This window comes from Crotalus tigris, unplaced genomic scaffold, assembly GCF_016545835.1.
Source record: "Crotalus tigris isolate CLP2741 ecotype Arizona unplaced genomic scaffold, ASM1654583v1 scf7180000017771.5222438, whole genome shotgun sequence".
Classification (NCBI taxonomy): domain Eukaryota; kingdom Metazoa; phylum Chordata; class Lepidosauria; order Squamata; family Viperidae; genus Crotalus; species Crotalus tigris.
In genome coordinates, this window is record NW_024096622.1 from 4198295 (window position 1) to 4454327 (window position 256033).

At 37.4% G+C, this 256033-nt stretch overlaps 3 protein-coding genes across 13 annotated transcripts; 2 read left to right on the forward strand and 1 right to left on the reverse strand.

Annotated features, from left to right (window-relative positions):
• The first annotated feature begins 62430 nt into the window (after window positions 1-62430).
• Window positions 62431-100619, forward strand: STUM (stum, mechanosensory transduction mediator homolog). 4 transcript variants are annotated; one of them, XM_039341729.1, is made up of 5 exons: window positions 62431-62960; window positions 91861-92040; window positions 96044-96052; window positions 97299-97350; window positions 97728-100619. In XM_039341729.1, exons 1-5 carry the CDS (start codon window positions 62741-62743, stop codon window positions 97741-97743), a joined length of 477 nt encoding a protein of 158 aa, XP_039197663.1. In that variant the 5' UTR covers window positions 62431-62740; the 3' UTR covers window positions 97744-100619. The 4 variants fall into 4 exon arrangements, with proteins under 4 accessions (XP_039197663.1, XP_039197666.1, XP_039197664.1 ...); XM_039341732.1 differs by lacking the exon at window positions 97299-97350 and having other exon boundaries at window positions 97721-100619; XM_039341730.1 differs by lacking the exon at window positions 97299-97350.
• A 14311-nt stretch (window positions 100620-114930) lies between these two features.
• Window positions 114931-191383, reverse strand: ITPKB (inositol-trisphosphate 3-kinase B). 2 transcript variants are annotated; one of them, XM_039341733.1, is made up of 8 exons: window positions 191088-191382; window positions 183788-185652; window positions 127325-127424; window positions 124586-124799; window positions 121198-121402; window positions 119307-119408; window positions 117613-117684; window positions 114931-117276 (listed from the first exon to the last, which is right to left on the reverse strand). In XM_039341733.1, the coding sequence occupies exons 2-8, from the start codon at window positions 185450-185452 to the stop codon at window positions 117061-117063; spliced, it is 2574 nt and encodes an 857-aa protein (XP_039197667.1). In that variant the 5' UTR covers window positions 185453-185652; window positions 191088-191382; the 3' UTR covers window positions 114931-117060. The 2 variants fall into 2 exon arrangements, 1 of the variants encoding a protein (XP_039197667.1); XR_005556475.1 differs by having other exon boundaries at window positions 117233-117276; window positions 117825-119408; window positions 191088-191383.
• Window positions 191384-191675: 292 nt separating this feature from the next.
• PSEN2 (presenilin 2) lies at window positions 191676-243540 on the forward strand. Of its 7 annotated transcripts, XM_039341736.1 has the most exons (13): window positions 191676-191821; window positions 207861-207938; window positions 211270-211326; window positions 224642-224825; window positions 226491-226720; window positions 227517-227658; window positions 229371-229438; window positions 230394-230614; window positions 232146-232244; window positions 232765-232842; window positions 235388-235522; window positions 237889-238007; window positions 239467-243540. In XM_039341736.1, exons 4-13 carry the CDS (start codon window positions 224682-224684, stop codon window positions 239620-239622), a joined length of 1392 nt encoding a protein of 463 aa, XP_039197670.1. In that variant the 5' UTR covers window positions 191676-191821; window positions 207861-207938; window positions 211270-211326; window positions 224642-224681; the 3' UTR covers window positions 239623-243540. The 7 variants fall into 7 exon arrangements, with proteins under 7 accessions (XP_039197670.1, XP_039197672.1, XP_039197673.1 ...); XM_039341738.1 differs by lacking the exon at window positions 211270-211326; XM_039341737.1 differs by lacking the exons at window positions 191676-191821; window positions 207861-207938; window positions 211270-211326 and adding exons at window positions 218045-218179; window positions 219848-219983.
• Window positions 243541-256033: the final 12493 nt, after the last annotated feature.

Sequence of the window (256033 nt, forward strand, 5' to 3'; positions counted from 1 at the left end):
TTTTGTTGGCATATGGTAGTGTCTTTAGACTGGTTTTTCATCATTTTCATATGCTTTACTTGGGTTTGGCTTAGAACGTGGGAGAAAACCCCCAAACTGTAACTTATTCTACAAACCATGGCTAAGCAAATCATTGCTTGTATCAATCCAATTATTCTTCTGTTTAAACATGTTGATATAGTTCTTGAACTACATGCGTATCCTGTTTCCAAACTCATCAATGATTAGTTATTTAGATATTCAGGAGAATAAAAATATTATATTAAGGAATAAGAAGGTGCATAATTCTTTATTAAAAATAGTGGGAATGAAAGAGTCTGCCTTATCTACTGTATATGTGAACACAATTTTTGTACTGGATTTGGCTGGAGAATTTTTCAATTCAGATTACATTTGTAGCCACTAGATGTCAGTATATGCAAAGCTAAAATACTGCATATGTTTGGAAACAAAATGCTTTTAAATTCTAGGAATCAAAAACGAATTTTGTGTTTTTTCCATGTGGGGGGAAACAGCACTGATGTTATCTGTATGTATAACTTTGCTTTTACAGCTTTGACTTATACCTATATAGCCTTTTACTAACTGCTGGGCTGTCTAAAAGTGGAGGAAAACGGGATTATTCCTTTATCTCCTTGCTGACCCTGCCTACGCTTGCTTTGGATATGAGAAAATACATCCAAAAAAACCTGGCAGTGTGAGGTAAGAAGAGCAGAGGAGACAGATCCTTTTAAATAAATAGAAAGGTTGTGTGCTGTTGGATTTTGATATTGGGGGGGAGGGGAAACAATCTGGCAGCATGGAAAATAGGGGAGAATATCTGTAGTTTGGGTGTAGGATGAGGGTGAAGGATTGTTCTCTGAGCTTGAGGGTTGCTTTTTGAACATTTCTGAACAGAAGAACACTGACCACTGACATCCTCTAAACTCTGCTGAAGATGTTACCGAACCTGGTAATGAAATGTTCAGAAACCAACCCACAAGCTCAGAGGACGAACCTTCACCTACATGGCAAATAGCAGAGTAGAATTTAGATCAGTGGTTCTCAACCTTTTTAAGGCCGCGACCCCCAACCGGTCGTAAGTCGAGGACTACTCAACTGGTCGTAAGTCAAGGACTACTCAACTGGTGCAGCACCATTTGCAGAATGGGACTTTTGGTGGGCTCAGCAGGGCAGAGACAGCCTGGACAATTCCTATTGGCTTTTGAAAGCCAATAGAATTAGACTCTATTCAAGAGAGTCTATTCTATTGGCTTTCAAAAGCCAATAGAATAAAAGGGAGTAGCACAGCTAAGGAAGAGGGGGGAAAAAATGGAGGACTGCGTTGTTTGGCGACCCCCGTGAAATGGTCGTTCGACCCCAAATGGGGTCCCGACCCACAGGTTGAGAACCACTGATTTAGATCAAGATATCATAATTTTTAGACATTATTAGTTGTGGGTATAACACATGGAGCCTTCCCACCCTTGCATCTAACCAAGGTCCAAACAGACCAGCAACCTATTTATTCTGCCATGTACCTCTGACAATGCATTTTTTTCTTCTTCCCAGCCCATGAGTGATGTAGGCTTAAGTCATCCTTAACTGTTTTAAAGTAGCATTTCCTCCCAGAAGCCAACTGTAACATTTGGGAGTGTCTAAATGAAGATACTGTCATGCTCTTTGCTGACTACCGGTAGGTAGGTGGGCCTCAATTTACCACCATTTTAGTGACTAATTGATGTTATAACAGCACTGGAAAAAATGACTTATGATTGGTCTTTGCACTTATGACCATCGTAGCATCCTTATAGTCACATGATCAAGATTGAGTACTTGGCGATTGGCATGTTTTAGGATGATTGCGACATTCCAGGGTCACATTTGTGACCTTCCTGGGCAGCTTATAATGTGCAAAGTCAACGGGGGAAGCCGGATGTGCTCAACGACCATGGCAAAAATGGTTGTAAAATTGGGTGTGACTCATTTAGTCACTACCTTGCATAGCAATGGAGAGTCTGGTTCCATTTGTGGTTGTACCGGTAAGTCAAAGACTACCTCTATTGTGTTGGCAGAGCAATCAGATAACTCTGAAGACAGCCTAGTTACAGGGGTCTGCAATCTTGACAACTTTAAGATTTGTGGACTTCAGCTCCCAGAATTCTTCAGCCAGCTTAGTACTTTACTGCCAATTTCAGATGATGTAAACAAACCATTTCTTAGAGGCTTGCATACTTTCCTCACTGATTAAAATGGACTTAGTGCTCTTTCAGAAGTGTGCTAAATCCAGTGTCAAAACAACTCCCTCAACACCTGATTGTCAAGCTGGAAGAACTGCCCAGTATTAGAGTCTCTCCCTTTTTACTGGACTGCCCTCCCATTGCTGGTAATTTGTGTGTCAATGCTTAATTTAGGATTTACAGGATGAATATAAAGAACAAGAACATCAAGAGAGACATCAACACAGTAACAAACTTTGAAGAAAGTATATTAAGAAATTGTCCCCAAATATGCTCAAAGCACCGGGAGCTCATCCTTAATCTGCCAGGTAAATTCAAAAAACAGGATAGTCTCTGGAATTCTTTTTTAAAAATAATGTTATTAAAAGTTTTAATTACAATAGTAAAAAATAATAGAAACTAAAAAAGAAAAGAAAAAAATGCAAAAAGCTAAGAAAAAAATAGGAAAAAAACTTAAGAAAGCAACTTCGCACCTGCGTCACATATAAACAATTTCACTATCTTTTACCTCCTCTTAATTAACTTATAAAAAGTTCTTAATCTCAAAATTCATCTCTTGACTATAGGTAAATCCAAAAAGTAATGTCTTCTTATTTAACTGATATAAAACTCAGCATTCCACATGTCTACTTTTAACTGTAAACAAATCTACATTTAGGAGACATAAAGTGGTTCCAGAATCCTAACATGAACAAAATACAAGAATTTAACACAACAAAGAGAGATTCTTTATTCATGTCAGAAGCATCTACAAATTATAGACTTATAACATTCAGCACTAATCCAATAAAATAGATGTAAAATGCTATAATAAAAGAAATATAGCACGTGTGAAAAGTATGTAAAATAAATGACATTCGCCCAGTTTTGGGTCATGTTGACAGCATTTTTTCTTGCCAGCATGAGATCTTCATACATTTTAAAGGACATTTTATCCACCATAGCTTATATGAGATGGCTTGTTCTTCTCCACATCCACACAGAGCATCTTCTATAGGAAAGCTCCATTTTCTTAGACTGATTTTCCTAACTTGGCACACAGTCTATTTAATGATTTCCATACAGGCCAAGGCTACAGATAGTTGTGTGGTTGTGCCCAGTTGCCTGGTAGCTCTTCATTCATCTTCCATAGTTCTAGGATGATCTGTGGTGGCCAGTTATTAAAAGGAGCGGAAGTTTTGAGGAAGCTGTTTCTCAATCTCAATCTCGACCTTAGAGGTTGATGGCCCTATAATAGGTGCATTTCTGTACAGTGTTTTAACCCACTCTTTCTGCATAGCACTTTCCCAGCAGAATTTTGGAGGGAGGATGCCAGCTGCATAATGCACCTTTTGTACTGGGGTCGGTTTCAGACACCCTGTGACCAGTCTTACTGTTTCATTTAGGGCTTTGCCCACCTGTTTTGAATGTTTTGATGTGTACCAAACTGAGCTGGCATATTCTCCTACAGAGTAACACAGGGCTAATGCGGAAATGAATAGAATAAGAATAATAGAATAGAATAATAACTTTATTGTCACTTTGAATGTACACTAATTGGCATATATTAAAATGAAATTTCGTTGCATACAGCTCTCAAAGGGTCACCACCTCTGATATACTCTACATCAGTGGTTCTCAACCTTTTTAATGCCGCGACCCCCAACCGGTTGTAAGTCGAGGACTAAACTGGTTGTAAGTTGAGGACTAAACCGGTCATAAGTCGAGGACTACCCAACTGGTCGTACGTCGAGGACTTTCCCTGCCCGGGAGTGCCACGCATGCATGGTGCCGCCCCCTGCGCCAGCCGAGGCGTAGCTGGCAAGCGGCAGAGACGGAGCAGGCCGACCACCGGCTGGGCCACCAGCTGGCCCAGCCCAAGGGAGGTAAGGCACCCACCGGAAAAGGGGAAAAAAATGGCGGACAGCCTTGCTTGGCGACCCTCATGAAATGATTGATCGACCCCAAATGGGGTCGCGGCCCATAGGTTGAGAACCATTGCTCTACATAAATATGAAAAAATAAATAAATACAGAAATATGCATAAACCCACATATATTATATGACACAGAGAAACAATAGTCTAGTTCGGGTTATGTATACACATGCATGGCAAGAAAAACGAATCTTGCAAGTTTACCAGACTGATGGCATAGGGAACAAAGTTATTACAGAATCTTAATGCGTGCCCATTGTTCTCCTGAAAATGTTGTTCCTAGCAAATTTTGAGAGATAAGGGGAGATAATTCAAAAGGATGCTGTAGATCAGAGATGTCAAACTTGCAACATTATATGACATGTTGCAACATATTGCGACTTTTTTTCCACTGCCAGTAATGGGGTGGGTGCAGTTTCGGCATGATGCATCCGGCCCGCGGACCGGCAGTTTGACACCCCTGTTGTAGTTGACGGTACTGATGGCTACTGAGAGGTGCTGCATTTTCCCCCTCCCTTTGCCAGCATAGGTCCTTCACAAAGACAATCAGCGCAATATCAGTCCTATTCTAGCTGAAAGTCTGCTTGAAATATGTTCAAACAATCAATATGCTCTAGATGTGCCTGGAGTTGTGAAACTGTTAACTCTCTGGTCATCTTAGTCATAAATGAAAATTTAAGAGTGGCCAGTATTTTCCCAATTCTTTTAGTCAAGGAAAATTTAGTTTACTAATGATCTTAACCAGTGTTCTGTTTAAATTAGAAATCTTTCCTGCAAGGAAGGTTAATCTACCATAAACATGGATTTAGTCCCTCTGGTCAATGTACTACTATTTCCAGACATCCTGTCTGCACCCACCAGATCCACAAGCTGAAAAGATTCAAAATAAAAGGACATACAGTTGGCATGGTTGAATCTTTATATAATAACATGCCCCACTTGGGTGGGTCTGAATGATTTTAAACAAAGTTACCAACCATTCACAGCAACCCACTAACTCTTTGCTCCTCCCTCTTCAGCATCTTGATGGGCAGCATAGCATAGAAAAGTCTAATCTGTGCAAGTGCAATGTCAACACCCCAGGGGTAATTCTTGTCAATCTGTGACACAAGACAATAGCTTTATTTAGTAGGTTATGTCTCCTACAACAGAAGTCCCCAACCTTTTGGGCACCAGGGACCGATTCCATGGAGAGAGGTTTTTCCATGGACTGGAGGGGATATAGGTTTGCATGCTGCTTGCATCCCGCAGATGGGGCTTCACTGGTTTGCACGAACTGCTTTCTGGCATGCTGCAGACCAGTACCGGTCCACAGACCGGGGGTTGGGGACCCCTATCCTACAAGACTTTCCAATAGGCTTTAGCTCCTCAAAGTATTCAGCAACAGGTATGTCAAAATAGATTCATATTGTTTTTATTATTGCTCTCAAGAGATTTGCTTGAGTCCCTTATTCTGTCTCCTGTACTTTGCAGAGAACATTAGTACCGCTCCACAAGGGACTTGTTATATAAATGAATAAATTAGGCATAAGGATCTGGGCCTCCTGTTTCCTAATTATAGTTATACAGCTGTTTCCTCTTTAGATGCTCACACTTGATGCAAATTAGGCTTTGGAGTTTTAGCTGCCCCTTCCGTTTACATATGTACAATGGAAAAGGAGTAGCAAATAAGGATGCAAAAGGAGCTGGCCACCAATTTATGTGAGATCAGATCTGCAAGGTCTATACAACCCAGCCTTGCCCATAATATGGATAGCAGTGCTTTCCTTTTGGACATAAATGTACCTGTACAAAAAAGATTTAGATGCCTTTCTACTTCTCATTTGACTTCCTATTCCCATCACACCCATTTTTAATTCCAGCCACTTTTCCTCCCCCACTTTCCCTATCCCCACTTCCCATGCAAAGTTGGAAGGTCTGACTGAATTTTGTTTTAGTCTCACGAACTCCATTTCCCTGTAGCAGGAGAGAAACATGCCAGAGCTGGAAAGCAGGTTAGTGAAGATTTTTTTTGCTTACAGGAAGAGGGAGGAGCTGGGTGATGGTGTGCCAAACTCTATAGCAGCGCCAGGAGGAGAAGCAGCAGGAAACATGGTTGCCATTTCGAGCACAGAGAAGGGAGACACAGGGTGATGCAGGGCGGCAAGAAAGTGCTCTTCTCTGCTCTGCATCGCTGCACAGAGCCATTCCCCTCCCCGTTCTCCATTCTCTCCAATGGCGGCGACAGAGGGTTGGCAGAGGGAGGTGGCGGTCACAGTGCAAGCCACGGGAGAGTTGGTGGAAAAGAATGAGGTAGCAGCTGCCTCCAGGCAGTGATCTCTTGGGCGGAGTGTGAAAAAAGCCCCTCCAGCAGTGCACAGCACTAGCAGAGCCTTTCACTGTCACCCCACCTGGCTCCAAAACGGCGGAGGGGGACCAGGTCTACACCGCCCATCCTCCTTACTGTAGCATGGCAGTCTGGCTCGGGAAGGGAGTGAAAGGGAGCAAGGAATGGCCTGGCTGGGGGGGTCCCTGAAGGAAGCAGGTGCGGGGTGCTTGGGGCAGCTCCACCCCCTCCACCATCTGCCTCACCTCGTGGCAGCGGCACAATGTGCCGCATAGCCTCCTGCCCCATTGCAGCAGCCAGGTGGGACGGAGTGGGTGGGGTCCTAATTTGGGCTTATTTTTGGAGCAGGGCTTATACTAGGCCCACCCCCACAAATCAGGGTAGGTCTTTTTTTCGGGGTGGGGTTTATTTTCGGGGAGACACAGTATTTCTTTTCTAAGGCGCTGGAAAATGCCAGTGAGGCTTCTGTTATTGGGAAGGCCAGCCTCAAAAACTGTTCCAGAGAAATGCTGCAGTCCATGTTGCATTCCCTTTGTCTCTGCAGACAATCTGTTTCTTTCTGTATAATCTCCCAGTGTGTGACTAATTTCCATAACACCTGACAAATACAATAAATTACAGTTGGCAAGAGCTGAGAAGATGTGACAGCCATCACCTGGATCTGTCAGCTCTCAGTGACAACCTTTTAGATGCAGTGGTCAATTTGTTTTTCTTCGTTTTGTTGAGAAGTCATCAGCAGGATTGGATATGATACAGAGTTGCTACTGGTGGGACAATTTGGATTTTAATTTAACATTAAAAATCAATATGCCTAAAGAAAAAGAGCCATTTTTGGTGGGGTGTGTCTTGGTCATAGAAATCTTGCATATCTTTACTGAAGTTCTGCTTCATTTGAGAAAAAAACCTGTACAGTTTTCAAAGGCCCTCTCCTCTCTCTCATCTATCTACCTGCAGTATTCTAAGCTCTTCTACAAATAAAAAAGGAGCTGGAACGGACATGTATATTGGGGCAGAATTCTGTAAGTGCAGTAATTGATGATTGGTTATATATGACCTGGTGACTCAAATCTTAAACACCTTATTCTCCTGAAATGTTGCAAAGTGTTCATTTTTACGCAGTTTATTTATTTATTCAATTTATATAGCCACTCAATACCCAGATTTATTATGGTGACAAGGCAGTCATATACATTTTTACTAATTAAATAAGGTATTACCTAGCATGTTTAAGCTGTACAGTTTTTGGATAATCTTCATTCAAACATATACTTAACTTTTGGATTGTCACAATCATTTTGATTACTACCTAGCTGATCAAGATTTGCATGTGCTAAGTGCATAATTTTGTGTTGCTCTTCCTTTGACAATGATTTGTCAGTCTAACGGAGAGTAGTATAGCAAGTCTCATTAGTTTCTTTAAAAAAATCTATTATTTACAAATGTACAAGACCTTCCATTCAACTGTCTCTAACTGATGTACAGGATCAACTGCCAAAGACAATGCAACAATAAATACAATAATATGCAAAACAAACAAATATAACTTGGATTTACGATTAACCATAGTAGTGATTCTTTTGAAAGCTAACTGTCAGATAGAGGTTGAAAGAGCCCTGATTGCCATCCACTGGGCAAAGACCATTGTGTTTATAAGTGACACATCTACACTGGAGCCTCTTTTATCTGAGGTACCAGATTAAGGCCAACTGATGCCCTAAATAATGGCCCAACAATGAGGCCCAAAAATGGTTCCCCTCTGTCTTTCCATTGCTTAATTGACAAGTTTTTAATAAGTGTTGAAACTAAAGTTGAGTGTTACAGTAAAAGTGTTAAGGGCATGATAGGTAGGAGAAAAATCTCTGTGATGCCCCTCTTCCTTTGATGCCCTAAGCATGTGTAAATTTTGCTTAATAATTAATCCAGGCTATGATTGTGGCATCATTTACCAAATCACAACTGATGTTCGATAGGCACATGGCGAACAATTTAGTCCAATATCCATAAGTGAAGACAAGGTATATATGCCGTCTATATTAGGAGTAGTAGAAAGGCCCTATGTTTGTTTGATGGCCAATAGCATTACAATTGCAAGGTCACTTGATTGCTTATCTGTCTGAATGTGCACTGATTTGAATTACTGAATCACATTGGCTGTAGGTGTTGTTGTTTTTAATCAGTTGTGTCTTGTCTACTGATCTCTGGAAGAAAGGAGTCAGGGATACTATCCTCTCTGTCCCAAGTTCATCCTGCCCTTGCTTATTCTATAGTCAGTTTCAATAACCAATCTCATGAGATGTTCAAATCTAGACATTTTAAAAATAATTTCTATTTCACAATGCCCACAGAAACCTTGGTGGCCTTATTTTTCCAAGCTTATATGACTGCACCTTCCCACAGCAGCTAAAACTGATAATGCTACAGCTTTGAAACACATTGTACTCACTACTTCACTGTTGCCCCAAAGAGCTGTCATAAAAGCTGACAGGGAGAAAACAGATTGTTGCGAGTAAAAGCATCAGGAGGATGAGTTGGAGCAGGATTTATGTGTTTTGGGAATAAGACAGCCATCACTGTGGTAGGAAATGATTTTGCCCTTGAAAGAAGGGCTTCCGATGAAATGAAAATCACATTTGGGTAGGTACATGAAAGAGTAAGCTTTCAAATTCTGAGGCTCTAATCAGATTCACAAGGGATGTTTTATTTTCTTTAAAACACAGCTAGGAGATACATAGATTCCTCTATACGTGTATTGGATAAGGGGTGAAGTGAGATTGCACCTACTGACCATCCCTTTAGATTGCACCCACTGACCATCCCCAGATTACCAAACTGTCCCATAGTCTTATCTGTCACACATTCAGTATAATAAGACAGAGCTTTGCAAAAATGTATTTCCATTGGCTACTGAAGACATATGAGCAGCAGATTTGCAAATGCATCAGATCTATGTGATAAGTGTTAAGTGCATAATATTATATGAACATAGTTTCCCCAGATAAAGGGTGCGGGTGGGAAATCTAATTGAAATGGCATCCCTCTCTCATGGAAAAGTTCTGTACAACACAAGATTACCAAAACTGTGTCTGTGAAATAGATATTGGCTTCATGGAATATAAATTATACTTAATTTCTAGTAATAATTCAGTACTATTATCCAACCAGAAGGTGAAAGCAATTCTCACTAAACACAGAAGAATAATATTATGTAAGGCACCGTTCTTTTATTCTTAGATTACTGCCTACGGAGCATGGAAACACTTGGTTTCAACAAAAGAAAATGTCACTGCTTTAGTTGACAGAATTTCTTAGGGCAAGAGACACTATTGTCTCTCAGATTCAGCCTTTTCTTATTCTTATTCTCATCCTTGTTCTTCTGTTTTTCTTCTTCTTTAAAAAGAGTATTTAATGTCAGGTTTAGAATTTTCTACAGTTTACTGCTGGGGAAAAGGCTAGATGCCCCAAGGATCCTCAACACAGCAGAGCAGTCTAATGTGGAGTCCTTGGTGCACTGAAGATGATACTAGCTGGGTAATGAAATGACTGCAAAAAAACCAACAACAACCAAGCTCAGAGCACCAAGGACTCTACAGTTCAACTCCGAGCTACAAATATTCTCTTCTGTAATCTTCTATACTCCAATGTAATCTTCTATACTCCAAAGACAGTTTGATTACTTGGGATTTGAAATACTTCTATTGAGATGAACCTTGAGTCAATGCTGCTCTCAACAGGTAGAATTTAGAGTCAGATGTATCCCCTGATTTGTATGCTGGGTTTAAATGAAAATGCCTTGGTTAAGTAACTGCTTGTCACATTCCTATAGAAACAAATGCCTAACAAGGTCACACCAAGATTGATAGGAAAGTATTTATATTTCAGGTTCTGCGAAAGTTGAATTCATTGCTGTGCCCATCTGTCAAAACTTACTTCCTCCCCCAGCACTATCTAGGGGGAACAATTGGTAGATTCTCTGCCAGTAGGAAAAGTATTTTATGCTAAGCCATAATCTTTTTTATCTGTGGTTTGTTCAGAAATGAATAAGGGTTGGTTTCTTGCATTATACTAACCTGCAAATCCTGCTTTAAATCTAATTATTGGATTCACAGATACTAGTAAGTGCCAAAATCAAACAAACCACATTACACAAGGAGAAAGCTTTGCAAGGTCTGCTTTCAATCCCTCTCTGGGCAGTGAGTATGGTAGGTTAATCACCAAAGAAGCAGTGCATCTTCTAACCTGCTCACCTAAATTCTCTTTTGGTACCATAATAATGGTAGCTTAGAACCAAACCCTCTCAGCTGTACTACTCCAAAAGAGGGAAAGCAAGAGGAGGCCATAGATTGTTTTTGCCAAAGCAACGGGTCTTGGCCATTCAACTTTTTTTTCCTTTCAATCAACAAGTAAGATTTTAGTAAGTTTGTATTTGCCAGTAGCTCCAAGGGCTTCCCTTCACAAGTCACACATCTTTTCTTTGGGGGCAATGGACTCAAAAGGGCTGGGAGCAGCACCACCATCCAGAGGAAGGAATCACCTTCAGTTTTTGGATATGCTCAGCTATAGAAGCAAGGGAGCAAACGATGGCATCTATGCCTCAACCTTACCACTCATTCTTACTCAATGGAAGATGCGCAGGATAACATAAGTAAGGCCAACCCCCAATATGGTACCATCAACTCAGTGCACCTAGGACGAGGTAGCTACTCTTTGGCTGCTCTCTGCACGGTGTTTCCAGCAAGGCAGATCAAAGTGGTTGGCTTTCAAATTTATCTTTGGGCAGCACTGTGGCCCCACAGAGAGTGAGCAAAAGAAAGGAAGAGATGATGTACTTGTGAAAGGAATGACTTTTCTTCCTTGTGATCTTCTTTTCTTCTTCCTGGAAGTGGCAGACTATGGGAAGCCAGAAACCGAGAAAATTCCCAAATCCATCTTAGATTAGTAATCTAATACTTTTAATAGTCATCAAATTATTTTGCTTTATGACAAGGGAAAGGATTGTTGGTTATTTTGGATGTTATTTTCTAGAACATCCTTTTGAAGCTCTCCACCAATTTTGAAGGCAGAAAAATTATGGATTTATTTAAAGTTCTGCTAAGGGTGGAGAAGAAAAGGCAGAAGCTCCTTTAAAACAGCACCTGAAAGACAGAGTCAAGGAGCTCTTACATGACATTTTCCTTGGGATATTCGAAGTATGAGAGACCAGTAAAGCTTTGCAGACCCCTGGAGAGAGAACTGAAAAATCAAAGACAGGATATTCACACCTACGATCAGTTCAATGTGTAAGCAAGCAAGTAAGGTTACTCCCATGAGAATTTAACTTGAATTCTTTTGTCCTTCAGAACAAATTCCAGTAATCAATTTTCTTTCATCAAATTAAATAGGAAGAGGGAGGAAAAAATGCAGGAAAATTTATCTGCCTAGCATTTATCCTATACAGTATTGTAAAAAGTTTATTTTTTTTCTTCAAAATAACATGTATAACTCACATGTAATAATGCCTTTATTCATGGCATTGAAATTGGATTGTCGTAGAAAGCCGTATTCCATGAAAGTTTCATTTAAATGCTGCCTTACAGTATATTTCTTTTTCTGCAACACAGGAGTTCACTAGAAAGTTTCATTTAAAGCTGCATTCTCATTCTGCAACATAGGAGTTCACTAGAGAAGTAACACAGCCCCAGATTTTCCAGGTTTAGTGATGTACAGTTTGACACCTTGTAGATTCCTCCATGAAGCTTTACTGATCCTGTAACAGTTACTGATAACTTAACTGAGGTATTTCCAGTCATGTGAGACCAAGCTGGCAGAGACTGTCAGGGAACTGGAGAAAGTTAAAAGTAAGATATACTACCTTGATTTTATTAACAAATTCACCTATAGGTTTAGGTTGAGAGGAGACAAGTGAAAGGGATTCAAAAAAACAAGATACAAAAATCCATCTTACTTACAAAGAATTTGATACAGTTTCATTTCAGTTTTTCATTCCAATGCTATAGTAGTGGAATTGACTGAAAGTATATTTTATCATGGATTTTCATAAGATTAGTTCCTGATAGGATTGCAGATGTGCAATATGCTATAGTTATTGTTTCTAATAAAATGAACCAGCATAATTTGAACCAGTTTTTACTTCAGAATTAAGAGTGTCTTATGTATTTTAGCATTTTAAGTAACTCCAGATGATTAAAAAAATCATATTTATTGACACTGATGCTAAAAATACTGGCAGAACGAAAGAAAGTTAAAGAAGAGGAAAACATTTTGCTGGAAGATTGCATCTGCAAAACTACTAAGTTTCCACTGAAGTGTTTATAGATTATCCCTGTAATTTCAGATTCTGGATTTAAAGGTCTTCAGGAAAACCTCTTCTTTAGATGATAATTTATATTATTTCACTTCAAAATGAGACAGGTCAATTTACATAAGCATGTAAGAAAGACTCTCTTAAATCAGATCAAGAACCCAATGACCAAGTGGTAGAAATATGATTCTGGAACTGGCTGCTTTTTATTAGTCTCCTTGTCAGAGTCTGAGCTGCACATTAAGACAGATTAGATTTTCTTCCCTCCCTCTCTCCCTTTTTGCTGGTTCCATAGAGTGACCCAGGCTACAGGTAGTCCTCATGTAACAACAACTTCTTCACTGACCATTGAAACTTACGATGGTACTAAACAAGCGGTACTTATGAATGGTCCTTGAAGTTGTGGCCATTGCAACATTTCTGTGGTCACGTCATCAAGATATGAGTGTTTGATAACCAGTTCACAATAATGACATCACAACGTACACAGTCACCATTTGCAACCTTCACTACTGGCTTCCGAGAAGCAAAATCAATGAGGAAACATGCAGGAGGCCACAAATGGTGATCACGTGACTTTGTGCTTAACAGTGTCACAGGATTTGCTTAATAGTGGCAAGTTGTACTGATGTTGTAAATGACATTGCACTTTACAACTGCATTGCTTAGCAATGGAAATTCTGGTCCCAATTCTGGTCGTTAATTGAGGACTATCTGTATTTCTTTGGTTAGGTTTAGTTTATTTTTTTAAGAACTGGCTGATATTGGAGTTCTACCAAATTTCCCCTTATAGTGCGCAAAAGATATGTCCACCCAAGAAAAAGCAATTGGCACCTATTTTCTGGGTATGGATGGCAGGGGAAAAGAAGCAGGGGAATCCACCCATCAGGGGCCATCACTGTGGTCAAAGCAGAGGAAAGGATTAAAAGATGGAAAAGGATTTCATTAATGGGCCTTATTTCCAGCTGGTCTATGCACAGGAGACAGACAAACAGTTAAAGGCTGGCTGCCATGCAGAAAAGCCCTTTCTCATGGGGCAAATCTGCACCTCTGTCACTTTAATAACAGAACTGGGAAATTCTTGGGTCACAGGCCACACAGCCCAGCAGCAGCCCCTTCAGCCCCTCAAAGGTCACATTATAAAATGCAATGACAAATGCCCAGTTTTCAGAGGCTCAGCTTTAAAGTGTGAAAATGGAAAAACAGTGTAGGGAAAACCCTATGCCTCCACGAGTCAAAATGCACCCTTATGCCTTAACAGAGAAGTGGCAAATGCGTGTGCTTCTGACAAAAATTAAAAATTAAAAAAAAAACATATTACAGAGGTGACTCATCAACTGGGGACCAAAACCTAAGGTATATCCCCTTTCTCCTGTTTAGTTCCAGCAATGCGTGGGAAGCAACCATCTGGAAGTGCTCTTAAAGCCCTTTGAAATTTCCTCTAAAACTGCTGAAAGCAATCCAAGTCAGCCAGATGATCCAATTAAAATCTTTCTACATAAAGCAGTATATGAAAAAAGTGCCTTTTACTTCCACTTCTTCTGTCTAGTTACCAGTATTGAATTGACACACAATTTTCTTTATTTTTTATTTTTTAAAATCTGACCAGGCTACCATTACTAACTGCATAATCTTTCATGTTTCAGGAATTTAACAGATCAAAAATGACAAGCTCCATTTCTGTAAATATAAACTTTTTCCATGAGCTAAACATTTGTTTTAAATAGTAAGCCTGTCTCCAAATATTTTTCAAATGCAAGGGGCCAGACTAATGAAAATGCTACTTCCAAGATAGCTTAGCACATTGACCAGTGTTTCATGCTAAAGCAGAGACTAACAGGAGCTGGTGGCAGCATGAAATATTTGTGTAAAGATGGAGAACAGCTCAATGGAAATGTTGACTCAACCCACCACAGTTATGATAAACGAGGATTCCTTTAAGGAAGCATTAGGAGAAGATGGTAAAATGGTTGATACTGTAATTAGAAGTGGATGGAAGCCTTTAGTTTTTTTAAAGGGCTGATATAAATTGGACAAAACTGCATTTGACAGTCTATTAAATATCTCTGAATATAATTATTTTTGGATTTTGACTTTTGAGTATTCTCACATATAATCTCCTAAACTGTCAAGTGTGCTGAATTATATTATATGTATAATATGGGAATGTTTATAGACATGATGAAATTTGCCATTATAATTATCCCTACAAGCACTTGTTAGCTAGTATTGTAAGGAAAACAAAGCAAAAAAAAATTCTATAATCTTTTTGATTTCATATGCATTTTTATGCTGGGGAGACACAACAATGGATTCAATGATAGACAGCTTTTCTTTCAAACTGATCCTAGACCATCATTGGTTATTGTCACAGTGCCTTGGGTGTGGAGGAATTTTCGGGTTGAGAAAGATATTAATTTTATAATTTTATCTGCATATCACCACTTTCCCTAGTTTTTCTTTGGGTGTCATATTATATTCTCATATACTTACTCATGAGGAGAAAGTCAAAATTTAAACCAGTGGTGACTTTAAGACATGTGGACTTCAACTTCTAGAATTACTCTGCCAGCTGGCTGAATTCTAGGAGTTAAAGTCCACACATCTTAAAGTTGCACAGTTGCTCTAAACCAGGGGTGTCAAACTGGCGGCCTGCAGGCTGGATGCGTCACGCTCAGGCCATGCCCACCCGGGCTCCGCAAAGGCGAAAAAGTCACAATACATCATGATACGTCATGTGACATGATTGAGTTTGACACCCGTGCTCTAAACACTGCTCTAAACAAATCTGTATGTTCACAGGCATATGACTGTAAAGTAAGGCTATGGATCTCAGCTGCAAAAAAAAAAAAAAAGATTCCTTCAAGATGGCAGTGAAACATTTTAAAAAAAACACACACAAACCTTAGTCTAAAATATTCATCTGGCCTTTTGCACTTAAGATCTTATATGGCCATATCTGATAATATGGAAATTAAATCAAACTTGGGTGTCTGTAAGCAATTGAGCCAAATTATGATGCTGAGGCTGAACTTGGGCCCAGGGAGCAGAGCTTTTGAAAGCTTTTTAAATTATGCTACAGTGATTTACAATCAAAGAAAGTGCAAGCTCAAAAGCAAAATATATATTTAAGAATATAGAATTCCTTGGAAAGGGCTTCAGTGCCAACAGTTGAAGCTGTGGTGAAATTCTACCACCTCCAAGTAATATGGGTTCAGTTCCAACCTACCCACGTTGGAAACAGCATCTGCCACCAGCTCTTGCCTCACCATGTATCTTGATTCCTGCCTGGTATTCTGGCTTGATTCCCAGACTGATCTTGGACTTGCTTTCAGATGCTGACATAATTGTGTTCTTCCGTATTACTGTTCATCAGGCATCAGAGGACAGCCTGTTGACTTGCTCTTGAAAATAATTTTGCAGTTAACGTAAAGGATCTGATATTTTCTTATAAATGTGGCAGTGAATCTATCCCATTTGCTTGTCAGCTCTAATACAGGACAGACTGAGTAGCAGTGTACAGAAGTTCCTCCAGCATTTCCCCAAACCTGATGGTTAACAGAGTGACTCAATTCTGGAGACCTCCATCCCAAGATTGCCATTGGACTTTTGCCTGGAGCAAGAAGTTTCCTTTTGTCCAAGAACCTTAAAGGTACCAAAGAACAACTGCCTTATGCCCTCCCACTCTTCCAGGATTAGTAATTATACCCACTTAAAGCTTCGGTAGCATATTTTAGGCTTGGTAGCCTAATGAGTTGCAAGCCTTTTCTCCAAAGAAAACAGGTTAAGACTTTACAACAAAACAGTTAAATACCAAATAGTTAATTCCCTCTCTTTTAGCTAGTAAATTTTGCAGACAAAAATTTCTGCTGAACAATAAATTATGCTACAGTGATGTATAATCAAAGAAAGAATTTTACACCAATAAAATAAAGATTTTTACAACAATACAATGAAGAAAGAAAGAACAATAAAATGGAGAAAAGAGCAATACATTTTAAGGAAACAGAATGCTGTGATACTCCTGTTCTATTCATGGCTTTTCAAAGGCATCTGGTTAACCCTTATGGAAACAGGGCCTCTGGACAACAGCTTTTAATGCGCCTACGTTTTTATAGTAAATGTGTAATACAAGCAAGGAAAAAAACCTCTTAGGATGAAAGATCAGGTTTGACAGAATGATTTCTCCAGGAGAGTTTATGGGCTAGAGAATTCTTTTCTCACTATTTCCAAATAACTACAGCATTCTTTGTGAGATCCATCAAAGAAGTTAGGGACATTTTGGATACTATCTCATTAATATTAGTTCATTTTTAATGAGATACTGACCCTCTGTTTAGGGGTTAAAATTTGAAATAGAATTCTTTTAAGAATTTTTCCTGAGCTGAATTTCACTGAAGTATTGCACAGGAGCGTGGGCAGATTCTCTATAGAATTCAAACTTCTAGATGTGCTTTTCAGATTGAATTATCAGGGGAGGAGGGGAAGGAAATCTATGCTAGAAAGACTAAAAAAAAATCATTTTTAGTCAATAAGACCTCCCTTTCCCACATCCACCTACAGGCTTTCTTTGAAACACTGAACTGTGCTGTGAACTACATCATCTCTCATTAGCCTTTTCCTCTCTGGAGTTCTGTAAATACTGCTAATATCTAAACACGTTACATAAATGTGCAGCATGTTCTGGTTTTGGAGGTCTTAGAGAGTCATGCAAATATGACATTAATAATATATTTCAGCTCACAGGTGTTGGTGGATCTCTACCATGGGGCTACCTACACCCAAGGACATCCCAGAGGATTTACCCACAGCTACTGGGATGGAATATAATATAATAGATATATATTCCATTTCTAGGAAGGAGAGGGAGAAATCAATTCTGCAAACAAGAGAGAGATCAATTATAACTGGTGGGAAGCAAAGTGAGGTAGAAAAACAATAATCAAACTTGGCTAAGGCTGAAGAATTTTCTACACCATTAGTCTAATGAGCTATAAATGAACATTTCACTTATGCTTGTTGCAAATAAGGCCACTTCTATAATGCATCCTTAAAAACAAAGCATGTTTTACACAGATAATATTTTCAGAGAGCCAGATTTTGAGAAGAACCCTTAACTAAGTTTTATAACTATTGTTATTCTCAGTGGATTGATCCATTCCCCTTTTATATTAGTGCATATTAGCAGCCATCTCCAAGACTTGTGTTAATGATTTTAATAGATAAATAACACACTGAAATAGTATGAAATATTGTTTCCTTTTGGCCATTCCCATCAGCTTCATTTGAATGATCCCTGGTCCTATTGTTTTGAGATATTTTTCATTGGACAATTACAGTGGATTACATTGTCCACTTTTTCCTTGCTATTCATTATCCTCCTTGGTCATTTTTTTTCTAAATTAAAGAGTCCCCAAAACCCTAGTCTTCTTTTCATAAGAAAAATGTTTTAATTTCCTGATGATTTTTGGTTTCATTCTTTTGAACCTTCAGGAATTATAGGTACAGGTCTAGGTTTGATCTGGATAATTGCATTCATGGACTTTCAAGCTTCTATTATATTATCTTTCTAGTAAGAAAGATTCTTCCCAAAACCCAAGTGGCTTTTTCTTCCTGAATTTGACAATCTTGCATGGTTTGACACCCTTTAGGCTTAATCCAATTGTCTCCCTTCTGGTTAGTTCCAAGACCAACTGCAACATAATCTAGAGTATTTAACAAATTGGTGTCTTTACTCTCAGTGTGAACATACCCAATTTATGTGAGGTTAACTAAAGTGCCCTGTTAATACAACAATTTATCTTCTCCTTCTCTCTGACTTCTTTCACCTACTTAAGATTCCCCCCATGTTTTGTTCAGGTGGGTAATAGGATATCTCTAAATGTTATATACATTTGTAGTTAGTTATTGTCCCAAAGGCAGAGAAGTACACTTTTCCAGTGTTTTCTAGTATGGTACATTTTATATCTTCTTTAATGCAAAAAGTAACTTCCACAGATGGCCCTTCCCTGTCCATTTTCTAAAGTTGGTACAGTATACAGGAATGACCCCATCTTGCCATTTGTCAAGGTTTCTAAAAAATGTCTAGTGCACTTATGTTTTTGTTCACAATCAAGTACTCTTATGCTCCCATCATTGTTTAGAAACTTCTAGTATTTGTGTGTGTGTGTGTGTGTGTGTGTGTGTGTGTGTGTGTGTGTGTGTGTAGTTCTTCATGTAGATTCGTAACAGTGAATTTCTGTGACTGGAAAGTTACTTTTTTGTTACTCCAACTTTTTTTGAAATGGGGAAGTGCTTCATATCAGCCTTGACTCCTGGTGACTGCCTGGACTTGTCCCTGTGGTTTTCTTGGCAAGACTTCAGAAGTGGTTTGGCACTGCCTTCTTCCTAGAGCTGAAAAAGAGTCACCAGCTAGTTTTGTGCTTAAGGCAGGGCTAGAATTCCTGGTCTCCCAGTTTCTAGTCCAGTGCCTTAATCTCCAATCAAACTCTTCATTTCAATTATGTAACTACATTTATTTATTATTTATTTTTGAGCCTATATCAGCTATTAATATTTTTCCTGTATCTCTTGCCTTAACAATATTAGAGAACCTATTTGGACAAGGAATCCTGATTTTTATCATTAAAAATTTGGCTTGAACAAGCTCATATCTTGTTAATCCAATTTATGTAATTGTGTGCTACATAAGGAGAAACTATTTTTAACATTCAAAATAGATTCAATCATTGAAGCGGGGGATAGGCAGGGAAGGAAGGTTATCAAAGACTTTTCAGACACAAGTGATTCCATGTAGGGAATGAAGAAAAACTGAAAGGGAGGCAAAGAAAGAAATGCATCCGTCCTATTTTTTTCCCCAAGAACAGAATCATTCCAAAGGAATGTTATTTGGAGTGAATCATTCTGGTGAACCAAGGACATATTCACAATAGTAGTGCGATCACTGATTTTGGTGGTATATTCCAGATCTCACACATGTTCCCTTGTGAAAAATACAATGCTAAAAGAAAATGAGTTGAGCTAAGAGCTATATATTCTTTACTCTGAGCTGCCAAAATACCAAACTGATTTGCAGGACCTGCTGAGCTCAGGACCAGTGGGTGAAATGCCAGAAACCTTATAGAAGCCAGGCACATGGTATCCTGTTGTAGTATAGGAGGAGACCTTCCCAAGCTTTTAGCTATGGAGGCCAGGTAACTGGCAAGCGAAGGAGATCTCATATAAATGGAAAAGAGTTATTTGCCATCTTGCTGGCGGGCTGCATCTTACACTTCTTGATCTTTTTGCATGATAAGGAAATCCTTGCCTACTAATAACGTTTTGAGAAGGTGGGTAAAAATGGTGCAAATTTGAAATCCGTTTCAGTTAGATTTTCTGCTGGGATGGATAACCTATTTTAAGAACTGGATTGGAGATGTATCAATTCATTTAGATTTTAAAATGGCTTTCAGTAAAATTGACTATGTTATGGTTCTGGAAAACTAGAAGGCATCTCAATAGGAACGTGGTTAGCCAGTATACTATATTGGGACCATATTATGTAATGTTGAAAGTATTGCACTGGTGCCTTTTGCTTTCTGAATATAACAGACTGTATTAATTTTAAGCTTCAGACTGGACTTTCTCAGAGCCTCTCTCTATATAAACCTATCTGAGCATCCAGGTTGGCAGTAGAAGCCCACTTAAACTTCCAAACACCTGTTTGTTGAGCACATGGGAGAAGCCAGTCTACTGTTTACAAATAATGGAATTCAGTCCCACAATAATTATGCTTTGCCACTAATCTTTCGGTCTTTATCCAAGTCCTTTGAGCTGAATAAATATTAATTTTAATTCTTTCACTTTTTATTTGTTTTTGATTGTTAGCCATCTCAGAGGACTGTGGGTGGAAAGGTAGAATGCAGATTTGAATAACAAAAGTAGACCATTTCAAACAGGTGCAATATTTTATATAAAGTAATCTCTTAAGCTTTGCCAAAAAAGGAAGCATATTACCAGAAAAGAAACATCTATATAAAGTTTGTTATGCCAATTTATATGCAGAAATGCAAACTTGGAAATAATAACCATGAACCAGACAGAAATGCAGTACATCTAATTATTTTGGAGAAGTCTGTGACCTGTGTCTTCTATTATTCTGCTCAGATGAGGTCATAATACTGAAGTAAAAAAAACAGTTCTGAAATAAGAGTTTAATTTACTCTGTAAAGAATGAGATGCCTTCATTACTTTTTAGTGTTCTGCATAATTCTTTGCTGCAGGACCTTTTTTATTCTGTGTATTAGTCATACATAAAAACCAGAAATATATTTTGCAAAATCTCTCCCCCACTTCAATGAAGTGAGGCAGTATTGTATGCATTGGGGAACAGCCAGAAGCAGCCTGGCATCAAAAGAGATATGCTTCCAATGAAATCCTGCCTTCCAAATTAGTTTCTCGGTTTTTGATGACCCAGGTGGGACCTGACAAATAAGCTAGTACCATTAGGAACCAGGGTACCAGGCCCCAGAGGCTTCTGAATAGCACATGAGTCATGTTTTTGTCAGCTCTTTGTATGCCTCCTGCTTCTGCCCTTATTCCTTCCCCTGCATCCTGCATTGGTTGGTGTTTGCAGCTATAGGATTGTCTATAGGAGGGCTTTACCAGCTATGAACATCATTAATGATCCCTCTACCAAACCACCTGATTTTAATCTGCCTCTCTTTGTTTAGATGAAACTGAATTACATGTGGTGCTGGAAGAAGTGTCTCTGGCCTCTATCAGTGGGGCTGGAAAAATTCTTGTTCTTGTGACTATAGGGCTAATTTGCAAACTATTAAACATATTGTACAAGACTGCCCATGACGTGCATTCTCTGATTCTTTAGAACAGGGGTGTGGCCCACTACCAAGCTGTGGCCTGTTTGGAACTGGGCTGTATGAGCAACTAACTAGCACTTGTGTGCAGACGTGCAGCTTGACATACATGAGCGGCAGGCTGGCATTCACACACACACACACACACACACACACACACACACACAGAGCTCGACTTACGCAAGCAGTGAGCCAGCACACACATGCGCAGCTTGACTTGCGTGAGTGATAGGCTGGCACGCACACACACAGCTCAACTTGCACAAGTGGCAAGCCAGTGCATATGTGTGTGCTCACACACCAGCCCACCACTTGCACAGGCCAGTTTCCCTCTTCTCCCACCAGGCTGCCAAGCCATAAAGGTTGGGGACTGCTGCCTTAGAAGGTTTATATGAAGCAACGCCAGAGGCAAACACCTGGATAAGCTGAATTGGACATCCAGTTATGAGGCCACTGCTGTACCCCCGTAGAGGTTTTGCATATAATTATGTGGATTGTATGTACATGTTTAGTTCTCTTTGTCATGTTCTTCACATACGCTAAATAATAATCAGCTATGGAATGCCAGCATTTCATGGATAAGTTATGGTGCTCTGCAATGTTGTCCAAAGATCCAAGAAAAGAAATTAATAGATTTAGGATCCATTTTCTAGGTCAATGAAGTATACTTTTTATAAATGAGTAGAGGCATTGGAATACCTCTTCTCAAATTCCATAGCTGGACAAAAATATAAACACTAGAAAGTTGGGGGATAAAAATTCACAGAGAATGTTTTTACATGAAAACATGCCAAAAATCCTACAACTTTTTCCTTCACATCCTTCCTTGCAAAAGTGGTATATCGGTGGTATATCAGCTCCCAGTATAAACAAGATCAAATATTGAAATCGGCTGAATGTTATTCCAGGTCCAAGAATTCTTTTTAAAAATCTAATTCCTAGCATTGCTGAAATACGCCACTATAAGCATACTCATATTCCCCACTAAATGTAATTATTAACCTATTAAAGGAAAGGAAAAATAAAAGCATAAGAAAACTCTGTTTTGTTTATTATATTCATTTACACAGCTGTCTATCTCACAATTCTAGTCAATAAATACAAAATTAAAAAACCAACCAATAAGGATAGATCAAAACAAGTAGCAATAACAATTGTAGTACAATGGTCTTAACTACAAACTAGTTCTCCAAACAATATTACTCTCTTTCTATGAGATAGATAGATAGATAGATAGATAGATAGATAGATAGATAGATAGATAGATAGATAGATAGATAGATAGATAGATAGATAGATAGATAGATATAGATAGGTAGGTAGATTTCACTTATCAGATAGATTAAGTCTTTTATTCTAATTACCAAAAATGAGCATTCACACATGTATCCACCACCTGCACTGTACTAAAATGCAAAAGCTCTTTTAAAAAGCAAATCTCACTGAGTTTCTTAAGTTAATTATGATTGATTTGCTTATTTGAGTTATATGGAACATGTTACAGCTTAAAGCCACTTTTCTAAAATTTCAATTTTAAATTACACTTTTAGTGAGATTTTAATGACAACTACTTGCTATATTAATCCTTTTTATATGACTCTGTTATGTAACTAGAACAAATTATTAATTAGGAATAGAGTAATTTCTAGATACAGCCACAGCAAGTGGCAGCATTTGGCTGACTTTAACTGATATCAAAAAGGTTAAGCAAGATTCATCTTAGTTAGCACTGGATAAGTCACTACTTGGAAATCACTGTAGACTAGAATGGGAAGTTAGGAAAAAAAATCCCCAAAGAAATATTTACTTGTATACCTTGGTTGAACATTTAGTAAAGATGGGGAGAAATATCTTAATAGAATCTTTTTGTGCACAGGTAGTCCTTGACTTACAACCATTCATTTAGTGACCATTCAAAGTTAGAACAGCACTGAAAAAAGTGACTTATGACCATTTTTCACACTTACGATTGTTGCAGTATCTCCGTGGTTACATGATCAAAATTCAGATGTTGGGCAACTGACTCATATTTATGACGGTTGCAGTGTCCCTGCGTCATGTGATCACTTTTTGCAACCTGCTGACAAGCAAAGTCAATGAGGAATCCACATTCACTTAACAACGGTGTTACTATCTTAATCACTGCAGTGATTCACTTAACAACTGTGGCAAGAAAGGTTGTAAAATGGGGCAAAACTCACTGTAACAGATGTCTTATTTAGTAACAGAAATTTTGGGGTCAACTGTGGTCGTAAGTCAAGGACTACCTGTATTTAGCCCAAGTATTCAGTACATTATAAAGTACAACTTATTGCATAGTCTCTTGCAGATGTTTTGTTTTTGTTTGTGTCATCCCAAAGATATTTATGCAAATATTTTGTCAAGTATAGTACAGACATTTGAGTTCTAGGAGAAGGGTTTGAAATACTTTGAGAGTTGTATCCATTATTATTATCTTGGTATCTTATTAGTTATGTGCCATTTTATTTTTGTTGTATTAGGAGGAAGCAAGAAAAAGAAAAGTAACTTCTGTTTTATGCTTTGTTTTACTTATACATAATTTTATGTATGGAATACATTTCACCATTTCTCTGAATGGAGTTGTGATCTAAAAATATTTCTAGCAGTAACTTAAGAGGGAAAAAATATGTGGTCTGAAAAATTGGATACCTTAGCTCCTTGTGATTAATGATGAACGATTTGACTTGAAAGACTAGAATTCAAGATTCTGCTGGATCATAGATTCATGGAGCAATTTGACAATCTTGTGGTCTAAGTTGCTTGTTTCTTGTACTGCTTCCACCTGTTTTTTAGGCTAACTTCAGAAGTGTCAGTTCCAGGCTGGTCATAGGCTGGTTGTTAAGTCCTTCATTCGGTGGCGAATGAAGATCACACATGTTAGAAGTAATGGTTCTTTATTCCTCCTTCTGCTCACTACAACAACAATAGTGAGACTCGCAGATCTCTGCTTTTGTGTCCGGATCCCCGGGCAAAAAGGCTACAGTTAAAGGCATGCTTTCACGCCTCACGCATGTGCGCAAGCCTGGCGCCTCTCAGTCTGGTCCCGGGCAGCTTGCAGCAATCCCGGGACCATAGCAATGTCCCAAGCCTGCTTTTGCAGGCTCAGGACACAACACTGGTAATAGGGTCGAACTGGTCCTTGGTCTGGAATATGGCCACAGCAGAACCTGACTACTGCTTCGTCTACTTCTTGCCCTTCCCATTCACGTGCAGAAGGAAGACCAGCCTTGTTTCCTTCCAGGGATTATTTTCACTCATCCCTACACTTTTCCTTTGCTTTCCCAGACAAATGTACACATAGATGCCTTCAACCCTCTTCCCAGATATCTTCCTTGACCCTAATACAGACCTTTCTTTTTTCTCCTTCTGGTATCATCATTGCTTTTATGTTGTAACAATCAAAATAGCAGGGGGAAAGGTTGTTTTCTTTTTTATTTCTATGATCCTCTGTAAATCTATGGATATATAGTATTGTAAGGAGGAGCTGGTAGCTCAGCTTCATAGAAACAAGTACCAATGTACCTATGAAGAGAAGGGTATTGTGGGCAATGGGTGGGAAAGGAAGAGGTGATTGCTTCATCTGCTCATTGTCTCCTAGATGTTATTGTTCTTCTGAAGAATATGCAAGAACAGTATGCAAAAATTATCACATACCACCTAACGCTTATATGATTTATATAGCACTTAATGATATGGGCAGACTAGTTCAGAATACTTACAAAATGTTTCCAATAAACTTTCACCTGCACGTAAGTAATTTTGCAAATACATACATCTGCCATTTTTGATTCTTCAAACTACATTCTTAGGAAGAATGATACACAAATAAGTTGTAACCCTAAAGTAATCATCAAAGACTCCAGAATGACAGTAATTGGGGGTTAGGGCTGAAGCACACAGCTTAAAGATTTATTAGAATTTTATTTCAGCTGAGCAGTATGTGCCAGGATTAAATCTGATATACAGAGAAAACAGAGGCAATAAAACAAGAGATGAACCCTGTAGCTTGTTTTTAAACAGAACAGGAGAATTTCAGGAGAAAATCAATTGTGCCCTTGGCATTTTGTTACCTAGGTGGCATTTGACAAACAACATAGCTCCTTTCTGACATAAAAACAAACAGCAAGAATCTTACTATAGCTAATAATTATGAGGCACTTGGGAAAGGAAAATAATATTGTGGCATAAATCAAGGCAAACAAGTAATTTGGTAAACTATTTTCTTGTCACTCAAGAAGGATGAGGGTAAGACTTTTCACTCTCTGGATGCCTTGTCTTGCACACAAGAGGGAAGTTCATAACATTTCCTAATATGTTTCTTTTTGCTTAGCTTAGGCTGTAATCTTTTATCCACTTCCAAAGGAATAAGATTCACTGAATTTAATAGGCCATATATGTCTTGTGTTCCTTCTGAGTCTCCATGACTTGCTTCTTAATATAACCACTTGCTTCTTAATATAATTGGGTTTTCATGACACACTACCGTAGACTAAAATGATGGTTGCTTTGGTTTAAGTTTCACTGTGTGTAAGCAGCCAACCAGGTTAGGGGAAGAAACCTGTTCTCAGAAAGACAGAAAAAAGAGGATGGAGTCTTTCTTATAAACAGGGTGCTCTCCTGTTTCTGTTCCTTTCTATCTCCTGTTGTTTGTCTGCAACCATGTTAATTAATAGATAGAAAAGTGATGAATGCCTCCATGTAACAAAGTACGTGAGCTTTCCCACACATCTTCTTCAAATACTCATTTGCTCAGCATTCCTCCCATGGGGCTGAGCCATAGCATTGGGCTGCCTGCAAAGAGATATCGTACTTGTTAGGTATTAATCTTTGCCTTGTCTCACCACTCTCCACAACCTGCCCCAGAGTCATGACTGAAGAGGGAAGATAACAAAGTTGGAAGACAAATCACTTTGCCTGTCATGTATTGTATGTGTATAATCTGGACAATACAATTCAAGCACTAAGTCAGAACAAAGGAAGATAGGGAGGTAAACAGATTTCAGAGTGGATGAATAACACTTCAACTCAGCAATCTGGAAAAATCCCTTTTGGGCTTCATTAATACAGTATGCATAATTGGAAGATGCTTTATTATATTACTGTATGAGATTGTTTCTCCCATTCATTTAGCCATTATTTTATTTTGCAGTCTGTATATAACTTAATGATAAATTGCAATTCAAGACAAATACATTAATTCAATAAAATGTGATGAAATAGGTCAAATAAACAACATTCATATATCGCAGAAGATGATTTTGGAACAATTCATCTGAGTCATGAACCAGCCAAGTACAATAAAATTAAATTAAAGATAACTGAGTGAATACTGTTTTGACATTTGGGTTTCCTTTCTAAAGTTTCTTTATTCTATTAAGGGCTCTAGTTGAATATGACAGGAATTAGGATGATTTAACAGCAATTTTGCTGTGAAAGAAAAGAAAAAAATAGGAGGAAATTGATAATTAAAGTATTTTCCATCTCTGGGAAGAAAGAGCAAAAGACATTGATCCAACTAAAAAAGGCTCTTCAAGAAACATGTACAGTCACATTGGAATGATATAGTATGAACTTATAAACCAAAAGGCACAGAACTAAAGGCATAGAAAGTCTTTGAAAACTCAATATTATTTTGCCTGTCAACAATTGACAGCTGTGATATAATTATATATTTTACATAGTGTTACCAAACAAATGAAATCACATACACAAACACACATACACACACTACAGATCAACTGATAGCTGAGGTCCTAGACCAGTGGTTCTCAACCTGTGGGTTGGGACCCCATTTGGGGTCGAACGACCATTTCACGGGGGTCGCCAAACAACGCAGTCCGCCATTTTTTCCCCCTTTTCCTTAGCTGTGCTACTCCCTTTTATTCTATTGGCTTTGAAAGCCAATAGAATAGACTCTCTTGAATAGAATCTAATTCTATTGGCTTTCAAAAGCCAATAGGAATTGTCCAGGCTGTCTCTGCCCTGCTGAGCCCGCCAAAAGCCCCAGTCTGCAAACGGTGCTGCACCAGTTGAGTAGTCCTCGACTTACGACCAGTTGAGTAGTCCTCGACTTACGACCGGTTGGGGGTCGCGGCATTAAAAAGGTTGAGAACCACTGTCCTAGACACTGGGAAATCGTACCAGTGACTGGAAAATGTTGGACTAAAAGGATTGAGGCACTGATCAGAGCAGCACAAGAATATCAAACTCTTTGATAAGATGGCTTAGCAAGCTCATTTTGGCCCAACCTAAAGAACTTTTAGCAATTGCAGTGAGCAGTGCTACCTTGTCCACTCTTGAATGTAGGGGCAGGCTGTATTTCTGAGGTGGTGCTGAGATCTCCAGGCAAGGACAGTGAGTAGGTGAGACTGGCCAGGAGGATTGGGCTGTCCAAAAAGGAGCAAGGAGAGAGTTGAAAAAGAAAAGTAAAATTTGGATAGTTCTAGGTTGGCTGGGCCACCAGATATAATAGATATAACTTTGAAAAAAAATACCCATTAACACTGTCAGCTACTATAAGTAGTCAAAATGAAAGGGTGCTTTGCAATTCTATTTTACAAGTAACTTTTTATTTTCATTTAATAAATTTATGCTTAATGGTGTATCATGATACTCTTCATTTCTGACACATTGGAGAATTTTGTATTGACAAATGAAAAAGCTTCAGTGTCTGGGCTCTCAGCCTAATGACCTGGCTATCATGCAGCCCTTGTGATGATTTGTGTTGTTTTAAAAATATACAAGATCTGAATCAATTCTGTGAAACAAAGAAGCAGGAAAAATTGTCATGATAGAAAGACTAGTAATGGAATGGTGTATAAATATTAGGTGAAAAACTTCTTAGAAGAGTACAAAAAAAAAAGTCTTAGCACTGAAATAATATTATTACAATCAGTGCCAGAAAAAAACAGCTCTCTCCCTTGTGGTCAGCCTCTGGAGTTCAGATGGTGAAGACCTTGAAGTGATGGTCAATGAGGAGACAGATTGATTTACATAAGAGGAGTTTCTTTAGATGAGCATATAGTCCTTGAGGATTGCAAGAGCCAGCTTTTAAACTTAGTTGAATTAATGCATCAGCTACGGTAAATCTTGTTTCTCAGATTAAAACATCTAGGAAAGTGATCCTCTCCATCACTCTCTCATTAATTAGTAAACTCATCCTATTCATCAAAATTTATTTCCTTCTGGTTCCAATTGGCCCTGTAACCAATAACAATTTGAAACAGAAATTAAAATGCTGTCAAACATCAGGTGTTAGACCTCCATTGGTGAGCCAAAAATTTAACACTGCACTTGATGTGGCTGTACAATGGAAAAAATGCATTTCAGCTAGTCAAGCAAAGGATAGAGTCTTTTTCTGTATCCTAATAACTAGTTACAAACAATTTTCTCAATTTTTCAGTGTTGCCATTTCAAATCTGAAAGAAAAGGTCAGGCAGGTAAAATTTAGAACAAAAGTCTACTAATGTTAAGGTCACCCATTATTCCTGTGACAAGCAATCATTTATAATAATTACTGCAATCATGTATATGTTCAAGACATTATTTGCTTCAGCTTGTATGATTCTTTGAAGAAAGCATCTTAACATTAATGCAGTTAAATTGTTCACCTGCTGGTAATGTACCGGTGAAAGACCTTTGTGGTGAAAGGCCTTTGTGTTAAAATTCTATAGGCCTATTCCAGGAAATAAATCTTTCACATATTTATACAGAAGCAATCATTTTCAACAGTGTTTCCAGTACTACTCATTTTTATCAGAAATTGTCAGAAAGAAAGGAGAGGGGAGACAGAAGGAGGGGATGTGTTAAGAAATATATTGAAAAGATAGCTGAGCTTTCTAAATTATATGTGTTAGTGTTTTGCTCCACATGCCGGATTTCTTTCTAGGATTATGAAAATTCTCATAGACTGGAGAAAAAGAAGAAAGTGTCAAAAAAATAATATATCAGGCTAGGTCCTTTGACATTATTTAATGCTTTTCTTCATGGAAAGAAAAAAAAGGATGGAAAAACATGAAAAAGATCCAAGTAGAAGATAATTAGTGGCTTCCCTTGCAGTATAACATTTTGCAAACAAGGCAGGGCAACTGCACAACAAAAACCTGATCTGAAATAATCAGAAATGGCAAGTTCACAATATATTTGCACCAAGCAATGATAGATTTAATTTAATAATTCATGAGTACTCATGTTAAAGTCCCAGCCTTAAAAAAAGATTGAATGATGGCAGTATTTTTCTGAAAAATATGGACTTTCTCCAGTAAGGGAAAATACTGGAAAGAAAAGAAACCACAATTGTCTGAATATCTGTGACAGTTGAATGACAATACAGTGCAGTGAGGCTACCTCATAAAACTTGAATAAATGATGTAGTATATGTAGTATTTAGTATATAAACAATGTAGAATAAATTATGTAAAATCAAGTCTGGCTCCTGGTGTCTGTGCAGATATAACCATGCAATTTTCTTGCCAAAAGTGTGGAACAGGTTTCATTTCTGTTTTAGATTTTACACACACACACACACACACACACACACGCACACTTTTTAGACTAGCTTTGGTGATCTCCCACCCAAATATAAGCCAGATTTCCAAATCCAAAGAAGATTGCTGCAATCTGCTAAGGCACGGGTGTCAAACTCTCCACCTCACATGATGTATCGTGCGTATCACAACTCTTTTCACAGTGCTGGCAATGGGGTGGGCACGGCCTCATTATGATGAAACTGGCCAATGGGTTGGCAGTTTGACACCCCTGTTAAGGCAATACATAGCAGTTTACTTCAACAATGGATCTATTGAGAGATATTTGTGAACGATGGATTCAGACATTAATTTTAAGGATCTCCACCTTTAGTGAGAGACTAAATGATGTTGTGGAAGAGGAAGAAGCTTTACTGGGTAAAACTGAATCAGATTTACATATGATTTAAAAATGTCAGCCTTCAAGAAAGACATGGAAAAAGAGCAAATACTGAAGGTATAAATGAAACTGGTTGATATTTTAATAACTAAAAAGAACAAAGATAATGACTAAAAAGGACATCAGATAATTACCTGATCAAATAATTGATCAGAAGAGTGACTTGGAGAACTTCTTTGCATTGGATTTTCAAAACATTATTTGGAGGGATTAAAGATTAGGAAAGTAAAGTTTCTGTTTTTTAATGGCTGTGAGTTGAAAAAAAATAACACTGATTATTTAACACATTTTTAGAAGATCTTTAAATTACCATTAAAAAAGATAAAAAAAGACTTCTGGTTTGATGCTGTGGCCACCGCAGACATTTGAAAGATGAGCTCCATCTTCCACTTCTGATTTTGCATCGCTGGGGCACCCTGAAAAGAGTAGAAAGTCGCCCTGTAGGGGCGACAAGCATGGAGGAGATCCCCACTTGATTGTGGGAGGGCAGTAGCCCTCTTCTCGATCCGAGGCAGCCCTCCAAACCGGTGGACAAAAGACTGGCCATAGAAATATGGCTCGTTACTAGGCTGCAGACAGCCGAAGTTAAGTTTACCATCAGGCACTTACAAAGCAGCGCAGATGATCTGAACCTCTCTTCAATCCTAATTATTTTTTCCACCTGTATAAGCTGCCCAAAGTATTTTCTCCCCTGTGGAGAGAAGGAAGGGAAATTCTATCCCACCCTCTAAAAAAAACAGCGACTGACTATCCAGGGGAGTTTAAAACACTAAAAAAATAACTTGATTCTAACTGAACTTTTTATCTTTCTAAAATTTGAGGACTAAAAGATTTCTTATTCTTATTGAAGATTTTGGTTCTTACAAAAAAGAAGTAAAATTGAGAAAGGATTATAAAAATTTTGGACTTAAAAAAATCTTAGAAGGTATGGGAGACATCTTGTGGCTAAACCTGATATTACAACTTGTTATTGCCTAAAAGAGACTTGGCTTGAAGCCCAGACTATAGATAAGACTTCTGCAACCTTGGCAGGTATCAGCTGTGAGAAGCCCAGCTGTGTTTTATATTCAGTGACAAAATTATTTTCATTCTCCGATTGTAAAGTTTTTAATTTAACACATTACTAAGAGAACATGGAAGAAGATCAGGAACAGATTCTTTTTATGTTGAACGCAATTTATGAAACTATTCTTACAACTACTGATGAAATAAGAAGCTACAGAAAAGAACGAGATGTCAGCCTAGATATAAGAACCCAAACTTTGATTACAACCAAAGAACCAATTGCACAGAATATAATAGAAGAACAATCAAATACTATGATAGAAGATTCAACTGATCAACAAACACAGTTAACGGAAAACCCAGAAAAGGGATTGACAACACTGAAAATGGAAAAGACTTTCTATATAAACCAAAAGAAAACTGAGGATCAAGAAGAACAGACCGAAGGGAAGATAAACATTTAAGGACAACTATGTCGAGATGGAAAAATAGAGAGATGATTTGTTAGCCCTTCCCAAAAAAAATGGAGATTGGATGACCTCTTTTATCTCAAACAACATATATAATAACAGAGGGAGAACTATTTGATGACTTAAAAGCATGGATATGGAAGGCGAGTTGGCAAAGAAAAAAAGCTAGAATAAGGCTGAAGAAAATTGAGGTTTTGATTCATTAGTGAGGATTAAAATAGAATATACTCAAATAGACAAGATGTGTACTTTGAATACTAGATTTTGTTATGATCTGAGATAAAGAAAACTTTGGTCAATTAAAACTTGGAAGTATAAATATAAAAAGTTTAATTTGAATATTGATTGGTTTATAAAGGTTGAATGTAAAGGTAATAAAGATATATATAAGTTAAAATGTACTGGCAAATGTAATAAACGTGTTTTTACTTAGCTGATATAATAAGAATTGTACTAGTGTCAATATGAGATAGTAGACACTAAGAGAAAAAGATAAGAAATATTTGATGTTGAAACAAGATAAATTTTGGTTACTAAATTTAAGACATTTGGAAATTAATAGAAAATAAGAAGGTTACACTGTATTATTCATTAGATGATGTAAGATGGTGAGAAATACAATATATTCAAATAGATAAGATGGGTATCTTGAATATTAGACTTTGTGATGAATTGTGATAAAGGGAACTTTGGTCACTTAAAACTTGAAATTATAAATATTAAATGTTAAATTTAAATATTAATGGGAAACTAAAAATTGGGAAAAACTAATTAGGACTTTGATTGTCTATAAAGACTGAATGTTAAAATAACCAGGATATGTATAAGCTAAAAATTATTGATAAATGTAAGAATGTTATTTTTATTTAATTGATATAATAAGAATTGTATTAGTTTAAACATGAGACAGTAAATACTAAGGGAAAAAGAGAGGAAATATTTAATGTGGTAGTTTGAGACTTGCACTAAAGACGTTTGTATGTCATTGAATTTTTGATTAACTCAGCCGCCATGCTGCTTTTTAAATACTTAAATGTAAAATTAGAAAATCAATAAAAAATAAAAAAATTAAAAAAAATTATCATTAAAATGTTAGGAAGTGGGTTGGTTTGTATTTCAAAAGCCAACAAAGGCATGAAAATGCATCTGTGTTATTTGCATTGGTAAGTTTTCTACCTCAGATTTATTCTATGCATCTCACAGGTTCCTGGAATTCTGTTGATCTGTTGAAGATGCACTATTCGCTATTGAAACTCATTAGTGCAGTTTTGTTTCCTAGGCCAGAGGTCCCCAACCATCAGGCCACAGTCCCCTATCAGGCCATGGTCTATTTGGAACTGGGCCGCATGAGCAGCAGGTTGGTGCATGCGCATGCAGCTCAATTTGAGCAAGTAGTGACTGGTGTGCAAATGCATGCATGCACAGCTCCACTTGCAGTCGAGCTGCATGTCCATGTGCATGTACCCTGGCCCACCACCCATGCAGCCCATTTCCCTTCTCTCCCCCAGCCGGGCCATCAAGCCACAAAGGTTGGGGAATGCTGTCCTAGGGCACCTTTTCCTTCTAGTACCTATATGTAGCATTTTTATCCTGTTAAATAATAATAATGGCATTGGTCAATATTAAGGAAACCATGGCTGATCTAGAAAATTAAGCTATTATACAATCTGTAACAATAATTGTATTATTTCCAGCATCCAGTCTCTTATACAGTAGTCAATCAGATGCCCTTTGGCAATCTGGATGTGGGAACAGAAGATAAACTAATAGATTCTACTAAAAATGGAGGAAATTTCCCATTGCTGCTGTTCTCATGCAACTGGTGTTATTTTTGGTTTTACTATGATTGTGATGGCATTACAGGCAGCCCTCAACTTGCAACCACAATGGAGTCCAACATTTCTGTTGCTAAGTGATACATTTGTTACATGAATTTTGCCTCATTTTACAACCTTTCTTGTCATAATTTTAAGTGAATCACTTAAAGTTAGTAACATAATTGTTAAGTGAATCTGGCTTTCCCATTGACTTTGCTTGTCAGAAAGTCACATGACCCCCAGGACGCTGCAATAAATATGAGTCAGTTGACAAGCATCTGAATTTTGATCATGTGATCATGGGGATGCTACAATGGTCATAAGTATGAAAAACGGTCATACCTCACTTTTTTTCAGTGCTGTTGTAACATTGAACAGTCACTGAATAAACTGTTTTAAGTCAAGGACTACCTGCAAATAGCCATGATTTATGCCCTTATGTCTTGCTCTGCAGCTTGTTTGGTAATAAAGTCTATTAAATGAAGAATTGTTTTAAAAAGGTTGGTTGAGACCATCTGTATCTCCAGAAATATTGTGCAATCAGCTGAAATCCAAAATAAACTTGGCAATAAAGATGTTCTGCTAGATCCTACCAGCCACTAACCCCTGATGCCTTCATTTAATTAAAAAACAACAACACATAAAACAGCAATACAGCCAAAAAAAAAAAAAAATAGCTCTGCCTTTCTTGTCTCTGAGGTCTCACTAGATAATTTTATTCCTCTTGTCACAACTATTTTAAAATGCTATTGGATAGATTTAAAATGAAAATATGTGCAGGAAGAAGAGGCGGAAGTTAGAATTGGTGGTATTACACACAGTTTAGAAGCAGAAATTCTTCCATGCTTGTAATTTTCCCCACAGACAGTTTTGCTTGTCAGAATCACCTGTCACTATGCAAGAACTGCCCTAACAAACAAAAGTTTAGAGCATGGTCAGTATCACCTTCTCTGCAGATAGAATGAGCCTCAGAAGATTTTAGGCAGGGTTTAGAGGGAAGAGGAGCTATAACTCTGCTACATATACATGGTAGCAAAAATGTTTCTAATATACAGTACTGTAAAACAAAAGGAATGATAATGCATATCAAGATATTGTTTTTGTTGACTTGGGAGCAGAGAGAAATCTTGATATCAAAATGTGTCACAAAAATTTTCATTTGCTTCCTCTTTTACTATCTTTAAGGTGTTTTCTATAAATGATAGAACCATAATTATCAAGATTCCTAGCCAGGATACTTCACAAACAACATGCAAGCGTCCTTTAGTAGTGCAGAGACTATAGATATTTCAGGAATGAGCAACTCATCACCAAGTAGGTTGATATCCAGCAGGAGTATGTAAGAAGAACAGCAATTGGAAGCAAAATAGAGACAGAGAGATATTTAAAAGGAAGAGAAAGAAGTAACCATTTCTAAATGGAACTATCTAGAACAGGGGTGTCAAACTGCCGGCCCGCCGGCTGGATGCATCATAGCGGAACCGCGCCCACCCCATTGCCGACAATGGCAAAAAAGTTGTGATACGTCACAACATGTCATGTGACGTTGCGAGTTTGACACCCCTGATCTAGAACAAGAAGGCTCAAGAAGTGGTCATCATTTGTAGAAGAAGACATTTCCTGGTTTGGAATTTACTGCCTTATGCTTCCAATAAGCTGTGCTGTATATCACATTTGCCTTGTTTCTAATGTATAAGAAAACAGTGTGATTAAAACCTAGAATTTGTTTCTTCATGGGTAACTCCTGCCAATGGAAGAAAGAAAATTGATTCTCCAATCTGTTTTTATGGCCCTTGGTGTCCCTCACTGCCTACTTTGAAATAATAAATACATTTCAAGAAGGAAATTTATGAAAATTTCCTGTCTCTCCATTTCTATTTCTGGGATGCAAATATATAATATATATTTTATTTAGGGTTTTTCAAGTTAATAATATTCTTCATTCTTGCAATTCTTATAAAGAGTCCATTGAACATTTATGCCCTTAAAGTGTTTTTTTTTTTTTTACCAGCTAGCCTTGGTTTTCTATTTCAGAAGTTGTTAAATGACAGCTTGCATTACATCAATTCATCTCAAATTAAAACATAAGAGTCAAATGTGTTTAACACTACTGGGGCATTTGCAGTAAATGCTTTGTGGATTTGTCAACTTTCACAGCAAGTTGTTTCTAAATCTCTTTAATGTTGCTATGGAAACTGCAAAAAATGGCAGTTAGTTGTAAATCACACACCAAGCCCTCCACTGTTGGTTTTTTGTTTTTTGTTTTGCTCTTTCTTTACAAGCCTTAGCAGGTGTCTTGATTGGGCTTATCTTTGAAAATTATAGTTGTTTAACTATTTCCAACAACCATGCATAGCTCAAAACTTTTTAAAGTAAAGCTTCTGTTGTTTGGATAAATTACTCTCTCATCTTTTCTCCTCAGTAATTTGCACTATTAAATTTTAGAGTCCCAGCATGAACATAAAGACATGAAGGAAATTAACATCTAAATCCTTCAAATCTGGTTAAACTTAAGAGTCTCAAATATAACCCTTCCTTGCTGGTATTACCTTTCAAGAAAAAAAAATTGGAAAACTTCCCAAATAAATCTGCTTTCCCTGATGATTTTAAAGACTTTTTTTTAAAGCAAACTGATCCTTTGTGTTTACATTAAAATATTTAAACACGCTTTAGAATAGGTAAACATTCTACATAAAATCCCTCATATCACCATCGAGAGGCGTTTTAATAAAAATAATCCATGAAAAAGGTAAGCAACACCATTACAACAATATAAAAGCATGAAACTTGAATCATAGCATGCTAAACCAGCTAGCCAAAGGTAACTGGTGACAGACTCTTGCAGTTGTATATTGAGTTTTGAGGTTTCAAGAGTATTTCATGGATTAAGTAAAGCTTAAGTGCACTTTTTCATAGCTACATTAATGCATTCCTTCCATCATTCCGTTCCAACAGAAATCCAGTCAACATGGTTGTGGGAAAATGCTCATTTATATTGGGAACCAAGCATTTGGAGATAAATGAAAGGGTTTTTTTTTTTTTTTTTTTGCATGCATAACCACTAAGCTCCTCTTCAAAAACCCCAGCAGCTTTCACAGGGCAGTAAAAAAAAAGTCAAGATGGCAGTTGCAACTGCATGATCAAACTCTAACTCTTATGTATATGGACAATACACGAGTGGGGCTTTAAAATCATGGTTAGGAGCCCCACCTTGCCTTTCTGATTTTCCCTACACCCAACCTCTGGGGCACTGCTGGTTGGATAATTTTGTTATTAGGGTTGTCACAGATCCAGGAAGTTGTAAAGTTCTATTCACATAAACATAGGTTTTCCAAACAAGTAGCAGATTTGCCAACTAGAATATATCTTCTATGGATTTGAAAAATGGGTATTAGGAAATGGTCTTAAAGAATGAAACTTGGCTCTCTTTATATTTGCCTATAATTACAACATTTTTAATTTCATGGACTTAGCAAAGGCCATTCAAGACATTTTGCTGCCTCAGGCGAAAAGCAGATGGTGCCATGATTTTCCTCTCCCCTCCTAATCAAGAAGGAAAGGCTCCAAGGCCAATCAAGTGATATAATTGCTGTCTTATGCAGCTATTTCCCTTCTGCCTCTAGCTTTCCTAGAAATAAAAACACAATAGACATATATGAAGGAATTAAGTATTTGCAACTCTTGCATGATTTTTAGTTTACTGCACCTAAGAGTCATACTTACTGGAGGAGAATTAATCCCCACTACACCTAATTAACAGGAAAAGCAGAATGTATGTAATAGCCACTGTTTTTAGGAAGGATTGTTTTTCCTTGCTCTGTTCTCTATTAAATACAGGTGAATCCGCAGCCATCAATTCTCTAATAATCAAAATTTGTGAGCTTAAATCTTAGGAGGGACATATCCTCCACTTCCACAGCCAACCACCATGATTGCCATATAGGATTCTTTGAAATGGACTGAGAAGGCTAAATAAGTAACAAGCTAACAAGCTATATTAGTTTGATTATTTTTTTAATTAAGGAAGCATATTTGCATAAGAATCTGCTGCCTACCTATCCTCCAAGAAAAAGAGATATATTAGAGTTATTAGAGATATATTCAGCATCACAGCCAAATGTTATTGCTAATACTAGTTCTTTGGTGCATTTCTTTCTCATATTTCAAAATGTTCACTTTATAATCTGCATTTGAATCTTGCCCAACTGTAGATTTATGAAGAAATTTCTGTTTCCATATCTTTAACCTTAAAATGTGATTGAATTTTAGGAGAAAAACATGGAAAGGGATTCAATTTCACCTGAGTTATTGCTGACATTCCCTCTTCTTAAGCAATAAGAGAATTGGTACCTGAAGCGTGCTTTCACATTCCAGAAAGTAGAATTGGTTTTATGTAAGACCTGAAAGATTCTATTTTATGTAAATAGGGTTGTGGGTGGGGGGAAAGACTATGTGAACACTAATGAAATAATATTTCCAAGTAGAAGCTCATTAATCTTGTCTGTTTGTGTGTGAGACAAGCTTCTATGTATATAGAGACTATAGAAAATACAGAACTATATAATTTTATAATTTTTATAATGGAGTGACATAAAATCTTTCTAGAGGCAAAAGAACATTATATAGAGGAAAACAAAAAAATAAGATCATCCTTTGAACTCACAGTTGCTGTTCAATAAGGCTCTTGATAATTTGCATATAGTTTCATAAATATACAGCTCAAAAGTGATATTTCTGTCAAAAGAATCTTGTATCAAAATATACTCCTCATGCACAGATGACACCATTTTTTGAATTCCAAATCTAACGAAAGGGACACTTTGTACCAAACCAGAGCCCCCCCTCAACAATTTGCTGTACCTACATACCTTTGGATCTCCATTTGTATCTCCAATGTGAGCCACAAATTTAGACCTTTTCTCATTTTCAGATGGTGAGAAGTTTTGGAAACAAAAATCATGCTACTCTTTTAAATAACAAACCCCCATCCCACCCCCAATTGGGTGTCCTTGTGAAATATGGTGGTTGAAAAGATTGTCTATTGCTGAGCTAAGCTCCAATGATTAGCATAGTTTGGGCTTTGTGTTGTGCAAACCCAGCCATCTTTTTTATTCAGTAAATCATTGGTGAAAACAAAGGATGGCTTAGAATAAGTTTGGGAACCTTTCTGCAGTGGCTCAAAAATTTTCTATCATTTGCGGGGGTATAAAGTAGTATGACTGAGGAGATGGGAAAAGATGTTGGCTTTTTTGGTGTCTGTTTTGTTTGTACTCAGTGGTCAAGAACACTGAGTCTTAAAGCACTTGTGTTGCATTTTTTTATCTTTTGCTAAAAAAGTTATACATCTTGCTAGTGAAAACCAGCAATTTTGCTTTGCAGTCTAGGGATACTTTGAAGCAGAGACATCCCCTTGATCAGCTGAGTGATCAAAGCCAGGTCATTTTTATGTATTGTTGCATGTGTAGCACATGAAAAAGGGGGCGCTTTGATTGCACAATGGAGGCAGACAGCTAGAATTTTTTGACCCATCTGCTCTGGCATCTGCAAAATAATGGGGTCAGGTGAGGTGCATGGGTCCAGTTGAGTCTGATGTGTGTTTATTATGACTGAGATGGCAGTCTCTGTCTCCAAAATGGATGAAGCTATGTCTGTTCAAGCTGGATCAAGTTGATGAGAATTCAAAATGAAACTTCAGGAAGATGCTATGGTCTTTATTCATCATGCCAAAATGATGTGATGCTAAGAAGAAGATTATGAGGACCCTAGCAATGTTTGAATTTCCCCCCTCTCTTAGGACATAATTAATTAGCACATAATTAGGACATAATTAATTAGCATTGTTCAAAGAGGGAAGTTGTTGGGTTTTTTAGATTAAGAGAGAAGAGTGTTTCTGAACCTTAGCAACTTTAAGTTGTGTGGACTTCATCTTCCAGAATTAGCATTGTGGAGTACTTAAGTAGAAAAATCAATCAAATAAGCTCAGGTTGAGAAACCCTGGAATAGAGAGTAAGCTATAATAATCTTCCTTTATAATTTCTATTTTGGATAGGCTTTTTTTCATTTGAAATAGGTGCTTCTCGGGATATGTTAAGGTGAACCAAGCATTTCTTTCTGGATAATTCCCCACTTACATCTAATGATGGCACAAATGTGCACTAGCCACCTCTTTTTTGCCCTACTGATTGCTTTCATCCCCACCTATGACTGAGACAGGCTTAAGTTGTCTTTATTTGTGCTGGTATTATGATAGTGTTTTCCTCTTATCAGACATTATCCAAGATATATAAAATCTATTAAGTTTTGTCACTCGTCACTTTGGCAGGAAGTCAGGTAACTGCGGTGACTTGAAACAAAGGCAATAGGAACAGGGTAAGGATTGACAATGGCATGGGAAATTCCATGCTAGTATAGTTTTTGACTGATTCAGCGACAGCCCTCACAGAATCATAAAATTAAAGAGTTGGAAGGATCTTGGAGATCATCTAGTCTATCCCATGCAGGAATCCTCTATTTTAGCATCCCTGATAATTCTTTTTAAATGCTTCCAGCAAAGGACAAATTCACCACCTCCCGAGGTAGTCTGTTCTACTGCTGAACAGCTCTTAACTATTACAAAATTGTTTTTGATGTCCAGCCAAATTATACTTTCTTACTTCTTGTTTTTGTCTTCTGGAACAATAAATAATTCTGGTCCACAGCAAGATCCTGGGGATTCCTGTGGAATGACGTTTTCCAAATATTTGCACAGCCCTTCTTTCCCAGCCATTTGGAATCTTTTTCACTAACCAGTTTCACTTTTGCTGCCTTGAGTTATTTGTAAAAATAATATAGGTGGGATATAAATAAAATAAAAAAATAAATTAAATTGATAAAAATTAGAGTTCAACACATTTCTGTCTCTAAACTATAGCAAGTTCTGAGATTTTGAATGTTTTTTAAAAGAAATATTTCAATTGCAGACTAAAGCAGTTGATAATAAAGGTGGGATAGAAATCAAATCAATCAATCAATCAATGAGTATTTTTTTTAAAAAAAGTCTGTATTGTCTTTTAGATAACCTTCCAGGAGCAGCACACAATGACCTTAATAGGAGAACACATGGCTAGAAATTCCCATAATGCAGTTTTTTTTAAATCAGAACAATGCAATTGATTTTTGTTTGTGTTTTACAAATATTTTGACAAGACCAATTTTCCTTGTTGTGAGTAATTATAATGAAAGACAATAATTCCCTCTAACTATTTCAGTTCAATGAATCTCACAAAGTAATTTTATACGTTTGCTGCCAGACATGTGTTTGGCAATACTATAGAAACAGAAATTGCTGAAAAATGACTACTACTTGGGATATTCAAAACCTTAGATTAATAATAAATTCATTTATCTATTATTGGCTCCCAAGCAGATGTTTGGAATTCTTCTTTGATTTGAAAGTAAAATATAATTAGCTTTGTGGAGTACTTAAGCAGAAAAATCAATCAAATAAGCTCAGGTCTGATTTTTCTGTACACACACACACACAGAGAGAGAGAGAGAGAGAGAGAGAGAGAGAGAGAGAGAGAGAGAGAGAGAGAGAGAGAGAGAGAGCATTAGGTATATATAAGAAATTATTAAGATACAATATTAGTGGGATAGCCTGATGTCTGAGCAGTAGGCTAGGCTGGAAAATCAGAAAAATGTTTCTTTAAAAAGCAGTGGGAAAGTAGTTTCATACATATACCAAGAAAATTACCATGACATATCCATTGTAGGAAGTGAACACATCTACAGGAAGTCTTTATCTTTAAACTTGTAACATCATAATCAATCTATGGCTCTCTTCACATAACATGCAAGCCAAGCAAAAGACAATGTGATTTATTGTGTTATGCAAATCCACCTAATCTGTTGTGTGAACACTACCTACAAGTCAACAGCAACATATTATATTAGACAAACCATGCTTTGTTTCCATTATGGTTCATTAGACCATTTATTAATAATCATACCATCTGCACAACTCCAAAATATGTGTTCTCCCTGTTACATCACTCAACTGCTAGCCACATTGTATATTGTATCTAATTTTTTTTTATTATTATAAATTTTTACAATTTTACAATAAAAACCCCTTCCCCAATCCCTCCCAACCCACCCCAAAACCCTCCCCCATTCTTCCCAGAGCTGAATACAGGGTTAACTAGAACTTAAAAGAAAAAACTTTTAAACTCAAATAAACCTCAAATAAATATAATTACATTCAGTAAACAAATTATTAAATACTTTAACTCCATTATATATAAAAAACAGAAAGAGAAAAAGAAGAAAATAAAAAAATAAAAAAAGAAAAACAAAACTATTCTACACTTCTAAATAATATCTTAAACTTTAAATATAAATTATTCAAAAGCTAAATAATATTTTCTTATATCATACTTATATTGTATAAAATTTATCCATCTTTTCCACACCAAGAGGTACTTCTCTTGCGATTGATCTTTCAAAAAAGCCGAAATTTTTGCCATTTCAGCTAAGTAGGAAACTTTAAAAAACCATTCTTGCAAAGTAGGCAAAAATTCCTTCTTCCAATATTGCCCTATTAACAACCTTGCCACTGTAATTAAGTTTAACATTAAAATAATCTCTTTGTCATCACAATCAGAAACAATACCCAACAAAAACAGTTGTGGGGTAAATTTTATCCTTCTTTTGAAAATTCTTTGAATATTCCACCATATCTTGATCCAAAAGGCTTTTATGCTTTTACATGACCACCAGATATGATAATACGTTGCATCCAAGCAACCACATCTCCAACATTTAGGCTGCAAATTTGAGTACATACGAGACATTTTTTGTGGATCAAGGTGCCATCTATAAAACATTTTATAAAAATTTTCCCGTAAATTTTGCGCTTGTGTAAATTTAACATTCCTCACCCAAATAGTCTCCCATGTATCTAATAAAATCGGTTCATCAAAATTTTGAGCCCATTTAACCATACAATCTTTAACTAATTCTGCTTCTGAATCCAATTCCACTAATAGACCATAAATTCTTTTTATGTGGGTTCGGCTTTGATCTCTAATTTGTTTTAGCAAGTTCTCATCCTCTCTAAGCAAACCCACTTTATAATCTATCTTCCACCTTTCCAATAATTGTCTGTACTGAAACTATGAATAATTAATATTTTCTTGTGCTAATTCATCTATGGATTTTAATTGCCAATTTTTACCATCCCACTTAAGTAATTGTATATAAGAAATACTATCCATCTTAACTCCTTTCCTTATTCCTTCTATTGCATGCCATGGAATAGCCATAATGGAATTCTTGAATCAATTCTATAATATTTCTTCCAAACCCGAAGTAAAGAAGTTCTTAAAATATGATACTTAAAAACCCTGTCAACTTTTTTATTATAAATTAAATAGGCATGCCATCCATATAATAAATCCCACCCATATTGTATCTAATATTGTTATCTATTTTGATTCCTTGAAATAATTTCTCAGGATTATTTGTATACGTCTATTTTTTAAATAGTGAGCAGTGAGATGGCCAAGATTTTATTTTATTTTGTGTATATAAGATGTAAAGGGGCGATGGTGAAAAAATTGACAACTGTGGCAATTATGCATGAACAGTGGTCTGAGAAAGCTCTCAAAATGACAAACAGAAGAATATTTAATTTTTAATAATTAATACCACCCCCTGCAGAAAGTCTGGTCAGTTAGACATCTTAATTTCAGTAACATCATTGGTTTGCTATATGGTATCATCTGTTCCTTTTTATTATTTATTGCATTTAAATAAATCACTGTGTGTGACCGATAATTAGGTAATGTCACCAGAGATGGGAGGATTAGGAGACATTTAAGTGCAAAACACAAATGTCAAATTTTAGTCAAGATCTACTGTGTACCTTGTTAGGAACAAAAATGAAAAATTGCACTGCCCAAAATACGGCAGGTGGTTTTCCATCAGATTTTGAGAAGATTGGTTTGGAGGGCAGCTGCAGTCCAATATCTCATTTCTACATTGACATTGTCACAAGAAATCTTTCTAATGCATTTAAGATTAAGCCCTGTTAGTCTTGACTTGCCTTGTTTCATAATTCGATTTGCCAATTTATCCTCCATTTTTCAATGAAAAGCTACTCTTCTCCCTGAGTTTTAGCAACTTGCCTTGGTTTTCCTTACCCAAAATAAAATTAAATATCATTAAAAATAAAATCAACAATAGTATAATACATATGAAATATTTTATAGCATAGTTATATAGTGCATAAAGTTTAACATAAAATAAAGTTTCCTTGACAAAATTAGCTGCCTCATTGCTAATTTCCAATTATCAAAAAATTATAACACAGTACAAATCTTCAGGGGACTCACCGGTTATTATTATTCCCTGTGAAAGATGTCCATTTTTTCTCCACTACTTGCACTTTTCTACTCATTTACCCATTCATATTAGGATGTGTCCTTTGAGCTTATGTCTTGAAAGCTCCTTTCTGTTCTTCCTGCATAAGAATCTTAAAGGGGGAAATGAAAAATCATCTAAAAACCTACTCATTGTATTTTGGGCACCAATTTTCATAATGTTGAAAATAAAAGTAATAACTGGTCTGTATATGCCAGTCATAGAATAATTGATTTTATTCCCAGACCCAGCGTAGGCAAAGTTGACAGTCAGTGAATTTGTGTGTCTGTGCATGAGTGTGTGTGCATGTATGTTGTAAGAATCTTGTTCTGGAATTCCATGCATGTCTGCTCCAAAGATAAACAGTGAGCAAACTTGTCAATAATGACTGATCAACTTTCTTCACTTCTAATGTCAGTTGTTTAACATGTTTTATTTGAGCCTGGATTTGGCTGTATATCTGGCACTATTAAACAGAGAATTTCTTAACGAGCTTTGCCTGTTCACAAAGTTTCAACCATTATCTTCAGAGGAGGGAAAAGGTCAGCAGATTATATCTGCATTCACACATAATTTATACAACTGTGTTTAGACTAGTAATCTCACAAAGATTCATTTTGTTTTAAAAAAAATATTCCACACTAAAACAGCACTGTGCCAGGATTACAAAGTTAGCCATAGGGCTGGGAATTCTGGGAGTTGAAGTCGTAACACATTGGAAGATAGCAAATTTACATATCAACAACACTGTAGGAGGGGAGGTGTGTTAATTATGGTGACAAAAGGTAAAATCAGGTATCTGCTAATACTTGTTCTGATTTTATTAAAAGGTGTAACTTTTGGGCTGACGTGAACAGCAGTTCACAAAAGCATATCTCTTTTAATAAAATACATTAGTTAGAACCCTGGTGGGCTTTTTTGTTTGCTTGCTATCTGCCATGGATCTGAAGGCATGGGTGTTCTCAGGGGAGGATCAAGATGGCTGGTATACTATCTTAATCAAAACCATGTCCTTTTTATACATGAATGTCAAGTGGTTGGATTTTGTTCATAGACTACCATCTTGCAGATTTTGACTGCCTTGTAGACCCTGCTGCCTTGTAGACACTGCTGCCTAAAGATAGAAATCCTTTACATACTATTCTTTTGATCTTCTTTTATGCTGTTTTTATCTATTTTCCAGAATCTATCTTCCTTGGCCAGGAAGTTGGACTAAAGGATCTCCAAGGTCCCTTCCAACCCTATGATTCTATGATTCTAAAGTGGCTACTGACATAACTACTAACTGAGAAGGTACCCCCTAAAATTTGTTCCTATCCATTTCGTGACACTATGGTGGTAGTTGACCGGAGAAGTGGGGAACCCAGTGCGGTATAATAGCTAAGGTCTTATATTAACACTAAAGGGACCCAAGTACTAGTTTATCCTCTGTTATAGAAACTTAGTAGATGACTTTGGGCCAGTCACTTACCAAATCCAACTTACCTAATGGCTGAAATTGGGGGCAGGGATAGGGAGGATAAAAGACTACATAGGTTGCCTTGAATTCCTGAACAAAAGAAATAGTATATACATTTAACAAATAAGTAAATAAATAGTGAGAGTATAATCAACGTAAGCAGAAAAGATGGTTATATATCTTCATTTTGGACATTTTATGAATATGTGGACCCCATTTCATCGCTGACAGTACAATCCTCAATATATTGCTTAAGAGGAAACACCGTAGATTCAGTGAGATGAGCTGCTATTTAGCTTGTATCAGCCATAGTTTTTCAAGTACAGAAAGTTCTGGTTTTTGTAACAGGAAACTTTAATGTTAATTTTTATAAATATTTGACTTTCCTGTCTAGAAAACAGTAATTGTTTTCCTCTGGAATCAAGGGATATAGAGGACATCTCTTAGTCTGGAAAGTGTCATTTCTCAATATTGTTAGTATGAAATGTAAATAAGCCATCTTCTACTGGAACCAAGGGCTAGCCATGCCAGCCTGTGAAGTGAAACAATTAGTCTTAAAAGACTTAACAGTTTGAGAGGAATACAGGTCACTTCATTAGAGTCATGAATTTGTGAGGTCATATATACAACTATGTGCTTGGCAGGGATAAACAATAAAGCCAAAAGAAAATTAAATACTGAAAGTACAGATTGAGGCTACTGCATTATTAATAACTGCTATTCTCAAAACAGGTGTTGGATTGAACCAGAGACCATGTTAATCATTGACAAACTAGACTTTTCTTTGATTTTTTTTTAAAAAAACCCTTTTTCTGATTCACATGCACAGTGAAGAGTTCTTGGATTGGACAGGAGAAATGTTTGTGAAAAGACAATGAATAAAAAAAAGCCTGTCCCAGAAAACTAGACTGGTAGGAGGGGATACTTTCAATATGTAACAGAAAAGAAGTTTCTCATTGGAAATAAAAATTACAAGAAAGAAATCTAAAGACATCTCAAAGGCTCATGTACATGATCTGTAGAACAAATTAGATCGTTTAATAGCAAACCTAATATATATGAGAGTATTCCTTGGGGTAATAGAAATTTCATGAAAACTAATTTTCCAGGGTCACTCAGTAATAAGCAAAAATCAGATAAAAGGAAATGTTTAAAATAACAAGAGCTTTTCATCTTCAAGAAGAAAGTGGGAAGGTGTGTCAGTAAGTATTACAGAATACAGATTTGCAATAGGGAAAAATTATTATAAATTTCATAGAGATAAGGAGTCTTGCTAAGAAAGATTCTTGAGAACACTTAATAAACCATGTTTTACTAGTTTGCATTTAACAATATACTTTACAGCATTAAGGAAATTGGTTAAAATGATGTTCATAATTTCAACTCCCTCTTCAATGTGATAGTTTTTATTCAAAATAAAACAATCTCTAAGCATCATATTGTATTGCACTCTGAATGAATCTGTATTCTACATGTACCTCTAGTTGGCTTACAAAGTAGTCTTAGATCAGAGTTCCTAATCCATGCTTGGATTGTATTTGTTGTATATTAGCTATATGTCCCCATATTGTTCAGTGTTTTATTTTTCCATTAGCAGAGGTTGCTAATGTGGCATTTGTACAACTGAGGTTGGTTGTCTCAACTTGCATTTTTTTGTTTTTCCAAAATGCTTACACAAATGCCTCGTTTGATTATGCTTCTTGGAGGTGGGCAATATTCATGGGTCCCTCTATGAATGCCTATGCACATGGAAGATTGCAATTTGGCATGTAAGAGGAATGTATAGTAAAGAAAAAGACTGAAGTATAAAAGTAAAGAAAAGACAAAAAATAAATTTCATTCCTATTTGAGGTCATAAGAGCACATAAACATTTAGCATTTAAGCTGATCTTTTCTTTCACTTATGGCAACTTAAGTCTAAAAGAAAAAACATAATTGTGTGCAAAGATTGCATGGTTATCATATTCACCTATTGGAGAGCTGCCCTGCTGCTCTGCTGTCATATATATATGAATATATATACATGTGTGTGTGTTCCAGATATTTTACATATAATTTTACCTAAATGATATTAAACTACGGTCACACAACAGCCACATTTAAAATAAAAAAATCCTTTCTTGCCAGTTCTTTTACACTCAATTAACCTCTAGTTCTTTTCTTCTTCATTAGTGCTAAAACAGCACACTATCTAAGAGCTTTACCTAGTATGAAAAAGGTTAGTGATTTGAAACTCAAATTTTTTTTAAATTAGTATTCTTTTTCCTTCACTTTGAAACTCTTGTACTTCAAGGGAACTGAAAAGATAATGGAACAATGGAACCTTCTCTGTTAAGTCCTTAGTTACCTAAGAAAAGCGAACTAGCCAAGCAAAACAAAATAGTAATTTTAAAAAAGCACTGTTTATTCCCTAAGGAAGTAGCATTGTATGTATGTATGTTATTTGATCACCGAGAAGCCATTTAGTTATAAGAAATTTGAAAAAGGAAAAGTATATGAAATTTAAACGATACAAGGGATGTGTACAATAAATAAAATTTCTTTTAGACCTTTTACAGGATTAGATGGTCATGATTTCTGGAAGTCTTCCATCTACCCCATCTCCCTTGGTAGTCAGCAAGATTCAAGCAAGATTTTCCTATGTACATATAATATACTTCAACATTTTAAATATCTGATACGTGTTACTTGTTTAGTTTTTCTTCAATGAAATAAGAAACATACTGAGACATATTACAGATAGTCCTTGTTTAACAACCATGATTGGGAGCTGCAATCCTGTTGCAAAGTGATGCTGTTGTTTAACATCAAGTGACCACTGCAGGCTTACAATTCACTGCAGTCATTAAATAAAAAGTCAAGTGACCACAACTTTTACTTCCAGCTTCTTCACTGACTTTGCTTGTCGAGAGCTGGTTGTACAGTGGGCAACTGGCAATCATGTGACTATGGGATGCTGTGATATATATTTGAACAGGAAGTTAGAGAGAATGTAAATATAAGAGACACAATCCAACCCCCCAGGTGATTATGTGTTCAAATAAAGACTATATATATATAAATAATATGCAAAGATTATGCTTTGTTGAAAGTTCTACTTGAATTTACAATATAGGGAAGCACTGCATGCCAAACATGTTCATTAATTTTTAGAGGAAGGGATAAAAGCCGAAAAAAAACTTTTTGCTATTTATAATAAGGCCGAATAAGCATTTCAACTGTATGAATTACATCTCAAAAAAAGCAAGCAGTTTGCTATAATTTATCAAAAATATGTTTAGAGCAATTTAAAAGTGAAGATCCTGTTGCCCAGGTTTAATAATTATAAAGTAGATTGATTTAAAAAAAGAAACTCAGAATAAGTCAATCAATAATTCTGAAACTCTTCTGGAGCTTAATTGCTCCAAATTTCAAAAACAAGATGCTGCACATTAAAAGCAATATTTGAAGTTTTCCACTTCTTCATAGTTTTGTTCATGCTGTTTAAGATGTCTTTTTCCAACATGGTGCTTTCAATCGGCCTCTGTAGTCTACCACAGAGGTCCCCAACCTTTTGGGCACCAGGGACCAGTTCCGTGGAGATAGGTTTTTCTGCAGACCGGAGGGTGCATAGTTTTGTGTGCTGCCTTCATCTTGTGGATGGGACTTTGCTTGTTTGTGCAGACTGGTTGCTGGCATGCTGTGGCCTGGTACTGGTCCACAGACTGTGGGTTGGGGACCCCTGGTCTACCATATATGAAGGGTATCAAATTGGAAAAGGATGATTTGATGTTGCAATTGTTATCCTTGTGTTGCTCTTAAGCACCCATGTTTTAATTAGTAGCAAACAGCCAATGCTAAAGTAATCCATCATAGTTTGTAACTTCAGAGTAAACATCTTTGCCCCTGAAATTAAATAGCACATGGGAACCTTTCACAAATTTGATTTGTGCAATGCATGGATTTTGTTCATGTGGAATAAACTATTTTTAGTTTCATGGCACTTTTCTGGCCGGTTTTAGCTTTGACATTTGCAATTCAGAGTGATTTAAGCCAAAATGGAAAATTTCTAATACTCATTTCCACTTTCCAGGATCTCCAAATTGAGCTTGGATGTAAAAACTGCTTCCTTGTTTATTATTTCTTGTTTAACCAAAAGCTGTTGTTTCCTCTGCAGTTTAACTAGCATCTGGCACCAGTACATCCCTACATATTTGCAAAAAACAAGTAAAACACATGTCCTTCAGTTGCATGTCTTTTGATCCTTTACCCATTGTGAGATGGTAGAAAATAATATCGACATAAAATTTGTAGCTCCCTGTTATGTCCCGAGCCTTTGCAAACGGCTCGGGCGTTTGCAGGCAGTCCCGGGCAGGTGCAAAGCTGCCCGGGACCAGACAGGCTGTCGCCAGCGCCGTGCGCATGCGCGGGTGCTGGCGCGGGAAAAGTAACCCATTTACCCGGGAGTTGCCTATATAAGAGGCTGCGAGGCGTTTGGGCGAGGCTGAAGCCATCTTCCTGTAAGCTGAACGCTGAATAAAAGAAACTGAGAACTCCAGCTGCTTCTCGTGTCTGTTTCCCGCCACGGACTCAACACTGGTGACGAAGGTGGGATGCCTTGCACTACCTGGAAAGAAAGAAGTGTAAGCTTACCCAAGGAGTCCTGAGCAGCGGAAGAGGAACGGCGTCGACTCGGCAGCTGCCCGCCATTCCGGTGCGCATTCGGGGGTAGGCTGGCTGATAGACCCGTCTCCTGAAGATCCGAAGATGGCGAAAATCGGAAGGCTTTCAGAATTCGACGTCTCACATCCAGAGCAGTGGGAGTCCTACGTATCCAGAATGGAGAACTACTTCAAGGCAAACCAAGTGAAGGAAGATAGCTTGAAGGCTGCCACCCTGCTTTGCGTTTGCGGCCAAGACGCCTTCGAAATCGCAGAAAACCTTGCAGCACCTGTTCCAGTAGAGTCTGTAAGCTACGCAGACCTGAAGAAGCTGCTGAAGGAGCACTTCAACCCCAAGGTGTCCGTTATCTCATGGCGCCACATCTTCGAACAGAGGGATCAACGGTCCGGTGAGTCAGCCAAGGAATACTTCGCCGCGTTACGGAAGGCCGCCAAGCCCTGCGAGTTCAAGGACCTCGAGGAACGACTGAGGGACCGATTCGTGTGCGGGTTAAGGCATCGCGAGCTACAACAGAGACTTTTCGCAAAGGAAGAATTATCCTTCCAAGACGCCTTAAGGGAAGTCACCGCAGAAGAAGCAGCAGGCGGCGCCGTCAAGAACATGCGGCCGATCAGAAGCAGTGCAGAGGGTGCGTCCGTGCACCAGGAAGACGTCCGACGAAATTCCGAGGAGGATCCGGACGAGAAGTCGACCGTCTACACCCCGCGAAGGAAGAGAACCAGAAGGGAAGCTCTTCGGCTCCGCTCAAGTGCATCGGCTGTGGAGGTCGCCACAGGAGAACCGACTGCAAGTTCCGCTCCGCTACCTGCCGGGCATGCGGCAAACAAGGGCACATTGCAGCTGTGTGTCTGGGCCGACGAAAGGCACAACCCCAAGAAGAACGCCTGAAGGGTACCAGATTCCCCAGCCAGAATAGGGTAGGTTTTTGCGCTTCGCGAAGAAGCATCTGTAGAACAGGCACACACAAGCCCATGAAGAAAAAGCTGTCACTCAACGTGAAGCTACAAGGGGTTCCATTATCTATGGAACTAGACACAGGGGTCTGCCCCTATTTTGACGATGTCTTGATTGCAGGAGACTCCACACACATTCTAGCTGAAAGGCTTAGGGCTGTCCTGTTAAGATTCAGGAAATCAGGCCTCAAGCTCAGAAAAGACAAATGCAAGATTGGGGTGCCTTCTACTGAATTTTTGGATTCAAAATTGATGCTGCTGGGATTCATCCTGCTGAATCCAAACTAACTGCTATTTTAGAAGCACCCAGGCCAAAGTCCAAGGCCGAACTTCAGGCCTTCTTAGGCCTCCTGAATTTCTACAATTCTTTTCTTCCACATAAAGCTAGTGTAGCTGAGCCTCTTCACAGGCTACTAGACAAACAAGCTGTGTGGCTGTGGTCACAAGCACATGAGGCTTGCTTTAAAGAAGTCAAGGCCTTGCTCACTTCTAACAGTGTTCTTGCACATTTCAACGAGTCCTTCCTGTGTGCATCGCTTGTGATGCGTCCCCCTACGGGGTTGGAGCTGTCCTGAGTCACCTCAGGTCTGATGGAACTCAGGTTCCTATTGCATACTACTCCAGAACACTGTCTTCTGCCGAGCGCAACTACGCTCAGATAGACAGGGAGGCTCTGGCTGTTGTTGCTGGAATTAAAAAATTCCACGATTTTCTATATGGCAGGCATTTCACGGTCTTCACTGACCATAAGCCTCTGCTGGGACTGTTTACCACATGTAAGCAGACTCCCCACATCATTTCCCCTAGAATGCTTAGGTGGTCTATTTTTTGTCTGCATATGATTTTTCATTACTCCACAAGCCTGGGAAAGAAATGGGCCATGCTGATGGCCTCAGTAGGTTGCCTCTGCCAGTAGTAGAAGCTGACCCCGCGCCAGCTGTCAACATTCTATCAATCCAAGCCTTGCCCGAGCTCCCTCTTAGTGCCAGGGATGTTACCGCTGAAACAGGTACAGATCACACACTTTCACGTGTCCGCTCCTGGGTCCTGTCCGGGTGGCCTGAGCACTGCCCTAGTCCTGAGTTTCAGAGTTTCTGGTCCAAAAGGAACGAACTGTCCCTTTCTCAGGGTTGTCTGCTTTGGGGAAACAGAGTTGTCATTCCCACCTCAATGAGGACTAGGGTCTTAGAATCCCTCCACGAGGGTCATCCTGGCATTGTTCGTATGAAGGCTCTTGCACGCAGCCACTTGTGGTGGCCTGCTTTAGATAAAGATATTGAGGCTAAGGTACACGCATGCCACCTGTGCCAACGATCTCGCCCAGAGATGCCCCAAGCTCCTGTGCATAGATGGGAGGAAACACAGTCCCCATGGTCTAGGGTGCACATTGACTACGCTGGGCCCTTTCAGGGCCAGTTCTTCTTGGTCCTTGTTGACAGCCATTCAAAATGGCTTGAGGTTGTGCCTGTCTCATCCACCACCACTGCAAAGACTATTCAGGTACTGAGGGGGATTTTTGCTGCACACGGGCTGCCAGATGTCATTGTGTCCGACAACGGCCCTCAATTCACCTCCTCCGAATTCCAAGCTTTCTTACAGGCAAACCTGATTCGTCATGCCACGTCTGCGCCTTTTCACCCATCCACCAACGGTATGGCTGAACGCATGGTGTGCATCGCAAAGGACGCCTTGAAGAGACTCACCTACGGGGACTGGCATCACAGGTTGGCTGACTTTCTCCTTCCTTATCGCACCACACCGTCCACTTCTACAGGGAGAAGTCCAGCTGAACTTCGTTGGGGGCGCCAACTTACTACTAGACTTGACCGGTTGCATCCGGACAGACTGCCTTCATCTACCTCACATCCTAGGGCACCTAGACAACTACTTGTGGGTGCCCCGGTTTGGGCTCGCAATTACGGGCCTGGTCATACATGGGTCCCCGCTTCTGTGTCCAGGATCACAGGTCCTCTCTCCTACGAGGTTGCCCTGGACAACGGTCGTGTCCTGCGTCGGCACATCGACCAACTTCGCTCTAGGCGAGACTTTTCTGATGAGACTCCTGGGTCTTTTCCAGGGGGGGAGGGGGACCCTTTGGAGCAAAGGGAAGGGCAAGAGCTACTGCCCACCTCCACTGAGGGAGCCACAAACGGCCCATCTCAGGGTTCTGCAATTGCTCCGAAAAGAAAGTCATGGAGCTTACCCACACAACAGGCACTCACGCCTACTCCAGCCAGGGAGTCACCCCGGGGGCATACTCACTTTCCACACACATCACACAGCACTCCAGTCAACGGAGGATACCCGGGGGCATCCCAACAAATCATTCCCCGCAAGAGAGCTGGCACACAATTCCCAAGGTTGGCCTGACCTTACCCCAAATCCTACAGGGGTCAAACATACACAGAGCTAGTCGAGGAACCAAGTCCCGACTACAACACCCCTAGCACAAATCAGGGAACACCTGAGTTTTGGGAAAGTACAGAAACCCACACGAGCCCGAGCACAGAATGGGGTTCAGGGAATGGACAGCCTCCTGACGGGTCTTGGACTGACCTAGGAGGTTCTACAGAGACGCCCAGCAGTGGCTATCACTTCAAGGGGCCTGAGGGTCTACAGCTAGGTAGGACAACCAGGTCACAAAGCAACAGAAGCCCTGGCCTGACGAGCCCGGTGGGCAAGCAAGCAGGCCAGGCATCGGGGCACAGTCCTTGGAAGACACCAGGGCACAATAGAGAGAACAGGCTCACGCCTCCCTCCAGTCAGGGGACTTATGCCAGTAACCCAGAGCTAAGAAGGTCACAGAGAGCAAAGAAATCTCCTAAGTATCTAGAAGATTACATAACATTGCTGGCAAGGCAAAAGCCAGTAATCAGTGGGAGCACTGGGGAGCAAAATGTCATATAAAATAAATGTTGTATGTTGGTAGTAGTTTTAGCCCGGGGGAAAGGGGTGTTATGTCCCGAGCCTTTGCAAACGGCTCGGGCGTTTGCAGGCAGTCCCGGGCAGGTGCAAAGCTGCCCGGGACCAGACAGGCTGTCGCCAGCGCCGTGCGCATGCGCGGGTGCTGGCGCGGGAAAAGTAACCCATTTACCCGGGAGTTGCCTATATAAGAGGCTGCGAGGCGTTTGGGCGAGGCTGAAGCCATCTTCCTGTAAGCTGAACGCTGAATAAAAGAAACTGAGAACTCCAGCTGCTTCTCGTGTCTGTTTTCCCGCCACTGACTCAACACTCCCCATCCCTGATTCCTATCCTGTCTCTGTTGCACACGAATGCCAAGTGGGGCTATCCTACTCTTGACCAACATCATTTATGATGTGAAAAGTGACCAGGGTTTGATTTTGCTGTAGTCTTTGTTTAGCGCTGCACCAGTTAGAAGGAAAAATATTATTATTTGTTAAATTTATTAAACCTATCTCACTGTGGGGCTACTGTAGGTGGCCAATTCCATGCTGTAATTCAGTAGGAATGGAAAGATATAGGATCTGACAAAAATGGCACTGCTCTGCTTAGGCTTCCCTCAATTGTTCTCTATGCCTCTCCTTTTACACTCCTTCTGTTACAATACAAGTTGACTAAAGTGTAAAAAAACACCCACAGGAATTGCAAGGAGAGAGTCAAGTCATTGGCAGAGATTTTCAAGGGAGAGCACTTCTGGCTACTACATAGTCAGAAGAAAGGCACCAGATCACAATGCAGCATCCTTCCAGGATAATCCTGTGGGGTAAGATAATGGTTTCTCCCAGAAATGATGGCACTTTTTAGATTTCTTTTTAAAAGTGCAGTCATTTATGGGAGGAAACATTACCTTGCTCCACACAATTACCCTGAAAGGATGCTGCATTATGATCTGGTGTCTGTCTTCTGGCAGCTGTAATACTGTGGGAACCATGTGGAGAAGGACACTTAAAAGGCCGGGGCAATAAAACAATGAACAATCTATTGTTCTGTTCAGTGCTGCAGGAGGAGGAGGAAAGGTAAACTCCCTTGCAATCCTTTTTTTAAAAAAAATACACTGTAGTGTATTTATACTGCTGGCAAAAAAATTATCAGCTCCAACAAAGATATCTCTCTTTTAACCTTAGCTGCTGCACTTAAAAAAAACAAAACCTAAAATTATGCCTAGATAGAAATCAAGAACCTTTATTGTTTCCTATACAGCAGAGGCATATAACCTGAGACCTAGAGAAGTATGATTTGTACCCCAAAGTCTTCAGTACACGCCCCAGAAACTCTGCTAAAGTTGTTACTGAATTCTGGTTTTTAATATGAAAGAAGAAGAAAATTAAGTGTGGTGTACCAGTAGGGTCCATCACTGTAAGGTTATTTTACAGGAAAAATTGAGCAGGGACTATTTCCACTTCGAGCTCCTGGCAGAAAATGGATTGATTACAAATATTCACTTGTAAAGCTAACCAGTTAAAATTATGATTGGCATTTATTTTTATTTATATTAACTTAATTTCATTTATTTTCTTGGCGGCACTCAATTGCTCCCTTTTTCTATATTAGATAAGCTGTATGAATTGAGGCAGGCTCCTTAAATGTTGAAATGTAGAACATTTTTCCTAGAATAGATGTCTCTCAAGGGGCAAAACAGAAATTCCTAATTTTAGTTTTTCTCCTGAGCAACTGGTTTTGTTATTCATAACTGATACTGTACTGGCCATGTTACTATATATATTTAGGGTATATCAAATCTCCTTATGAGCAGAAACAATTAACTTGCTGCATTAAGAGCAATCTGAAATTACAAAAATTAGATCACTGATATAAATGAAAATCCTAGCAATGGGATACAGTAACTCTATATTTATGCCAATGCCAATGAAAATGGGATAGGACAAGTTATGACAGGATAAGCCAACATTCTAAGAGCTGCCTTTTTTCTAAACAACATTCCTAATTTGTTTTACAGTTTGGTCTATTTTTGTCTCATGTCTGAAATATGTAAAATGGCCTGGTAATCCATTCAAGATTTGTATACAGGATGTATGAGTTAAACAGATATTGCCCAGAGCAGAACAAAGTTTAGAAGAAACAGAATAGAATGTCATTTCCTTTGAAGCAGCACCACTGGGGACTGATGGTACTGGCCTGTGTATATATTTACATAAAAGCAAGTGAAACATGTTGGGAATCAGTGTCCTGTTCAAAATAGTCTGCACAGACACAGACTAAGCTTACATCAAGTTTCCAAAAAATAGATGCCCATCTCAGATGCCTTTTGCCAACTCGTATTAACATTCCTCTACCATCTTCAATCTGCCATATTTTCTGCCATTGCCAACTGTAATGGTATATGGGAATGGGAGACAGAAGCTTAGTTAACAGTCTGATAAAAGAAATTTGGGTGCAAAGGACAAAGGTGGCAAAATATCTCAGAAGGGACCCTTCCTAGTTTTCAGGAGAATAAAAGTGAAGGATGGGGAGATACTTTTAGACTTGCAAGACTCTGTTAATGTAACCTCACCATAAAGATAGAGCTAAGAGCTGTGGTCGTGCAGTGGTTACAATGCAGTACTGCAGGCTAATTCTGCTGACTGCCAGCAGTTCGATTCTCACTGGTTCAAAGTTGACTCAGCCTTCCATCCTTCTGAGGTTGGTAAAATGAGGACCCAGATTGTTGGGGGCAATATGGTGACTCTGTAGACCCCTTAGAAAGGGCTGTAAAGCACTATGAAGTGGTATATAAGTCTAAGTGCTGTTACTATTGCTAGAACTCCTGATTATGCTTATTGCAAGGTTAAGACCAACTAGCAGAACAGTCATTGGATCTAACCTTTAAAGCTTTTTATGGTGCAATAGCAGGACACATTAGCCAATGTCCTTTCAAAACTGAACATGCCATCAAGAAATGGGCTGTTTCTGGTTCCACAGCCTCACAACAGTTCAAAGAGAGAGAGGGTTAGGTGAAAAGCATCCCCAGTGGTGGCCTCCAGTTTTAGGGAATACTTCTGGAAATACAGATCATCCCTGCTTTTTTGCATTTCACAAGCTGACCAGAGTGGTGTGCTTTTTCTGGGTATTTGGCCTTTAGATTACCGGTAGTTTAATGAGCACTTTTGGGAGGATTAATTCTTTTGATGATATTTTAATTATTTATGCTGATGCCACAGTTTATTTTTCTGTTTTTGCCTCTGTTACATCCCACCCCAGCTCCCTTTAGACTGGGGTACGTTGTAAATTGAGCCAGTCCCCAGATAATTGTTAGAGAAGCCTTTCCATTATGTAATTCAAATGAGGTGGTTTTTTTGTTGTTGTTACCTCTGACTCTTTGTGACTCAGGGATGGACACAGATTTGCTAGAATTTTCTATCAGTAACTGCTTTTTTAGATTCTTGAAAGCTCAAGCTCATATGTCAATCATAGCACCTAGAGCTGGATTTTTCCAGGATCAGAGCCTTTTTCGAATACTCCAGCTTTGACATTATGGGCCCAAAATAGCCTCAATATTAGTTCTTCCAGTGCATTTTACTTGATTTATTTTATTTTCTTGCCTAAAGTACTCAAAGCTACTTCCCCAGTGCCACCATTCTAAGAAACTGATTTTTCTTCATTCAGCTTTTTTGACGAACCAGCTTTCACAGATACATATTACAACTGGGAGGAACCTGACCTTGCAATATATAATGTTTGCTGGCAATGTATCTTTAAACTGTAAAACTTTACATTTACAATATATGACTAGATTTGTCATAGTTTTTCTATAAAGAAGTAATAAATTCTTTATTTTGTGATTAAAATCAACATTCCCTTGGACTTTTGAGTTCAGGAAAGGAAAGTTGACTTCTATTACTTCATCACCTAGGGCTGAACTTTCCCTAGGTAGGTAATTTGTTTTAATTTGTTTGATTGTTGTGAGCCACCCAGAGTTGCTGAGAGTTAGACAGCATACAAGTGATGATTATGAACATGATGATAATGATGATAAAATCTTAAGTCTTCTTTTTCATGTGTTTTTACATTATTGAACAATACTGAGATAACATTATCAAATGCCAAAGGAAAGAGCTGAGAATTCTGGCTTAAGCTCTGCATTTCAGCAAATGGAACTCAACTTTTCTTTCAAATTTCATTTTTTTTTTTCTTTCCAAGAAGGATGTTGGAGTTGGTTAGGGACAAATGAGAATGAACAAGCTGAAGCCTAATCCAGAGAAGCTATAGGATCAACACCACTTTACCATATTGATCTCAGAGGAAATGAACTGCCCTCCTTGCATCAAGTACATCATCTCTGCAGATGGTAATACAGTATTGATCAAGATTTTTTTCAATTCATTTACCAGCTGGGAGTGTACTATAAAGCATTAATTTGGTTTTAATTATCTTTGCTTTAGTAACAATCAAGCCATAATATTAATATGTGGGGACTCAAGTTCGTCAGATCGTGTACATTTTACTGTAAATTTGCACTAGTTGCCAGTGCAATTCTGAACTCAGTTTAAAGTAATGGCATTGCCTTTTAAAGTCTTAGTTTGGATCCTTGTTATTTGGATCCAATGCATTTTATAATTTGAAGCCTTATTGTCTTTAAGACAAAAGAAGCAATCAAGATGGTGAGCATGAACAGGTATTTTCAATAGTGTCTCTCTGATTATGGAACTGCTTCAGTTCATATTCACTGAACTCATCATTACAGGATTTCAGGGAGACCCCCCAATATCTAGCTCTTTATTTTGACTTACAACTCAGATAGGACTTTACTGAGTTTAATGCTATCTGTTAACTTGGATGTTTTTATTTTATCGTTCTTACATTTTTGTTATCATTGTGATAATAAAGCCAATTTATACAAATTCAAATGATTAGTTAAAATGATAGACAGCTCATTTCTCCATATCTTTTTAATGTAAATAGTTTAAATGGTTTACATTGATTCACAATTCAAGAAAAATTGCCTTGAGTTGAACGGAGGTCAACTTTAATCTGTAATGTCACATGTCTACATTTTTCCTTGTGACTCTTTGTAATATTTCCTTTCATTATTTTACATATTCCGTCACCATCATTGTCGCTATTCCAAACAACTGACACTTCTATTAACATTCTACACAGTAGGTTGCAGAATGAATTACAATTATTCATCATCTATTAAATTTTTTTTACAACTCACAGTATCAGGACATGTCCATAACTCAGACAGGAAAAAGAAACAAAAAATCATGACAAACTGGAGGGCTATGTTTTCACTCATTGTATAGGAATTAAATATTTAATTCTATTCCTGTGCATTGGAATCAGTTTTCATGCAACAAACAAATAATACTAATCAGGGCTTTTTTTTGTCATAGAACACTCAGAACGGAGTTCCGGCACTTTTTTTGGATGGAACCTTGTAGGGTAGGCAAGAGGGATTGTATGACATGTGTGAGTTTACAAAAAAAAAACACTGATACTAATAAAACACACAGTTGCTTTTTCTTATAATTTCCCCTCTTTTTCAATTGTTACAGTGTGTATGATCTCGTGCAATATGTGTCTATATGAAAATGGAATTGTTTATTACAATTATACATAATTGATAAACAATTCCAGACTATATTACAGAATAACAGAGTAACAGAGTTGGAAGGGATCTTGGAGGTCTTCTAGTCCAACCCCTTGCTCAAGCAGGTGACCCTATGCCATTCCAGACAAGTGGCTGTCCAGTCCCTTCTTGAAAACCTTCAGTGATGGCACACCCACAACTTCTGAAGGCAAGTTGTTCCATTGGTTAATTTTTCTCACTGTTAGTAAAATGTATTTATTATACAATGTACTTATATTATACAATGTATTTATACAGTTCAATGTATTTATTTACTTATCAATCAATCAAATTTAAATGCCACCAATTTCATTTTGACTTCTTGTGGCTTACAACAGTTAAAATGCCTATAAAATGCATGACAATATAAGCAACAAAACACCCACACCTACAGTAAGAAGTAAAACATTAAAGTATTCACTAACATTTTCATGAAAAACAATCTAACAGTATAATGCCCTACCATTATAGTTAACTAAAATATACCCCTAAATACAGCAACAATTTTATGCAATCAAACAATTTAAACTTGCAAAATAGAAAGAAGTCCATAGGAATACAGCTTGCCTTTCTTGCTTTCCAGAAGATGCTCACAGTGGGGGTTTACCCAATTCCAAAGGAAACTGTGGGATAACTTTGATGCTACAGCAGAAAAACATCATGTCCTAGCCTGATCTCTTTTATCTCAAGAAAATGTGGGATTAGCCAGAATTTCTCCCATAATTAATCCACCAGTCAGTTCTAACTGGAATACAGCCTGCTTTCTACAGCAGAAAGACTGACCATTTGTTGAAGTCATGTCTCCATTTCACAGCCAGCTTGCTGTTGAGCTGGACAAAAGCATTCTGACATGAAAATAGTATTTTGTATTTTATGCTAGCACCAGACCTCCTTTGTTGTGGATCCTTAGTTTGTTGAGGACCTTTTTGGAAATTGATGATTTTTTTGAAATTTGGCTGTGCCACACCTGGACTTATTAAGTTACAATCTATCCGCACTTGTTGCCAATATTTGAAAGTAGATGAAGAGTCAAACCAATGGGTTGCATTCTCTAACCCAGTATTTTTCAGCCTTGGCAACTTTAATATACTGTATGTGGACTCCAATTCAAAGAATTGTCCAGACAGCATGCTTTAAGATGTGTAGATTTCAGCTCTGCAACTGGGGAACTATGAGCGTTGAAGTCCACACATCTTAAAATTGCCAAGGTTGGGAAACATTACTGTAATCCAAACCCCTATTGGAAGTATGCATAGTGCTTCACTGATTTATTATTTCCACTAGCTGCATCTTTTCTCTATAGTGTTCTCTATGATCTATGTATTTTTTTAAAAAAATTGGAAGACAATAAAACTGGTCCCATTGCCTTGATAATCAGGACAAAGGATAAGGGAAGAACTAAGATATCAGTTGGGCTCCTTCACAGATAGTTGTCAAGGTCATAGCATCAGAAATGGCATCTCCAACTCAAGGCAAGGGAAAGCCATAGCTGAGATGAGAATATGATTCCGGATTGAGGATCCAGAGTGAAGAAAAAATAGATCCTCATATCATATGGCAATAAATGTGGTTATAACTTCCTCGGTGGATGTAAAATTAACAGAAAAAAACCCAAGTTTATATGAAACATGGGAGACACCTTGTAGGAGTTTATGTGCAAGGAAATAAAAATTGAATGAGAGTCAATCAAGAAAAATATGAAATTGGAGAGATGGACGGAAACTAGAAAAAGTATACTTTAATGCGCACTAGAAAAATGCATCTGAACTACACCAGAACAAATATTTTGGTGATTTGCTTCTAATCTTAATTTATAGGAACATAATACTTATACTACACTTCTGAATTAGTTTTGCCATTGCAAAAGCCTCCAGTCAGTTCAAGCACCTAAACTAAACAAATACAGGTAGTCCTCCACTTAAGACCACAATTAAGCCCAGAATTTATGTTATTAAGTGAGACATTTGTTAAGTGAGATTTGCTCCATTTTAGGACCTTTCTTGCCACAGTTGTTAAGTGATTCATTGCAGCTGGTAGGTTAGTGACATGGTTGTTAAATGAATCTGGCTTCCCCATTGGCTTTGCATGTCAGATCACATGACCTCATGACATGGCAAATATAAACCAGTTGCCAAGGGTCTGAATTTTGATCATGTGACCACGGGGATGCTGCAATAGTGTGGAAAAACAGTCACAAGTCACTTTTTTCAGTGCCATTGTAACTTTGAATGGTCACTAAATGAACTCTTGTAAGTCGAGGACTACCTATACTAAGCGATGAGCACTCAATGGCCCTATCGGGGTCAGAGCCTCTGTTTAAAAGCTGGAAAGAAAAAAAAAATCACAATTCCTTTCTGCAGAGGCAGAGTACTTGTCTGTTTCATGTCTAGACAAGTGTGTTTGCCCCATTAAAACTACTGCACTCTTGGAATGTCTATGCGCGGGAAAGGAAATATTAGAGGGGGGTAAAGAGTGATTCTCCATAACTTTCTACAAAAACTACTAGACGAGGCAGAACAGGTGCGAATAAGCCAAGTCCCCCTGTAACGTGGCAGTCGGAGGGAGTCTGTGAAGACAGGACCTGAGGAAAGAGACCTAAAGGCCATCAATCTACCGCTCGCCTTCGGGCGGGCGAAGCGCGGGCGGGGGAAGAGGATAAGCGAAAGGCGAGGGCGTGCGTAGCGCGGTCTCTCCAAGCGGCGTAGTCGGGCGCTTAGGCGCGCGTTTAGCACCGCGTCTCGCCTTGAGATCCCTCCACTTGAGCTTAGGCGCCTCCTTGTCCTTAGGCAGACGCGGAGTCCCGGTCAGAGCCTCACTCGAGCGGAGACGCTCTGGGGCGCAGCTACTCCGGCGCTTCCTCGCTGCTCCGGCTAAAGCGGGCACCATGGACCATGGCCCCAAAGAAGGGGACGCTGCCGGGCCGACTGCTGGCGATGCCGCGCGAGGAAATGTCGCCGCCGCCACCACTGCCGCCTCCTCCTCCTCCGGCGGCGTGGTAGTGCAAGTGCGCGAGAAGAAGGGACCCTTGCGTGCCGCCATCCCCTACATGCCGTTCCCTGTAGCAGTCCTCTGTTTATTCCTCAACACCTTCGTACCTGGACTAGGTAAGCCGTCCCTGCCCTTTACAACTGCATGCCCGCTAGGCGGCGCTCTCGTGACTCCACCTGCAAGGGGAAAAAAAAACAAAACTAGGCGGGAACCAGGACGTACCCAAAGCAGGCGGAATTCTTCTGTTAAGAGAGACGCAGCTAACCGCCCAGGTGCGAAGGTGTAGACTGGCGAAGCTGCTGGGCGGGATATTCCATCTTATGTCGGTCTGTGCCTTTCCGTTTTGGACTAGTGGGGAGCTGTTACTTAGGCAGACGCCTTGGCTCTCGCTCTCGGACGGCTGCTTTATATTTCGCCGCTACTTGGGAGGTGGGAAAGTGAGTCTATTCTATTCTAAGCGTTCAGTTGCAAACAAGTCAAGCTGCCTGTCAGGCTATTGCGAGCAAGTCGCGTGGAGAAAAGGAAAGTCCTCACAACACGTTTGGCGACTGTAACTCTTCTCTATAGTAGTTTCACTGAAGGGAGTAGAGTGGCGAGCCTGCACTCCCTGATATTGGATTTCTTATAGGGGAAAGCAGGGGTTTCTGTGGGACCAGGACCAGTGTTCATATAGTATACAATCCAGCGCTATCTTTTTCTTTGGCAGTTGACCAAATATAGAAGCAGAGCCTAAAAGCATTTTTAATGGATGTTGGTAGAGCTGTATCCCCTATTTCATTATCAAAAGTTCTGGAGCTAAGAACTATATTCATTTTTATCCTCTGTGAATTTCTTTCAACTACTGTTAAAAATAGCACTAATTTAAGCTAGTAACTGTTGCTAAGTACTGGGGTTTTGAATTTTGTAAACCAATTTCGGTGTTGTTTATCCTGAATTCATTCTGATGTTTTAGAATCGAGCCAGGAGAAGTCTGTTCACAGAGTAATTAATTCAGAATCCCAAATAAAAGCTTTGCACTTCTCAAGTTCTGACATTCATGTTAGGACAGGAACTAAATGTGGGGAAGGAAGTGTAAGCATCTTTGCTTTAATTGTATGAACATATGTAATAGCATAATATACACATTCCCTTTTAAAGTTGTTGAAGTTTATCTACTGCAGCCACCACAAAAAAAAAACATTTTTGGTTTATATTATTGTAAACCTTGGCGTTTCCTTCAATTCTCTACAAAATTTCCATTTAGTGGAAATACGAAACTTTCACATGATGAATCGGGCCCATCTCAAGTGGAAAAGGAGAGGTGAAAATGCTCTTGCATAGCCATTAAATGGGAATATTTAGAGAAAAAAAGTCAACTTCCAGAATCAGAAGTCAGTTTTATTAGAAATAAGATTACTGAAAAAAGCTTCCTGTCATCTCATAGCTGAATTATACCTCTTCTGATAGGAAGATTCAGAGAAGCAAAAATCTCATTTGTTGTATTTCTCCTTGTTGTATCTGATATGGCAACCTGTCAAAAAGATGAGTTATTTTCTTCTTCTAGCTATATTGACTATTCATGAGAGGAATTTCTCTTTGTATTGCCTTTCATAAATGTTAAGTTTTGCAATTATTTAAACTCAGGGCTTTTTTTGTCATAGAACGCCCAGAACGGAGTTCCAGCACCTTTTTTGGATGGAACCTTGTAGGGTAGGCAAGGCAGGTTGTATGACATGTGTGAGTTCCGGCACCTTTAAACTTGTAATGTAGCCAGGATAGAACTAGAGGCTATTTGCAAAAAAGCAGAAGAGAAATTGTGATAATATAATTTTTAATATGAAGAAATACTATGGAAAATGCTAGCAATTGTGTGTGGTTGACAAAATTCCTTTTGAGTACAAAATAACTGGGTAATGTGTCTTTGAGCAGCACTGAGTGAGATAAGACTTTACATATGCTGACATTGTTAAAATAGCATGCTGTTTAATCCTCCTGTAAATATATTAAAAGCCAAAGGATATTGCCATGGAATGGCTCTAAATGTTCTTTTGCATGGTGCAATATTATACCAGCACATTGCTGATAATAATTCAAGCAAATAGTTGTTACATTTTAATTAAGTCTTAACTTTATGAAATGCCAATCAGCATAAGTGAGTTTCCTAAATTTTGCGCCCGCCCCTTCTTGATAAGGGGCTAGTGCAATTTAAGACCACCCTCATATATCTCCCTGATGTATGGCATATATTGCAAAGGAAATATGTGAAGAATATTTTGTAGTGTTTCCTCTGGAGTTGCATTATAGACTATTTTCCATAAATGAGATCTATCTTTTCTTAACTGCTGGGACTTCAACTTTCCTCTTGTATTATAATTTTATCATAGAAAACCAGACTGTGCCCCAGCTAACAAATCTACCAGTTAAAGCTCCACATTTGAGAAGGGGAGCCAAGTGATCTGCCCCTCGGCCTCTCCTTACAGTATGGAGACTGTGGGACCCTCCTGGAAGCAAGTGCTATTTCAGAGTGACCACAATTCATTGCAGCTGCTTCCAACACTTCTGGGACGGTGCCACGCTGCCTTCATGTAGGAAGGCCATGTGGTAGAGAGGCTATTTCCCAAATGATATCTACAGAAAACCTAAGTGACCGAGCTGTGGTAAGGGTTGGGGAGTAGGATGTGAGACCCAGTAGGGTGGGAAGCAGGCCCAAAACCTGCAGGGATCTGAAAAGGAGGGATGTGGGAGGAAGATAGGTAGGGGAGCTGCTGCAACATCCCTGCAGTTGGCTGTAAGAGTAGGTGGCTTGCCAAGCACCTGAATTTTGTTCATGTGACCATGGGGGTGCTTCAGCAGCCATAAATTCAGGCAGGGCTCATAGGTCCCTTAATTCAGCACCATTGTAATTTCAAATGGTCACTGAGCGAAGGCACTACCTACCTGTAAGGCATGACATCACACACAGACGTGATTATCAGATTCCGCAGTAGGTACAATGATACACCTGATTTCTCTTTCAGATAAATTGATGATCACATCCTTTCGTTACACACAAATATATAGCTTTGGATCATTGTCTTCAATAAATCAATGAACAAGTATAATGTTTTTGACTCAATTAACTGTGCTCTTTATTTAGTTTTAGGATTTGTATGGAGAACAGATAAGATTTTAGGTCATATTTATGGAGAAATATTAAAGATGTTCACAAACGTGTAGGTACCACTGTTTTCAATATGAAAATGAAAAGGTGCTAACCAGCCAAAGTTTTAAAAATTCAGAGCATCAGAGCATCCAGATTGGGAAAATAAATGTTTCATTATATACAGTATATTGCCATTCAGCAATTTTAGATAGGTTGTATTCTTTTTATAGCATTCCCAAAGTCTTAAAAGTAGTAGTAGTGATAAGCTAATTAAAGGTGCTAAATTTTTTTTAAAAAAACTTTTCATGCACCATCTTTAAGTAGGAATTATTTTAAACAGTCTATTTCTCATGAATAGTATCAGATTTAAATCTTATTCCCAGTAATATGTCTTGGTCTTTGTTGTTTTCAATAAAGCTAATTTCCAAACAAATTACAGCTGAACACCTGTCAGAAATTCAGAGGAGCCAAATAATAACTTTCTAGTTGTACCCATAGAGCAGGAGTGTCAAACTCGCAATGTCATGTGATGTGTTGCAGCATATCGTAACTTTTTTTCCATTGACGGTGGGAGGGGTTTCAGCATGACGCATCCGGCCTGCAGGCCAGCAGTTTGACACCTTTGCCATAGAGGCTCACATTCAAAATAATTTCCATTCCAAAGAAAGTCAGAAGTTAATGTATATGCCCAATGGTATAATTGAAAATTGAGAAAATTAAAATTAAGCTTAGGCTTAAACTGCAGGGATGTTGGCCCATAATAAGCATTTTAACAGGAAAAACCATAGGAAAATAATTGGAGGTAAGCCCACCTATAGCTATACTTCAATTGATCTAGCAACTCTTTTTTCAGTAGAACCAGGTCCAAATATTACAACTTAGCTAGGAAAGAAAATTATTTTGAGTGGATGCTATATAAAATTAATTTCCTGTACCCACTACTTTGCAGGCCCCAAATAAGAGGTGGAGGGAAGGGAATTTGGAATTGATGAGTAAAAATGATGCCAGGATTTGCTTGTTTCATTCTGTTCTCCTAAAATCTTTGTATTTGTGACAACATTAAATCATAGTTCAATTATAATAGAGATAAGCAGTCTCAAAATCTTAGTTCATATTTTGCATACCTATTGAAAACATTTTTCTTCCTTCATCCCCATAATTCACCCATGGGAACGCAGGATCATTGGCTGAGCCCCAAGTTGTGCTGCTACACATTGGGGCAAATTCTGTCCGAACTGTCGGGTTAGTTGTTATTATGGCATTGTACAAATTGGTCATCTGTGTATCCGCTTGCTGCTGGTGTTGCAACAATGCTACTGCCAGATGCTCAGCAGATAGTGGAGTTCCTTGGGAATTGGCAGCCATTCCTGAAATTCTTCTCTTTGGAAGAGAGTAGGAAACTTGCAAAATTGATGTTGATTTCATGAGATAAACCAGATAATCATGATCAGATTACCTACTTCTACTATATTGTAAAGCTATATTGACAGAATCTTTCAACTGAAAATATATTCAAAATAACATATGAATGTGAATATTTTTATCATTCCAGCAAGGATTTTTAAGTTGCTAATTAAAAATTCTGGTATAATACCTTTATTAAAAATACATCTTGAGCATTCTGAATGCTTACTTCTGCAAATCATTTGTGCAATTTTTATCTGTTGATTGCAAAACTTGTACTATAATGCAATTGTGGGAAGAATCCAGAAAAAGAAATATTTTGGGAAATATTAAAAAGGCAGAATATATTTCCTCAAAGGATTTTAAAGGCAGAAACCAACCCCCCCCCCCCCAAGTCTCTCTGCCCCAAACAGAAACCAGGTCTGCAGAAATGCAGATGTGATAATCTTGTCAGAAAGATTGGAGTCAGGAAGCTTGGATTAGAAAGAAAGATCCCTAGAATCAACAATCCCTCACACCCAAAAATCCAACAGTCATCAGCCACACCCCCAGGGAAGCAGGATATGACCTTTGGGATATAATAGAGTTAACCCACCACCATCAGAATACCAGAAAGGCACACTCAGACTCAGGTCAAAGTTCATGCCACAGGAACAACTCCAAACAAAAGCTCAAGAAGGTATTAAAAACCCACTCCCTACTACATGTAGTCAGTTTTTCCAGAGCCATCTTTCTGTCTGGCTCTCCTCTTCAATAAACTACAACCTTCTTTCTAAAGTAGTCTCCATGTTTGCTTATTCCCGGCTTGGACAGGACCCTGATGAAGATTTTTCTTTCAACACAATTGTTACTAGAACAAGAGGATTTTTTTTTTCAAGCTGGCACCAGGTGGCATGTATTAATAGTTGCAGAACTGTATTTGTGATGGTATTAAAATCTCATGAATAATTTATTTGTATAATAAAACTGTATGTTTAAGATAACTATTACAGCCATTAATGATTATTTAAATGTAACAAGTATAAATTACATTTCATCTGAATCTGATAAATGAGTCCTGTAATGGAATCTGGAGCTGAAGTGAGGGGAGAAGTTAGGAGACTGACTAGCCTGGAAATGTGGAACTGGGGGAGCAGTGGAAAGCACACCCTCCCTAAACTTTGCAATGCTTATCTAGTAGTTTATCTAGTCAGTGCATGAATCTGGCAAGATTCCTGTTAATAGGCAAGTGGCAAAAACATACCATTCTGACCAGCTACCTGTGTCATCCTTGTTCCTTGCATCTGACAGTTCAATAATATTTTATAACTGTAAAAATAAGAGTTTTTCTTGGAAGTTTACAAACAAAATACAACAATAATTGTTAATTGCAGTTCTTGCCTAGGTTAAAAGTTAAAATAATTGTCCAAGATATTATGCATAGTATGCATAACAGCATAAAAATACTTTAAAATGAGTATAACAAGTTATTTACTTACAAGTAAGTATCCAATAGAATCACATGCCTTGAATTAATCTTAAAATGATTTTTAAAATAATTTAAATTTACAATGTGGCTGTCCTTTATTTTCTGCATACAGAGAAAGAGTGTTTAAGTGTATTTGTGAAAGAATATATTTTGCATAAATAGTTCCTGTTAATTTACTATTTTTAAAATATTTCTGAGTTCATTCTTGTTGCCATGACAATTTCATTTTCATAAACACATTTTTGTGGTGTCTATGTCTGCTCCTATCTGACATTCTGGAAATTATATAAAATTGAAGAAAACAAATCAATAATTTTGATATTAAACAGATAATGCTATCAATTTTGATTGGTTGTATATTTATGCATTTTATTGGGGTACTTTTACACTACATTTTGACCCCAAAATACTCCTACAAAGTAGCACACAATTTAATATAATAAATAGCTCAAATGCCAAAATCAAATGACAATACTATAAAATTGAGACCAAAATAAAATGATTTACACATTTTCTTAAAATGAAAAACTGGAAAAAAAATCTTTACAGTTCATCTAATACTCGGAAAGAGACAGGATCAACTGCATAGAAAGAGTTTCTCAATCAGTTTCATTGAAAATGCTCTTCACCCCCCCCCCCATGCTATCAGAATCTTGCACAAGTTTTTCATGTATTAGAAAAAAAAGATTGGGCTCTTGTACCCATGATAGGCTTTGTAAGAAGCTGAGTCTGTTTTTAAAAAAACTAATAACAGAGAAGCCAAAAGGGATCTTTTTATAGATCTGCTAACATAGTGTCAATTTAGCAAGCTGCTAATAAACACAGATTGGGGAAGGAACATTTCAGATTTCAAATTAATTTGGGCAAGATATTATCATAAATCAAGAATAGAAGAAGAATAGAATAGAGCTGGAAGAAACCTTGGAAGGCTTCTATTACAGCCCCTTGCTCAAACAGGAGAATCTATGCCATTTCAGACAAGTAAGTGACTGTCTACTCTCTTCTTAAAAACCTCCAGTGATAAACCACCCACAACTTCTGGTGGCAAGCTGTTCCACTGCTTGTCCTCACTGTTAGAAAGTTTCTCCTTAATTCCAGGTTGCTTCTCTCTTTGATCAGTTTCCAACCATTCTTTCTTGTCCTGCCCTCTGCTGCTTTGGAGAATAGTTTGATGCCCTCTTCTTTGTGTCAGCCCCTCAAATACTGGAATACTGCTATCATGTCACCCCTGTTTCTTCTTTTCTTGAGACTAGCCAAACCCAAATCCTGCAGCCGTTCTTCATATGCTTTAGTCTCCATTTGATCATTTTAGTTGCTCTTCTCTGAACTTTTTCCAAGGTCTCAATTCTTTTTTGTAGTATGGTGACCAAAATTGGTTGCAGTATTCCAGGTGTGGTCTGGAATCAGCTGCTCTCATGCCTTCAAGATAGCCCAGACTTGGAAACCAAAGCCATAAATACTAATGCTACCTTTATTGTAGTTATAGAATCTTGCAAGTTGCAAAGTGCTTCCCCTTTCCTCTGCCTTTATATTCCAGAGAATTAAGGAGGGTCAGCTCTGAGGTGCTTTGTCCACCTCCACTCTTGCTTTGTACCCAGATTTCTCTTATCAGATCATTGTCTAGACTGCAGCCCTTCCTCCTGTTTCTCAAGGTTATTCTGACAGCCCATTATAGTTGCACAGTTAAGAATTAAAGAGATAAAATACCTGTGCCAATATATACATTGTGTCTTATTTGATTTGCTATTCTACAAGCATGCACTGAGACAATAACATGAGCAATCATGCATGTACATACATACAGCGTATCACCTCACCCTACCCAGGAACTGCTGGAAGCCACATTTTTACAGCTTTACAAAAACCCAGAGTGGGTATCATATGAACTTCAGGGTGAATATTGTTCCACAGGAAAAGCATTGTGTCCACTGAGAAGACACATCTCCTAATTCCCACAAACTGACAGTGCTTTATAGCTGCGACCTGGAGTGTGCCAACTCTACCAAATCTTACTGCCAGAGAAAAGTCAGTCCTATACGTATTCAAATTCTAAGCCATACATTGCATCCAAAAGGCCACTGATAATCAGTGCAGCTTGAGTTGAGCCCAAGCTCATTTCTTGCCCCCAAAATTTCGCAGCATTCAGGCACCAAGGCAGGATCTCAGTGGCATTGCCTGTCCATCTAAGGGTCAAGATTTAAAACTGAGTATCATTCATACATTGATGATGCCTGACAATCATGCCAATAGGTGACTTCACCCACTGGCCTCAAGTAGATGTTGAATTGGAGTACATAAGGAAAATATCAAGCTCTGTGAAATTCTATATTGCAAGAACTTTGCATTACATCACTCCTTATCAACACGAACAGGAACAAGCCCCAGAAAGTGAATCACTATAGTCCAGTGCTCCCTGCTCCTAACTCTCAGCAATGGTCCAGAATGATGCTTTGATTTTATTTTTATCCTGCCCCCCTTTTTAGTATTTTAGTATTCAATACTTTTTGATATTGAATGCTTCTGAAATGTCAGACAGAACCAGGAGAGTCATGCCACCCCTATTCTAGTCCTGCCAAATAAATACAACCAGTGTTGTCTCAGGGCTGTACTCAGGTTGAAGGCTTGACCAAAATGGCTTCAGATAATCAGTTTCCTTCAGGCTCCGCTTTATCCATAATGTTGCACAAAAAAAGGGAAAGTTGGAAACTGGTTCTAAATTATCCCACACTTGTCAGTTCCAGTTATGGCTTCGTGAGGATGGAATGTACCATTATTCAAGGCAGATGGGATAGTCTGCTCAGTCTAGAATGAATACATCACTGTTTGAGCCCAGCCATTTGTCACCCCCTAGGAGGCCTTAACTAACTAGGAGGGGCCAGAGCTTAAGACACAGTTGACAACACTAGCATCCCCAAGGATCTTGTTTACTTTCTCAAGAGTCACAACTATAGAATATAGGACCTACCTGACCAGGGTCCAACTTCATTGAATCTGAATGATCTTATCCATCAGATGTCTAATGTATTCATGATAGCAATTCTTCATGTATTCATCTTGTCCTTCAATCTCTATGAGACTGTGGGTTGCTTTTAAAAGGGCCATTGGACAGTGATAATTGTAGTAAAATAATTATATACTGCAATCGTCATTATCACTACATAGACTGTAATATGGGCATAGTCATGTTTAGACAGACTTATTTTTCATCTTTCTCTAGCAGTAATCTAGGCATCTCTTCTGGCTACTCTGTTTCCCTGGAGTCCTTAGAAAACCAATGGGCTCAGTGAGATTAGCAGTAGCTCATATGCAGTCCTAACACAACTGACACTTCATCATTTGTGGAAGCAACTAGGGTTTCTGGTGAACTGTACACCAAAGAGACAGAAAAAAATCCAAATACCAACTGAAAACCAGCTGGGTCCATCATGCATCTATTGCAGACTAATCTAAGAAGGTCCATCTTTCTTCAGGATGGAGGACATCAGAAAGTTTCAAAAGAACCAATTTCTGAACTATGATCAGAAATTGATCTGACCATGACAAGACAAAGTTACAGTCCCCTGCAATCTTCAGAAGCCTGGGCTTATTATCTAGGCAGGGTTTTTCAAATTGTGGTCTGAAGAATCTCTCTCTTTCTCATGTACAACTCAACAATGTGAGTTTTTAAAAAGTAACCATATATCATAAAAAGTAACCAAATATATAAAATGGTGAGTGAAAAAGGACAATAAAAACAACCAGCAGCCAGATCTTAAGACCAGTAATGTGGGGGCCTGTCATATAGTAACTCTTGATCAGGAATTCTGGATTGTTTTTTTTTAAAAAAACATTAATAGATCCCACTCCCTAAGAAATGTTTAAGACCTCTGATCTAGGCAATATGGCAGCATTAAATATACCTCTTGGTAAACATATTTACTATGAATTTAAGGATTTGGCTAGAAAAGAACAGATCAAGAGGCATCATTCTGTTATTGTCCCAGATTTCTGCCTATGAAATCTCTGAAAGGGAGGGGGGAAAGATGGGCAATCAAGAGCAAAGATGCTTTTAAGTCATTAATTCATCCTTCCTCTTTCTCACCTGTATAGATGAGCCATATAATGTTGGAGTGATTTCTTTGGGTATAATGTCTTTGCACTGTAACAAGACTTCAAAAAGAGCTATGAAGCCTATATACCAGGTAGAATAAGAGCAAAATATAAATGGAGGTACTGTGCACACATATTAACTCAGAGAACTGTTTAGTGGATGGAAAAGCAATATTTTCCTGACAAGTTTGTTTTTAAAATCCTGGGTTTAAAGGCACAGTTGGGATTTGTTCCCTAGCAACAGTGTACATCTAAGGCTTGTGAATGATTGCCAATATTGTGAAAAGCTGCACAGAAGAGTAAAGCAATTAGGAATGTGGGAACAGTTAAATAAAAAGGTAGTATGATGAAAGAAATTGTCAAAGATCTTCTGGAGCTGAAAACATTTCTAAGTAATAGATACATTAAAACTTAAGACTTGAAGAAGAAATAATTATTTGATTGACAGCTTGTTCACATAATCACTTTTTCATAACCAAAAATTAATATATTGTTGAAGCAACAGTGAATAATATATAGAATTATACAGGTGTTGAAAATGATGGAGAAATGAAGATAGGCTATATTATTAACTGCCGCTATTATGCAAGGAAAGCAGTTTCTCCTTAGGAATAATCCTGATTTTCAGAAATGATTGTTGCAGGTGTGGAAGGATCTTGAGAATGGTTCCTGAAAGCAGAATATAATTTGAAGGAATAATGTTCTTCTTTGTACAAAAGATATAAAGAGAAAGCTTATACATAGCTTGAAAAGGGTCTAAGTTTACATTCTTGCTTTTACAGCTAAAGGGAATTAGATAAGTAATGGGAAAGATCCTCTATGATTTTTTAAAATATAAGTTTTAATCATCCATTTTCAAATCCTAGAGATGATACTTCTGGGGTGTAGATTCTTATGATACTGTTTTATCGGGGCTTGATTCTGTTTCATACATTTGACAAATTTCTCTAGTAAGATGAAAGGAAATACATGTGCAAATAAGAAGCAAACTTCCTGAAGTAATTTTAAATTGGCCAAATGTATTTTAAAAACTGTATCTGCAAATTGAGGAAACAAGTGATGGGTTTCCCAGATTTGCATATATGCATGCTATTATATTATTCCTTTTCAGACTATATAAATCACAAAAGAGAAGTTTGACATAGTAAGCCCAATAGTAAGAGGTAAGAATATAACGGGATAATAACTCTAGGTTTGCACTATGTATGTAAAATTTGCATTAATTCATCATTTTTTCCTATCAAATATAACTATCTTGGTCTTTGGTATATTAATTTTCAGATTTGGTTCTTAGCAAACAATTTTTAAATCTGACTATGAAAGTACTACATTAAACAACACGCTTATAACTTCCCTACAAGGAAAGATGAAACATCTATCTTACTGTCAGTTCAATGTTTTATCATTTGCTAACTATTCCATATATTCTATATTCTACAAAATATTCCATAATTCAAGCCAATTTGTTAGATTCATAAACAGGAAGAGAAGAGCGTTGTTCAAAGGCTTCTAATTGAAAACAAAGGATTATAAGTAGTTCTGAAAAAAGGAAGATTTAATATTCCTGTGACTTGGCTGATAATTGTGGTGGCTAAACAATAAAATTTTCCCCTTGTTTTTGAGGGGAATAAAGATAATTCTATTCAGAGGAGCAAAATTAGAAAATGTTATTGAATTGTAATGATCCCACAGGCTTTAAATACTGTATGTACTGCTTAATTTTAGCAAGGAATGCCAATTTAGTTTCAGTTTTACTAAAAGCCCCTGCTGGATTGTGTGCTTTAAGTATTGTGGTAGATACAGGTTACCTTCAGTTTATGTCCACAATTCAGCCCAAAATTTCTGTTGCTAAGTAAGACATTTGTTAAGTGAATATTGCCCCATTTTTCGACTTTTCTTGCCATAGTTATTAAATGAATCACTGCATTCTGAAATTAGTAACTCAGTTGTTAAGTGAATACAACTTTCCCATTGACTTTGCTTGTCAGAAGGTTGCAAAAAGGTGATCACACGACCCTGGGACACTGCAACCTTCATAAATATGAGTCAAGCGTCTGAATTTTGATCACATGACCATGGGGATACTACAATGGTTGTAACTGTGAAAAACGGTTGTAAGTCACTTTTTTCAGTGTTCTTATAACTTTGAATGGTCACTAAACTAACTGTTGTAAATTGAGGATTACCTCTATGGCAGGCTTATAGATGATTGTTTATAAGTAGGGTTTTAATCAATCTGTACGTATTTCTGAACGTAAGGGAGGAATTCTGATGAAACAAAGGAGAGTAAGATTTGACATATATTTGAGGGATAAGTTTCATGTTTCTGGTTCTTTGTGGATGGGGAGGATAAAACCCCATGTATTTGGTGCAGTATTTTTAGCCTCTCTTCCCAAAGATTCAAAATAAAAATTATTGATGGTTAGACAAGATTGAGATTTGACTTTACATGCATTCTGCCAAGGTACACAGAAAGAGAAAAACTTCAATATGATATCAAATGATTGTTTCAATAATACATCAGTGCTACATGTTAGGGTTTGTATCACTTACTGTATATTTCAATAACAATTGTAAATAATACCTTGCCATATTCCCTACTCCACCCCATCTCAATATAAGCCAAAATAAAGACTAAAAGTAAAGCAACATTCTCTTGTGTTTTCTTTGCATGACTGTTTTTGACTAAAGTGAAGGGGTTCACCAGTCTGAGCTTCCATCCTGGATTTTAATAAGCCTGTTTTATTGTCTTGAGTATTTGGATGCCCAGAGTCCACATCACTCAGTCTTTTTAAAAGAAAAAGAGTTAATAATTTAATATTCTGAATAATACAATTGTCATATAATAATGATAGCTCTATTGAGCTCTATTGAGACCTGGCTCAAAAACAGTAACTGTGAGAGGGACCTTGGAGTCCTTGTGGATGATCACTTGACTATGAGCCAGCAGTGTTCAGCAGCAGCCAAAAATGCTAATACAATCCTGGGTTGTATAAACAGAGGCATAGAATCAAGATCATGTGAAGTATTAGTACCGCTTTATAGAATCCTAGTGACATCACATCTGGAATACTCCAACCAATTTTGGTCACCATACTACAAAAAAGATGTTGAGACTTTGGAAAAAAAATTCAGAGAAGAGCAACTAAAATGATCAAAGGCCTGAAGACTAAAACATATGAAGAATGGCTGCAGGACTTGGGTTTGGCTAGTCTAAAGAAAAGAAATAGGGGTGACATGATAGCAGTATTCTAGTATTTGAGGGGCTGCCACAAAGAAGAGGGCAACTATTCTCCAAAGTATCAGAGGGCAGAACAAGAAAGACCTCCAAAATCCCTTCCAGCTCTATTCTATTCTAATTTCTATTCTAAGGATCCCTAATCTTGTATCCATGGGCACATTTCTATTGTTAAGAATCAGAATAGTTCTTAAAATAGTTACTTTGACACCTCCAGGTTCTCATTTATTGATTTGTTTAATAAAATGTAAAATGAAAGGGTCAGATGGACCAGGAAAAGATTGCAGTCATTGGAGGGGAGTAGTAATTCCATATCTACAGCTTTTGAACTCTTCAATATTTTAGATATAATCCTCCAAGGGAAGCATACACTGAACTGATTTTGCCCTGATCTCAGGCCAGATGAGATACAGTATATTATTTCTTATCTTTTTTTGAGAATCTAATTCTGATCATTTAAGTCTGTCTCAGTCTCATGATAACAGGTGGGTTTTTTTTGTTTTAAGAATAGTATCTGCATTAAAAGTCAAATTACCTTTTCCATGATTGCATTTACTTATCTTTTTCCTCTCTTGAATGCATACTTCCACTATCAAATTATCTTGAAAATTATAATATTGTTAAAATTATATTTATAATTTTATAATGCAAGAATTGGAAACTGCATACAATGTAGCCAATAAAACTACACTTGGATGATTCTGTGATTCACATAAAAAATGTCCTGTTCTAATCAAGGAGTGAGAAAAAAACATGCTGCTGCATCTGTTGAAAAGTTAAGATTATTCAGTAGTTAAATGCAGTGCTGACCTTACTCATTCTCTTGTAATTACATCTTCTAAATTATCATTTCTGTAGTTCCTATCAGCTGTGTCTTTTATATTTCCAATTATTAACTGAGTTACTTCTATATTCTACTATTGTTTTTTATCTTCCATTTTCACAATATTTCTGAATCAATTCCAGTTCTGCATTCCTGAATATTTCAGTTCTGGTAATTAATCCCCTTTGATCTGCTAATTGTTATTCAATGATATTTGAATCTGGAGAAATTCTTTTCAATGTTCAAACATTTACTTTAGGTATATCTGCTTTGTTGGTTCTGATTTATAATAGCACGCCATATTGGCATGATTTTCATACACAAGATACTTTTGCCTTTTCTGTGGTTTTTGTTCTTCCAGTAATCCTACAGCCATAGTTACCCACCTTCAACAGGTGCTAGGAATTCTAATATCTGATGCAATATTTGCTGATCTGGACAATGTCCTATCTAATATAGAATTCATTTTGTTTTCTCACCACATTAAATAGACTGATAGATACCCTTAGTCTGGTTCTTTTGCTATGGCTGTCTGGCATAGGTGACCATTCTGGTAGATACAATACAGCTAGCCTAGTTCTGAACCTTACCAAAGCATAAGCTCCTTTCCTTTGGCAAGGAAGTATTATTTCCCTACTTACTTCCCTCTGGGGTTTTATCTTTTAGAGAGTGCAGTGGGATGCATCATTTCATCATTACTTCAGTCACTTGAATCTCCAATGACTTGAGCTAAAACAACTGAGAAGAAATTTCCTGACAGTGAGAACAATCCATCAATAACTTGCCTCCAGAATTGGCGGGTGCTCCATCACTGGAGGTTTTCAGGAAGAGATTGGACAACTATATGTCCAGAATCACATAGGGCAGTGTTTCTCAACCTTGACAATTTTAAGGCATGTGGACTTCAACTCCCAGAATTCCACAGCCAGCAATGCTGGCTGTGGAATTCTGGGAGTTGAAGTCCACATGCCTTAAAATTGTCAAGGATGAGAAACACTGACATAGGGCTTCCTGCTGGAGCAGGAGATTTGGTCTAGACTCTAGGAGACCTCCATGGCTCCCTCCAACCCTGCTATTCTATATTCTAATATAATCCCTCTGTGGTTAAACTCTTGTAACTCAACTGATTGGAGAAATTATTTTGAACCAGCCACTTTCGGTTTACAGTACCAGGCAAATGTTAATAACTATTGTTCTGCAATACAAGCAGTGCTTTTTTTCTTTAAAAAAAAAAAGGTGCCGGAACTCACACATGTCATACAACCTGCCTTGCCTACCCTACAAGATTCCATCCAAAAAAGGTGCCGGAACTCCGTTCTGAGCGTTCTATGAGAAAAAAAGCCCTGAATACAAGTACTAATATAGTTAGTTCTAGAAGGCATTAGAGACCAACAGGGCAGTAAGAAGCTAATTTTTATTTTAAAGCTGATATGCCTGTATGCATGTGTGTTAACTTTGTATGTAAAAATTTAACTTAACCTTCTGTTTGTATGTGTGCTACAAGACATACCTCCATGAAGGAAAGCATTTGGGAATTGTTTTCCCAGAATAGAAACTGGATGGCCGAGCAACAGGTGAATAATTCAGTTGGAGGACAAGGTATTTACTGTCTGGATTGAATATCTCACAAGTTTTGCTGAATTATCTCAATCCAGACAGGGTTTTCTTAAGCATACTTGGAAGCAAATTATCCTGAGCATAATACAGGAGCTTCTTAAGAATACAATGTGCCCAGAGGCTAAAAGTCCTTAAAACATTCTATTCCTGTAGGCACTATAGCATTTTTAGCATATAAAATAATATATTCTGGAAAATTTCTAATTAATTTTGTTATTAATCAAATTGTTTTTGTTTATGCAGATGCTGAATATTTTCCAGAAAGTTGAGCCAGCTATGCTTATAAATATGTACAATATTCCAGGTGCTGCTTATAAAAAACCAGAATGATGACAATAATAATAATTTGTGCCTTTTATTTATCTTGAATTTTCTTAATCTTATTAGAATGTTGGTGTAATGCTTTTAATACAGTTCCTCAGAATAGGCTTTCTTTTGTTTTAGTATCAATAGATGGATTACTATGATTGAGCTGCATAATAAGCATATATCTTATGAAGCTAATTTTCCTCCAAATATCTGGGTACTATTATTATATATTTGCCCTCCAAATTCATACTTTGAGGACCAATATAATTACCCAATAAGAGCATATACTGTTTTTGTAAAGCTTTTTCCCATATATTTTAGGAATGATATCAAGTGTATGATTTTGGACATAACATCTTTGTGCTAGTTCTGTAGCTTTTATGAGCCTATCCAAGTATTCCAATACCAGAAAAATGTAGTGGTTAAGGTGATGAACTGGGAATGGAGAGAACCATGTTCTAGTCCAGCTTCCAGCTTCTAGTCCAGAATTATATTGGGTGTATTTGGGCCACTCATTCTCTTTCTTCATATCTACTTCAACAAGTTGTGGAAAAATGCAGGTAGAAATTGTGATTTGAAGGTTGGCCAATTCTTTAATAGGATAGAAACCAAATAAATAAATGAAATGTGTGTAATTAATAACAGAATAATAAGAGTTGGAAGGGACCTTGGAGGTCTTCTAATCTAATCCAATCCTTTGCTCAGGCAGGAAATCCTACAGCATTTCAGTCAAATGGTTGTCCAATCTCTTCTTAAAAACCTCCAGTGTTTGGTATGAAGATATTTCAATACACCACTAATAAGGTCTGGCCATAGTTCTTTCAAAGCACTGGAGAAAACAAGACGGAATTTCACAGTATCAAGTAGTATTAAATCCTACAAAATAAGGTTCAAGTAGCTTTATTACAAGGTTAAATGTAGGATATATTTCCAACAGGATATTTTTTTCACAGCACTAGAGAATCCTTATGGAAAAATGTAGAATTTCAATTCCAATTATTTTGCAGTGTTAATACATGGGCAGGTTGGGGGGGGAGTATTGACAAGAAGATTAGTACAATTAGTTCTTGACTTACAACCATTCATTTAGTGTTCATTTGAAGTTACAATAACACTGAAAAGGGTGACAGTCGGTCCTCACACTTTCAATTATTGCATTCCCACTGTCAATATGATCAAAGTTTGGGTGCTTGGCAATCTACCTGCGTTTACGATGGTTGCAGTACCCAGTCATATGATCACCATTTGTGACCTTCCCAGTTGGCTTCTGAAAAGCAAATAGGGGAAGTTGGATTCATTTAACAGCCACACAATTCACTTAATAATTGCAGTGATTTGCGTAACAACCATGGCTAAAAAGGTCGTAAAATTGACTACAACTAATTTAACAACCACCTTGCTTAGAATGGAAATTCTGGGCTCGGCTGTGGACATAAATCAAGAACTATCTGTATAGGAAGAACATACCTCCACCTATTCCATTTTTAATATCTTATTTGATAATGTGAGGATATGTGTTTGCAAAAATACAAAATTGTAATTATATAACTTTCTATGCTTTAATATTAATCCTGAAAACCTTTCTATTTCTTTTCCTATAAGTTATCCTGTTTCTAAAATATTTATGTAAAACATAAAGCCTTTCTCTGACTAATACAACTGTGTTATCTAGTTGGGTAATGAAGTGCCTGCAAGCAAACAATCAAGTTCAGAGAACACCAAGAACTGAAAATTTCAACCCTGAACTACAAAATATTCTCTTACACTAATAATGCAGCTGTATTGCAAGACTGGAATATTAATAATACTATATTGTCAAGCATCTTTAGGGATTTTTCCATGTAAGACTGCATACAAATGATGGGTTTAATGGGAATCCCTCTTTCAAGTCCTTCTCTTCTCTGCATTCATTCACTCAGAAATACCAGGAGAAGGGGACTGACCTTGGGTGGTTTACTTAGGGATTTCTGTAATATATATAATATTATATATATATATTTCTGTAATATATAAAATATAAAATACTATATTTTAATGCAACTAACAATTTATTATTGCAACTGTTCATATATTTTAATATTACTGACATTATTCACAGATGAGGTTTTCATTGCTTTGTTGTTAGCACCTTTGATTGGCTTTTCCCATTTATCAGTTTTTAAGCTTTTATTTAGCCTTGTTTAGATGTTACCCTAGAAATTGTTAATCAGAAAGGTAGTACCATTTGCCATAGTGCAGAATCTGTGGAAATTCATGGTTGGGCTATTGGTCTCTTAGTATTCTCTGAGTTTGCTTCTTTTTTGTAGCACAATTTGAAACTCATGGTGAGCATGAGATGTCCATTTTGTAGGAAAGTGCCCTGTAAATGTCCGTGTATTTTGTATGTCATCACCATGAAATACAATTTGTTTTTCTTCACACCACTTCCCCTACTGTGCAGCTTTTCAGGGTTTTCTTTTCCTGCAAAAGTCACACAAAGTGGGCAAAGTGTTGGTTACAGTAGCTATTAGTGCCAAGGGAGTCATGTTTTAACTGTCCCATTAAGAAAATAAGCAGTTGTCTTTGCTAATTAACTGGAAAAATCTTTCTGGTCAGAGGAGAAGCAAATAGCACATTTCTACTACTTATCTCAATCTTATATTGAAATGGCCCTGGAATAATAATAATCTTGAAACTATTTGTTACACAGGCTGGAACTTCTGTATAAAAGACAGAAAACTTCTGTTTTGGACTTGTTAGGAAAGAGGAATGTCACTGGATGTGAAGGCTGGATTTTTTAAAACAACTTTCAACAGACATCTCTACATTTGTGATAAAGCAAAGAGGTCTACATTGTTTTCACACAATTTAAAAGAAGTTAAATAAATGAATCACGGAGCAGCAAGGGCTTTTTTTTATATTCAGACTATCCTGTGGTGTTCTTATATCAGGACATTGTAGCAAAATCTATTGATGCTTCTGTGCTCTCAACAAATGAACCAGGCCAACCCTAACAGTGTGGCCAGATAGATTAACAATTCATTTCTGTCCATTTACTTTCAATCTGGTCCAGAAATAGCAGTTTCAAGAGAGATTTTGGATAGGATGCATTGCAAAGATGTAGCCTGAAAGATAATGACAACATGAATAATAGCTGTTTAAATCTTAATGGAAACACTGTCACAATCTCATTAGAGAAAGCAGGTGAAAAGCACATTGTCAGTTATGGCTTGATAATAATAATCTGATGCACTGATCATGTTCTAATTAGGCTGAATTCCAATAGTTCAATGGGCACCACATATATTTTATTTTGTCAGTAACCCTTTGATTCTAAGCTAGTTGATACACCATGGTAAAAAGATAAAACCTTGAGCCAATATTGTGGAGTGAGTAGATAAAAAAAATTGGTTCATGCTTTTCCTTCCCTGCATATTTAATTATTACTCCTGATTAGCAGAAAAATCAGTAGTATTTTTTCTAAACCATAATTTTCTGAGTTGGGTGGATTATGTTTTATAGCTACCATAAACAAAAGCAATAAAAACGTATTAGCCAAGGAATTTTGCCTTTGTCTTCCCACAATGTTTGGTGGAAATCACCCTAAATTGATCCTCTGGAATGAGAGAGAAAGTGAAAGAGAGATACATTTATCAAATTGTTTTGCTGAATTGTCATGTGAAAATTGAATCTCACAAGATTTCAGTATATTTGCATGAGATCGCACACAGGATCCTTGTGATAAGATTTATTTATTATTTATTTATTTGTAAAATTTGTTGGTCACCCATCTTACCATAGGCTACCTCTGAGCGGCTTATAATCATAAAAAGATAAAAACTATACAAAAGATATAAATAAATAAATACATAAATAAAATACTGTGAAGGTCCAAATACTGTGGCCCAATGAAAAAAATGGGGAGGGCAGGAGCAGGTGGGGGGGAGGTAGGATCTATTGTTAATGGATCATCTCCACTTTGATTCTCCCCCATTGGGGCCCCAAGCTAACTGGCAGAGCAGATCTTTAGGCCCTTATGGATAGTTGGGAGGATTGCAAGATGTTCCAAAGGGCAAGCCCAATGGCAGAGAAGGCTTTTCTCTTGGACCCGGCCAGGTGGAATACTCGGGCCAATGGGGTCTGCAGCAGGCTTCTTCTGCTGGCAGAGGAGGGGCAGACCAATCCCACTGGGATGAGATGGTCCCTCAAGTAGCCTGCATCCATGCCACAAAGGGCTTTAAAGGTGATCACCAACACCTTGAATTGGACCCAGAAGCAGCCCGGCAGCAAATACAGCTCATGGAGCAGTGGTGTTACACTGGCCACCCTTGGGGCCCCAAGAACTGCCTGACCACCACACTCTTCACCGGCTGTAGCTTCTGAATGCTCTTTAAGAGTAGATTGCATAAACTATGGAATTTGGCATTTCAAGATTAATCCATTTAAAAATAAATGTTTGGAGGAGCCCACACCATTTTATAAGATCACAACTGACATCCACTTTCTGAAAAGATTGCCGATCTATGCCATGATAGCAAGCATTGTTGAAATAACACCTGTCTACCACACTAAAATATACAGGACTATTTCTTAGTCTCTTTTACCATTATCTTCCACTTGCTCTTTCTGGGATATTTTTGTTATTAGAAAAATATTGTCAAGAGTTCAGTATTATGAGAAAGAGAGCTTTAATTAGGTTTAATATCAACATTCTGGATTTTGAGTTTTTGTGTGTGAAGCCTTTTGTAATGTGAAGCATACTACAAAAGAAGATAATACATAATTCTGAAAAGTGCTTTAGAAAAAGTCCTTTGAACCTAATATCCCCCAGGCAGTCTTTATTATTTTCTCTTTTGTGTTATTCTATTCTCCAATTTGATTAATGATATTTGAAATTTAAATGGGATTGTGGGAAGACTGCTTGACATAATGGGGAGCTCCAAAAAACTTGGTATTAATATCTGCTTTTTAAAGAAGTATAAGAATGAGGCCAGAAGTAGTACAGAGATGCCCTTGCTTGCTTTAATTTCCAAAACATTTATTCCCCTAATCTGAAAAATAAAAGCCCAGGCGAATTGTATCTCAGTTTCAGTTCAGAATTTCTTTACTTAGTTTAATTTTGACTGCTCCTGTTTGGAAAAAAAAAGTTACATTTATATCAAAACTACAAGTACAGGTAGTCCCCAGCTTACAACCATTCAATTAGTGATTACAATGGTACTATAAAAAATGAATAATGACTCTTTTTCACACCTGTGTCCCTTGGAGAATCCCCATAGTCACATGATCAAAATTTGGATGTCTGACAACTGGTTCATATTTATGACAGTTCCATTGTCCCAGGGTCATGTGGTCACCTTTTGCAACCTTCTGACAAGCAAAGTCAATGTAGAAGCCAGATTCACTTAACAACCGTGTTACTAACTTCAGAATGCAGTGATTCACTTAACAACTGTGGCAAGAAACATCATAAAAATAGGACAAAACTCACTTAACAACTGTCTCACTTAGCGAAATAAATTTTGAGCTCAATTGTGGTCATAAGTTAAGGACTACCCATACCTGTTTCAGTAACATTTGGAATCTATCACATCTACTTCACATTTTTTATTTTTCTTCCTTTGTCTTTTTTTCCCTTGGTTGCCTGTATTTTGAGCTATTGTTAGATCCTGTATTTCTACCATAACTATTAGCAAATGAAAATATGTTATTGATTTTACCTTTGATTCCTTCAATGATATTTTGGTTGTCTTTGCCATGAAAGTAGTTCATGTTATTGATTCTTATTTGCACAAAGGATTGGGAGAAGTAAGCCATCTTAGATTTTACACAAATTGGTCAGTATTGTTGACAGACCAACAGTATAACTTCAGGGTTCTATGCAAGTGCTCTTTTCATTCATGACTACATAAGCTGGTCTTCTACATTTAATGCATGTGTTGTACTCTTATGTTGAATCATCTCCAGTTAATAAATGAAGCAAGAATGGATGGATTCAAGTTAAAATAGCGATGGGTTGCACTGTTGAAAGACCTGAAGGACTAGGTTGGAAACAGATTATCATGGACACAATCTATATGTGTGGTTAACTTGAGGGCACATAATTTTAGTCAAGATAAGGCTATTGCTTAAATGTGGGCAATCCTTTACTAAGTAGTGGTTATTGTTATTATTATTAATTCAGTTTATATGACCGCCCATCTTGCCATATCAACTGTAGGTAGCTAACAGCATATAATTGCATAATATAAAAAGCATTGAAACAGCAACACATATAGCCAAAATAAAAACCATTTTATAGTAAAATCATAACAACCACTACATAGACTCAAACTAACCACGTGACCCCCATGCCCAGGAACACATTAATGTCTTCAAAATCTTCCAAAAAGCCAACAGATCATGCACAATCTAATCTCAGTGGTTGTAATGTTCCATTTGATTATAGAAAATATAAGTCGAAACATTAAGATATGTCTTTGCCTATTTAGATGTAATATCTGCAGTAAAAATGTGTTTCTGAGCCTAGAATTGAACCTGAGCTTTATTGAAGCCATACCTCCTGACCAGTGGTGGGATTCAAATATGTTAGCAACCAGTTCTCTGTGTGGATGCTACTTCCAGAAGTCCATTCTTGGCCTGGGCAACAAAAAATTAGCTACCGGTTCTGCCAAAGTGGTGCGAACCGGCTGAATCCCACTACCGCTCCTGATCTTCCCAGCTTTATATGCAATTGTATTTTTTTTTAAAGTAATTAAGGCAACTTTTATGAAATGTAAGGGGCTAAGTATTCTTTAACTCTCTTCCTCAGAAATCTAGCACATTTGAAGAATAATTAAAATATCTTAATTGATTTTCAGGTTTTCTCTGTGCACTTTGTTTCTGTTGTCCAGATACAAACCTCCGTGTAGAATCAGAAGCAATACAGCCCAGCCAAGCCTATATGCCTCTGGGTCCAAAGTGTCTCCCACTGTTCTACTATAATATCTCTTTATGAAGGAGGCTAGAAGGGAACAATGCACTGATTTCTATTTCATTGTATAAAAGCAGAAATCAAAGTTTCTTTTTGGCAACCCCACTTGCTTACTGATAAATTATGTGTATGTAGAATCATGTATTATATAATTGAAGGTCTTGTAGTGCTTGGGTCTGCATTAAGTCTAATGTAACTACAGGCAAAGCATCCAGAAAAATCACTGTTGCCATATTACACCCGCCAGCCTCAGAAAAATGCAGATTGAGACTAGTGGCATACAGTACTGTTTTTGTCTATGATATATTTAGCGTTTCACCCGAAAGTAAGACTCCCTTTTTTCCCTTTCAGCTCAGTTAGAAAAGAATGTATGTTTTCCTTGGCTTTCTTCCCTGCTTGTTACAAGAGGAAAAAAAAAAAAAACAGACTTGATTTTGAGGTGAAATTAATCAGAAATATCTATACAGTAATTTGTTAGTTGCACCCAGTCTGGGAAGAGCTAGCAAGTAAAATAAAAACAGCAAGTTTTAACACAAAGTGTGAATTTTGGTTTTCTTTGAGACAGATTTTTTCCTGTATCATTAGAAAAGTCTACTTTTAAAAGGTTGTGTGTGTGTGTGTGTGTGTGCGTACGCGCCCGCATTTGGCATGGATAAATACATTCAACTACTGTCTGCATCAGGTCTTAATCATCCTAATTAGTATCTCTATCGGAGAATTGTGGGGATGAACATTTGGAACAGTAAAGTAATCCAGCATAGTATCAAGCGAACGCGATACTGAGCCAAAATGCACAGATCAGGCTTGCTGCCAGAGCTTGAATCATCCAGCCACTCTACCACTATATTAATAATTAGGTACTTTGTTTTGTGTTTCATTGACCTCTTTATTCTTTTAAAGATATAATTTCTTTATTTGCAAAGCAATATACTGACTAATTAGAAGTCTGAGACAATAGTAAGATTTTAATCTGTTTTTATTTTTCAATCTCTTTTATTACTACTTTTTTGCTCGTGGAATAAATAGCTATTTCCTTATAAGGTTAGGAATGATGTGGTGCACTTTAAAATTTAATTTCTTGTCCATTTAACAGAGGTTCCTCATGACTTGTTACATTATCCTCAGCAGTTGTGGGCTGAGATCCATGTAACTTGGAGGGAGGAGAACATAAAGAACAATGACACTTAGTGGGTAGACAACCTTGGGAGCTTTTTACTAGGATTTTTTGTAGGCTTTTAACTGTGTCAAGACTTTTTTTTAGGACTTTTGCTATCACTTTATGTGTTTCCTCCTTCAAAATAATGGAAAAGCAAAATGTCAATGTTTGACAGTCATTCTCTGGTTCTGTGATTTCTTGAATAGGCTTTGGGGATGGGATAATTTTTAACCTGCTACAATGATTGCTTAGAAACTAGGGATAGAATACATCTGTTCATTTTCTAGATTTTGAAATTTGGATTTTGCTTTTCATGTTTAATGTACTCATCCCATTACAGAGGCAGATTGATCTGTACCTCCCCTCCAGCAGCTGTTTTGGATTTCTTTTGGGGTTTTGCCATTTTTATTCTGTTATGGAATATGGAGGAGTTGTCAGGCGAGAAATTTCTCTGGCAACTCTAGTTTTAAATACTGAATTTCCAAATAGTGTGTGTGTATGTATGTGTGTATGTATATATACATATACATATACATACACATACACATACACACACATATGTAGGTCTTTGGTTGTTCGGGTTTTCTCCCGCGTAAAATTGGAAGTGTCTTGGCGACGTTTCGACGAAGTCCCATTCGTCATCTTCAGGCTGGTGTTTTCAGCTTCGTGCTTCGAGCAGCAATGTGTGGTCTTAGCTGTTTCTTCCTTTTAACTGCCAGTGGGGGTATGAACTGATTGGGTGGGAGCTTGGCTGTGTTCTGATTGGGTGGAGGTGTGTTCTGATTGGTTAGGGGCGTGGCTGTGCTCTGATTGGCTGGGGGTTGGCTGTGCTCTGATTGGCTGGGGGGTTGGCTGTGCTCTGATTGGCTGGGGGAGTGTTCTGTTTGGTTGTGCTCAGGTTAGTCTGAGTTGCAGAGGGGTTTAAGATTTTGGGCTGCCTTGCTATTTTTTGGCTTCGCGTGCCTGCTCTTCATGGAGGGTGTCAGTTTGCTTCATGTATGGATTGGAGGGGTTTAAAGTGGCTAATGATGCAGCTGTGGTCTGGCTTCTGGTTTGTGGTTTGTGGTTTGTGGTTTGTATGTCCCACCACATACAAACCAACAGAAGAATAAGTGCATTGAAGAACATAAGAACTCAGTCAAAAAAGAGGAACCAACATCTTCCCTGGTCCAACACCTTAAAGCCACAGGACATGAAATTGACTTTAAAAATACCAGAACCATTGCCAAAAGTGAACATTTTAATAACAGAATAATCAGAGAAGCCATCGAGATAGAAAAACGCCCACACAGCATGAACAAGCGAGATGATACCTCCCGCCTACCAGCCATTTGGAAACCCGCCCTTATTGACAAACGACTCCCTAACACAAAAAATGATACCAGACCCACACTCACAAAAACCACACAGGATGTCACCAGCACACATCCACGCAAAAAACAAACCCAAACCCAAAGATGATGAGGCACGACCACAAACCAAAAGCCAGACTATAGCTGCATCATTAGCCACTTTAAACCCCTCCAATCCATACATGAAGCAAACTGACACCCTCCATGAAGAGGAGGCACAACCACGAACGCGAAGCCAAAAAATAGCAAGGCAGCCCAAAATCTTAAACCCCTCTGCAACTCAGACTAACCTGAGCACAACCAACAGAACACTCCCCCAGCCAATCAGAGCATAGCCAACCCCTCAGCCAATCAGAGCACAGCCAACCCCCCAGCCAATCAGAGCACAGCCAAGCCCCTAACCAATCAGAACACACCTCCACCCAATCAGAACACAGCCAAGCTCCCACCCAATCAGTTCATACCCGCACTGGCAGTTAAAAGGAAGAAACAGCTAAGACCACACATTGCTGCTCAAAGCACGAAGCTGAAAACACCAGCCTGAAGATGACGAATGGGACTTCGTCGAAACGTCGCCAAGACACTTCCAATTTTACGCGGGAGAAAACCCGAACAACCAAAGACCTACATATATATATATATATATGGTTTTATTAAGAATTTTCATTATAATAGTAAAATCTAATAATTTTCTTTTACTGCTTTATGCTATCTCTTTCAGCTTTTTTAAGCTTATAAATAATTTTTCTTTTGTTCAAAGCTTAAAATAAACTCATCAATGAAGATATTTGAAACATCATTCTGAAGGTCTCTAATAGCTTTAAAGTTAATAAAGTTAAGGAAAAAAAACAGACTCAGAAAACTATAGACCAATCAGTCTAACATTAATACCTGGGAAAATACTTGAAAAAAACAATAAAAAAACAGATCTCTGAACAACTAGAAGCAAATATAACTAGTAGCCAGCAGAGATTTGTTAAAAACAGATTATGCCAAACCAATCTTATTTCATTCTTTTATAAAGTGACTAAATTAGTAGACCAGGGAAATGCCGTTGACATAGTATACTTAGATTTCAGTAAAGCATTTGATAAAGTAGACCATAACCTACTTCTTGGTAAGCTAGAAAGAGGCAGAATAGACAACATCACCACCAGATGGATCTGTAGCTGGCTGACAAACCGTACTCAGCGACTAGTCCTCAATAGTACTACATCCACATGGAAAGAAGTAACCAGTGGGGTACTACAAGGCTCTATCTTAGGCCCAGTACTCTTCAATATCTTCATTAATGACTTAGACGAGGGAATAGAAGGGGAACTCATCAAATTTGCAGATGACACTAAACTGGCAGAAATAGCCAACACCCCAGAAGACAAACTCAGGATCCAAAAAGATCTTGGCAAACTTGAACAATGAGCCCTATCCAACAACATAAACTTTAATGTGGAGAAAAGCAAAGTTTTACATTTAGGCAGGAAAAATCAAAGATATAAGTATAGATTAGGTGAGACCTGGCTCAAAAACAGTAACTGTGAGAGGAACCTTGGAGTCCTAGTGGATGATCACTTGTTTATGAGCCAGCAGTGTGCAGCAGCAGCCAAAAAAGCTAATACAGTTCTGGGTTGTATAAACAGAGGCATAGAATCAAGATCACACAAAGTATTAGTACCGCTTTATAAAACCCTAGTGAGACTACACCTGGAATACTGCAACCAGTTTTGGTCTCCATGCTACAAAAAAGATGTTGAGAGTTTGGGAAAAAAATCAGAGAAGAGCAACTAAGATGATCAAAGGCCTGAAGACTGAAGCATATAAAGAATGGCTGCAGGACTTTGATTTGATTAGTCTAAAGAAAAGAAGAAATAGGGGTGACATGATAGCAGTATTCCAGTATTTGAGGGGCTGCCACAAAGAAGAGGGGGTCAAATTATTCTCCAAAGCACCAGAGGGCAGGACAAGAAACAGTGGTTGGAAACTGATCAAAGAGAGAAGCAACCTGGAATTAAGGAGAAACTTCCTAACAGTGAGGAGAATTAACCAGAGGAACAGCTTGCCTTCAGAAATAGTGGGCACTCCATCACTGGAGGTTTTTAAGAAGAGATTAGACAGTCACTTGTCTGAAATGGTATAGGTTCTCCTGCTTGAGCAGGGGGCTGGACAAGAAGACCTCCATGGTCCCTTCCAGCTCTATTCCATTCTATTCTAATAGGAAATTTCCAAAAGTGATTAGAAAGTGAAGTTTATGATCTTAATGTCCTTGAAAAGGCTCCATTGTGATTGTGAGCAAGATGGTTAATCTGTCTCCCAGTGCTCCAATTCATAGAAAATGTCTTACTGTGACTGGCTTGTGAGGAGCAATCATTCAGAGTTCATGTGATTGCTCTCCCATCTTGTCCTTATATGGAGAGATTTCAAGAAACTCATAGTTGTCTTCAGTTTGCCATTCCTCCCCCTAGAATCTCTGAATTTCAAAATCATATCTGAATGATCAAATAAATTTTGAGTTAAATTCTAAATCAGAAATTCAAATATAGTTTAACTCTCAACTGCCTGATTTTAGCCGTATTTAATTAGTTATTAAATTTAATTAGTTTAATTATTATTTTTCAAAATAATATTACAACCTTGCCTACAGTTTTTTTTTAAATAATAATGCTGCTTCATAAGCAGTTTTAGCACAAATAAGGGAATGACACCCATCCTTTCCACATTATGCAATTGTAAACTGGCCCACCAATGGCAGGATATTTTAATTGACTAGTCAATACAGTACTAACTTCTCTGCCATTCTTGCTGCTCCCTGCTTTGCTTTTGAATTGATTCTCGACCGCCATGGTCTTTGGGAGGAATATATACAAAGGATGGTTTTACATATTTGAGTGATAAACAAAATAATAGTTAAATATTAATGCCTAAACTCTTGCCTACTGACCACATTAGTATCCACAAAATCTACTTGTATTAAGAAATGTACTCTGAATTTTCAGAAATGAATAAAAAGAAAGTAAAACTGAAATCTGGTGTGCTCTATTAAATAAGCAAATAAATATATAGCTCATCTTATAGCCTAACAGCACATATATTCCAGGACTGTTATTGAATTTAATTAGCACCTGTCTTCTAGATTTTCTTACTATAACAATATTAATGATTATGTAGGCTGATCTGTGGAAATGGTATTCTGATTTGTTATGTAGGAGTAGGCTAAAATTTGGTTGATTTGTTCCTTTCCTATTCTGTGGTCCTACAATAAGCTTTTTCTAAGCTGTAAATAATATGCTTTTTAGTATATTAAAATGCTGCAAAATGTTTTCGAATGTAACGGATATTTTTTTTATTTATGTGTGCCTTTTGAAACAAATGCAGATAATTTCTGAGGCTGTGCCTACCACTTATTCTACTGCTCTTATATGATGGTGTTTTATGTGATGTGTCTGACCGTTGTTTTCTTCTGAGTTTTTAATGCTGATCTTCCTTCCTACAGGGACATTTGTATCAGCTTTCACAGTGCTGTGTGGAGCCCGGACTGATCTCCCTGACAGACACATTTGTTGTGTGTTCTGGTTGAACATTGCAGCAGCTCTGATTCAGATTCTTACAGCAATTGTGATGGTTGGCTGGATCATGAGTATATTTTGGGGGATGGACATGGTCATTCTTGCCAGTAAGTTGAGTACAATCATTTTTGTTTGTTATTCCAATAATTAAGAATTTAAAGTGAGCTTATGGGAAGAGGGATAGAAGTGGGCACTAATTAAATCAAATAGTTCTCTAACAGCTGCAAACTCTTTTTGTATGAGTTGATACCTTGATGGTATATGTTTGCAGAAACAAGCTAAAGAAAAAAAAATTGCTTCCTTCTCTTTTTTCCTAATTTTTCTTTGCACAGAAACAACATTAGGATATAGAGAACAGCTTTTGTAATGGAGTGACCTCTAAAACATTTTCCTTCACATTCAACTGGTCTTATAAATGTACCATACCTATTTCTATACTAATCAATCAGTTGGCTCTGAGTAACCATAAATGGTGCATACAGGCAATCAAGATTTATTTATTTTTTAAAAAATGTAATCAGTTTGGCCATCTCAATTACCAAAGGAATTCTAGGCAATGTAATAAAAACAGATTAAAACAAACCTAACAAAAAACAATGTACCAACAGAGAAGCTCACATTAGGGAAACGTTAATATAATTATATGGCTAACAAATAAACATCATAAGCTGGGCCACAAAAGCAGCCTATCCCAGGGCCTGCTCAAAAAGCAAGGTCTTCAAGCCTTTCCTAAAGACAACTGGGTCACAAGTAATGCTCTTTCAGTAGGCAATGGCAGACATAGAGAAGGGAAGTCTCTGGGATCCTGTAAGATAACACTCCTTCATCTATGGCAGTGTTTCTCAACCTTGACAATTTTAAGGCACGTGGACTTCAACTCCCAGAATTCCACAGCCAGCATTGCTGGCTGTGGAATTCTGGGAGTTGAGGTCCACATGCCTTAAAATTGTCAAGGTTGAGAAACACTGATCTATGGGACCTGGAGCATGCTTAGTCTACAATATTTACTAAACAAGCAAACAACCAAACCATAGAGAGAAAAATATATTCATGTAGGTAACTAGACCTCAAGTCATGAAGGTGCCTACTGTCATGTGGAATTGCAACTGAAAGCCAACTGGTAACCAGTGCAGCTTGTGAAATAGAGGTGACACATGGGTGCAATGGTCTGCAGCTACTCATACTGCTTCGTTCTAGACCAAATGCAGCTTCCAGATGCAACCCCAACTGGAGCATGTTGTAGTAGTACAAACAAACAAAAGTATTTAAAACCTGAAAGACTATTTGAGAAGGCCTCCCAAATCAGAAAAGGGCAAATGTATTTGTGCAGGTAGCCCTTTTGGCCATAGCTGCCACTAATCCCCAAATTCTGCCTGGGTTACTGCAGTGCAATTTAGAACTAATATTAGAAAATCTCTAGAACAGAAGGTCCTTGCATCTTCAACCATTCAGTGTTGCTAGGGTTGTGAAGAAAACTCACCAAGGCTGAGAATAAAAACAAGGTATTTCAAAACGTAACTAATGAAGAGCAGATGGTTGTTTCAGTATCAAGCTTATCTGGGGGGAAAATGAGTGGTTAGTGCTTCGGTTTCATAATCTGGAAAAAAGGGTTCAATAATTCAGTGATCTCATCTTAATGAATTCATTCCTAAATGTAGGTAGGAATTTTGCTTATTCTGTTTCCAAGATTCTATATCCTAGCCTCTTATTTCCCAACAATAAGCCTAATTAAAGATGTTCCATGTGACTCTTGTTTCCCCTTCTGCTAAGGGCCGGACAGGTTGACCCCAATCCTGTTCCTCTGTATCCAGATCCAATATCCTTGAGGCACTAGAACAAAACATTGGCAATGTGGTCCATTGAGCTTGGGATTGAAATAGACAACAGTATGTCATCCACATATTGACACTCCCTAATCCAATGTTTCCAGGTTACCCCACATAATACCCTCATGTAGATGTTAAATATGAATGGGGAATGCATTGAGTCCTAAGGGTTCCAAAAAATGCGGGTTTCAGGTGTCAGGGTGCTTTCCCTCCCAACACAACTGGAACCAATCCCAGAGAAACATGGAAAAATACAGTATGACAGTCAGCCATTCGTTCAGCAACTGTTCGAGGTTATGTTGGCACTGAAATATGGACTTAAACTGGTCCTTAAAAATCCAGCCAACCCCTCGGTCACATGATTGCAATCCAGGCACTTGGGAGCCTGAGTCATGATTACCCTGTTGCAGTGAGCTGTGTCATGTGATCAGCATTTGTAATCTTTTCTGTTAGCTTCCCACAAGCAGAGTCCAGTAAGTTGCTCCCACCTCTTTTTGTCCAGGGAGCCCATTACAGAGATCTCATACTCCTTAGCACCCCTTCCTGCCTGCACTCCATAGTGCACACTTGCTCACAGCACCCTGCTCACACCTTCTGCCAGCCTGCCCTTGTTCCCCATCACCCATTGGAGACCTTTGCTGGCTTGCCTACATTCCCTGGCATCTACCTGCATTTCTTACTAACTCACTGTGTTCTCCAGAACCCACCTTTCAGCCTTACCAAGTAGACTAGAAAGGAAACATGACCAAATAAACTAATTCTATGTTATTATGAAGGTGTAGCAATAGAATCTTGAAAGTCTGAAAGTACAATTTTATTTTTACAGCCCAAGAACTTGGAAAGGATCCCTTCTGATCCTTTTGCTTCACCTGCTATACAACTGCAGCCTATGCTCTTTCTTATCTGACCATTCCTTGCATTGTATTTCTTTGCCTTGCCTCCCAAGACCATTCCCACATACCATATCATTTCCTGCAACCTCTGGTAACCCATCTGAGGCCTCTGCCAGCCCTCCTGCAGCCCTGCCATCCTGCCCACATTACATAGTGTTTGCCTGTGGCACCTGCCCCCTGTATAGCACCCTCTCACCAGCATTCCCTCCTGTGCTCCTGCCTGGAACTCCCTTGTTTTCATTTAATGATTTCCACAGTACTGGGGTTATGATGACACCTGGGACTGTTGGGATTGGTGTTGATAAGTGATCTGATCACATGTTGTTGCACTTTACAACTGTATCACTTAACAATGGCAGTCCCAATTCCAATTGCTGTTGTAACTTGAGGACTACCTGTAGCACAGTCCCTTCCATTCCCAACTCTCAGACCCAGTCCGGAAGAATACCATAACCAATAGTATCATGGGTTGTTGAGGGGGCAAAGAGGGCAAGCAGAATTACACCTCCTATATCCTGCTATTGCCAGAAGTGGTCCACATGTATGATTGGTGCCATCTCAGGTGTATATAAAGCCTGAATTTCAACTGAGAAGAGTTCTTGTCATTAATTCCCACTAATGACAACTTCCTCTGATCCTGGACACATTTTATTAATATCCTGAGAAGTTGCCCTTTTATAATTATCTTAGTTGGGGGCAGTCATCATGTGATTCTGATAGTTTTAACTACTCTATGTGAAAAAATACAACTTTAATCGCTCTCCACTAGTTTAATGCTAACTCCTTATATATATAGGAGAATTTATTTCCCCTCTATACTATACATGATGTTTTGTCACTCTATCATTTTCTCCATTCTCCTCTATGCTAGCTAAAATAATACCTTTTGGTAGTACATTTAATCCATTAATTCCTCATTTGGACTGCCATTTTAATACCTTAATAATATTTTTTGGAAAGATAGCACTTAAAATTGTACTTAGTGTACCAAGTATGGTCATATTGTATTAATTTATGACATTGTGATGTTGACAGTTTTATTCATGATATTATCATTTTCGCTTTTGTGTTGAGTCAAGATTTTAATTCATCTGATCCCTACAAACCCAGGGTTATTTTCCTTCTCAGATTCCCTTAATACATATTCAAGTTTATAAATGTGTAGCTTCTTAATAAATGCTTCATTTTCTAGAAGCAAATTTAAATTCTTATTAGTTAGGGATTTGCAAAAGAAAAAAAGCTTCAGTTCTAAAATGCTATTCTTTAATAAACAGGGTAGCTAATTGCCATACTTACGCTTTTCTATTTGCTTTTTTTGAATAATTCCTTATAATTATTGCTTTGTTTTTCTCTTTTATGGTTCTTTCACTCCTTCTGAATGATCAACCAAGTTTCACAAGGTATGTTTTTTCTGATATTTTTCCTCACAATTTAATCAATTTAAAGATCGTTTTAAACGCTAAATTAAGCCTGCATTCTTCTATTGATTTTAACCACAGTGCAGTTGGTTTGTGTGGGGCTTAGGATATTGTGAACTAAGCCACCAATATTACTAAATCATCACTTATAACTTTGTGTAAAGCCAAAGTAGTGTGATTTATTCAACAAATCATGATAAAGCAAAGCTTACCATAATGCACATGAACCCCATCTTTAAGAGTTTGGCCTGAGATCACTGAGAACAATTTCATGATCCACATGTTTCAGTTTCGGAATCTCTGAACTAATTTTGCTTCTTCACGTTATGAAGCTTAAAACAAACTGATTAAGCTTTTGAAAAATAATAATTGCACTGCAAGGGTTAGGAGCATACTCAGAAAAAGAATCTGCAGAAAAATTAGGTGGGCAACCATTTCATAAAATATCTGTGTGAGGAGTTATTTCTTGTATACCAAATGTTGCATTCAAATATGCCCATTCCTCCTCCCCACCCAAACTTAATGTTAATTTGCTTTCCAATCCAATTCCACATAAGAATAGATATATTCTGGGATCCTGCTATATCTGATATATATATTATTATAGTGGCATTACTTGTAAATTAAACTGGAGTCCTTTTTTCTGTAATTTTCCCACATTTGGTTTGCAGGCACAAACAAAACCAATGACAAAAAAAAGTCCTATTAAAATGTATTTACTTGAGGTGAGTAACAATTGAGGGCAATTCTGAAGGGAAGAATACGTGCCAAGCACAAACACAGTGTCCCTCTGAACTTCTGTCCTGATTTCTCAGCATGCAGACTAGAATGCAAAATATATGTCAGCTGTTATTTACATGATATTTCTTGTATCACAGAAAAAAATATCCTTAAGCTGTGCTTAAGTTTAATCATGCATGTTTGAAACCTCATTTACATGTAAGAAACTTTGATTTTGGAGAAATAATGCTTGCAACTTCTGACTCTCAGCTATTTCTAGACTCCTAGTTATGTACCAAGATGTAGAGAGCAGCATATGGAAGCACCTTTAGAATACGAATGGAAACATTCGTATTTAATTTAATATATTATGCCATGGATGCAGAGCAGGGGTACTTTTTGAGTGCCCTTAACAATTAAAATTCTCTGAAAACTCAGATATGTATCCTGAATAAAATCAAGGAAACCTTGTACATAATTCTTTACTTATTTCTTTCACTTGGCCCAGGAAAGGCAATGACTATGTCTAAAGTTGCTGGAAATCCTTATCTTCTATTCAGGTAGTTTACTATCTACCTCCCCCCTTGCTTGTTTTTAATCAAATATTGTCTTTATGTTTGTATTTATACTTTGCACATCTAAGGTCTAAATAAATAATTTTCAATAAAATAAAATTAATGATAGGATTCCCCAGAGACTGACTTTGGTTGCTAATATTCTACACTCCTAAGCTCAATCACAGAAGAATATTCTCCTCCTCCTTCTCATTAGCTCTGAGCAGTAATCCAAAAGATTAAGATTTATTTTATTGTTAAAACAGTGTTTAACCTTTCTTTTCCACAAGAACCTAAGATACTGTTGGATTCCAATGGAACCCAACAATAACATCCTTTCCATCTTCTTTCTTTCTTTTGTGTGTGTGTGGTTGAGTATCCAGCAGAGCGGAGGTGTAGATCAGCAGAGAGTGACCTTCACTGATCACTTGGACAGCTAATGCTGCTTATGGAGACTCCGACATGTGGATTTTTGAACTGGCACAGTCAACATGACAGGATGACAGGCAAGCCGTTCCAAAAGTGAGAGAAAGCCACTGATTAGGTAGGGATACGGCTGAGGAGGAAGATAACATTTGAGCAAACATCACTGAAGAAGTTGCATTTTTTTTCCATCTTATGGATGAACTACATGGGAAATATTTCACTTCCTTTGCGACTCCTTGAGGAAATGTCCTGATGTAAATATCAAGAAGCAGAGGAAATATTGGTAGATAATGTGCAATATATCAAAGCAAACATTTGAAGGGAGATTCCCACTCCCCAAAGGCATTCCTTTGGTGCAGGAAAGTTCAAGTTGTGACTTACCTGCTTGTGTATGTACTTGTGGATTTTTTTTGGGTGCTTGTTTAATAACTGTTTTCTGCAACCAATTTAAGATTCTGCTTACTGCTTTCGTAAATCCTGTCACTATAGCTTACCTGTTCATGCATTTTGCCACCTTTTACCTACTGAATGTTGGAAAGAAGCTGTGAAATCTTTGTCTAACAAGAAGCAAGAATTTGGCTGTTGCTAAATTTTATTATCCACCATAACTTTTACAGATGTTTTATTTTAAAATGTGGGGACTGGGTTTTAAGAGATTATTATATGGAGACACTTTTTATTATATACTATGGAAAATTAAAGAAGAAAGAAGTACCCTTATCTGCTCCCTCAAAGAAAACTGTGCCAGTAAATGTTAACTGTATATTGGGAATGTGCATATAAATGATGGATAGTATTTGTAGCTGAGCTGCAGTAAAGGTGTGCTATCTCTTTCCTGGTACGTGTGCCCATTGGGTTAATTACAGGTAAAACAAATTAATACTTTTAAGATACATACAAAAATAAGGCTGACAATTTATTGAAGTTAACAGAAGCAAAACCCTGTTGTGGAATTTGTTGAGCAGAATTCCATTGTGTTGTTACTTATACATTCCAAGACCTCATAAGAACTTAATTGGTTATGACTATTGGTGTTTTTATCAATCATGATGAGAAGAGTTTAATAGACAAATTCCAGTCCTTGTTCACCCATGATGACCTCGGTTCACTTGTTTTTTCAGCCATAATGTCATTAGTTTGTTTTGAAGTCAAAATAGGTGTATGTGTGTGAAAATCATTTATGTTGCCTGAATGGTAAAATAAACATATAATATTGTGAGTGAAACACGATGCTCTTTTCTGTTCAGAAAAACATTTTCAGGAACTGGAAATCAGCTACCATAAAGGAGGCTTGAAAGTTCTCTCAGTTCTGCTAAACTTTTTTTTTTGCTCATACATGAACCAGTTAGCAACAACTATTTTATTCTTCTACAGATAATCATGGGTTTTTTTAGTGTCAGATTTGAATTACTGCTGTTGTACTCAAAATATTCATTGCCTTTCGTTTTAAATGTATTATTGGTTATTGGTTTGCTACCCAACCTTGAGTTAATTAAAAGGCATAATGGAAGTATCGTGTCATAAATAAGAGAGCTAGCATATGCAGAGAATTAAATTAAAAATCCAGAAATCTGTAATTTTATACTTAAAACACTGTAGGACCAATTCTGATACTGCAGCCCACCTTACACCAGGTTTGTGAAAACTCTAATAAAACTCAGCCCTGAAAAGCTGTGCAATCTCCATGCCTGTGACAAGAAAAAAGATACTTTGGAGGTTATGGTTCTGCCTAGCCTTTGAAAGTGAACTTTGCCACATAACAAGAACAAGTTAAATCTTCCTTGTAAATAAAATAGCCATCTCTTTTATTGAGCTCAGCCTCTTTTCTTTCACCCAGTGAAGTCACTGGACATGAACCCAAATCTACTTCATAAGGAATAATCACAAATATCCCTTTTTCTTTATCTTTTTGCTTATAAACAGAGAATCCTAATTAATCTCTTGCAGTAAAGCAAAGGAAAATTGTTTAACGCCCTCAAGTATCACAGCATTGCCACAGATGGATTGACCAACCAGCCTCAATTTCTAGTCCTTAATGGAACTGCATCTACATGAAGGGAAGTATGCAGTGAAGTACCTCATTACCTCAAGGTTCTTTCTTGAGTCCAGTACTCTTCAACATCTTTATAAACAATTTAGATAAGGGGATAAAAGAGGAACTCATCAAATTTGCAGACAACCCCAAGCTGGCAGGAATAGTCAACACTCCAAAAGATAGGCTAAAGATCCAGTAGGATCTCAACACACCTGAAAACTAGGCCCTATCAAACAAAATGAAATTCAATGCTGAGAAAAGTAAGGTGTCGTACTTAATCAAGAAAAAACAGGTATAGAATAGGTAGTATTTGGCTCAACAGCAGTAATTATGAGAGTTCTGTTGGATAGCTACTTAAATATGAGCCAGCAGTGTTCTGCAGCTTCCAAAAAAACCCAACATAGTTCTAGGCTGCATTAACAGAGGGATAGAATCAAGTTCACATGAAGTGTAAGTACTGTTTTATAATGACTTGGTAGGACCACACTTGGAATATTGCCAGTTGGAAGCAGTTTTGGTAGCCACAATGTAAAAAAGATGTTGAAACTCTGGAAAGAGTACAAACAAGAGCAACAAAGCTGATTAGGGGACTGAAGGCTAAATCATATGAAGAACTGTTGCAGGAATTGTGTATGTTTAGTCTAGGGGTGTCAACTGCTGGACCGCAGGCTGGTTTCATCATACCAAAGCCTCGCCCACCCTATTGCTGGCAATGCAAAAAGAGCCGCGATATGTCACAACACATCACGTGACGTGGCGAGTTTGATCCCCGTGGTCTAGTCCAATGATAAGAAGCACTAAGGGTGACATTATAGCAATCTTCCAATATCTAAGGAGTGTCACGAAGAAAGGGTCAACCTATTCTCCAAAGTACCTGAAAGCAAAATAAGAAGCAATGGATGGAAGCTAATCAAGGAGAGATCCAACCTAGAAATAAGGAGAAATTTCCTGACAGAACAGATAATCAGTGGAATGGCTTGCCTTCAGAAGTTGTAGAGGTTTTTAAGAAGAGATTGGACAGCCACTTATCTGAAATGGTATAGAATTTCCTGCTTGAGCAGGGGACTGGACTAGGAGATCCCTTCCAACTCAGTTATTCTGTTCTGTTCTGTTCTGTTTTATTCCTCATGTATTATACATTCATTACTCTTCGTGCTGCTTTTATTTTATTATAATTCTAGTAGTTGGGACTGTATCGTGGTGGGGCTTCAATGAGGCATCCCTATGAAATAGCATTGCAGAAAAGCAGTACACTATCCATGAAGCTGATTAGTAAAGAACCTATGGGGAACAAAATGGCTCTTAAGATCAATACTTTACTGCCAAAATTTAGATCTTTCCTGCCTTACATTTTACCTCCTATTGGGATTAATGAAGCTTTAAAACTTTTAACCAATCTGACTTTTGTTTGGCTAATATGCTAATTTAAAAGCAAGCCACTACCATAATTATATGCTTATTTTAAAGTAAAATTTCCTTCAAGGAGAACTCAACTCCTGGTGACTATATGAAGACATACATTTAGTTCCCTTGGCAACAGTACAGAGATAGTTTCCCCATTAAATTCTGCCAGGATGTTTCTCACCTTTCCTACCCAGCTGACAATCCTAGTTTTTCCTGGTAATCTCAAATTCTCAGATAATCCAACCCTGTTTAGTTTTTAATATAAGACAAGGTCAGGTAGATGCTGCCATCTAGTTGAGGATATGCTTATTCACTTTTTCTGTATTTGTATCATGTTGAATAGATTTGTCTATTTTTGAGAGGAAGCTCACTTTTAAAAACAAAGTTTATCTGAGCTGTAGAATTATTTGATAGATATTGATATCTCTGTTTAAAAAAATATACGGGCAACCTATGACCTTCAGTTGTTGATGAACTAAACTCCCCAACCAGACCAGCTAGCAGATGAGCGCTCTTTCTTCAGAGTTTAACAAAAAAAATTCACTAAAAGTTCAGAAATATTCTCTCTTCTTGAGAATATTAAAATAGAAGTAGTCATATTATCAAAGACAATATTTCTGCACCCGTTCATACTGTTAAAATAGGATGATATCCTGTTGACTAATTATGTGCCATCAAGTTGGTATCAATTGGTATCAATTCTTACCAACCAGAAAGATATACTTTTACCAAGATGTTCATCACCAATCTGAATCTTTGGAGTGCATGGCTCGCGTGGTTAGGACACTAGATTGGAGGTTAGCAGCCCCACATAGGAGATCTGAGTGCTATTGTGTAGTGCATTTGCTCCAGCTCCTTGTCGGGACATGAAAGGAGCCCCCACATGCATCCCCAGGGCAATAGTCATGTCATCTAATCCTTTCAAACCAGAAGCAACTTAAACGGTGCCTCGGACAGAAACAGGACATGACCTGGACCTTCAAGTCTTCCAACAGTGCACCCATTGCAGCTATAATAATTGTGTCGCTCCATCTTGCAGCTTATTGCCTTCTTCTCTTTCCTTCCATCTCTCCCAACATCTTGCATAATGTACCCAGAATATAATTTGAACTCAGTCATTCACGTCTCAATTGAAAACTGTGAACTGATTTATTCTGAAAGAATGTATATCCTATGAAAAAAATTTTTTCTAAGGTGTTTATTAAATACTTAGTTTTCTAGCACGTGTAGTGGTTCATAGTTTGGAAAGGCAATATGGCAAATAATGTTCTCCTTTGGGATTAAACATAAAGCTTTATAAAATATAAGTCAGCTTGTTTATAATGGTTAGAGAAATAATTTTTGTTCCCCCATGGCATATTTGATTTGAGAATCCCCACTGATGTTATGGGCTGGTATCCAGTTCCTATCTTGTAAAACTCAATAGCTCACTATTATATAGCTTTTTTGTTTTTTGTTTTAATATATAATGTCCCATATGAAAGAATAAATCATACTCTATGTGGTTTGTTCTATGTAAAGATAAAACAACCTTTGATTAAGTTCAAAATAATACATACATTCTGAACAATAATGACTTGTCATTTTCCATGGTTTTAATAAGCTAACAATAGATTTGATTTGACACAAAAAAGGGAGACATGTATAAATGATGACAAAATCTAGGAAGTAAAAATGGGGAATACACATACACACATGTACACACACACACACACATACATATAGACACTCCTCTCAGTTAATATTTATTCCTCCTATTTTCTAAATGATTTCTAATCTAGCTGGCATAGGCATAGAAGCTTCAACAGAAAAGTCACTCCAGAATCAAGGAGGGATCTAAGTCAATCCAACACCTCTGGTTGAGCAAGAAGGACAGTGTCTCCTTCCGTGTACAGATGATTTTTATAGAGGCTTTATCCATCATAGCAGTTTATACAAGAGATGCCCTTTTCACAAGGCAACACAATGAACAATTGCATTACAGAGAAGGTTTTGGTGAACAAATTAGAGAGATTTTTAACTGTTAGATAAACTTTGCAGTGGCAGAAATCTAACTCAATATGTCTGAGGGAGGATTCCACAGATCAGGACAGGAGAGATGCCATCAATCCTTTAAGTACTGAATAATGTATCCTTCCTATAATGACTTGAGCTAGGTTGAAAAATCAGTAGGTCTCTGAAGTTGGACCACAACTTCCTTTATTCTTTCCACTGGCTATATTGACTTGAGCTGATGTATGGTGAATCAGACAGTGTCTGGAACCTTGCAAATTTTCCATTACTGGACTAAAAATTCTTTTAACTCCTATCATTCTATTGAATAACAGAATAACAGAGTTGGAGGGGACTTTGAAAGTCTTCTAGTCCAATCTTCTGCTCAAGCAGGAAGCCCTATACCATTTCAGATAAATGGTTGTCTAATTTGCTCTTAAAAATCTCCAGTGTTGGAGCACCCACAGCTTCTGGATACAACTCATTCCACTAATTAATTGTTTTAACTGTCAGGAAATTTCTCCATAGTTCTAGGTTGACTCTCTCCTTGATTAGTTTCCATCCATTGCTTCTTGTCCTGCCTTCGGAATAGATTGGAGTATAGACTGACCTCTTTTTCCTTGTGACAGATCCTTTAAGTTTTTGAGTTCATTTCCCCGTAGTGAATCATGTCATTAATTTGCACATATTTACTTTTGTTATTTAAACAGTAAAATACTAACCCCTACCTCTTCCTTTTAAAAAAGTAAAAATCAGAGTAATACATGTATGCTAAGGAGGGGCATTAGATCCATTTAGACTATAGCAATGTTTCTCAACCTTGGCAATTTTAAGATGCATGGACTTCAATTCATGCTGGTTGGAGAATCCTAAGAACTGAAGTCCACACATCTTAAAATTGCCAAGGTTGAGATTGAGTAACGCTCAGCTAGAGAATCCCTATATTTTTTGACTGTGTAACATGAAGAGAGAGTTACTTTCCGAATGTCCCAGGAAGGTGTAAGTACTTGATCTGCCTGCTTGTTCATGGCTTTTCTGGGTGCTTTTTTATCATGATTTTGTATGTTCCAGCAAGCATACTGAATCAGGAAACAGTTGCTATGGAAATCTTGAACTCCTAAGGGTTGCCTGTGTATTGTGAGCCTACTTCTATTTATGCTTGAGCCTGTTAACTGCTTTCATTGTTTTAATGATGTTGTCAAAGATCACTTCATATGTAATGTGAGCTGGCTTGAGGATATATAATTGGTATGTAAAGGTTATTTTATTGCTTTGGTTCTTTTTTTAAAAAACCCACAATTGTGTAAATTCAGTGTTTCAATTGCTTATCTGAAGTGCAAATGAAACAAGAATCTATGAACTAATTGTATGCTTACTTCTTGAAGAAAAATACCTGTCAAACTGAATTTGAGTGTCCAGTCAATTTTAATTAATAGTGGTTTAATCTTCCATGTTGTTAACTTAGCTATTTAAATATCACCCAAGATATAGAATATAGAATTAGAGTTTCCTTTAAGTTCTCACATTTAAAACCGTAACAATAACCCCATATAATCTTGAATATTCTAATTTTGTTTTAATGTTTCTTGCTCAATGTCAATTTGTGAATACGTACATGACAACATTTAGTTAAGGATAGAAATGGATTAACTGTGATGGATTGTTTGGAAGTTGAAAGCACAAAAATCTGATGAGATTTTCTAAAAGTAGGCCAGCTGAACAATTGAAGAGACTCAAGTGTCTGTTCTTCTATGTCCCATAGACATGATTTATTAAGTGTCATTAGGTGTTAACTGTAATAAATACCATTGCTGCTTCATCTTGAATGCTACTCAGACACAGATATCTAAAATAATAAAATCTGAGAATCTAATAATTTCAGCCTCTCTTCCCTGAATAACTCAGTATGTGTTTTAATAACAAAATCTTTTCTAGTTCTTAAAGTCAAAAGCCTGTCTATACTAGCCAGCATAAAGAATTAGTGAAATGGGATATGAATTCCATCAATAGATTTCAACTAAGCAGAAACTTTCATAGTCTGCTTTGATCAATTCTAAAGTACTTTGTTTAGACCACTGGCCTGTCTAGCCTAACAGCAACATAACAAAGTCTCATACCAGGCGTCTCATGGTTTTATTGACTAATCCAAGACATAATATAAATTTTAATAAATAAAAATAAAATAAAATAAATAATATGGTTTGTTCAGCTCTGGCTTAGTAGCATAGTATTGGAACCCAGCTATTCAGGTTCAGAACCAGGGTTGCATCTTAACAGATTGCATGTGGTCAGGCAAATGTAACTTATTCAAGAACCATGGCAGAACAAGCAATGCAAACAAGCTGTCAACTTTAGAATGAGCATGATTGCTGCCATTTTTTTCCTTCTCATTCCTAGTTGCCACAAGCAATGAGATCCCAGTTGATATGTCTATTGTAAAAGAATGTAGATAAAGTCTTGGAAAGGAGGAACAGAGCAATGAACCACTAAAAGTTGAGAAAAGATTATTCAGTCCTGGGGAAATGGAAAGCATAAGAATCTTAAAATAGCTCCAGTGTCATGAGTCTGACTAATGAAACACTTCAAAGAACTTCCAGGCATGGTTTAACCTAAGAAGCCTTTATTAGTGTAAAAAGAGTGTCAGCACGGCATGGAGAATGCCAAGATCTGAATTTCCCTTCCTTTGCATATAACATTCCAGGCATTTCCCCTCCCCTATTTTGGGGTCATGATTCACATCTTCCAATTAACCTGGAGGGCAAAGATTCACTTCCGTTCCCTTCCACGGGCTTTTCTCTCCTCTCTCTTTCTCATCTGAATTAACTCTAAAAGTACCAGACAGTTCTGCATATTTTGTCAAAGCAAGAATATTCAGTATTAGCAGCGTTGACACCCAGCATGGTTTTGAAATAAAATGTGGTAGAGAGAAACCGACAGGGTTTCAAGATTTTATTTTATAACAAGGAGCTCTCCTGAAATCCAAGCTGCTTTTATTTCTTGACCTTGCCAGCCATGAAAAGCTGATATCCATGTAGCTCTGTACTGTCCTCACTGATTGGCAATGGCTCCCCAGAATGTCAGTCGGACCTTTTTCTTAGCTCCTGTTTACAGATCCTTCCTGCTGAAGTCATTGTAGTTTAATTTTGTAGAATGATGTTTCACCAAGTTGATCTTCTTTTGACTTTTTTGCCTTGTAGAATCTCTATGGAGATTTTCAATCATTCAGGTCATAGTTGTCCCAAAAGTGCTTTTTCCAAAAGGCAACTGGACTTTCTTTTTTTTCCTTGTTGAAAATGTTTCACTTCTCATCCTAGAAGCTTCTTCAGTTCTCATTTTGTTAGGACTGAAGAAGTTTCTTGGATGAGAAATGAAATATTTTCAAAGGTAACCCCTCCCCCCAAGAAAGTCCAATTTCCTTTTGAAATATAGTATGGGTAATGATCAGTAGGGCTCATAAATCATAAGATCATCATAAAGACGTGGAATGTCCGGTAATCAATTATTGCATGGAGAAAGTTGAAGGAAAGGTCACAAAGCAATTTCAAATAGTTGGGATGAAGAATATATTCATTATATACCTCTGAATAATGCAAAAAATGAATGTGAAAAATGAACAGTCTTGGTTTCATTTTAATGGTATGTTAAAGAAGTACATGGAAAATATGTACTGGTTTGCACAAGTATTTGTTTTTTGCTGAAAATTTTCCTGAAAATTCAGCATATAAGATCTGGTTAAAACTTTACAAAGCAAAAATTATTTTTGTCTACCATAGCAATGCACTGACTTTTAACTCTTTTTTATTTAATTTTCCTTGAGGAGACATCTCCTCTCCCCCATTATAGCACTCCGGATAGTATTTCCTTACCACAGTCATTTGTCTGCAAGCACCTTATGTTAAAAGTTTTGACATGAAATAAGCATAATTGGAGAACTGAAAACACTTTTTTATTGTTGTTATTGTCATTATATTAACAGATTCATACAGCTGCCTATCTACCAAAGCTCTTTGGGCAGCAGACAACTAAAAAACAAGAATCCTTATCAGGAAAAAAATGGCATAAAAAGAAATAGCAACAGTGGTGGAGTCTCTAAAAATATCACAGGAATAAAACAAATTGATTTGCAGCTATATCAGAGGTCCATTAGCCCTCTGGGCACTGTGTCTTGGGAAGTGTCAAATCTTTATGGTCCCTTGGAAGGCCAGCTGGTTAGGGCCATCCTGTCTTGTGGAAGGCTATTACACAAACCAGACACCATGACAGAAAAGTTCCTATGTTGCCACTATTTCAACTCCCCAAGCCTGCAAAAGCAATATGAAAATTAGGCTCTGTGAACTGCTGGTTCAGACATTCTGAGGTCCAAGTGCTGCCAAAGGCCCAACAGCAACAAATATCACCTCATCCCTATTCAACACAAAGGAGATTTTTCTAAACAAATCAAAGAAGTCTCATGCTTTGTAGATGACTGATCTACTAGATTAAGGTGACCAACCATCCTCCTTTAGGGAGGACAGTCCTCCTTTTGTAAGTTCTGTCCTTCCTCAAAAAGTGTCCTCCTTCATGTCCTTCTTTTCGATATTTGAAGACTAATCTGCAGGGCTTTTTTCCCCCCTCATAGAACACTCAGAACGGTGTTCTGGCACTTTTTTTTGATGGGTTTTTTTTCAACTTTTGCATGAGCTATGCTACTTCCACTATTGGCTTTCAAAAGCCAATAAGAATTGCTGCTGAGTGCGCCAAAACACCCGGCCAGCAAACTTTGCACATGCAAGTTGTCTATATTATTGTTGCAATGAATAAAATGTTTCTTTTATTTACGATATTTTTTTCTTCAATTTATTTGTGTCCTCCTTTTCATTGTAAAAAAGTTGGTCACCTTAACTAGATAGAAGTGGAAAATTTGGTCAATTTCATTTCTATTATTCGGCCTTGTCTACGGAAGAGTTAGGATTAAATCTAAGCCAAGGTCCCTTCCAACTGTTATTTTGATATGGTGTTCAGGAGAAGACAAAAAAGCAAGCTGATATGCTCCAAAAGAAAGTGCCAATCTTCATTTTCAAGAGCTCTTCTCAAAAGAATTCTTAAAAACAAATGCTTGCAAGCAGCCCAGCATCTTTCTTATTTTATTGCCTCTTCTGCCATGTTATATTGGATCCAAGCTACATTTGCTGAATATCTGCCTGCCACACACAACTGTAATATGCCACAAATAGAAAAGGACCCCCCCTATGACCCATGATTATTATGTACTTTCAATAAAGATTCATCACTAGTTAAAAAGCATGCAATGAGACTATGTGGAAACTGACCTGATGGATTTCTGTGCACAAGGATTTGCTCTGTCCTTTGCAGATTGTGATTACACATCCACCCATGCTGCCCCTTAACAGAGACAACCTCTCCCATCAATCACTGCCAAGCATTTAAAGCATCCTCTGTAAAGTAAATACTGTAGCAGTATCATTTACTTCCCTGTAAATTAATATGATGGGATTAAGACAAGGATTGTAAAAATGGGTTTCAATGCCAGCCCTAATGACAACCACGAAAAGGGCAGCAGCTGCCTATGGAAACAGGAAGAAGGGAGCCTGTTTTCCTGGATCATTCTTGGATCTTGTTCAATACATCAAAGATGTACAGTGCATGGCCAAAATGTCCCCAGTCTACTATACACCCAAGATTCATCTCTAGAATAGGGTAGTAGGGTAGGAGAGAGGAGGGGAGGGGAGAAGAAGAGAAGAGAAGACTTTACTTGGTTAAATATGTTTAGATATACAAGGAATTTGTCTCCAGTGCAGAAAGAAACAGCACATTGTACTGATATGGACCTACGGAACAGAGAAATTAATTAGCCACTATTTTAAGTGCACTCCTTTAAAGACTTTCCAAATTCAGCTGTGTGACAACTTCCAAAAAAGCTCTCCCTCATCTTCCAAACTCTCAAGACTCATTGTTCACAAATATTTGGGAGTCTTACTATCAGACATAACCTGTTGCTAATAACAATTTGAGACATATCAACTCTTAAGCCTGTCTGATTACTAAAGCCTCTTCAGAACATTTCTTCTAAATCAGTGGATTCAGTGGGATGAGGATTCAACCAGCATGGCATCAATATCAAAGGCAGAAAGCTGCTGCTATTTAAGCTGGGGATGATTTAAACAGGTTGGTAATTCATGAACTCTAGATTCCAACTTCGGAAGAAAAGAAAACCTATTTTCTAGCCACTTTTGTAGTGAAAATTATACTACCAACTTGACAGAGCAGCCTTGGCACACATTGTGCTTCCTTTTATCATCATTCAGATGCAGGAAAAACAGTTTCATAACCTAATGACTGTATTTGAGCTAGTGCTTTTGTTCTTTGTTCTCCTTGTTTTGTTTGCTTGAGTGCTTCTGAAGCTCCTTTGTTTCTTTTCCAAAAGGTTGCCTCTTGTCAAAGCTTCAGTTTAAAAATAGATCTGGTAGAACCCAAGCTTCTGGTGAAGAACAATATAAATAAAGATGTCACTAGCATGGAACATTATCAGGCATTTTTTGAAAACTGGAAAAATGCCATTTATCAGTTAGATCCATGATATTGTGACATATTATAACAGGGAACAAATTTAAAGAGATTTTTCAATCCAGTCTAGCTATCTGTAGTCCTGCTACAGAAATCCCTAATACGTTGATTGACATCTGACCAGGCTTGATTAGATAACTAAACTATCCTAGCTGTCTTGATCAGACCTGAAATTCCCTTAGACCACTATTAGTTTTTATTAAATGGATATGCTGCTTTTATTAATCTAAAAGAAAAGTATGATATTCAGAAAACTTAAATTTAAGTCTGCCCAGGTTTGGCTTAGGAATGAGATGAAGGCAATGACATGAGGTTATGGCAAAAATTTAAATGGTTGCTAGGAGATATTTGTAGCATGGTTAGATAGAAGTGGAGGAAGGCCCTTGATCTGCATTCAACTCCTCTTCTGACAATTCTGGGCTCTGAATACTTAAAATCAGAAATAGTTTGGCCAAATATTGGCATGGAAGTCTTTATAGTCTTTCTGCCAAAAGCATAAAACATAAACTCCCAACGTTGAATGTGCAAAATCTTTATAACTTTGACTAGTTTTCTGAATATCATACTTTTCCTTTAGATTAATACAGTGGTTCTCAACCTTTTTAATGCCGTGACCCCCAACCGGTCGTAAGTCGAGGACTACTCAACCAGTCGTAAGTTGAGGACTACTCAACTGGTGCAGCACCATTTGCAGAATGGGACTTTTGGCGGGCTCAGCAGGGCAGAGACAGCCTAGACAATTCCTATTGGCTTTTGAAAGCCAATAGAATTAGACTCTATTCAAGAGAGTCTATTCTATTGGCTTTCAATAGCCAATAGAATAAAAGGGAGTGGCACAGCTAAGGAAAAGGGGGAAAAATGGTGAACTGCATTGTTTGGCAACCCCCGTGAAATGGTCGTTTGACCCCAGATGGGGTCCCACCCACAGGTTGAGAACCACTGGATTAATAGAAGCAACAGATCCATTTAATAAAAATTAATAGTGGTCTAAGGCACCTAACCTTTACGGCTTTGCGGCCTGGGAAGGAGAGGGGAACCAGGCTAGATGAGTGATGGGCTGGTGCACGCATGTGCAGCTCCACTCATGAGCAGCAGTCCAGTGTGTATGCGCAAGCAGTACAGCCCAGTTTCGAATAGGCCATGGCCCAGGGTAGGGGACCCCTGTTCTAAGGCACTTTCAGGTCCAATCAAGACAGCTAGGATAATTTATTTATCTAATCAAGCCTGCTCATATGTCAACCAATATATCGTGAAAGTTGTTCCAATTGCTTTCTGCCTTTCAGCTTTCTAAATCCTGTTGAAAGTACTGTCACACTTTCAGCATTTTAAGTCAGATTGACTTAACCCCAGAGTACATCCTTCTAATCTTAAAATGGAAACATTAAAAATAATAGACTGAAGCTTTATGGCAGGAGGATGGTTCTTAAAAATTAATCAAATGATGATCAAAAATCATTAATCAAATGACAGTAAAGTGATGAGAGTATGAAATCATTTCAGTGGGTGGTTCTATGATTTCCAAGGGTTGAGAGTTTGAAGAAGTGGGTCCCCATCTTTTGAAGTAGTGTTACAGTTTTGCAGAGGCTTATGAACATTTTTGTTTGTTCCCACATTCCCCAAGGAGCCAAATTTGCAATTTTGGCAGTGCAGCTTTAGGAATACAGAAAAACCCACACAAGGAATGCAGAATATAGTTTTCCTACTCTTGTCTTATAGATCCTATGCTAAATCTGAAAGTAAATGCTAATATCTTAGTGTTTGATTGCAGAAATGAGCTAGACCATAAAATACTGGGAAAAATCTGATGTTGCAAATCACTGCGCCATCTATAACAATAAGAACCTCATAAAAGGCCTATTTCAAACCCTAGTGAATCCTAATGAAGGATGAACTGTGACAAGTTTAAGGTAAGCAACGTTCTCGCCACTGGATACCATATATCCTAGATGGCCTTTTAAATAATAATCATTAAATTATTGATATTAATATTACCAATAAATATTATTTACAAATAGAAAGATGAACAGCTAATACAAACTAAGAAAAATATAAAACAAAAACTACAGAGAAAAAAATTAAAAGGAAAAAATCTAATAAAGAAAAAAGAGATATAAAGAAATAACTTCCTCCTTCATCATAACAACTTCAAACGATTTCAGTAATTTGTCACTTCTCTAAGAACACAACAGAAGATCTTATCTTCCCATATTTCATCTCCTGTCTATAAACAAATCTTTATAGTTACTTAATCCTGATCAGCAAAAAAAACCCCATATATTTTAACCTTTATCAAATAAATCAAATTTATGTTTCTTCCCTTTGATTTTAATAACTTGTTCTTTAATTCTTTAAACAGTGTCCCAGAATTTTATTTCTTTTCATTTTCTTTTTTTATCATATTTTCTTTGTTATTATATACCTCAAATACAGATTCTGGCTAGTTCACAATTCAGTCTGTCATGCAGAACCAGAAAATTGGGTTAATTCCATAAACTAAGAGTTAACCATGGGTATGACATGCAAACATAGAAGTTGAATTGAGCCCTTGCCAAGAGTGTACTGGTCACTTTCCTTGGAGGAAAGGGCTGAACCTTCTTCTAGCTGTGCCACCATTTCTGTACTGTACAATTTAGTTTTAAATCTCATAATATGATTGATCTTGTATTGGCTAATATTGGGATCCATTTTCTCATCACTAAATTGAGACGGAAGTAAAAATGAAATAATGCAATCTGCTGTAAATAGTAGCAGGTCATAGCTTCAATGAGAAGCTACTTTGTCAAGATTTCTGAATCTTTTTCTATTGCCCCAGAGACTCTATGTGATTTACATTATCACTATTTTCTGGTAGCATTTCCCTTTTTAATCAGAGTTATCATATTAGAAATATGCGATTATGGCAGTTCTATATTAGGGAGCAGCCATCATTCACCAGGCCACATTAAGTGTTACTAAGGTAGTTCAATTCTCTTTCCAGGTCTGACTTGATGTGCTTATTTCTGAAATTTAAGAATAAATTACCATATTATTTCACAAGGCACATAGGAGGAACTGATGAGTAATTATTCCTATTGATAATTTTGCTGTATTTCTGCTTTTGTTGTGGGTCTGATAAATTTGATTATGTTTTACTGTTAATTGTCTTGCATAAATTTATATTATTATTAATCCATTAAATATATCAATATATTAAATCTCTGAAATACATCAGAATAAAATAAAATGTACATTTTCCTTTTTTATAACATCCAGATTTTACTTATGCAAAGAGTAAAATGGTATATAGGGATCTGAAATTGCTAAAACATTAATGGGCCACATGTTTCTGAAACTAATTGCTTCTTTCTTATGAAAGAGCACTTGCTCCTTAGTTCTATTATAAAGATATGACTATCATTAATTTTGAAATGTTATTAAAAAAAACTAATTTGGATCAGATCTTTTTTATTCTGTTCTTGCTAGTGTGTGTGTAAACAAGAGAGTGTTTGCAAGTCTTATATGAAAATACTGCCATCTCTTGGCTACACAGAGCACAACCATCTCACTTTAGTGTTTGTAAAGGCTATTTTGAAATGCACAGCCAGCTCTTTTGCCTGAATTAAATAAAAAATGCTGAGAGTATATTAAGCTGATTATGCCATATGTGACAAATCCCGATTATTTCTAGCCCTGATTACTAAGAATTATAGGTGGTGGAATCCAAAAATCTGGAGGGCACTTACTTGTGTAATCCTGTTCTGTTTCATTTTGCCTGTAGTGGCCGTTCTTAATCTCCAGACCACTTGAAAAATTTCAGAGACATAATTACAAGCTGACAGCTAGAAATATTGCTGTTTCCCCAGTAATGAATGAGAAATTGCCAGGAGAGGAGGAAGCATTGAAATTGAGCAGAATCATTGTGTGAAATTTGCATGCAATGAATCCCCAAGTACAAGAGTCAAGAGATCAGCAAGATGGCCATTAACTTAGATCATTTGTGAAACTCCCATAGTGATTTCTCATCCTTTCTTTTTAAAATCTGAATGCTGAACCAACATAGCTGGTTTTAAGAAAAGGCAAAGTTCTTTATCCGCGAGTGTCTGTCACTGATAACCAAATAGAGGTTTATTTCCAAATTGCCCTTGTATTTGTCTCTATAATTGCCTGATCCAATTTTGATATGTAACTGGAGCTGCTCAGAAGGCTAGTTCCCACCTCATAATGAAGATGATGAACCAAGGTAGTTTTGTGATATGAATGAATGGTACCTTTCCCTCAACATATAAAACAACACAGAAGGAACAAATCCAGAAATGCTGTCCCTACTGTTAGTTTGTGTATGTTTAACATGTGACTAAATTTTTTGCATATATCAATCAAGCTGTCTACCACTCAAAGAACTTGGTAGACTGTCTTACCTAATTCTGGGATATCAAGATAATGTCCAATCTGGATAACTGGAAAGAGCCAGAACTCTGAGAAAAAAGGTAACTTTCTACTACAGTTTAATGTAAAATTGCCTTCAATAAGTCAGTATGCTATTTAAGTGACAGCATTGTGACTTATTTCCAAATTGATTAATATGGTATGCACAATCTTATGTGCATTTTAAATAAAGACCGTACAGAAAAATAGAACACTGAGCTGATTTATATTTTTCTGTTACTTATTCATATCCCAATGAATACTTATACTATACCTCTCACCTTGTAGGGATATGCACGTACTTGTTAAGAGTGGACAATTTGTTTATTGAGATATATAGTGAGATGGAATAAAAAATACTGGTGTGAAAAATGCAAAATAACTGGTGGTTCAACAATTCATTAGCATGGCTTAAATTCAAGATATCAAGTACTCTAAAACATTGCTCTTTATTATATTATAGTTTGAATTGAATAATTCATTGACTTGAACATCAGACAATGATACACCTATGCTAAAATCTAAATTTATGTCAAGATGTTAGGTAGGTAGATTTGGAAATCTTAATAATTTTGGTATAATAGAAATCCTAGAATTTAGGACTTTGATTGTCCCACATTGTCAAAATTGAGGTACCAGTCAGTAGGTCGAAGTATTGTATATTAATAGCTCACCAATTCCATTTATACCAGTCTCTCACTACCAGAATATCTGAAGCAAATGTTACACAATTAGAAAAGATAATCTATCACAACAAAAAATTATGTTGTATGTTTTTATTTTAAGTTGTTTGACTTACAGACACTGTGCACTGGTGATGTTCTATAACTCTGCAAGTTCCTCATCTCTTTGCTAATCAAGGGGAACGGTGTGGAAAGTGTTAGGAGAAATACCTCACAGCAATAGTTCCAGCCTCCAGAAAGATCCAAAAGATATCTGGAGAAATATTTCACTTCTTTAAAAGCCAAAAAGCAAAGAATCTTATTTTACAAGCAAACCAGCACATTTTTTTTTTAAAAAAGTATGTAATAGAAGTAATTTAAAAGCTAAATACATTTTTAAAATAGGATGAATTGATGCCGTTTCATGGTCTTCCCCTTTCCATAAATGTGGAAAGAGATTTCAAAAGCCAAGCATTATCCTTTTAAAAATTCCATGCATTAAGACTTAGTGTTCTAGATAACTAAAAGTATAGCAATAAATAGCACTTTTAAAAAACCCACAAATTTTTTTTCATGACACTGAGTGGAACAGACACTAGTCCATAAGGCACTTTCAGCATAGGCTATTATTAAACAGCATAGAAAGCCTGAAGGGAAAAACTTGTAAGCAAAGCAGTTATTTACAACATCACTAAGAAAAAGCAACATTATCTTAGTGATATATGAATGAAGCAACACTCAATGGGATAGAATCTTTCTGAAAAGCTTTCAAAGGGACTGTATCCCAATGAATAGCCGTCTCCTAAAACAAATACAATTGTTTCAAGGACAGCACATCTGGATGCAAGAAATAGGATTACAGCATTACTGTTTGGAAAAATAGTAACAACAGGCTATAGAGGGATATTGAATACATTATAAATATGGTAAGGTTTAAAAAAATAGCCAGGAAATGGCTCAGAAAAAAATGTAACATAAACTTATAGTCTCAACATCCAAGGCTTCTGCAGTATTGTGAGTTCTCCAAGAAAATTAAATGCACCAATAATCTTTCTTTCCCAGTTGCTGACAACTTGATTTCAGCATTCAGCATTCAACATTCAAATGTTCCAGGAACTTATATAATAACTTTTATATCCTAAATAGACACTCAGATATATTTGCAAGACTGAAAGTGGCAAGTCCTTATTTAGAGAGTCTGCCTAGATTACCTACCAAATTACCTACCATCTCCTTTCTCTTCCATATCCCTTGCCAGGGATGCAAACACTATGAAACTTTACCATTATAATACACTGCTTGCTGATATGTTAGATCTAGTTAATATCTCTTCTTACAATGGGAGATTTGGAATGATTTGCAGGAGCTCACCTGAGAATGTATTATCATTTTCAAAAGGGACTGCAGTGCTAACAGAAAGACACCCTGAGGATGGCAGTCGGTGCCTTCGTCATTCTGCAGCAGCCCCTTTCCTACCATGTGACCAGGTCATCCCACGCTAATGGAAGGATAGAAAAGGGATCAGACCCTTGTTCTCAGTAGTCCAAATAATTTCAGTAGCTAAATGGATGCACCATGTAATGTAACCCGCAAAGGCAAACTTTTGCAGTTGCTACAACCATGTATATATTGCACAGTAAGCCAACAAGAAATTACTTATGTAGAAAAGTCTATCTGATGTTAATTATTCCTATAAACTATTATATTCTAATTCTTATATTTAGGAAAGTTACTAAATATAAGTTGCTACCATTCCTTTTGTGGGACATCCCCACGAAGAAAAAATATCTATAAGAAATATACCCATATAAGCATGCTTTCAACATCAGTTGCCCCAAATAATGCTAGCTTTGGACATAAGAGGGCAGCAGATAACTACAAATGCATCCTTCACTCTGGAGATTATTAGCTAGATACAATTTAAACAAGGCATTATCTTCCTGGTGCTCAGGATATAAGAAATTTATCAGATTTTTTACACAAAAATATTTTCTGTTTTAGGATGCAGGAGACCTAACTCCTAAGGCCCACATTGCTATCCGACTTGTCTAATTTCTAACTTCTTGTTCAGTGTTTCTTCGGGCACATCACATTTTATTTACACTTTAAATAAAAGAAAAGGAGCTTCTAAATTTTAGAACTGGAAGAGAAGGTGGAAGAAAAGTGTCTTGTAGTGCAGATCAGAAAGTCAGTTGGAGGAACTAGGTTGTGGACTGTGGACCCTTGGCTTTAATGCAGTTCTTCACATTGAGACAATTCTGTTAGGATCTCAATAAGATTATCCAGCCCCCAGAGGTAGCCATCCTCTCTGTTCCCTTCTATCCAGGGCACATTGTGCTGCAGAACTTGTCCCTCTGGAAGTGGAGTGGTTTTCCCAAAATCAATCATCCATACTTTGGCCTGCTCCCTCTTGTCATGGATGAAGAGAAGGGAACTCCCAATTACCTGCAAAAGCAAACGTAAAAGAACTGAGTATCCCAAAGCAGGAATTAAGAACAAGTGTTCCAAATTCTGCTGAAGATAAGATTGCAATTTAAAAAAATATTCATAGGATATTAGTATTAAAAAACTAAAAACTGGAATTTTAAGTTCTGAATTTTTAAAGGTAGCAATGTTTAAACATGTGAGGCTGTAAAAATGTTTCTTTGGATTCTTAGTACATACAGTTGTGATGTACATGCATTCTTTTAAATTTTCATGAACCAGATACCCACTTGTGTGTTTAGGTGATATGATTTGATCTAGCTGTAGTTTTTTAAAAGGGAAAATGAATAATTTTACCTCATGGGTCTTGAAGAATGGTGATGCTTCCAAAGTATCATGTATCCCCTTTAATCGGTTACAATAACTGTTCTGAAGTTGCGAGGAAAAAAAATCATACATACTGTGTTAGCATGCATACACATATGAACATACACACACACACAAAAGTCAAGGCATTATTCTTGAATCAGGTAAGTTCCAAATCTCAGCTCAGATACCAAATGACTTACATATAATGAATAACAGGTGAAAGTAGAGAAGGAAATAACCCACTCTTTTGAATGCTGTAGGCTCTGAAGCATAGATTGTCCACCTTTAACATATCTGGATTATGAAGTTAGTCAATCATATTTTGATTTTGTTCACACCTTTCTACAAGACAGGATTGCAAGCAAGATTATTTGCATAATAATGATTTTGCATCGAACACAGCAGTGTCCCTCCAAACACTGCTCAACCTCATTTGTGGTGATGGAGTTACTCAGGTTTATGGTGCTGGGTGAGTTTAGGTTGCCCTTCTTGGTTGAACTTTCCAAGGTAGCCCAGGAATTCATGACCACCATCATCTTGTACCAAGTCATCTTGGCCTCAACCCAGTTGGGAGGCCACAAACTAGATCCGCTTTTTGTCTTGGATTGAGAGTAGATAGCATTTGTACTTTGTCATGGTCACCAGAGTCTGTGATATCATCTCTGCCACTTGTACTCTGTCACCAGATCTTGCCTTTCCTGATTGGTGAAAGCAGAAAGCAGTGTGAGGGCCAAAGTGATGGTTAATACATCCTTGAGAAAGGAGGTGCTGTCACTGGTTTCAAAGTAGTAATGGCCCATCCTCATAAAATCACTGCTGAATTCAGCAGTCTTAAATAACTACCACAGTAAAAAAAAACCTAGAAGAAATAGATTTAGATTCTTTTCAGTTAAAACTGGGCTTGAATATGGCACTGAAGCCACTTGGATCATACCTACAGAGGACCTGTAGTGAGACTGGCAATGATAGTGTGCCTCTCTTGGTCTTGGTGAACCTCATGGTGTCCTCCTTGACTGCCTATATGGGTTAGGTTTGTGGGAGCTGTTTTGCAAGTTCTCTTCCTTTTTGAGCAATGGAGGAGAACTTTTGTTACGATGTCTTGCAAGGCTTGCTTTTCTCACATCTCCTTTTTAACATCTCCTTATATGAAGCTATTGGGAGAAGTCATCTGACAGTCAGGGTTAAGTATCTTCAGTATGCAGATAGAACTCAGTTGTATATCTTGATTCTGGGCCAAACAAGAGACATGGCTAATATCCTCTCTTGATGGCTGGAAGCTATCAAGATATGAGTGGAAGAGAAGAGGCTTAATCCCAACAAGACGGATAGCTAGTTCTGAACAGAGTTGCACTATCCTAGACAGATGTGATTTAAAATCTAGGGCTCCTTCTGCACTCCTAGTATATTATCAAGGAGCAGGTGACATTGTGACTAGTTGGGATCTTTGCATAATTACATCTTGTGTATCAGGTACAACTTTGCCTGAAAATAGTCTCATGCAGTAGTTAACTCTTTTTGGAATATTGCAATATGGATTTTGGGCAGTTGTGGGCTGCTAATCCTTGAGTGAAAGTATTGCCCATTTCATTACACATCTCCCCTTTTCATTTTGGCATGTAATTTTTGGATGTTAAATTAATCCAAAGTAAGGAACGTCAAAGGAAATAGCTGGAGTGGCTCACTAGAATGTTATGGTTTCCTTTTGTAAATTCTCTGAAGGCGTCCATGACTTGTTCCTTTGTCCGAGTCTTCTTGAAATCCCTGTTCACGGTGCCATCTTCTTTCTTTAAAAAACAATGACAAAAGTATGGCTATTACTCAGAAGAACCTTTTTCTATTAATACCACTTGCTATTCACTGAACAGAATATATCCTATGGCAAAATTTAGGGCAAAAATTTGAGACATTAATCAGAGCTTAATAACAATCATGGGGGTGGGGGAAGACTGTTCTTGGGACACTGGAGAAGTCATTTTTATGTTTATAGCTTTCAGTGAAACTAATTGTGTCCAGCTGCTACCATCAGAGGCATTTTTCTTCCATTTGAAACTTTGTTTGGAGGGTTTGATGTGTATTATTATGGATATAGTTGCAAACAAGGTGAGAAAAATTAATTTCATGAGCAGGTATCATATTGACTAATGCTAGATATGTAGCTCTTCAACACAATGCATTTTGGCATCATGGAAATTATAAAAGCTGGAAGGAGTCTACTATATATGTTCACCCCAACTTTTTGTCTTACCAGTTGTTATATTAAGGATTTAATGTAGTGAGCTATTGTTAGGAGAGTGCATTCAGTGCAACCAGTGGAAACTGTAGGCCATTATTTCACTAAACTCAGTAATGTTCTTCCTAAACCTACTGCCTAATATTCCTTTAAACCCATGAGATTTATTACATAACCCTCCTCTTAAGCTTTAGTTTAATGAGCTCAGAAATGCCTGAAGTTGGAGTTAATATAATCAATCAAATATAACCCACTAGTTTAGATATGGATTGGAATGACAAAATTTGGCACCATAGTTCCTCTATTCCAAAACATGTACAGCATCATAGTTTTACTCTTGCTTTCTCTTTCCTGAAAATGGGATACTTGCATGCTTGGGCTCCAATACTTTTTCAGATAGCATTTTAAAAAAAAAGTATTAAAAACAATAGGTAGAATAAAAAAATAACTTTTTATTATAGTTTCTATAAGAATTTAATATTTCCTTCCTAGCAGTTTAGCTTTACTAAGAACTTGTATCTGAAACCGCCACAGACACAGCCAAGTCTGAATGCGCTAACGTCATTCCAATACCCTTTTTGTACTTCTCCAGCTAGCTAAACAACTAAGAGAGTGTTGTAATATCTACAATATCCAGTAAACCATTTACATCTGAGCTTTTACTGTTGCTCACATAGATAAGGAAGGATAAGGTATGAGATTCCACTTATATGAACATAAGCAGCGCCCTGCTGAATTGGATTCTGGCTCTTCTGGTCCAACAGTCTGCTCCCTACTAGTTTCCCACTGATCCCCATGACTTCCATGAATCAGTCCATTCCTTTTTTGAAGGCAGACAAAGGGGCTTCATGACAGCCATGAGGGCATAGCAAACTAAGCCTCCGGAGAATCATACTGGCTTGCACTATTCAGAGTTTCCTAGGAAGAATTCACATGCTGCTGTATTCTCGATTCATAAGACCAGTCTCTTGGTTGAATAAGTAGTTTAAAGCTATCACTATATGTACCTTTATGACTATATTATAATTATAATATAGTTGGAGTTTCTATGAAAAGCAAGGCAGGAAGTTTTACATCTGTCAGCTGCCTGTGTCCAATGACACAAAAAGGAGGGAAAGAGTTAATGCCACAAAGAATTCCATGATCCTGCCACCCAAGTTGATAATGGGAAGTCACATCTGTCTCCAAAGGAACCTGCCTCAATAACAAGTACTCTGCAAGGATATATTATACATGGAATGGTTAAAGTTAGACAAAAATATTTGACATTTTACATTACATGACAAGTTAATCACAGACTTGTTTCCCCTGCACTGTTGCAACTGACAAATCTGAAAGTTTACTTTTATTCCTTCAATCCGGAATCCTAACGTTGCTGTAGAACTTATGGTTTCTCTCCACTGCATGTATCGAGGCTTGGTCACTGCATGTTGAGAGTTCTCTTCCTCCGTCGGAGCCTCGGGATCTACTTCAATCATCTTCTGATACATGTCTTTCCGCAAACTTGGCTTCTTTCTGGCCTTTGTTAATTCCTCTTCCAGGTAGGTCCTGCAAAGGCAGTATGTGTTCACATTATCATATTTGTAAACTGCTCCATTACCACCAGATCACTGATATCTGGGCAGGTAGACAGGTTCCTTCCTATCTTCTCTAGAATAGGACAGTCAAAATGCAGGCATTGAAATACAACTTTTATTATTGGTCCTCATGGAGGAATACAAATTAGTCATCCATACTCTAGTCTAGAGCATCTTCACTTATTCCAACATTATGGAAGTCAACATCATCTATAATCGGTACAACAATAAGGGCAATTTTTGTTGAGCGATTCAAGTGAACATATTGGAACCAATCAGATTTAAATATTGGAAGGACTCTATAATGCAAACACAATTATCCTCCAAGGACATGATCCTTCCTGTGAAGCCTAGTCTGAAGTGTTGAGGGAACTTTAGTTTCCAAAATACATGGTATGAAGAGTGTTTATATGTAAAAATTATTGTTTTCTTCTTCAATACATAGAGTAAGTAGCCAGAAATGGTCTGAGTCACTAGTTGTTCTGAAAGTTCTATGATAGATGTGAGTGGTTTCCTTAAGATATTAAATTGTATATTTTGGAATGTTCTCCATATCACAAGTGCTTCCACCATCTATTGGCAAGTAGACATGAAAGAATGCTACTGACACTTCATGTTATTTGCTGTACAATGAACCTAGGTATGGAATACAGTAGATTGAACAAAAATGTTTTTCTAAATTAATTGTCCCTATTTGCCCACTAGAGAGCTCTATTCTCCAACATCAACAGCTATATTTCTTGAAATATCACAGCAGAGTACTCTTTCAACAAAAGACATGCAACTACCCTGCAATTTTCCATTGTCCTTTAACCTTAAAAACTAAGATTCTAATTACAGATCTTATAAACTTCTACAAATTGAACTCCTCATTTGCAGTACACTCCTAGTCATGAGAGCTTCTATTTCTTAGCAGTAGTTTTTTTATCTCAAACATGAAAGGTTCCATATTTACATAGAAACATAAAACTGAGAACAGCATATGTTCAAAATGTTCATGGACATATTTATTGATCTCAGAATGATAATATCTTAAATCATGGGCAGACACCCTTGTCGACTAAGCTAGAACTGAAGGGTCATACACTACTATCTGAAGAGTCAAATAGATTGCTTTTTGCTTTCTTAAACCTTACCATGATAAGTAGAACTCTACCAGGTTACATTAAGTGATCCCATAATCCAGTGTTTCCCAAACTTGACAATTTTAAGGCATGAGGACTTCAACTCCCAGAATTCCACATGCCTTAAAATTGTCAAGTTTGGGAAACACTGCCTAATCTGCTGTCTTCTTTATAGCTTTTAAGGCCATAAGCAGAGCATGTTTCCCAGCAGCTTCTGTGCAGCCATATTTTAAACCTGATCTTCAAAGTCATGCTTAATAAATGTCAATATATCTCTATTCACTTATTTCCTTTGAAAATCATCTGAATATGTACAGAAATGATGCCTATATATGTGTGAAGAAACAAATTTAGTTTGTCTACTGAAAATAAGCTTAATTGTGCAATCTTGCTTATGTTTGAGATAAAATAAACTGAACTGAACTAATTTTTTTCAGCACTCTGCTTTCTGAACATTGGCACCAAGGATTCCCCTACACCGAAGTATTCAGTAGACTAGAAATACATTCTAGGATTGTATTCTGCTAATCATGGGTATCAATTTCATATCCCCCAGTTTTTCTGAATTTTCTCCAACATTTACTGGTTTTTACCAACCTAGTTAACAACCTAGTAACTCTTAAAACTATGGTGTCTGAAGTTACTAGATAGCTTTGCCATTGGCCATATCTGGAAATTTTTGGATCTGCAGTCCCAACAAATCTGGGAGACATCAATTTACTTGAAATATAAAAATGGAATCACTGATCTTTAATACATATTGTTAAATAAATTATTTTCTGTATATTTTATTTTCAATAGAGCAGCCAAGGTTCTATATATAACTGAAGAGCTATGCTAAACACACTCTTAAACACAGATACAGAAGAACAGCAAATTTATAGTTGTTTCTAGATCAAGTAAACTGTAGTAATCCTCTATTATCTCTCTGACGAAGATGTACTTTTTGGGAAAAATGTGCTGGTCAACCCACAACTTAGAATGTTTTTCCATTTGTTCATGCAGTTAATTTGATTTGTGCTTTCTTTAAGTGCAAGAAAATTCTAAATCAAACAGCAAATAGCCTTTTTCACAAAGAGTAAACTTACAATGACATAGGGCAGTGAATTTCCTTCTCTATCATGGGGCTGGGGTGGCTAGAGAACACAATTCAATACCAAAAGTGCTATTAAAAAGTAGTTTCTGAAGGACCTTTTCTTCAAGAAACTGGTGATTCTAGTTCCACCTTAAGCATGAAAGGCAGCTGGATAACTTGGGCCAGTCACTGTCTCTAAGCCCAACCCACAACACAAGGTTGTTGTTGTGGGGAAAATAGGAGGAGGAAAGACTATTACAACTGTTTGCTGCCTTGAGTTATTTATAAAAATAAAAGTGAGATAAAAATAAAGATCCTAGATACACTACTAGCCCAAATGAGTTATAATTCCCCTCTTGTAAAATTCCCATGTTTTAAATTATTTAGATAAGAACTGCAGGCCATTCATCATGTTAGACATCAAAAGTCTGTTCTCTCCAAACAGACAAAACAATAAAAAAAAACTCTTATCAGTCAACATGACCATCCACTTTCCTGGGTCAGGATAATGGGAGTTAATTGAAAATCCGAATGGCATTAGATTAGGGAAGTTTCTTTTGGATTGTTCTTTCTGTTATTCAGTGAAGAGAACAGACTTTTGCCTACAATCAGGCTTCACTGGTCTGTTCATGCTTAAACCTAAACAATGAAATCATCTGCTTTTTCCAAAATAATCATCTCTGCCAGATTTCAAACAGAGATAAAAATCAGCTTGATCTACAGTGATCATGCAAGAACATCTCATGTAAAATTGAACTTCAGATTTGCATTAGATCAAACCAATGAGTAGATTTTTCACTGTTAACAAACTCTCAGCAAGGTTAGGGCAGGGCAAAGCTAAATTACTCTGCTTGTCTCACATACAGGTAATAAAATCTATATTTGCCTCACATTTATTTTCAAATATTGTAAGAATCAGGTTACTCTATATTCTTGTCTATAAAGAAAAGCTAACCTTACTCCCATCTTGCAGTCCATGACACAAGGAGAATCAAAATCAGCTAGGAGATCTTCCATCTGATTATACCTCTCCCCATCCTTCACAATATCTCCATGATAGGCAGGAACATAAGGCTTAAGGACATCATTCATCAAACGGTCTAAACAACGCTGTTCACACTCACAATGTTTCTTTAATATCCTCCCATTTGCAGCAGCTTTGAAGCTACCTGAAAGACAGACCAAAACAAAATTGTTTTTAAAATGCAAATGGAAGCATTTTTAAAAATTGCCACAAAGAATACTTCACCCCGTTATGGAATGCCTCAGCTGTCCTGCCTGGTACCCTCCAGGTATGCCGGATTTCAGTTCCTATAACATTCAGCATAATCTGAATGTTCAGCAACAAGTTGGGATCAGCTAAAATTCTTTGCTTTTTCTATTGTATTTAAATCAAATGGCTATATACCCTGAAATGTTATAGATGCTACTTGCAGGGTCAAGTGAAAAGGCAAACAAGATTATTCTTTTGTTTTCTGACACTGTACAAATAGACACTTTATGTTATGATATTAAATGAATAGCAATAACATAGATCTACTTCAGACAAAGCAGCATAAAAAGACCAAATAGAATATTTTGTTAAAATGGTTTCTCCCCCCCCCCCCAGTTAATGTGGGAAAGAGATAGAAAATGAGACTGAAAAAGCATTGCATCCTAACTAATGAAAGTGTTTCAATAGTCTCTCTTGTGCACAAGGGGAGCTGACCTAAAATTACTCTCTCATGATTATGAAGCTGAACCCAATATGATCGACTTATTTATCTAAATCATGTCCATATGAAATATATGCAGCTCATGTGCAAGTTTAATGAGTATAGAGGAGAATGTTGCTTATCCCACATATACAAATACTATTATATAACTGAATTTCTTTCTGGTCAATTGTTTTTCTCCAAACACAGCTCTTTTTCTGCTTTTTGTACTAAAAATTATCTAAAAATTGCAAAGGAGTTTGTATAAAGGATAAAAGAGGTAGGGGAATGTCAATAAACTATTCCATGACACTTTTAAAGCATTTCTGGGCTCCTCATTTTGTTTTGTTTTGATCAATCCTATATGCGTGAATAAAAAAGTGAACAGAAATCTATATCCATTACAGTCCTGCTTGATTTAGGACAGAGACCCCTGTTCATGTGCAGATCATGCAGTTTTTCCTGAATGGTGGTGCAACTTCATTGCATCAGGAATGCTAGAAAGCAAAATAACACATGCATTCATTACCTACACTTTAGTGCTCATTTTAATGTTATGACTAAAGGGCCAAATAATCTCCCAGAATGTCTTTTCTTAGGCCTCACCCACAGAGGACAGCAATCTAGTCTGCATTTCCCTCTCTTGCAATGAATTGTGCACGGAATACTGCTGATATATAGTCACGGAGGAAAAGCCGGTATCTCTTTTCTTATGACATCTTCACTTTGTTTTTGTAGGCAGGAGTTTGTGTAGGGCAAAAAAGATTCCACAAGAGCTTTGGTGTTAATGGATGTGCAAAATTTACATAGGCCAGAGGTGCCCCACCCCTACTTTAATAATATAAGCTGTTTGGGTAGATAACTGGGAGCTCTGTGGGAAGAATGACTCCTATCACATAGTAGCAGATGGAAATTAGAGGGAAGGGTAACATCTAAGAAACAGCATAGGAAGCCAGTAATATTGCTTTACTTACAAAAACAACTTTACAATTCTCTATAGGGGACATACACAGGATATGCCCATCATGGGGAAGGCCCTATAGTGTATGGATCATTCTGATGGAGTGTTAGAACCCTATTTTTTCTGAGAAACACAGAAGATTTGCTTTGTAAGAAATTCAGACAGAGTTGTCCACAGCAGAGACATAGACTTGTTATGTGCCCAAACTGTTAACATGACAGGACAAAGAAAGGATCAAAAATATTAGTCCTTGGGTCACATATTTCAAGTAGCATTACATTTTCAAGACTTTATACATAATTCAGAGTTAAGCAACATTTTGAAGTTGTTGAGCACAACTGGAATTTTACGAGAAAATCATGGGTGATCACACAAAGCAGCTGTCATAGGAAGTTATGCATATTTATAAAATGGTTGTCACGGCTAGTTTCAAAACTATTTCCTAAGGATGAGTCTCATGATCCTTTCTAGCCCCCAATTTATCTTTGTAATTTTTCATGGCAGGTAACACACTTTTGAACAAACACTAGATTGCAGCCACATTATTTTTATTTTCTAGGAATGTTTAAGGAGTCTACATAAGGTAGTCATTCTCATTAAGCAAAAACTATCTCAGAAATCCTAGAGTAGCTGGGAGTTGGCAGCATATAAATTTAATAAATTATTATTATTATTTAAAATTATGTTAGAAGCTGGTGTCTTGTTGCAAATGTAGCTTTGCATTTATTGTAATAATTTAATTAAAATAGTTTTTAAAAAATAAAATCAGAAAGTGAATTTCTTGGGCATTACTGATTTCCTCAGGTGCCTGCTCTACTATGTATAAAACAAACCAGCAATTCTAGTACAAATCTAATCTGACATTATAATGATAAAACAGTAGGAGAAAAACACAAGTACTTATAATTCAATTTACAGAAGTAATTTATGTTGAGACTAGCTAATTATCTTAACTTCCCCAAGAGACTTTCTAAGCATTTTCCTTTCACTCTCAAAGTTTCCCTTTGAGAGGGAACTAGCACAACTTGATCTTTAATACCTGCATGCCCTGCTAATTGGATCCAGGGATATTTCTTCTTAAAAGACATAACAAAGGGGGACCAATGCACCATGTTCTTGATTTTCCGCCACGATTTGCTCTAGAAAAAAAGAAGATAAATTAAAGAGACTACAGAAATTGTATTTATAGCAATACCTAGTTTAAAAACTCTGGTTAAATATGAATAGTGAGATATTGGTGGTAGAACAAGCTCAACCAGGCATCTATGCTGAAGAAACATCAACTAAACAACTCAAGATAAGCCAATTTCTTCTTTTCACACTTGTTCAGATGTTCACACTTTCATGATTTACTTGCAATTCCCACCATTAAGCTTGTTCTATATATACCTGGTAGAGGAAAAAGAAAGATATATTTGAAAAGTAAGTAAACTCTTTTCTTCCATTTTCCATACATAACTGATATTTTGCTTTTGCTATGCTCAGAGATCTGCTTTATTTATTAAGTCTGGACTTAAATGTCACATTATGCAAACACTGCACATCAAATGCAGTCCCACCTTTGATTACATCATTAAGTCTCCCCTATGCAGATATGCTAGGAGCCCACTGAGTGGAAGGAGCAGTGAAAATCAAGTATTGCCCACTTCTTTTCCAAACCCAGCTAGAGCAATATGCACCATTTCTGCTGCTAGGAAATATCCATGGCTGCAGAAAGCAATGACAAGATATTAGCTAAGACCAGACAGAGTTGTATAGTAAGTAGTACAAGAAGTACCTTGAGTATGTACTGACCTTTTTCTCTTCCAAAATACCTTCAGGGTGGAGGAGTCCCTGAATAAGTTAGTCTTGTTATTATCTTTTAGGAAGAATTCCCCCCCCCCCAAAAGAGAAACTTTAGCTAACTACATCAGCAAAGCGTCACTTAGAAAACAGAGGAAAGCCTCAGTCCTTCCTGAAGGAAAACAGTTTCCCACAATTTGCACAAATGGAACATGTGGCTAATTAAGGCCGAGGTGTTTCTTATCTCAAAACCAGAAGACAAAGCAAACTGTCTAAGAAGAAATATGCAAACAAAAAACAATGGGTGAAGTGGTCAAAAGAATAAAAGAAGACAACAACAAGGATTTTAACTCTAAGCAATCAAGTATCATAGTCAAAATCCACACTAAAATGTCGAACAGAGGGCAGAATAATGTAAACATATAAAAGAAACAAAATATGAAATTGCCATTATGGCTAAAAGAATTACATATGAAATCTGATACAGTGGATAAAACTATCCTGTGGCACAAATGAAATGGTCTTAAAATTTAAAATTATTTACAGTTAAGAACATGATAATTTCATTTGTACTAGAAGACCAAGGAAAAGCTCAGCCATAAACAATATAGCAGTAGTTTTATTCGAAAATACAATATGTGCAATGTACAAAATTTTGAATAATTGTTCTCTTATATTGGAACTTTATCATTCTTTGCAGTTTGCTGTTTTTTCATCATAGCAAAATCATATGTAATCTATGCTAGTCTACCTAAATTTCTATAACAAACTATTGTGAAGGCACCTTCTGGCCATGAAAAATTTAGGAGCAGCTATGACATGCTCAAGAAGATAAGTAGAGGAGTGAAATAATTTCAGGAGCCTCTTTTCCTTTTTCATCAAGTTCATGTTTATCCAGACTTGTAGCTTTAGTCAATTTACTGTCAACATTGCTAAAGGCACCTTTCTATACCAACATGTGGGTTTCCAAGAAGAATGCCAGGAGCACTGTACTTTGGCTTTTTTGTTCCTTGTTGGCAGAAAGCACTGTTGGATTCCCCTTTACTAAAGTGTTTCTTTGCTTTGACGCATGTCTGCTTAATTCTTTTAAAAGGAAAGCCTCTTGGGGAATTTGGGTTTCCACATCAATAAGACTCAACTTGCCCAGAAGAGGGATCCTCCTATGAAAATGCAAACATTAAGTCATTCAGTCCCAGGATAAAATGTTCATGAGAGAAGTAATTGTTCTAGAGCCAAGTTTTTCTTTCCACGGTGGTTAGAAATCACAGAGCATAAGAAAATCTGAGCTACTTCAAAGCCAGAGTTAAATGAAACAAGAATAGTACATAGTATCATAATAGCTTCCCAAATGCTTGTTATAAAAATGCTCATTGTCAAGATTAATATTTCCATTCTACACTGATAATGTTCAAGACATAAAATTATTGAAAAGTACATGGATCTGGGAAAAATGTGTATTAAAAGGGCTGAAATTTACATTTATGATGTCAAAAATATTTTTTATAAAATGTACAGTGTCATTGGAACATGACATCAAAACATTATCTAGAACACATAGCACTTCAAATGTATGTTTGAAATGACAACAAACGGACATTTTAGCATGCTTGGTAAATGTGTAAAAAAGCTAAAACATTTGGATCCAAATACATATTTTGATACAGAGGATTTTCAAGATCAATTGAAGCTAGAATTTTTCCTTTTAGGATTAAGAACACATTGTCAACAGTTCTGCTGACTGGAAGCCTCTTACGGGCTTTCTGCATAAAAATGAAAAAAAAAAACTTGTGACTTACAGTTTTGATAATTAGACAAGTTAGATTATAGAAAGAGTAATATGATGTAACTTTAGAAAGAGGTCAAAATATATTTGTAGTTGTGAACTGCTGTAAATAATATCAAAAGCCACTACTTTATATTGTCTTTCTTTTCTATTTTCCTTCTTTGTACTTTTTGCTTTTTCTTTGCTTTTTCTTTTTTCTTTCCTACTTTCTATTAGTTTGTATTAGTTTTATCTTCTGTGAGTGTGTGTCTGTCTGTTTGTGTGAAAGGGAAGTACAGGGATCCAAATTAACCTATAACCAACAAAAGTTCATCCAGCCTTTGACTGAATACATCCATCAAATGGAACAATAACTTAAGATTATTGTTCTCTGTGTTGCGCTCTTTAATCTTCTTTTCAAGTGCTGGAAAAATGCTTTCATATCCTGATTCGGTTATCCTTTCTCAAGACTAAACATACTCTATTCCCCTATTCTCTCTTCCTAAAACTTAATGTCCAACTACACTTGTTGACTTTCTCTGTATCTGTCAAGTTTCTCTGAAACTTTCTGAAAATGTGGAGCTCGGAACTAAACTTAGTATTTTGAGTCTGACCAATACAAAATAGTAGAACTATTACTTCCTGTAATTTGGAAAATAAACTTTAGGATATAACCTAAAATTAGTGATACACATTCACTTATGACATATTATATTTTCAAGTGCGACTAACAAGTCAGGTGCTCCCCGTCCTATATCTCTAAATATGATTTCTTGTTCCTAGGTGAAGTATTTTGTAATTTGCATATTACATTTTATTTTGCTATTTTCAGCCCCTTCTTCAACATTGCCATTAACCCTAATAATACATTTTAGAGGGTAGGCTTATGTTTCTAGTAATGTACAGAAAACCTTTCATACCATGCATTAAGGGGAACAAAAACTAATTATTATGTGCTGACAAAGTCTTCCCTTTCAAGCCCCATGTGAAAACATTATTTTAGGGAATCTTTATCTATGCATTGCCTATTAATGTATGAAACATGCATACCTGTACTTATTTCTCTGGAATATACACACAATTCACTTACATAATTAGATAATAAACAGAGAGTCAACTTGATGTGGTACCAGACTAGACTATGAGTTCTAGTCATGCCTTAGTCTTAAAGCCACCTGGGGGACTTCACTTCTGGGCTGGACCAATCACTTACTCTCATTCCTAGGAAGGAGGCAATGGCAAACCCCTTCTGAGAAACCTTGCCAAAGAAACTGTCCATGAACTAGACACAGTTGAATGAAAGAAAAAAACCACATAGCTAAGTTCTTCAACACTAACATTTCAGTGTATGCTGATGAAACTGGGAAGGATTTTTCAGTGGCCTGAACATAAGAAAAATAAACTTTAAAATTATTACTGTAAACTCAAAAGATAAGACTTGATATAAAAAAATTGAAGCATCTATCAAACTTTGCGGTTTACTGTTAGTTTATATTAAAAATAGTAGAAAAAGTAAATCTCGCTTTGCCCACATCAGGAACATATCGAAGTGGCTTAATGATATTTGAATAATTGGCATTCATTCATCTGAAACACTATTGATACAGTTCTCTAACAGAAAGAAAAAGAGCATTGAATTATCTTTTAGTAGATGGAATGAAAACTATGGGATCTTCTAGAGATGCTGAGTACAATTGAGTTCAATTCCAGCACTTCTAATCATTAGTCATGTTGGCTAGGGGTCTCCAGAACTTATAGTTCATAATATGGACCTCTATTGCAGATCATATATAGTCTTCACTAAATGGCAGGCACTGATATTGAAGTAATGGGTTGGTAAGAGTAGGTTTTCATGCAATTCCCTTGCCTATTCAGCAGCTGGGCCTTTTTATAGAAATCATGATACTACCTAAATAGAAACCAAGAATTTCAAATATGGGCACCTAGATTTTGAGTTTAAAACCAAGTTAAGTAATCCAGTGTGTTTTCTCATCCATATGTTTGTGTCCATGGATTTTTGGTGTTTTTGTGATTCTATTTTACCTGATTTCATTTCTGAAATATGTGGAATAGCATCCAAGATACTCATGTGTTGAGTCTACACTCTCATTTACTACAGAACAATTGGGAGGGAATTCATTGCTTATGAGGATTTTTCTACTAGCATTTTTCTAGCCAAGGTTCAAAAGGAACTAGGGTAAGATAATTCTCAGAAGAAAAAGTATCATATCGATATATCTGCCTTGGTAGCTGCATTTTGTTCTAGCAGCAATTGATATCTCTTACTTGGGCAAAAATCTGAGTTTTGAATTTGAAAAATTTGGTTAGCTTCTGTGAGAATATTCTTTTATTTGTCTATCCTTTTAAGTAAATTTGTATTCAGCAGGTAAGGAATGGTATAGTATTTTGCCAAGTTTTCTCAACTGTCTTTTTTTTTCAAAAGAAAGTGAGCAAAAACAGAAGCTAATTTAAGTTATTTATTGGCCCAGGTATGTGGAGCAACATATAGACTGGAAACAGCCTTTTGCTATGCAAGCATAGCTTTCTTTATTTTGTGTAACACTAATGAATTCTAAGAATAGTCAAAAGAATTTTAAGGAAGGAAAATTCTTGCTGCCAAATAAGCCATTTTTTAAAGCTTATAATGCAAACAGTCAAGAAATGGTATACTTTGGTAGTAAGCAAAACTTTCATCCTTACAGAAAGCTGGATAGTTTTTAAAGAATGAGAGGTTTTAAATAAAATGTAGGAAAAACAAATACATTCCCTCTTCCTGTACGCAATACAGGAGTCTATTTTGGACAAGGAACAGTGGAGTCATCTGTTTGCAAGCCTTGGCAGGTAGAAACATCTGGTTGAATGGCTTACACCAAAGCACAGCTATTTCAGACATTTGGAATTCTCTGAGAATACATAGAGACAGACACTTTAATTTACAGAAAACCCATTTTAGTTAGTTGTGAGTGCTCTAGTCACATCCAAGGACTTTATTATGTGCCGCTGCTTTTGAAATTTGGAAACTTCAGCTAATGTGGAATACAATTATTTGGAGCTTGTTGGGGCTTGAAAGTCAGATCCCATTATACCAACTCTAAAATAATTGTCCTATTTGTCAGTTGGTTTTCAAACATGAGTCAGGTACTTTTTATTATTAATTTACAAAGTTTCCTTTTTTGGATACAGGTTATTTGAATATGCTTGGATTCCAAAATTAATTTTGAAAGTCCTGTTTGTTGTCCTGCAACAAAGATTATCCAAAAAAGCTGGATAATACTTGAAATAGGATCTCCTTAGAACGGATTGCCAACCTATAAAAGTATCTTGAGCAAGGCATAAATTGCACCTCTATGTTGTTGCTTTTAAGAGGGTGTTTCTTCCAGGCTTTTAGCTGAAAATGAACTGCAAAAAGAGCCTATCAGTCAGTCCTGGACTAAATAATGACTTGAAGTGATGATCAACGAGCAAAAACTCATATACTTGGCATGCAGTGTGACGGGATGATGGTTATGTTTGGCAGTGTTGAGGGAAACAGTAAAAGGGAGAAACAACAGATAAGAACAGATGGATCAAAGAAATTATAGGAAAATCCTTTCCTTGGAACAGCTACAAATCATTACAAGACAGAGATTGAGATGGCAAGTACCTCTCTACCCAGTCACCCAAGTCTTGAATGTGGTTGAATGGCACCTAAGATATTTTTTGAAAAACTGTGGCATTGAAAATAACTGAAAAATAGGCTGATTGAATAAATAAATTACCTCTTATCCTCAGGATTTATTTTCCTATTTTGCTTACTACATATGTTTCAATTCTAAATTTCCCAACTGTAACTAAAGATTCTGATTGGTGTAAAATATTCTGTACTTTGTCATTTGTTATGTAGTGCAGGGCTTTTCAACCAGTGGTATGCGTACCACCTGTGGTACATTAGCATGTGGCAGGTAGTACGCGACCCTGACCAGCCAAGTGTAGTGAAGGAGGGAACAAGCCAGCACAGGCAAGGACTTACTGTGAGAGAGTCCTCCGGAGCTACAGAGTGGCTGGGACGAGGCAAAGGCCCCAGGCTCACTTCCGGTTCACCTGGAAGAGAGAGGAGGAGGGGGGCGGAGACAGGAGAGGCTATAAAAGGAAGCACTTTGGGCAGGAGAGGGAGAGAGAGAAAAAGCAGCACCTTGGGAGGAGGCGGAGTCAGCTCTAGCTGCACCAAAGGGAAAGAAGAAGGAGAAGGGTGGGAGGGAGAGGAGATCAAGAAGGCCAACCATGAGCCAATCTACAACTGCTGTGGCAGCCACCTGTGCTGGCAGCAGCAAACAGGCAAGAAATGCAGCGGGGGAGGGGTCGCCCTCCACGAGGAATGATAAAAGGCAGCAATGAAGAAAGGCAGCATCGGCTGGAGGTGAGGCATGGAGGAGGGAGGGAGGGAGATGGAGAGTGGAAGGATTCTTATGTGCTTTTGTGACTTTGAAGTTCTAGGATTTGTGCAGTGTGGGCTTTGTGTTCTTAAGGAGTATTTGGCAATTTCTATTTGGCTGATGGCTGATGTCTCATTGCTCTGCTATTGTTAGCTGTAAGTTTAGCTGCAAGAGATTTTGAAGTATTTTTCTCCTGAATGGATTTTGCCTGTAGCACTCCTTTACTTATGAATAGAGCCATTTGAGGAGGCTGCCTTAGCCGGCAGCCAATACTTACTACATTTTTTTTTCTTCCTTAAATGCTGGCTGTGCTCCTTAACTTTCCTTTCTAGCCAATAGCTAATTCTTAAAGGGGAATGCACATTTTTAAGCTAGTTCCCTCAATGGCTTCTCTTTTCTGTCTCTGGAAGCTTTTCCTTGTTTGATGAATATATGGAAGAGGGAACATATGGGGGGGGGCATTCAAATTCTTCCTTCAGAAGGAGATGGGAATGAGAAAGAGGGAGGCAGGGAGGGAAGGAAGGAAATCCCACCTTAGCACTTGGCCACCAACAGCCCTGCCATTGACTTTCCTTGTCAAAAGGTTGCAGAAGGGAATCACATGACCCTGGGACACTGTGACCATCATAAATATGAATCAATTGCCAAGCATCCAAATATAAATCACATGATCCTGGGCATGCTACAATGGTTATAAATATGAAAAATGGTCATAAGTCATTTCAGTGCAATTGCAACTTCAAACAGGGATGGTTTTTTTTTTTTTTTTTTTTTGCTGTGGTATTCGAATATTGCCATATCCTAAAAGTGGTATAGTCGGTGAAAAGGTTGAAAAGCCCTGATCTAGTGACCAGTATTTAGAGACTGGATAATAGATAAATGGACTTAAAAAAACAACCCAGGTGTATAAAAATCTAGTGAACATCAAATTTTTGGCAGCACCTAGGATAATCTCTGATTTTTAAACCAACACACTAGTTCTCTGAACTGTTGTGATTAAAAAGTTCTTTCATTGTGCATTTGGGAATCAATGTGGAAGGAGGTTGTACAGGAGCTTGAGATATATTTAATTGTTTTGATATTATATGGAGTCATGATTTTTATGACTGTATTATGATTTATATAAGAACCTATGTACTAAATAACATTAGATACATAGTAAAGGAGAACACCTAAATTTCCAGTGGGATAAATTAAGCTACCAATAAATTAAGAAACCAATGCAATCCTGCTAATAAAGTTAGTGTTTTAACAGTTTTTTAAAAAATACAGATCTGTGAGCAATTGTTTATTCTTCAAAATTAATTTAGAAAAACTATTTCTAAAACACATCTCAGTTTTTAATAACAAAAGTTATTCTAACCAACTTATTTAAAAATGTATTATGTTTACAAACTACTGCTTTTAAAACCAAATAAATACTACCAAACAATCCTGACATTTTAATTCCTTTCAGTTCCTCTTAATTACTTCTGGTTTACATTTGTCATTTAGTAATTTAAAACTCTGTTTGAATATTATTGTTTTGCAGACACTGGAACTGATATTGAATGTTGGTAAGAGGGTTAATCAGCTCTCAGTGAGCAGCCCTACAGCAGTCAAACAGAAGTGTCAAAGTGATGTATCTCTAGAATAATCCGAGAATATAACTGTTTTAAAGGGTTTATTTTTTGCAGGTAGCACAGAATTATAGTTTTAATAAAAGGAAAGCGTTCATGGTGCCAATTTAAAATTTAGGGTATCAATTGTATTTTTGTATATTTAAACTTTTTTAAAAATCATGAAAGCTTAAAACTGCATTTTCAGATGTAGTACAACACTAAAACCGATTCATTGTATAAGATAAAGAAATATCTTCTAAATTAAAAGGGAAACAGTCATTGGAAACAGGAAAATGGAACATTTCAACATTAATTATGGAACAGCATTTAAAAGACATGAACATACTTGCAAATTCAAAAGAACAATGCTGAGATAACAGACGAGAAACAATTCTTACAAAATCTATTACTTTGGGCAGGATGTGTCCATTGTCACTTACAGTACGTATCATACAAAGCCATTACATTCTTATCTGGGCTTCCTCCAAAGAGTTCATGGTTTGTAAATGGAATCACATCCATGTCTCTAGGAGTCTTTTTTGAGTAACAGCCCTTATATTACTTCACGCCCTTAGGCATGTACTGTGTAAAGGTGCCTGTACAAGAATCTCATAAATGCAGAAATGAAGAAACTTTTTTGGGATCTGCAGGATGCAGCATACAAATTTAATAAATTGCGATAAGATATCACACAAATACTGAACTTTCATCAGGCATCAGAGCACAAGTATATAAGTTCAAGTATTTATATTATAAGGCCATTGTATTCATCTTGATGAATATAAATTACCGGGACCTGACAGATTCCATCCCAGAGTTTTAAAGGAGCTGGCAATAGATTATGCCAAACCAATCTTATTTCATTCTTTGACAAAGTGACTAAATTAGTAGACCAGCGAAATGCTGTGGACATACTATACCTAGACTTCAGTAAGGTATTAGACCAGCGGTTCTCAACCTGTGGGTCGCGACCCCATTTGGGGTCGAATGACCATTTCACGGGGGTCACCAAACAATGCAGTCCGCCATTTTTTCCCCCTTTTCCTTAGCTGTGCTATTCCCTTTTATTCTATTGCCTTTTGAAAGCCAATAGTATGGACTCTCTTGAATAGTCTAATTCTATTGGCTTTCAAAAGCTAATAGGAATTGTCCAGGCTGTCTCTGCCCTGCTGAGCCCGCCAAAAGTCCCATTCTGCAAACGGTGCTGCAAGTTGTCTGCAGCGAAGGTGAGCTGTCTGCAAGTTTCCACCCCTCCCTGCTGAGCAACTACTAAAAATGTAAGTAAAAGAGGGCCAGGGGTGGGAGGCCGGCAGGCGCAGGGAGGGTTGCTGGCGTGTGTGGGGCCCGGCGGGTGCCTTACCTCTCTTGGGCTAGGCCAGCTGGTAGCCCAGCCAGTGGTCGGCCTGCTCCGTCTCTGCCGCTTGCCAGCTATGCCTCGGCCGGCGCAGGGGGCGGCACCACGCATGTGCGGCGCTCCCGGGCAGGGAAAGTCCTCGACTTATGACCAGTTGGGTAGTCTTCGACTTATGACCAGTTGGGTAGTCCTTGACTTATGACCGGTTGTGTAGTCCTCGACTTACAACCGGTTGGGGGTCGCGGCATTAAAAAGGTTGAGAACCATTGCATTAGACAAATAGATAAATAGACTGTGCTACGAGATCTTCTCTTTGCTGATGACTGCGCTCTTAATGCAGGATTGGAGCAGGAAATGCAAGCCAGCATGGACAAATTCGCAGCCGCTTGTGACAACTTTGGCCTCTTCATCAACACGAAGAAAACTGAAGTGATGTACCAGCCAATTCCAAAAGCCCAATATCAAGAGCCTACCATCACAGTAAAGGGACAAAAGCTGCAAGCAATGGACCAATTTACATATCTTGGTAGTACCCTCTCCCGTGCAGTGACAATTGACAACGAGGTCAACTGTAGAATTGACAAGGCAAGTTCTGCATTTGGCAGATTGCAGACTAATGTGTGGGACCGCCGTGGAATAAGCCTTGCTACTAAGCTTAAAGTTTACCAGGCAGCAGTGCTAACTTACCCTATTGTATGCTAGTGAGACCTGGACAGTGTACAGGAGGCACGTTAGGCAACTGAACTACTTTCACATGACTTGCCTTCATAGAATTCTGAGGATCCGATGGCAGGATAAAATACCAGACAAAGATGTCCTCTCCAGAGTAGGCTTATCATCAATTTACACTCTGTTGATGAAAGCCCAGATGCGCTGGGCAGGCCATGTTGTCAGGATGCCAGATCATCGCATCCCTAAACAGCTCTTCTATGGTGAGCTGTCTCAAGGAAAACGATCGCACAGGGGACAAAAGAAGCAATACAAAGAAACGCTGAAAGCCTCTCTCAAGTCCCTGGATATTAACATCATCTCTTGGGAACTTCTGGGACATGATCGACCGACATGGCGCACCTTGATGTACCAGGGTTGCCAGACATATGAACACAGAAGGACAATCTTGGCACAAGAGAAGCGAGCATTCTGCAAAGCCAGAGCTGTAAATGCTGAAGTAACAGTGTCTACATTTCTTTGTTCAGTATGTGGTAGAACATTCCGTGCTAACATCGGTCTTATCAGCCACCTATGGCCCATAATCTACAAGATGTCAAGGTCCTCATCAAAATCGATGGACGAACAACACAGACAAATAGATCTCAACCTACTTTTTTGTAAGCTAGAAAAAAGTGAGATAGATAGCATCATCACCAGATGAATTTATAACTGGCTGACAAATCATACTCAACGAGTAGTCCTTAATGGTACTGCATCTATATGGAGGGAAGTAAACAGTGGGGTACCACAAGGTTCTGTCTTAGGCCCAGTACTCTTCAATATCTTCATAAATTACTTGGATGACGGAATAGAAAGGGAACTCATCAAATTTGCAGATGATACTAAGCTGCCAGGAATAGCCAACACCCTAGATGATAGAATCAAGATCCAGATGGATCTCGACAAATTTCAATACTGGGCCCTATCTAACAAAATGAAATTCAACTTAGAGAGAAGTAAAGTCTTATACTTAGGCAAGAAAATTCAAAAGTCAGATTAGGTGAAATTTATTTATTTATTTATTTATGAGACTTATATACCGCTTTAAGTGCAAGCACTCTCTAAGCGGTGTACACCAGTAAGCAATGTATATATATATATTTACATTGCCCCCAACAATTTGGGTCCTCATTTTACCTACCCCGGAAGGATGGAAGGCTGAGTGAACCTTGAGCCGGTGAGATTTGAACCGCTAACCTGCTGAACACAGTCAGCTAAAGTGGCCTGCAGTCAGAAATCTGACTCAATAGCAATAATTGTGAGAGGGATCTTGAAGTTCTAGTGGACAATTAACTACATATGAGCCAGCAGTGTGAGGCAGCAACCAAAAAAGCCAATGCAATCCTAAATTGCATTAGCAGAGAGATGAATCAAGATCACATGAGATACCACTCTATAAAACCTTAGTAAGGCTACACCTAGAATACCGCATCCAGTTTTGGTCACCACAGTATAAAAAAAGAAGAGAAGAGCAACAAAGATGATTACGGGCCAAGAGGCTAAAATATATGAAGAATGGTTGCAAGAATTGGGCATGGCTAATGTAGTGAAGAGAAGGACAAGGGGTGACATGACAGCAATATTTGAGGGGCTGTCACAGAGAAGAAAGGGTCAACCTATTTTCCAAAGTGCCCAAAGGCCAGACAAGAAACAATCGATGGAAACTGATCAAGGAGAGATTCAACCTAGAAATAAGGAGAAATTTTCTGACAGTGAGAACAATCAACCTATGGAACAGCTTGCCTTCAAAAGTTGTAGCTGCTTCATCACTGGAAGCTTTTCAAGAAGAGACTGGACAGCCATTTGTCAGAAATGGTATAGGGTTTCCTGCTTGAGCAGGGGGTTGGACTAGATGATCTACAAAGTCCCTTCCAACTCTGTTATTCTGAATTCTTGGTTGAGGCAAAATATTTTATGTAGATTAAATATTGTATGCAGAAATTTATCTTTCCTATTAAAATGGAAAGCCAGAAGCCACTGAATTCTCAAATTGTTTCCAGGTCCCTAATAATGAATGTTTACTGCAAAGCAACTTAAATGGCTCTTAGATGTTGAGATGAACATGATTCACTAGCAACAGGAAATGCTACTGTAGTTTGAAGAGGCTTAACTCCTCTGAACCAATAACCAATGGCTGAACATTTTCTGCTGTGTTTAGAAAGCCAGTAAATTCTTGGCATAGCTCACAAAGTATCTTTCTGTTGGCACAGTACTAGTTGCAGTGACACCAGGAAGTTCTGGTATTTCCCTGTTCTTCAGCATTTCACACAGTGGGGGATGGTGGGGAACACAAATTGCACTTCAAAGCTCGTGCAGAAACTGAAAGGCAAGTCTGACTATTAAGAAGAAGTGCATTACAGTGGTTAGTTGCTAAGTTACCACATGACGTACATGTAGAGCCCGGGTCTACATTTTTCCATTACATTCTCCTCAGTTAGGCTAGCCAGCCTGAATCAGAGATCTTCCTCAAACAAACCAACTTTATTGATCTCAAACTCTTAAGGAAAAAGTATTACATTATATGTGAGCATAGTATGACAACAGATGTCTTAATTGCACAAAATCTATACCATGGGTATGTGTGAAACATAAAAGAACAGAACTGTCTGTCTTCCCACCTGATTTGAAACAGTATACTTTAAATCACAGTCTGATAAACAAGCCATAATGTCTGGTTTACATAAAATGCTAAGTTACACTGAGTGGATTTCACATGTCATGTGAAATCAAAAATAACCACATTATAGCTTAGTATAGAGTGTGAAGTCATTAAAATTGTGACTCCTATTTTTAAAAAAGAAGTGTATAGGAAAAAAATGCTTCACACGGGTTTGTTTGATTTGGTATTTTGGACTTGACTTTCCACATTAATGTAAAGATGAATCACAGCTTCACTTGAGAAATTTGTCTCTTGTCTATTTTGTTTACTGTTCAAATGTCTTCTTAAATAAATACACACTTGTAATCTTTCAAGAGAATTTTTAAAAATTCTAGAAGTATTCGCTAAAATTATGTGGATGGGAAATACATGTTCTCCAGGTATAGTCACAAACTGTTCTGATGTGCAATCAAAAATTCAAGTATCAAAACACCTAATTGGGGGGTCTACTTGACACTTTGGAAGATAAATAAATTTCAAGTTCTTGACATGATGGACCTCTCTAAGCAAAACTCATGCAATTCAGAGAGAGAGTGTGTGTAATGGCATATTCTAGTCTGCTTTAATTAGTTCTTAACAGGAGTAAGATGTTCAATTTGGGATATTACAGTCCAAAAACATCATGAGATACCTATGAACCACGTCTTATGAAGAAAAGCTGAAGGATGCATTAAAAGGTTATACAATAGCCATCTTCAAATAATCTGAATATATTATACAGATATTGATATAAATACATTTTCTTTTACTCTAGAAAATAGAATCCATGTCCAATAAGTTCAAATTATAAGGAAGGGAATTTCAATAGAAATTAATCACAGCTCATTATTAAAGTAGACTTTGAAGGGTCACCTACTGAAGATGCTGAATGAAAAGTTCTTATAATCTTATTAAAAATTAAATATACTAAAGTAGTATATTTCAAAGCTGATATTTGAATTAATTGTCATTAACCGTTTTTTGGTAAATCACAGATTTAAATAGATCATTTTCACCTATGTAAACAACTGTTTCCTTATATTTTATATTTAAAAAAAACTAGGAAACATTCCCTGCCCCAGTGCTAATTCACATTCATAAAAAAGAAATAGGCGGGTCCACTGGGAAAAAAATAGCAACAATAATTTGAATGGCCATAACTATATTGTTAAGATAAGATTGTTTAAGAATTATAACCTAGGAAGGACTGTACCTTCCAAAATACCACTTCTTTTCATTACCTTCTTCTCATACAACCCTAGATAAATGGGGGAAAAGCTGGATAGCTTCACTCTGAACATGTTTTATTATTTTTAGATAGTGGTCTTATTCATAGTCAAGAAGAGTAGTTTAATGCTATGTTCACTGCTTATCTGTCTTCTGCAATGGGGCTTTACAACCGGTGATACGCATACCACTGGTGGTACTTTGGCACCTAAGAGGTGGTATGCAACCTAGACAAGTGTGGCAGGGGGATGAGATGAAGTGGTGACAGCACTGCACACGCCTGGGGAAGAGTCAGCTGGAGCTGCAGTGTTGCTGGGGCTCTGCTGAGGGCCCAGGATCAGCGCACACAGTTCCAGATGAACAGTACTTCTGGCGGCCTTGGGGGTGGCCGGCATCCACACACAGTCTTCGGGTGGAGATTCAGCTGGAGCTGGGGCTCTGCTGAGAGCCCTGGATGGGTGCGCGCGGCTCCAGCTGATCAGTGCTGTGTGCAACAGCCAGCCAGAGAGTGGGTGACTGCATCGGGGAGAGAGACTGGGATAATGACTGATGCTGGAGCTCTCCCTGAGCTGCAGAAAGTGGCACACCCAGAAGAAAAAAGGAGGATCAAGGAGGAGAGAGGAAAAGGAGGTTTTGGCGGGAGAGGGAGAGAAAAAAAGACTTCAGGGAAAGAGAAGGGGATGGAGAAAGAGAGAGGAGCTTCTGTGAGAGAAGCAGTGAGGATAAAGAGAGAGGGAGAAGAGGCTTCGGTGAGAGAAGCAGTGAGGAGAAAGAGAAGAAGATGAGGAGATGCTTCTGTGAGAGAAGCAGAGAGATCAACAAAGGAGTAGGCTGTGAAAGAGAGAGAGAGAAAGAGGAGAGGGAGAGAGAAAGAAGGGCTGACCAGTCACCTGACCACTAAGATAGTGGTGCATATTAATAAATATGGATAAATTCAAAGATCTTTCAAAGATCCTGGAGCACTGGGGAACTACCAGAGGACTGGAAAAGAGCTGATGTAGTTCCCATCTTCAAAAAAGGAGAAAAAATAGATTCAGGAAACTACAGACCTATCAGCCTGATCTCAATACCAGGGAAGATCTTGGAAAAGATAATCAAGCAACGAATCAGCGAACACTTAGAGCACGGGTATCAAACTGCTGGCCTGCGAGCCGGATGCATCATGCCAAAACCGCACCCAGCCCATTGCCGGCAATGGGAAAAAAATCGCAATACGTCATGACACGTCACATGACATTGCGAGTATGACACCCCTGACCTAGAGGCAAACAAAGTCATTACCAAAAGCCAACATGTGTTTGTCAAAAACAGATCATGCCAGACAAATTTTATTGCATTCTGCAAGGGACAAAATTAGTGGATCAGAGGAATGCTGTGGATATAATTTACTTGGACTTCAGTAAGGCATTTGATAAAGAAGACCACAACCTATTACTTGATAAGATAGAAAATGTGGGTTAGACAGCATCACCACCAGACAGATTCGTAGCTGACTGACCGACCATACTCAGCATGTGGTCCTCAATGGAACTACATCTACATGGAGGGAAGTGTGTAGTGGGGTGCCCCAGGGCTCTGTTCTGGGCCCAGTGCTCTTCAACATCTTCATCAATGATTTGGATGAAGGGATATAGATGGGGAACTTTCAAATTTGCAGATTACACCAAGCTGGCAGGAATAGCCAACACTCCAGAAGATAGGCTTAAGATACAGAAGGATCTTGACAGACTTGAACATTGGGAGCTATCTAACAAAATGAAATTCAATGGTGAAAAAAGTGAGGTTCTACATTTAGGCAAAAAAAAAAAAACCAAATACACAAGTGTAGTATAGGTGATACCTTGTTCAATAGTAGCAACTATGAGAGGGATCTTGGAGTCCTAGTGGACAATCACTTAAATATGAGCCAGCAGGGTGCTGCAGCTATCAAAAAAGCCAGCACAGTGCTAGGCTGCATTAACAGAAGGATAGAATCAAGATCACTTGAAGTATTAATACCACTTTAAAATGCCTTGGTAAGGCCACACTTGGAATACTGCATCCAGTTTTGATCACCATGATGTAAAAAAGATGTTGAGACTCTAGAAAGAATACAGAGAAGAAGGTGACATGATAGCAGTGTTCCAATATCTCAGGGGCTGCCTCATAGAAGAGGGAGTCAAGCTATTCTCCAAAGCACCTGAAGGCAGAACAAGAAGCATCGGATGGAAACTAACCAAAGAAGCAACCTAGAACTAAGGAGAAATTTTCTGACAGTTAGAACAATTAATCAGTGGAACAACCCGCCTCCAGAAGCTGTGGATGCTCCAACACTGGAAGTTTTTAAGAAGAGACTGGACAGCCATTTGTCTGAAATAGTATAGGGTTTCCTGCCTGAGAAGGGGGTTGGACTAGATGACCTTCAAGGTCCCTTCCAACTTTATTTTTATTCTTATTCATTCATCATAGGTTTGTCAGTGCAAAGGAAAAGTGATTCAGCAAAGGAGCTATCACCAAAGAAATTGAAACCAGTACTTTTTTCTTTTTTGGTCATCAAGTTTTTGACACCTTGCTAAGCACTGATAGTACTCAAATATTGTCACGCCCTAAAAGTGGTACAATCTATAAAAAGGTTGAAAAGCACTGTTCTACAAGACACAGAAGCATACATATCCAAGTATCTCTCCAAATAGAAATAAACCTGATGGGTACATCTGTAACTGAAACAAACAAACTTAGGAAATGCATTCATGCATCTGATAGCACATTTAAGCACCACTAGTCGTTTCAGGAGAAAAGGTTACAATTTAATACTTTACTTCCTTAATTAACATGATATGCCCGAATGTCTTGCTGAAATGAAGTTCTAGAGAATAATAAGCAAGAATAGTTAGCAGCTGTGGTTAAACTGTGCTGGAGATAGAAATAAATACCAAGAAGCAGCTATTCTAAAAAGGGCATTTTTAAAACCAGAACATTTGGATAAAAATTATTTGTATTTGAATAGATTATCTTTACATTTATATCTGCCACTGTAACAAGCTTTCACTAAATGCAACTTCCCTCTACTACCGAAACAAACAAAAAAACCCAAACAAATCCTTGGAGAAATGAAGGAAAATCCCAGCTGATTTACAAACCTGATATGGCCATATTCCTTGCACACCCTCTATAGTCCTTTATAGTCTTATAAATATATTATCTATAGCCCCTAGAAATCCAAAAGCTGAACATGATCCAAACATACAGATACAGGTACATGTGCACACACAGGAAATTATTAATGATTTAAATGTTGCAAACTGGAGTCACTTATGTTTGCTCAAACCATCAACTCTTGAAAATAATCATAATAAAGTATCTAGAGTTCAAGACTGTCATTTTATTATATTCCATCATATAAATAAACTGCAGATACAACATAGCTACTCTGTTCTACTTAAAAATCAGTGATGTAGCGACAGCCTATTTCTACACAATTAAGTTCATAATGCAAGGTGGCGCAGCAGTTAGAGTGCAGTACTGCAGGCCACTTTAGCTGACTGTGTTCAGCAGGTCAGCAGTTCAAATCTCACCGGCTCAAGGTTGACTCAGCCTTCCATCCTTCCGAGGTAGGTAAAATGAGGACCCAGATTGTTGGGGGCAATGTAAATATATATATATACATTGCTTACTGGTGTACACTGCTTAGAGAGTGCTTGCACTTAAAGCGGTATATAAGTCTCATAAATAAATAAATAAATAACAGCTCGTGACTTCATGCTCTACCCTAAATAATCATTTATTGACACAATAGTTCACAAGAAAAACAATGCCAATAGTTTAGATGTAATGTATGTCTAACACTTAAAATAAGTGAAAATAATACTAATACTAAAATTTAAGCAACAGTAGGAAAAATAGCTGCAGGGCTGTTCTTTACAAGGTACTGCAAAAGGGTAACAGTTACATTATATTTTTAGGATGATGGTGTTAAATCCACAACCTGAGAAACATCTTCATTACTTTCAAAGAGTTTCATGAATTTGCAATCACTGCAATGTTTTTTTTCCTTCAGGGAGTTGACTCAAATTGAGAAGAACCATCTTATCTCTGAAAGACCCTATTCATTCACTGGCTGGTTTTCATGTGCCTTTTAAAATTATAGTTTAATAAATAAGCCATAATGTCTGTATTTTAGACCATGAAGCCTTAAACTATGGTTTAGAAATCACAATGGCTCAGTTCATCCTTCTTCGAAGAGTTGTTATATATAATTATTGAAACTTATTTTCTATTATCACAGTTGCATTCATCTTTCTGTCTTGGATGTTAAGAAAAAATTGCAGTCTCGGGCTGTTTTGTTACCTTAGATAAAATGCTTTTGGGAAATAGCTCTTGCCCATTGTTGCTGTCCCACTTTGGAGCCTCTAGCATTGCCATTCAACCTTCATAAGGAGTTCTTTTTTCTACTGAGAATATAGTGCATGATCAGAGTAAATAGTGCCAGCGCTATATTTAGCTCTTTCTTATTAATACTTCTCAATGTGATTTGTGTTACTTGAATAACACTCCAGCCAAACCAAGAGATTTCCAAGTTAAACTGCATAGCGATTGGCTATTGCTACTAATCAATTATTTCATTCCAATTTGTGCCAAGGTGGAACTATTACTTCACAGCACATACTGTACTAGATAGCAGTTGGTTCCTGTAAACTACTTGCTCCAATTCAAATAAAACACTTCTTTTTTTTTTTGCATGACGGAAACAAACTTAAAGCCATATAAAAAGTATGATAAAAGAGAAACAGAATTGAGACTAGCAAGGAATCCCAGAAATCTATGAAGATTATCTCAAAATGCAACAGTTGCAATAAAACTGAGGTATCTGGCAAATAGAGATTGTAGTAAATGTTACTGTTATTAAGCTTTTTGGTAAGGTTTCTTAACCTTTTTATTGGAGAAGAATCCTTGCGTAAAAATTATTGTATAGAGAGTATGTTTTCTTTCCTGTCATGATCTCTTCATGGAACCCTCATTGATCTATTGCAGAATCCTTTTATTCCACAGAATCTCAGCTAAGAAAGGCTGTCTTTTGGACATTCACTGTATAGATATAAAAAAGCTTTACAAATAATTCATAAAAAGACAAGTGACATTTTATAGAAATTCACTTTCGATTACTGGATGTTTTGATTAAGAAAGAAACTTTAGATCAGGATTGCATCAACTATTATTACCATTTTGAAGAGTGTGCAAAGAGTTAATAAATTAATTAGTTAGGTTAACCACTCCCTAGAACTTCCCCGTTGGGGTGAGAGTAGTTAGGGTTTAGTCTGTCAAGTTCCTGTCTATTGGATTTAAGCAAATAAAGAACTGAATGGCTGGACTGTTCTATGTCATTCTTGAACTTGGTTTGACATAGATCTCGCCAGACTCAATACTCCCAGGAAGAGAAAGGAAAATTCAAGCATGGCTATGGAGCTGCAAAGAACATTGATAACTCCATAGCACCTAGCAGCAGCCTTACTACAGCACCAGCAGAAGTAGTAAGGCAGAAATTATTGATTGTGCATCAAGTGTATAGGTTTGATGCATAAATCAATAAGTTAAAAGCCACAATAATGCAGTTGTTGCAGTAGGTTGGACAAAATGCCCAGCAGCCTGTAGTGGTACTCCCATAGCAGCCTACTAGAAAAGTATGGAGCAATTAAGAACCTTCCTTATTCAGTGTGAGATGTTCATGAACAGCAGACGCGCAGAGTTCCCGACTCAGAGTTCCCGACTGACGGCACCAAGATAACCTTTTTTATTAAACTTGTTGAAAGGATTAGCAGCACTGATTGAGGGCAAAAATCTATTACAATTGCCAGAATATCCTTGGGAGTTTTGGAAACCTTTTTGGCAATCCCAGTCAGAGAATCACAGTTGGCAGATCTGGAAACTTAAACAGGTACCAGGACAGTAAGATTGTCCCTTTCAGATTTTAAACTGTTGGATGGAGATGTTGGATGGAACAAGGTAACCTTTACTGACCAGTTTAGAAAGGAGTTGACCAATGATCTTCAAGATGATTTGGTAAGGCAAGGAACCCCAGACCCTGGATGAATTACACCAGGGTCTGTTGTAATTGATGCTTGAGTAAAGGAATTGAAGCAGAATCATGGTAAATGCAGAAGTGGCTATGGGTTGACATTCAGGGTTTCTCCCCTCTGGCTGCTGTGGTCCCAGTTCCAGGAGTGGAGGAGCCGATACAGACTCACTTTGGTTGCAGAAAGTTGGCAGGAAGTTGCTTTATCTAACAACCATAGGATTCAGTTAATAATAGCAACTAAGACTGCAAGGATTGCCATTGCTAAACAATGCCCTCACGTTTTATGGCCTCATTGCTTAGTCATGGAAATTCTAGTCCAAATTCTATCATAAGTCAAAGTCAACCTGTACTGTCATATATGCAAAGAATATATAAACACAAAGACAGCATGTAAATAATCTTGAACATGAATGTGTTTTATTTACATTGGTAACATATAAGCATATACCAGTAAATCAGAAGTTTGACTAGCTTATCCATCTGCTTTATATGAATAAATTATAAATAGTCTGTCTAATCCTGTTGGAAGGACCTTTCTGGGCATGTACAAACATTTTCAGAGGTGTAGGAAACAGTCTCAGTGGCCATCATAATTCTTCAAAAAAATGTGGTTTCCTCAAATGGTTTGCTCTGTCTTAATAAACAGATGCATAATTTTCACAATCCAGTGGTGTCACACCCAATGTTTTGCCATAAAGATAAAACAAAAATGTCTAATCTTGTCTTTATGCATAACTGCTTTCTTCTAAAGAAAGATAATAACTTGATATAATATACAGAGTGATATATATTTGTACTCAGGTTTTTCATTACATCCATTAATATCTAAATATAACATTTTCCTAATTTTAGTTATTTTGTAATAATGTATATCATAAAATTATAAGCTTAACTAAATCAACTTGGCAATAGAAAAACAAAATCCATTTTTTTATTTTCTCATGACCTACCATTACAAGATAATTTACTTGATTTTTTTTTATTATGAAAATAGCATTTGCATAGCCTGATAGGAGGAAAACAGCCATACACAAGATGACATATAAACTCTTAAGCCTTAGAAATAAACCATTGGCTAAAGGGTTGGTGTTGCCAAGGAAACTTTGGTTTCCTGGATCATGGACAGCATTTGCTACGTGAAGGACTTTTGGCAAGGGATCAGCTGCACCTCATGAAAACAGGGAAAAATGTATGGTACTTGGAAAAAGACTGGCCCAACTCATCAGGAGGGCTTTAAACTAAAATTGAGGGGGAAGGGTGACCAATATCTAGAATCTCTAGAACCCAAAACCAATCACAAATCCCAAGAAAACAAGTCAAACAATGAGGTAGACAGTGATGAGAAAAAAGAAAAACTCAAACATAAAAATCTTAAATGTTTATATACAAATGTTCAAAGCTTGGGGAACAAACCGGGCTAACTAGAAGCAATAGTACATGATGGAAGGTATGACATAGTTGGCATTACAGAAACCTGGTGGGACGAAACACATGAATGGAATGGACTGATGGATGGATACAAATTGTTCAACAGAAACAGGCCTAGAAAAAGAGGAGGGAGAGTTGCATTATATGTAAGAGAACACTACTTACTCTTCAATAACTTCATAAATGACTTAGATGAGGGAATTGAAGGGGAACTCATCAAATTTTCAGATGACATCAAACTGACAGGAGTAGCCAACACCCCAGAAGACAACCTCAGGATCCAAAAAGATCTTGACAAACTTGAACAATGGGCCCTATACAACAAAATGAGTTTCAGTGTGGAAAAAAGCCAAGTTTTACATTTAGGCAGGAAAAATCAAAGGTGCAAGTACAGATTGGGCGAGACCTGGCTTAAGAACAGTAACTGTGAGAGGGATCTTGGAGTCCTAGTGGACGATCACTTGACTATAAGCCACCAGTGTGCAGCAGCAATCAATCAATCCTGGGTTGTATAAACAGAGGCTTAGAATCAAAATCACATGAAGTATTAGTTCCGCTTTATAAAACCCTAGTAGGACCACACCTGGAATAATGCTGCCAATTTGGGTCACCATACCACAAAAAAGATGTTGAAAGTGTGAAAAAAATTCAGAGAAGAGCAACTAAGATGATCAAAGGCCTGAAGACTAAAACATACAAAGAACTGCTGCAGGACTTTGGTTTGGCTAGTCTAAAGAAAAGAATAAATAGGGGAAACATGATAGCAGTATTCCAGTATTTGAGGGGCTGTCACAAAGAAGAGAGGGGTCACGTTATTCACCAAAGCACCTGAGAGAAGAACGAGAAACAATGGCTGGAAACTGATCAAAGAGAGAAGCAATCTGACATTAAGGAGAAACTTCCTGACAGTGAGGACAATTAACCAGTGGAACAGCTTGCCTCCAGAAATCGTGATGCTCCATCACTAGAGGTTTTTAAGAAAAGACTAGACAGTCATTTGTCTGAGATGGTATATGATCTCCTACTTGAGCAGGTGGCTGGACTAGAAGACTTCCAAGGTCCCTTCCAGCTCTATTCTGTTCTATTCTATTCTATTCTATTCTATTCTATTCTATTCTATTCTATATCCTTTACATAGGATCACTGAAATATACTAAATTCTTCTTATTAGGAATTATTTATTCCTGTTAATTCATATGAGTGAAAGTTCTTAAAAGTAGTGAAAAGAAATGAGATAATTTTAGAAAAAAGAATTAACTAATAATGTATTTATACATCACTGAACTAACATACTGTAATGAATTGGCAGGATCACCCTTCCTACATCTGAAAGTCATAGTTCTGCATTTCTATTAGAAGGCATGTGGAAAACAAAAAGCTTTTGTGATCCATGCTCACAGTAAAACTGACTTGCTAGTGTTTGCAAAATGTATTTTTGCTTTCTAACAGTTGGCATTTAATTAAGATAAAATGCAACACGGCACCACTTTAAGCCACCGTATATTTCAAATGAAAAGCAGACTGTTCTTAGGAATCACAGAGATTGTAATAATGTTTATTTGAGTACCATCACACTTAAGGTTTTCTGTTGGAACAAAAAGGAATAGTGTTAACAGCCATGGTAAAAGAAATCAGATTAAGGGGAAAAGAGACTACAGAGCAACCTGAGGCATAAAATGGCACTATAGCTAACAATGAAGGTTAACTTGTGATTGGTGAAATTTCCAATGGTGGAGTTCAAACACTGGATTCCCAGATTCAAGTAAGAACAGACTGAACAGTTTCCAGAGCTCATTCTACATGTGGAAGATTCAAGAGTAATTTTTTTCTTATAAATCCTCAGACTTATATGGGCCCCAACATTGCATGAAGCTCCCCAGAGACACTTCAATGGTTGATAACATGTTTAAATTTTTTACTACGGTAAATAAAAACATTATTCAACACAACAGATAGAAAAATAAAAATAATCTACTTAATATTTTAATGTTAATAAAATAAAATGTATTTTCCTTGGCCTACTATTTGTTTGTCCTAGTCCCACCTACATTTTGCAGTGATATCCGACTGAAAAACATTACTCTTCATTTTACAAATTGCTGCAACAATATATATACTATGGCATGCAGCTAGAAATTTTAAAAATACAATTCTCATGATTTCAGTGTTTCTAGAAGTTTTCTGATCATGCATGCCATCATCCGGAATTTTTGAATATCAAGAGAAACACATTTCGTATAACTCAAGTATTTCTGTATGCTTTTTCACCACGCACACTTTTTTCTTACTATATGAAAATCCTGATAGCAATAGCAATAAGACTTAAATACCGCTTCACAGTGTTTTACAGACCTCTCTAAGCAGTTTACAGAGTCACCATATTGCCCCCTAGAATCTGGGTCCTTATTTTACCAACCTTGGAAAGCTGAGTCAATCCTGAGCCGGAGAGAATAGAACTGCCGAACTGCTGGCAATCGGCAGACAGCAGAATTAGCTTGCAATACTGCATTCTAACCACTGTGCCCCCATGGCTCTTGAAATTCAGACAAATCCTGAGATATAATTTAACTGTGAACATAATGTTTAATACATGTATTCTATCCAACTCTTCAAATCCTAATAACCTGGAATATATTTTAACATCAAGTCCAATCTACCATGTGCTAAATATTGATGGATCCAAAAAACTTCATAAATTTGCAAGTAACTTGACTCTTTAATTCCAAATGATACCAGAGGATTATTTTCTTAGGACGAAAGTTAGGTCAAATATGCAAACTACAGCAGATGTTTTTTTCCTTTCTCGGATGTTTCCATATGTAAATTAGGTTTGTGCAAATGGGCTCAGCTTTCTAAAAATATAATCCAATTGATATGTACTAATGTACAATGAAATATATGTAAATTGATATATCAGATTGCTAATTTTAGGCACATTTTAAAAGATGATCACATAGCCTTGCTTTACGCTTTCTCCTCCAATGTTTCTTCTTTCCTTATGTTAAAGTATTTAAAGAGTGATAGTTTAGCGTTATCAAACGAACACATAAGTAATATAAGTTCATGAAATAAATTCCATCCTCCTTATTCCTCACTATATTACTTCTATATTTTAGCTGGGGGCTTTTTAGTGTGATTTTTTTTTAATCTTCTTTTTCTTATGTGCATAAAATCTTAGGTCAAATTCACAGAGCTGTTTTGACCTGCTCCCATTTCAGAGCCAGCAGGGAATCAGCTTTAACACACAAAATTCTAAGGGCCATTACAGGTGAATTTCCTCAACTAGTTCTGCTACAATAATCAACTACATGAAAAACGCTCTCCGGTTAATGTGCACAAGATTCTGCATTTTTTTCTTTATTGCCATGAAATTGAACTTTCAGGGCTTTGTACTCTCTGGGTCACCAGCCTCTTTAAAACATTAAAAGAAAAGGATTTTGTTGCTGGGATTCTGTTTTTCCTCATGGCCAAAAAAAGATTGAGGAACACACACACACACACACACACACACACACACAGAGAGAGAGAGAGAGAGAGAGAGAGAGAGAGAGAGAGAGAGAGAGAGAGAGAGAGAGAGACCAAAAAAACCCCCAACAGAACAGGGTTCTTCTAGAGGAAACTGGCAGACATAATTGCAGCCATGAGTTTGCTATCACATACCATTTCAGGCTGGTTACCCTATGCATATCAACATCTGCACATCAGCAGTGGTCCCACACTGCCTGCATATAATATCTGGAGTTAGGACAAAATATTATTTGCAGAGTGGATCATCTAAAACCCAATTGGATCAGCTACAGATATACAGTAAGATTTGTGTGGCATGCAGATATATCTTCTAGAAATGTTTATATAAACGTGTTCATAGACCATCTTCATGCTGGAGCAAGGAGGCTGGATGAATTTGTCCCTAATCTCTCATATTTAAGCCACGACCCACTAAAAGCTTTCCTATATAACATTTATATAAAAAGAGGGTTTAAATGTGTATTTATACATGTTTCAAATTCCAGTTATGATCTGCTTATTAAGAATAAAATATGTCTATTGCAATAATTGTACTCCTAGACTTTCTTCATTCTTTCATTCTCTACCCTTATTCTCTGAATATTGTTATACTCAAATCTTGCACTGTATCATTGATTTAAATGTACACCCACACATTTAAAAGGCCCAACCAAATATGCACACTTGCTCCTAACCAAATGCACCCACACACTTCCCTTCTATCAACTATAATCTTGTGAACGTATTCAGATGAGGCAGGCATGCTCACAAGATATGTTAAATAGAGATTGACTCTTAATTTACTCATAGTCTAATTTTCCCATTCTAATCCTCAACTATCACACATATTACACAATCTTTTTAATCAAACTGTAAAAATTAGAGCAATGCTAATTAGTACTATTTACAGAACCACTGCTGCTGCAATCACTGGAATGATTTACTTTGAGATAATTTCCTCAATGTAGAAAATTCCACTTCGATAGGCATGTTGATAGGCAGATTGTTTCACAGTTACTTGAGTTTAGCATGTGCAAAATGTCCTTTCACAGCTTTGGGCATGCCTGCTCTAAAGTTGCTCAATTTTTAGTAATATTCAGGTCTTAAAATAGTCAATAAGTAGAAAGATTTGACAGACAGACAGCTCTTGGATCCTTTGGAGCACAATCCTTAGAATTTTAACTGTGACACTGAGGTTGGAGCAAAGATCAGACATTCCCTCATTGGATATTATTAATGTACTCTTACACTGAGGGCATCTCAGAAAGACTGATGACTAAGCAAAGAAAGAAGTAATTGTAAAAGTTCTGTGACTCAACTGAAGCCCAAGCTCAGCCTGGTCTTAGTTTTGTTTTTGGCAAAACAAGAGGAGAGGAAAAGGCAAGGCACAACACTATCAGAATGATGTGAGCAGCATCAGTAAGTATAGAAAATAAAATAAAATCCCGTACTTGCAACTAAAGACCATACAATCTATATGTCAACGCTGCAAATACTGTACAATCTTGCTTTGACAAAATATGCAAAACTGTATCGTATTTTTAGAGTTAATGCAGAGCAGAGGAGGGAGGAGGGAAAAGCCTGGGAAAAAGGAACGGAAGTGAATCTTTGCCCTCCAGGCTAATTGGAAGATGTGACTTATGACTGCAAAATAAAGGAGGGGTTTAGAAAGAAAAGTTAGACGCAAGCAAGAGAAATTCAGATTCTGGCATAAACATCCATGATGTGCCGTCGATTTGTTACACTGTTAATAAAGACTTTAGTATAAACATGCCTGGAGGTTCTTTGAAGTGTTTCATTAGTCGGAACTATGACACTATATTTTAAATTTCTTTCTGTCTTAAAAAAGCAAACATATGCATTGCTATATAATAAGTCTCTAATTTTATAGAGGAATTGTATGATTGTATGATAAGATTTACAAACATCAGCAATGCATGGTTCATTCATCATCCCAAAACCTAAGCCAGAAACTATGCCACAATGGTTGGATTTGTGTAAGATGTAAATCAAATAAATCTCATAGTTTAATTTGATTGGTGAATAGAGTTTGTTGGTTCTCATAAATGAGAGACAGCATTTTTTTTCTTCCATTCAGTCCCACCCAATTCTTGGAGACCACCTGGACAAGTGTCTACAGTTTTCTTGGCAAGGTCTTTCAAAAGTGGCTTGCTATTGCCTCCTTCCTATGGCTTAGACAAATAACTGGCCCAAGGTCACCCAGCTGGCTTTGTGCTTAACACGGGACTTCAAATTATGGTCTTCTGGTTTCCAACTTGATGCCTAAACTACTGCACCAAACAACAACAAAAATCTCACTTAACTTGATTTGTGAATATTGCCTCTTAGTTCTCATAAAATGAGACAGCATGGTGAGAATAGTAAAAGATAAATGTAATTCTTCTCCTTAAAGAATTCCCATTTCCTCAAACTTGCTCTAACTATCATTGCTATTTAGAATAAAAAGCAAGATATTAAAAATATAATTATGTTCCAATACTCTTCTAATAATCTCTTAATGTACCAGTCTTATAATGGCTACTCTATGATTGGTGCTAAAGGTATTACTAAATCCACAAGCATTTTTTCCCTCTTGCTAAGTGCAACAGTTACAAAATAATATATTAGTTCATCATTATGAGAAATCCTAAAACCAATTTTTCCATTGTGTGTTCTGAGGCATATGGTTTGTTCAACATCATACAACAGTTACAAATCTGAATTCAACAAAAAGAAATAGCTCAGAGTAATGATTTATGGTTTTGCTTCTAAAATTAAGCCTATACGTAAAAGTTACCTGATTTGAAGAATGGAAGAACATATATAAATAAACCTGAACTGTGGCAAGAATTGTTAGATCCAGAATTTCCAAATACACATGTACCTGTGTATTTTGATTTTTTAATGAATTGATTAAAGTCACATATATATTTAGACATCGACAAACATAGTTTAAACTAGCCTTTCTGATTCTGGTGCCTATTTGTGGACTAGATCTGATTTCTCACCATTATCAATTAGTAGAATTTTCAGTGTAGAAAAAAATACATGGAATTTAAAACAGCTTCCTTGCTACTTGAATAGAGAAAAACCCAGGAAATTCAGGGTTGTTTACTAGCCTGGGAAATAATAAAAAAAAAAACCAAGAAGACAATGGCAAGTCACTTCCTGATATTCCTGAGAAAATTGTATAGCAAAATCACCAGAATTTAATCGGTCCAACTAAGTGACAGCACCAAGATACCTTTTATTTAAGTAAGTATTGTTCAAGTGAGGCAATTAATACAATGTCTATGGAGATTCTCAGTCATCCAAGTCATGGTTGTCCCAAAAGTACTTTTTAAAGAGGCAACTGGACTTGTTTTTCTTTGAAGACACTTCACTTCTCATCTAAGAAGCTTCTTCAGCTCTGATTGGATGGTGGGGAATGAAAGGATTTATATTCCTTGCAGATGCCTGGTCATTTGCATTCTTTTAGAGCAGACATGTCAAACTCACAATGTCACGTGATGTCGCATGACGTATTGGAACTTTTCCCCCATTGCTGGCAATGGGGTAGGCGCGATTTCCTCGTGACGTGTCCGGCCCGCAGGCTGGAAGCTTGACACCCCTGTTTTAGAGAGTTGTTGAGGCTAATCCATGTCCTCAGGGTCATCTGATTAGTTTAAATGGGTGTGGAGCCTTCTTGGAACTGCTGAAAGGGCTGTATTGTAGACTGGAGATAGATGAAGTTGTATCCCTTCCCCTCTGTTGAGAGAGGGTTGTTCAGTTTTGACAAAGATGGCCTCTTTGACCCCTCTTTCAAACCAGTGGTCTTCTCTGTCTAAAATGTGGAGTTTGCTGTCTACAAAAGAGTGGCGTTTGTCTTTTAAATGCAAGATGGACTGCTGAAACTTGTCCTGATGGTTTTGTTGCCCTATGTTTTTCAACTGAATTACAGTGGTGATGAGTACACTTTTAGAATATATGAAAGACCAGATAGGTATAAATTATCATGGAGAAAATCTGTCTATGTGGTCTCTAGGAGTCAATATCAACTTGATGGCACCTTATCAACCAAAAATGAGATTGGAATGCTACCTCCAATTTCCATTCCTGTTATTAAAAAAAAAATGGTCCCAAAAATTTCAGTGTCAGTGATAGAGTGAGAATGTTGGAGAATGAGGAGGCAAATTTTGGAATAACGAAGAATAGTAACAAGGCAAATTATATTATTGTAAAATGATAACAGAGTTTTGTATAGAAGAAATCAAAGGAAGTTACAATCATCAACAGCATTTTCAGAGTCCATGATAGGCATTGATAGCTTCATCACTGATATGGAGAATACAAATCAAGATCAACAAGGATAATTAATCAAATTAATCAAATAAAAGTATATACCAAAATAGCTAGATATTTGTGAGAAATATTATTCTTTGGTCAACTACTGTGTATGTATTGTTTGTAATAAAACAAGGAGTGAGAGGAGATATAAGTGTTATTTTTTTAAAATATTTGCTGACTGTACAATGACTATATAGTTTAAGGGTTGTTGGCTGGAATTGGTGAATGAATTGTGGTAAATAGTAAATTTTAATATTATTACACGTTAAATTTAAATCATCCTGTTGATAATCATAGAGATCAGTACCCTGAACATGACCATTTTGTCAACTGCTAATAAAATGAGCTGAATATGTCAGAGATCAATTATCAAAGGTCAGCTGATGCTGAATTCATTATACAATACGTGTCACATGTTTATCAAATGAAAGCAGAACTAACACAAGGAAAAACAGAGCTACTTCATACTCAGAATGTCATGTCTACGCTGACTTTGCATACTTGAGTCAGAAGATAAAGCCATAAAGTAGGGAAAGTTGTGATGACCAACACCCAAAATAATTAAGGGGATAAAAAATAAATCTTTTGTGAAACCTGATGTGTAGGACCCTGTAAGGTTTTTCAGATACCATAAATGATTACCAAGAGTAGATCACAGTAATGTGTCCTACACATACTGTAATCACTGCCTATTTATTAAAGGCCTGGAGGGCATGTATGTACATAGAGATTTTTCCATATGATAAGCTTAGTTAGTGATCTTGTCAAGCTACTCCCCCCAACCATCTCTATAACATATATTGCAAAGGAACTGCCATAAAGTTGAGACAATTTCCTACCACTTGTGATTATGCTACATGTAACTGTCATCTAAAAAAAGAGGAAGAATTGCTATCATTTTACCTGAAAAAGGCTCTGTGCTTTTTTCCAAGCAGAAAAAATGCTTAGCTTTCTGAAATTATCCTTGTTATCCAGTTGTTCCATTTGCCAAAATGCAAAACAACTGACAACTCTATTAATTTCAAAATTATTGATTCATGCCTTGAAGCACTATCAATCCAACAGAGCCAAGTAACTGGATTATGCTGACACTGAAATATAGGGAGCACATAGCAAAGTAGTATGATTCCCAGGTTATAAGTGACCGGCATCTATCACAAGCCTCTTTGAGAAAGAGGCATGTGATAGTAAGTTTGATACTTGTTTTATTATTTCTGAAATAATAAATGCAACATGAGGCTATGCCCTATCCTAAAATGCTTTCATCAAACTGTAGTTAAAGCTTTTCCTGTCTCACAACACTTTTTTTAAAAAAATGCCTTTTCGTAATAATGAGCTTTGTGCTAGCTGTTTAGTTTGAAGATCAGCACTTCTGAAAATATTTTTTTCTTCTGAGCAATAATCCCCCCAAGGCCCATGTATTCTTCATATACAAGTTTTATAAGAATATAAACACATTAAAAATAAAATTATTTTTAATTTTCAAAATGTATTATCCATTCTAGTATCAAAGAATTATAATTAATAGTAGCATATTAAGAATAGCCAGATAACCATGCAATAATGGGTCTAGGATTTGTTTGTTGCCTGTCCTTTTTGCATTCTTTGTGGATTTGTCATATGCTGTTATTCACAATGTAAAACTTTGTAAAATATTGTTTCCATGCAGTTATTAGAGTACAGTTCATTTTGCCAAGCTTTCCTTTCTGGAGCATGAGCACATATGAAGACAAACTTTATTTTATTCATCCCTAGACAGTTTTGTCACCTGTTTCCTCCCAGTGGCCTGAAAAAGCAAAATGCAATAAATGCACATCTTGTCTGCTGAAGTTTTAAATCTATAAAAAAATAAAAATAAATACATAATATTAACACTACATTCTAATTCACAGAAGGGTATTCCTGACTTAAATTCTTAATTCTGGTTAAAACATCTCAGCAATATTTTTGGACAAACTATGTGGATTCTTTTATAATATTTCCCAATAGTGTGCTCACAGAACCCAATTAAAAAGCAAACCATAATTTCAAATTAGAAGATTGGATGAGATCTTTAATAAAGCTGGATAGCACACCAAATACTTTGTCTCCCTCCCTGTTTCCTGCCCTCCTTATAACTGTAACGGATGTTATTTGCTTATGATGAAGCTGGCTGACAGTCTGACATTCCATTTAGCAAACCAGTTGAATAGCACAACTGTTAAATATCTGGAAGAATTAACAGCTACCTTCTGTCTATATATACATTAAGACCTTGGAAACTTCCAGAACTGCAATTCAGTTTTTTCAAAAGCTGCTAAAGTTATCCAGTGTTGTTGCAGCTTTTTCTATGATGCAGCTTTTTTATTTGATACTGTGCCATTTGAGTTTAAATGATAACCAAGCATGGCAAAATTCACAGTAAATTGTATCTCTAATAGTAGCAACAGTTTTATTTATTATTCATACATAACTGGAAGAAAAACTGAGCTCATTTTCATAGTTACAGCTCAATCAGCCATGGATAAATTCTGGGCAACACATAAGATATCTGTATGTCTGGGATTTTTCCATTACAAAGATATGATCTGAAGTGGCATAATTTCATGGCTGCCCAAAGCTACTGAGTCCAAGCTTACAACAATTCCCTCTTTTTTCTATGAACTCCCATTATATCCTTCAATCCTCAGAAACATTTCTCAGGGTATACTTGAAGCCTTCTACTTAGAATAGATCCTGAATTTCCATATCACACTATATGGTAAATAAGTTGTGTTGACGCTTCCAAAATTAATTACCTTCTCTAATAATCCCGTTGCCCTAGAATTTCTCTCATCCTTCCCTAATTGTTAATATGTGGACAAATATAACTTAAGTCCAGAAATCTACTCTAAGGAAGTAAATGCCATACTGTAAGTATTTCAACAAATCTTATACTGCCATTCCATACAATCCTGGCTGTCACAAACAACCCTAAAAAGGCAATTGAACTTTAGCCACTTTCTCAGCTAAAAATAAAACAAACAAGCATATCAAAGAAAAAACATCCCAGAAGGCTCAGAGTCAGGGTTAGGGTCCTCTTACATACAGTTGGAATCTAGTTCATACTACCAATTGAGTATTTCTAGATTGAGATGGTTTGGGCTATTTCTAGAGCTCTCAATATGGTCATGAAGCAGTATGACTGGACAGGTAGCCCTCAATTTACAAAAGTTTGTTTAGTGACCATTCAAAGTTATAATGGCATTAAAAGAAGTGACTTATGACCATTTTTCACCTTTATATGACCGTTGCAGCATCCACATGGTCATATGACCAAAATTCAATGCTTGGCAACTAACACATAGTTATGATGGTTGCAGTGTCCTGGGGTCATGTGATCCCCGTTTGTGGCCATCCGACAAGCAAAGTCAATGGGGAAGCCAGATTCACTTAACAACCATATTATTAACTTAACAATTGCAGTAATTCACTTAACAAATGTGGCAAGAAAGTTCATAAAATGGGGCAAAACTCACTTAACAAAGGTCTTGATTAACAACAGAAATTTGGGGCTCAATTGTGGTTGTAAGTTGAGATCTACCTGTACCTACAGTTTAGTATGTACCCATATTCGTTTTAGACTATAAAATAAACTCAGGATTCTAAGAAGCAGAGTGTAAATATATTCAATCTGTATATATTAGATTATGCAAATGTTTCAAAGAAACACTTCAAATGCAAATTGTCAAAATAGATAATATTTTTCTAGCCTTATTTGGTTGCTTTATACACTCACGAAGTAGCAATGTGAACCTAGAAAAAAGATATGACTATTTCAATAATTTGAAGAGAGGTACCTCATATGCATTATACATGCATTACAAAAGATAGCAATAGCTATAGTACTGAGACTTATACACCGCTTCACAGTGCTTTACAGCCCTCTCTAAGCGGTTGCCCCCAACAGCCTTGAGCTGGCCAGGATTGAACACCTGGAGTGAGCAGTGAGTTAGCCAGCAGTACTGCATTATAACCACTGTGCCACCATGGCTCTTTGAAAAGATCTCTTTTAAAGCATTTGCTTAGTCCTAATATTTACTTATACTGCTCTGCCATACTACTGCTTCCTAAAGCCAATAAATGTATGCAGCAATTCATACAGAAGTATATCATTAGGTATTTGAAAAATATAAGTGTATAAATGGTGTCCGGTATCTCATATGTCTCGGCTTATGAATTCTTCTCCAAATTCTCAACTGGACATAGTATATTGAGGGAAAATGTAATATTTTTGGGTCTAGCTACAGAAAATGGGTACTAAGTCAAATATTTAGAGTAAGCTCTGAAGGTTTTTTTTAAAAACCCCCGCTAACATCTTTTTCAGATGTTGATGAAAAAATCCATTTTAACTGGTCCAATGTGTGTGCTTCTATTAGGGTTTTGATATTAAAACTTGAGAAGCATAAAAAACCTTAAGTTATGTATTTTGCTTTTGCATCTAGACACTTGTCATAGGATCTCAACATTAATTCAATCAACTGAATTGAGTTAATGTTGAAAATGACAAATAGGAACATTAGATTTCTAATTCTGATTGATCTGCAACAGGTATGCAATGTGTAAATGTATTAGTCATTAACTCTTTAACTCTGCTATTAATATACTAAACATGTGTCTAGTTTAATGAAGAGAAGGACGAGGGGGGACATGATAGCAGTGTTCCAATATTTCAGGGGTGTCACAAAGAAGAGGGAGTCAAGCTATTTTCCAAAGCGCCTAAAGGCAGGACAAGAAGCAACGGATGGAAACTAATCAAGGAGAGAAGCAACCTAGAACTAAGGAGAAACTTCCTGACAGTTAGAACAATTAACCAGTGGAACAACCTGCATCCAGAAGTAGTGAATGCTCCAACACTGGAAGTTTTTAAGAAGAAACTGGACAGCCATTGTCCAAAATGGTATAGGGCAGTGGTGGCGAACCTTTTAGAGACTGAGTGCCTAAACTGCAACCCAAAACCTGCTTATGTATCACTGGGTGCCAAGTGGGCATGGCCCACTGGGTAGGCGTGGCTGTGGTAGTCATGGCAGATGGGGTGGGTGTGGCCAAGGTAGGCGTGGTCACCTTGATGTTGCTCGTGGAGAGGGACGCCTGTAGGGGCTGGGCACAGTTGGGGGAGATCCAGGGGGTCTCTGGCAGGTAATGCAGTGGGTAGGAGGCTTGTCCTGTGGGGTGAGGCAAGGCAGGGTGGGGGTGCCATTGTCACAGGGCAAGGCGAAGCAGGGCCAGGGCAGCTGCTGCCTGACACCATCAGCCCTCACACACAGAGGCCAGTGAGCGCATGGGGGCCAACAACGTTGGTCAGCAGCCACAGCCTGCCGGCTCCTCGACCAGCGCACTCTGGGGCTCCACAGCCCACCACCAGCAGTTCAGAGAAGCCGCCTCTGACCTGGATGGCCGCCAACAGCTGAGGAGGCGATGCAGTGAGTCGTGCCCGGGAAAAGGAGAGCATGCGAGGCCAGGAGGGATGGGACGAGGGGAGGAGGGAAACCAGCCCTGCTGGGATGCATCCGGCCACATGGGACCTTGGTGAATTAGTGGGCAGCTGATTGAAGAGGGATGGTTGCCATCTCCGGGGCACGATGCGCGTGCCCACAGAGAGGGCTTTGAGTGCCGCCTCTGGCATGCGTGCCATAGGTTCGCCACCACTGATTTAGGGCTACCATGTTATTATCACAAAATGAAAAGTTAAGGCTATTATTTTTGTTAGGAACTTTAAGAAACTATTTCAGTTAAGTCTTTCAAAGTTAATTTAGAATAATTTGACAATGGCAAAATAGGTGTAACTATTTTAATGTAAACTAAATTAAAAGAAGTGTAATACAAGACAAAACATTTTTATTTATAATTCTGATGAGCAGATCGCTAGTTCTCCATTGAACAGCATTTTTGTTAATTCCTATTTGTGAAAAAGATGCAGATTTTGATTACTAATTCCCTCAATTATATGAAAAAAAAGTATTGCTTCATTAGAACAAAATTATTTTGTGGAAGAAGCTTTGGAATCCTGTTCAGTTTTAAAAAATATATTAGTATTTACACATTGTATAGTCCTGCCTAAAATCACGAATACTGTTTCTTTTTGCAGACCAATGCCAAAACAATGATTTCCATGTGAAGATATTAAAGGATTATATTGTTTATATCATTTATCTTTCTTGTTTACTGTTCTAATGGTAGCACAAAGGGGTTGGGAAACAGAATCATTACTCATGCTGCTTCTTAAATTATTACCATTAAGCCTGTTAAAATAATTGCTTTCAATATGAAAACACTGCTGATTTTTTTTTCAATCTAGTATTTATTTAAAAAAGCAAAGACACTTCAGTTTCTTATTGGATTAACTCCAGCAGTGGAAGAAATACATAGCAAGAAATCTTACAGAATAATTTGTTGTGTGATTGAAGTCATCAAATTGCCATAGATAAAAATAAAACAAATATAGTTAACCTGGAAAGAATGTTGCTAAAATTGGAAAAAACATTTTCATGTGAGTTGCAAACAGGTATAGTAGCACTGTACTTTAAGTAAATCAAGCTGTGCAAGCATACCAAAACATTGGAGACTTGGTTCTTTAGTTTCCAGATCATAGAAGCAAATCTCCCATATTTGGGAATTGCTTTCCTAACGCTATAGGTTCAAACACAAAGACAATGTATTTAGTGGAAACTAATCAACAAACTATCTTACTATAGAAGCAACATCATAATTTTTACAAAAGTTTAGTGCTTACAAAACTTCCAATAAGGATAAGTTATAGAATGCCCATGTGAAATTTAACTAGTTACTACTAGTAATAATGGTAGTTATCTATTAATATATGGAGATGGAACAGCCTGTAAATCATAACAGAATCCAACTAATCTGTAATGAGCTATGCTTTTGTAATAATAATAATAATAATAATAATAATAATAATAATAATAATAATAATAATAATAAAAAATTGGAAGGGACCTTGGAGGTCATCTTGTCCAACTCCCTGCTTAGACAGGAAATCCTATACCATTTCAGACAAATGGCTGTCCAGTCTCTTCTTAAAAACTTCCAGTGTTGGAGCATTCACAACTTCTGGAGGCAAGTTGTTCCACTGGTTAATTGTTCTAACTGTCAGGAAGTTTCTCCTTAGTTCTAGGTTGCTTCTCTCCTTAATTAGTTTCCATCTGTTGCTTCTTGTCCTGCCTTCAGGTGCTTTGGAGAATAGCTTGACTCCCTCTTTTTTGTGGCAGCCCGAGATATTGGAATACTGCTATCATGGACCCCCTCGTCCTTCTCTTCATTAAACTTGACATACCCAATTCCAGCAACTGTTCCTTATATGTTTTAGCCTCCAGTCCCCTAATAATCTTTGTTGCTATGCTCTGTACTCTTTCTAAAGTCTCAACATCTTTTTTACATCATGGTGACCAAAACTGGATGCTGTATTTATTATATGCCTAACCATTTTCAAGAAATATAATAATGCAATAAAATAACCTTTTCAATCATTGGTTTGTTCAGAATGAGAGACATAGACTTCAAAAGAAACCAGAAGTATTCTGTTTTTTTCCCTAGGCCTCCTATTACAGAATGGCTAAAGGACTCATCCTCAGTCACTTGGATGTTTCTCGTTATCATGAAGTGCCACATGGGTTTCACGTGAACTACATTTAAGTTAAGAGACATAGGCTATTTTCAAGATTTTCTTGTTGATTGCAACATGGAGAATTTGGGATGTTTATCTATAGTTTTGCATGGTAAAGTATGAGTATGGGTAATGATTTGTAAATAACTAAATATGGCCAAAAAAGAAATGCATTAAAAGCCTAAAGGTACATCTGTAGGGTAAAAAGTTTTAAGAGAAGCAAACTATCTTTGATATCAACATATTCTGATGAGAATTTAGCCACAAACATATTTTCAGGATGAAAGTAGACTTCTTCATTCTTTATTTAGGTTAAAGTATAACCAAAGTTATTTTCATAACTTTTATAAATATTAAAATACAACTTTTAAATCTTTCCAAACCCTTAAGCAACTAAGTTTAATTATTTCCTTGGTATAACCTCAGTACAGAAATCACCAAAGTGTGGTGTTTTTTACAGTTGAGTTTTTTAACAAAGAAAATAGACTTCCTGGATGTGTAGCCATGTTGGTTGGTTGAAGTATAAGCTGTCAGCTTAGTATATTTGGAAGGAACTTGACCAGGAAAGGCTGTCTTAAAAAAAAAAAAAAAAGACTTTCAAATATTTTTTATAGAATTTGCACCATCTTACCAACAAGGAGAAGTTACTCTACAAAACCTTTCTTTCAACAGGATTTTGATGGATACTTATTTGAAATGTGTATTTATCTACACCAAAAATTGGCAGTGAGCTGCCAACCTTTCTGGGCACCAATATTTCTGGGCAAGAACAGTCAAACCTCATAAGGTTTCAGGCTGAATATGCTGGAATCATGTGAGATTTGTAATCTCATTATATTTTGATTATTGAAAATACTTTTTGATGGCACCTAAAGAGTTGCTCATTATGATTTCCATATTATGTTTTTAGAAAAAAAAACACTGAAAATTACTCTTGGGAAAGAGAAAAAAGGCAATACTTATTATGGGCATTATCCATATCTATAATAATCTCAATAAAATGAATATTTCTATAATAATTCAGGCATTTTCCAGTCATGCTATTAAGTCTTAAAGGAAATAATATAAGCAGAGAAAACAGAATTTGGAAAATGCTTGGATACATACATCATACGATGCAAAGCTTTGCCCACAGCTGACTGAAACAACTAGACCCCTGTAACAATCTAAACTATGGGTATGTGAAGGGGAACAAGTGACAGTGACAAACTGTGTGTCATAACATCCTACAAAGGATGCAAACTCAAGTCATTTATACGATGTCATTGTGATGTCCATGGCTTCTAATGGATGCCTATTTGCTATACCTATTTATTTGTACACTGCCCAGCGACACTCTATTTAATAAAGGACAATATTTGTAGCTCAAGATTAACATGAGGGGTGCTTGGTGCTCTCTGAGCTTGCTTGTTTTCTTGCAGAGTTTCATTACCCAAACTACAGTAGGTAACATCATCAGTGCTAGTAAGGAGTACTGTTTGCTGCACTCCTTATTAGCATTGATGAGAGCATCAAGGACCCCTCAAGTTGCTCTACTTGTTCGGTATAAAGAAATACCAAAACCTAATGATACAATATGCAAAGTATAAATTCTGCAGGTGTGTAGACTATAGTGACACTTTATACAACATTGTTCTAAGCACAAAAAATATATTATCTCTACGTTTAAATCATGTATCAATAACGCTATCATTTTAAGTTCTGCTACTCCACAATCCTGAATCTTACACCTTATATCAGATTCTGCTTTATTGTTGAATAAACCATAGAGCTGCTACTGACAACCCATTTATATCAAATACACAACCAACTACATTGTAATTAGTTTTAATGGTACAAAAACTATGAAAGAATGTAGAACTGGCCTTGAGAATGAGGAAGGAATGAGCAAACTGTAAAGGGGACTGTTTTAGAAAAGATTATTCAGTCTTATAAAAATGTGAGGAAAAAAATAATAAACTTCATTTTGATTCAGTTTGGCATAGGTTTATAATCCCAAAACTCTAGGTTTCAAGGTTCTGTTATTCTACTTTACAACAAGAAAGAACATTTCAGGAAACCCCACTGAAGCTGTGGCTTGATCTTGTCTACCTCAAAGGTTATATCGATCTTGAAAGCCTCATTATTCTCACTACTTTCTCGAAAGAGATTGGACCTTGCCTTTTAGACCCCATATACAGTGCCAGATCCTTCAGGTGTTCTACTGTCAACAGAACAAGTTTCTCAGGCATTATTACACTAGTAGCAGTAGGTAGATATGCAAGGAACGCATCTACCAATGCCACAATACTATTAACACAGCAATACTTACCTCAGCCAGAAGTAGAGGCATCCAGATGACTGTCCTACTCATTGGGAACAATGAAACATTGTCAGATAACTTCCTGCAAAAATTTAGAGTTACTTTTGACTTGGCTATAAGTCCAGGGAACAGATGAACTAGTGAGGTGGTTTTTTTATTATTAATATTTCTCCACCTATTATTTTTTCTTTTAGTTTTGCTTTCATAGTTTTAAAGCTTTTTAATAATTATTATATAATTATTATTGCTGTATGCTGCCCAGAGTTGTTTTTCACAAGATGGGGGGGCTAGATAAAAATGCATTAATCAAACTGTATTTTTGCCACTATGTCCCTTAATACAGATCTGCTGTATCAGACAGATTTATTGCGTCTTATGGAATTTTCCTATAACTCATTGTAGTCCTTCATCACCGTGTCTTCCTTTCAAGCAGTATACTTACATGGATAATACTCCCACATTTTGCTCTATAAATGCAGATAGGTTTTTATACAGGTTGTAGTGCTTCGTCACTGGAGATTTTTAAGATGAGACTGGACAGTCACTTATCTGAAATGGACTAGAAGACCTCCAAAGTCCCTTCCAGTTCTATTCCGATTGACTGAAGGTAGTCCTCGACTTACAATGGTTCTTTTAGTGACTATCCGAAGTTACAACTGCACTGAAAAAAGTGACTTGTGACCATTTTTCAGTTACATTCTTTGCCGCATTCCCATGATCATGTGATCAAAATTCAGCTGCTTGGCAACTGGTTCATATTTATAACGGTTGCAGTGTCCTAAGGTCATGTGATCAACCTTTTAACGAGCAAAGTCAACAAGCAAGCCAGATTCACTCAACAACTGGATTATTAACTTATCAACTGCAGTGATTCATTTAACAACTGAGGCAAGAAAGGTCATAAAATGGGGCAAAACTCACTTAACAAATGTCTCACTTAGCAACAGAAATGTTGGACTCAACTGTGGTTGTAAGTTGAGGACTATTTGTATTTTGTCATATATTCTGTCATACAGCAATAAAGAGTGTTCTTGGAATCCCTGCTGTATCATTTTCTAGATCTTGTCTATCCTGAATGGTTAACAAAAACTAACAAGGATGGAAAGAAAGCAACTGCTTGACAATATGAACATTATACTTAAACATTTTTATTAGCTCTTATGTCAGGATCCAATTTTTGATAGGCACAGGCTTCCTTCTAACATTCACCTTTGTTAACATTTGTTACTCAGAGGGCAAAAACCATTAACAACTATGTAATAATTTCTGAGAATACTTAATTTCTATATACTGATTACAGAATTCTAAAAATATATGAAATGAAATGTTGTTTTGGCTCTCTCCTTCTAAACCTACTCAAAATAACTGAATATGTTCAGTTTCTGAAACATAAACTTAAGTTTTGAATGTTATAGACAGTCACCTGTCTGAGATGGTATAGGTTCTCCTGCTTGAGCAGGGGGCTGGACTGGAAGACCTCCAAGCTCCCTTCCAGCTCTATTCTATTCTATTCTATTCTATTCTATTCTATTCTATTCTATTCTATTCTAATGGAAGGCTAGATTTAGTCACATGGTGTCTAAGCAGATATTAACATAAGTGACTTCAGTGCTACACAATGTTTAAAAATTATTATTGAGCTCATATTTTAATTAAACTTAGATTGATTCTAAGTCAAGATGTCAAATAACAGTGAATACATGGGAAAAATTATACCATGTTCTCTAATGACATAGATATGTTTCTATCTTAAAAGATTAGTAAGTATTTAGAGGGCAACTTGAAATAGTCTATAATTTCAGAACCTTTTATTTATCCAAATTAAAGCAAGCAGATTTTTGTTTAAAAAAATATGCCTTATCTTAGTATGTATATTTGTGAATGTGTAGAGCCAGTTTGGTATAGTGGTTAAGGAAGCAGACTAGAAGCCAGGAGACTATGAGTTCTCCTCCTGCTTAGGCATGAAAGCCAGCTGGGTAACCTTGGACCCGTCTGTCTTTCTCAATCCAACACATTTCACAGGATTGTTGTTGTAGTGAAAATGGGAAGAGATAAGGAGTATTGTATTTGCTACCAGAGTTATTTTAAAAAATAATAAAGGTGATATGTATATATGTATGTGTGTATGCATATATGGCAGGAGCAACTTGTGATTTCTTGTTGGCTTCTGCATTGCTTTTGTTGTGGGAACCTGGCAGGAAACGGGGGAAATTCTCCTTTTTCAGCATCATGATTACTTGGAAGAGTTGCTGAATGAATGGCCATAACCCAAGGACTACCTGCACCGGGTATTTTAATGGAGGATCTAAATAAATAAATAAAAACCTAAACTAATGAACAGTAGCTTTTTCAGTTGCCGAACTGTCCCTCTAAAAATTTTTGCTTAGGAAACTCTGATTGGAACTCCTTTTAATATAGCTTGAGTTGGCAGCTCCAGAAAGCCAAATTCTTCAATCCAGCCTTGGAACCTATACATTCAGTTTCAGATAAAAACATGACCTGAGTTTCAGACAGTTGAAGAATATATAAATGTTATCTACTTGTAGATCTCTATATGATGTCTATCTGTAGTTGATCTGCAGTCTCTTATTCAGAAGTATTTATAACTCTCAGAAGCATACTTATGCTCCAATTGCATTGAAAAAAACTGAGGATGCTCTGGTCATTAGGAATAAATTATTTAGTGGAAGGACTACAAACTGAATTTTATTTTGATACTTAGAATGTGCTGTCTTATTTAAACAAACAAACAAATAAATAAACCAACCAACAATCCTCAGCAACCATATCATTAGCAGGTTCGTATAGATGCTCCAGAAAATACCTTTGGTTTTGTTCATTTTCACTTCGTATCTTTTTGACTAACATTCCAACAAAAACTTCAACATTAAAATGGGAATAAGGCAAAGCTGTATAAATTTAGCCATAAATATATTATTTAATATATTTATTTAATGTATTTATGGTTAAATACATAAGGAACGTCTGTGGTGATACCAAAGGTGCATGAGTTAAGGATATGACCAGTGGTGGGATTCAGCTGGTTTGCACTGGTTTGGCAGAACCGATACCTAATTTTTTGTTGAGTTCGGCAAACTGCTTATGATAAATCTGTGTTTTCCAGTACACGTCTGGTTTTTGTTCAACTTCCTTCCAGGCAGGAGGAAAAAAACCCTCCCCTTGCCTAAGGAAGAGGCTGCGCGTTGCAGGACAACTGCAAAGGGCGCGCATGGATCCCTGCAACTCCTGGAGGCTCCGAGCACTGTTTTTGGTGCCACTTGGTTTCCTACCCCACCCCCACCAGGCTGATCTGGTGGGCGAGATTGCCTTCTGCCTTCCACACCGCTCCATTGGCAGCTGATGCTGCCCTCCCAAGAGGTGGCACAGTGATTGGTCAATGGCCAAGCCACGAATGGGGATAGACCATCCTCCAAACCTCAGCCATCCTTCCCACGGCATGCTGCAGCTGATCCGAGGTGGCCAACCAGGCACCGAAGCACTGAAGAGCCGCTGAAAATAGTGAGGCAGATGTGCGCAATCTGCCTGCTAAACCTACAGTACGGTAGCCAGCTGATCAATTGAACGAAGTGAAGGCATGAGGGGAGGCGGGAGGTGCAGATTCCCTGTACTTGAGACTGGGGTTTTTTTCCCTGCTGCTGGATTTTCGCTGCCAGACTGTTTAATTTTACTTGATGCACAATGGGAAGGATCCACATTCTGCCACCAAGTAAACTTTAAAATGGCAGCAAAAATCCAGCAGCAAGGGGGGAAAAAACATTTTTTGAGACACTAGACTAGCATGCCTTCACGTGCCTCCAATCTCCTTGCTTGCTGCAAAACCAGATTAAAATGGTCATTAGAGCAGAGAACCGGATGTTAAATTATTTGAATCCCACCACTGGATAAGATTATATATACATTTTTGTGTATAAAAACTGTCGTGTTACTGACTGATAGCCCAGAGTATTTGCAACAAAATATTAGATACCCAATACACTGCAAGATGGAGTATGGATTTGAAAATTAATGTACCAAGGAGCAAGGCAATTGAATTTGACAGGGAAATAATTGAAAATTATACATAAATGGTGAAAACTAAATCAAGTAGAAGATATTTGTATTTTTTGGGTAAAAATGCTTACTAAATGTGGGAAAACAGAAATAGATACTAGTAGATAGATAGTAATAAGTAGTTACATGTGGCTTGCAGCATGGAACGAAGGTTCAGTAAAAGAAGTAAAAGTAGCTATGCATTGGTGCATGCTTCTACTCACTACAGGTAGTCCTCAACTTATGAAAACAATTGACCCCAAAATTTATGTTGCTAAGTGAAAAAAAATTAAGTGAGATTTGCCTCATTTTACAACTTTTCTTGCCACATTTGTTAAGTGAATCACTGCAGTTGTTAAATTAGTAACCCGGTTGTTAAGTGAATCTGTCTTCCCCATTGATTTTGCTTGTCAGAAAGTTGCAAAAGGGGATCACATGACCCCAGGACACTGCAACTGTCATAAATGTGAGTCACTTGTCAAGCATCCAAATATAAATCATGTGGCCATGGGGATGTTGCTATGGTCATATGTGTGAAAGGTGGTCATGTCACTTTTTTCAGTGCCGTTGTAACTTTGAACAGTCACTAAGCAACCTGCTGTATGTTGAGGACTACCTGTATACAGAAGTGGAGACAGAATATGTCGGTGAAAGCATAAATATCAGTTTCATGTAACAGAAATGGGATAAGAAGTACAAAATCAAAAATGAATGAATATTGAACTAATGTGTAGTGAATACAAAAATAAATGATCAGTATGGAAGACGTACTTGTAGTTGGGTTGTATAGAAAGAATGAACGAGGATCAAATAGCAAACAAAATTTATGGAAGAAATAAAATGGTTGGCTGGAGCAGATTAAGTTCACAAAAAACCTGAGAAGTTTAAAGAACAAAATTGATTTAGAAAGCAATTCATGATATAGTTGATGCAAGAATGTTTTATGTAAACTAGGTTTAGATATGTTTCCTTATCTTATTTTCTGACTTTAATTTCTTTCGTTTACTATCTTTACAACCTATAGAACCTAATTCCACTAGATAACGAATCACATAAGGAGGAAGAGAGTAAAGAGAAAAAAGAAATAAAAAAGAAATACATAATGAAATAGAGAGTGATGGAAAGGATGTAAATCCCAGTTACAAAGTAGAAGATATAAGAAACATATCCAAGACCAATAAAGGACTCAAATGTCTATACACTAACGCTCAAAGGTTAGGGAACTAATAGGGTGAACTTGAAGTATTAGTGATATAGTTGCTATTACTGAAACTTGGTAGGATAAACTCATGAATGGAATGTACTGATGGAAGGATACAAACTATTCAAAAGAAACAGACCTAACAAAAAAGGAGGTGGAGTTGCATTATATATAAAAGATCACTATATCTCTACAGAAAAACACAAAACCAAAGATGAAAACGTCTTAGAATCCATATGGGTCAATATAAAAAGGAGAAAAAATGACATTGCTATAGGTGCATACTACAGGCCACTCAACTAAGCAGAAGAAATAGATGAACTCTTTGCTAATCAATTAACAAATGTATGCAGGAAACAGTAATAATGGGAAACTTTAATTACCCTGATATCAAGTGGGAGACAAACTCTGCAGCAAAAGGAAGACAAACAGATTCCTAACCAACTTAGCTGACAGCTTTGTCATTCAAAAGGTAGAGGAGGGAACTATAGGAAAAACTATACCGGACCTAATTGTTACTAATAGAGAAGTGATAGAGGTAGTTCAAGTTGCTGGAATCTTGGGGGAGAGTGACCACGTCATACTGGAATTCAATATAATGCAAACACAAGCAATAGAATATAATCCAACCAGTATTTTAAACTTTAAAGAGCCAATTTTAACAAACTCAGAGAGAGCCTAAGCAAAATTTCATGAATAAAAATCCTAAAGGGGAAAAAAAAGTCAAACACTGGAAAATATGATCATAAAAGCCCAGTCCAACACAATACCACTAAAAAAGTAAAACAAAAAATCCAAGAAGAAACCAGCATGGTTGCACAAAGAACTCTCTGACAAAAAGGATAAGTACAAAAAATGGAATGAGAGACACTTAACTAAGGCAGAATATCAGCAGATAAACAGAATCAGCAAAGATGAAATCAGGAACACAAAGGCTCAGAATGAACAAAGACTTGCATCAACAGTCAAAAACAATAACAATTTTTTTTCAACATATAAATAACAAGAAAAAAGTCAAAGAAACAGTCGATCCACTAAAGGGAGAAGATGGCAAGGAAGTAACAGACAATAACAATAACAGAGAAAGCATAGGTGCTTAACTCATTCTTTGCATCAGTCACGCAAAAAGAAACTATACCAACCTACCAAAAACATAACTGTAAAAAAAAATTAAAATAAGCAAGAAAATGGTAGGAGGACACTGTCTGACCTTGATGAATATAAATCACTGAGACTTGATGGATTCCATCCCAGAGTTCTAAAGGAGGTGGCAGATGTTATCTCAGAACCATTCTATCATATCTTTAAAAAATCTTGGAGCACTGGGGAACTACCAGAGGATTGGAAAAGAGCTGATGTGGTTCCCATCTTCAAAAAAAGGGGAAAAAACAGACCCAGGAAATTACAGACCAATCAGCCTAGCATCAATACCTGGGAAGATACTTGAAAATATAATAATAAAAAAAGATCTGTGAACATATAGAAGCAAACGAAGTTATAACTAGAAGCCAGCACAGATTTTTTAAAAACAGATCATGCCAAACCAATCTTATTTCATTCTTTGACAAAGTGACTAAATTAACAGACCAGTGAAATGCTGTGGATATGGTATATTTAGACGTCAGCAAGGCATTTGACAAAGTAGACCAGAACCTACTTCTTGATAAGCTAGAAAAATGTGGGATAGACAACATCACCATCAGATGGATTTGTAACTGGATGACAAACCGTACACAACGAGTAGTCCTTAATGGTACTACATCTACATGAAGAGAAGTAAGTAGTGGGATACCACAAAGTTCTGTCTTAGGCCCAGTACTCTTCAATATTTTCATAAATGACTTAGATGAGGGAATAGAAGGGGAACTCATCAAATTTGCTGATGACACTAAGCTGGCAGGAATAACCAACATCCCAGAAGACAAGCTCAGGATCCAAAAAGGTCCTGAAAGACTTGAACAATCAGCCCTATCCAACAAAATGAAATTTAATGTGGACAAAAGTAAGGCTTTATACCTGGTCAGAAAAAACCAAAGGTACAAGTACAGATTAGGCAAAACCTGGCTCAAAAACAGTAACTGTGAGAGGGACCTTGGAGTCTGAGTGGATGATCACTTAAACAGTCCTGGGTTGTATAAACAAAGGCATAGAATCAAAATCACATGAAGTATTAGTACCGCTTTATAAAGCCTTAGTAAAACCACACCTGGAATAATGTAACCAGTTTTGGTCACCACATTACAAAAAAGATGTGGAAAAAGTACAAAGAAGAGCAATTAAGATGATTAAAGGCCTGGAGACTAAAAGATATGAAGAACGGTGTTGGCTAATCTAAAGAAAAGAAGAAACAGGGGTGACATGATAGCAGTATTCCAGTATTTAAGGAGCTGCCATAAAGAAGAGAACATCAAACTATTCTCCAAAGCACCAGAGGGCAGGACAAGAAACAATGGTTGGAAACTAATCAAGGAGAGAAGCAACCTGGAATAAGGATAAACTTCCTAACAGTTAGGACAATTAACCAGTGGAACATCTTGCCTTCAGACATTGTGGGTGCTTTATCACTGGAGGTTTTTAGGAAGAAACTGGACAGTCACGTGTCTGAAATGGTATAGGATCTCTTGCTTGAGTAGGGGGCTGGACTAGAAGACCTCCAAAGTCCCTTCCAGCTCTATTCTGATTCTGATTCCTTTTCTGTACTTTATATAATGTTGCTTACTCTGAAAGTGAATAGCATGCTGTTTATGTATGTACTGTATTTAATCCTAGTTGTTGTTTTTCTTTCACAACAACTAGCTCTTGATAAATAATGTTTGTTTTCCCATTCCCAAGTTCCTAGAGAAGAAATAAGAGTGGTTTATATAGGAAATTAATCTTTTTTGCTCTTGCTCTTGTAATCCAATGCTTTTGAACTCCTCAGGGAAAAAAAAACAAGGGCTATGCATAGTGCTTGAATAAAATATATTATTATGAACTACAGTAAGCACATTTCAACATTACTTCTCACTCACTGCCAATCAAAGAAATGAATAAACTTTTCATTTTAATAGCAAACACATGCAACACTTCTCAATCTTTTGCTTATGTTAAATGTTTGTGCTCAAAATAGGCAACAGTTTTAGAATGCTTTGTCCTATGCTAGCCCTGGACACACAGAAATATAAAAGTGATTGTTCTATTTCAGTACTAAGAAATGTTTTTCAGTAATTGACCTTAACGTATGAGGCAATTCAATAGTAACACATAACCCTTTTTTCTACTTTGCATTCCACCTGGAGCCATCACACTGTGCCAGTTGGAGAAACTAAACAAGTGCTGGATGCAGCAGATGTGAAAGGTGATAGGTCAGTAAAACTTTTCAAAATATTTTTATTACAAACACAGCATTCATAAACTGCTGTGACTATGTAGCAAATCGTTACCACAAATTCATCTGCTGTCATAATATTTTGGAGGTCACTGATACTTTGCTCTAATAAAACTTTTATATTAGGATCCTAGTAGCAGTTATTAAGATAATATTTCAACAGTTCTGTTAAAGGTTAGGCAAATCTTCCTTCATAAAAAGCTATATTGTTTTGATAATATGGAAATTAAAATTCTAGTACATGTAGAGCACGGATGTCAAACTCGCGATGTCACGTGACGTATTGCAACTTTTTCCCCACTGTCAGCAAAGGGGTGGGCGCGGTTTTGGCATGATGCATCTGGCCCGCAGGCCAGCAGTTTGACACCCCTGATCTAGAGGTTACCAGCTTGGAGAAGAGAGATTCACCTTCATGGCCTAATTAACCTCAGCAAGCAAAATAGCCTTCTATGTTGAACAGGAGCAACAGTAACACTTTGATAGCAACTATGCAAAGACTAACTCTTTCCAGTCAAAAATAAGCACATTTACCACTTCAGTATTTTTAAATTCTAAAGGCATCCTGTTTAGTGCTCTTATGAAAATGTTGCATTTAAAACTAGAAAAAGTACCTTAAAAGTGCTGCGCTTTTGCTTTTTTTGCCAAAGAGAGAATAGATTATTCTCATAAGAACTAGAAAACTGAAGTTTCTTTGTGAAAAAAAAGAGAGAAGAACTAATTCCTTGTTTTCTTCAAATCCTATTTAAAATAATTTTTACAATCACTGAGTAAAATAGACACAATAATAACTTTTATCAAGATGCAAAATTAGCAAAATATGCCATCAACCTCATTAATTTTCACAATTAGGGGTTATTGTAGGCTTTATATAACACAAATGTATATTCTTATCTCATAAGAGACTTTTTTCATTGTTTTTACAAGAGTGTGCTCTCAAAGCCACATACCTAATTGAACTGAAAGTTAACATTCTTAACTGTCTCTGGGGAAACCTTGCAAATTCTAAAACTGTTGTTGAAATGTTGCTATATATGGATCTTCCTTCAAAGACAAACATATTGTTTGTAACGCTTTAACTTAAAACAATTGTAATGCTTAACTTAAAACACATGTTCTATTATAGATACAATTTTTGAAACAGGAATCTGTATTTTTTAAAAAACTATCTGACACGTACCATTGTGATAAATATTTCTCGATACTAATTTCTTGCATGCTTTGTTGGGGACTTGAATTTACAGTATGAGATACTTCCTCTCAAGGATCAAAAATATTTTAGTACAAGCCTGGACCAATATTACAATTACATCTTCAGGGACTAATTGTTCCTGTATCGTATAGTCATCTTCTATAACAAAATATTATAGAATTAAGACGGAATCCAGTATAAAATAGAAGATTGAAAGAGAGCTCTTCCATTAGGAAAGAAAAATTGTTAAAGCATTATGGATAAAATCAAACTTGTCGTGCAAAAGAAAAAAAAAGCACAAAATAAGCCCAGTCACGTTTATCTCATTATTAGGAAAGTTCTGGACTCAGAATACATCAATCATGAATGTTTTATTCACACAGGTAGCTTTATATAACCTTTTTTTCCAAATGAAGAGGGTTAAGAAAAAAAAATGGAGTGACAGCAATAGAACTTAAAACTGAGTAAGTTTTAAAAACATGCATTTAGGCTAACGAATTCAAAGCAATGTTTTATTAATTACTTCATATCCAAACTGAGAAAAGACATATATCACACTAAGAGTAAACAACACAAGTGGATATTGTAGGTTGTTAGGAGCCAACACAGCAAAAAAGTTGAAGGTATTCAAGTCATGTCTTTTCATAGAGTTCTATACCTTAGTAAACAGCTTTAGTTAAGTGAAATGAAACATGTGATTTGTTAAAAACAAATGAAAGTTGAACTTTTCAGAGTAATGTTACATTCCATAAATTCCATGCTGTGTGGGGTAAGAACTTAAAACCAGCTTGCTGGATCACAACATTCATTTATATAGTTCAGCAATCTAACTTGAAAACTAACCAATAAGATATTTCTGCAAGTTCATAGGCAAAGCATAAAGATGACGACCATCATCTAATTATTCCAGACATCCTGTATTTATATGTTTACTGCTTTTGAACATATGATCTTCCATTCTTATCTACTACTGTATATTAAATAGCTACTGACAGGTTTATTTTCCTTGCTCATAATTTTCTAAAACTCTTTGCATTACCATACCTTATGATATGTAATTCTATAAAATAACTTTGTTAAATGCATTTTTGTCTTTCTGGACTCTATTATCAACAGTTTCAGCCAATAAACCTTAATTCACACTGCACAGAAATTATGCTTCCAAGAGCATAATGTTGTTGTTGTTAATTGCGAAGTCGTGTCCGACCCATCGCGACCCCATAAGCATAATGTAGTATAAATATGATGCCTATTCCCTTAATATGAATTTTTAATAATCCTATCCTGCAATACTTGTAAATATTAATCTATACCTATTTTTCAGTAAACATTCTGGTTTTTCCATGTTTATGCATTAGTTGTTATAATATGTTGACTTTATATCATCTCTTTTATATTTGTGTTTACAAATGGATATCTGTCATTTTTATACTAATCCATTAGATTTTTTTGTGCAAAATCTGTTTTTAAAAGAATTCTTTTTCTTTGAAAAAGTAAATTGTGAGTCTATGAGAATGAATTGAAACATTATGTGATGTAGGTTTCTAAAATAGAGAAAAGTAGCAAGTGATATACTTCAAAAATGACTAAACTTCATTGGCCCAAGGCAATACTAAGTCAAATGATGAAAAGCCTTACAATTCCACCAAAAATACATAGCAAAATTATGATGTTAAAATTATGGGCGAAGCACAATTCACATAATACATTAAATTCAAACCACAAGCATTAATATTCCTTAGTGTGATGTGTGAACCAGACCACAGAGTTACAGGACATTATCCTATTACAGGATATTAGAAAGTAACAGAGAAGCCTTGTTGAAAATAACTGAAATGCTCTACAGATATTACTGGCATAGAACATAGTGTTGCTTGGTGTTCTTATCTAGACAAGGACTAATTACACAGTGTACCTATGTGGTATTGTACACAATTTAAGTAGAACGTTTTTAAAGATAGTGATTTAGTATATTTGATACAATATTGAAACAATAAAATGGGAATTGCTTCAGAGTGTCTTTCTTTTTCAGAAGAAATATATATTAATTTTAATCTAAAACTTTCTAGTTTAAATAGGAACTATAGATTGAAAAACATATTGAAGTAATATTGTGTTGAGACATCAATGCAGAAACTTACCCACAAAAACGTGAGTTACAATAAGACAAGCAGATGTTCCTGAAAGATTTCCTCATCATTCAGTGTTAAGAAAAGGACGATCACCAGAGCCTACAGTTACAAGTATTTAAATAAGGTATATCCTACTTCAAGCCATCATTTATTCTATGTCCTTATTAGGACATGCAGTTGAGTAATAAAAAGGCAAATATTTCACTCCTACATTGAACGATGGGAACTATTATTTAAAAGTTTTAGTAGATGAGTTGGTTATAGGGGAAAATTACAAAGCAAAGGTTATATTTGGACAAACTAGTTTTAGAAATGCTAATAGGAAATGCTAAACTACAAATTTTAAAAAGATATTGCTTTGGTTAGTTTATTTTTATTTATGCATTTATTTTTATTTCGTATTTCTAAACTGCTCAGGTCCCTCAAAAAGAGGCTCTGGGCAGTGTGCAATATAATATAACCTATAAAAAGTATAAAAATAACATTAAAATTAAAAATTGAATTAGGATTAAAACAATTAATGATAAAATAATGACAATTAAACATCAAAAAGAAAAAAAATGCTAAGATGGCCATTTAACGTTGGAGTATAACAGGTGGGGAGGTTCTCAGGGGACTAGCCAACCCCATGGTTGCAATGTCCTCAGTATCCCCCATGCAAGACTGCAGAGCCAAGTTTTGACCCCTTTGCAGAAGGCCAAGAGATCAGAGGCTTTCCTGGTCCCATGTAGGGTTTTATAGGTGATGACCAACACCTTGAACTGGACCTGGAAACAAACTAGCATCCAGTGCAATTCGCTGAGCAAGGGTGTTATATGTGGTCTTCTTATGAACCCAGTATGGCTCTACGTCCACACTCTGTACCAGCTGAAGCTTCTGGAAACTTTTCAGGAGTAGCCCCATGTTGCAATAGCCCGATTGGGAGATTGCTATATTTCTGTATAGACCATAATGTATAAATTATTCTCAAGATCTGGATGCATGAAATTATTTCTAGCAGTTAATTAATCAGGCATCTTCTTAATCATGAAAATACTATGAAGTGCTTGCAGATGAATATATTAAAAATTCTTCATACTGAATAGGCAAAGGTGGAAGAACCCAAGCATATGAATACTGAGGTAAAATCAGAACAATTTTCAGTTTCTTTTATACTTTGTACATTCATACATTCAGACAGAAGATTGATTTACTTGGAAACATGACTGATTTTTCAAGCATTAAAATATAGCTTCAGAATATAGCTAGAGGCAAAGATTTGGAGAATGTATATCAAACTATCATCAAAACTGTCTCAGGTATTGTGTTTAGCCATATGAAAAGACTGGATGGGATTAGCTGAGTGGATTAAACTGCGGGTTCAGTTTTCCCATAATTTTAAGCTTTCTTCAGTCTGGCACTTTCCAGATGTATTGGAATGGCAATATTCAGAATTCTCAGCTACCCGTTAGTAATTCTATATAGGAACTATGGAAATTATAATCTCAGCATATTTAGAACTTTCCACTTTAGGAAAAGCTTGTTTAATTCTGTTGCAGAGCACATAGATTCAATCTCTAAAAAGTGCTTCAAGCTGTAAAGGAGAACAAGTATAATATCTGTTTGCTTAACCAGTGGCACGTTTTCTGGCGTCATGCAAGAAACTGTATTTTAACACTCCATAGTACCTTTTAGAGATAAAATTTTGAACAATATCCCTTGCTGCAATCACTGTACAAAAAGAAATTCTTACACAATTCATAATATCATAGATTGTCAGTTTGGATTCTAATCTAACAAGCCCATTAGAAAGCTTCTTTCTCAGAGCAATCTTGGTAATCTGCCTCTGACCAGATTTCAAATATTATGTTGTGTTATGATTTAATCATAATTTACAGAATCAACCACAACTGGATAAGCTTTCAATATATACTGAACCATAAACCATAGTTTGAAAACTATAATTGCTAGATTTACAGAGCATTCTAAACTAAAACCAAGAAATAATGTGAATTAGTTATGGGTTAGTTAGAAGTATGAACCCTGCCATTAACTCTTGTAAGAGGTGGGAGATACTCTGCCCTAAGACATAATGGTATCCAGGAGTATGCAATCCAATGTCCCTGTATTTATACTTTAAAATGTCCAATTGTCTAGTATCTGCATAATCTTCTTAAGCTTTCTTCTCTTACCTACAAGATAATGACTACAGTTTCTTCCCTCTAAAAATTAAAAAAAAAATCTTCTATTTTGATTTCGTTCTACAAATTTGCAAAAAAGAGGCAAATCTCAAAATGGGTTGATAAATCAAAATTCCAACATAGTGTCCAAAGGAAAAATGAACATTAGCAAATTTCTCATATATATTTGGGAAAATCTCACATGCTTTCACATTATGTTCGTATGGTTGCAAAAGGAATTTCCTGAAGCTGTGAGGTAACTATATTTTGTGAACATTTTGTTTCAGATATATATTATGCAATTTCCCCAAAACACCAAATGGTGAATTACAGTACCTTCACAACAGAAATAATTCCTATGGCATCTTAAAAGTAGTAAATATACCATCATCTGATCATGCTCTTACTAAAGCATCCAGAATAAATTTCATTGTCTAAACTAAGGAATTACATGCCTAAGCAAAGCAGCTTCCACCCTGACAGTAATGCTTATCTTTGCAGCAGTGGCCTAGTTCACACATATTAAGTCACAAGATCATATATTTAGCATATTATGCTAAATCAGGGACATTATGGTTAAATATAATATGTAAACCACTTATCCATTAACTGTGAGCACAGAGACAATATTTTTTTGTTTATTTGTAGTAGAAGTTGGAAATATATTAAAGTGAAAATCTGGTGTATGCTCAAATCAGAAATCCAGGAAGCTGTTTCAGAAGTTGAATTTTGACAATGTGTATTTTGAAAATCTGTCTATTTTATTTATATACCATATGCTCCTGGTACAAACCAGAAATCAGGAAGCAGGATGAGGATATTAGGGCATATTTTCTCCACATAAGAATGCTTGATTACGACTAGAAAAGCAAGGGAATAAACCAGAGTTAAATGTTAACATTCAGTACTGTAAAATTTAGCAAAATACACCAATGGCACAGAAAATCTCAGAACATCATTCTGAAAAGCTTAATAAGCGATTATGGACTGTTAAAATAAAGATTGACTATAAGGGACAACACATATAAGGTTTTTAATCTTAATGGGCGTGCTAGTTAAATTAGTATGATTTGCCTATCAACAAACACTAGAAAGAAACTATAACATAGCTTTCTCCAATGTGATGAATTCCAGATATATAAAGGCTCAGACAACTTTGAAGACTGAGTTTCCCAATACATATTTTGCACTGTGACACTGAATGTTGGATAGTACATTTCAGAATGAAAAAAGTTAACATCATCATCATCATCATCTCTACTTATTTATATGACTCTTATATCACAAGATGCCCAAGTTATATGCTACTTATAGCTGTTCATAAAAAGCCATAGTTAAAAAAACTGGAGAATGCTTGGCACTTGTTCTGGCTTTTTATTTCAGAGTTACAGCATGAACCACCCCAATTAATAACAGCTGTTATATTTCTTAATAATGAAATAACATTGTGTGGCAAATTGGCAACTTTTTTAAAAGTGACAAATAGTCATTCTTTCTATTCATTTGGGATAAATGTTAACAGCTGAAACTCTCTGCTCTAAGCAAGGCCTTAAAATTCAAATTAGTAATACAATATGATTATCTGTCCTCATTTTCTGTTCAACCCATGTGGTATTTGATTATGAAAAGCTGAACCTACAGCAATTACAGGCTTACATGAGTTTCAAAACCATTATACCCATTACAAACAGTACACCACCATCTCATTTGTCTTTTCAGCACTGTAGTGAGATTCATACAAAACCACTATGTATACTGAAAGTAGGTTTAAATCACTCTTTTCCCTAATATAAATTAGTTGTTCAAATGGAAAATCTACATTGCAATCTTAGTCTTCAAATAAGCCATCTGACATACGTACAGATAATGACAATGGAAGTAGGTATCTGATGTCCAAATAAACTTCTGCAGGACATGTGAACTTTTAAATATTTTTGCTTGCATAATGCTACACTTTGTTAGAGCAGTCAGTATGCATGCTTGTTTAGAAGAATTAGAATGTCAAGAATGTCAAGGAATTTTGATTTAAATCAGTAGTTATTTAACTTTAGTGATTTAAATAATGATTATTAATAATTTTCTTTAAGCAGATTCTGCAAGGGGCAGGGGGTGAGTTTCGATGATCTCTGGAGTGTTTGAGGTTTATGATTCTGTTTAGATTGATTACAAACTTATATAGGAATAAATCCCACTGGTGCAGAATGCTTCTCAGCAAATATACACAGAACTATGCATTAAATTGTTAATCACCACATCTGGTTTTACCACAAAAATTAGATGTAGTCCATTTATGTTTTTTCCCCCCACGATCTAATTTCATTGTGCTATAATTCTTCCCACCAATAAATTCCATGCCAGTTTCTGGTTTCCATAATTGATGGAATGATCTCTTAAAGTCACCTGGAACTGAGATACAAATTTTATGGCTCAGTTTGCAGACGTAATGCTTTTACTTTTTTCATTTTTAACAAAGTAAGATCAGAACAACTCACATGCAGGAAAAGCTAATATCACAGAAACTATTTTTAAAAGACCATTCTTTTTAAAAAACCCATAAGGGTATTCTATCTCCATTAAAGATGGTCAGGGAAATTTTATCACATCTTGAGAAGATGCCTGGTTCCCTTAATCATCTGAGACATTGCTTACTCAGAACTTACCACTCTGGGTTTATCCAGGGTCTGCAGGAAGGCTGGACTGTGGTCCAAAGATCGCTCAGGATCACTGGAGATATCTTCTTCAGATTCTTCCCAGGATGAGGAAAAGCCAGTGGAAGAAGCTGAGGAAGAAGACAGCTTCCTGATTGGCATGTCCTTTGGGGGGGCTGCTCCTGTTTTTTCTTCCTCCTCAGCATCCAGGTCTGTCACAATAACAGCAGGTATGCTTGCACTCCCACAGCAGCTCCCCCCTTCCACTAGGGACTGTCTAGGTTGTGGTAGAGTTGCAGAGGTCCCTGAGGGAAGCTGCTGTTCTTGCAGCCCAACAGCATGGGCTTCAGCCATAGTCTCAGACCAAGACTGCTTTTCAGTGAACGTCAAAGCGAACAGGCTGCTGCTACCCTCCTTGCTGTCAGTTCTGGCAAGGCAAGGCGGATCTCCTGAAGGGAGCAGCTCTCCAAGGGGCATCTCTATGGTTCCTGAGCTCTGCCCTCCAGAAAAGTCCCTCCTCCAGAGCCCAATTTCTATAAAGCCTTGTTTCTCACAGCAACTGCTCACCTTGCTTGACCCCTCCAAAAGCTGTGCCTTGCCTTCACCTGGCTGCATCACAATGCTCATCTCATCAGAGCCACCAGTTTCCTCACAGCTTCCCCTGCTCTCCATATCTTTGGAATCTTTTTCTTCTAGAGGCTCACTTCTCACCTCAAAGCCCTTCCTCCCAATAGGCCACAGACCCCTTTCCGCCTGCCTGGACTCCTGTGCCCTGGAAACCCCATTGACCCTCCCCATCTCATTAGAATTGGGCCCTTTCAACAATGCAGGTCCTTTATCCATTTGATCTGAATTCCACATCCCAGTTTGGGTCCTGCTCTCCATCTCTTCTGAACCCTGTGCTCCAAAGTTCTCTTTGGCCGTTTTTGGGCGCTGTTCTCGGAAGAGCCCGTTTTCTTTCTCAGTAGAGGGTGACACACTGTCCGTTTTTTCCTTGCCCACCACCTGTAATACACGGGTGTCCCCGGAACCCTTCTCTGCCTCTTTCTCTGCCGCCTTCCCACTAGTTTCCAGTCGGAACCAGAGTCTATCGAGCTCCTTGATTCCCTCCTCTATCTCTCGTTGCCTCAACGGGGCATCCTCCGCCAGCTGCAGGGGGAGAGGTCGGCTAGGGGAAGGCGAGTTTCTCCTGGGCAGACGGGGACTCTTTAGAAGGGAAGTGGCGCCCCCCGAACTGTGCGCCTGGATGTGCGCCTCGAACAGCCCCACTTTCTCAACCACCTGCACATTCTGCAGCTCCCGTTGGAGGAGCCGCGACGTCCTGCAAGACTCTTTCCAGCCGGGCGAAGGAGATCGGCTCTGGGGGCTAGTCCAGATAGGGCTGCTGAGCTCTCGAGGGCTCCTCAGAACAGGAGCCTCCTCGGTGGCCGGCGGCGGCTCAGCTGGAGGGAAGAGGAATGCAGTAGGGATGCTGCTGGAACTGCCGCTGCTGCCCAGAGGCAAAGGGCAATAGCTGCTATGCCTCCCGCTTCCACGGACGACTTCAGGCGGCACTTGTCTGCGCGTGGCAGGCGGGGTCTTGCTCCTGCCTCCTCTACGGCCCCCGCTCTTCTCCTCTTGCTCGCCGCTCTTCTTCATGATCACTAGGCTGTTGAGCGCATAGCAGAACACGGCCATAGTAATGGGTCCGGCCGCCGGGGGACAGGCTCCGCTTCCTCCTCCTCCTCTTCCTTCACCCAGGTCAGTTTCTGCCGAACAGCCCACGTCCTCTTAGGAGGGGGCGGCGGCGGCGGCAGCTGCTGCAGCATTGCCCAGGGAACGGGAGACGCGCAGGGGCGATGAGCGGACCCGGGTCCACAGCTCCATAAACACGCAAACTGAATAGAAAAACAAGAGAGAAGCGACAGTGAGCGCGCGAAAACTGAGAAGCTCAAACCAGCCCTGCCAATGGCTGCGGTAGACAGAGTTCGGCCAATGGCTGCAAAGCTCTCACTCTGAAGCCCTGCTGCGAGAAAGATATGAGTTAGCCGCAAAGGTTCAGCCGAGTCCAGCTCCGCCTCTTTTAAAAGTTCATTACGTTGATTGCATATTAACCTGAATCTTTACATAATTCAGATTCTAATTTCAATGCTAAGGTTCAGTCCCAGAATGCACGGAATAATAAAGAAGGACCCTTTATGTGAGTAATAAAGCAAAGATGATCCCCAGATTGCCCCAAGGACCCTTTAGGAAGCCCACAAACCCTGTTTGATCATGCCTGCTAAAAACGGAATAATATAATTTCTCGTAATTTTAACGGTGAGAAACACATCAAGTATTGTAAGCTTTACCTCACTCACTTTGATGATCTATTCTAAACTCCCCTAAAATGCTAAATGCAACGCTTGGCTACAAAAAACGAGAACCTAATCAACTTTGAAGTAAGCTGCTTTACATCCATATATAGGTAAATAAGCTTGTTACATTTTCTACAGAGTTAAAGGAATGAGAGGAAGAAGAAAAGAGAAAACAGAGAGAACAGGCCTGTGAAGACTATGGCAACATAAATTAGAAGCCAAGGCTTAACATCCATTTCCCAGTAGAATAAATAAGCAGATAACACAATTAATAGGTAAATTAAAAGAATGTGTCTGAATCAGTGGTGGGTTTCAGCAGGTGTGGACCACTTCGGCAGAACCAGTAGCTAATTTTTTGTTGCCCAGGCCCAGAATAGATTTCCAAGCGGCATCCACACAAAAACCTGGTTGTTCACATATTTGAATCCCACCACTGCTCGAATGTGTGCCAAAAAAAAAAAAAAATCTCTTAGCAATCACAATCAATATCGAAGGCAAATATACATGTCCCAGGATAATGAAGCAAGATCGAATTTGGGTGGGTCACTGGGACCAGAGATTTACTTTTCCAAGCTTTTGGACTCATGCTGGAGCCCATCTTGAGGGAATTTCTCTTTACTGGAATTCATGCTTTGGGCTGTGAGTTGTGTTTATATGGTGCCTTATATTGGCTGATTGGTGTGTTGATGGGCGGCGATTGGCTGTTGTTTCCTTGTGCTGCCAAGCCCTCAGCTCCTATAATTCCCTGAAGATGGGCTCCAGCATGAGTCCGAACATTTGGAAGAGTAAATCTCTGGCCCTGGTGACCCACCCAAATTTGATCTCACAATCAGTATTCCCTATGATGGAAAAAAAAGCTTAATGGCAAGAAGATTGATCTTCTTGGTCTCCTTGAGTTAGTCTTAAATTCAGTTTTTTTATAAAAGAATAAAAGTACTGATAAAGCTACCAGTTCTGCTTCTCAGGCAAAGCCCCAAGAAGATACTGAGAGGGTCAAGAAATGGAAAAGCTTGAGATTAAAAAAAAAAGCTTAATAATAAATTAGTAGCTAGTGACGCCAACCATCCACATTCTGGCCATGGGTCAGAAAAAAATCAACAGATAGGAAGAAAGTAGCCAAATATCTGAAGTCCTTCCATGAAAACAAAGGAGCAAGTCTGGACCTAAACATGGGTTTTCTCCTGGGAAGGTGGGAGGGAGAAGTCATGGGACTTAGGAAAACCAAAACTTAATACGTATATTTTTTTCTTTTTAAAATGAAAGTAACTATGGGAAGGAATGACAGAAGGCCTTAAATGCTGGCCTCGAAGTTGTGAGAAGTAATGCTGGAAGGCTCATCACTATAGGCTCTAGAAATTGCATCTGAGGAAACTAAAAATAAAATAGATGTTATAATTAAAACAATGGTATTCATAAATATTTGAAACATAAAGTTAGAAATAGAGCTGTAGATTTTCTCCTTAATTCATTTTTCTGTGGTGGAACAGTATTGTGCATCAACACTTTGCTCTTTTACTTTATTTCTCATTACATCACTTTAAACTGTACTTGTGTTCATTTTTACTCCTTATACAGTATTGCCTTAAGGGAAGATACAAAATATGTAGCCTTCTTCCTGGTAGCCATACTGACTGAGAGTGCTGGAAATTGGAGTCATCTTGAAAGTCACAAGACACATTACTGTTTTGTTGGGTTAATTAATTTTTTGAAACTTTCAGTAAATTGTCTCTTTAGTGAAATTGTTGGGATTATACAGGTAGTCCATCAAAAGTTATGATGGACCTAAAAGGGTACTTATGTCCTGGCACCATTGGGCTCCCTCCAGGATCCTGTGATTGTATTTTGGGCACCCGGCAACTAGCCTGCATTTATGGCTATCTGAAGTGTACTGCAGTCACATGATTACAATTGATGACTTTTTGCCTGAAATAGGCATATACTTTCAGTTTCCAGCAAACAACATCCATTGCTGACAAAGGGTTTCTTAATGACTGCAGATTTTGCTTAACAACTACAGAATTTGCTTTAAGTTCACTTAACAACTACTGTAAAAAAGGCTGTAAAATCAGGCATGGTCACATGATGACCCACTTAATGACTAGCACGATTTACAATAATAATTTCATGCTCAATTATTTGCAAGTCAAAAACAACCTATATTTAGATTAAATTCTATTGAACTGAGTGGGATTTATTTCTAAAATCTGAGAAAGCACAATATATAACTATTTCCTGCTGCAAGGATATATAGTTTTATTAGTATTACATATTTAAGCATGCATTTATATATGTGCTATGCTATTTATGTATTGCACTAGTATAGGCAGATTTGTAACCTTATACATCTGTGTAGTACTGCTTCTCCAAATGAAACCACACCTCTTATTTTAGTATCATTTATAGGCTAAGAATTTTGATTCTGGTGTAACTTAATGCTACGCTTCTATATGAATCTTTGGAAGTTATCCATCTACCTGCATACAAGAATAAAATGTAGATTTTTTTACTTGCTAATAAGTTTGCCTAATTACTATGCTTTGAATATTTAAGTTTGTACACTGTTGAAACTGAAGTAGAATTATATACTGTGCACCATAATTGCTGGCAAGAATAAACCATATTGAATTTTGAATACAGGATTAGCCCAATATGTATTCACATAGTCCATAGTGACCTGATCAAACATCTAGCCAATATGAGGAGATAATGTGAGTTTTTTTAATGAATGAACTAGACAATAAGCATATGCAGGGGTAGTATATAATGTACTGTTGGTTTATGCACTTTTTCTATGATGCTTGTTCTATATCTTTTTAAATGTCCAATTAGAAGAGTGAGGAACCTGATAACTTTAGGAGATGATATTTGATTAAATAAAACAACATAATGTGTAATATATACTATAGTTATTACTTTACAATCTTCTAATCCATACCAAAGAGCTTTGTAGTACTTGGAAGGGGACTATATTTATCACGGGTCTGAACACATTTTTATCAGAAACATGAAAAGCCATGTTCTCTACCCTGGATGACCAAGGTAGATATGGAAATGTGTACTTTTTAAGTTTTTGTTTGTTGTTAAGTCTTAATAGCTGATATGCTGGCTGTAGTGGAGGATGATTCTAAATAAGGTAAAGATGCTAAAACAATATTTAACATTTCCCCTTTTTGTTTTTTTTCCAATTCCCAATTAGTATCTCCATGAAAAAACTATAATGTGGTATTCAATTTAAATAGGAAAGACAAACAGGTTTAACAGCATCTCATCCTGCTCTATGGTACTGACTGAAATTGTCTTTATTTGTTTAATTTATATGTTTCCTGTCTCCCTATCCTGAGTGAGTCCAGGCAGCAACTTACAATAACTTCATTGCTATAATTAATAACTCTTGAAGATAAAAATAATTGCACTCCAGTATTTTCTTTAATTTGGCTTCTTGAAGCTTATCAGTGGATGTAGGCCGCAATAAATTTGATATCAGTCTTCCTTGCATTTTTTTCCATCCATCTCAAATAACAATATATTACCCCATTTATTATCAACCTTGTAAGATTTTTTAAACGCTGGGATCATACTAAATCTTAGAAACACACACAGTATAGAATCCACACCATTAGCATCTTTCTAATGAGGTAAACACTAGCATTGGTAGTGTTACTCTTAAGATTTCTAAGGCTAGGTGTGACTTGTGCAGGTTTTTTTATATAGTAAGCTAATTGGAAATGAACTAAAAAAAAAGTAGCCACTTTCTTTTAGCTATAAGCTGAATTGTTTTGCTACTTTAATTCAGTGATTTGCTTTTCTTTTATCCCACTGAGTAATCTTGTGCAGCTACATATGAGTTCGTAAAGAAGTTGTTCTTTGAACCAAGACTACGCTTGTTTGTAATTATTTCTATGACTTTCTATGATATATGCTTCCAGGCAATGTTTTACAATTGTATAGCAAGCATATTTATAGTTTCATGCACATTTCTTCAACTTTCTCTGACCCATTTTTAAAAAGTTTTCTTAAATTTCTGAAAAGGGTTCATTATCTTGGGAGTCTTTATTCATCTTTTATTCATGTTTTAAATAACTATTTCTCACAATTCCAACAGTTATCATTTCTATGCATGTAATGGTGCACAAAATAATTTATTTGTGGATCTAGTAAATAGGAAGTGTGCTTCAAATGGAATGTAGTTCTTTAGGGTAATGACTTATCTACTGGAAGAAGTAGCAATCATATTGCATACTGGGCAATTTCTGGACTTCTGTCCCTGAATGATTCTTAAAATTACACTAAGTTTGTAAAAAATCGGGTGTCCAGTACGAAAGCAGGAAGGCAGTGGTGTGAGTTAAATATTTTGTAAACATGCTGGACATGGCTGTGCGGTTTGTGTGCAAGCTGAACCCTGTGATGCGTGTCTTGCCCTCATATTATATGGAGGAAACAAATGATGGCAATCTCTATGGAGACCCGAAGATCAGGGCTCTTTTCGCTGTATTGTGCAACAAGAGTTGATTTGGCTGAAGTGCTTCTCTTTCTACGGAAGACAGCTGATAGTTTTGGTATGATGTGTGTGTGTGTGTGTGTGTGTGTGTGTGTGTGTGTGTGTGTGTGTGTGTGTGTGTGTGTGTGTGTGTGTGTGTTTGGAACGTACCCGAAAAAGGCAGCGTGTCAGAGGCACCCCCGCCAAACGAAGGTGCGGTTTACGGTAGCCCTCAATAACGAAAGCTCACTGCCCAACTGAGTTTGGCACTTTTCAGAAGTAGAAGCGGTTTGAAGCTCGTTTCTCGCGACTGATCCATGCCCGTAAAACCTGATTTCTCGCCCGCTACTGATCCCAGCCTAAATCTCCGACCCGGTCTCCAGAAAAGGAGATCGATTTTGACGCAAGAGTTGGAGCTCAGGAAATACGCAAGGATTAGAAATGAGAACGGAGAAATGAGCAAGGATTAAGAGAGTGAAATCGGAGAGGTTGGTCGTACCTGTCCAGGAGAGATTGGTGCACCTTGACTATCCAATTGCCTCGGGAAAAGCTCTAGCCATGAAGACGCGCAGACTTGAAAATTGCTCTAGAAATAATTTCTTCCTCCTGGTCAAGATGTTTAGACGCCTCTCCTGTCCCCGCCTGCGGCGCGTAACTGAAAGACCGAGCGAATTCTATGGTCGGCTGGATCTGTAACTTTATTATTACTGCTATTATTTTAAACTGTTCAGCCGCCGCGATCGTTACTCGCCTTTTCCACCATCACCCTTGCCATTGGCTGTTTCTTCGGTGTTTGTTGAATGTGCGGGAGCGAGAGTAGGGAGGGGAGGGGAGGGGAGGGGGTCGGAAAGCAGGAAGGAAGTTGTGAGCCTGTCTGGGGTTGAACTCAGCGGAACAAGTTTCTTTTCTTTCTTTTTTCTTTTTTTCCTATTGCTTGGCAGGACTGATGGAGGGAAACATTAAAAAAAGTTTCCATTGTTAGCGAGCTCAGAACAAAATCTGCTCCACCCTTTGTGGGTTAAAGATACATCGTCCTTTTTTTTTTCCACTCCTTGTTCCTCCTTACTATGTATAACTTGCTTCAGCTATTTAAAACCTTTTAAATGCTCCAGCTTTTTCAGGAACAAGAGGAGATGCTGGGGTTACTGCTCTGTAGACCGGATCTCCCTTCCAAAGGCCTTCAAAGAGCAAGTGAAAAACTGTGACCCATGTAAGATCATGGATATTTTTCAGGTATAGTGACTATATATCTGTATATCTATTAAAAACCTAAAGTTTCCCTTTAATTTATCTAAACCTTTCAAAAAATTTTATTTTTTATGAGGGAGGGTAGTCATACTGTTACATACTTAAAAGGGAAAGTGGCCCTTTGTGTCAACTGTGTTTAAACCAGTCAGATATCTGGGGGCTGAAGGAGACTCCAAATATGTTTTATCACAGTATCAAATGAAACTAAACACTGGGGAGGCCAGTTACTCTCTCTTAGCCCAACCTAATTTACTAGGTTGTCATTCTGGAGCAAAACAGGAGAATGAAGTTTTATGTATCCCACCATGACCACCTACACAAAAGGCAAGATGTAAGTCTAAGAACTAGATAAATATGTTTAAAGATATTCCCCTGTTCAGTCTGAGCTGGAACTCTATAATTACCTCAACATAAGGCACTTTTCACATTTGAATTATTATTAATTTAAAAACCAGGAATTAAACACATAGATCTTAAAATCCTATCAGTATGATTCACTTCAGGTCAAATATGTTTAGGACAGAAGAGGCTAGTATGACATATACTTTTGTTTAGGGAATCTAAGTAATGGGACCTTGCCCCACAATATGTATTTCTGGTTCTTCTGTTAGAAATGATTCCACCTTGCTATTTCAAAGAAAGAAAAGAGATATTACAAACTTCTTTGATCAGCTTTGCTTAGAAAAAACTTCCATCTGACCTAGAATGATCTACGTATGACATCTGATGTATACATCAAATCAGAAAATGTTGGTCAAATTGTATATACACGTGTGCAAGGTAGTATACATTAACCTAAAATAATCCCAAACTTAAAATCATAAAACAAGTCTTCTCAGTTAAAAAGAAATAGGAAAGATGCCCTGTGTCTCCAGGTTACTGCATAAAATGTGGTCATGTTTATCTATCTCTCAAGATCTGAACTAGTAAGTAAAAAACACTGGTCTATGACACATTATAGTAACATTGGGGGGGACTATAAAATTGGAGCAATGGGAAATTGCCATATATCTTTAAAGATTCCTAGATTAGGAGCATAATTGTTAGTAATTCAGACTCCCATAGCCACAAGGGCAAAGTCCCTTACATTTAATATCCTTATGGACAAAGCGCTGTATTTTGCAATTAAGGCTTTTCTGTAATGAGCAATTGTTATATTGAAGAACTAATCCACTGATTTTGACATTTTTTTAAAAAAACAAAAGTTAAAATAATTTGGAGTCAGTGACATTCACCTGGTGATTTACTTGCATTTATCTGCAGCAAAAAGTGTGTCAATTTAAGGCAGGAATTATTAATATATGTGCTCCCACTCACCTACTCTTATATGTATTTACTTATTTATTTGTATTAAAATATACAAATATGTAACACCCAGAAACTAAAACCAAGATCATGCAATATAAAGCAACAATAAATTCTGGGAATTAACCATACCAAAAATAATGTTAAAAGTAATTATACATCCAGAGGGACAGTTTGGCTACTATAACTTGGGACTGCTGGGGTAAAACTGCTGCATTCAGTAACACTTGGAGGACTGCAGGTTCTCCATACCTTCAAATAGCCTGTAATATTTTGTCTACAAGGTGCTTACAAGCTACATTTCTATGATATACTGTACACATATACTGTATGTGTACACACACACTTCAGTTTAATGGATTGCTTGGGGGAGATGTTCTATTATTCCTAAATTGTTGGTTAAATCAGAATGTGTCAACCATAATACCATTATGCATAATTTCACCTGAATAGTGACAAATACAATAGGAATTATTTTCATTATATTTGAAATCCATTGATTCAAAATATGTATATTTAATAGGGGATGTTATTTTAGCCACACCAGACACTAAGTTTTGAACATTTCTTATTTAATAAATTCATGATTGAAACCTTATCTCTTTTCAAAGCGCAGTTAGATGATTGATCATCCAGAATTCAGAAATTTGCCTTCATTATAAGTATCTACTCTGGCATGACGGAGTTATGCATTAGGGAAATGAGTTGTAGCCGGTGAAATTTGTGCCATAAAGCCTATCCCAAATGTCATGTTATTTTGTTGTTGTTTTTCTACATGTTTTGTCTTTGGAGTAGGATCTGCAATGACTAGCAAGCTACTCTTTGCAGGATCAAACCACATTAAGCAGTTATGGTGTTTTTTTTGAAACATTGTCTTTCTGTTGAAACTGTCTTTCAGTTCCACATTTCCAGGGCAGTTTACATTAGCTGATAAGATCCAGGAAAACAGTTTGCATCAAAAAAGGCAATGCCAAAAACAACCAGAGCTGACATTCTAAAAACATCCAAATTAAAAAGCCTGGGGAATATGCATACTGAGCAATATCTGTCTGTCATAAATCAGTGTCCTCCTGCTTGCTCTCGGACTGCAATCTGTTATGTGCAGTCTCTTCTGAATAACCATATGGGTATTGCCAATCTACTTTTTAGAAGCTGTTCAACTCTATTGTTTCAAAAATGATAATGGTTAAAAGCAACAAATTAGTTTTAGAGGCTCTGTGTATGCAAATGTAAGTAGAGCTGAACAAACGAAAAGATTGAAGATAATATCTATTAATCAAATTTATATGGTCACCCATCCCCTCGCAAAGGAGACTCGGCAGCACACAACAATAAATAAAACAGCCAATAAAATGAGATTAAAATCTTAATAAGAATAAGTACACAGAACAAAGCGGTGGAGAAATTGAGGTGAAGTCATTGTCCATTTATATAGAAAGGACACTGTTGTTTAGTATTTAGAATAGAATCCAACAGTTATGAAGGTCACATATTATCATTTCTTATTATTATTTTTTCTCTTAGCAAACCTATCTCATGAGGTTTTTATGAGAATAACAAATAGAAAGGAGGAACCCTTAATCTCTTTGAAGGAAGGATATGCTAAAAATATAAGAATAAAATATTTACTTAACAGTTATCCTGTCTCTATTCCCATTTTGGGTTTTGTGTGCATGCATGCATGCCCTTTTATATAAAGGCTCATTCACACAAAAGACCCTGCATCATTAGAACTACTAGATCTGGACTGCAAAACTTGTAATGAACCCTGAATGGCAGAACAAAAATAAAGAAGTACAGTAAAGGTAGTCCTCGAATTACAACCGGTTGCTTAGCAACCGTTCAAAGTTACACAAACCCACCTTCCCCAAAGGTAGTTAAGATCCAATTCTGAATTTCTGATTACTGCCTTCCCCCCCCCAGTCACATGACCGCATATCAGGCACTAAGTGACCTGCTCACTTTTACAGCCGTTTTCAGCAACCTGCAGTTACATGACCATGTTTTATAACATTTTTGCTGAAAACTAACATTTACTTCCAGTTTCTGGCAAAATTCACCTTATAGGGAACAATCAATTTGCTTTATGGCTGCAACATTTGCTTTACAACTGATGCAAAAAAGTAACAAAATTGGGTTGGTCATATGGGTGACCTGCTTTACGATTACCATGACTTATGACATGGTAATGGGCAGGCTCCATTACCGTTGAAAGTCAAGGACTACTTGTACTATAGTTCATGCCATTTAGTGGCTGTCTGGAATTTTGTAGCCATAATCTGTAAGCACTGTGCATAAGTAATAGACGGCATATTATACGGGAAACATAAAAACAGGAAATAGAAGATGAGCTCCATCTCTGCTTATTTGTAATTTCCAAGGGATCCTCCTTAGTGCAAGCCTTACACCCAGGAATTGTCTGGTCTATATCTGTGGTCGAGCATTCTGTGAAAGAATGATTTAGATGTATAGATATGCTGTTTTGAACCATGCATTCTTTATTTAGATGGTTCAATCTTAGTGTGACATTTTTTCCCATGATGGTATTTGTGTGGGACAGCACATCTAACCTTTATTATCCTAAACATGTAGTGGATTTCACAGCTGAAGATTGCTATAAGTGAAATATTATAGGAAAATAAATTACAGCAGCTGTCATTTCTCTAAGGGTGTTTTGTGCCCATGTAGTTGGATGGAAATAACACAAAGAGCAAGCAGATGCTGTTAGACAGTAAGAGTTTTCCATTGCTTTTCAGTATTTCTGAAGTTCCATCGCTTTTCGATACATAGATAGATAACCTTTATTGTCATTTTTTACTATGGGTACAATGGCACACATTAAAAATGAAATTTAGTTGCTTGCTATCAAAGTGTACACATACATAAGACACATTTAAACATACGATATACAACATATGTATACACCTATAGCCTTACATAAAGTAACATATAAATATTAATCACTGTCCATCTTGAATACATAATGGAAGGAGGAAACCTTAGAGTTCACAAGGTTAATACTGTATGAAACAAAACTGTCTGAATCTGGCTGCTCTGTTTCGGATACCACGAAGCCTCCTTCCAGAAGGTAACAAAGAAAACAGGTCATGAAGAGGATGTGTAGTGTCCCAGACAATCTTGCGGACCCTGCTCAAGCAACATTTATATGCTATGTCCTGGATGGAAGGGAGGGAACTGCCAATAATCTTTTCAGCCATCCTCACCACTCTCTGCACCGCCTTCCGGTCTGAAGCATTGATGCTTCCAAACCAGACTGTCATGCAATACGACAGGATGCTCTCGATCATCCCTCTGTAGAAAATGGTAAGGACAGGGGAAGGAGGATGTGCTTTTCTCATGCAAAGCAGAAAATGCAGGCGCTGCTGTGCGGCTTCACCAGTGTCTCACTGTTGAGCGATCAAGCCAGCCTACTCGTTAGCTGCACACCCAGAAATTTGATGCTGGTAACCATTTCCACATGTGAATCATTAATGCACAGAGGAGTGTGGCTGTGCCTGCCTTTTCTGAAATCAATGATCTGTTTGGTTTTACCATTGTTTAAAACTAGGCTGTTTTCCTTATACCAGTTCACCAATCCGTTAACCTAGTTCTTATCTGCTCTGGACTATAGAGGTGAAGTAATTATATTATAAAATAACTAATTTTCAGAAGCATTTTAAAAAGCCAAAATTGCATTTTTAAGTATTAAAAATATCCTGGTATAACTTTGCCATCCTAATGCAGGTTCACTTGGTGTAAGACATTGAGTTCAAATGGACGTTTGTTTGGAAATATCTGAATACTAATACTAATCTAATCAGAATAGAGCTGGAAGGGACCTTGGAGGTCTTCTACTACAACCCTCTGCTCAGGCATAAGACCCTATACCAGGGGTGTCAAACTCAATTTCATTGAGGCCCGCATAAGAATTGTGGTTGTCCTCAGGGGGCTGGGTGGGTGTGGCCAGGATGGGTGAGGCCTACTGGGTGGGCATGGATGGAGTGGGTGTGGCCTATTGGGTGGGCATGGCCAGCTCTACATCGTTCGATGTAGAGGTGCCTGTGGGGGCCTGGGCAAGAGTGGGACAGATCTGAGGGTCTCTGGCAGAAGGGGGTGGGACTGGGGCAAGCACCAAGGCATGGTCCATTTCTTCATTCCTCACAAAGAGTGACACCTCCCCAGCATGCACCCAGGGGGCGTGGCCGACACGGCAGGGGCTGGTTCCTCGCTGTTTCTAGACAGCCTTGTGGAGCTAAGACTGAATGCTTTTCAGCATAGATGGCCACTACAAAATTGTACATTGGCTCCCGGCCGGCCTGGACCGGGGCCAAAGCAGCGCGGGTCATTTCCTCACTGCTTCCAGGATGGCTTCGTGGGCCACATGAAACCACTTTGCAGGCCGCATCCGGCCCCTGGGCCTTGTTTGACATGTCTGCCCTATAACATTTCAGACAAATGGCTGTCCAGTCTCTTCTTAAAAATTTCCAGTGATGAAGCATCCCTAACTTCTGAAGGCAAGCCATTCCACTGGTTAACTGTTCTCATTGTTAGGAAGTTTTTCCTTAGTTCCAGGTTGCTTCTCTCCTTGATTAGTTTCCATTGTTTCTTGTCTTGACTTCTGGTGCTTTGGAAAATAAGGTGACCTCCTGTTCTTTGTGGCAGCCCCCCAAATACTGGAATACTGCTATCATGTCACCCCCCTTCTTTTAATAATAAACATCTTTTTTCTTCTTTTCATAATAAACATAATTCTTCTTTTCATAATATACATCGTAATACACATTATGATGTTTTGCCAGGATCTTAGTTTAAATCAGGGGCAATGGCAAAACAGTCCCGATACGTTGCACGACATCACATGACATTGTGAGTTTGACATGTCTGGTTTAAATAATAGTATGCCTTAATGTATTTTGTTGTTATTAATTCTGTGATTTCTATATATATCAGGTTAAAACCTGTTGTACATTTATTATTTTTATTTATAAAATTTAGAATCTTTCCCTTCAATTAGCCAAAGTAAAGCAGTACATCCTAGATAATAGTTTATCATAAGTAAACTAAAATAAATATTTTAAGATCATCACTATTACTGTGTAAGTCATATTGAACTTTCATCTTTAGAATTGCTATGCCATTGATGTTAATTGCTGGGTAAAAGCAGAGAGAGAGAACTGATTGTTCCTGTCCTGCTTGTAAGTTTTCCATAGACATCTGGTTATCCATTTTTGAAAACAGGATGCTGGAATTGAAAAATTACATCAAAGTAATGTAAGTGGGTTTTTGGTCCTGCAACAGGACTTCCCCTTATTCTATCTTTCTCTTTACTTCCTGTATCTCAATCTGTAACCTCTAGCCAGATTTGGGGAGAGCAAGGGAAAAATGGAGGGGGGTGGTGTCTGATCTGCTCTGTGACTGAACAAAACTGCTCTTGCAATCAGAAGAAAAGGTGGCAGCTGTGTAGATTCACAATTAAGACAGGCTAAGGAGGTTTCCTTTGCTAAGGATAATTATTACAGTATAAAAAAGGGAGAAGGGGAGTCTATAATATGTCCCAGGAAATCATTTTCTTCTTTTTCCTCCTTGGATATTTTTCTTCTCTCCTTCAGCTTTGTAGCTCATAACATATGTATATTTTGTGCCATTACTGAAATAATCCACAGCACCTTTTATGGATGACATGAGCTGGAAATTACAGAAAACAGTATGAAAGTTTCCATTGTCTGCAGCTTATTTTGCAGAAAAATAGTAAGGTATTGTGAATGGCTTGTGAGAGAAGGGAATCACTCTGTAACAAAATGGGATGGTGGAAAATTCATATACCCAAGATTTCAAACTGCATTGTGTATTATATATAAATGAATATAATTTGCCATAAGTGGTAATGACTTAATAACAATACCATAAGTTTTTAATTTTATCAATGGGAAAGATCATTCTGAAATCGTATGGCCAACATAACTTTATACATATGTGTTCCTGCTAATTTTGTAAAGCTAAAAACATAAAATTATGAAAATACACTAATTGGTGGTGACAATTTATCATTTTTTTCATAAACAAAATCTAGCTCACAAATTTAAAGCAACAGTTATGAGAATCTCTCAGAAAAGGTGATATTTGGAAAGTTATTTTATTTTATTCCTTTCTGTTAGTTCTTATTCTATTAATTTCAATCACTGACTGACTCCAAAGCGAGTATGGGTAGCTTATAATATAATATACCACACTAACACAATACAAAACAAAATATGTCACTCTATACAAAAACATAGACCAAACACATCTAATAAGAGGCTCCATCCATCTTAATCCAAGGTCTCAGAGTAAACCACTATTTGAAGCATTACGAAATGCTAACGCAGTAGAACCATAAGGATTCCAAGAGAGATCTCATTCGAGAGGGCAAGCACCATGGAAGAGAAGGCATGTTTCCTGAGATGGCACTGTTTAATTGAATCTTGAGTGTGCTAACTTTACCAGCATATACTGGTGAGGCAGAAACCACAGGAGAAAGTTGGTCTCTCAAATCATTTGGCCTTATGCTATGTAAGGCTTTATAGTCGTAATCAGCATCTTGAATTCCATCTGGAAGCATAGAAGAATGGGACCAGGTTACTTAAAGAACTGTCTTGTCTCAATTACATCAAGCCCTTCCATCTGGTCAGGCAAGATATAATCCTGTCAGTTAAAGAATTTCAACTGGCAAGATCTAGGAAAAGAGCCTTCTCTGCTGTTGCCCCTGCCCTATGGAACATCTTGTTCTCAAACGTGAAGTTTGCTCCCACTCTTTGGGTCCTATGTAGAGCATATTGCTGTAATCAAACTGAGGTCACTAGGACATTTGTCCCTGTCCAAAGGGCCTTCCAATTCAGGATGTGTTCGGAACATTAGTTGGAGCTGGCTGAAGATCTTGGCCATAGCTTCCACCTGGTCTTTGAATGGAAACTTTTTGAATTCAAGACACTCTGAGATTATTTTAAGTTAATTATCTCTCAGAAATATTGCAGAAAGTTGATCAAAAGCACATTCTCCATGATCCCTGTCTAATGTACTTAATTGTTTCAATGATTTTTCATTGTTCCATCTTTGAGTTGTAAATCATCAAGAGACAAGTGATGACAGCATAAAAATGTAATGTAAGAGTAATCTTCAGAGCTGAAGAAGCTTCTTGTATGAGAAGCGAAATGTCGTAGAAGAAAAACAAGAAAGTCCAGTTGCTTGTTGAAAAAAGCACCTTTGGGACAACCAGGACCTGGATGACTAAGAATCTCCATAGCCATCTCAGAAGGTGACAACCACAGATGAGTTGTGTACTGTACTGTTGCCAGGAAAATTATATGAAAGTGTCCCTATGGTCACTCGGCGTCAACTATGACTCAAAAGAGACTTTACCTTAATAGGAACTATAACGCAAGAATAATCTGTTTATGTCAGAGGAAGGAAAGGAAGAAAATATTTCTCTAGCTAGCCAAGAACATGATTTAGAATGAGAACACAGCATGATAAAAACAGTATAGCCTACTAAACTGCATAGCCTCAGCACCAGAGTGGCTACTGGAAGAACAAAACTTCCATCTATCATTTCTGTTCTTGATATGCCTGAGAGCAATCCCAATATACATAAGACTACAAGCTGAAGAGAAAATAGAATTTGAAGTGAAGGTCCTCTTGGAAATATATTGTGAAAAACTACACATTTTGTATACTTCAAAATATATGAGCTAGAAAAACATTCATGTAAACTGACTACCCATATTCATTTGCTGCAGCTTCTTTTTCCCATTTTTATAAATTGTTAACTTCCAAACTGGAATCCCCAATTTTTGGATAGTGCAATAAGCAGCAAGAGGGTGGTATGTGTGTGTGATATGATGTTTAATTTTAATCCTTTGTTAGGTTAGAGCAAGGGTCTTCAAACTTGACCCTTTTATGACTTGTCGACTTCAACTCCCAGAATTCCTCAACCAGGCATGTTGGCTGAGGAATTCTGGGAGTTGAAGTCCACAAGTCATAAAAGGGCCAAGTTTGAAGACTCCTGGGTTAGAGCAATGTTTCTCAACCTTGGCAACTTTAAGCTGTGTGGACTTCTATTCCCAAAATTCCTCAGCTAGCCATAGAAACATTGGGTTAGAGGAAAGATTCCAAGAAGGAATCATCACCCAGAGAACCATCATACAATATTCTACTTCAGAACCTTCTAAGCCAGTAGATTTTATCATATTCCTTGGCAACCTCACAATGCATTCCCCACTGCCTCCACATGAGATGGCAGCTGCAGAATCAACAATGGCCTGTAGGGAATTCTGATTGCATGTAAGCAATAAATTAAGCCACCTTGTGGCTATGTCTAGATAATAACTATTAGATAATAGTTTCTGGAACACATCATGGACCAAATTGTTTTTAGGGAACCTTAGCCTCTATTGGAAAGAATGTTTTGTCATAGGTTACTTGCAAAATATTGTTTCTGATTGTCATTCAGACAGAAACATTCCAATTTGTAAGAGATGATTCTTATACTGACAATGAGACTTGGAACCATTATGTAAGCAAAACATAAGGTCAAACTGCCTTGCCAGCTTGAAAAGATTGGCGTTGTCCCCACTGAAATCAAAAGCTGAGGTGGAAAAATGCCAAGGTTAGTGGCTTTTAACTGCTTGTAAGTGAGTTTGATTTCTAAATGCAAAATTACTCGCCAAATGTTTGAAATAATGCTTCAGCCTTTTCTCTAATGCTTATTAATCTGAGTCCAAGAGAATTGCTTCTTGTTCTTTTCTAGTCACGTTTCTACTCAAATCTTGTAATCAGGAGTCACTGTGAGTTGAATGGCCATATAAATTTTCTTAAATAAATAAACCCTAGACCCAGGGACGGAAGATTGAAACAGCCACAAAAATTAGACTTTCAGTGACAGGGTAGGTACTGTTCTTTATTTTTTTCACTTATGCTGAGGAAAATCTTGTCCACAAATAATGTTCACTGGATCCCGCAAGATAGTTACTGGCCAAAAATGGCAGTTAACCAGCAAACTGTTGCTAGATGTTATGGAACTCATTGGTTCACCATGGTTAGTTTCAGACTAGACTGGTAAAATGAACATACCTTAAAGGAGCCATGGTTAACAGGGCATCTAGGGCTTGACATATTCCAAAAGGCCTCTGTGATATTGAAAAAAAAAAAAAGCTGTCTTTGGATACTTGACAGTCAGCATCTCTTTCCTGTAAACTAAGTGAGGCTAGAATATTTTATAAAGTGAGCTGCTCTGTGCTGGTGTGGATGCTTTGTTTGCCAGAGACCTACTGACTATTATACCTTCCAATCATTGTTATGAATAACCCTCTACTTGTACAATTGGTGTAACCCTCTACTTGTACAATTGGTGTATATGGAAAATTTTCTAGGAGAATTACTGTTAGGATTTATGTTTTTGAAACTGGCCACAACTACATTGAATATTTGGAATCCAACAAATGCACCATACAAGATAATATAGAATCTCAGGTGTACATACAAGTTTACAAATATAATTATTGTCTTTTTTTTTTTTTAGATGCACTGGGTCCCCAATATGTTCTTAGGAAGTTATTTCTTCATTCAATGCTTCCTCTCTGTTGGATTACTAACAAAAAACCTGAGGCTATTGTAGATTGTACATTGGGTGGGGTTGCTATCAATTTTATTTATACAGAATACAACCTAACAATATGCATTATTTTGACTTGGGATAAGGAGAAGTAGAAAATTTACATATTCTCAGAGCCATTGTTTGCTGGTTTCAGTGGTAGTCAGATAGACTATCAATTAATTTCCTAATAATATAATTTTTATATAGTTTCATTTCCTACAAAGGATTAGAATTTCCAGCAGGAGGACCAACTTAATACTGCAATGAGATAAGCTATCAGGATAATATGGAATGACTGTTTTGTTGTGCATATTCATTGATTTCTATAAGCTTTATCCAAATCACTATAACATAAGGAAAATAGCTTCACTGCTTTGAGTTTGTCATGGCTTTCATTTCTTTCAGGATCTAACAAAGGATTCTGATAAAAGTAAGTTTCAGCTATTTTTTCACAGGATGATCAGTATTTATGATGTCTAAATACCGTGATAAATATTCTGATTACTTAATGTAAACATCTGCATCATCACCTTCCTCTTCTCCTACTTGGCTACTTAATTGGCATGGCCCTTCCAGGATTAAGTTCAACAAAGCAACTCGCAGCTCCTGTTAACAATCAGAATTTGAAACCATAATTATTTGTAGGTTTCACATTTCAGGTAGCGCTAACTTGAAATGATGTATGGCATTTGCAGATTACTCCTAACCGCAAAGGAGCTGCCAACTGTAGCTAAAGAGGATGCTAAGTAATGAGGCAGCATGTATACTTACGTTAGCCATTTGGAATGGGCTCACATGTTGTGTCAGCATGTCTGATGACTTCCATCCATCTGACAGTAGAGTTGTGAGCTCTTCAATCAATTAGCTTGTCCAGAAAAAGAACTCATAGTGTTGCAGGGCTCAAATGGTTTTAGTATTTTATTGTGTTACCAATAAAATATCTGAAATAATAAATATAAAAACAAATAATCTATAGCAAGGGACAGGTACTAGGGCAGAGGTCCCCAACCTTTTGGGCACCAGGGACAGGTTATGTGGAGAGAGGTTTTTCCGCGGACTGGAGGGGGTGTGGTTTTGTGTGCTGCCTGCATCCTGCAGATGGGGCTTTGCTTGTTTGTACGGTCTGGTTGATGGCATGCCACAGCCCGGTACTGGACCACAGACCGGGGGTTGGGGACCCCCGCATTAGGGTGTACATTAGTTCAGTTAAAAAGGGGAAAGGAGATTTGAGTGTCCCAGGAAATTGATTTAACATCTGCTTGCAATTCCTTAAAGGAGCTGCATCTTTTCTGGGATAGCACAGCTGTCCATTAGTTACACAATCTCATGACAAGACACACTGAAAGCATAATGTGGTTATATTCATAAAATGACAGCTATGCTCATTTTCGGAAAATGACTGCAAAATAATTTTCTTTTTCAAGCAATTTTTTTTCCTGTCATCCTTCTGGCCCCCAGGATGGTCTATGGTCCCAACCTGAGTTTGGTGGGTTTTTCTTTCCTTTTTTGGGGCCCCTCCTGAAAACTGCTGGACTGCAGGTATGGTCAGCCTGGTGATGTAGTCCAGACAAGAAACTCATCCCAAAGTACTAGTCTAACTTTATTGTAAGATTACTTTAACAAAATCTTGCCAATCTGAATGCACATCTTTCCCACTCCATCTTTATAATCCTAAAAACTAGAAAGGGTCCCTTCTAAGAAGTTTGCCATACCCCCATTCATTCTGCAGACTCAACTGCTGCTTGTCTGACTGTGACTAGCCTGCAGCTCTTCCTTCTGTCTCCTAAGGTCATTCCCATAAATCACTGGTAGTCCTCGAATTATGACAATGAACCCCAAAATTTCTGTTACTAAGCAAGACAGTTGATAAGTGATTTGTGCCCCATTTTATAACCTTTTTGCCATGGTTGTCAAGTGAATCACTGCAGTCATTAAATGAATCATGCTGTCTTATGAATCTGGCTTCCCCCATTGGCTTTGTTTGTTGGAAGAGAGTTGGAAAGGTTACAAATGGTGACCACTGGGATAGTGCAACTGTCATAAATACATGCCAGTTATGAAGCACCCAAATTCTGATCATGTGATCATGGGGATGCTGCAATGGTCACAAGTCTGAAAACCAGTTAAAAGTCATTTTTTCAGTGCCACTGTAACTTCAAATGGTCACAAAACAAATGGTTGTAAGTTGAGGATTATATGTAGGTAGCCGCATATTTTTTATTATCAATATTATTATACACACAAAATTGTGAAATCAGAGTTGCCAGTTCTTTAAGTAGTGTTAGCCTTCATATGCATCAAGTTCTTCCCAAGAACCTAGGATGTGATAATGCGTTGGCATGATATATATGTGGATTCAAACAATGTGGCTTTTTGTAATTGACAATTGTAAATTCTCTATGCAGTTTTTAAGAGCCATGCAAGTTTTCCTGCTTGAGCAGGGGGCTGGACTAGAAGATTTCCAAGGTCCCTTCCAGCTCTATTCTATTCTAATTCTAATATTTTGGTATGGTACCCAATATGCTGGAACTATTATGACCAGTTTATACTATAATCTTTCAATTTCAATTTCCAGATCTTGATACTTTGTGATCTTCTCCAACTCTTTATAATCTATTTTACTATCCCCTGCTATTGCCACGTCAATTATCTACACTTTTTCTTCTTTTCAACCACAGTTATATCTGGTGTGCTATGAGCCAAAACTTTTATCATCTTCAGAAATCCCAAAATATTTTAAACTGCTCATTCACTTACTTTTTCAACTTTACATTCCCACTAATTTTTCATTACTGGTACATGATCATTTTTACAGATGTTCCAGTGAATCATTTTGGTGACTGTGTTATGTCAGTTTTTTATAATCAATTTGTACAAAAAAATTCCACAAGCTGAGTATATGATGTTTCTTCCGCTTCTTTCCACAATCTGCTCTTTGAATCATTTGATGATTTTTCAATTCTGACCTTGATTGCATTTATTCTAACAGCTTGTTCTTGTGCAACTAAAATCAAGCCTTACGTTTTTGATGTTCCAGTTGTAAACTATTGCGAGGTTTTATCCACTTTCCTCAATCTTTTGTAGAAATTGACGATGTAATAATACTTTTCCTCTCAAGTATTCTATTTGTGTTATTACATTATTCTGATATTCAGTTTTTGTTTCCTGTACATCTAGTATCTTCTAGTTTTTAACTTGCATCAATGCTTATTCTTGGCTATTAACACATGCTTTTCTTCTTTGATAATTTGTTTGACTTGAAGTAAACCTCTGCTTTCATTTCTGCGAGGCAAGTATAATATATCAATATCACTATGAGGATGTAATGCATAGCGAATAGACATCAGTTTTTGTTGTTTTTTTGGCCAAAACTGTCCAGTTCAGTTTGTGTCCAATTAATAATTTCAGCAGTGCATCATATCACAAATACGGCACAGGTACATTCCTTACATCTGATATAAATTTAAGTGTTGAAAGAGGAGTGTCTTTTAACAGATTTTGACATCATTCCTTCTTGCTGCTTTGAGCTTGCATATAAAAATGCCTCACAAATAACATTACGGTAGTTGCTGAGGCATATAATATCCTTGACAATGTTGGACAAGGTTTGAAAAACTGTTTGCTTTTTACTGAGTCAATCCCATTTGTATTTCCTTGTGCTTCCCAATAAAAACACTTAAGAGTTACTTCTGGAAAACATGCATACAACTGATTGACTGAACCCTAAAATGGGCCCCCATTGTTCACAGGAATTGTCAGTTTCTGGGAGACTTAATGAAATGTAATAAGTCTGTTGCTTTATTTATTGATTTTATTTACCTGAAAAAACAATCAGAACAACTTCTATCTCAAAAGGACATCTTGCCAACAGATTATTTTTGGGGGCAGATCTACAAGCTTTGGCAATTGAGTTACATTGACCAAGTTGGCTCAGTAGTCCTAAGAGCTGTGAGTCTAACACATCTGGATATCTCCAGAATGAAGGAAGCTGTTTTAAGCAATGTCTGTAGAACACAAGCAAGTTCTGCTCAGACAACAGCAGGCAGAATGTTAAAGACAGATTAGGGATTTGACTTTTTGGAAATTTTATCTGGGAAAAAGTGTACAAGACCAGCCAACTGCATGACATTTTCTTCTTTTCATTTCAAATGTAATCCTCCCACATCTACAAGATCCAAAGTTAGGATGAGCTTGCTAATCAAAAGTGGAGGAAATTATGACAGAAAATGAAGCACTAGCAGCGCAGTAGGGTCCTGGAAAGACCTCCGAGGAACATTATGTGCCCTTTCTCTTTCCAAACCTTTAATGGAAAAAAAATATGTCATAAAGGTGCCATCTTTAGAAATGTCACGGGGTGCACTGAATGTTCTGAATGCTTATTGTTACAGACAAAAAAAAAGTTTAAAAATGAAATATTCTATAATTGGAATGCTGCCTTGGAAAAATAGTCTTTTTCCAGTTCAGTCTTTCTCCTTTGTATTTTATAAATCTACATTATACATCTAAGAACAAAATGCAATTGCAATTTGTCCACTAAATGAAAAAACAGTGATTGCAGGCATTAAAGTGGCTGACTCAAGTTGAATTTAGTGCACTCCTGGTACAAGTACTGGCGTTTCATGGGACTTTTTAAGTCTGTATCAGTACAGATGAGTCCTTCTTAACCTGCTGCTCTTCTGATGGATCTAAGTGATAGTTTTCACAATTACTAGTTAGAAAGCATGTGTTTGGAATAGCTAGCATTGGAATATTGAGTTTCATAGTGTTCAAAAGGATGGTCAAAAGATTTTGCTGGTTCTTTATTTTGCTTTTCCTTCAGAATCTTATCAGTAATTAGAAGGGTAGAGTAGAGTAGAGTAGAGTAGAGTAGAGTAGAGTAGAGTAGAGTAGAATAGAATAGAATAGAATAGAATATTCTTTATTGGCCAAAGTGTGACTGAATACAATTAATTTGTCTCCAGTGCAGATCCATTAAAACAGACGAGTCCTTATTTGTTTTGACCCTTTTATTTAATAAATACATAAAGACATATAAATTCATGCATTGCACAAAGCTGTAATATGAGATATATTTCCTGGATGTTTTCACAGGACAAACTAACTATAAAACTGTACACATCCATATCTGCAGTGCTCCAGAAAGAATAGCAGTGAATTGCCTAGAAATGGGTAAGTGTTCATGTTTAAGCCTATTCCATGGTGATAAAGAGGGGTAAATGGTGATAAGGGGGGTAAAGCAAGCTCACTTAAAGCATTCATGGACTCTGCTTCAGCAGCTTAACATGCTGATTATTGTGAAGTTGGAATTAGGAAATTCTTCCCAGTGTTAATGCTTGATGGGGAAACACTTCCATTGTGATCTGAAGGTACTCTAGATTGCTGGCAATTGCCAGATAAGCAGATGGAAGCTATGGCTTGGGGAGTTTTTGCCCAGCTTCAGCTAACATACCAATTACGGAACTTCTGGGAAAATCTGGCGAGTTTTGGTTTGAACTACTACACTTTTTATGGGGTTACCTTTGAAGACCACTCAGAAGCTGCAGTTCACAGAATGCAACAGCCCACTTACTGATGGGAGAAGCTACCAATGCCACAAAACGCCAGAAGAGCTAAGTCACAAATAGGTGTCTAACTACAATTCAAAGTGCTGGTTATAATTTATAGATGGTTACAGTGCCATTGTTACAGTTCACTTAGTGACTGTTCGAAGTTACAATGGTAGAGCCGAGCAAGACACCTGACTGCCCGCCCAGCGGTGCTCTCATTTCCCTTCCCCGCTACCACTTTTCTAGGATGGTCACGTACTACCTGCTAGGTGCCAATGTACCACAGGTGGTACCCGTACCACTGGTTGAAAAGCCCTGGCTTAGGTCACTTTTGGGGGGGGGACTTTAATGTTTGTTTTTACAGAATCTATATGTTGTAAACCTCTTTGAGTCTGTATTCTGCAATAATCCATTTTCACTGATAGCAGCTTGGTTACTACATTTTGTACCAGTTGTAGCTAACAAGTCATCTTCAAGGGCAGCATGCCTAGACCCCATTGCAATTCTACAATCTCATGGCTGGACAGCTAACAAAAGTTTCTTATTCACTATTTAAGCATAGTAAGAAAGGAAGGAATAAAACATACCAGTACAGGGACACTAATACAACTCTTAATTAAAACAGGCTCAAATAGCATCCTAGCTCAACCCAGTTATTTTAAATACGTTAAATTATTGCAAAACATCAATAAACTTCTAATCACCTACTAAAGAAAGCCAGACTTAGGAACATTCTGTTCCACTATCTTTCTTACCATAGCTGTTCTTATTTTGCCTTTTTCAAAGTAACACAACTTTATCATTAAAGGGAGAAAGAAAGAGATGAAATACTGTTACATTTGAAGAATGTTTAATTTCGTCCAGAGAGAGAGAGATGCTTCTATTAGTTAATTCAAAATGGATGGTTGCCTAGTCCTAAATACAGTTGCTTTGGTTACCATTTGCTGGGCATAAAAACAGTTATTCAGCCAGCAAGGAACACCCCACTCTACTCCACCCACTCACCCATTGCTTGTCTAATATCCTAAGAAGGAAGCAAAGGCAGATGCCTGCCTCCTGTTCAGACAGACTGTAACTGCACAGGTTGCTCTCCCTTTGGGATCCAACTTGTTCTGCCAAAAATGTGTAATGCCTTGTCCTATCTATAAATGGTATGAACGTTGGTAGTTCTGACCATCTAATTCATTCTGGTAATTCCTGCAAAATAATTATAGGAAGGGCTTATGCTGGTGATATTTCTTTGTTTTCAGTGTTTGTATATTTGCAATTGATAAGCAACTTTTCTTCCAGTAGTTCCACAGCTATTGACCCTGGTTCTCAGCCAACAGTCCTCAGTCCTATAGCCCATATGTCATCAGATGTTTAGGAACTTCAACATCTCACACATTTATTGGCCTAAGTGGCAATGGGTGTGGTATGGGTTTCTGTAGTTACGTCTCACTATGTTGTTTAAGGGAGAGACACTCTAGATTTGGCTCCTCTGATAAAATGTGTCCAATTCATTCTAGTGAACACTGAAGACCACTTATCTTATTAGATAAGCAAATGTCCATATTCATGCAATGGTTAGTATATATTGATGTCTTTATATCACTCATCCTTAACCTGGTGCTCTTCCTTAATTTTTCACATCTCCAGCCAGCACCAGATTAGAGAAGACAGGTATAACCAGCTTAAAATGAAGATCAATATATCTGGACAGCATTTAATTACGGAAAATGGTTGTATGCCAGAACAATGATATTAAACAACTACCTAAAACTGGCTTATTGCCTCTACTCTGAGATTGTGGACAAGCTTCTCTGGGAGATACAATTCAAAAACAGTTAACCACTGATCAACGCTATGAACACCACTCCCTGATACTTGCTTCTTTTTAGCTCCAGTGGTCAAATAGTCAGAATGAGGATTTACATACATACTAAACTAGCAAATAGCTGGCCCTAATTCAAATTAGTTTCCATTGGTTAGACGTGTTTGTTTTGTTTTTAATTTTCTATCTGAAGTTGTATACCCTTACACAGTGAATGCTTGTCTTTGTAAAAACATAACGTAAATGTGATGTTATTGTAATTGCTCGCCGAAGCTCAAATGCCAAGTCTTGGGACCTCTGCCCTTACTGCGCATTGCCCAGGGATACTTAGCAGCACAATGGCCATGGCTGGCAGTAATCCCTGTAGTGGGAAATAGATTTCTCTTACACTCAATGGGAAGATTCATTATTCAACCCCCTCCAAACAATAGGGGGCATTTCATTCAAGAAGGAAAAGCAGACCCAGAAGGATAAGGAGAACTTTCATATCTTTAACCTCCATCTCCACCTTTCATCTTATTAAAAGTATATATATGAAAAAAATGCCAATTTTCAGGTGTTTTGGATGACTTACACTTACTATTACTTAGGTTAGAATGACTGTGCTAAACCATAATATAATTTATATGATTTATGACACAGCATATTTTATGTTCCCAGCCAATTATTCATTTTACTCATGGTTAAGTCAGCTCTGGTTTACTGTAATATACAAACTAATCTGATTTAATAAATTCAGGTCTGCAGGTTTCATCTGCCTGTTTGAAATACCAGAACTACAGTGAAATAAAATACTTCATTTGTAAATCCGAACAGCCATATAAAAAATTACATTAAATAAGTCTTTTTCCCCAAGCTAAACTTGAACAGGGACTGGATCTAATATCAACACAGTTCTATTGCTAGAGGTGGATTCTCCTGTTTCCTTAAACTTTCCAAGATTTTAGATGATGGGAAATGAACATTAGATTCTTTTATGGCTTCTATGACAAAGTACCTAATGAAGTGGTTAATGGATACTAAAGTTGGGGGGAAAACCCTCTGGATGATCATGATATAATTATAATTATATAGATCCTAAGTGTCTGTTAATTAGCCTCCCTCTTGCCTATTTTTATTTTACCTATTTTATTGAGTTTAGAGGCCTCCTGCTTCCCATTGACTCTGGAGAGCTTACAGCTTGAAAGGAAAGAATAAGGTATGAACATTTTTATATTTGGGTAAGAAAAATTAAAGGTTTAATTTGGAAAGATGTAAATGCAGAAAGGATCTAAATAGTGTTGAAGGAAAAGTCTTCATCATGGTTCAGTCCAAGCCGGGAATAAACAACATGGCGACTGCTTTAGAAAGAAGGTTGCAGTTTATTGAAGAGGAGAGCCAGACAGAAAGATGGCTCTGGAAGAAAAGAGAGAGAGCACATGTAGGAAGTGCGTTTTTATACCCTCTGGGCTCTTGAGGTTGTTTCCTGTTCCTGTTTGAAGCTTTGTATTTCCTGTGTCATGTATTTTGACCTGAGTCTGAGTGTGCCCCTTTGGCATCTGTAGGTTAATCCTATTATGTCTTAGAGTTTGGGTGGGGTATATATATATTAGGTGTCTTTGTCTTCCTAAGCTTCTAGCTGGGGGCTTCCAACCTTCCTGGATTATTTACATCTGCATTTCTACAGAGCTGGCTTCTGCTTGTGGGAGAGAGACTTGGGGCTATTAAGAAAAACTGGGCATGCTTTTCTGCCTCTTTAAGATCCTTTGAGGAAATATAATATTCTGCCCTTTTAATATTTCCTTCTCTGGGAGGCTGACTTCCCACAATAGCTTAGTAGATCACAAGCTGAACATGAGCAAAGAGTGTGATGCACTGACATCACATGCTACACTGATTCAAAAGAAGTATGCTGTCAAAATCAAGATAGGTCAGTATTCCTCTCTATTCTGCCTCAGCTAGTAAATATTTCAGAATGTTTGAAGGGTAGTTTTCCCCATATTTCCCAGGGTGAATCTAGTTACAATGGTCTTTTTGTAATTATGTGGGATAGTGATTACAACAGCTGCTTTTAAGTAATTGTTGGTGTATTAGTGAAATACATCCCTTGCTTATGAGGGTCCATTCTCAAGATCCAGCCTCAAAGGCAGTTACCATCTCCCTGATATTGGGTTGTTCCAGATTAGTACATGTTAGCAGAGACATCTTTTAAATCTGTCCTTCAAACAAAAGGAAACACTTTGCGCACTTGTTAAATTCAAAGCAGAATGACAACAAAATAACTTTTGAACTACTTTCTGCTTGTAGTAGAGTAGTGTAAGTTCAAAATTTCAGAACACTTGAGAAAGGTGATGTAATAATGACACAATATCCAATTTGAGGCACTCAGAGTTGGATGCCAGCCTTATATCAGTCTGGAAGAGATGCTTAAGGAGGAGTCTTGCCCAGTCATTTGGAAATGGTTTGAATTTTTTGGACCTGAGGAAGTAAACATGTTCCTTGGGACTGTGGGCTCAGCTACCTGAGATCTGTGCTTTTCCTGGCTTGTTAAAGTGGCCCAGGGTTGTTGTTTTACCAATTAGCATAGAAATTTAATAAAGTATTCCAAATAATGCATTCTACAGAAGTCAATGACACTATATTTTTAACAAATTACCATGTGAACCTGCTTTCTTTTTGTGTAGTACCTCAGGGATCCAAAGAATTGCATTCAGTTGTGTGAGTAGGCAGGCAAAAGAATGTGGTTAAAAAAACACATATAGTTTGGATTACAATTTCCATACTGCAGTTTCGTAACATGAGCATATTGTTAGGATGGTTGGAATTCAAATCCAAAGCAAGTTAGAGAAAACACAATGTACCCTAGCTTTAGGAGGAAACCTTTTCAAAAGAGCAAAGTCCCAGAGAAGAGACCTTGTTGTCTTCTACGTTAAGCATAAGAATTTAGAGGCAAGCATTCCTCCCCCCCCCCCCCTGCAAGCTGGCAATTTTTTTGCTTGTCTCTAAGGCCAACATGTTCCTGTCATAATGCAGTCAAACCAACTTTCACACTGCAGAAGTCTCTTTCTTAATACATTAATTTACAAATTTTCTGATAATTTCCAAGCTCACTGAATTTTTCAGAAATGGTCTTTATCATAAAACAGCCCACTTGCAAAGCATTACAGAGAGCTGTGTTTGTCCATCAGGGGTGGGGGAGAGGAAACAACTAAATTCTTCAGCTATGTTCAAATCCAAATTCTGTACCACCAACTCCCCATAAATTAAACTGAAGTGCAGTATCAGCAGGAAGCTATCAAGAAAGCAAGTCCACATCCATAAAGAGAGAACATCGTATTTTAAATAACCTGTCATTTACAAGATCTGCTGGGATACTCTGATGCCATTAGTAACAATTCTCCTGTTAAGATCAAAACACATCAGTTTCCAAACAATTCAGGCAGGCAATAATATTCTACTTTTAAACAGCACAACTCAAACTTGAATTACAGAAGGCATTGTACAGATACTCAAGATATCCCATTTTGCACTAAAGGGCAATTATACAGAAGACTTTCACCCCCTAGTGTTACATTCTCAGGATTACAATTTATGGGGGCAGAAAAAGAATCCCAGACCACTTAGTTACAGATCTTTGTCTGAAGCTTGTTAGCTTCCTAATATTGGAATTACAGCTTCCAGCTAGGTGTTTGACCTGCTGATGAATTCTTAAAATTGGAACCTCAAAATATCTGAGAGCAACTGGCTAAGAAAGGCTGGCACAGGTATTTCGTTGTTATTTGAATATCTAAAATCTCCATTTTTTTCTGGGGAAAGTAGATCCAAATACAATCCAGATTTTATTACGATAATCTTATTACTACAATATTCCTATTTCAGACACACACACACACACACACACACACACACACTGATGATTCTGTTTTAAAATAATTTTATTAAAGTTTTTAATAAACCTAATAAAAGCTAATACAAATTAAACTAGAACAGAAACAAGTAAAAAAGAATAGAAAGGGGCAACAAAGACAATAATAAATAAGCAGCATCACATGGAGCATAAGCTAATATGATGTTTCACCCTTCTTAAAATTACATATAAAACAAACCCATGTTGGCTTTTGGTTAAGACTTTGTTTGCCTCTAGGTGTACACTGATTCGTTGCCTGATTATCTTTTCCAGAATCTTCCCAGGTAGTACTTCAACCTCCTCAAAAGGGCCTCAATGCCATTTTATAAAAACATAAGTGCCCCGATATATTGAAACAGAGAACCCTTAAATTCAGCATGTTGATGCTACAAGTAATATATGGCAGATTACGAATAACCAGCATAGGGTACTGGTTAAGGCCAAACTAGCTATTAGTTTGGAGTGTGGTTTGACAAGCTATTGCCTTTGCCTGTTGAAGTCTCATGGATTTCTCAGAAGTAAAACTTAGAATTCAAGAATTATTAAAACTAAGCAAGCTAATCCTTGCCATATGGTTTTAAAATTGATTATTTCCAAAGAAAATAAGCTTTCTAAAAGTGCAGGGTTCTGTCTTATACCAAGCAAACAGTTGGATTAGATGACTTCTGAGCTTCTTCCAATTCAATGATTCACATGACATGATGTGTGTGTGTTCCTGCCCAAACTCAATGCAAAGGAAATAATTGTATTCATGGGAAGAGTCACACAATTCATTTACCAATCATAAGTGATCAAAATTTGAAAATCTGTGGCTTACTATACTGGACCATATCCAGGAACTCTTGAATTCAAGCCCATTCTTAGCCTTTGAGTTAGCCACTATCTTAACTTAACCCAATCCATCCTACTTCACAAAGAGGAAGGAGTACAATGTACACTGCCTTTAGCTCTCTGAGGCCAGGCAGGCAATAAATGTAACAAATGTATAAAAGAGTTGTTGCATATACTAAGGTTGCGCAGACTTCAGATTCAACAGGCATGTCTGCAACTCTTTAAAGCTTTGAATTGAAGATTGCACAGCTATTACTCAGATGGTATAATTTTTTTTCAACCATTAATCAGAAATATTTTCTTTTTATTAAAAAGCAACAATAGATTGCCACTTTTAAATGCTTCACTTCATATAGAAAAAATTATCTCCTACAATAGAAAAGCTAGCAGATAAGAAAGTAATATGCCATCCTTTTCTTTTTTGCTAGAAATATTATAGAGAAATGTGCATGTTCATTCATGCCAATAATCTACACTTCCCCTGAACTCAGAACTGCTTCAACAAAGAGTTTGACATCCAACAGCTTAATGAAATGTAACATACTACTGTATTATTCAGTGTTCCCATGTGTCAAATATAATCTCTTCCAAAATACTTCATTGCAAGTTCCTTTTATTCTTTTCCCCAACAATTGCTCTGTGTTCCATGGCCAATGAATACTCTTTGTCCTTAGTGGGATGAGAGTTTGTGGGAGGAGAATAGTATATATTTTAAAAGTTCTTTTCAAAAAGCATCCACTATAATAAACCAATTATAGTTAACATAAACCACCAATACAAGCATTCGTTTCAATATTAAAATCTAGCACAGTACAATCAAATATCAGCTAATACAAGGAAAAATTAATGAAATTAATAGATCTGTATAAAAATCTATAAATAAAAAGCTTGCCGATACCACTAAGAATGATTTTAATGAGTAAAAGTTCTCTCTCAAGTAATATACAGTAACTGTAGACAAAGATTTTGATATCAACCTTAAATAAGTTGCAAACCATTATGTTTTGCTAAGCCACAATTTCTTGAACAATTCTCAGTTGATCTCACGATCTCAAATAGACTAAGCCAGAATTCATGGTTTACAAATCATAGTAACTGATACAGCAGACTGAGCTAAAACCAAATTATCTTTTTTTTTTGTAATGCCAAGCTAAACTATATAGCAAAATTTTATAGAATGGTGGTGAAGTTCAGAAGCAAGCCACTTGGAATCTGAGTAGCTATTTATTTCCTACTTTTATTACTTTTATAAATAACTCAAGGTGGTGAACATACCTAATACTCCTTCCTTGTCCTATTTTTCCCACAATAATAAACCTGAGAAGTGGGTTGGGCTGAGAGAGTGTAACTGGCCCAAAGTCCCTCCATCTGGCTTTCATGCCTAAGGGGGGGGGGGTTAGAACTCAGAGTCTCCTGGTTTCTAGTCTGGCTCTCTAAGAAAAAAAGAGAGCATATAAACAGAATGTACAGGTATTCCTTGACTAATGGTCATAACTGAGCTCAAAATTTCTGTTGCTAAGCAAAACAGCTGTTGAGTTTTGCCCATTTTACAACCTTTCCTGCCCCAATTGTTAAGTAAATCACTGCAGTTGTTAAATTTTTAACATGGTTGTTAAGAAAATATGGCTTCCCCATTGACTTTGCTTATCATAAAGTTGCAAAAGGTGATCAATCACATGGCCCTGGGATACTGCAACTATCATAAATACATGCCAGTTACCAAATGTACAAATTTTGATTACGTGACCATGGGAATACTGCAACGGTTGTAAGTTTGAAAAACAGTCATAAGTAATCTTTTAAGTGCCATTATAACTTCATATGGTCACTTAATGAATGGTTGTAAGTCAAGGACTACCTGTATGAAGCTATGCATATTTTTAAAAGTAAACATATAGCAAAGGCAAAACACATTCCTGTACTTGCCACTAGATCCTCATTCCTTCCTTGACATTCTCTGCTCTGCAAATGAAGATCTTAAGTCAAATATTCTGGCTTCACTTCAACAGTCTATTCTCCCAAGATATTCAACAATACAAATCAGAATCACTAGAAACAATAATTAAGTTTCCTCTAGGGTCAGATGTTTAAGATGCAATAGTAAAATAGTATAATGCAAAGCTTGCAAACATTTAAATAGCTCTTAAAGATAGAAAAAGCTTTAAACTGCCATATTTTTTTTCTGAAAAAAAATTTACACAGCTGAAAATATATTTTGGGGCAGATAAGGAATTGAAATAAAAAATCAATTTTATCATCAGTTAAAACAGTGGTTCTCAACCTTTCTAATGCCGTGACCCCATAATACAGTTCCCCATGTTGTGGTGACCAAGTGGGTGTGGCCACCAACAAGAGGGAGTAGGACAGCTAGGGAAAAGGGAAAAAAATGGCGGACAGCGTGGTTTGGCGACCCCCGTGAAATGGTCGTTCGACCCCAAATGGGGTCCCGACCCACAGGTTGAGAACCACTGAGTTAAAAACTTTTGCTGTAACTGAGTATATTTAGTGTGAAAAAGTAGAGATGTTTGCTAATTTTGTTCAACAATCTCATTATTTTCAGGATTTATGATTTGGCTAAAATATAATAAATATTGATGTATGTGGAATCACAATCACACAAGCTAGATAACTATGTAACTTTTTTGATTTTGGACTGTTAATAAACATAACTCTTCCAAAAAAGATAACATCACAAGAAACCGTACACTGATAATTTCCTTACTTTCCTTTCAGTAGTCAGCTCAGCCATACAATATTACATATATTAGTTTCTACATATTTGCACACTACATTAGTCATATTTAAGAGTACCTTAGTGAGTTTCTCTAAGCAAATATGGCTGAGCATATTTATGCCTGAATATATCACACAAAATCTCAAAATTACACATGTAACAACAAGCTATTGTTTAAGAAGAGCAAGGAGAACATCACAATTCTTGCAGCAAAAATAAATTAATAGGGTTTTCCTCAATCGCAGCTCGTATAGTAAAGCCCGCAAACCACTAATGCGCCCGGCTTGATTTAATCCCGGTCTCTCCTGCTTTTGCTTAATAGCGTTCATTCTCCATTGGCAAATTGCTCCTCCAGCCGTTCTTTTTCATTGGATGAGGAATTGCTTAAAGGCGGCGTTTTCGTGAGTGACAGCCGGCTGGAGCAATAATACGCTGCGCTAATCAAAACTCACCCTTCCGAAATAGGTCGTGCTGTAACTAATGAAGGGCGTCAAGTTGTCGTGCTTTCCGTAGACAGGAGTTGGTAAACAAGTCCCGATAATCAGGGTTTGGCATCCCTGTGGAATCGCCCCTGGGCAGCGAGCAGTGTGGAGCACGCAGGTGAGATCCTCAGGAGCAGCTGTCGGCGCGCGCTCCGTTAAAAAACAGCCCGTCCTCTTTCGTTTGCATCTACTTCCTGGGCCGGCTTCTGGGAGACCTTGACTCGGGACGTTTTGCATTTCGGCATCTTTCCTGAATCAGTGCAAAGTTGCCGCCTCTAGGGCGCATGCAGTGCAACCCCGGTAGAAAAGGGTCTTCATTCAAGAAGATAGGGGGAGCTTTCGGTGTGAAAAATGGCTCTTCCTGCGAGCATCCTTAATGGGGCCTTCCTTCGGAAGTAGATAAGATTAAGGCTGCAGCCCTCGGAAGTGGCAGTAGTTGAAGTCTGGGACTGGAAGCAATTCTCACTGTTATTCTCACTGTTAGGAAGAGAAACTTCCTAACAATGAGAACAACCAGTGGAACAGCTTGCCTTTGGGAGTTGTGGGTGTGGCATCACTGGAGGTTTTTAAGAAAAGACTGGACAGCCACTTGTCTAAAATGGTATAGGGCAGGGGTCTGCAACCTTGACAACTTTAAGACTTGTGGACTTCAGCTCCCAGAATTCCTATGCTGGCTGAGGAATTCTGGGAGCTGAAGTCCACAAGTCTTAAAGTTGTTGAGGTTGCAGATCCTTGGTATAGGGTCTCCTGCAACTAACAAGTGACAAGCCCAGGAAATCAGGAAGACTATGACCCTATAGAACAGTGGTTCTCAACCTTTTTAATGCCGTGACCCCCCCCAACCGGTTGTAAGTCGAGGACTACCCAACCGGTCGTAAGTCGAGGACTACCCAACTGGTCATAAGTCGAGGACTTTCCCTGCCTGGGAGCGCCGTGCATGCGTGGTGCTGCCCCCTGCACCTGCCGAGGCCTAGCTAGCAAGGGTCAGCGATGGCGCAGGGCAACCACCGGCTGGGCTACCAACTGGCCCAGCCTAGGCAGGTAAGGCACCCGCCGGGCCCCACGCGCACCAGCAACCCTCCCTGCACTCGCCGGCCTCCCACCCCTGGCCCTCTTTTACTTACTTTTAGTAGTTGCTCAGCAGGGAGGGAAGCTTTCTTGCAGCACCGTTTGCAGACTGGGGCTTTTGGCGGTCTCAGCAGGGCAGAGACAGCCTGGACAATTCCTATTGGCTTTTGAAAGCCAATAGAATTAGACTCTATTCAAGAGAGTCTATTCTATTGGCTTTCGAAAGCCAATAGATTCTATTGGCTTTTGAATGCCAATAGAATAGAGTCTCTTGAATAGAGTCTATTCTATTGGCTTTCAAAAGCCAATAGAATAAGAGGGAGTAGCACAGCTAAATAAAAGGGGGAAAAAATGGCGGACAGCCTTGTTTGGCGACCCCCGTGAAATGGTCGTTCGACCCCAAATGGGGTTGCGACCCACAGAATGAGAACCGCTACTATAGAAACACTCCCGTGTAGTTGGTCAGTTGAGCTATTGTAAAACATGAGTCCAGTGCTCTTTCAGAAGAAACCCATGTTTAAAACAGCCTGATTACTTAACAGCTGACAGGTACCAAAGTATGTACACCATGCAGCCTCACTCCCTTGCCTAGTCAAACATAACAGCTTACAGGTCCAAAAGAGGAAGCAGTGGCAGAGGGGAATACAACTCTTTACCCACCAAATAAACAAAGCTTTGAAGTAACCCATCCACTTTTGTATTTTGCTTACTTTTCCAGCCTGGGAATCAACTGTCTGGAGCTTTTCAAAGTTTTAAGGAAGGTTTGAAGATGCCTGAACAGGTCTAGCCAAACTCTGCTTCTTCTACAGTTCCATTCATGATTAAGGAGAATCATTGGTTAAGGAGAATCATTGGTAGATATTTTCCTGCCAGTTGGTGACATTTATTGAGGGGAGAGGAAAGCAAAATCAGGGAATCCACCATTTCCTTAATATGCCCTGCACACAATAAACAAGGGTATCATCATTAGGTGGGACACTTCCTTTAGCACACGGGTGTCAAACTTGCCACGTTACATAATGTGTCGCGATGTATCGTGACTCTTTTTGCATTGCCGGCAATGGTGTGGGCATGGCTTCGATATGATGAAACTGGCCCACGGGCCAGCAGTTTAACACCCCTGCTTTAGCAGGATACAGATTGACAGTGGAAACAGCAGGTTTTATGCTGGTATTGTTTTCTGATGGCTGAAGGATTGGTGAATGGCTCTTTAACAGAATCATTAAAAGGAGCTTTTTCAGGCTACAGGTCAGTGTAATAGAGTTCCTCAACCTTTGGGGATTAGTGGCAACATTTGGAATTTTGAACCGTGTTTTGGATATATTAACAAAAACTAGTGGAATGAGCCTGAATTCACAAAATGGCTGCCATATGTGAAATAAGCTAACAAATACCAATCAGAATGTTATCTGCTACCTTCTCTACCTACTTTTCTGAAGGATGCTTCTTACAGTTACGCTGTTTCAATTTTCAAACAGCATTGGGAAACAACTTTTCTATAATCTAAGAAAGGTATGAAGTCATATTTGTGACTCAAGGCATTTTGGATAGTAATGATAATACTGAAATTTGCCACAGGTTAGTTTTTAATCAGATTTGTTTGTTAGAAAAATACAAAATTAAGTGGGACAAGGAATCTGGCAGGCACATTGACTGCAAGCCACACAGGTACTTGAATTGTATTCACTAAATGTGGCGTAAGCCTTGTTGAAAGTAATAATATTTACTTTCAAATACTCATCTTTGGGTGTTGATATTAGGCTTTATCTTTCCACTTAAAATAAACATGAATTAAAGATTTGCAGTCTTAACATTTATTAGTTTTGCTTTTTTTAAAAAAAAATCTTTCAAGCTTGACATTGTTCTTGGCTCAGACAAGGCCACCTGTATATTGGAATTTAAAACTAATGGAAAATACTTCTACAGAGAAAGGATGTGGTTTATCTTTGCAAGCAGAGAAGTTCTATTGTGTTTTTAAATAGATAAACTAGATCTGCTCAGATCTGTTCACTCTAAATGTTTTTTTTAAATCATGTAATATTTTATTCTTATCAGACCAGTATATTTTCAGTAGTAATTTGGCTTCTGGCAATACCCACTAATACTTTTTTTCTACTTGATTTAAACCAGGGATGAATATAACTCAAACTTTACTATTGTGTTACTTTTATTAGAATTCCAAGAGTTGCTAACAAGAACCAGGTGAAAAAGCAAAAATGTAGGTGGAACTAGGTATCTGCTGTATCTTATGAACAATTCTTCAATTCAAACCTGGATCTAGGCTACATTTTCTTTTTTCCCCAATAAAAAAATATTGTTTTTTATTTTTATTCTTTTTTTAAATGTACACTTCCCAGAGCCTTTTGGAACCAGTCAATGCCTAAGTAAACTAATTGTTGATTGCATATTCAGCCAGATATTTAGACTGGATGTTGCATTTTTAACCTCCTTTTGAATTCCTCTTGAAGACCTGGGATAAGCAAATGTTGTTTGATGGTGTTAGAATTATATGGTTGGAAGGGACCTTGGAGATTGTCTAGTCCAGTTTCTTGCTCAAGGCAGGAGTCTTCATACCAGCTTGGACAAATAATTGTACAAACGTTTTTTTGAAACCTCCAGCAATGGAACACCCACAACTCTGGGAAGCAAACTGTTCCATTGCTTAATAGTTTTTGCTGCCAGGAAATTCCAGATTGGATCTCCCACTGACAAGCTTCCACCCATTGTTTCTTGTCCTACTCTCAAGTGCTATAGACAATAAGTCAGTGCTCTCTTCCCTGTGCAGGCTTTCAAGTATGGGAAGACTGCTATCATGCACAAGTCTTCTCTTCATGAAGCTAAACATACCTAGTTCCTTCATGGGTTTTCGCTTCAGATTTCTTATCATCTTTGTTGCTCTTCTCTGTAATCTTTATAGGACATCAGCATATTTTTTTTGTGTTGTGACCAGAACTGGACACAGTATTCTAGATAAGGCCTCCCCAGTCTGGTCTAGAATGGTACTGTACTTCTCTTGATCTTGATACTAACCTCCATTCATGCAGCCCAGGACTGAGTTGGCTACTGACTCATCCTTAAGCAGTGTCCACGAGGACACTTTGAATGCTCTCATCGGTACTACTGTTGAGCCTATCCTGTATCTGTATACCTGATTTTTTTCTATCTAAGTGCAGGACCTTTCTTTTTTTGCCACTGAACTGCATCTTGTTGGATAGGGCCCCAGGTTCAAGTCTGTCAAGATCTTTCTGACTCTTCTCTGTCTTCCAAAATGTTAGCAATTTCCCCTGACTTTGTGTCATCCCTTTAGATTTTTTATGAAAATGTGTTATTGTCATAGAATGTAAGCTATTACAAGCAAACATTTCCTTTTGCAATTAACTGATAATGATTCTATCAATGCCAATAGTATTTAAGTAGTGCTAGTGGTATTTGTTGCAGATATTCCAATGCACCTTTATTGCTACTTTATCATATTGTTATTTGTAGGTAGTCTGTGGAATCTTCTTGCAACAGCTAACTAGGTGGTTCACTCATTTCTTCACCTTCTTTGCAGAGTTGGCATTTGCTGTCTCCTCCTGTTTTTTCAGTTCTGGCTCTATATGCATTTGTTTTTAAGGTTGGTACTGTATGTAACTGAAATTAGCCCTCTGTCTCTTTCTTCAACTTTCTTCAACTTTAGCCATTGCCAGGTCTTTTTGGTATTTGCTTTGCCTGCTATTTTGTATGTACTGGCCAAGTAATACTTTGCCTGCCATGTCTCTTTTCTAGACTTTATTTGGTCTTTCTTGTAGGCCAGTTTGGTCTCTTTCCCACTGCCCCTCAGATATTCTTACAATGCCCTTTTTTTCTTATTCAACTGTCTGTGTACTTGCAACTTTCCATGTCCAACTATTTTCCTTGGTAAGTAGAGTCTGACGTCATTGCTCTGAGGCTGAGGGGCATGATTCATTATAATTATTTTCCTGATCTTCCTAGTCAGAGCTTTTAATTCTGCTTGAGTCCAGGCCACTGTTCCAACTGTGTACGTAATGACTGGAATTACCCAAGTATTAATTGCCTTGAAGGTATTTCCTTTACTGAGTTTGGGCTTTAAGATTTTCTTCACTCTCATGATGTATTCGCTTCTAACCTTCTTCACTTAAATATGCTTGATGTTGTCATCTTGAAGAATACCCAGATATTTGTAGTGATAATCTTGATGTTATTTCCATAGGGCATCTTTATTCCTTCAGTATTCACTGTTTTTCCTTTGTTGATGCGCATTTGTCCTGTTCAAACTCCATTGCAATATCTTGGCAGTACTTATAGATGGTGAAGAGCAGCAAAAACATATTTTCCCACTAGTTTTGTATAGCTGTATACATGTTAATTCTTTCCTGCTTTGTTCTTCACAATTGAGAGTTGTTTTTATATTAATAGCAGTAGCAATAGCACTTAGATGTATATACCACTTCATAGTGCTTTACAGCCCTCTCTAAGGGGTTTACAGAGTCAGCATATTTCCCCCAACAATCTGGGTCATCATTTTACCGATCTCAGAAGGTTGAAAGACTGAGTCAACCTTGAGCCGTTCAGAATTGAATACCTGGAGTGAGCAACGAGTTAGGCTGCAGTACTGCATTCTAGCCACTGTATCACCAGGGCTCAGTTAATATGTTAATATGTATCATTCATCCTAACCATGGTCTATAACTTTCACATAAAATAACTCAGAAGAGGAAAGGGAAAATGCACCATGAAAAGAATTGATTTCCTGCCGTCTTTCCCATTGATTATCTTTGTGGGAAGCTGGCATTGTGGCTAAGTGCAACAGGGCTAAAGTGGCCGTAACTTTGCCAAATTTCAATCCCAAGGGAGTAATGGATCCTGGACTTTGGATGCATTCTTTAGGTTAGCCTATTTGAGGAATGTTGATTCAAACCCCTACGACTTACCATTTTGCCCAATTGAAGGTTACAAACAAACAGGTGAGTTTTTGTAGTACAGTTGAAAAAAGAAATACATTGCATCTTTCATTTTTGTGGGGAAGACTGTAACAAAACAACCAGATGATAAGGATCTGTTATTGGTAACATAAAGCATTTAAACCTATTTCTCCCTTGGGTACAATTGGATATAACAGTAGCCTTTCCCAATCTGATGCTCTTCAAATTTAGTGGAAATTAAATAAGTGGCTGGGATTACCCAAAATGTAACCTAAGTCAGCTAGAAGATACTGCTTTTGAGAGCCCTAGAAAAAAGTGTTAGCCTTTTAAAAATTGAATTCCAATACATTTTTTAAAAAAATTCACACACCATAGCATGTAATTCACACACCATAGCCTGTAAAGAAAAAAAATCAATTTTATAAAAGAATGTGAAATATTTTTTAATAGTTCTGGAATACTGGTTATTGCAGAAAAAAACACCAGTTTTAGAAGCTATCAGCTACCTTGTTAAAGGCTCTTTAATTTTGTAATTATTCTGGGCAGTCTGTTTTGCTTTTATTCGTCTACATTACTTATTTCTACAGTGTCTGGGGTGTGATTAAGATTCTCCATGAAGAAGGAAGCATGATCGCCTTTATGAACAATTCTGACAGTGAAGAGGAACCCTGCAATGAAAGGACATCGTTGATGTCAGCTGAAAGCCCCCTTCTACCTTCTTATCATGATGGAGCACAACCAACTGAAGCTGCAGAAACACTTTCCCACAGGGTAGGAGTCTTTGGAAAAGAATGTGCTGCTTTGCTTAGAATTGGCAGGTATTTTAGAAATCATTTAGTCACCTTAGGACTAGACTCTCTCTGAAAGTTATTGTTCAATCTTTAGGATGGAAAGAGTCTAAAATCATTAATATGTACCATATGAGATACTGGTATTTATTGTATTTAATGAATGAAAATTAGTTTTTAATTGCATTTAAATTAAATCAGGTTTTGTCTGAACCCCGAAAAAGATCCCTAATGTACATCACTTCCTGCGCGGTGCAGTACCTATTACAATGTTCTTGACTGATGGCTATTCAACCTCTACCTAAATAACTCAAGCAAAGGGGAACTCACTATGTCCCAAGGCAGTTCTAATGTTGAACCGTACTATTAGGAAACTTCTAAATTTAGTTAGAATCAGATTTGTCTTCCATGCACTAATAGAAAACAATTCTGTTCCTTTCTCTGAATAGCATCCAGTTATAGTATATAATGGTGATCCTGTTCTCTGTGTGAATTCATTTCCTGTGAATCCTTCTTTTGTATCTTTCAAAAGGCTAGAAAGGGTTGTTCCATATGTTCAAGTACATTAGGGTAGTTTTCCCACTGTTTCCCCATCACAGATGTATTGGACTATGTACTAACCAAGTAGGACTACTAATATCCTTGCTGGGGAGTATGGAGTTGACATCCAAAGCACTGGGCTGGCTGTATTAAAGTATTTGAGTCTCAGCCACCTTCTCACACCACGACGGCACATTAATTTTTAAAAGTCAGCCAGTGGCCGAGAAATCAAAGAGCCTCCCTCTTACCATAGCCTCACATGGCCAGACTGCACAAATAAAGATATGGTGTCACTGAGCATATCTGTATGCTTTTGATTGTGTTCTCTTTTTTCTCTTTCATTTAATTGTGTCTGATTCTTTGAAACTGCCTGGACTTTTCTTGTTAATTTTCCTTCAATTTTCTTCTCAAAGTTTCTAGAGGCTAAGGAACATGCCCAGCAACCATAATGCCTCAGTTGACACAATGTGAACTGCACAAAGTAATGCACAAAGTAATCCAGTTCAATACTACTTTCTTTCCCCATCCTTTATCCCTATAATCAATTTCTGAAAATACAATATGGGTCCTCACAGTTACATGATTATCCTTACTAACTTGCTAAAATATGCCAACTTCTCTCCTAAATTTTAAAAACAAGAGTCTATAGTAATTATATAGAATCTATAGAGGTATAGTTACTACATAGAATCTATAAAGTTTATAGCCAGTTGATCTGGTTAAGAGACCATGAGTTCCAGTCCTGCCTTAGGCACAAAGCCAGCATGGTGGCCTTGAGCCAACATTTTTTCTCAGCCAAGGAAGGAAAGAATATTGAAAGGTAATATTGAACTGGATTATTTTGTGCATTATTCTGTCACATTGTGTCAACTGAGGCATTATGGTTGCTGGGCATGTTCCTTAGCCTCTGGAAATGGCAACTTTCTGGACTTTGGACTCTTTTATTACTCAAGTTTCCTACAATATTTTTGTCTCCTCAGTTTTTAGATGTCTGAAATGACCACTTTTGGCAAGAGGTTTTGAAGGCATTAAGCAGTTCAGGAAGAACTCTCTAGGAAGGTAGATCTGCACAACAGTTGCTAACTCTTTCTGTTTATTGTTATTGCAGAATAGACGTACTGGCAGCACTGGCAGTTCTAATAAAACAGAGGAAAACGGGCCTGACCCAGAAAGAGCAGCAAAAGGACATATTGTGCTGGATAATGAGGAGGAAGAGTTGACCTTAAAATATGGAGCAAAGCATGTGATCATGCTGTTTGTGCCTGTAACATTGTGCATGGTTGTAGTTGTTGCAACCATTAAATCAGTCCGTTTCTACACTGAGAAGAATGGGCAACTGTAAGTGATTCTTCACAGACTTTAAAACAATGAATGCATTGTACCAAAAGTGCTTTTTCAAGAGGCAACTGGACTTTCTTTGTTTTTCTTTGAAGACGTTTTGCTTCTTATCCATGAAGCTTCTTCAGTTCTGAGAAAAAGAAGCTTCTTGGATGAGAAGTGAAACGTCGCCAAAGAAAAACATCTTGAAAAAGCACTTTTGAGACAGCTATGAGAATCTCCATAGACAATGAATGCATTATTTACATTAAGATTATTTCCTATTATTTAGTTTCTTCCAGGGATTGCAAACTCCCATTATTCCTAAGTGGAAATTGTAAATTTGTGATAAAGCATGAAGAGATCCAGGAGTCAAGTTTTAAAAGGCTCTTAAATTTTTTTAATGCATTCCGTATTGTTGTAAGGCCACATGAAATCATATATATACAAATACAAACAGCACTGGATTTCACAAGTTGAAAATTCCTGTACTTCAATGATATTTCCACAATCTTTTGTGCATAACAAGTTGCTCAATTTTTTCCAACCTGGAATCATTCAGATGTGTTGTTGTTCTGGCCATACTGGATGGAAAGTAATGAGTGGAAATCCAGCATACCTTGATTGGGGGATGATACTGTAACTAAAGATATGGTAAATTCAAAAGCTACATTGCTTGTTTTATAAATGTCTTTTATTTCTATTGCCTCTGTATTTGAGCTAAAGCATTCTGTAATACATATATTTTGGAGTGATTGGGTTTTGTCTTGATAGTCAATGAGCTTCTTCTGTTAAGATATTTTGCCTTTTCTTTCAGGATTTATACCCCCTTCAGTGAAGATACCCCCTATGTGGGCCAGCGTCTCTTGAGCTCTGTGTTGAATACCATCATCATGATCAGTGTTATTCTAGTGATGACCATCTTTTTGGTTTTGCTGTACAAATATCGTTGCTATAAGGCAAGGCTTTGAATATGTTAGTGAAAGGTCTCAAATTATAAAAGCCTTTTATTTAATTCTATCAGATACTTTCACTCCATGGGATAGGCATTCTTTAGGCATGATCCTCAGTGATTCTTACGGTATGCATTTGCCACATTGTTTTAGACAATTAATCTGCATGTTTTTGATGGATTGGAAACATTCAGAAGTGATATTGTCACATCTTTTTAAAAATGTTGACTGCAGAAAAATAATATCTTAAAGAATTTTGCAGGATTTAGAAGAACCTCAGTATTATTTTTTGATATTTTAAATTATTCAAACTGTTGGTAAACAAGTAAGATATTTCTATAGGTTTATCTTGACACATTAAAATTTGTAAGGGGTTCCTCTCTTCTATATGTTCAATGTGTTGTTTTAAGAGTGATTCTACAGGCAAAATAAGGCATCGTTCATTCCAAAATAGGTTGAAAAGTGTTGAGTCATGAAATTGCATTCTTAAACAGATCTGCATTGCTGATAATGCATTCAATCAAAAAATGAATTCTAGAGGGGAAGTTTTTAACACAATAAAAACATCTCCAGCCTGCTGCCGGAATATGTTGAAATTATATTTCCCACCATTTATCATCAATACATAGGGGGCGCAGTGACCTAGCGGTTAAGATGCTGGGCTTGTCAACTGGAAGGTTGGCAGTTCAAGACACAAGTACTGCATGATGGGGTGAGCTCCTATTCTTGCCCCAGCACCTGCCAACCTAGCAGTTTGAAAGCATGCGAATGCAAGTAGATAAATAGGTACACTTTATTGGGAAGGTAACAGCGTTTCAAGAAACTTGACATGTAGTCAAGCTGGCCACATGATCACGGAAGCATCTTAGGACAACACTGGCTCCCTCAACTAGGAAACAGAAATGAGCAATCTCCACCTGGAGTTGGAAATGACTGGACAGGGAAAACCTTTACCTTTGCCTGTATCAGCAAGACAGCCAACTGATTGAGAGAGTTATGAGTATAGCAGACCAGCACATCTGGAGGGCACAATGTTAGGGAAGGCTAGCCTAATGTTTAGGGAATACTTATAAACTACTGCTGGTGATAAATTCAAAACTTAGTATCCTCGTGTTTCTTGTAGGCTTTTGAATGGCTATATAGTCTATTTATATAATGAGATTTTAAAAGGGAAGTAGAAGGCTAATTAAATAAGAGCCTGATGTCGTGATCAGAGAATATTCGAAAAACAGAAGTTTTAGAGAGGGGCAGGAGTAGAGAAGGAAAATGTACTGGACATTTGGGACAGGGGACTATTTGACAAGCCTCAGGGAAAGTTTAAAGATGATTAAGTGGCAAAATAAATGAAGGATGAAATCAAGCTTTTTACTCTTGTCAGAGTTGCATAGAAGTACCTGATCTCTCGGAAGTAATTTTTCTCTGAAAAATTGCGGCATTTTACAATAAAAACTTTTTTTTTCTAAGTTCCTATGAATTTTTTGACTTTCATTTAGAGTTGGAGGTCTTCTTCATTCTTCTTTGTCTTCCTAAGGCAGCCTTTCCCTCTCTTTCCAGGTATGCTCTCATGTGCTGGGAAGGCTTCTGTTAGCTATGAAGTGAAATCATAGCAAAATCAGGTCAATGTAGCAAAATCAGGTCTATAGCAAAATCAGGTCAATGCAGTTATCTTTGGAATGTGCAAGAAAGACACCTAAATAGCATATTGTCATCTTTTGCAGTTCATTCATGGGTGGCTGATTCTCTCATCGCTGATGCTTTTGTTTCTCTTCACTTACATCTACCTTGGGTAAGTGAGAACTGTGAATTCTAAACCACTTAGTATTCTTTAAACAAGGATAGACACAGGTTAGTGTAGGGATTGCTAAATGATTTGCATTTAGTTTTGGATTTTTGAAGAATAACAAAAAAACTTATATGATCAGCGAAAAAAGATGAAACAACATGACACAAAAAGAGAATAGCATGAACAGGGAAGAAGAAAAAAGCAAGTTCCTTAAAGAAGAATGTTCATTCTTAAATAATGAGGATCTTTATGTAGTTAAAGAAGGGGAATAGTCTGCCTGTTGGAGCTTTGCTTTCATTCTCCTATTTCTTATAGTCTGAGAAAGCAGTCACTGCTTACTAGCTATGCCAGATCATTAGACGGCATTTGTATAATTGTGTGGAACCTAGGTTGGCTGCACTAGCAAAATCTCAGGTAGCATTTGAAGTACATTTATGATAAACAAGACTAGATGGCTCTTACTTCTTTTTGTTACTTTTAAAATTAGGTTGAGTTAGGCATTTATTGGGCGATGTGTAATATCCCCTTCCTAATCTAGTTGGTCCATATGTATTTTGTATTCCGAATTAAAATATCAGTTTTCCCAGCCAATCCCAAGGGACCTGTAGAGGGGATGATGGCTTATTGGTTAAGTAGTTGTAGAATATCTCTAACATGGTTTGTTCTCTCCTCTTTGAAATCACATAATAATTTATTGGGGAAAATATGCTGATCCCCAAAGAACTGTGATTAGACTAGTGTCTGCTTGGCTAGATGGACACATAATGTGACACGGGATCAGGTATTTGGATCCTAATTTGATCCCTTGAGCTCAGTTATACATCACATGATTTTGGTCATACACCTGCAACTTCCCTGATCTTCCTCTCTCTGAAATAGTGCAGCATCACCTTATGCTGTTAATTTCACAGTTACTACATCACGGCAGTGAACTACTTTTTTTTTTTTTTTTTGACAGTGAAGTGCTCAAGACTTACAATGTGGCTATGGATTACCCTACCCTGTTCTTTGTTATCTGGAATTTTGGAGCTGTTGGGATGATTTGCATCCACTGGAAGGGGCCTTTGAAACTTCAGCAAGCCTATCTCATTATGATCAGCGCCTTGATGGCTCTAGTTTTCATTAAGTACCTGCCAGAGTGGTCAGCTTGGGTCATCCTGGGAGGCATCTCTGTTTATGGTATGTCTACAACAGAATTTGTATGGTGATCCTCCTCTGAAACTGAACATGTCCTTTGTGAGGAGATTAAACCAAGTTAATACCGTGTCCTAGAAATAATAAATAATGATAAATATTAAACCTTTGCATTTCACTCCAGAGAGATTATTTCAGCTTTGCCACCTGTATTCAGAAAGTTGCATTCAAATATTGCAATAAACCTTGATTTATTGTGATTTTCTCCAGGCTGGGTTTGCATATTACTCTAATCTGATTGCAAGCAAGGGATCCAAACCTTCCACTCTGATAATAGCCATTAATACTTTCCAAACCTGACAAGCCATAGATTGTCAAAAAATGGAAGCAGAAATATGCTAACTGTTCTGCGTAGCCCCATGCAGATACAAGGAGAGCAAATTGTGGGAACTGATTTATTATAATCATTGTTCATTATGACATTGGAATGTAGCCCGAAGTCACATGCATTGAAACAACAATCACAGCAACGCTTTAAAGGAATTGTTTTAATCCAGTAATTGATCTAAAATACATATTAAGAGACTGTGACCAATTTTTGAAGTACTATATATACTCCTCAGCTTATAACAGTTAATTTAGTGACTGTTCAGTTACAACAGCACTGGAAAAAGTGACTTATGACCATTTTTCACAGTTATAACCTTTGTAGGATCCCATGATCAAAATTCAAATGCTTGGCAACTGGTTCATACTTATAACCATTACTGTATCTCAAGGTCATGAGATCCACTTTCACAAAGTCAGTGGGGAAGCCCGATTATCAACTGCTGTGATTCACTTAACAACTGTGGCAAGAAAGGTCGTAAAATGGGGCAAAACTCACTTAGCAAATGCCTCACTTAACAACAGAAATGTTGAGCTCGATTGTGATCGTAAGTTGAGGACTACCTATATACACAAATGCTTCTCAAAACTACAAGTCTAAGAATATGTTTCCAGTTAAATGTTTCTCCAATTCTTAGTTGCATTCCAATTGTCTCTTTTGCTCTCTGAATTATTATATTGGCTGCATTTCTTCACAATATTTTCATTGCAAAGGAGGGGTAATTAAGAGACTGAGAAGAATTTGCAGTGGGATGTAAATGAAGCAAGAGATTGTTTGCTATCTTTTCAGTGATATCAAAATTTATTCATAAGTCCATTACCTTGCTTTGCCTAATTGTAAAGTTGGACTGCATTTGTCCAGAAGCATTAGATTCTGTGTGCCATATAAAGTTTGGTGGTTTTATTTGTCTGGATTCCTTATATTATATGGGAGTTTTATTCCGTGAATTTCTCTTTCCCTTGTTTGAGGTTCTGAAATTGTGTTTATCTTCTCTCTTATTTCAAAAAGAAAGCTCTCCAAGATTCAGAATGTTTTCTTTGTGTATTGTATTCTATTTTATTGTTATTATTAGTAAAGCTATAAATACCTTTAGAGAAAAGTTTGAAAGAATTCCCTGCCATGTAGCAGCAGGAAAATTAGATGTTCGGAATGCTACTTGGGATTAAATGGACATTTTTCTGTCCACAGACTTGATAGCAGTTTTATGTCCAAAGGGACCCCTCCGAATGTTGGTGGAAACAGCACAAGAGAGAAATGAGCCAATATTTCCTGCACTTATTTATTCCTGTGAGTAGAATACAGGCAACTAGTGATGCCTTATTAACTGAAAATATTATTTCGGAGTGAAAAAGAAGGAAAATAGAAATTCTATCCTGTTCAGAGGTATTGTTGGATATTCCCAAATCGTGGCAATAGATATAAAATTCAACTTCCTGATTATCTCAGCATTCTTTTAAAAAGGAAAGTTTCTAACCTTGCAAAGTTAGGTTTGCAAGTATGGGCACGATGCCCAGGTTCCAGATTTCTTATATATATCATATATATGTATATATGCTTCCTAGCTAAGGGAACTAACATTGTCTGAAAATGCTTTTGTGGTCATGTGGGCAGCATGACTATATGCCAAGGTACGCAGAACATTGTGTACTGATAGACAAATGCAAGTATCTGTAGCATTGACACATTTTCTTAATATATCACAACTGAGAAATGTAGGGTGGGCTTCTGATTATACTGTACATTGTAACTTTGAACAATCCATTAGTTTTGTTTCATAGGTTCATATGTTGTTTGTTCTTTCCTTAAGCTGCTATGATGTGGACAATTGGAATGGCAAAGCCAGACAGTGCACAGAGAAGGACTTCTCAGGAGATAGGGAATCCAGGTAATTGATGCACTTGATATAACAAGGGTCATTCTTTTGTTGTTAAATAAAATTGAGAGGAAATCTGCAATGTATTATATTCACTGGATTTCTTATTGCAAGCTTTATTATTTATTTTATTTTTAAAATTTACAAGCCGCCCCACTCCCAAAGGACTCTGGGCGGCTAACAATAAAAAACACATAAAACATAACAAAACAACAATACAAAAACAATCATCCAGGGGTAAGGTTTTATAAACCCCAGGCCTGCCAGAAAAGCCAGATCTTAAGTAGCTTACGGAAGACCAACAGGGTGGGAGTGGTCCTAATCTCCGGGGGGAGCTGATTCCAAAGCATGGGCGCCATCACAGAGAAGGCCCTCCGCGGCCCCGTCAAATGGCACTGCTTGGCCGACGGGGACTGAAGAAGGCCCAGCCTGTGGGATCTAACGGGACGTAGGGAACTATGAGATAGTAGGCGGTCTCGCAAATAGCCTGGCCCTGAGCCATATAGGGCTTTAAAGGTAATAACCAACACCTTGAATTGGACCCGGAGACCAATAGGCAACCAGTGCAGCTCACGGAGGATAGGTGTAACGTGGGTGTATCAAGGAGCACCCACTATCACTCGCGTGGCTGCATTTTGGACCAACTGTAGTCTCCGAATACTTTTCAGGGGTAGCCCCATGTAGAGCAGGTTGCAGTAGTCCAAATGTGAGGTGACAAGGGCGTGAGTGACTATAAGGAGAACCTCCCGGTCCAGGTAGGGTCATAACTGGTGCAACAGGCGAACTTGTGCAAAGGTCCTCCCAGCCACAGCCGTCAATTGATGTTCCAAATTCAGCTGTGGATCAAGGAGGACACCCAAGTTGCAAACCCGCTCCGAAGGGGGTATATTTTCTCCCGCAAGAGTCAACACTGGACAGTTGACATGATCCTTGGGAGGCAACATCCAAAGCCACTCGGTCTTGTCAGGATTGAGCCTGAGTCTGTTAACCCCCATCCAGACCCTCACGGCTTCGAGGCAACAGCCCATCACATCAGCCGCTTCACTGAGAGAGCTCGGGGAGGAGATATATAACTGGGTATCATCAGCATACTGATGAAACCTCACCCCATGCTGTCTGATGATCTCACCCAGCGGCTTCATATAAATGTTAAATAGGAGGGGAGAGAGGACCGACCCCTGTGGCACGCCGCATTCAAGGGGCCTCGGGGTTGACCTCTGCCCTCCCACCAATACCGATTGCGACCGGCCAGAGAGGTAGGAGAACCACCGTAAAACGGTGCCTCCCACTCCCACCCCTTCGAGTCGTCGCAAAAGGATACCATGATCGATGGTATCGAAAGCCACTGAGAGGTCAAGTAGCACCAAGACAGAGGAATAAACTCTGTCTTGGGCCCGCCAGAGATCATCCATCAGCGCGACCAAAGCGGTTTCTGTGCTGAAGCCGGGCCTGAAGTCAGATTGAAAAGGGTCTAGATAATCCATTTCATCCAGAGACCGTCGGAGCTGGAGCGCCACCACTCTCTACAACCTCCCCCACAAAGGGGAGATTGGAGACTGGACGGAAGTTATTTAAATCAGCCGGGTCCAGGGTAGGTTTCTTGAGCAGGGGCCTCACAACCGCCTCCTTCAGGGATTGTGGAAAAGACCCCTCCCTCAACGAAGCTTGATCAACACCTGGAGCCAGTTTCGTGTCACCTTCTTGGCAGCCGAGACCAACCAGGAAGGACACAGGTCCAATAAACAAGTGGAGGCGCTCATTGCTCCCACCGCTCTGTCAACATCCTCAGAGGTCACAGACTCAAATTCATCCCATAAAACTGAGCTAAGACCTGCCCCAGTCATCTCAAAAGGCCCTGCCCAATCGGAGTCTAGGTCTGTCCGAATCCGAGCGATTTTGTCTGATAAGAATTGCACAAATTCCTCCGCTCTACCCTGTAAGGGCTCCCCAGCTTCCCGAACATTAAGTAGGGAACGGGTCACCCTAAACAGGGCGGCGGGGCGAGATTCTGCAGATGCAATAAGTGCGGAAATATGCGAACATTTTGCCGCTCGTATCGCCACTAAATAAATCCTAATATAGGCTCTTAGAAGTGTCCGGTCGGATAAGCTAATTATAAAGGGAAGCTTCCATGAGAATTATACGGGAACTGCATTAGAAATCTCTGCATTGAAAGAGTTCAATTATTGACGGAAGAATGTTCTGAATTCTTTGACAATTTATGTACAGAAAAAAGATTTTGCCAAGCTTTATTTGAGAGTAGTTTATTTGGTTATAAGATTCAGATCCAGCGTGACTAGTCATATGAATTTGTGAACCTTGTAAACAACATTAGGAAAACTGTAAATTCTACACCCCAGCTCTACCACATCACAGAAAAAATCAGTTATCTTCTCCATGACAACTGGTTTAAATCAATATTATTGCACAGTCCTGTTACAACGGAGAGGACTTCTATTCTAACAAGGTTTTTTCTTAAAATGTAATATATATGTAAATTGATTTTCTTGTTTTTTGCTTACGTTTCTCTCATTGTTATGCCTCAAATTGACTGAAGAAGCAGAGAGCCGTGACAGGTCTTCATATGCTGAGCGTGAAGTTCCAGAAATGAGAAACTCAACTATGGATCAAACTGGCCAACAACTTGGTCAAATTGCCTGCAACTTTGAGGAAAGCCAGGAGGAGGAAGAAAGTAAGCTGTAGTCACTTAAATTAAAAACTCACTATTGTTAATCCTTTAAAACCTTGGCAACTTTAAGACTTGTGGACTTCAACTCCCAGAATTCTTTGCTGGCTGGAATTCTGGGAGTTGAAGTCCACAAGTCTTAAAGTTGCCATGGTTGAGGACCCCTGCTTTAAAATAGGAACAGCTATCTAAAAAGAAGTATTTAATTGATTTATACAGTGAAGAGTCATTTGCTGTTGTATAGGAGTTTTCTTCAGTTGCGCCTTTAAATGAAGATATCAGAAAAGGAGCTAGGATTTTGAGCATGAAAGAATATTGCCATCCTTTTTCATTTTTGACATGTACCATCTGTGGAAAGTCCTAGGGAAGTCCTGGATTACAGCACACCTGCTTGAGATTAGTTCTGTTTATTCATTCATTTTGGCCCTGAATTTACCTTGTGGTTATAGTTACAAAATGCAAGGAACATTGGGTGCTTCTTTACCTGAAGGCAGAAATAAAATGTTGGCCATTTCATATGCTTTGGTGTTCTTAAGTGGGAGCCACAAAGAAATGCTACACTGTATGTAGGAAATAACTAAAACATTACCTTGTAACATGGGGTATGTAGTCTTTTTGGGATGAGGACTCATTTAAATGTTAAGATCTGCTAGTGCAGGCATGTCAAACTGCTGGCCTACGGGCTGGTTGTGTCATGCCAAAACCACACCCACCTCATCGCCGGCAACAGGGAAAAAGTCCCGATATGTTGCGCGACATCACATGACATGAGTTTGACATGCCTGTGCTAGTGAATGCACTTGGCCACAACGATGAGTATGGAAGTCACAAAACATCCATTTTTCAGGAGGCAAGTATTTCAGGCACCCTGTACCATTCCAGAGAGAGCCTTAGGACCAAAACAGATTAATGCAAATGTATTTATTTATTTTATTTAAATGATTTATCCAGCCACTCATCTCATAGCAATGACTCTGGATAACATGCAAACATTAAAATAGTTTAATGCACTATTTTAATAATATATTTCCTGCCTGAGCAGGGGGTTGGACGAGGTGACCTCCAAGGTCTCTTCCAACTACTATACTACTACTACTACTACTACTACTACTACTACTACTACTACTACTACTTCTTCTTCTTCTTCTTCTTCTTCTTCTTCTTCTTCTTCTTCTTCTTCTTCTTCTTCTTCTTCTTCTTCTTCTTCTTCTTCTTCTTCTTCTTCTTCTTCTTCTTCTTCTTCTTCATTTATAACTGTATAAACTCCTTTTGGTGCTCTTTGAGCTTGGTTGTTTTCTTGCAGTTGTTTCATTACCCAACTAGATAACATCATCAGTGCTACAAGGGAGCCCAGTTTGCTCTTATGTTATAAGTGGCTTGCCCTGTCAGTGTTGATGGAAGTGTTCTTGGTGATTCCTTGATTAGTTTACTGTGTGATTGTTTGTCTGATTAGGGAATTGTTTACTACTTGATTGTTGGTCTAGTTATGGGGTAGGCAACTTTGGATCTTTTATGACTCGTGGATTTCAACTCCCAGAATTCCTGAACCAGCCATGCTGACATAGGAATTCTGGGAGTTGAAGACCACGAGTCATAAAAGAGCCAAGGTTGCCTACCCCTGGTCTAGTATTAATCTTGGTGTTAGTCTTTGCTTATCTGGATGTTGATTGCTGGCAAGGAGGTTTCCTTTTTAGATTTTTGATTGCCTCTTTTCAATGTAGATGTTGTTTATCTCTTTGTGCTTGTTGGTGGCTGATTTGGCTGAATGTCAGACGTCCAGGAATTCCATAATGTTTTTGGACTTAGCTTGATCTAGAGGCTCACAGTTTCCCCCACTCCTTTTTAGCACTGATGATGTTACCTGGCTCGATAATGAAATGTCTGCAAGAAAACCACCAAGCTCAGAGAGCACCAAAAATCCCACAGATATTATCCAAGTTCCTAGACAAAAGCCTGGAGGAACAGTCAGGTCTTCCAAGCCTTATGAAAGACTGAAAACATTGGGGTTATCTGATCTTTGGAGTGATGCTTTTCTACAAGGTGGGTGGTGGCACAGGGTCCAAGAAGATGGCATTGTTTGATGGAGGGAACACAGAGCATGCCCTTTCTTGGTAGGTGGGCAGAAACAATGGGGGACAGGTGGTCTCACAAAGAGTCTGATCTTATGCCATGTAGATCTTTATAAGAGGTAATCAGCACCTATAAAAATAAAAGAGGTCTTATTTTTAAAAGGCAGAAGATTTGGTGTACAAAGGAAAGTTTCTGAGCACCCTTTCATGTTCATAAATGTCATGTCTGCTTAAAATATAACTTAAAATGTATATTGAAAGACAGATGCAGCTATCTGATGGAATTATGTTTACTTCTAACAGGAGGAGTCAAGCTGGGTCTAGGAGACTTTATCTTCTATAGCGTGCTTGTTGGCAAAGCAGCTGCCACTGCTAATGGGGACTGGAATACAACATTGGCTTGTTTTGTAGCCATCCTCATAGTAAGTAAAACTAACACAGTAAGCCAATACCATTGTACTTTCAGTTTCTTTCTCTGCCGTGTTTCCTTTTGAGTGTAAACCTGAGGATAAGAATTATCTCACAATTGTGACCTGCTCTGGGATTATTTTTTTTACATGGGAAAAAAGACAGATATGATTTAAATACCTATTTTTCTGCTTTGTCCTTTGACATACAATAAAACTAGGATAAGAGCATGGATTATTAGCATTGGGTCATAAACGTTTGAACACCTGAGACTGAAGAGTGAGTCCCAATATGGTTGGGATCAGACTTAATTGGGGGGCTTACTCAAATGATTTTTGAATATCATCTTTAGGGTGTTACGACATTCTGTTTAGCTTTTAGTATTAAGATCAGAAAGGTGATGATAACCTAAACATTATTTTCTTTTTTAATTTTTTTAACTATTTAAAACCTTAGCAACTCCAAGATATCTGGACCTCTACTCCCCAAATTTCACAGCCAGCAATTGTTTAAATGCACATTTAACACAGGTTTAAATATTTATTTAAATATTTGGTACTTAACCAGATAGTAAAAATGCCCCAAATTAAAAACAAATTACACAGAAGCAAGAACAGAAGAATGTAATGTTCGGGAATATGTACTCATTTGTAATTTTAAGCAAACTTAGAAAAAATTCAGCATGCATATTCTGTATTTCTATTAAATATTAAAGATTCTTAGGGACTTTTTCTTTGGTGTGAATTTTTCACCCAGTGCTGTTTCTCCCAGTTTTAAATACTGCGAAAAACTGAATACTGCTGAAGCAAAGGTTTTCCACAGTTTTGCAGTTGTAAATCTGGCTGTATTGCTGTTAACAAGTAAATATTATATTGCAATATATATCTGAAAGAGGTAGACAATAAAAATACACAATAATTAATGATTATTGTGTAATTGTTTCAATTTCCTCAAGTACTCAACTAAAGCAGCCAAATAGGCACTGCTACCAGAAATTCCTCTTCCAAGATATTCAAAGGCAGCAAAGCAAGTAAAATGTTAATGTACAAATCCTATTGTTTAGTTAGTTATACTGCTATCTGTATGCTGCCAGAATCTTGAATTAGGCCCAGAAGTTGATCAGCCACCAGTGCAGCTCCTATAACATGAGGAGGAATTAAACCCGTTTTGTTTTGTTAAACCCATTTCTATGGATCAGCAATCCAGCAGCTACAATTTGTACTAGCTGTAGACTTTGGATCATCTTCATGGTAATTAGCCATGTAGGCCAACTTGCAGGAATCCAGCAGAGTAATAGCAAAGATACAAATCACTATCTTCAGATGAAATAATTTTTAATTCATTTCTTGTTGTATCTTTCTGGGCAACACTCAGAAAGTATCACAGGATATTAATATTTTTAATATTTATCTGTATGAAAAATGTTCCTGCTAGGTATATTCCTGCTGATCATGTTCCTTTTTTTTCTCTTAGGGTCTGTGCTTAACTCTTCTATTGCTTGCAGTCTTTAAGAAGGCACTACCTGCTCTTCCCATTTCCATCACTTTTGGCCTGATCTTCTACTTCTCAACAGATTACCTTGTGCAACCTTTCATGGATACCCTTGCAGCTCATCAGCTATATATTTAAGAATAATGGGATCCTGTTTAAGAGCTTCCATGAGCAGCAGGCCAATTTTCAGTGGATAAAACCTTGTGAATTTTATACTTAATTCCATATCTTTTTTAAAGGATACACTTAAAAAAACCCACAGTTTTGCTAATTTCCCCTGGAACTTCACAGCTGACTCTTCAGACTATTAAGGCTTCAGGTATTAGGATCTATGCAGCCTGAACCTACTTGCACATATGCAGAGATCATTTGGAGCATAGAATTATTATTGATGACTTTCTTCTTCATATTCTTCATCAATATATTAATTTTTTACTTTGTGTAGAAGGTAGATTGATTGCATTACCTTAAAGTAAAATGAAGAATCCGTCTTGAGAGAGTATTGGTATTGAGAAGTTTAAAGTCCACTTTATATAATCACACAGTAATAATAATAACAATACAGGGTATTTTTTAACATTGAAAAAGCACTCTGAGTGAAGTACAGGAATTGTCTGAAAGGAGAAGAGAGTATAGGGAGTTGTGGCCTGTTCAAATCTCTAGTATAACAGCTAACCATGGGCTATCATGGAACTTTTGACATTCCTGGTTTCTATGGTAAAATCAGCAAGAAGCAAATTGTAAACAGCATAGCTGTTTTAATGATAGTTTGTTTGTTCCACTGGGAAACTTAGTGCTGTTATAGATTAGTTTACCTTTTAGGTACACTAAATGAAGGTATCTGAATCTCTGGCTAGGTTCCTATGTCATTCTTAGCCAGATTTTGTGTAACTATGATTTACTGAATAATTGGCTGCATTTGTGTTATTAAGCCACAAATCATGATTAATATTTATGGGTTCAGTATGCTTAGCAACCTTATGTTACATGCCCTGATTTTATTTTCTGTAAAATAAAAACAAAATGAGAAGTAAAATGATGCAAAGTACCACCATGTAGGTTTTATAGTAATGGGACACAATCTTGCCAGTTTGCCTTCTGTTAAATGACTGCCTGTGTTCACCATTGCAGCAATTTGTGAGAACACCTGTAAACTGTTCTCAAACTTCCAAATGTACTGCAGCTCACAAAGATTAATGTGGACCTTAAACTGGGTTCACATAATATACTACGCCAAAATTCAAATAAATCACATTACGAGTATAATGTGTGAAACCATGTCACACTCTCATTCTCATCTGCCCATTCTGTAATCACAGTTATTTATTTGGCATTGCTCACGTATTAAAAATGACCCAAGGAAAGGAGAACTCACAGCATTGTTCTAATTACATTCATGAATGACCCCATAATGACCCCATAAATAACAGCAAGCAGGTTCTCTTTCCTTCTCTTCCTAGACTGAGTAGCATTAATGTAAACAAGAAACCATTCAATAAAGAGTTGAGACTTGATCAGTGGAGTAAGTTCGGACTGTTTTATTCCTTAATCATGAATCCTGTGGAGCCTTATCTTGTACTCCATCAAAGGATGAATTTTTATGCCTTTAATAAAACTAAATTTCTGGAAATACGGACAGTTTATCTTTCCCTGGTTCCTGATCTTCAGAAAGTTCTATGCCTAGAGTAAGAGGCTTTTATGCATAAAGCATGATATGTAAAGGTCTAATTCACTGAATTTCTCTTCTCCAAAATAGAACAAGACCACATGCAAAGTAGGCTAAAGTATATATTGTGGTACATACACTACTAACATCTTTTTAATTAAAAATGATAATTTCCCTCCAGATCAATATTTTATTACCCCCAGAAAAAAGGAAGAAATGAAAGATTAACTTGTTATAGTTCTCAAAATTGAGTTCTTGCTGAAAATAGTAATGGCTACGAAAGTAATACTTTCATTTCCATTTTGACTCCTTTCATTTCTCCCACCAAATCTCTTTAATATTCTGTTGCATCAGAATTATTGTTCTGCTACACCTTATTTGGCCAGCTTGACACAGGAAGTTTTATTCCATTCCATTTTGGTATGCAGTCTCATATAAAATAGAGCCAGAGGAGCTTCGGTGATATTGAAAGTTATAGAGATTTGATACATTCTTATGTAGATAGATAGGTTACATTGCTTTTATGATGTGAACTGTGAGGATCAGTACACTGTCTCTGTTAATTTATTGCATGCTTACTTTTCTTTGCAATTCGTGTTCCTTCATTTCTACCCTACAGACTTCTTTCTGACAAGTCAGTGCATTTAGATATCTCTTTGCATAAATAAAGTATTTATTTTAGGGGAAGACAAGCATTTTACCCACCTACATCAGATTATTTCTTACCTTAGTAGTAACACATGGAGGTAATGCTGGGCAAACTGGAACCTTAAAAGGAGATTCTTGACCAGCTAGACTTGGGTTTCTTGCTTCAGGAAGATGTAGATATTTTATTGTTTTAGATAAAATAACTGCATAATTGGTTAATCTGTTCAACCTGGGGAAAATGCCAAGCAGTAGAGGTCAGAATTTCACTTTCCACTTGGGATTTTCTTAGTAAAAACAACTTAGCTTTGGCTTTCCGGTGAATTGTATTTGGGAAGAGAAAGTCACTTTAGAAGTGTTTTTAGGAATATTATACTTTTTTAATTATAAAAGTGAATTATTTTGGGATTGTTACAGCTCATAATAAAATTGAAAGGTCAAATTGGGTTTATTATAAAAATTAGTCTAAATAAGAAATTGTTAATTCAAGCTTCTTTCTAGGGATACCTATCATTGGAGGATTTGCTTTTTGGTGCTTTATATTTGCCTGGTTAGAAACCTGAGTTGTTTTTCTTTTAGTTGTTACTTTTTGTGAAAAAAAAAAAAACTTGCTTGATTTAAGTGCGAAGGAATAATGAATTGACCCTCAATATATATTTCCTAATATTTTATAGGTAATACATTAGATTTGGGGCCAGTTCAAGATAGAAAAATCCAATAGTACACCCTACTCTTCTATGTCTTAATTTATATTTCACATATTCAGAAGAATTCCATTACCATTAGTGATACTGACTAGGGCTAACAAGAACTATACCCAAGCACATCTGAAGGGCACCAGTTGGTAAATGTGAAATGCGCTCCTTGAGCCATATCTGATTTGCTTTACACATGGCCTGATCTTCTACAGAGATTAGCATATATCACATTTAATTCTATAATCCTACAGCAGCTTAACCAGAATTATTTGGTACAGAAGAATGCATATCTAGCTAAATACTTCTGTCCAGGGCCAGGGTGCAGAGCAATATTTATACAAGGGCTGTTTCGCATCCCAAGTAACAAGCCAATCAAATGAATATTGCACTTAAAATCCCTGCAAGTTCTTATTGCCAATGCAAGCAGAATTAAGATGTGTCATCTTTTTGCTGAGAGAAAAGATTTTACAGTTGACCAGTATGTGGAAGTATTTGAGGGCACAGGTATATTTAAGCATGTGTGTTTTTATTTTCTGCAAGTGCAGCTTACAAGGAATGGCTTGGCCCTAGGATCCTCAAACATTGCCCATCCATGATCTAGGTCTTTTCTTGTTGCTTCTTCATAAAGCTGCACCAGTTTAATATACATATTAGCTGTTTCTCAATAGACTTGGGACCTTTTTGCAAGACTTTGTTGGCCTAGAAAAAATGTGACCAAAAGTCCAGTATATATCAAATAGAATATGAACACATAGATGCTTACATAATGCTCACTTCCTGATACATTCATTAAGCAATGCTTTTAAAAATGTTTTAACAGGATTTTCCCTACCATTTTAAAATCTTTATTCCAAAAATCCATGAAATACGGTACATGTCTCATTTGTTTCCTTTAGAATGACTTTAATATAGGTCAGAATTTGAATGCATGATGGACAAAGTATGTGTGCAGGGACAGTTCAAATATACAGTATATGTACAGGAAATTATTCTTAAAATATTATTGAAAATGTAATAAATACAATAAAGTGATAGTATGACTACTAAGCACTACTGATTTGTATACTGATTTGTATACTGGTGGGAATAGCTAACAGGCATGAAAATTGGATTTATTTAAGGTGATTTAGATTGTACCAGTTGCGCCACTCTACCAGGAAGACAATGAAGCAAGAAAAAAAATAGTTTCCCTATTCAACTACAATTCATTTTCCTTATTTATTTGAGATACCCTTTTTTTAGTAACTAGATGCAGAACTGGCAAGTTCCATTTATATATCTATTTTGACATAGAAAAATATTGATAACTTTTAAATGATCATGAAAACTTTATTTTTTCATTAACTTGAAGAAATAAAGTCAAACTACCAAAACCATTCCACTGTTTCCAGGTGCCATGTTTTCTTCTGCATTGGATTTTATATGTTATTTCCAGTGCTTTTTTCTAAAAAAAAAAAAAAAAAAAATGCTGGAACTCACACACGTCATACAACCCGCCTTGCCTACCCTACAAGGTTCCATCCAAAAAAGGTGCTGGAACTCCATTCTGGGCGTTCTATGAGAAAAAAAGCCTTGGTTATTTCCACAACCAAAGTTCAGAAAACTAAATAGCCTTGTTTGTATAGTATGCCAATTTTAGCAATAGAAGCTAAATCAATTTCTGTACTTCCAAAACTGAATATTGTCTAAAAAAAAATTACGCGAAATTAGCCATTCTCTGGCGATCTTTTCTCAGCACATGATAACATACAAAACGTTTCACGCAATAGATACCTCCACTTTGTGGCCGAGTGGCTAATTTCCTATTTTTGGGAAATGCCCTTCATTAGAAAAACCAAAGACACGAAGTATTGTGAAACATTTTGCATTTTGTCTGTTGTTGAGGGCTAGAGAATAGCTAATTTAGTGCAGTTTTCTTTTAACAAATATGTATTTTTTATTTATTTAAAACTTACAGTATATGGCCTCCCATCGTGTAACCAACTATTTTTCTCCGCTCTTCAGAAAGTTCCATCTGCCACTAGAGAGCAGTGTGGCAACAGAGTAACTTTTCTCTTTTAAGAAGATTCAAACTCTGTCTTTGGAGTTTTGTAGTTGTATGAGATCTCTAAAACCTTTACTTTTTTTAGTTAAGTTGCTATTGTCTTCACATTGGTAGCATAATAAAGCATAGGAGTGATGGAAGATAAGAGTTAAAACAGAATGATGGGGAATAGACTTATTAATTCTGTTCAGGAAGCATTCTTAAGACAGACTGCTGAAAAAACATTCCAGCCCTGAGCATATGCTAACAAATGAAGCAGAACAAACACACCATTGTAAGAGGAAAGCACAACAAATAATAGTTCCTCTCATTAAGTGAAAAGTGCAAGTTTTCACCATTGATCAAGCACTGCCTAAACAAGAAGCCAAGTGGTCTAGATCATGTCTAGAGGACAAGGTGTCCTTTAGATGTGTTGGACTGTAACTCCATTATACCCAGCCAGAGTGGAAGGGTTGTATTAAACCTATGAAAAATAATAATGTCCTTCCCAAAAACAGAGTTGTTTTAATATAGTTTCAAGTTACGCTCCGCTCTTAAGCAGTGAAACATGTCAAGCCCAAGAGGAGGGTGTGAAAAGAGCACAATGTGCTCCTGCAGTAGAAGCCTGCAGTTCCTTTTATAGAGCGTCCATAGTATTTTGTTTATGACATTTCTGTCCCATGCTCAGAATCTAATGCACAAAGCCATGCTTTAGCCACTGACCTGAACTCAAAAATGATCTCACTGGCTAATTATGGGTTCAGTTTCAGTGAACAAAGATTTGCAGCAAAGTTCTTGCCTATGTTTAAAAAGATGACAAGCAGGATAAAGGTGGGTGGGTATGACTGAAAACTGACACACTTATTGAAAATGGATTGTGATTTATCAGCTGATACTGGCAGAAGAAAGAACTTCAGGTTAAAATAAGAAAAGATACTCTGGTGCCCTCTGGATGTTTTTGGAAGATACTCCATTTGCCATTGGCTGTACTAGTTGAGGTTAATGGGAATTAGTCCAATGTGTCTTTGGCACAATGTTGCCTGTCTCTGCATTAAAAGATTGACAATAGCTTCAGGAAAGTAACTATCGGGAAGAGGAGAATAGCACTGGTATTTCCCCTAGCAAATGGTTTGCTTATATACTTATTTACTTTATATTATTTATTTACTTATTTATTTGTCTGAAATGGTATAGGTTTCCTACTTGAGGAGGGAATTGGAATAGAAGACCTCCAAGGCCCCTTTGTTATTCTGGTATTGTGTTATTTACCAAGTTATTTTTATAATGCATGTATACGTGGTCTTTTTGCTGAGTCAGCTGAGAATTTCAAAACAAGATTCACAAGGGGGAAAATCACACATGTATTCTGTGTTATCACATTCAAGCATGTACCTCTGAAAAGCCCCACCTCCCAGAGAAGGTAAATACTTGTACATAATCTTAAGAAAATCAGTCTCATACAAAAGATACTTGTCTTCTCAATTGCTCTCTCTCTCCAGTATGCACATAATTCTGGTTACCAAAGTTATTTGGAGTCATCTGTTGTATCTTTTCCCCAGAGTGGGGGAGGCAGCTGCAAGTGAAGTAACCCTCAGCACCACATCACTTATCTCCTACTACATACCAGTCTTTGCTGATAACAACAATTAAAGCTAGCACAAATGAGAGGCAGGGTGCTGGCCTCTCCAGGAGTATCAATACTCTGCACTATTTCTGGAATTATGTAAAGAGAGATATAAATAACCAGAGGCTCTGAAGTGATGGCAACTGGGGACATTTGTATTCCAGCCTGGGAGGCAGTTGTGCTGGCATTTCCTTGAGCTTACAGGTTTTAGAACAAGAAACAAAATGGATGCTCACATGAACAATTCAAGATAAGGAGAAATCAGCCTGAAAGTAAGTGAGGTCATAAGCAGTGCATTGAGCTTCTATGTAGGACAATAGGGGAACCAACATCAGGAGACAAGACATGACTGATTTCGTCCTTGTTGGAACTTTTCAAATCCTCTATTGGGAACTAAACTCAGACCATCACACTTTAGATGGTTATATACTGTATATTAGCTTTTCTAGATATCCCTTCCTGCATTTGCTAAGCAACAGGATATGAAAAACTCCAAAAACGAATAGACTATATAGCCTTGTACTGTACATAACCTTGCCCAAAATGCTGGGAATAAAAGGCACAGCTTGGGAAGAATATGCAATGTGCAGTGCATCCCCACACTGAGGAATCACAATTTGTATAGCAATCCCCCATAGTTAACCATTTCCTACCATATGTACTCAGTGCATCCTTGCTAGGGGCTTATCAATAGTAACATTAATCTCATGGAAGTTTTTCCACAAGCTTTATATTCCTGAATAAGCAAATTTAAAAAAAAAACTGTTGCTGGATAAGTTTCTGGTCTCCCCAGCAGCCAAAACAAAAATTACCATCCAAGACCCAGAGCACAGCAGCTACATGGAAAGTGATGATTCAGCAACAGGCCATTTGGAGTCCTAAAAGTCAAAGATTCCACATCCATGCACTTTAAAATGTTCACATAGGTTTTCTTCAATTTCACCATTGAAAACACCACTTTTATGCCGATATATTTGGTCCAGCTTTTACCTGCATCAGTCATAGGCTAGTCACAAAATGGATGGTCTACTATGACAATACAGCCTCCTCAAATGTAAGTGGGATACAAGAAAGTATACAAATGCACCCACAGATAAGCAACACTAAAAAGCAGAAAAAAGTAATTGATTTTTTCCATTATGAGATATTTTTCTGCTTGGGGCGAAGGAGGATTAGATGCTACCCTACCCAACTCCACTCAACACAGGTTTTTAAATTGGTAGGGGAAGGCACTTCCATATTTACCCAACTTAGTTATAAACACAAACTAAATAAAATTAGTACAAATACTGTTTCTTTGTCCTGCCCTAGAATTACCTCCAAATCTGTATTCTTATGCTGTCTGTCTTCAGCTGTTGAGTTGATTTATTTCTGAGTTATTTGTGTCATATCTAAAAGGACAATAACATTTTGCATTGCTTCTGGGGCCAAACTCCTGCTTCAGCCCATCTTGTGGCTCTAGGGCAGTGGTTCTCAACCTTTTCAATGCCGCGACCCCCAACTGGTCGTAAGTCGAGGACTACTCAGCCGGTCATAAGTCGAGGACTACTCAACCGGTCGTAAGTCGAGGACTTTCCCTGCCCAGGAACGCCGCGCATGCATGGTGCCGCCCCCTGCGCCGGCCGAGGTGTAGCTGGCAAGGGGCAGCGACAGCTCAGGGTGACCAACGGCTGGGCCACCAGCTGGCCCAGCCCAAGGGAGGTAAGGCACCTGCCGGGCCCCACGCACGCCAGCAACCCTCCCTGCACCTGCCGGCCTCCCACCCCTGGCCCTCTTTTACTTACATTTTTAGTAGTTGCTCAGCAGGGAGGGGTGGAAACTTCCAGACAGCTCGCCTTCGCTGCAGACAACTTGCAGCACCGTTTGCAGAATGGGACTTTTGGCGGGCTCAGCAGGGCAGAGACAGCCTGGACAATTCCTATTGGCTTTTGAAAGCCAATAGAATTAGACTCTATTCAAGAGAGTCTATTCTATTGGCTTTCAAAAGCCAATAGAATAAAAGGGAGTAGCACAGCTAAGGAAAAGGGGAAAAAAATGGTGGACTGCATTGTTTGGCGACCCCCGTGAAATGGTCGTTTGACCCCAAATGGGGTTGCAACCCACAGGTTGAAAACCGCTGCTCTAGGGCTTCAGCAGATACTGCATTTAATTCACATGTCATTAAAGATGACAGACAACTTGAGATCAGCCCATCACTGCTGATTCTAACTTACAGTTTGAATTGAGTTGGATTGTATTGACTCATCACTGATCTTTGCAATGGTTACCTGTATTGTACAGTAGCACAGTGCAAGAGAGCTGAGTGAAACTAACAAACACTTCTGCTTCCCTCTTTTCTTTACTGGGAGGAGCAAAAATGCAAAGCACCAGTGTACTAATTGTTGTTTTTCCTTGTTTTGTGGCGGGGGAGGTGTGGTTGCAAAATAACTGCCATACTATTTTGCTAGCCATTGTAATTTATCACAGGAATATAACCCCCCCCAAAGAATGGCTGCGCTATGCAAATAGCTTTGCAATTCCTCCTTTATAGAAGTTGCATGGGGAGTGGGAGGTGTTTGTTGCAACCAGCCTAGAAATCCATACATATTTGAGGAACATGGGGTGGGGGCTTGCAATTTATTATTACTTTTTCACTTTTAGGGAAAGAGTGAGAAACTTATTCCCTTGACAGGACTGGCAGAAGTTTGAGGCAAGCTATTGGCTGAATTACATTTTTTGCACTCTCTCTCCTTTGATCAGCTGGAGGGAGAACACTGACTGGTTTGTGGTGTTCCCTGTCAAATCTCTATTCCAAAGTCAACAGGAGTAAACAGAACAATGTAGGCAGTTTCAAAACAGTTTAAAGGAACTGGGGGAAACCAATGATACCATATGGAAAAGCCATGAATCTTATTTCAATACTAGTGATGAGATGACATCTTCCACTTACTAGAGGGCAGCGGAATAATTTATGATAAATAAGGTAGTTTATCTGATACACATCACTTAGTCTTTCAACACTTTGCTGCTGTGTGCTCACTGGTTTGCCTGGCACCTGCTTTCAAACCCCTCAAAATGTTGCAATGCAGTAATGACAGTTTTAATAGACATTACATGAGCAGAGGGAAGCAGGTACACAGCTTGTTCAAGTGATTAGGTGCAGTTGCCTCTTCAGTCACTGGATTTTCCCAATGGATTGAAATGAACAAAGGAATCTGGGTTGGTTGAGTCAAGTTGACAGCAAGCAAATATTGTTGCTGGTTGCTGACTTGACTCAACCTGCAATAGAAGGGCCAGTGTTTTTGGAGGGGGGGAAAGAGAAAGAGGATTGTCACCACAATTTCTCCTTTCTACAGTATCCACTTCCTGAAAGCTTTGGTAGATAAGACAGAGCTCAATTGTTATCCTTTTAGACAAAGAAGGTACCAGGTAAAAGTCTCTGCAGACTGTTTTCTGCAGAGTGTTCCTGAAAAGTCCCTTTTCCCTAGTCATCATCCCCTTGTCTAAGATGACTCATCTAAGAACTCTAAGTAAGTATTTTATTTTTGGAGGCAGCAGATCATTTTTTAAATCAATCCTTGTATTATAAATTAGATTCTCTTTTGGCACAAAGTGTGTGAGCTGAAGGATTCTTCCTAATTTGTGTATGTATACGTGCGTATATGCAGTGTAAATACCATTGTCCGAATATTAGAAATGAGTAAACTTTGAACAAAGTCAGAATAAGAAGTAAGTAGCTGATGCATTAATCAGCTTTTGGGTTGTAACTCCTTCTTCCCAGGAGGGCTAAAGTTTCTTCCTTCTCAGAAAGTTGGTGGGTCAGATTGTCTGTGCTTAAGTCCACCTAGTAGTTAGTTGATGTTGGTAAAAGATCTGGCAAATTATTAACTTATCTATAAAACATACTGAGAAGGTGCAGCCTAGGAAAGTAACAAGTGCATCTACACAAGTTTTTTTATTATTATTATTAAGAGGACCAGGCAGAGAAAGGAGCTGTAGAAGAGACCCTGAAAATAAGTTGGAAGAGCATCTGCGCTGAAGAGGAGCTACCGGTAGAACATTCCAGAAAAATGGAATGCCTCTGTTGCTATTCTTCTTCTCCTTTTTCATAACAAATGCTGGAGCTTATTTCTCCCAACTAATGTCAACTACCTTAATGTTATCTTCTATGGGTTCTTATCTTTCTTCCACATTACTATTGGCAAGGCAAAGAATCCTTAACTGCCCAAGTATTTTCATCAGCAACTCTAGGTTTTTATAATGGTTCAGTGCTTGACACCAAGATCCTCTTGCAGTAAAGGTTACATTATTTTTTCCTATAACTTCCCCTCCCCTCCCCAACTTATATGGTGGCATACAATATTAATAAAGTTCAGATATTCAGAAGCAAAGGGAAAGAGCAGATGCCATTGTACTGTTTGCCTTGATCAACTGAGATTTATTTTATTATATAAAAGTACTTCAGCACTTGCAATCTTCACAGCTATACGAAAAAGAAATAGTACAGAGTAGATAGGAAACATTTTAAATGAAAGCTGATTGGAACATAATGTCAAATGGGACATGGGGAACTCTGGGACTTGAAAGCCAAATGGCTTAAAGTTGCCAACACTGAGAAATACATACTGGTATAAAACAAGACTTATCTGTATGGATCAGTTTGGGGGTTGATTGCAGTTGTCTACTATAGCTTTCCTTAGTCTGGCACCCTTGCTTGAAAATCTGAACAAAATACTCTTCTGAAATCACATTTCATGCACAACATAAGTGAACTGTCTGTAGGTGGTAATTCAGGAAGAAGGGGTAAAGATGATGAGCATCACAGTCATTTACTGCTTTTCTCCCTCGTTCCCTTCTTTCTTCTTTTATATTTCATCTTCTCTTGCTGTATGTATTTAATTATTGTTTTGAGCTGAGGAAAAATTCTGATCACAGTCTGAATGTTAGGGCTTCACTAACGAATACCTTCTTAGTTCCAGTCAAATGTTTTATTTTGTCATTCATGCTAAAGCTATCTTCCAGTTTGAACAGGTGCATTGATTCAGCCCTCAAATCTACTTTTGTTTTGCACATAACTTATTATATACACAATGGCCCTTAATGTTTTTAAGGGAGGAGTACCACCAGGCTTATCTGAGCTCTGCAGAACAATGTTGGTTGCCTCCCTCAGACTTGTCAATATGCACCATAGCAAGAGATGCTTTTAGGAATTCCCATGCACAAACTGGAAAAGTACGAGTATTAATAAAACCTCACCTTAGAATGTGGTATTTTTAAATCACAGGTTATAGTTGCCTAGAGCTTTTGCCAAACAAATGGGGAAAGGAAAGTATTTCAGATATGAAGTAATAAATTTTCTTTGTTGTCTCCAGTTATTGTTATGAGATAAAAGAGAAGAGTTATTTCTGTATTTTTAAAAACATTCATAGCTCTACAGCTCTCTTCCCCCAAAGGTCTCCCAATACAAGGTTGACGTGCAATTAATAAAATTAAATAGCTTCTGTTAGCAGGCTTGAAAACAAAAAGAGATGTCACAGAATATTTATTTCTGTATGGCCTCCAAGAACCTGAAATAGCTTTGAAGCACTACCCTTTCCCCATGTTATGTTCACAATAACAACCCAGTGTGGTAGTTTAGGCTGAGACAGAAATATTGGTCTGAAGGTCATCAGCAAGCTCTATGGCTGACTGGAGATGGGAACAAATGCATTCAGAAAAGATTTTCCCTCCAGCTTTCTCTATTCATTTTGTTGAATGAAAATTTGTTTCAGCTTTTTTTATCTCAGAAGAAAAGGGAATGATGATAAATGCTTGTAAGTGAAATGTGGTATTTTTATGCACAATTTAATTAGAAGATAACCAAAAGGATGCTCTGTTCTTCATTTTACAATCATTTTTCCAGCTCTCTGCAGTACATGTGGCTTCTCGGTTCTCTTCCTTCAGGGCAGGGCGGGGGAAAACACTTTCCATTGGATTTTTCAGATTGGGAAATGTAGGCAGCCAGAAAAACTTCAGTGATGGAAAGATTTAGCCCTTTTCCCACAAACCTTAGCATTCAATAATGGACATGTTTTTAATGTTTTGAGCAATGGGTTAATGTGAATGCATTGCCTTATTACAGGCATCAATAGGCGTTGGGTACAAACTATGATCTCTTGAAAATTATGAAACATGTGCCATGATATCATGATGCAAACTGCAGCTTTTCCTTCTTGCATCCTGATGTCAGATTCCAGCATAAGGATTCGTGTTTATTTGCTCCCCACGTGCAGCACCTTAACTCTGATGGGTGCCTCCTCTTGTAAAATGTATTTAGTGCAAGTGGATCAACTGTTTCTTCTACTTAATAATAAGTGGAATTTTAAATCCCCTGTACACATTGAATCCAAATTCTGATTAGTGTTAACCAGAAACAGAAGTCATTTGCTATTCATATATTACACTTAATCAAAGGAGTGACTGAACAGAAGAAGCCTGGAACAGGGAATCAAATATACCAGTATGTTCTCACATTAATCAGATGGAATGCTTTAATGTGTTGTGTAAACAGACTCATAGAATATTACAAAATAATATATCATCATGGTGCACACTGTACTACAATGAAGATCATATCATTAACATAGCAATTATGATTATCCCATTTTTTTCCACAATCCTTTGTAAATAGTCTGTGTCTGCTCTGAACTTAATCTGCTATAATTTATAAGGGCCCCTAGTATTAACATAGGATATACACACAATTAAAATGTCCATACAGCACAAAATTAAAATATCCATATATGTTATAATATATATATGTATATTTAAATGATACAATATTTTTTAAAAAATTAAAATCAATTAATAGATAACTGAAACCCTTGTACAATCATACAACAGCACAACTAGATAAATATTCATGGAAAAGATGATAGAGTCTGGCTTTTTTTTTTTTTTTTTTTTTTTGCCCTATTCTCTTCTTCAAATATTTCCAGAGCATCTTCTAAGAATTAGGACACTCTCTGGGTCCCATTGCTTTTTTCAAATCTCTTTTAAAAGTTAGTTTTCTGCATCTCAGTTTATTGCTATCTTTTTGGTGTTGTTTGCTTTTGAAAAAAATAATTTTCTCATTGCATTAACATATTTTCTTAGACCTGAGGTATTTCTTTAAAAATGTTCTAAGTTTGGGGAAAAAATATGCATAATGAATTTAATTTATCACTGGTAGCCTTTTCTGGGCAAGATATGCCTTATTTCAGTGACACTTGCAATGTTTTCGTCTAGAATGGAATTTGTTTATTTATTTGTTAAATTTATTTGCTGTCTATCTTGCAGTGGGGCTATTCTAGGCAACTTACAACAATAAAAAAGAAGAAATGAAAAGAGTGTAAGCAAAGCTGAAGTAAAACAATAGAACAATAAAATAAACAATGAAAAAAAAAGCAAGAATACATCAATATGATAAGATGGATAACATGGATGCCTGTGATGTTCTCTCTGAGGATCTATCCTTGAAGATACATGTAGACTGGAATAATATTGGTGCCTGTAGGACTTTTTATGTATTTACGTGCCAGCTGAACAGGGTTCATGATTAGGCTTACCATACTTCCAAGAAAATGAAAGCAAGAAAAAGGTACTGTTCAGTGGGCTTGCCCAGGCAAAGGAAATTGCCAGTTTTAATGGCTAAACCAGCAATCACCCAGATCATCTGATAAAACCTGATTCATTTCCGTCCTCACATGGCTGCTGGTTTTCAGCAGAAAAAGGAATATGTTGTGACTATGCTCATGCTCTCTCTTTCCAGGTCTGTGCAACCCTATTTTCTGGAATGTTTTTGTCAAGTGTCTACACTGCCTGCACTGGAGTGCAAAACTAGGAGATACTGTAAACCAAACTGGGGTCATTTCCTGTCTAATTTATATTGCTGATATTGGACTGGTTCCAAATCATTGTGGGTTTTGAAAACTGAAAACTCCACACAGGGAGTTATATGGCCCATGAATGACAGCCATCAGATGCATACAAAGCTTGTGCTGCAGTGGCTCTCCCTCTGTTGAATATTCTTCTCAGAGCAATGTCTGTGGGCTTATAAAAAAGTCCTGCATTTTTAAAAATAAAATTCTTAACTTTTGAATGAGTTCTATGTATTGTATAGAGCACTTTTAGCTGCTGCTCTTATTTTAATTTCTTGGTTTCACTGATTTATTAAACACCATGGCAGACAGCCAGAGATACACTCTGGCATGAACTACCGGTATGTATCTCATAGAGCTTAAAATCCCAAATCAGAGAAGGACCTTTACCTTGGCTCTTTTATGACTTGTGGCTGGCTCAGGAATTCTGGGAGTTGAAGTCCATGAGTCATAAAAGAGCCAAGGTTGCCTACCCCTGCCTTAGCCCAATTAGTAAGGCTCTCCCTTCAGCACTTTTGGCTGGAAGATACAAAAAACCCCCACCAAACTCATTACCAATATATATCCTTGTGACTCTGTAGAAACTACAGAAACTATTGCCAGTTTCATACTAAACCATGAAACACACTAATTATCCCATTCCAAAACAGGATACAACAATCAACAGTATAAGCAATTTCTACTTTCTGACATCAACCCTGAGATAACACACATGGTTGCCAAATTTTATGTGGCGGCATGCAAAATCAGGTAAAGAATAATTAAGAGCAATTGAACCTGTCTGAGTAATGGCTACAATAGTCAGAAATCGCTTAGGCTGAGCATTAACGATTGGCCTTGGGCTATACATGCCATGTCAGCTATTGTACTATGTTTTTCTCAGATATGACGGGTTGGTAAGAGAAATTATAATTTTTAAATCCCTTTTGGATAATTTTAGTTTTTATTTTCGAATACATTTGTGTGTGTGTGTGTGTGTGTGTGTGTGTGTGTGTATTATATTTGTATTTTATACCACTTCAAAGTTTATATTATCCAAATAGATAATATTATCCAAATAGATAATTTTAATTTGTTTTCTCTTTGTTGTATATAAGTAGCCTGAGCAAACTCTTTAGCATATTTTACTTTACTTTTGTCTTTTACCCATTTTTTTTTTCTGATTGTACTTTTCTTAAATATCCTGACACTATCAATTTAGTTTTGGATATTTTGGATAGTTTAATATCAATTCTCTTGTGATGGTTAATGACTGCAATAAAATTAAGTAATAAAGATTTATTAAATAATATTACATAACATTAATATAAGTTGATTATTAAAAATGTACTAGATATATCCCCATCTCTCTTTTGGGTGGTGGTTGCATTCACATAACTCTTCTAATTTATCACAATAACTTTCTGATAATAAATAGGCTGAGAGACTGTATTACTTCCTGATCCTAATGCAAGAGTCACTTTGCGCTAGTTGATCATGTTATTGTTTAGCTGTTCTATTAGTCAGGTTGCTGTCCATGTTGGAAGGGTGAAAAACTATTAAGTAAACAGTAATTATAATAAATATTGATAATAGTTATATAATATGTATGTTGCAAAATGATCTTTACAGCATATAGATCAGATTCAGCAGAAAGCAAAAACAAGTTTATTACCTCTTGCTCTGTTTGAGTCAACAGAATCAGTGATGGGAGTGAGGTTGAGGGAAAGATTTGCAACTTTCTATTTTTTTATCCTCTTTTGATTGCCTAATGCAGTATAAATTACTTTGGTATTCTACTTATAAATTAGGTGCACAATCACACACAGGAAAATATGCCGGAATGCCTTCTGAGCGTTCTATGACAAAAAAAGCCCTGACTACTTCTGTTCCAATCATTGAGTGAGGGAGCGGGACAGTACAGAGATGTGATAGTCATCAGACATTTGTGGCTAATTTCACACCAAATGCATAACCACTCAATGAAACAACTGGCAGTTATACAGCATATTAAATGTAGTTTTAAGTCTTGCTTTT

Bases quoted from the DNA above. Each gene is read 5' to 3' on its own strand.
- STUM (XM_039341729.1), top strand. From the start codon at position 62,741: ATGGACCATGGCCCCAAAGAAGGGGACGCTGCCGGGCCGACTGCTGGC. The intron at 62,961-91,860 runs GTAAGCCGTCCC...TCCTTCCTACAG, and splicing joins CACCTTCGTACCTGGACTAG to GGACATTTGTATCAGCTTTC.
- ITPKB (XM_039341733.1), bottom strand. From the start codon at position 185,452: ATGGCCGTGTTCTGCTATGCGCTCAACAGCCTAGTGATCATGAAGAAG. The intron at 127,425-183,787 runs GTAAGTTCTGAG...CTTTTTTTCTAG, and splicing joins CCCTGGATAAACCCAGAGTG to AGCAAATCGTGGCGGAAAAT. The intron at 119,409-121,197 runs GTAAACTTTCAG...TGTTTTTTAAAG, and splicing joins TCCGGATTGAAGGAATAAAA to AAAGAAGATGGCACCGTGAA.
- PSEN2 (XM_039341736.1), top strand. From the start codon at position 224,682: ATGATCGCCTTTATGAACAATTCTGACAGTGAAGAGGAACCCTGCAAT. The intron at 224,826-226,490 runs GTAGGAGTCTTT...TTGTTATTGCAG, and splicing joins CAGAAACACTTTCCCACAGG to AATAGACGTACTGGCAGCAC. The intron at 226,721-227,516 runs GTAAGTGATTCT...CTTTTCTTTCAG, and splicing joins ACTGAGAAGAATGGGCAACT to GATTTATACCCCCTTCAGTG.